The sequence below is a fragment of the Ursus arctos genome, unplaced genomic scaffold, assembly GCF_023065955.2.
Source record: "Ursus arctos isolate Adak ecotype North America unplaced genomic scaffold, UrsArc2.0 scaffold_28, whole genome shotgun sequence".
In the NCBI taxonomy this organism is placed as follows: Eukaryota; Metazoa; Chordata; class Mammalia; order Carnivora; family Ursidae; genus Ursus; species Ursus arctos.
The window spans coordinates 33,999,819-34,287,647 of NW_026622963.1; the positions used below are offsets into that span (position 1 = coordinate 33,999,819).

General features: G+C 45.3%; 3 protein-coding genes and 2 long non-coding RNA genes across 6 annotated transcripts; 1 reads left to right on the forward strand and 4 right to left on the reverse strand.

Annotated features, from left to right (window-relative positions):
* Positions 1 to 229: 229 nt before the first annotated feature.
* Positions 230 to 7,947, reverse strand: LOC113263722 (uncharacterized). The gene is made up of 4 exons (XR_003319331.4): positions 6,116 to 7,947; positions 5,069 to 5,346; positions 669 to 1,353; positions 230 to 388 (listed from the first exon to the last, which is right to left on the reverse strand). It is a non-coding gene; the product is annotated as an uncharacterized LOC113263722 (long non-coding RNA).
* Positions 7,948 to 12,116: 4,169 nt separating this feature from the next.
* CRTC3 (CREB regulated transcription coactivator 3) lies at positions 12,117 to 106,809 on the reverse strand. 2 transcript variants are annotated; one of them, XM_048220647.2, is made up of 15 exons: positions 106,579 to 106,809; positions 97,264 to 97,362; positions 51,385 to 51,504; positions 43,181 to 43,242; positions 41,720 to 41,782; positions 39,589 to 39,689; positions 33,537 to 33,572; positions 31,762 to 31,847; positions 30,043 to 30,092; positions 24,693 to 24,910; positions 22,018 to 22,316; positions 17,410 to 17,610; positions 17,241 to 17,321; positions 15,873 to 15,975; positions 12,117 to 15,569 (listed from the first exon to the last, which is right to left on the reverse strand). In XM_048220647.2, the coding sequence occupies exons 1-15, from the start codon at positions 106,708 to 106,710 to the stop codon at positions 15,364 to 15,366; spliced, it is 1,857 nt and encodes a 618-aa protein (XP_048076604.1). In that variant the 5' UTR covers positions 106,711 to 106,809; the 3' UTR covers positions 12,117 to 15,363. The 2 variants fall into 2 exon arrangements, with proteins under 2 accessions (XP_048076604.1, XP_048076603.1); XM_048220646.2 differs by having other exon boundaries at positions 12,117 to 15,572; positions 106,579 to 106,806.
* A 19,602-nt stretch (positions 106,810 to 126,411) lies between these two features.
* Positions 126,412 to 227,315, reverse strand: IQGAP1 (IQ motif containing GTPase activating protein 1). Its single transcript, XM_026510510.4, has 38 exons — positions 227,137 to 227,315; positions 225,294 to 225,393; positions 192,657 to 192,813; positions 190,978 to 191,055; positions 186,406 to 186,482; positions 180,936 to 181,003; positions 179,888 to 180,001; positions 179,128 to 179,306; positions 178,332 to 178,416; positions 173,250 to 173,413; positions 172,338 to 172,422; positions 171,464 to 171,627; positions 171,104 to 171,264; positions 169,499 to 169,623; positions 167,536 to 167,699; positions 156,457 to 156,547; positions 156,096 to 156,263; positions 155,248 to 155,390; positions 150,813 to 150,983; positions 150,038 to 150,121; positions 149,870 to 149,941; positions 149,705 to 149,774; positions 149,122 to 149,330; positions 147,962 to 148,117; positions 147,561 to 147,724; positions 146,618 to 146,842; positions 143,142 to 143,282; positions 142,952 to 143,036; positions 141,684 to 141,916; positions 140,970 to 141,102; positions 139,644 to 139,746; positions 139,005 to 139,140; positions 138,529 to 138,616; positions 135,824 to 136,036; positions 134,697 to 134,863; positions 132,366 to 132,488; positions 129,790 to 129,898; positions 126,412 to 127,992 (listed from the first exon to the last, which is right to left on the reverse strand). The coding sequence occupies exons 1-38, from the start codon at positions 227,189 to 227,191 to the stop codon at positions 127,879 to 127,881; spliced, it is 4,974 nt and encodes a 1,657-aa protein (XP_026366295.1). The 5' UTR covers positions 227,192 to 227,315; the 3' UTR covers positions 126,412 to 127,878.
* Positions 227,316 to 227,496: 181 nt separating this feature from the next.
* LOC113263725 (uncharacterized) lies at positions 227,497 to 241,611 on the forward strand. Its single transcript, XR_006410771.3, has 3 exons — positions 227,497 to 227,636; positions 235,650 to 235,729; positions 241,333 to 241,611. It is a non-coding gene; the product is annotated as an uncharacterized LOC113263725 (long non-coding RNA).
* Positions 241,612 to 248,465: 6,854 nt separating this feature from the next.
* ZNF774 (zinc finger protein 774) lies at positions 248,466 to 261,080 on the reverse strand. Its single transcript, XM_026510511.4, has 4 exons — positions 260,910 to 261,080; positions 259,092 to 259,214; positions 256,892 to 256,998; positions 248,466 to 255,907 (listed from the first exon to the last, which is right to left on the reverse strand). Exons 2-4 carry the CDS (start codon positions 259,196 to 259,198, stop codon positions 254,667 to 254,669), a joined length of 1,455 nt encoding a protein of 484 aa, XP_026366296.1. The 5' UTR covers positions 259,199 to 259,214; positions 260,910 to 261,080; the 3' UTR covers positions 248,466 to 254,666.
* Between the last annotated feature and the right edge of the window lie 26,749 nt (positions 261,081 to 287,829).

Here is a 287,829-nt window from a genome sequence, read left to right on the forward strand (position 1 = left end):
AGTGCTTGGCATGGAAGGGAGCTGGGGCTGCTGTTTTGTGTCTGTTCTGGTAATCTATTTTTATCCTTTTTTGGGGTGGAGTGGGGGGTGGGGGGAACACTCGGTGCTTTCTTTCCCCCAGAGGGCTGGGAATTAAGCATGTCAGTCAGTATAATAAAACTCCCCAAATATGTCTCTTTGTTCAGACAATGGTATTTTTTCCCTAGTCATTAAGTCTGTAAGAGTGACACTTAAGTGACTGGGTTTTTATTTTTGTCCCCAAGGTACAAAAAGTACTGCTTACTTTCTTACTGTGTACAGGCGGGTGATGTGTCCAAGGCGAATGTTCCGGAGTCTCGGAGAGCCGGGAATGGTTGATCTGTGTAGAGATCTGCCCTGGTCACCACGTCTGCAGAGTCACAACCCCACAATGACACGTTTTGAGACGTCTGCCCACCAGCTTGTAGCGCATAGTGGGTACTCAACAAACACATTTGAAAGGGTGGGCAAGGGACGTACACATGAGGGCTGTGGATGGAACGAGGCCACAGCAGGCAGGGGAGGAGGAAGGAGAGCAGGGGGCTGAGGCCCTGGGCTTCAGGGGTGCTCTCTCCATTGCTTTTCCTGCTCTGCAGGCATGCTGAGGTTGGGCAGGGGGCAAGCCTCTGCTCACCTCTGGTCTGGCTTACCTGGAAGAGCATAAGGCTGGTCCACGTCCACAGGGGCTGAGCTCTGGAGGGAGGCCACAGGGGTCCTGGAGAGGCACCAGCCTGCCCGTCCCACCTCACAACGAACACAGACATGCTGGCTGGATTCTGATGATGTCATCACCATGAAGCCCTCCACGGCCTCCAGGGTCCCTGCCCCAACTCTGCCAGGGTGAACGGGTGCCCAGCCTGAGCCTGCCCCAGGGCACAGAGTGATCACAGGTTCTGGGAAGACTGTCTTGTGAGTCACCACCCAGGGCCAAGGGGCCTGCAGTGTCACAGGGCTGTAGCTGCCCGGAGTGGGCCGTGACCTCCCCAGTGGGCCTCCAGGGAGGGTCGAGGCTGCCCTGCCAGGCCCACCAACGTCCTAGCGGCGAGGCCAACCCTGCTCTGTGCATTGATTCAGTCTTCCTTCACTTGTCACTCCAGGCCTGGGAGAAAGAACAGGGTGGGCAGGGCTCAGAAGGTGTTCCCAAGGCGAGGTGGTGAGGCGTTGGTGGAGGGAGGAAGTGCTGTCCCTCTGCAGGTGGCCCCAGGAGGCCAATTTTCCTTGTTCGCATTGGAGATTTCCTCCCATTGTCTTCTGAGCTTCAGGAGTCCTGGGACCTCTCATTCCCTCAAGGACTCTGTGATTTTCATTCTATTGTCTCAGGTGGTGACTGTTGCCCTGTGAAGTTCAAAGCTGTCTTGGTTATCAAGATTTTGGAAAATATCAAGACTTTGGAAAATTATTTAACTTTGTGTTTGCTGCTTAAAATTTGGGAGAAGTCTTTATTTTTTTCCATCAAGTTTAGGGATCTCACTAAGTTGTATCTGAAGGTTAGTGGGCTTCTCATTTTAATTAGTGCAAGATGACCTGTCTCAGTTCATTATAAAGTCTTTCATTTATTTAACAAATATTAAAGGCTTACTATGAGCTAGGCACTGTTTAGGGTTTTGTTTGGTTGGTTTTTTATAAGATTTTATTTATTTATTTATTTGAGAATGAGAGAGGGCACAGGTGCAGCATGGGAGGGGCAGAGGCAAAGGGAGAAGCAGACTCCTTGCCGAGCAAGGAGCCCAACTCGGGGCTCGATCCTAGGACCTGAGCCGAAGGCAGATGCTTAACCCACTGAGCCCCTCAGGTACCCCTATTTGTTTGTTTGTTTGTTTGTTTGTTTTAAAGTAAGCTCTGGGCCCTACATGGGTTTGAACTCAGGACCTGGAGATCAAGAGTCACATGCCCATGGGACTGAGCCAGCTGGTGCTTCTGGACGAGGCACTGTTTTAAATTCTGGGGAGACAGCCGTGAAGAAAACAGACAAGACTCTCTGCCTCTGTGTGTGTGTGTGTGTGTGTGTGTGTGTGTGTGACAGACAGCAGGTGGCGGGGAGAGAGGAGGGAAAGGTGCAGGAAGGGAGGAAGAGGAGGAAAGACCGAGAGGGAGAGAGAAAATAAACACATTTTGATGATTGATTCTGTTCCACTTGATTTATTCAGAAATTTCAGGGACTTTTCTGTTCCCCTGTATGTTCACACTTTCTCCTGGAAGTCTGGCACGGTCCCCAGCTTTCCTTCCCTCTCTCCAGTAATGTCCCCCACACGCCACAAAAGTTTCTCTTGTCTCTCTTCTGTTTTATCGTCCAGCCTCCTGTAATCCTATTAACCGTAGCTTCCGTGACAAGCTGAGGTGATGGCCCCCAGCTCCCCTGCACTGTCCTTGTCTCACCCCACCCCCACAATAGGTAAGAGCTGTTTTCTAAAATCTTCTTTCCATTCATCTGAGAGATCTATGTCGGAGAACAGGGTCATCAACAAGATTTCACTGCTTTCTCCTTCGACTTCTGCGCTCGGGGCTTTCTCGCTGGAATCAGGTTCATTTTCTTGCTCTTCTATTCAGACTTCTATTCAGATTTACACAATTCATGTGTAAATCCAGTAAGAGCAAGTGGATGTTTAAAAACAGCACCAAACCTCGTAATATGTATGTGTTCAAAAGGGAAGAGAAAGAGGAAAACAGAAAGCGGGGTGGGGGGAGGACAATGAAGGGAGGGCCGAGGCCCTGCGTCCCATGGTGCTCAGGGCCCCTCAGGGAGCAGCAGGAACAAGGTGTGATGGGACCCCTGTGCCTCTGAGGCTGTGAGCATTGCACGTGTGCTCTCCCTACCACACGCCCCACAAGGCAATCCAGCCGGGCCTGCTGCTCCGCCAGGGAAACATCCATCTGGCCCCACTTAGAAGGGAAACCGGCTGCCCTGGATTTTTCCTGGGTGATGCGGTACCGGAGAGAAATTTATGGTAACATAAGGGAGTTTCGTGAGTAACTGACTAGACGGCACAACGTCTTACACGGAGACTCTAGAACCCCATCCTCAGCTGAGATGTGACCTCACTGTACTAGACACGTCACCACCCCACACACACCTGGGATCTTGCAGCCCCTTCTGACGGACTGACGCCGGCAGACACCTCTCCCCAGAGCCTCCAGTTTACAGGCCCTCCTGACAAGGGATGGCTTGGTACAAATAGATAAGATGACCGATTGGATTCCTCCTCTTGGAATCCGAAATTGGGAATAGCCAAAGACTAAGGCAATTAGCCAAAGGAGCTGAGGCTTGAAAGTCACGCACTGCCATTTCTGCAGGTCACGTGGGAGGGGACGTTGTGCACACAGTTCACTAACCTGACTCAGCCTGGCTCCCGGGATGTGCCAGGCACCGTTCTAGGTACTGAGGATGTAGAGAGAAACAAGGCCCTTGTTCTCACGGCACTCACCCAGAGGCAAGCAATCAGTACGTGAGCAAGCTGGTCAGAGAGTGGCAGCAAGCCCTCAAGCTTTGGAGCAAAGCAAACTCTTTCACAAGTAACCACTTTCCTTTGGAGAAACAGCTCTCGGCTGGCTCCTGGGTTTTGCAGTTGTTTGTAAGTGTAAGCAGGAAAGGAGGGCTGATGATGAGGTGAAGAACTGTGGAGGATTATGTCCCCAATTCACTTTGGCCTCCCCGAGCCATGGAATACTCCTTCTTGGTTTCGAGAATTCCCCACCTTATGAACTCACAGCTCCCCGGGGTGGAAGCCAGGTCAGTCCCCCGTCTTGCTCCAGATGGGCCAGAGCAGGTGACACAAGATGCCATCAATCAGAGGGACCTGCGTGAGGCTAAGGGACACTGAGAAGCAGGTGCCAAGGAACCTTCTCTGGAGGATACAGCAGATCCATCCGGCTCCCAGGGGCGGCAGACCGGGTGTCCCCATGGTGGTCTCCAGCTTCAGGTGCCCACCTGGGCAACGGCGGTGTGTGTGTGTCTGTGTGTGTGTGTGTGTGTATGCGTGCGTGCAGCGGGGCTCATACAAGGACTGATCCATGCAAATACCAACCTACATGTTGGTAGGTTCTCCGAATGGGCCATCAAAAGACTCTACCAGCACCTAATGACCACGGCATACAGGAACACCCCTTTCCCTCCGCCAACACTAGATATTATCAATTTTAAATCTGCATTTCTCTGATCCCTAGTGAGCATACATGTCCCTTCTCAACTAGCAGCCATTTGAATTCTCCTGTGAGTTGCCTGTTCTTGTCCTTCGACCATTTGTATATTGGAATATAAAGCTTTATATGTGCTATAAGGGCCTCTCTGTATTTTAGGGTCTTTACATATGTTGCACCTGTTGTCTGTACGTTATCTTTTATCTTGAAATGGTTTCTAGCGCTACATAAGTTTTAAATTTCTGAGGCCGAATTTGTCCATTTTTCCCTTTGGGGTTTCTGGATTTTGTGTCTTGCTTTAGGAAGGTTTTCCCCACCCCAAAAATGTAAAAAATATATTTTATCATATTTTCTTCCAGTCCCTTAAATGCCATTTGCTAGCTCCTGTCAAATTGCCCTCCAGAAGGGTTGTGCTGATTTACACACGCCTGTTTGCCCACAGCCTCACCAGCCCTGAGCTCTGCAGTCTTTCCAAATCTTCGCTAATTCTGAACCACCGGTATCTCCCTGTTTTAATTAGCATCTCTTAATTAAGAGTGAGGTCCAGAACCTTTTTCATATGGGTATTAGTTCTCTGTACGTCATTCTCTGGGAACTGCTGGATCCTATCTCCGTCCCAGTTTTTCAGCTGGGCATTGGCCTTTATCTTATTGATAAAGGGTTCATTGTTTACAAAGGAAATGAGCCCCATGTCCCACCCCATCCCTCCAGTTTGTCCTTCTCTCTCTGCTGTCCGCTAGAGGGTCTGTCGCCAGCTGCTGGGCGAGGTGGATGGGGGAGGAGCAAGCCCTCACCACACCACACCTGTCACCCGGTCAGCTCCCAGGACCTCACTCCCCCCACACCCAGTGCACCCCTAAAGCCAGCCCCCTCCCTTCCCGGCACCCTCTCTGAACATTTAAGTTTAGATTTTTACCTTCAACTCAGTCCCATCTGTTCGCCTTTCATTTTCCACCATCCTTCATTTCTCATCATCTCTGATACTGAAGGATATCGGTTTGCAGTTTCTAGTCCTATGACAGAGCCTTTAAATACATATCTTCTGGGTCACGTTTGGAGGGTGGGGTTGGAGCGCAGAGGTCAGAACAGGTTCTCCAGCAGCCAGCTCACCGCCGTTAACACTGACGCACTCTTACAACGTGGTTCTCTTCCTGTTTCTTGTGGGTGGCAATTTGATTTTCTCTTGTGCATCAACTGGACAAAAAAAAAAAATATATATATATATATATATATATATATTTTAAATGTTCTCCAAGTTTTCAGGTCTGGAATCATGTCACCTGGAAATAATGATCATCTTACCACAAAACATTTTAATAAGCCACAACACACATTCACACAAACTACGTGACCAGGCAGACCATTTTGAATTGGAGAAGAGAAAAAAAAATCAACTTCTGGACCAGAGGCTGCTGATCGGCATGGGGGCCGTAAAGGTGCATACGGGCAGTGGGAGGACACCAGGGCCGCTCTTTGCAAGCAGCAGTCCCATCTCTGCTTCGCATTCAATCTTCAGGTACGGCTTTTTAGGGCAGTCACTTATATTAATGTTGGTAATCAACAGATGTAACAATAATATTCACGATCGGTCAGAGGCATCGCTCAGGCCTCCTTGAGCGTGGGCCCACAGGCATGTCGGAAACGCTGGGCGCCTTCTCGTCCTCTTCTTGTGCTTTTCTCTCTTGGTTTGTTTTGTTTTGTTTTTCAGAGAGTGAGAGATGGGGGCGGGGGGGGGCAGAGGGCAAGGGAGAGAATCTCAAGCAGGCTCCCCGCCCAGCACAGAGTCCCACACAGGGCTCCATCCAGGACCCCGAGATCACGACCTGAGCCAAAACCAAGAGCTGGATCCTTAACGGACTGAGCCACCTCTTTTTTGGTTTTTAATTCATCGTTTCTCCTCTCTGCATTTGGTTCTTTCAAAGTCTCTAAGTCTCCCCTGCACCTTGCCCTCACCCTTCCCTACCTGCTTCCATGCCTTCCGCGGTGTGTTCCACAGAACGTCAGTCTCACGAGGTGGTCCCACCAAAAGGACTCCGGCTCAAACACATTCCAGAAACGTGGCCTTCCGCGTCCTTCCACGTCAGCCTCCGGGAAGCCCTTCCGTGAGACAGGTCATCCCTGCGCGTGCGCGGCCAGCAGCCCGGGCCTGCGGGGAAACTCGTCCGTGCATCCCTCATGAGCATTCCCCTGAGCCGGTGATTGCCAGGCCTTGCCGGGGAGGTGGCGAGAGGTGTGTGACAGTGTGACACTGGGAATTCCCCAGAGCTGGGCCAGGGACAGCTAGAACCTGGAGCAGGAAGTGAGGTGTCTCGCCAGCTCCCACCGCCACCGCCTGATTCAACAGAGTAAGGCAAGGCAGGGACAGCTAGGGGAGGACAGGTGGCAGGACAGCCATCCAGGCCGGGGACCAGACGGAGCTGCAGCGATTCCCACTCAAGAAGCACAGTCTCGGTGAGTCTTCACCCCAGGGCCCCTAGGAGGCAGTGGGTGGGGCAGCACACACTGGGAAGAACTGCTGAAAAACCAGGCAGGATACTGGCCGCTCAGGGGCCTCGGAACCTTCCCTCCAGGGCACTGCCATGAATGGGGCTCAATTTCAGTGACACTCAGACTCTGTCTCTTCCGTTCAAACCTCAAACTCCCCGGAGAGAACATCTGATAAGGCAAGCATCACCAGGGGCCTGGGGCTGCACTGGCCTGGCTTCTGGAAGGGGGGTTCCAGCAGACTCCAGCCTGCCAGGCTGCCCTGCGGTAAGGCCAGCCCGGGCAAGGTGCAGGGCTCATGGAGTGCAAAGAAGGCCCCGCGGAAGCCGGCTGAGGGAGAGTCAGGACTTACCAGGCCAGGCTTCGAGCAGATGAAGACTAAGCATCCTCTGAGTCCGTGCGGGGCTCCGGAACCAGGAAAGAGCTGAGGGTGGCCCCTGCGCCCTGGCCAGACGGGCGAGTCACCCCAGTGCCTTCGGGAGAGGGGGTGGAGGCCCAGCCAGGACCCCTCCGTGTGCTGAGAAAACTCTGTGCCGTGCTCCTTGTAGAGCGTGAGCTTGGTCTTCTCAACAAATCCTTCTGTTGTGTTTCTGGAGTCTAGGAGAAAGGACCGGTTTAATAAAAAGAATCACAGCCAACATGACAGGTGACAGCTCGGAAGCGCTCACTAGGGCAGCTGCATCCCTGTTTTCCAGCTGCGGAGACTGAGACCACCTCCTTGGCCAGCTCCACAGCCAGGATGGGTAGGGACGCGTGCGAACCCAGGTCTCTGACTGCAGAGCCCATGAACTCGGCCCCGGAGCAATACCGCCTGTAGACCTTGTTCCTTGTGCACAAGCTGACCACACGTTTCCGCTTGCCAGTCCCTGCTTATGCCCAAGGAGCGGGCATGCTCTGGCACCAAGCCCACATCAGGCTCTGTCCCAGCACAGTTACTAACAGCGCCTCCTGTCACTCTCACCAAGCGTCCTGATTTGGATGATAACTTTGAAGGAAACTAGGTTAGCTGGAACCTAGATTATCCCAGCAAGACGCTGGTGGGCAGAGCTTGGAAAACCAGGTCTGCAGCTGCCCCTCACTAGCCCAGAACTCTGGCTCCCATGCCCAGTCTCCTGGGGCAGACGTCACTATGTTAGTGAAGGCGCCATCACTGCCCCCTGGATATTTGAGCACCTTTGCAAACTGGCCTTCTGAGATTTCTATGACTCCAAGGCTCTTCGTTTGTCCCCACCCCTTTAATATGAACTTACCAGATCTTCTCCCTGTTTCCATTCTCGAGCCTGGCTAGGAAAGAAGCCGTGTGGTCACAATGCTCCCGGGGAGGGCAGCTGTGCTCTGAGTGTCCCCACCCCCACCTCCCTCTGCACCCTGCAGTAGATAGCAAAGCTTGGGGCTTCTGAACCTTTCTGTCCAATTTTCAGATCTTGGAAGCAGAGGACTTGGGCTCTCCACTCAGACTGAGCTGTCCTGGGGAGGGTCCGGATGGGAGTGATGACTTTGGGTGCCGTTTAGCTGGGCACTGGGTTGTCAGACCTGGTTAAGACACGGTGTTCACCTCAGTGTCTCATAGACCAGAGGGAAGGCAGGCGCTGCAAGATCAGCCCTACGGTTCATAAAGGGAAGCTGTGGGACAAAGTACAACTCAAGCCCAAAAGAGGAAATGGACAGAGAAAGTGTGTCAGTCAACTATCACCACAACAATGCTGCGTAACAAACGACCTCATTCAGTGGCTTATGTTATACGCATTTACTTCTGACTCCCATGTCTGCAGATTGACTGGGACAGTCCAGCCAACTTCAGCTGGGCAGCTAGATTGGCTCCCGGGCAGGGGTTTGGTTGAGGTCTGCCTTGTTTCATTATTTTGGACCCAGTGAAGATAGGAGCAGGCACTGCTGTCAAAGGGATGAAAACTGTGGGTGTGGGGATAGAGATGGGAAGTGTGGTCATGGAGGTCCCCTGGGCTAGAAGCCTGGCATGTGCTTTCCTTGAATACAGTACTCTCCCACCCCCACCCACCAGTCATTTCCCTTATTTCCAGAGTCTGAAACTTCAGCTACGTATCCAGTTCAAGACTCAGTGTTCGGCAAGGAGTCACAATGGAAAGGGTAGTGCCTGTCCCCGCACTGGGGAACTGTGCCAGTTTCACCCGGCATAAATCAGTCGATGTCATAGTCCACCTACGCCCATTACAGAGTTCAGGTTTCCGACCCTGCAGCCCTGCAGCGGCGACCCTGAGGCTGGGACCAACACAGCCCCCGGGGATGGACTCCTTGAAGGCCAAGTCAAGGCAGCGGGAGGAGCACCAAAATAAAGCGAACTCGGAGCAGGACCGGGAAGGCCGTTTGGAAAGGGCTGGCAGGGAGCAGAGGACCCACGTGCGCACGGAACTGGGCCAGACAATGGTGGGAAGGATGGTTTCAGGACAGGATGCAAACAGCACAAACCTTGACAATGTAAAAATACGAAGTCACAGCTTCTGGGAGGGGAAGGAGATAGGAAGTGGGTGAGCTCATTTCCTCATCCTAAATCATAGGCTGTCGAGAGATGCCATCTACAGTGGAAACAAGCTTCAAGAAAGGAATCCAGCCTCTTGGTATTTTTCTTTCCTTTTAGGGAAATAATTTACAAACACAAGAGGCACAATTATTTGCAGGCCGGCAATTTCTTTGGTTACATCTAGGCTTCCTTTCCTTCTGTGAAATTTAAACATTTTCCCCAGAAGAGCACGTATTGTATGAGCCCTTTTCTTGGAAAGCTTTCTCGATCCATCTACCTGTCCTGCTCTCTGAAGATGGACGTTTTCCGCTCTGAGTCTTCAGTGTTACCTGAGTTTCTTATAACGATACAAGCAAAGCCTTAAAAAACTGCACATCAGGCAATCCCGCAACGGGGTCTGCCCGCCGAGCCCGCCCCCGCCCCCGCCCCCGCCTCGGAGAGGGCGCGCATTGGCCTCCCCGGGGCGCGGCCAGGCGGGGGCGGGGCCGGCCCCCCACTGCGAGGTCCCGGCGGGAGGGCGGGGTCCCCGGCGGGAGGGCGAGGTCCGCGAGGCTTCCGGAGCTCCTGTAGCACCGGCCACTGGGAGGCACCGCGCCCGGCGCTCAGGGCCGGTGGCGGAGCCTCTCCGGGGCTGCGTCTTCCTCTGTAAACGCAGGAAGTCACCCTTGCCCTGCCTTACTCTCAGGTGGCCGCGAGGGACGTGTGATGTGCAAGTGTCTGTCGTCCGCGGGGAGGGGTCACTAGACAGACTTCTTAGTGCGCTCTTCCGACAGGGGATCCAGTTCCAACCAGCACCGCCTCCAGCCCGGTCTAAAGGCTGCATCCATCGAAGAGGGTCAGGTGGCTCTCTCCAGCTGTTTCTGGGTCTGAACAGCCACTCTTATGGTCTCAGCTCCATCTAGTGTCCACACTGGGACACGGTCACATGGGACCGGCTTATTGTAAAATCCTCATTTCCATACCTGCAAAGGGTATAGCATTCATCCGGCAAATAGGATGTTCATAAGATCGATTTAAAACATTCCTCCTTGTACTAAGATTTGGTATTTCGAAGCGAGCATTATACAAGTACAGTACTACTAAAGATTTGTGCCCCCCCACCCCGTCTTTGAAAGAACGGCATATTCACGCAACAAATAACGCTTACAATAATTGACATTTATTGAATGTTAACCATGGGCTGGACACAATTCCAGGTCCTTTAATTGTGTGAGTTCATATTTTATCCTCCGCAGCACTATGATATGGTGGTGGTGGCGGGTGCTTATTGTCCCATCTTATAGATAGGAATGCTGAGGCGCACAGATAAAAGCGAAATCCGTCACTCTTGATTTCTGAGGGCAGGGAGAGGCGGTGTCACGGGGCTGGAGATGAGGAGGCAGCCAGACGGGAAGCTCTTGCCAGGCTGAGCAGAGAGATAATGGGGCTGAGACAGCCCTGGGACTCAGGTTGGCTCTGAGAGGTGAAGGGGGCTCACGTCCCGCTCTCGTGTCAGGGTGGAGGCTGTGGTCTGAGAGGGAGCATACAGGAGTGGGCAGTTGGAGAGTATTTACTGAGCGCCTACGTGCCAGGCTTGGAGATAAAGACTTCAAGTGCACAGACATGGCCCCTGTCCTCGCGGGCTAGAGCCCCGTGGGGCAGGTGGGTGTCGAAGGCTGATTCTGAGTGCTTGCTGGTGCCCACGGATCTACGGAGGACAAGGGCAGCAGGCCGCACAGGATGGCGTGCAGGTGAACCTGAGTGAACAGGTGGACGCGGTATGAGGCTGAAGGTGGGGGCCGTCAACTTGGAGGACCAGACAGTTGATCTGAAGAAGATGGGGGAGGATATGCAGAGGGGATGGACGTGTGACCTGAGGGAACAAGAGGGGGGTTTCCTGGAGCTGAAAAGAGGGTTTGGGGGGAAAGTGAGTGGCCACAGGGCTCGAGGGTCAGGGAAGAGCCAGGAGGAGAGGGACTGGAGGGGCCGGGGCGGGTGTTGGACGGAAGGGTTTGCAGCCGGGCCTGTGGATGGGAAGAGAAGGGAATGCGTGAGACATGAGCGACTCTTCCAGGAGGGAAAACAGACAAGGTTGTGTCCAAGGAGAAGCTGGGTTGAGGAAGGGTTGTTTCCTTCTGTTTGTTCTTAGCAAGGAGGCAATAAGGCATATGCGTGAGCTGATGGGGAAGAACACGGAGAGGGATGAGGTCTGGGGTAGGCAGGGCATCCTCATGGGAAGAGCGGGCCAGGCACACACATGGCGAGCGAGAACTAGACAAGGTGGGGGGAAGGTGCCGGGAGGGACGGAGATTTGGGACAGTTTGGGAAAGGGGAAGGATGGGCAGCAGGTGAGACGCCAACGGAGCTGTCCCCAAGGGCTTGAAATTTCTGGGCCTGAAGAGACATAAGGGCTTCTGGAGAAGAGAGGTCTGGAGCACCCCGCGTGGCAGGAGAGGGTCGGGTCAGCACAGCATGGGGTTTCCGGTTTTCTCCTGTGGAGCTCCCAGCAGGGAAAGGTCAAGGGTCAGAGCGGGAGGAGGGCTGTGAGGTGTTCGCAGAGCCCAGTGGACTAGGTCAGGGAAGGGAGGGGAGCCAGGAGAGGACAAGGAGGCTGAGAGCAGGGACCAGGGGTAGAACTCTCTGTGGGGTCAAAGAACAGGGTGTGTGTGGACCAGAGTAGACATGGTGGCTCAGGAAGCTGGGGTCAAAGATAGGACTTCTGAGTAAGACTTTGGGGAACAGTCACCTTTGGGACAAGCCTGGGTGTGGCTGATGGGTTGAAGGAAGCGTGGCTGTGGGGGGGAGGGGACAGGCCTGGGAACCCTGCTGGAGTGTGGACACGACAGCGCGTGTATTAACAACACTTAACACATGGACCAGGGCAGGACCTGCCAAGCCAAGGACCAGGAAGGCCACCTGCAGGCAGAGCGGTGCTGGGGGGCGGCAGGGGGACAGCTTTCTACCAGTTCATCTCACCCGAGGCTGAATGAAGAAAGACACTAAGTGCAGATACAACCTTATTGTGCTGCTTTTAATTACGAAAGATGTAAAACGACGTATTATAAAACTTGGAAGCTACTTTATACAAATTCCAATCTTTAAATATTTTTTAACAAGGGACCAGGGAGTTAGGACACTGGCAGGAAGTCTGATTAGTGGCTGTGATGGCCCCACCACGAAGGGATGGAACCACCCGTGCATAACAGAGCCAACGAGAGTGAGAGTCGAAACGTCTTCAGCTACGCAGATGGGCTGGAATACACAAGCCTTCAGCTCGGCTAATACACAGTAGACTCAGGAGAAATGAAGCAGGACAGAGGAGAATTTATGGTGGTCTTGACGTGATCAGAAAAATTTTCTCCTAACACTGTGTGTCCTAAAAACCACAACCGTACAGAAAGAAAAAATAGAACACAGATAGGTTTTTAGTTCTATACTGTTTAACTGCTAGTAAATGAGAGTAGTACAGCCGTCGCTTTCTTGTAACAAGACTAAATATTGGAAGATCGTTTATTCTGATGCATCTAGCCGCTTCAGATGCCGAGGACCACGCCTGGTTACCCTTGCAGCAGCAAGGGTAGACTTCCCCGCTGAAGGTCAGAGGGACACCTGCCCGTGGGTGTCCTTGTCGCCATGTAAGCAAAGTGGGTTGGATAATGCCCAAAACCTTTTCACAGGAAAAGACTGGACTGGTGGACCGAAGGACAAATTTAATTCAGTGCTAAACCTTATTGTCATCATTATATTTCCCCGGGACAAGTCACTGTTCCTGGGAGCCTCCATTTCCACGAGTCACCGGGAGAATGCTCCGGGGGCAGGGTACTTCATTGCATAGGTGCCAGGCCTCCTGCTGTAAGCAGGACTGCTGTGCAGACAGAGCTGGCGCCCCCCACACTGCTGAATCCACCCCCCCGCCCCCCGCCAAGGGTAAGGCACTGGCGCAAAGAGTGGCTTATGCTGGGACTTCCACTTAAAAAAACAAACACCAAACTCCTACCATCAGCACCATCCCGTCTGAAAGGCCAGGTCAGATTTGGGCCTCCGACACAGGAAAGGCAGCACAGAGCTAGCTGGCTTCTTTCGGCACACCGGGGAGCTGGGTACCACAAGGAAAGGGCTTGTCACACCCCCCTCCTGAGATCCTCAGGATAAAGGGATCTGAAAATTTCACTGGGACTGCGGCTTAGAGCTCAGGCGAGGACCCTGGCTGGATTTCCCAATTCAACAGCAGAGATTCGGGGCTCCTGGGAGGCTGAGGCCTTGGGCCCTACAGAGGAAGCTGCAGTGGTGAGCCATCGGGGTTCTTTGAGAGACTGGAGGTAAGGTGATCCCTCTGGAGACAGGAATGGGATGAGGCCAGGATCCCGTTCCAGACTCTTCTTGCCATGGGGCGCTGACGTGTCCCATTCAGACTTGTGCGGTACAGCCTTGCTGCTTTGGGTGGGGGCAGTCTAGCAACCTTCTGCCACACTCCTGGCATCTCCTGGAAGGGCAGTGCTGTCCGGGCAAAAGTTCCAGCATCCTTCATCTCTCCTTCTGCGCTCCTGTCCTCCCCGTCCCGTCTTCCCGTGCCCACATCCTGCCCCACGGCCCAGACCCCTCCCCAGAGGTGCTCTTCGACCCCCCCACCCAATCGGGTGTCTGGTCAGGGGCTAAGTCCGAGGAGGCAAGAATGCTGGAAACGCAGTCATAGTTTTTTTTACACTAAGGTACTAATGACTAATGATGGCTTCATGAATTAGGCCTTCATTTTACTGGAGACTTTTTCTTCAACCTCAAAGAAGGAATCTCTTTTAAAAGCAATTTAGAGCAAAACATGGATCTGAAAGGGACCTTTTGAGGTGGGGGCTTGGCTGGGATCCCCGAGGCCTCAGTGTGCCCAGCCATTCTGGATGCACTCAAAAGACAGTTCCCAGCCGCCTGCTCTGGGGCATACCCTCGAGGAGAACGGGGTGGGGGGGGTTCCGGGCTCACCGTGGATTTGGTCACCTAGTGTTAGAAGCATATTAAAGTGCATGCTTAGCTTAACCACAGGCACAGGTGTTAGAAAAGCTAAAGCTCTGAGATTTGGCAAGGAATGGGGCTACAGATTAGACTGCCTTGTAGCCAGGCAGATTCGTTCATTTCTCCGTTTGTTCATTCACGCGTTCAGGGTGCAGTTAGCAGCACCTACCCAGTGCCAGCACTTGCTAGGTACTCAGGGTTTGGTAACGAGTAAGGCACAGTCCCTGCGTTCAAGGAGCTTATGGTCTAGCGGGGTTCCACAACACTCCCATTCCACCGAGAAACGGCTTCCCCCAGCTGCGGCTCGGCTGCTGGAGGGTCTGACTCGGCCCTCCAGCATCCCTGCAGCCGGGCTGTGGAGGGGGAGGCCTACACTTGTCTGGAGCTTGTCTGGAAGACATCGTGGGTCTGTGAGATCCCTATGGCCTTCCTCTCTTTCCGCCCCTGCCATCGAGAGGAAGCCCTTTTCTCTTCAGTCTCATCCATCACTGGGGGATTTTTTTTTTTTCAGTGACTGAATAAAACAGTCCTCCTTTTCCCCTTGTCCACAGGAAAAGGCGTCCTGCAGCAGCAGAAAGGAGATTACATATTTGGAGAAAACAAATGAGCATTCAGTTTGCTTAACTGAATCTGTTCTTGAAATCGTGGTAAAAATTCTTCATATTGGAATTAAGGCATCTGGGTGATCTGGGTGATCCTGGCTGTCCGCCGTGCCCTGGCACGTGGGGTCACTGGCGGATGGCTGCCAAGCTGGGACGGTGACAGTGGGGAAGGCATCGTGGTGCTGTGGTACCGTTGCTCGCAGCTGAGCCAACTCCCGAAGGCCTGCGGCCCTCACTGTCTCGCAGGCCAGGCCCTCTCTTCAGTGTTGACTAAGGTCAGTGGTTCTGAACGCTGCACAACGCGACTGCGGCCCGCTCCACGGTTCTTTTACACATCGACGGACTAGACGGCCCACAGAAGGATGCACTGGTCACGGTGACGACCGAGTCATCGGCAGCTACGGAGCAGCCCGCCTGCGGCAGCATCCCCCCGGCCGCAGGCCTGAGAGGCAGCGCGCGGCTCTGTGGTCTAGAGCGAGCCACGGGGTGTGAGACGGGGCCTCGTCAGAAAGCTGGGAGTCAGGGAATGGCTCCTTCCGTGTCAGAAGCCCGAGATCCCTCAAGCCCAGGGTGTAGCGGGCTCCACGCTCTGCCGTTCTCGTTCCGTTCCTCAGCAGTACATTCTCCTGGCCCGTTCCGTTCTGTTCACAGTCGGTCAGCTCGAAACGTCTCTTCCACAGAGGGGTCAAGCAGCCCCATGCTGGAGTCACTTAACATGTTGAGTCCGTCCAGGCTCAGGGGTTCAATCTGGAGCTCTTCTTCCAGTGGAAACGGAGTGTCCATGTTCAGGCTGATCTCGGGCATGCCCGCCAGCGCACTGCTGAGGTCTTTGAACAGGCTGGTACTCGAGTCTTCTGGAAGGAGCAGCAAGACGGAAAAACAGTGCAGGTTAGGGGGCACGTACAACAGATGCCACCCCCGCAAACGCCGTCCCTATCATCTTCCAGCCGGGACAGCGATGGCCTGCATCTCCCCCCAGCTCCCAGCATCCAGCCAGGATAGCAATTGCCTGCCTTCTGAAGAGCTAAAGTTGAGCTGGGGGACTTTCATTTTTTTGTTTTATATGATGTTGTTTAAACTATCTTATGACGGTATCTGTAAAAACACAGGAAATACAAACAGTATAGCAGAGCTGAGGGGTGGCCCACACTCACCTGTCAGGATGGTGTTGGGGAAACTCCCGCAGTTAGAATACAGGTTTGGTCTCAGATGAAACGAGTCCTGTGGTTCTCGGGGACCTTGCTGCACCAGGGGGACCTGGAAGCATCAGAGGTCACACTGTAAGAAATGATCTCTGCTTCTGAGGCGTGAAGAATGCAACATGCTCCCAGAGCAAAACCAGACATGCTGTCTTGGGATCCCACACAGAACACTCCTCTCAGGCAGGCAGGTGCTGAGGTGGAGGAGGGCTCCCCGAGGCCCACAGTGTGGGTGACTCGTCCCTGCTCACACACGGCCCAGCCCACGAAACCATCTGAGGAGACACCAAAAGTCACGGTCTCTGTGACCCCTCTGGTCTCACACACCCCTCCTTCCCAGCCACACCGAGGCCTCTGGAAATACCATCTGTGGGAACCCTTCCAAGGCTCCATCTGTAACCAAGGAAGTGAGATGGCCAAGGGGCTCTTTTCCCCTTTGGTTTCTAGAAAAATGAGGCAGGGAGACCCTTTCCTTCTTATGCTCAGAGGGAGGAAGCTCGGGCAGGCCCCTCTCCATGAGAAAGCCTCTGGGAGGATTGGTGAGAACTGGGGCCTATCTTAGGTGCCTTTCCAGAAGGTAATATTCCAAACTATTGTTTTAAATCTTTCAAAAATAGGCATTTCTATCATTTTTCAGGGAGATACTGACTCATCTACACTCAACAGGCTTCTCCAGAAAACGAGGAGGCAGGGACTGCTGGTTCATGCCAGGAGCCCTCACCATGGCCTACTCAGGAAACACCTGTCTCATTTTACTGTTGTAATTATTATTAAGATTTGTAAAATGCTCAAAACCCTTCCTTCTCTCCTTAATCCATCCTAGAGCCCAATCCATACTTACTGGACACTGTAAAATCTAGACATATTTTAAATGGTCCACTTTAGGGAGAATCTAAAAAGCAAAAGGGGCTGAATGGAAGTATCTTAGGGAGGAGCGTCTGGCCCCGCCTGGACCGAGCTCCCCTGGGAGGCAGCACTGCGCAGGCTGCGGCAGCAGGCCCGCGGGCCGAGCCCCTTGCGCCTCCGTCTCCTCTGCAGGATAGGCCAGTGGACCGCGCTGGTCCCTTCCCTCTGAGCATTCTATAATTCCAGAACTACCACTTGTTCAAGTAGTTCTTCTGCGGAGGCCTGACACCAAACAAGGCAGTCAGCACCAGCACTTCAGGGCTAGGGGAGACTGGGGGCTCCCTCAGCCGCTGAGCACATCTGGAATCTGGACAGTGGGGTACCCAGTCTGTTCGGTGTGGTGGGGTCTATGTCCTGAGCAGCCTGGACAGTGCAGGTCCTGCCCCGAGGAAGAGGCATGCCTGGAAGCTCGCTCACCTGTTGAGGAAAGGCTGGGCCTGGCCTCATGGACTGCTGGTCAAAGCTCACATCTGGGAAGAAGTTGGTCAAAGATGAACCCTTCAGGGAATAAGGAAGGGAACGTTTAGCTTGGAACTCGGGGCAAAATAAGTTCTCCCTTCTGACCGGTGTCCCTGCTAGGACGCACCTGGGCCGTGAGGAGCGGGAAGCCGGATGGAGGCAGGGATGAGGCGGCCTGGGGCTGCTGAGCAGGGGGCTCCTGGGCGTGGGGCTGCTGTAGGAGGGGCTGGGAGAGGTCCTGGGGGGCAGGGTAAGGGGGGGGTGGGGACACGTGAGCTTGAGCTTCTGTGGGCAGGAAGGAGAGCGGGCTTCGATCTGAGGACACCATCTGTAAAACAAAGTCACTAATTAGCTTCGACTGGAGTTTCTAAGTGGCAAATCCTTTAAGACTAGGAGATGTCACAGTGAAAGGAAAAGCCTGAGCCCTTCTTCCCCAGGGTACTCTGTGCTATGCTCCCCGAAGCCTACTTCTTACTTCTGCTCCTTCAAAGTGGTCTTAAATCTCACTTCCCCACCAAACATTTCCCATTCAACGACAGTTTGTCTTAAAAACAAAACAAAACAAAACACCCATCAATTTAACCAGTGTCCTCAGTGAAAATCATATTTGTTTTTTTTTAAAGCCATAACTTCTGGTTTAAGATGGAAGACTGAAGAAAAAAAAAAAGAACTTAGTTCTGCTGTCTCCTAAACCTTGACTAAAAACAACTAAAACATTAAACAACAGGAGACATTAATGAGCAACACTTTGAAAATAAATAAGACTAAAATGATAATAAACAGCACAAAGACAGAGTTCATGGGAGGGAAGAAAGTGGCAGAAGAATTTGGAAAACGAAAAGCGACAGACAAGCAGTGACTGGGTCAGCGGAGCCGAGAAAGACAAGAGGAGGCTGGCAGTGGGGACAAACCGAGAGGAACCGTACTTCCGTCACAGGATCCCTATGGGGCCTGTAGGACAGCAGGGAGCAGGGGTGAAGAGCCAGGAGGAGGCACGGTTAGGCTTCAGAGCCTTTGCTCGCGGGGAGACTGGGGGGCGGCACTCTGGAGAGAGCAGAGCTGAGGGTCCGTGGGCAGGGTGCAGGGGAGCCGCGTGGGTGAGGCGCTCTACTGGAAACAGAGTTCAACAGAGCTCACCACTGAATCTTGACGCCTCCACCTTTCTTTCCCAGCCTGACTCTCAGGAGGCTGGAATCTGGGTATGTGCCAGCGTCCTCTGGGGATCTGACCAGCCTGAGAGAAAGTCCTGCAACTCAGGGCACCAGAGGCTCCCCAGGGAAAGGGCAGAGCTGGATCGGTCTCCAGTGAAGACCATGCTCGACAAGCCCGCCTGTCTACAGCGTTTCTGTGTCCCGTTCTTAAAGATGCACGGAGCGCCAAAGATCACCAGACTGTGAGGAAAGCATCTGCGTGGAAATCGGAGGCCAAGGCAGACTTACAAAGAAAAGAAACTTGGAGAAGTCTGTGCAGGAAAAAGTAATGAAAAACAAAATGATCAGGTGCCTAGGTGGCTCAGCTGGTGAAGCATCTGCTTTCAGCTCAGGTCATGATCTCAGGGTCCTGGGATTGAGTCCTGCATCTGGCTCCTTGCTGAGGGGGAGCCTGCTTCTCCCTCTGCCTCTGCTTGTGGTCTCTCCTCTCTCACTCACAAAAATAAATAAATAAATAATCTTTCTTAAAAAACCAAAATTACCATTATACTACTTAGGCTATAACAATCCTTATCTGTTAAAAATACATAATAAAATATTTGTGATGGTATCTATATATACGTATTTTTTCGAAGTAGGGATGTGAATGAAATAAGATTACAAAAATGTTGATAATTGTTGAGGCTGGATGACAGGTATAGAAGGATTCATTCCATTATATTCTCTACTTTTATGCAACTTGGAAAACTTCTGTTACAAAAAAAAAAAAGGAGAAACTAGAATGAAAATTACCCCTAAAAACCTCAGAGAGATGAAAAAATGATACCGCATCCATAGGATGAGTACAATGCTGTAAAAAGGAACACTCACGTGGAGGACAAAAGAGAATTCTTGGCAATTTGAGTGCAGAGATGAGAACTTGACATAACAGCAGAAAGATAAAGGTGAGAAGCTCTCCCAGACAGCCGGGTGAAAAGATGAGGAAAGAGTAGAGGAGAACGAAAAAATAGGGTGTGAGCGGGAAAGTACGTGTGGTCCAACATTCACACAATAGGAGTTCCAGAAGGAGCACAGAGAATCAAAGGGAAGAAACCGTCCAGGAAATAATTAAGGAAGACTTCCCAGAAATGAAGGATGACAGGAGTTTCCAGATTGAGGAAACCCACCAAATATCCAGACTCCTGTGATCCTGAAGTTTCAGAACTCTGGGGAACAAGAAGATGACCCCACAAGCCTCCAGAGGGAAAAGGACATTTTGTTCCAAGTATTAAGAATCGGAATGGCACTGGATTTCTCACTAGCAACTCCAGGAACTAAAAGGCAAAGAATTCAAAATTTTAAGAGAAAATGATTTCAGATTTGAATTCTGTCTCTGGCTGATTATGAGTTAAATGATGGGTAGAAGGAAGTCATGCTGAGTCATGCCAGGCCACAAACACTCTTTCTTGGAAATCTACTGGAGGGCTTTTTTTTTTCCTTTGTTGTTTTGTTTTAAAGATTCTATTTATTTATTTGAGAGAGAGAGAGAGAGAGCACATGGGCAGACGGAGAGGGAGAAGCAGACTCCCTGCTGAGCAGGGAGCCCAATGCCACATGGGGCTCAATTCCACAACCCTGAGATCATGACCTGAGCTGAAGTCAGACGCTTCACCGACTGAGCCGCCCAGGTGCCCATGGAGGGCTTGCTTCCAAATGTATTGAGAGGAGACCTACCCCACTCCAAGAGGTAGGGATGGGATAAGCAATACATACGGAGAAAACCAGACTAACGAAAAAGTAAGACATTTATTGACTCCCAGGAGAAAAATATTTTTCATTTTGTTATTTCATAGCATATTAAATGGTTCAACTCTGACTGAGCTATTATAACTGGGAAAACACTAAACACTGAATATTGCTCTCATCAAAATTATAACAAAGCACAGTGTGAATGAGGAGGAAACGTGTGTGGGGTGCGCAGGGTTTGGGGAGAAGTGAAAGAGAACCATATCCTAATCCTCCGTGGTAGGATGTCATCAGATAATACCTAATACTAAAAACCCAGAACAAAACAAGCATGAAATAACATGGTTATGCCAAAGAGATTAGCTAAAGTGGTTGGAAGAAGCCATCTCTAGGGAGCGAGAAATACGGTGAGTCAGGGAGGGGAAGACAATGTTATTTCATAACAAGCCCTTTAGTACCAACTTATTTTTTTTTTTTGAAGATTTTATTTATTTATTCGACAGAGATAGAGACAGCCAGCGAGAGAGGGAACACAAGCAGGGGGAGTGGGAGAGGAAGAAGCAGGCTCACAGCGGAGGAGCCTGATGTGGGACTCGATCCCATAACGCTAGGATCACGCCCTGAGCCGAAGGCAGATGCTTAACCGCTGTGCCACCCAGGCGCCCCTTAGTACCAACTTATTAAACTGTGCATGGATAACACTGATTTTTTAAAAATCTTAATATTAAGCAAAAAAAAAAGGAAACATCTTGAAAAGGATGCTCTCTATGACTACAGCTCTCCTTAAAATGTAGCTAGAAAGCAAGAGTAATGTTTTTTACATTATATAAAATAATCTTGCAAAAGAAAATTAAAGGCAATCCAATAACATAAAAAGAACCATTAAAAAAACAATGATGAAATACCCTCTCACCCTCTCCCGAAAGGGGTTACTCATGTTGAGTGGCTACTAACTGGATCTGCGAACTCCTTTCGCTGTGTTCTGTCAGCTCTTGCTAAGTCATGACTCATTTGTGGTGAGGTGGGGAATAATGAAGTCACAATGTATCTAGGGAGGGACCGATAGGTTGAAAATATATTCATTGATGATTATGGTAAGAACCACCCTAAGAGCTCAGAATAAAAACAAAGTCAACAAGACAAAATATGATGTTTTGACATCTGAATTTCTGCAACAGGCTTGTGACTTCAAAATGTGCCTCTGAGTTCTTTCTTTTTAATTCTTGTTTTATTTTACTTTTTAATCTCTATGCCCAACACGGAGCTTGAACTCATGACCCCAAGATCAAGAGTCGCATGTTCTACCGACTGAGCCAGCCAGGTGCCCCAAAATGTGCCTTTTTCTGAACAGACTTCTTCAGGTCCTTTTATGGAGGACCCTGACCCTTATTACATATCTATCATTTCATGAGCAATAAAAGTACTGCTTCTCAAATCTGGAGTCATAATTAGGGAAGAGGTCTAATCCAATATCAAAGCTTCCGGAAGGTATTAAATGTCTTCTCTGGCTTTCCCCTGTGGCTTAAAATACTTATAGACTGACTCAGTTATTGATAACTTTCCACACCATTTTAAAACCCCAGCCTGGTCTCCGCTAGCCACCTTAGACATGTCTGGACCATGTTCTCTATGCCAACCCCCGACCCCGAGGTTTGTGAGTTAGTGACTACGGACTGTGTGTTCTTTGTGAAACAGCAATCAACACAACAAACGTGCCCTTAGGAAATGAGGAGGGCTTCCTGAGTTATTCACACTCGCTCCCTCCGATTGCACAGGAGGCCTCGGGGACTACACCTGCTGAGGGGGCCCAGTCCAGGCCCCATGTGCCTCAGCCTGTTGGACTGTGGGTTTGTTTTCACCTGCGCTGCAGGATACGGGTTCAGAGGGCTGGTGGCCGACAGCTGTCTGCTGAAACCCTGATGCGCTTCGGGGCCGGGAGAGAGCGTGAGCGGGCTGACGGGAGGCTGCCTCCGCCGGGAGGGGCCGCTCAGGGCTGTGGTGGAGAGAGACGGGTTGCTGAGGGAGAAGAGCCGGAGGGAAGGGTGAAGGGCAGAGGCGCTGGGGGCGGACGTCTGCGGGTGGCTGTTCAAGGAGGAGGACAGGGCGGTCTTATTGAGCGTGGCCTGGATGGAGGGGTTGCTCCGAGAGCTCTGGAGACCTACAAGACAACAATGCACATGTTACTTGCCGTAACTCCAGGCCAAATCTTTTGTTTTCCAAAGATTAAAGAAGACTTAACTTGCTCCTATCTGTATCTGATGATGACTCTGCGTGGGGGCAGCTCCTGGGCGGCTCCCCTCCTGCGCCTGTTACCGGAGGCACCAAGGGCAGGGAGGGGAAGCACTCGCACCCAGGGCTGCTGGCGGCAGGGTGGCAGTGAGTCTGACGCACGAGGATGCGTGTGCACGTGTGTGCACAGCTGCTGGGCCGCAGGACCAGGCGAGCAGAGGGCACGGCTCAGCCTCCACCTGGCGAAAAGACCCCAGGGCTGTGCACACATTCTGCTCAGAGCCCCCGAATGCCTCTGTCCCGGCACTGCGCCCGAATCCTCTGCTGCCTTCAGAGAACAACTGAGAGTCCCGGCTCGGGGGACCCTGTAAATACCCTGAATGCCCCAGAGAGTCATAGGAAGGGACACCCCCCCCCATGCCTCCTGGTTTCTGTTTTTCTGGCTCTCGAGAAATTGTTCATTACAGTCTATTCCAATTGAAGGAAAGTGACGGTTTTGCGGGTGCTCTGTTTTATTTGGGGGGAGGGGTCGTGAATGTTAGCACGAGCCGGAGTTTTGGAAAGGCATTTCCATGACACAGGGCGCTAGGGCACAAGCTCCGTGAGGCCAGGGACTGTGTCCTGTGTCCTGTCGCGCCTTGGCACGGGGCCTGGCACAGAGTGGCTTCGCTCCGTGACTTAATGATGCTTCTGTTATCTCAGGAGGCAGTGCCTGGGTTTCAAGCTCAGCCCGTCACGCTGGTACCAGCAGCCGGGGTGCGTACAACTGTGTGTTCCTTTATGTTCATAAAAAACTAAGTATTCGATAAAAGTTACTGTAACGGAGCAAGGACAAAATCCAGCATTTTTTGCTGGCAAATGATTTTTTTAAACACAGGAAAGATGTCTCTGATAAAACCCTATGCAGCTCTCCATGGTGCGACTCTCTATGGATCTCATTTGTTCAAGTCAGACTCAGAGCTAAAGATGTGAGCTTCGGTTAAGAAACAAAGCCACTCATTCAGAAGGAAAGCTCAAATATGTTTGTATGACTTTGTATACCATGCGTTTTAAGGAGTGCCTAGAAACTATAAAACCTTGATACAAATTCTGGACAAAATGATGCCTTTTTGAGGAAAAGAACACACAGCGATAAACACAGGATTTTCAGCTGAAGCAAAGTGTCAAAAGCCATCCTGGAGAATGGCGGCTTCCCCAAGACCCAAGGGAGCTAAGTGCCAATGCTGGGTTACTTGTGTGACCTTGGATGTCCTTGTTCACACAGAAATCACCAGGACACTCAGTACAGCAGCAGGATAATAAAATGACCTAAGTAAGTAGGTAGAAGTTATCTCTAAAATCAATTCTTCAAACTTAAAATTATGTGGGACAATGGCAGTACCACTGCAAGCTTTAGAGAACCTTCCAGATGACAGCTCTAAAGGGGACCTCTCTCATGTGAGTGGTGGATTCTGATTTGCGTGGACAACTCCTGTTGAATCCAGAGTGGAAACCAGCAGGCACTTCCCCCACCAACAGGCCATCACTGGGGACCCCTTCCCAAGGAAACAGTCTATACCACAGCTCTTCGGACCGGCACAGGCGGGGGCTGGACCGCAGCACTGGAAGTAAGAGATCAACACCTGCCTCAGACATCGACAAAAAAGTCTGTCGAGGTTCAAGTAAACGTAGTCATGTTTCCACATGGGGTCTGAGCTGCGGGTGCTCAAACTCGGTGCAGTAACACCCAGGTCACATTGTGGGCAGCATTTTCATACAGCCACATGCTGACCTTTAAGCGCTTCTGAAAATTTGAACCAATAATTTTAAACTGTGGTAGATTTCTTTTTAATATACGTATCTATGGAGTATAAAATATTTTCATCATATCCAGTATAAATGTTCTAAAATTCAAAATATTCTCTTCTGAAATCCAGTGGGAAATCAGAGGGTTCTGGAGAGACAGCTGTAATGATAAACCATCATCATATGTTGATAAGAGCCACTAACATTGTTCAGTGAACACAGAATGGAATGGACACTTTTTTCTTGACTCTTGCATCTTACTCTCCAAGTCCCAGGACACCTGGGCTGGTGAAGACAATAAAGAAGGAGGTCTAGCAGAGCGTTCTAGAGCTCATCGAAGCCAGCAGAAACAGACCACCAAAGTGAAATGTCAGCAAGGTCAAGAGCTCTAAGAACAGGTATGTAGCTGTCTCTAACTCAGATGCAATCATTCTCATTCAACGATTCACTGGGGACCACCTATGACTGAGCCACGAGCGTACATATGTGGGCACATCATCACTGAGTGGGGGACACTTACCAGAAGAGCTTCTTATGCCCAGGTGAGTCATAGCAGCCGGCAGGTTGCCCACACTATTCCCCACACTCATACTACCAAAGACGTGGTCACTGGTGTCCAATGAGGCTGGCACGGGCGCGGAGTAGTGGAGGTTGGTTAGATCTGGCAATGACCCCCCAGTGTTCAGGGTCCCCAGAAAGGGTGAGAGGCCTATGTTTTGACCATTGTGTGGAAAAGCACTGAAAAAAAGAAAGAGAAAGTGTTACTTTCTAAAGTGCATTTGGTTGCTGGGGTATTGAGCAGACTCGTCAAAGGCAGTGGGTATCAAACATCCAAGTCCTTATGTAGGCTTGGAGTCTCCCTCGTTCTGAGAGCTCGCATCCTTGGCTCACCCTCTCTGAAGGGCAACCGCCTTAATGTTAATTCAGACTAAGGATGTCATCTACGCCTACTGTGCAGAAATATTTTCCAAGACCAGTCAGACGATGGGTGTAAAAGTTTTTTGAAAAGTACATAATTTTACCCTATATTTGGGAGGCACGGCTTTATATTCGTATGCTTTTTGCTACGTTTGAAAAGTATCTTTCCCACAAAAAAAAAAGTCTCTCTGCATTGAGCAGATACCTTCCAAGATATATTTAGTTACAGCTTTCATCAATTTTAAAGTGAGAAAAAGATGTTAGCATTCACTTATCCGCTGTGTGCCGGGCACTGGGCTGAGTGCTGGCGGTACAAAGACCAAGGAGCTGAGTGTGTGGGTTCGCAGTCAGGCCCAGCCCTGACATCTGTAGGCCTGGAGCAAGAGTACGCGTGGAGGCCCACATACCATCTGTTCAAACGTCTAAGTTACGAACCAAATTAACAAACCCTTTAATGAACCATGTTCTATGTTTCTGTCCTGACAACTCATACCTCCATAAGAGCCTGCAAGGCCAGATTCAAATTTGGACTCCTCCGGCTCCTGGAAGTTCCGCACTGGGACACATGGAAGGTGGCCACGGTCCTCAGTCTGCCACCATCTCTTCCCACCCCAGCCTGCTCCTCACCACAGGGCCCCCGTGCAGCTACCCCAGCCTACAGGCCAAGCCCTGGCCACACTCCACATTCCCCTGCAACCCCTCAGGCAGATGGTGTGTTCCCCGACGGCCCCCTGGACTCCAGACTCCATGGGAGCGGGGTCTCTATAAAGTGTGGGGCTCTGGGAGGGGCCGCCTAGCCCGGGTCTGAGGGCACGGCTCTTGCAGTTCACGGGCAGGCAGGAGAGACAGAGTGGTGGTAAAGCAAGCACTTGCAATGTGGAAGGAGGCATGCGGGGCCAGGGCTGATGGGGGTGGGATGACCATTAGGGACAAGAGACGCTGGGAACACAGAAGCACGAGTTGTCAATGTCAGGATGGGCTGGGAAGGAATGCTTTACCAAGCACGTTCCCTCACGCCTCAGGGAAGCAGCCTGGAGTGGTCAGGGTGTCAGGGCCGAGCCAGGAAGGGGCGGGTAGCAGCAGATGAGGTAGGAGGGGAGCAAAGTGAACAAGGGTAAGATGACGTGCTGTTCTGAAGAGTGCGGATCAGGGACTGTGGGAGGTAGGTAGCCCTGTGTAAGCTGTAGAATGACACTTCAAAAATGCCACTGTGGTCATGGTGTGGAAGACGGCGTAAGGGAGCAGAGAGTGAGGCAGCGATGGCCCAGGTCTGACCCAGGGAGAGAGCAGGGAGGCTGAAGAGGAGGAGAACAGCTGGAGGAAGCTGGCTGGAGGAGCAGGGGGAGGGTAACGGATTCCGCTGAGGACGCTGCTGTCCACACAGCACCTCCCAGGGACCAGCCACGGGCATCGGGGGCCTCAAGAAACTCAAACAAGGCAGGGAGGCAGGCACATGACACAAGTCTGTAGTCCTGGGACAGAGCCTGGTGGCCTGAGGTGTGGAGGGGCTAACCAGCTGGCTGAAGGGCACCCCTGGGGGTCCCCTGTGCTGAGTTCGAAGACTCAGAGGGTCTAGGTGGGAAGAGCACTTCAGGCAGAGTTCACGGCATGGGCAAAGCAGGGAAGTGTGAAACCACACAGCAGGGCCGAGGAATTGAGATACAGCAGGAAATATGGCAGGAAGGTGGGACTGGACAGGTAGGCAGAGAGCGCACGAGGATAAGACTGACAAGAAGCGGGTGGAAGGCTGGAAGGGGGGAAAGACATAATCCTTCCGAGGACACCGTGACTAATAGATGGGGGAGGGAAGACTGGCATAAGGAGCAGAGCCTGCAGAGCCTGGGGGCAGAGACGTGAGTGGTGGCTGGTGCTGCTTGGTAGTGAAAGGAGACATGGTGAGAGGGTGGGGGTGGGGTCGAGACCCTGAAGGCGGTGCTGGAGAAGGACTCCTGACTTCCCGGCTTGGGCACCCTGGCCTAGGGACACCGAAGTGCATGAGCCGACGCGGATGCGGGTGGGCGCTATGCGGATGATAACGAGTCCTGTCTCAGACACTGAGTTTCCACAGTACAAGATGATGCGGAATAGAGACGTCTCTTAAGGACAGTTCCCTTGGAACAGTGTGGGTGGAGGCCAAGCCCCAGTGGGCTGCGGAGTGGACAAACAGTAAGGGAAGACTTAAGAGTAAATACTCTTTCAAGTGTGGCTAAGAATTCTGGAAACGAGCAGGAAGGAAGTAACTAAGAGTAACTAAAAGGGAATGCAGGGCTAAGGAAGGACTTTTTCTATGCAGACTTCTTAATAAGTACATTTAAATATTTTATTTATTTATTTGCCAGAGAGAGAGAGAGAGTGTGTGTGTGTGCACAAGTAGGGGGAGTGGTAGGCAGAGGGAGAAGCAGGCTCCCTGCTCAGCAAGGAGCCCGATGCGGGGTTCGATCCCAGGACCCCGGGATCACAACCTGAGCCAAAGGCAGACTCTTAACTGACTTGAGCCACCCAGGCGTCCCTCCTTAACAAGTACATTTAAACGCAGTGAGAAAACCTAGTAGAGCAGGCAAGGCTGAATACCCATGGGAGGGAAGGACAGGCAGGAGGGAGAGGCCTCAGAATGGCCAATGCAGACAAGGGCCAGGGGGTGGGTAAGGCGGTCATCCTGGGCCAGAACACCTGTGTCTCTGGGACGAGGAAGACTGAATGGCGAGGGGAATCAGGGGCAGGAGCGAAGCAGAGTCTTCCTTCCTGGTGGCCTCTCTTTTCCCGGTAGAGGTAGGGGGACTGGCAGAACTGTGCAGGCGTGGGGGGGACATGGGGAAGAAGGAAAGGTGTTCAATTTGATGGATGAGGAAGAAAGATTTTGGTGGTAGAAAAACTGAATGTGGTACCTTGTCTTTCCGACTGGCTGGATGTAGGGGATCGGTTATAGGGTTAAAGGTCAAGGACCAGGAAACTGAACTTGAGAACCCAGAGCTGCTCACACTGACAGTGGACCCACTCTCTGACTAATGGGCGGCAGGTGGGAATGAAGGCAGAGGGAGGAATCAGGTCATTGGTGACATTCAAAGAAGTTTCTTTACGGCTGAGAGAAATACAAGTTACAACTTTCCAAATATACCTACAACCTGCCGGAGTCCTCTCTTGAAACTGATAGGAGGCAGGTAACGCTATCCAGGATTCAAAACCCTCTGACGATTCCAACCTTACTTCACGTCTGGTGCAAGCGACAGCAGCCTCTTTACTCTCCAGGCATGCTCCTGCCTCGGAGTCTCCATCCTTGCTGTTCCCTCTGCCTGGAGCCCTTTTCCCCTTCACTTCCTTCCACGTTCTGGTCACATAGCATCTTATCAAGAAAGCGCTTGCCTATCTTCCTGTGCTTTCTTTCTCTTCATTGTGCTTACCAACACACAACATCGTTGCTTAACTGTCCCTGCCTGTCTCTCTCCGCTAGAGAATTAGCTCTAAAAGCAGGGATCTGACCTGCTTTGTTCATGGCTCTACCCAGCACCCGGAATTAGGGGGTCAATAAATACCTGAATGGAACTCTACCTCTAACATAAGAGCAAGAAAACAACACTCGTTATATGAGAAACACCTGCTTTAAAGCTCTGGTGGGGGAAGAGGGGGAAGAATATTCCAAAATATCGCGGCCCCATTTTGGAACGCAGGCCTTCAGAGCACTGATCACTCGACTATCAAGGTTCTTGGGGAACATCTTCGCCCTCTCTGTGGGGACACCCCGCACGCCTAGGTGTGCGCTCTCCCATCCGGGTATGCGTCCTGGAGGGCTTTTTGACTTTTGAAGAGAAGTCCCCATCTCAGCTCAGCGGACTCTTAATCACAGGAGTTTATGTTTAGCCAAAAAAGGGAAAGTAGGGAACGCCCTGAACGCACTGCTGTCAAAGACTCGCAGAATGCTTTGTTGGGGAAATAATATTTTTCAGGACGGCGTGAAGTAGATTTACTGCATCCACAGACTCTCCGAAGTGTGTGCTGGTCCTCAGGCAGATCGTGCCAGGGTCCCAATTTTCAAGCCACATTATTCTGGCCCCGGAAGGAGCTGCTGCTTCAGAGCTGGTTTTGGTTCAAGCGGCAGCAGAGCCCTGAGCACGCCGTGGAACCCGGCCTTGGGCACGCAGCTCCCTCAGGTCCCCAGGGGTCTGTCCTCTCCGAACACCCGTGGGAGAAAGTTCTTCCAGGCAGCCACGGCGCAGGAGCAGTAGCTCCTCCCCGGCGAGCACCGCCGTGCAACCCCGAAACCGATCCCCCTGAGCAGCGGGAGCGACGCCCTTGGACGTGGGGCTCCTCATCCGGCCTTCGGGCCAGTCTCCTCGCGCGTGTCTGCATTCCCGTGGCCACCATGCCCGCTTCTGCAGGCCGCCTGCGGTCTTCCAGGGAGCACAGCCGTGCACGACTAAGCGCGCTAAGTTCTGGCTTCATGGCACTCTTTTTATATTTGCAAATCTTCTTTTACTCACCTTCTGTGGATTTTTAAAAACTGCGGTAAAAGACACCTCACGAGATGTTTATCCCGTGTGAGTATACGGTTCGGTGGCAGGAGGTACGTTTGGAGACATGCTGTCAATTGGCGTCTGGCCGGGAAGCTTCCCTGACTAACGTGGCCACACGCGCGGGGCCGGGGGCTCTTCTGGGCCCCGCGGGCTCCTGCCTCTGCTTCCAGGGCTGAGCTGTGTGATCCCCGACGCTGGGCTGTGCTATTCTCATGCGTATCTAGGGCAGTTTTACTTGCTGGGGCCGTTATGTAATTTAATTACTTTAAACAAATGAAATACGAGTACCAAAGGGAGCTGTTTTTATGAACATTCCGTTGACTTCCAAGTTACACATAACGAGTGAAGTTTTCAGAGTTTCGGGACAAAGTCATAAGACTTTCCTTTGGGAAAACCTTTGGAACAGTCCGTCTCTGAGCCTCGAACAGGAAGAACATTACTTACTTGCCGCCTCCAACGTCACAGGATCGAGGGCGCCCTGACAGGGACTGAATCTGGGGAGAGACACAGAAACCTGGGCTTACTCACTGTAAATCAAATTCAAGTTTTTTAAAAGTGTCTTTGTAGAAGTGTCTTGGGGCTCCGGTCAGCGCACGTGAGAGCCAGCGCGGGTAAGGAGCACCTACAGACACAGCAGCCGTTTCCGTTCAGACTAGACCTCTCCTGGCACAGGGCAGGCATAACGTTACTGAGTTTTCTGCCTTGTAATTCATCTTCTAGATGAATATTATTTCCTTCAAAAAGGCCAATATTTTATAGAGAGAGTTTTTAAATAAACATTACTTTTCCCATTGGCCTAAGAGGAAAAAAAAACAGAAAAACAAAACAGGGTGAAGAAGGAGGAAATTAATGTCAGAAGGAAATACGTATTTCAACTAGAACATAAGTTTTAGCGGGGCAGGGTGTTTTATTCTGTTCATTGTACCATCCCTGCAGCTAGAGCGCCTGGCGACAGGGCTTGATAAACAGATATTGGGAAAAACGAATGTACCATTGACTCGACTCCTCTCCCAGAAATGATTTATGGAGTACTGCAATTCCAAAGAAGTAGGGTGGGCACCTCTTTCCAGAGAGAGCAGTCCTTGGCACCTGGGGAAGAGTGGGTGCCATCGCACCCCTGCCGAAGATAGGGCTGTCCTTGGATAAAAGCCTCCAAAACCACCTTTGCCTCCCATGGCCACAGGGACAGTGTGGCTGTTTCTCCTCTGTTTAGAACGTTAATTTTTTTAAGTTTATTTGTTGAAGTCATCTCTACACCCAACGTGGGGCTCGAGCTGACAACCCCAAGATAATAGTCCCTTGTGCTCTTCCGACTGAGCCAGCCAGGTGCCCTGAAGTACATGCATTTAAAATTATATCTCCCCCTCCCCTCCCCAAAAGATGAAACACCATATACATGTTGCTTTTACAAAAGCAAGTCCACCCTTAATGCTCATGATGCCTTCGACAGCTCTGGCAGAAGAAACTGGACTCCGACCGAGGAACGCTGAACAGGTGGGGAGAGTTAAGGCGCACAAGCAGTTGCGACGGAGCATCACTGAAGGCCGGGACAGATGACCGGTCTTCTTTCAAAGGAATCACAGCTTCCCTCCGGGAAGAAAGGCCAAGCCAGGACCATGGGCTTTGCTCCTTCCACACTGGGTGAGGTTCAGAGAGAGCCGTGGTGGCAGTCGGCTAGCCCAGCCGTACATGCGGATACTCAGAGGCTCACAGAAATCATAAAACGGATGACTGACTTACTGACTCCCTGAGGACTTGGGTCAAATACCCTCCATTAAAAAAACAGGTATCTGGTGAACCAGCAACGCACAGAGGCTGGTGACGGGGAGAAGGTTTGGCCCTAAAACAGAAAAATCGGCCTGACTGGTCACCAGGCTCCTGAGCTTTTAGGAACATGAATGAGGACTGAAGGTCGGATAGGTTCTTCTGAATGAGTAAATCCACACGAAAATTTTAAGTCAAGAGATCACTGTACTAATTCATCAGCACAACTGTGGTCAGTTTCATTTAAACCATAATTTCCTAATACATTCTTCCATCTCTGTCCCCTGACAGCCTCGCTTCCTTTTTTTTCAGCTCTTCGTATTTCCCCCACTGCAGGATTCTACAACGGCCTCACAAGAGTAAACGTTCAGGGGTAATGAACACAGATCGCTCCCCTACCTCCTTGGTCTCCCACAGCTGTTTTGGCAGTGGCTTGGGAACGTTTAACAGATTCTCTTCTTTCAATGGGCCCGGGAAAGACACCACTAGGGGGAAAAAAAGCATATTCACTGTGTTTAGAAGGCAGCCATCCCACCCTCAGCCACATTATCTTTGCAAAAAAAATGACTTCTAGGACACATATGTATTGACCATGTACTAGAGGAGGGGCTCGAGCATGTCTGTGGGGACCCCACAGAGGAGGAAGATATGGATTCGGCACAGGACTGCAACGAGTAGCGAGGGGTGGCCCGTGAGAAGCAAGGGTGCCAGGCTGCTGCAGTGTAGACAGGGAAGAGTCCGTGTGGGCCTCTGCAGCCGGGCGCCGAGCGAAGGCCTTTGGAGGCACAGGAAAAGGGCATTCCTGAGATGGAGAGATAAGAAGAAAAGGCCTAGAAGCGAGGAGACGGTGGGCAACTACGGAGTCGAGCTGCTCTTCAGCGGAGCGTGGCCTAAGTAAAGGAGTGGCAGGTGTAAAGTTTAGAAGGTCGAGGCCAGATCGGCGGCCCGGAGAGCTTGGCAAGGACAGCATGGAAACCAATGGGATAGGGAGGGACCACAGTGGCCCAGGAGGGATCAAATGAGGAGAGTCAAGAGAAGAGGAACGCCAGAGGGAGGACAGGGCGGCCGTGAGGCTGCTTCATGATGGGCTGGGAGCGGGGGGTGGACAGGAACAGAGAACCTAGAGGGCCTGAGGCAGAGCCGCTGGACGGCCAGCTCTGCACCGAGGGACCATTCCGGGGTTTTCTGCGTTATCGTTCTAAGTCTGGCTAGGTGAAACGGGGATCACGCCATCTGATGTCAGGAAGGGGATGCGTCACAAGAGATACTGGTGGCTGCTCGGAACTACAGATGCTGGTAGGTCTCGGTGATGGCCATGGCTGCCCCGTCTTAGCCCCACACAGGACAGTCCGCATACTCAAGGATAACAGACCCTGGAAAGAAGTCATTTGAAACAGAGACCAAAGTTGCGGAGCAGATTCTGAGATGCAATGCTCTTTACTGGGCGTCATGAAGACGGCCGCAGTGTCTGCTCGCATAGTCTGGGTTGCCCCAGCCCTCCCAGGTGTCTCTCTTAATCCTGGTCTTCAAGCCACTCTCTTTTGAAGAGCTTATTTGGTCAAGTTAAATTTCAGGTTATAAAGATTCAGAGAAAGAAAACAGTGCCTGGTGCCGAGTGAATAAAAGAACCGTGTCACTCTCTCAGTTGTCAGGGGCTTTGAGTGTCATCTCGGCAGATCTCCAACATCAACGGCTTTATGAAACTCAGTATCTCCTGCAAGATCTGCAATTTCATTTTGCGATCAATTTGCCTTTTCCTCGCATTGTTTACTTACGTGTGTCAATTACTGACTTGCAAAACTTTCTAAGTTTTGTCTCTAAGAAGAGACAGACAGCTGAGAAGGAAAGGGTCTTGGGATAACTAATGGTTTGAGTGACCGATCATTCATATTTTCATGTGGTTACAACTTTTGCTTCCCTGCACAACCTTGTGACCACGGGACTGTGGGGACTTGGATGACAAGGAGCCTTTGTGATCTAAGTACATGGTTCCTCTCCTGTGCCCTTGATTATGGCTAGCCTGGATTTTATACAGCCTCTCAGAAAAGCAAACCGATCAGCTGCCATCGGCACTTGGGGAAGTCCTGAAAACAGGAGTAGGAAGGAGGGTGAGGGGAGGCTGGAGACACGGGTCAGCGTCTCGCTCAGCGCCAGTAGGTGTAAGCAGTTCATACCTTCCCCGTGTACCTCGTTCTCACCATCACAGAAACCTGGTGGGAAAGAAAAAAAAACCTTTTATGTGGTGCTTTCAATTTTATTTATCTAAGAATTAGTGACTCTTTCTGATTTGAAATAGAATTGTGAAAATTCCAAGGTGATTTTGGTTCACCGATGTTCATCCAAGGTGCATTAGCGTTTCTACTAAACTTAAAATAGGTATGGCCTATTTAAATCTAAAGTTGGCCTTTCTACTTTCCCTTTAAAATGATCTCAGTCTTAATTTTTTTTAACTGCCTCTGTCCTGAAAGAACAATGTACAAAGTCTGAGAACCCCTATTCAAATCACAAAATAAAGAAATACAGATCAAAACTCTTGCAAGTTGGTGGGAGGGCAGGTAACTCCAAAAGTCCACAGAACTGTTTCACATGTACCATGCATGTCTAGAGGGACATACAGCAAGTCCCATGCTGTATGTTGTTATATATATTGCTTGCAAATAGTCAAGTTATTTTCAAAAGAAATTTATCTGCAGTCTCCGTCAATTCAAATAGTGTGTATGATAGCTATTCGCAAAGTTTTAAACATTTGACTTGGAATAAATTCTGGCTGAATCAAATATTTTTAATCCATAAAACATATTGCAGATGACAAAGTATAGTATTTTCTGTTGCTCTAAGCTAAAACCCATGAATTATGCCAAGAATTTGATATGTGACCATCCTCCTTGGAGCCATCAAATATACTAATGAGTTTTCAGTATAAAATCAAGACAAGGTTTTAAGCTCTGAGCCTTTAAATATACTTAAATGCTTACTTAAAGTTTAGATAAGTTTTTGGAGACGCGCAGTCTACCAGTTAACCTGACGAGCCTCCACAGCTTCAACACAATGTCTAACGATCACTTGTTCAACATGCATTCATCCAGCTCCTGCACTGAGGGAGTGCTAGACATGGCCAGCTGGTAGAGCACAGGTGAGAAGTGGGAACGCGGAAGCAAATTCTCTAAAACAGGTAGAAGACAGACGATTCCGGTGAAGCCCCAGGGCAGGGGCAACACTGAGAATCCCCAGGTGCACCAACAGGTTGACAAATAAAGCACCCTCATAAAGACAGAACTTCTCTCAGCCGTGGGAACAGAACTCAAGTTAGTAATTTAAGACTTCATTTTAGTGCACGAAAAGACTTGGGTAAGCCTGTTAGAATGCAGCTTTGTGGGACTAAGCCTCAAAGACTGATTCAGCAGGTGTGAGAATGGGCCCAGGAATCTGTTTTTTTAATTTTATTTTATTTATTTCAGAGAGAGAGAGAAAGCACACGAGAGGGGGGAAGGTCAGAGGGAGAAGCAAACTCCCTGCTGACTCGATCCCAGAACCCTGGGATCATGACCTGAGCTGAAGGCAGACGCTTAACTGACTGAGCCACCCAGGCGCTCCCGAAATTTAACAATCACCTCTGAGGACTGTCCACAGGCCGTCCTTGGCCCACTTTCTGAGGGACCTGGGCAAGGCTAGAGCTTAATCCTGATTTGACATATCCAAAGAAAGCAAGGTGAGGGCTGCCTGGCCGGCTCAGTGGGAAGACCATACCACTTTTGATCTTCTTATTGTGAGTTCAAGCACCATATTGGATGAAGAAATTACTTTAAAATCTTAAGGGGCGCCTGGGTGGCTCAGTCGGTTAAGTGTTTCACTCTTGATCTCGGTTCAGGTCATGAGTTCAAGCCCCATGTTGGGCTCCATACCCAGTGTGGAGCCCACTTAATAAAAATAAATAAAATAAACTCTTCAAACAAACAAACAAACAAACAAACAAAGCAAGATGAGCAGAACATCAGAAAATGAGGTGCAGAGACGAACGGTGAATCTCTACAATTGGCACTGTCAGAAGGAGGGGAGAGAAACTTCTGATTCATCTTTTGGCTTCCTTGGGGCCCTCATCTTGGGAAGGGGCTGGGAACTTGGCCACTCTAATGACTAAACAGCGATTATCCCATTACAAATAATCAACTAAGCTTCATTCAGCAATCTGCTGTGGTTTGTTGCAACATCTGTTCATCACCAAGACCCCAAACACCCTGCGCTCCCTTAGTAAGGCCGACCTGGCCCTGGAACACGAGGACCCGGCTGAGGGCTATCCGAGAAAACTGGGTAGCAAGCAGACACCCCTCCCCCCACTTTCCTGTTAGTGCCACCTCCTCTCCCTCAGACTGACACAGAAGGAGGGCTTCATGGAGAAGGTGGCACCTGAGCTAGGCCCTGAAGGATAATGACGAGGATGATAATAAGAGCCAGCATTATGGTTCATGTACTACGGGCAAGGTTCACAGCACTGTGAGACTGCCTGTGTTGTCCTCACAGCAGCCCTGAGGCAGGTACTGTCAGCACCCCCAAGATCGCACCGCAAGCAAGTTCTGGGACTAGAACTCTGGCCTGTGTGCCTCCAGAAAGTCCAGCTGCTGTAGCTGGAGGGATGTGGATGCTGGGGAGCGAGAATTAAGGGGATGCCCCAGTGCAAAGACGGGAGGAGAGCGAAGGGGAGGCGAGACCGAGTGTGTCCGGCAGGGGCAAGAATGGTTGTCTGGCTGGAGCACAAGGTGGGAGGCATGGCAGGTGAGGCTGGACTGAAACAGTCTGCAGGGAACTCGGCAGGACGCAGGGAACAGGAGCGACAGGATTAGAGCTGAGCTCTAAGAGAGTGTTCTAGCAGCGGGGTGCGAGATGGATGGAGAGGAGAAGGCCCACAGGCAGGGAAACAACGTGGGAAACCTGACGGCTAGTCCAGGCAAGAAGGAGGTGGGGCTGGGGCGTGAGGACAGGAAAGAGGCCACTCTGAGGCTCGCTGCGGGACAGGAGGGCCAGGACTTGGCTGCCGAACGGTGTAAGGGCTGTGGGAATGTGGGTGATTACAGACAAAGGGCTCCCAGGTTTAGCGATCACGTAAGCGGAAGAACAGTGGCAGTGATAACTGTTATGTTGGTGTTGAGCTAATGCAGAACCAACATATCCAAGCCTGGCTTTTTATTACAGGATAACAAAATACCGTAGGATACAACTAGAAATAAAGTGTTAAAACTAGAAAGGGAACGCTTTGTGACTGGACATCTGGAAATAGAGGAAACTCACTCACATCAGTCCCACAGGGCTAAGGGACGGCCGCGGCCAAGGCTGCATCTGTGTTCCGGGCACCCTGGAGGCCTGAGAGCCGCTGAGCGCTGACCTCCTGAGTGCAACACAGACCCCGTGCCCTCTGCCCGCTCCCATGCCTGACGGATCTAACCTCCTAGCACCGGCTGGGTTTGCAGAGCAGGGGTGCTGCAGGTGGGTCCCTTCACAACAAGCCTCTGGGGCTTCAGCCTCCCCATGCGGGCACTCTTGCCACCTGGGTGATGCTTTTTGCCCCTCTTTAGATCTGGGATGCTTGTGCCCTCCCCCTCTCCATCCTCTACGTACAATTCTTAATCAAACAGGTCACAGCATCACAGAGGTCCAAGACATGCCTCTTTCCTGGGGGAGGAGCTCGGGGCTACGGTTCCCAAAGCGGGTACAACGCAGCTTCTATCTATAGCTATGGGTGCAGAGAAGCTATGGGTCCCACACTCTTCAGTCCTGAGCTCTTTGGAAAGGACAGGGACCACTCCAGCCCCCACCTCCACGACCACGTGGGAGCGGAGCGCAGTTAGGGGAGAGTAGCCCCGAGCCGGGTCACAGGGAGCCCTTACGCTCGGCCGGCAGTGCGCACGTGAAATGGCAAACTACATCTGCTGCCAGGGGGACCTGGTCATTGCTTCTCTTCAGATTCTGGATAATGAAATGAGGAGAGGGAAACTAAAAATCTTGTCTGGTTGTATAAGCTTATTCCTGTCATTTACATGACCACTTACCACTGACGCCTAATTGTCATGCAACTCAGTAACCATTGTGAAAATTACTAAGCACGAACAGACTAATGGCTTTATTCTCTGGGGACACAAACTCCTACTCTTGGATGTACCAGTTTATTGCTCATGTGGTTAAGTTAAGAGCAGATGCTCCCTTATCATCGCCCGCAAACAGACAGACAGTGGGAACACAGAGGCTGCATCCTTGAGCTCAGGAAGGGTTCCCAGGGATCGAGCAGTTACTATTACTTCTGCTACAGAGCCTGAATCCTGGGCTTCAATTGTATTTTCCCATCACTTTTTAAATCTTTACTTTATTTGGTTGGTTCTATAATAAATACCTTTTTGCAAAGCTAGCTGATTATTTTTAAAATCCAAAAGGAAAGAAAATGAAAAACTTTTAATGAATTACAGGGGGAAAATACACAAAACTATTTAAAATAGCTCCCACCAACAAATATAATTCTCCAGAAATAATCCCCATCCTTGGAGACTTGAATAATATTTTAAACACACTGGCTTTCCCATGTAAACACGTCCATATTTGGCCGTGTTTCTGAGTTGTGCTGTACGTGCACAGTAAGCGTGCGCCAGCAGGCCCGCAGCTCGGACGCTGAAGCTGGAGGCCCGCCCGCCCTCCACGCCTCTCAGGCGCTGCGGCCCCACGATCTCCCGCCGCTGGCTTGACAAGGAGTGACCACCTCGATTCTCAAGTCAACCCAGGAATTCTGCTCCCGGATTTCTTTCTTTCTCTGTCTGCCAGCAGCAATGCTGACAGAGTTCTGCCTGATTCCTCCTCACTCACCCCTTCGGACATTTCTCCCCTCAGGGGCTACGTGGCCCCTGGCGTAAATACCTCACCCAGTTAATCCCTTTCTGCACTTTTTCTCTCTGCATGCAGGCCTGGAAGGCTCTTTATTTAAATCACCTACCATTGCCTTCTGTTCTCTAGGCCTCAGGCCCTTTGTGCAGAAGCATAAACTTTGCAGGGAGGATGAGAGAAATGAAGGAACGGCAGAGGCAGAAAGGCAGCTCTTATCCGGGGCTCCAGGGCCAAAACCCATCCACCTGGTTCCCTCCCAGTCCAGGGAGACCAGGTGTCGCTGTACTTACCGCTACCCCCCGGATCACAGTCTTGGCCTTTCTGGCCTTTGCTTACATGCTCCCATCTCTGCCTCTCCTGGAGCTAAACGAGCGCATCTCCCCACAGACCCCGCTTCTCTAAGCAGTGAGCGGCGGGCTCCTGTCCAGTTCCCACATTCCTGCCAGCCTGATGCTCCCATTCTCATGGGTGACAACATGGCTAGATGGCCCAGCCCGACTCTAAGATCTCACACTTGAAATGTAAGGGAATGTTTAGGCAAAGTCAGTCATCTATGAATCACACCAAGGGAACAAATACAGCAACAGTTATTACTAAATCCCACCCCTACTATGTGCAAGGAAATAAGACCTTGAACATTCTCCGAACAGAGGCTATTTAACGTTCAAATGGTCTGACAAAGAAAACCAGAAAGGCTGGGATTATCCTGACCAAGACTTATTTATTCCCCTGTTTTAAGACCAAACACCTGCTCTAAGTGTTTGTGGACAAGAGTCAATCTGCATATGAAACAGGTAATTCAAGACCACTGTTCCTACTAGGTTATCACCCCCAGAAGGAAGGCAGGCTTGGAGTACGTCTTTGTGAACCAGGTTCGGTTCCTGGCAGGTGAGATGTCAGCCCCCAGAGTGTATTCTAGCAAGAGCTCTGTGCCCGCAAGCCAGTGTGTGATTTCCCCATCACCGAGGTGCTGGGCACCGTGCTGGAGGTAAGACCATTAAGATGTTGACTTCAAGAAATCTACACTGAGCAGAGGGAGAGAAGGCAGAAGGCAGTCAAGTGGCACAGGTGCCAAGATAGGTGTGAGCCCAGAGGAACCCTGGGATGTTACAAGGACACGGGGGTAGTTCTGGGCTGGCAAAGGGAGAAAGGTCAAGGATGGCTCCATGGAAATGACAACAAAGCCAAGGGTGTTGGTCAGGTAGGCTGGGGAAGATCAGAGAGGAAGAGACGGGGACAGGAAGACACATCAAGAGTGGTTCACGTGGCCGACAGAGGTGATGAGGGCCAAATCCTGGAGCTCGAGTCATTCCAAGCAGAATGGGAAAGCACAGACGCTGTTAGCGGTGGGCCTGTGTGTCTTACCCAAGTACGGGGCAGGCCAGGCCGACTGGCCCCCTCCTCCATAGGGGTCCTGGGGCTTGGCGCTCAGAGCACTCGTGTGAAGAGCAGAATCAGAATTGGTCCTAAGGGGAGGAGGAGAGAGTCTGACTGAGAATCCATTTTTCCTTAGAAGAATGCAATATTCTTTGCTGAAAATTACCAACAGGAGAGAAGTCAAACACCCATAAGATGGAGTCTGAACCTACCTGAAGTCCCGCACCTCAATAACACCGCTGAGGATCGCCCACACCCAAAAAGATTTTAATCTGCACCTGTATAGTCTTACACTTTGAAGCTAATGGCACAATGATCTATTTCAACAACGCAGAGCTTGGATTCACCGTGTCCCCTAAGGACCTTCCTGTTCTCCCTTGCAACTCAGATGACAGCTGGGACCAGCGCATTCTCTGCCCCAGATTCTCTCCATCTGAGAATAAGTCCTCCTGCATGAAGGGTCACCTACAGTAGTGGCTCAGGGAGCACGCAAGGTCGAGACGACTTTGAAAATAATACTAAATGTTCTTTGCCCTTCGCGCTCATTCTCTTATGAGCACAGCAGAGTTTCCAGCAGTGACGCTGTGAAGTCACCGCAGATGGAATGCATAAACAGGGAATGCAGCTATCTTCAAGAGATTCGTACAAGGCACAACAATGCCACTCTTCTCAGTAAATTCTTGTTTTAGAAAATATAACTACTTCCTAAAGGAAGGTATCTTTTATGTTGACATGTGATGAGTTTATTATTGCTGTTCTTTTGTTTTTAAATTAGTAAGTATCTTTCATAAATCTCTCAATTTCATTTCCAGGATCAATAGATAAACATCAACGGACACAACCATATATGCAAACACTCGTTGAGGGCCTCAGTGGTTTTCCAGACCGTAGAGGAGTCCTAAGGCAAAAAGTTTGGGAACCCTTGATCTACAGCAAATTGCGGGAATTCTCCCAGATGGCCTCAGCTCTAAAGGATGACTGTTTACTTTTTCTCATCCAAGGGTCAAACTATCTGCCATAAAAAGAACTCGTGAGGGACTTCAAATTATCTCAAAATGCTTCTCTGTGGTCTGCTTCAGGTGATAGCCTCAGGCGGTCATTGAGCCGTGTGGCCTGACGGGGTGCCGTGGCAGTGCCGTGTTCAGACAAGGGGATGGGGGTTCGGAAGCTGCGTGAGGCCGCAGGAAGAGCACGGACCCTGGGATCAGAAACCCTGGGTTTGGACTCCAGCTCCTTTACAGATGCAAGAGAATATCAGTCAAATGCAGAGAGACAGCTGGGAAAATCTGAACACAGCCTGGGTGTCGGCTAGTATTAAGGAATCACTGTTAATTTTGTTCAGTGTAACAATGGCATTGCAGTTGTGTTTTCTTCAAGAGAGGTTCTTAACCTGTCCTGTTAGAGACATTTACAGGTGCAATAGTCTACCTAGCGGGGGTGGGATGGGAGTAGGGGATGGGGGTAGACGGCAGGGCGCGGATGAGGACCAAAGCTGAAGGGTGTGCACGGGGACATCTGGTAATGCTTTTCTCTTTTGTGTATGTTTTACGTTTTGCACTATAAACGGTTTTTAAAAAAAAAAAACCCAGTCCCATCACATGTTAGCTACGCTGCTTTGGACAAGTCATTTAATCTTTTAAAACAGAAAATAATATTCATTCTTGAAGGATGCTGTCAGGATTGAGAACACTGACCTGCACAGAACGCTCACCGCTGGAGTCCGGCCCAGAGTGATCACGACACGAGCTAACGTCGGCGGAGTGCTAATGCTTCCCCTGTTTCTTACAGATCTTATTTGATCCTCACAATCACCCCTTGAGAGAGGTATGGTTATCTACCTTCTCCAGAGGAGTAAACTGGGGCACAGAGAAGTTATATAATGTACTCAAAGTCACACAGTAAGAGTCAACCCTGTAGTCCCCCTGGGGACTATGTATTCGGTACTGTCTATGCAGACTTTCAATAAATGGTGGGAGATTTAGGCTTTTTAAAAATACTTCACATAAACACACGTGACATGAATATGCTCTGGCAACTGGATAATATATAAAGAACATCAGGACAATCAAATCGATTGGTCTTCTTCACATTTCTTTCTACTAGCAATCAACCCAGGTACCTGTTAAGAGCAGATGTCAGCCTGAACCCAGGGTGCTTTTCTTCTTTCCAAGGGTGCTGCTGCCTTTAAAAACCAGAATGACAGAAAAAGTAAAGACATTTGATTCACAGGAGCAAAGGGGAGCCTCGGGCCTGAGTTTGAAAACTGGCTCTTCTACTCACCTGGGGAAAGTCACCTCAAACGCTCCGTGCCTCGTTCATTTTGCTCAACATCGTTAAAATGAGGTCAGACTGAGCGAGCTCTCCGATTCCTATGATTCCTGATTTCCGTGATTAAAAACCACCACAACCCATGAGGGCAGCATTAGCTAGCTGGGCATATACGGAGGTTTGGTTTGGTTTGATCTTAAAAAGGGCAGACAAGCACCTTTGAAATAGTTCAACATCTATAACCGACTCCTTTCTAGGGGATAGGAGGTCTCAGTCCAGATGTGCAAGAAGTCACCGCTCAGCACACACCCCGAGAGTGTGTGCAGGGGGCGCCCTGACAATCCTGGCGGTGAAACCTGTCTTCCCACGGGGACAGCCATGAACAGGAACACGGCCGGCACAGGCGTCCAGTTCACGGAAATGTTACTCTAATGCTCCCAGGGCTCTGGGAAGCTGCAGACATTTTTGTCCTCAGACACAAAATTTCAAAATATCAGTTTGGAGATGTCTTTTTATGACGGAAAATACAATATTGTATTTATCTCACGACCTGGGGTACCGGGATTCTTGAGGGCAGTTGAAAAGCACCAGGAGGCAGAAGCCCGCTGTTCCTCATCTTCATACGGGCTTCCCAGGTCCCGACTATATCATTCCCGGGAAGTGCTCAGTCAGGATTTGCCCAGAGAATGGAGGGACAGTCAACCTCAACGTAGAGAGCCCTCTGAGTGTCTCTTTTTTGATATGTACGCTTCCGATGTCTCCTAAGTCTGACTTGGTGATCTAAGAATGATGCCACACGACCAATGGGTACATCAGTCTTGCCAGGTAGTTTTAGGTTCTGTCACCCTCTAGACTCAAAAATAGTCTTTTTTTTTTTTTTGTATATGTCCTCTGTATACAAAAATACTCAGAGACCCTAAATAAAATCCACTGTGCAAATTACAGTTTGAGACGCTTATTAAATCTTTCACTCCTTCTTATGGCTTACTAAGACACCCTGAGCAAAGTGGTTATTTTTCCATGTCTCAAATATATATAAGAATACCGAATCAGGGTATCCCACTGGTAGATGTAGTCCAAGTGTGTTTCATTTGATTTTAAATATGAAGTTCTAGATTTTTTAAAATGATTTTTCACCTTGGACTTTCATATCAGCCTATGATTCTACCTGAAAGACCTAAGTTTTCTAAGAGAAAACAAGATCCTATGATTTATATCAGAAATTTCTAAAACCATATTCAAAGTAGATAAAGTGAAATCATCAACAAATAACACATGCCCACCGTTATCTTTTAAAACACAGCTTGCTTACCTTGGCCAACTCTCATCCAGGGGCTGTGAGGAGTAATTGGCTCCGAAAGTACTACCATCAAAGTGAAATTTTTTAATAAAGGAAAAATAAAATTAATGGAAAGTCAAAGCAGAACGAAGAAGCCAGAATTGTGGAAAGTTAAACACCCAAGTTTCTGGTTCTTATCTCTCTCTACACCGATAGCTCTTTCTCCACGGTTTCTCTGATAAACTTCCTTTGGGAAGTCTATTCCTCCCACCAGTGCCCTCTTTGTGTGATTCATGTGGGGTCTTTTTTTTTTTTTTTTCTTCTGCCTGCATAGCATCTTTTGTTTTCAAGAACTGCCCCTGCCCTTCATCCCAAACCTGGTAAGGTTTCTGCGTGGGCCCCTCTGTCCCGTGGGATGTACCAGGCTGAGTACTTCCAGTCAAGGTACCTTATGCTCGTGGAAACAGGGATTGGCTCAGGGATGGGCTCATGACCCAAACAAGCCCAAAGAGTGCCTCGGAGGAGAAAAGGAAGTGCCGTCAGTCGGGGTGGTGAGCCTGAGAGTCGTGTAACGCCCTGAAAGAGAAAGTCTGTCCGTGCAGGAAGTCAGCACAGACGTGGCACCGATACAGTCTCAATACTAGCGTACGAACCCCTGGATCTAGCCCTTGGGCTTCCAGTGACATAAGCCAGTGAGCTTCCTTTTCTCAAGCTGAGGATTCCCATTACTTATAACCGAAAGAGAGCTGCATTAGATTTGTGGAGAAATGTGAAGCTCCTTGGGTTGTCAGGGGCTCCGTTTTATAAATTCTGTAGTCTTCACAGGGTCCAGCATGCCTTGGAACATATCCCAGAGGCACAGAGAAACAGATGTGAGGCTATGCTATCCATGCTGAGGGCAGTAGGGCCGTTTGGTTAATTTAGTTCATTACACCCACAGAATAGTCTTCTTAAAACATTTTATATCATGGGGCGCCTGGGGGCCGCAGTCAGTTAAGTGACTGAGTCTTGGGTTTTGGCTCAGGTCATGATCTCAGGGTCTTGAGACGGAGCCCTGTGTCGGGCTCGAGCTCAGTGTGGAGTCTGAGTGGGTTTCTCTCTCCCTCACCCTCTGCCCCAACCCCCGTTCCTTCTCTCTCTCTCTCTCTAAAAATAAACAAATCTTAAAGTTCTTTTAATCACAGTACTGTCCTGCTAAAAAATCTTTAATGACGAGGTGCCTGGGTTAGCCAGTTGAGCCAGTTGGTTAAGCATCTGCCTTTGGCTCAGGTCACGATCTCAGTGTCCTGGGATCGAGTCCCCCATTGGGCTCCTTGCTCAGCAGGGAGCCTGCTTCTCCCTCTACCTCTCCCCCCTGCTCGTGCTCTCTCTCAAATAAATGAATAAAATCTTAAAAAAAATAAAAAAAGTAAAAAGTAAAAAATCTTTAATGATTCTATATAGAAGCCGTCGCCTGCTTGGGCTCAGGAGGGAGGGGAGGGGCCTATCATGCAGGCCTGGGCTGGGCATCCCAGAATCTGGCACTCGTACAAGGTGGGACTCACGGGTTCCCAATGATCTGTGTGAACGGCCTCCTTTGCGAGGAGAAGCGTTATGATCCTGTTTCACTTTCTGTGTATTTGTTTTGTCCTATCCAGTTAGCTTCGTCCTTCATCTGAATTGGAGTCAATACAGTAGATGAGATGATTTTCAAAAGAGAACCATTTCTTCGACATTGACTGTTAGGCTTCACGTAGATGAAGTGCAGACTAGAATATGCCACAGGAGGAGACAAAAGAGGCGAAGACGGTCATGAAATAAGGAGCCACCCTCCCCCCCGAGACGGAGCACTCCAGCATCTTCGCCAACAGAGCCATTAGCGAGGAGGCACTGACTCTCACCACCTGTGATCATCTATCTTTCCCTTTCCTGCAGAGTCTGATGAATCTCCGTCCAGAGGAGAGTAATCTCACGAAGCGGAAAGTTACTGCTTCTCTCGGTACATGGCCATCCTAAGTCCCCATCAGTAGTCCCGCTAACACAACTCGGCGCGCAGGGATAGAACAGTAACAGTAACATCATGATCAAACACCGATTACTTCAATGCTGAGGTTCCAATTAGCGTTTTAGGCTTTCTGATGTATATTAACAACATGAACATGTAGTGATTTCCTGAAATTTCTTTTTTACAGGGGTCTGGCCATGTTGCCCAGGCTGGAGTACAGCAGCTATTGGCAGGAGCGATTCCCCTGCCCACCTGCTCTGCTCCTCCCCAGGCAGGTTCACCCCTCCTTGGGTAACCGGGGGGTCCCTCACAGCTGCAGGTCACCGTGCTGGTGCAGAACTTAGCCTGGACACCCGACCGCGTGGCGCACTAAACCCCAGAACTCCTGAGCTCAAGCTGTACCCCCAGGCGTGCTACCACACCTGGCTGGGATTTTTAATACGACCAGGCTGAGGCATCAAACGTGAAAAGATGTGACCTCTGAGCATTCTTAATTCTCACTGTCACGTCTCACTTACTGAATACTAAAAAACCCAAGAACTGTTGGCATTAAGAGAACCACTACTGTTATTGGTTTACAGTTAAAAATCAACCAAAGGCTGGGGCCTCTAAATGGCTCAATAGGTTAAGCCTCTGCCTTTGGCTCAGGTCATGATCCCAGGGTCCAGGGATCGAGTCCCCCAATTAGGCTCCCTGCTCAGCAAGAAGTCTGCTTCTCCCTCTCTCTCTGCCTGCTGCTCCCCCTACTTGTGCTCTATCAAGTAAATAAATAAAATTTTTTTTTAAAAAAGTCAACCAAAGCGAAACCTAGAAAAGGTTTATTTCTTCCTCTGAAGACTTCAGGAAAGTTCATTTAGGTGGCTTTGACTACTCCACAACACTGGTAGGTCCTATAGAGCCTAAAGATGGGAAACAGCCTTATTTGTAAACCTGAATTTACCATTGAGTCAACAAACATTTTTGGAATGCTTACCAGCTGCCAGCAACCAAACGGAAAAGCAGCTGGCAGCAGGGTTTTTAAAGAGCCAGACCAGCTCCAGGGCCATCCCCTCCTCGGTCAGCATAGGTTAAAGACGTTTCCACCTGCACCGCTCCCCGCCCCCACCCAGTGCACTCCTTTCCAGCTCCTTTGCTCCTCCTCTGCCTCCAATCCTGACGCTCCCTGAGCTCTGCGGCCTCGCAGCCTCCCAGCCCACGTTGCTGGCAAAGGGACCTGTGGGAGAGAAGGGCCACAGATTCGCCGGGTGCCACACAGCGGGGCAGCCCAGGAGGCTGGAGACACTTGGGGAGGCGCGCCCAAGGACACAGAGCCAGGCCCCCCAAGCTCACCTGGGTCAGCCCCGCCCCGGCCTCTGGCTTCAGGCGGCCCTGGGGGCGCAATAACTCACAAACCCAGACCCCCGGCGGCCAACAGTGCGTGGCCTCCAAGTCCGACTTTCCTGCTGCCCCTTCAGCTGCACACCAAAAGTAACTTCAGACCCCACCTGAAAACCACCTCCTCCTCCTCCTCTCTGGTGCCTCTGCCCCTCTTCTTCGCCGTACTTCACCGACCGAGATGCTCCCCAAGTGCCTACAGCTTGTAAAGGAAACGCCTCCTCGTGTTCCTGCCTCGGACCGCGGACAAAGGGGCGCCCTTACTCCTCCATGCGGGCAGCAGCAGAGGGAAGCTTCTTACTCACTCTTCCCCAAAGGAAGGGGAGTAGCTCTTCTGCTGATAAGACAGGACATCTGTTGGCCCACGTACCGTGGGTGGGGTCACTGAGCCACAGACGCGCCACAGAGTTCCACCCTGCCTCTTCTCTGTGCCGCCTGGCTCGTGGCTGGAGAGCGTAGCCAGGCTTCTGCTTTTGGCTTCCTGTTCCCATGTGGTAAGTGCACCTGGGGCAGGGCTCAGGCCCGGCCTGCTCCAGGCAGCCTGGCCGCTGGCCATGTTCTCTCCTAGCCTCGGGGACTCTGGGGACTCTGGGTTCTCCGGGGCCAGCGTTTGTGGGGCAGGCCTGTGACCGCCCATGCAGCTGGCGGGGCGAGGGAACTCCGAGTCGGCTTAATAGAACCCGCAGTTCCAGGGTCAGATTTAAGACACAAAGCTGCTCACAGTTTGGTTCCTTCCTAATTTCTCAACCATGTCTTCGCCATCACGCTACTTCCTCTTGTCCTTTCTGCCTCTATGTCCTGATAGAATACATCTTAGAGTCAAATGTTAGGGAAAGTGTATGGCTCCTCTGGAGTGCTCGCATGTGTGAGAACGTCCTCCTGCTTCCCTCAGCACACTAGTGGCAGCTAGGTGGCATGGGGAATTTGGACATCTGACAATGTTCCCCCCAAAACTCTACACCCCAGCCGTTTCCTTGTCCTTCACCATGGAAATCACTGATGGGTATTAGGGGAAAATTGGGTGCTGTGATCAAATAAATTTTGTTAGTCCTGAGTAAAGAGAACGTTTCTAAACCGCAGGGCTTCTGGGAGCCCTAACTTCATCTGTGAAGCTCGGGGTGGGGGTAGGGGGACAGAGAGTAGTGTTTCCTCAAACCTAACAGGCCATGCATGTCAAAGAAACAGTGTTCTATAAAGCAGTGCCCTAAAATTTTCATCTCATCGTATGAAAAGAATCAAAGCAAAGCCTGTTCCAAAGAGGAAAGCCATTCCTAACTTGGGCCGGTCTTAATGCCTGTCTTCACGACCCTTCCCGCTGGCTTCCCAGATGCAATATACTCTCGAAGCTTGCTGGGAAAATAAATCAGAAATTTTCCAGACATTTATTATTTTTCTCTCTTTCTAAAAACACATTTAGAGGAAGGCATTTTCTATGATGCTTCAGTGTGTCCCCTTCTTTCTCAATGTATTATCCACAGGGATAACACTTACGTTAATTGTTCAGAAATCCCACAAGATGGGGTTTGGGACCCGTGTCTGCTGCCCTTGAGGAGTGAGGAGGGCCACTGAAGGCATGAGCGCGTGGGAAAGGGTAGAAGAGCCCGCATTCTGAGTTCTTAAGCCCAGGCCCCAGCCAGGGACCAGGCAGTGACTCTCCTGTGCCCTGAGGGTGGCTCCAGGCCAGAGCCCAGCTGTCGTGGTCTTTGCCTGTGGTGGCCACGCAGGCCGGCAGCAAAGCCCACGGCACTCGCGTCCTCTGAGGCCGTGGCCGCCCACTGCAGGAGGAATCTCCCCTTGCCGGCACTCTGCTTGCCATGGCTGCCCACTCTGCGAGGAAGCCGGAATATTTATTAAACAATGTTCATTTTATGTGAGACTGTATAATAGGGCTGAACCCTTGTCTAGGCTGGTCTGCCCCTTCTAAAATAACTTCCAAGCCAAGAAACAGCTGTAAGAAGAGAATTTAGAATACATTTTTTCTTTTTGTTCTAACAAGCGTTCAAACCAGTGTTAACACTTGCAAAAGACAGAAGTGGGTAACAGGCGTTAGGAGGTAATAGACATATGTGTGAAAGCAATTTAAGCCAATTATTTCTAAATCAAACGGCCATGAAAGGAAAGATGGAATCTTTCTCCAAGTTCTCCTGAATCTATTAGCATCTTCAACATAAAATCATCCCTCTCCTATATTTCACCGGGAGCTCATGGTCCCTTGATTCTGCAGAAGAGACACGCTGTCCATTAATGGACAGGCTTAAGCTCAAGAGGCTTTTTTGAACCAGTCCCTGGGCCCCAGCAACCTGCTTTTCGCTGTTGCTCTCACAAGGTGACCCGTACATGGGTCAAGTTACACCCTATGATAAATCACCTGGAAGGAGACAGAGTCCCCTGAACACATGGTGTAGTCACTCCTTCTGAGACTCTGCACAAGACATTCCCTCTGCCTGGAACATTCCCTCTCCAGCTACCTTCCTCTCTCTGTACCACTTACCACTATGTACGGTCATTTGCCTTAATCATTTTTTTACCTGTCTGCCGTCTGTCGCCTCCCCCAGACTGTAAATTCATGAAGGCAGGGACATGTCTTATTCACCACTGAGTCTCTGTGCTTAGAACAGTACTGGTACAGGGGCACCTGGGTGGCTCGGGCAGTTGACCGAGCGTCTGCCTTAGGCTCAAGTCATGATCTCGGGGTCCTGGGATGGAGCCCCGTGTCGGGCTCCCCGCTCAGCGGGGGAGTCTGCTTCTCCCTCTGCCGCTCCCCGCTTGTGCTCTCTCTCTCTCAAATAAATAAAATCTTTAAAAAAAAACCCAAAAAACAGTTCTTGTACAGAGAAGAGACACTGTAGATACCTGCTGAATACATGAATGCATTATCCCCTTACTTGTTGCTTCTCCTTCAAGCCTCAGATATACCTCCAGGATGCCTTCTCCGGCCCCCAACGCCGGTCCAGGCTGCCCCTCCTGCGAGCTCACGCAACCCGAGCGGTCTGAGATTCAGCTCGCCACACTGTGTTGTGACCTCTGTGAGCACCTTGAGGGCAGGGAGCACATCACACTCGCCGTTACACCTACAGCGTCTAAGCGGGGCCTGACACTAGTGAATACTCAGATTGTTTTTAAGTGAATGAACATTGTCCTCTGTCACTTTCCTTTGATCCCCTCCTCTTCTAAGTTATTTCTTTAGTTAAAAAGCGGTGAGCATATGTATATACTTAGACCACCCTTGCTGCAAAAAGATCTGAGATAGCTACAAATAGATATTTATAAATATGGCTATAAATATGCCACATATGTATTATAATATTTAGGGAGAACACCTACAGGAGAAAAAGAGAATTGAGAAATTAGAGAAAGACATACTGTTAGATCAAGCAAAGAAACACTCAGAGTCTTTTGCTTGAAAACTCCCAGCCATCTAGACAACGGTCTGATGTACTCACTCCAGCCACACGTGCGCACTAGCAGAAGAATTGGCTGGATTCTCCTCTCCCTCGCACTTTCTATGGAAGTTAGGACACATTCCAGAAGGAAACCTGCAGACTCAGTTGTCATCTCCACCCTCCCTGACAGTGGTCACAAAATACACAAGACCACAAGTCAGGGTCTCTTGTGGACTAAACGCGGTGTGTCCCTGGGGGCAGAAGAGACGGGAGAAATGAACACTCCCTGGGGTCACTATCCCCGCCTCCAAACAGAAACGGCAAGAAACGGGGTGGGGGGGCAGGAGAGGTCGTGGTTCCCTCTGTGTGTCCTACAACTCCTCCCACAGGGCCTCTCTTGACGGGGGTCCTGGGGCCCACCCACCGAGTGGAGCCGGGAGGGGAGAGGCCCAGGTTGGGGCTCAGCTTGCCCTGGGCTGAATCTGCACCCTTCCAACCTCAGCAGTGGAATCTTGGACAAGTGACTTTGCCACTCAGTTTTCTCCTTGGAAAAGGGGGGTTAAAAACAATGAACTACTCAGTGAGTTTGAGGACTACATGACACATCAATTGCCCTGCACAGTGCCTGGCATGGGTAGGTGCTCAGCAAACATGCGTGCCCTCCCCCCACTTCCTGGTTTCTCGAGAAGCCAGCCCTACCATCACTGCCAGGAATTCAGCTCTGCAGTAACACTCACCCCGCCTTCCTGTGCCTTCCTCCACCCGTGAGGAGCGTGCAGGGAGAGCGCCGGCCCTCCTGGCACACTGCTTCTCCGTGCTCTCCCACAGAACCCAGCTCAGTTCTGTGTCCTGAAGCCCTGAGCACACAGCTGGTGGCCCAGCGGTGACTGCCCCCCATCCCCCGGGCCCCGGCCCCTGATAAATTCGAAATCTCCTTCTCCTTATTCCTACTGAACAGCATAGGATTTGGCCTATGTGCTGCATAAGAAATTTCCTAACTACCGGCTTTCTATCTTAGGTGTCATCTGCTGAGTTTAGAACTGCATAAATAGAAGATCCTATGACATTTCTTCTGGAAGTTCTAACGGCAGGTCACCGGGTCAACAGAAATAAAAATATCTGTTTTAGCTCGATAGGCTAACTCGCTCTAACCTGGTTCAAAGTCAGGTTTAGCTCTGACTTATCTGCTTTCTGAAGAGACTGCTGAGGAGGCCTCGCAACAGGGCTGAGTTACGGGTTGTTTATGTTCTGTTCCTTCACTCAACTCAACTCTATCAATGTTTTCATCAAGTAAATATCCACGATGATCTTTCCAACTTTTGGCTGCAGAGATGTTTCTAGTTTACAACTCATTTATTTTTATTGCCTCCATTCATCAGATAAAATGAAGGCTTTGAGGCCAAAGGGGAACTGTGGGGGAAGATAAGTCCTGAAAACCTTTCAAACATTTCAAAACTCATACTCCCTCCGTCCCCCCCGACAACGAGAAAGGATATTTGTCGTCCCGGCTTGTCCCCAGACCTTCGGTGGAGAGGGTGGAAGCGGGTCCTGGCTGGCCTCTCCACCAGCCCGTGGTGGCGGGTCCCCCGCACGCTATCAGCCTGGTGAAGGGATGGCTGCAGAGAGAAGGGACAGGAGTTGGCTCGTGACCATGAAATTGCCCCTCACCCTCAAGAACAACGACAGCTAACAACAGCAGATGGAAAGACTGATTTCAGGTTTCTACAAGTGTTCACGAAGGGGCCTCAAGTCAAGGCAAATCAAGTCACGTAGCACGTGGGGCTGTTTCCATAGGATTACAGAGCAATTTAAAACAGTCTTCGGTGTGTTAAGATGAACGCTGAAAGAATGATAATATTGAAAGCTGTCATAATTCGGAGGCGGGACTACGGTTCATACATCTCACCCCAGACACTCAGAAGTACACTTGAAACGCACAAGAAGTGTATCTAAGATAGTGATAAGCTGGATACCAGAACTAGAACGGATACCTACAAACCGTGGACTACTTGCTCTGCACAGAGTCTTTTTAAATTTTTGATTCAATGGACAATTTTTAAAAATACAGGTTTGAGGCTTTCAGTGAAAAACCCAAACCCCTTGCCCACGCCAGTCCCACATTCCCACGTAGCAGAAGGGTCAGAAATCGAGAGTGTCTGCTCTCTGTAGGCGGGATCCCCATTCTCATGCTTTTAATGCTTACACCAGATCACTGGATTGACTTACTGTGTTAGACATTTGAGTTTGTAGCCCCTGAATTAAGCAGAGAGAGAAGAATACTACCTCAATACAAGTTGAAAATATGTAACTCATTATTCCCCAAAATGGCACAAGTGAAAATATAAACAGATTCAGGGTAAATCCGTGCTCAATAAATCCAAAGTCCTTTGTTAAGGGAGGCTTGGGTGCATTTGTAACATTTTTGAGACCGGCATCATAAAAGGCAAACTTTTTGGTTGCTGAAGACCGAACGCCAGGCTGGACCATTAGATCACACATACGACGTGCGAGTAATGTGTACACACTATTCGGCAAGGACCGTGTTTGTGAAACACAGGAAAACAGATTTTCTTTTATGTAAGTGGAATCATATGTAAATAGTTTACTCTAAAAGGAATCACATAATGGAATATGTTTTTATAGGGGAGCTGCTTTTAGCTAAGAATTGGTCATTAATTTTTCTTCTTTAAACATATGGATTTTCTCACGCTGGATTTGGGGATGACTCCTGTTTTTCTGAAGTGGGCTGATAAAATGTCTGGGCTAATTGAGTCTAATTTTTTTTAAGATTTTATTTATTTATTACAGAGAGAGACAGCAAGAGAGGGAACACAAGCAAGGGGAATGGGAGAGGGAGAAGCAGGCTTCCCGCTGAGCAGGGAGCCTGATGCGGGGCTTGATTCCACGACCCTGGGATCATGACCTGAGCTGAAGGCAGATGCTTAACACCTGAGCCACCCAGGCGCCCCTAGTCTAACGGTTCTAACCTATTTTTACAACCTAAATCTGTGACCTCCTAAAATAAAGAGATCTTGGTGAGGACCAACTTCTGAGGGCCTGGAAGAGAAAGAGCCATTGTGACGGGTAAGCGGGGTGTTGATCTCAGACAATACAGCACGTTCTCCCAGGGAGGGACAAGCTGAAACGCCTTTGTTAATCAAGAGGATGCATACCCAACAGCACGCTTGTTCAGAACCTGTTTACACAGCAGACAGAAGGGACAGATGACTTTGTTCCAGGACAAAAGGGAGGATTCTCTGGTAACGCAACCAATGTTCACCATGGTGATGTGAAATGCACTTGAAGACACAACATTTTCACTGAGGAGTCTCAGAGTACAAGTACTGCCAGACTGGGCTCTCAGAGGCCAGCCCACAGAGGTGGGGCTGAGGGTCTTCAGAAGGGGTTCTGAAAAAGCAGAAAGTTCTTGGAACGTCTTACAGACTTCCTATGACACGCACACGTGCTATTTACACTTGCCTCTTTGGCATTCATCCCCATGGGCCCAAATCCTGTACTGCTACTTGGACTCAGTTGGGGGGGTGGAGGGATGCTCTCTGCTAACATCTTAATTTTCTTGTCTTCCTCACCACGGCACTACTGCAACTCTCTACGCCTGTGGTAGCTGATCTTCCTCCAAATGATATTGGGCTATTTAGCCTTTTTGACTCACAGGGACCTGCCTTGTTCATGAAATGAGCTCAAGTAGGTGTTCAGTCAGGGAAGCTGGGGCCCGAAGTGGACTTGGAGTGACGAAGCCCATGAAACACTATACACTTGCTGAGAGCTAAGATTCTGTTCTTTATTTTAATTTTTTTTAAAGATTTTATTTATTTATTTGATGGAGACAGAGACAGCCCGCGAGAAAGGAAACACAGGCAGGGGGAGTGGGAGAGGAAGAAGCAGGCTCCCAGCGGAGGAGCCTGATGTGGGGCTCGATGCCAGGACTCTGGGATCATGCCCTGAGCCGAAGGCAGACGCTTAACGATTGAGCCACCCAGGCGCCCCTAAGATTCTGTTCTTTAAAAATGTATTTCTGGGGCGCCTGGGTGGTTCAGTCAGTTAAGCCTCCGACTCTCGGTTTCGGCCCAGGTCATGATCTCAGGGTTGTGGGACTGAGCCCTGTGTTGGGCTCCGCACTTAGTGGGGAGTCTACTTGGGACTCTCCCTCTCCCCCTGCTTGTGCTCGTTCTTTTTCTTTCTCTAAAATAAAATACAATCTTTAAAAAAAATGTATTTCTTAGGTCAACTTTAATACAAAAAGAAATAGAACCCTGGCACCCTGAAGGCCAAGTATGTCACGCTTTCCATTCCTTTTCAAGTTTCTTTCAGCTTTCACAAGGCTTGTACCCACAGAGCACATCTATTTGTGTGGTCTATATTCTGTACTTAACAGTATTTAGTGAACAATTTTCCGTATACTCCGTAACCCTTAGAGTTACTAATTCAGCAGGTGCACAGTACTTCACTTCTAACGTTTGTAAGGCCCACCCTCCATGGTGCAGTTCAAAGAACATGTGATTTGGAGTCAAGCGATTCCAGTCCAGAATCCTTGACTTACTAGCAAGTCACTTCACCTTATCTGTAAAATGAACATGATGCTGCTGATAACTTCCTCACAGGCCTGTGCAGAAAACGAAATTAGATCATGCATGTGAAAGCTGCCTTATCCCAGGGGTACCGGGCGTTACCAGCTGAGGCGCCCCCCACCCCAATTCACAGGTTGAAGCCCTAACCCCAGTGTGACTGTCATGGACCCAGACCCTTCAGGAAGGTAATGAAGGTGAAATGGTAATGAGGCTCTCATCTAATAGCACTGGGGTCGTTATAAGAGGAAGAGACAACAGGAACACGTACATACAGAGAAAAGGCCATGTGAGGACAGGAAGAGAGGCCTCGCCAGAAACCAACTCTGTTGACACCTTGATTTTGGACTTCCAGTCTCCAGAACTGTGAAAAAATGTCTGTCGTTTAGCCCCCCAGTCTGTGGGATTCTGACATGACAGCGTAAGCCGATTACGACCACCGGGCATGAGAAGGAGGATGCATGTCCGGTGGCATGACGCTGGGAAACATCTTGCTGAAGGTGAGGCCACCCTGCAGAGTCCTTTTATGGGCCACAAGAGCAGCACCAGTGTCAGGGGCTCACCCAGTATTCTGAGCCTCCCAAAGTATCCCCAAGGAACCTAGATTTTCGTTAGGCACTCATCTGCTGCCCATGCCAGGTCACCTCTGAAAGCTGCCACCCGGGGACGAATGGCTGAAAAGAATGTTGACAGGGCCCTGTGACTGGCTTTGGCCAATGCCTCATGAGCAGACGTGACATACATGTGTCCAAACAGAAATTCTCATATTCTCTTCCTTCTGTCATGAGAATTCCACGACCCAGACAGGGATGCTCCCTCAGCCTCAGTTCTGTAGAAGGAGAAGAGACATGGAGGACAGCCACAGCAGGTGCAGCCACCAGCAGCAAACAGAGTAAAAAAAAAAATTTTTTTTTGCTCGAAGTCCCAGAGTTTGGGGAATGGTTGTTCCCAGAGCAAAGCTGACTAATATGGTAGTGACAGCAGAGACAGGCTGCAGTGATGCGGAGAGTCCTATTTTTCTTGAAGAGCACCAAGAGGACGGCCAAGTCCAAAGAGCTTGCAAATTGGTTCCTACGTGTTTTGAGGATGTCCTCAGGCTCGGACTCTGCCAGACGCCACCCTATTTTGGAACATGGGCCCCAGACACCAAATTAAGAAGAGGAGGCTTCTGCGCCTCCATGTACAAAAGCTCCTCCCCACTGATGTCGGGGTGCCAGTGCTGGACCACCCACAGGCAGACCAAGCACATGCTTAGGGCTCAGCAAGGCAAGGGCAGAAGAGGAAGGACCTATCTGAGAGGATGCCCAATAACACTCAAAGGAGCATGGTGGGAAAAATCAGAATTGAGCTGGATCTCCTTACCTTTTTGTCTGTCTTGGGACGGCTTAACGGTTTTTACTCTGAAAGACATACACAGATGGGAGGTCCAATAATCTCTGCAGGGCCTGGGCCGGCACAAGTCTTCACACGGCCCCCTGGGCACTAGAAAGCAGACGGGAACGGCACAGCGGGGAGGGCAACGTTCTCAGCGGCAGCCCGAGAAAAGGCAGAGGTGCCCGCGTCAACGGCCTGACAATGAGGTTTAGCACCAGCAGGCTCACCCAGGAACCTTAGCAGCGAAGGGGTGAGCTGTCCAGTTCTGCTTCACGTTGTGACCTAATTGCCAGGGGCTGAGTGTGGGAAGAAAGGACGGCATGGGCGCCTGAGGCAGGGGAGAGGTGGATTCTGCACTTAAGTCACCCAATCTGAGAGAAGGCAGGCTTAGGTTGGAGCGCAGCCCAAACACCAAGGGTCCACAGACCTCAACAGTGAAGGGCAACGTGGGGGGCAGGGGGTCAGAGTGACTCCTGAGTTGGCAAGTAGTCAGCTACAGCCAATTCTTACCTACTCTGTGGTTGGGCTGTGGGGGGAAGGAGGCATATCTCGAGCAGTTCAAGGCGCTGCTGAGAACTGGATGTCCATGTGCAGACAGCCCTGGTCTCAGGCTCCTGACTGTCGCTCAAAGTATCTCCGTGTGGATGGCAAACTGGTTCAGGTGTGCAGCTATTAGGATGGTGCTGGCAGGGGCGGGGGTGACAGGGCCAGTACTGATGGAAAACTCTTTCTGAGATGACACAGGACGTAGGAATCTTCCAAAGAAGCAGAGTTGTGCGTTTCCGGGCATTAGTCCAGAGCCAATGGCAGAGAGTACCATGGGCTCCAAGCATGCCCCCAGGGGACCGAGATCTCATTTAGGCATCTTTGTGCGTGTGGGCACCCATCTGCTGCCCGCCTCACATCACCTCGGAGAGCGGCAGCCTGGCATGAATGACTGAAAAGTTGCAGCTGACTTTCCTTACCCTTCCCAGGGGGAAAGTCCTTCCTCTGATTAGGCACTGCCGTTCTACCGACGTCACCTATATTCGCATTAACTCTTCAAGCACATGTACCACACTGTTGGCATACCATTAAGTTTGTAGTTAATTAGAAACTCCAGATCTTTCCACGTGACTAACAAGCCACAAGCAGATTCCTACTAAACCCTTGTTACAAAATGAGCTCAAGTCTGAGAAGAGGAGGGCTGTTTATTGTCAACTCCGGGAGATTATCATTCTTAAAAGTACCCTACAGTATATTCTACGTACACTTGTTCTGTATATGCTACAGTATATGTTGTTTTTAAGATTTTATTTACTTATTTGAGAGAGAGCACAAGTGGGGTAAGTGGCAGAGGGAGAAGCAGACTCCCTGGTCAGCAGGGAGCCCGACGTGGGGCTTGGTCCTGGGACACCGGGATCAAGACCTGAGCTGAAGGCAGATGCTTCACCGACGGGGCCACCGGCGCTTGGCTACGGTATATTCGTTACCTGTGAAAGACTAAGTAGCACTTTTTTCTTGCTACAAAGATCAATTCTAGCTTATGATGATATTTCTATACAATGTTATTAAAAGAGGGAGAACTGTAATTTGCAAATTTTCTCAAGTGAAATACGAATATCTAAATGCCAATAGGATGACCAAGTCCATTCTTACATTGTAAGAAGTTTTAATGAGTTTTTAAAAATGCATTTAAAAAAATAAATAAAAATGTACTTAAAACATGCACATGGGGCGCTTGGGTGGCTCAGTCTGTTAAGCATCCAACTCTTGATTTTGGCTCAGGTCATGATTTCAGGGTTGTGAGATCGGGCCCCACATCAGGCTCTGCACTGAGTGTGGAATCTGCTTAAGATTCTCTCTCTCTCCTCTCTCTGCCCCTCCCCACCCCAGCTCACATGCATGCAAGCACTCTCTCTCAAAAAATAAAAAAATAAAAAAAATAAAGAAAAATAAAACATGCAGAATACCAGGATGAAGCATGTAAATGGTTCCTTCAAAAAGCCTGGATTTAGAATACCCTAACCGCAGCATCTTTACAAAGGGGTGCATAATGGGTATTCAAACAGAAACAATTCTGTGTTTTAGAATTCTAAGGCAACTTTCAATAGCCCCACTGGCACGCATGATGACTACAGATCAAGAAGAAAAAAGATAAAACTCTGTAAGAACAGCATATGTTCTTCTGGAATACCACTGTCAACACTAGAAATACGTCCTGGCAGGCAGCTCCGACAATACAGAGGATGTGCTGGGTGTGATGTCCCTGTTACCTTATGGTGTGAGGACAGTGGGCTTGCTTAAACTAGGGGTGACTTGGGTGGCAACCTCACCCATCTCAGCAGTAAACCAGGAAGCAAAGGAAGTCTCTAAGCAACAGAATCAGTTAAGAACCCCCAAGGGGAACACTCAGAAGGGGGTCCCTCAGGTCTTGCATCCCGTCTTACCTGAGCCTGACAAACTGGGCCACCCTGTCCTCCAGCCTGCTGCAGGCGAAAACAAGGTGAGGGTGAGCAAGAGGAGGGAATGGGGGCGTCTGGCTCATCAGGATGCTTCACAGATGACAGCAGAGGGACTGCGGACCACACCCCCCCCCCCCAGCTCCATGCTTTCCTTCTCCAGATGAGAAACCAGAATCCAGAATGAGGAGGAACTTTTCTCAGGGTGACACGGCTAGTGGCAACTGGAAACTTGAACTCAGGACCCTGAGCCTCATACAGTGTTGGCCCCACCTCGCTGTTTTGCCTCCTTGGCTAAGGAGCCTACATAAAAATCAGTTGTTTTTGAGATTGTGAGTGGATTTTTGCTGGCATACCACAGAAAAAGTATAAAAAAGTGAGAAATGTTTCAGATAAAATTACATTCTTATAAAGCTACCAAGAACTGAGATCTGATAGAAGGACACCAGCCCTGCTGGGATCTCTGACTGTCCTGGGGCATAAATAGCACACCTACAACTCGCTGTTGGACCCAGCAGTGCCATCTGCGCTAGGTGTGGAACCCAGCATTTTATAAAAGGTTAGCTGAAAGTCCCAAGGCTATTTATTGACCATCCCATGCTTCCTCCTGGAGAATTAAGAAGCTTCCTCAATCATTCTAAATTCCTCTGTATGCTGGAGCTCACATCTGTGTCCCTCCTCCCCAGCGGGGCTGGGTGGGACTCGGACTGGAGAGGGCGAGCTCACACGTGGCCTCAAGGTCACACTTGCACTCACTCCTGTGCCCTGCAGGACGTCTGGCCTGCCCGTGATGGTGTTCCTCTTTAGTTCACTGCTTCAGTTCTTGGGAAGTTATGAAAGACTGGCCGCTAGGACTGAATGAACTTCTCGTGGGGAACAGTGAAGACTTAGGCGTGTGGGAAATAGGGCAGGTTCCCTGAACTTGCGGGGCTTTCTAATGCAGGCTCTAGTTAATGGAAGCTGCTACAGGCCCCCTCCTTGTCAAAGGGCAAGTCTAACAAAGGGACAACTGTGCCTCTCTTGAGAACGCAGCTGGGGATCATCCCAGCCACAGCCTGTATCTCCTTTGGTTCTCCTGATGAGGAGAGGGAGTCGTGAGGACCTGCCCACAACAGAGAAGAGGCTATTAATTCATGCCCTGGGGTTAAACGGACCATTTTAATACTACCTTATAAACTGTGCAGAAGAAAAAGGATTTCACAGCTGGATTAGAGGTTCTATTATACCACCATCAAACACAAAAACCAAAAAACAACCCAACTCCTTTACAGATCTCCGGGGTCAGACCTGCCCTCGGCTGTTCCCCCGCCCTCGCGGCAGCCCCACGCTCTTCCTTTGCCGTCTGCGGTGTGAGTACTGGGCTGGGCTGGCGCTTGCACACGTGCCAGAGGGCGAGGTCTTGGGTCTGCCAGACTGTAAGGCTCCTAACTTCTGGGAACAAGGTGAGGCTCCTCTCTCAGCAGCGTGCCAGTGGGCACTGTCTGCGGGCCAGTCTTACCCCAGCCTGGCAGGGTCATTTGGCCCTCAGAGCCCCTGAATCACCATAGGGATGTTTTGGTGTTTGTTTGTGTTTTTTAACCTGAAGAGTATGCCTTTTTTGGCCGAATGAATTGGGGATGCAATCTCCAAAGGACCGAACGAGCCCTACTGTGAAGGTGCAAAGAAGTTACAAAGAGCAGAGCAGGCCCGGGGGGCGGGGCGGTGAGCTGGAGACCTGCTTCCAGACCTTCCAGCTGGAAACTTGCCCTGTCACCACATCTGGGGCCCTTATGCTACCCCTTCCTCCTCCTTATTTTAAACAAAAAGTAAAAGGGAAATAAAGTTAATGAGATAAACTAAGATAAAAGGTTACTCTAAAAAATGACAGAGATAAGTTTGTTTTTTATGGCAGCAAAGGTCCAAACACACACACACACACACACACACACACACACACACACACACACACACACGACAATCAAAATGACCTCAGAGAGCCAGGAGACATAATCTGTCAAATAAGAAATAACAGCAAAGCGGGGCGCCTGGGTGGCTCAGTTGGTTAAGCATCTGCCTTCTGCTCAGGTCATGATCCCAGGGTCCTGGGATGGAGCCCCATGTCGGGCTCCCTGCTCAGTGGGGAGACTGCTTCTCCCCCTGCGTCTCCCTGCTGCTCATTGTCTCTCTCCCTCTCTGTCAAATACATAAATAAAATCTTAGAAAGAAAGAAAGAAAGAAAGAAAAGAAAAGAAAAGAAAAGAAAAGAAAAGAAAAGAAAAGAAAAGAAAAGAAAAAGAAAAAGAAAAGAAAAAGAAAAGAAAAGAAAAGAAAAAAAAAGAAAAGAAAAGAAAAGAAAAAAAAAAGAGAAGAACAAAGCATAAAACGTGCCGAGTGTGGGGCCCAGGGGTCACCTGGGGGCACCTGTTCAGGAAGAGGCAGACAGGTCCATGTCTTGGGCCGGGCTGCACACGCTTCTTATCTGGACAGGGGGGGTGGCATCCCACTGATGCAGTGGCTAAAGCAGTGAGGACCGTCACCCTGCCCCCCCCCCCCCGTCTTCCCTCTTGGCACAGTGGTTCCCATACACATTCGCTCTGTCACTACGTTTTCACATAACTGGGCTCCACAGCCGACTGTGCGCCTCTCAGGGGTGTACAGGACGTGTACGGGGTGTAGAGAAGACACTAGACGCCCTGTTTCCACTCAGTTTTCTACTTGTTGTGTACATGATATAACAGTAGAGTGTATGCGTCTATAATTTATAAACAGAGATACCCAGATTGGGGATATAAAACTCTTTTTTACTGCTAGGGTGCATCATCAGAAAGTTTAAGTGACAAAACGGTGGTAATTATTGAAACTGGTGACTGCTATATGGGAGTTTGTTATTCTCTTCTTTCTGCTTTCGTGGATGGCTAAAATTTTCTGTACTAAACTGAAGAATTTCCCCTTCAGCCCCTCCGGGATGAGTGTGGGCATGGCAAGGGCTAATGGAGACCCCCAGCCTCTAAAGCCATCTTCCTCTCTTTCCAGGAAATGCCAAGTGGGCCCCCACAAAGGGAAAAGTCTGAAGCTGCCCGTTCCCACCGCATCCTCCTGCCCGGTGTGTTTGGTGGAGAGGGAGGCCTTCTTTTGAGTGCAATCTGACCTTAAACTCTGCTGCTATGATCGTGACCCAAGAGATTAGCTCTCGGTAAACTGGGTCTGCCCAATTATTTCCTCCAGAAGAAGCTGATCTGCCTCTTACGATGACGACAGTGAGGTGAAAGAATTGTGGAAGCAAAGAATTGGTTTTTGTAAGCTACAACTTGAGCAGTGACAGGGCACAGGAGGCTGGCCTGGAGGCAGGTCATACAGGAGAGCAGCTGGCCGGCAGAGTAAGGCCACAGGTGTCCTCGGAGGCCAGAAGGGTCAGGTGGGTACTTCAGATCAGGCAGGAAATGGGGTCTGAGTGCCGGAGCCGGCTGCCTCCCAGCACAGGCCTCTTCCTGCAGTAGGGATGGGAGGTGAGAAACGCCCTTCTTCCCCCTCCCTTCCCTCTCGCGGCCCTCCCAATCACACTGCCTACACCACTGTGACGAAACGTGGTAAGACGTGTCGCTGAGGCCAAAAGAAATCTGTAATTTGGAATTAAAAAAAAAAGCAAGGGGGGGATAAATAACACAAAACTGACAAAATCTTGAACACTGTTGGGAGATGAAAGGTGGGGGAGGTGGGTGACGGTGGTCCAAAGGTACAAAGTTCCAGGTTAGGGTAACTAAGTTCTGGGAGTGTCAAGGACAGCATGGTGGTGGTAGTTAACAATACTGTACATTGTAAAGTTGCTGAAGAGTGGATATAAAAGTTCTTATCACAAGAAAAAAATGTTAACTGTGAAGTGATGGATGTTAACTAAACTTATTGCGGTGACCATTTCCCAACATATACACACAGCAAATCGTTATGTTGTACACCTTGAACTAAAATAATTTATATATCAACTGTATTTCAATAAAACTGGAAAAAATACTGAAACAGGTGAGTATAAGGGGGGGCATTCATTATTCTATTCCTTACTTTTGGGTACATTTTACATTTCCAAATAAAAAGTTTAATTTTTAAAAAAGATTTATTTATTTGAGAGAGAGGGGGAGAGAGAGTGTGGTGCGTGGCTGGGAAGGGGAGGGGCAGAGGGAGAGTCTCTAGCAGGCTCCCCGCTGAGTGCAGAGCCGGACGCGGGGCTCCATCTCACAACCCCCAGATCATGAGTTGAGCCAAAATCGAGTTGGACGCTTAACCGACTGAGCCACCCAAGCACCCCCCCAAAAGTTTACTTTTTAAAAATTAAAACGGTGACACTGTCATAAATTAAGGGTACCTTTTTAAGCTTTACCCCAATAACTTTCAAAGACATGCAAAAGGTGAGGTTTTCTACCACACAGCCGGCAAAAATTATGACGAAAATACTTTTTTTTTTTACATGACTTTAAAAGACAAAATCAGTGCATAATTTCACAAAGGAACTAGAAAAGTATCATGAGAAAATGCTTTTGGGGGGAATAAAATAATCTGGTATATTTAGTTCGCTATAACAGCACATGGCAATTCTAAATAAAGCATATCGAGTTTAAAAAAAGTACATCCTGTTTTCGATTTCAGAGAGCCGGGGGTACTTTTCCTCGTGTGGGTCCTTGCTCCCGGAGAGGCACAGCCGCGTCCTGGCCGGTCGCACACACAGTGGCGAGAGTTCGGAAGGCCCGCGCAGGTGGGCCACCAGCACCGTGGCACCCGCGCCCGGGGCCGTGCAGCACCCCTGCTCCGGCAGCCGAGCCCGAGCCCGACGACTGCTTTACTACTTCCCCAGGTCGGCCAGTCCTCCCTCATGCAGCCGTGCTTCTGGTATGCCTTCCCTTACACGGAGCTGGGCCACGTCCCCGGGGGATCTCTGGAGGGAATCTGCCCAGAGGAGAGGTTTCTAAAAATTCATCATCATAAGAGGGTTCTTCTCCAGAAGGAAGCCAGCTACATCAGTGGAGGAATGTGTCGGTGGGACCAAGCTCTTCATTGAATTCGAGTGAAAACTGCAAGTCCGGTTGCTTGTCTGGACAGTCAGTTCACTTGGCTGGGCATTCCTTTTGTCAACCAAATAGAAAAATTGGCAGAACCCATAAAAGGAAGCCTTTTTTTCTTATCTGCAAGTGGCCACCTCTGCCTATAGACAGGGGAGGGGAAAAACTGATGTGAGCTGCTCTCCCTCCTTTGGATGGGCTACGGAGCTCCATGCCTGGGGCAGCACTGACAGTGTCTCCGTTCCCAAAGGTCCGGCGGGGTCTGTCCCTTCCAAGGAAGGTGGGCCTTTCTCCAGCTCTAGCCTGTGACCGGAGGGATGAGCCAGGTTGGCCCTGCCTATGCAGGCTCAGACCACCTCACATCTGGGAAGAGGGAGGAGGGAAGGGGGGAGGGCAGGTGTCCCACTTTGATCCCAGGGCCCAGCCCCACGGAGTCTGGGGAGCTACTGAGTGGCCAGGAATTCGGCTCACAAAGCTAATGATCTGATCCTGCGTTGGGTCCCCACAGGGCAGCCCCAGAAAGAAAATGGTCAGTAACCAGCTTCCTTGGTCACCGGAAGAGTGAGAGGTCAGCTGACTCAGATCAGGCACTAACACAGCCCTAACATCACCTAGCCCCGTATCTGGTACCCTAAAAAGTGGATAAGGAAAACTAGCACTAGTGAACTTGGTTACGCCTGTGGGATTTCGACATTTTGTGGTAATTTTTTTTTATTTCATCTGATGTTCCACAGTGGGGTGTGCAATCAGCATGGACTATAAAACTAGAGATTAAAAGTAAAATATGTTTAACCAGTGCAATAATTTAGATATTTGCTCTAAAACCACAGTGAAACCTATTGAGCAATGCGAAAGGTTTTTTCTTTCATTTTCTGTGTATTTTACTTGTTTATTCTTGGGAAAATTTTTGAGATGTTTTGAAAACTTTTTGAGTTCCAGGCAATAATTTTTTCCATTTCTACACTTATTTTTTATTGAATAAATTTGATACCTAAATTGTGTAAGTTTAAAGTGTACAGCATGTTACTTTAGTACATTTTATATATTGTAATATGATTGCCAATATAGCGCTATTTATCACACTAATAATTGCAGTGTGATACTGTCTACATTCATCATGCTGTACATTACATCTCTATGGCTTATCTACTACTTGTGACAAGCTCGTGCCCCTAAGCACCATCACTCTTCTCCCCCCACCCCCAAACCCTGGTCACTGCCATTTTACTCTTTCACAAGTGTAATGTTTTAAGACCCCACATATAAGTGATATTGTACAGTGCTTGTCTTTCTCTGACTTATCTCACTTAGCATAATGTGCTCAAGGACCATCTATGGTGTCGCAAATGGCAGGATATCCTCCTCGTGCCTGAATAATATTCCACGTCTTTTTTATCCATCCATCTGTTCACGGGCATTTGGGTTGCTTCCATATCTTGGCTATTGTGGATAAGGCAGCGATTAACATGGGAGTGCAGATATCTTGTTAAAGTCCTGTTTTCATTTTCCTGTGAATAATTTATAACAATCACAGAGAGACGGAAAGTCACAGGACTGTCACTGGGATGAGCCACAGCTGGGACAGGGAGAGCCAGTGTGAGGCTTCTGCCTGTGTCAGGGTAACGACTGATCCCCTTCTTCTTTCTTTTCCCCATAAACCAGCTTTATAACTGATACTGTGATTTATAACAAATATTTGGTCTTCATCCCTGTTTCTGGCACAGACCTCCTAAAAGCCTTGGAATTTCCTAAGTGATGAGAGCAACAAAGATGTCTTTTATTATATTAATTAGGTGACTTTTGGAACACACCTAAGGGTGAGGGCTGGTTGTCAGAAGAATCAACCACATGGTTAGTGGACTGGAACTTTTGGTGCCCCCCACATCTCTCTGGAGGGGAGAGGGACTGGAGGTTGACCCAGTCACCAGTGGCCAATGATTTAATCACTCATACCTAGTAATGAAGCCTCTGTACAAACCCAAAGGGATGGGGTTCAACACATGGAGATTTGGGGAGAGTAGAGAAAGCAGAAGCTCTGTGCCCCTTCCCATGTAGCTTGACCTATGCCTCTCTTCCACCGGGATGTTCATCTGCATCCTTTATCATAACCTTTTATAATAAACTGGTCAACGGAAGTACTGTTTCCCTGAGTTCTATAAGTCACTCTAGCAAATTAACTGAATCCAAAGAGGGAGGAGATCATAAGAACCTCTGACTTGTAGTCCAAGTTGGACAGAAGCTGTAGGTAAGGTGGGGACCGGAAGTGTGTGCATGTGAGGGGGAGGAGGGCAGTCAGGTGGGATGGAGCCCTTAGTCTGTAGGATTGGATCCTGTCTCCAGGTAGACAGTGTCAGAACTGATGGAACCGTAGGAGAACTGCTCCCTGGTGCCCACGGTGGCAATGGGTACACAACCCTTAACCACACACGCAGTCAAGCTGTGGCCGACAGGCCAGGCAGTGCCAGGCCATGGTCCTCTTCCCTCACCCAAGATCCAGGACTGTCCACTTCCCCAAAGGTTCCAGTCTCCCGTGGGGAAGAGAAAAGGCAAAGCTCCACACTTCAAAGCATAAAGCAAGAGTCTGCTTCTTCGTGCTTCTTGTATGCAGAGGAACAGACAAATCACAGACAAGTAGAGCTATCACTAACTAAAAATTCAGGCTCTGCCAGAACTATTGCCTTTAGAGATAACCAAACAGCTTAGGTCAAATGATTTGAATAAGTAGTATGTTTACATTCTCAAATAAAAAGATAGGAAGATGACAGTGAAGAGGCAACTGATGCCCCGCTGTTGTTTTCCTTCTACCCAGTTCCCACCGCCCAATGGGTAACTTGATTACTAGTTTCTTGAAAGTCCTTCCAAATACGGATTATGCATGCACAGCAAATAAGAATATCTTTTACTTCTGCTCCTCCTTTTTTCATATAAATGGTGGTATACTAATACACTTCTCTGTACTTCGTTCTTAAACTTAACCACCAATTAAGTTTCTAAACCTGATTCCAATTTCTTAGTTCTTTGTCTGAATTCAAAAAATGTTAACAAGAGCCAAACAAATATATTACAAAACTCAACAAAATTAAAAGTCAGAACTGTCAGAGACCATATGTCAACATCATAACGGTATCACTCTCTTTTAGACCATTCACGTTGGTCAATTAGAGATCTCTAAGTCCTTACAACCATCTCAGTGATGCCTCGTCCTCGAAGAGGATCCCAGCCCTCCACCCCTCTACTGGCTCATCCGTCCATGTGCCCCTCTCTTCTTTGCACCCAAGTTTCAAGATGAAGGGGTTACCGCCAGGAGTTCTTTACCCCCCACTCATCCCACGGCCCCCTACCCCTCTACTCCGCTGAAAAGTCTCTTCCCAAGATAACTGTGGACTTTCCTTGTTACTAAATCCAATGGTTACTTTTCAGCTCTTAAGTTACTTGACCTCTCAGTAGCATCTGAAATGAGTGACAATTCACTCTTTTTTAAAAACTTTCTTTGGGTTTCCTGTGATTCCTCCTGCGTCTCTGGGTGTTTCTTTCCAGTCTTCTCTGCAGACTCCTAGACTTCCTGACCATCCTCTGAACGCTGAGGCTCTTCAAAGCTGTCCTACAACCCTGGGTCTCCAGCCCAGATCTCTCTGCAACGCTTCAGAACTGTGTAGTCCACAGCCCAGTGGACAACTCTTCTAGGACTGCCCGCAGGCATTTCAAGCTCAACGGGTTTGGAAGTGAATTTGTCATCTTCCTTCATCTTCCTCCAAAACCAGCCCAATTTCATCTGTTTTGAATCTCTGGGAACGGCACCACCCAGCTGCCTAATCCAGGATGCTTGGGATCATCTTTGAGTGCTACCTCCCCAAACCTCGCCATCCCTGGCATCTCCAAGTCTGGCCTCTCTGACCTTCTAAACACCTCTCAAACCCACTACTATCCCTCATTCCCTGTCCATCTACTCTTGTCGGGATTACTGTGACAACCTTGTAATTGATCTTTTTTGTCTCTAATCTTATTTCCTCCAACCCAGTTTCCACACTGCAGTCAGAGTAATCTTCCTAAAATACAAATCTGATCACATTATTCAGCTGCATAAAACCCATTAATGACAGGATTTTTAAAAAAAGATCCTAGCAAGCCGATTTTAAAGTTCACCCGGAAAAATAAACATGCAAGAATAGCCTGGAAAAATCATTGAAAAAAAGCATGGAAGTGAATTAACCCTACCAGAGTTTTAATATGTAACATAAAGCTACAAAAATCAGGTAAAACAGTGAGATTCTGATGTATGAATAGACGCATAAATCAATAACGAGAATAGGAAGTCTCAAAATATAATCAAAACATGTGGGAATTTAGTATATGATAAAAGTGGCATTTTAAATTAGTGGAGAAAGATGATTATTCATAAACAGTGTCAGGACAACTGGCAAGCGAATGGGAAAAAAATTAAGTCAGATTCGCACTGCACGCCTTCCGTTAGCATAAGCTCCTGCTGGATCAGAGATTTTCAATCTAAAAATGAAGGCACAAAGTATTACAAGAAACGAAGAGAACACAGCATGACAAAAAACCTAGAAGCCATTTAAAAACATTAAATTTTGCTGCATAAAGAAATGTAGATGTCTGCATGGAAAAAGAATCCATCATAAAGGAAGCCAGAAGACAAGTAAACGTCTACTTTAACTAATACACAGAGAGCTCCTGAAAACACCAAGAGGAAAAAGATCAACCACCCAAAAAAATTAAGGTCAAAAGATACAGATTGCTCACAGTAGAGATAATACAAATGATTCATAAGCATGGAAAAAACGCACCTCACTCATAATAAGAGAAATGCAATTTAAAACTACACAGAAGCATGAATTTTCATCTATGAGACTGACAAAGATCAAACAGTTTGATAAAGCCCTGAGCTGGGGAGGATGTGGGCAAACAGCACTCTCCTACATGGTAGATAGGGATGTAAATTGGTACAAATTCTATGGAGGGAGAACTGACACTATCTACCAAAACTATAAATGCCCCAGAGATTCCACTTCTAGAAATTTCTTCTTGCAGCTTTATCTGCATGCATATAAAATTGTATGTATATAAGGCTGTTCACTGCAACATAGTGTATAATTTTTTGAAAGTATGTAAATAACTTAAATGTTCATAATTAGGGAACTAGTTGAATAAATGATGGTAGATCCATAAACAGAATACTACTGAGTATTCAAAAGAAAAAAAAAACAAACAAAAACCCAAGAATAAGGGTGTTACTTGTGAGCTGATATGGAAGGGTCTCCAAGACCTATTAAGGTGAAAAAAACAGGTACAGAAATGTGTATGGTTAGCTACCTTCTAGGTAAAAGGGTAAAGTGGATTACACATTCACATTTGCTGAAATCTACATAACAATACTGATTGCCTTTGGGGAGTGAACTGAGTGTCTAGAATAGAGATGGAAGGAATATTTATCACTGCACACTCTTTTGATTGTCTCTAATCTTGAACTGCATGAACATAGATATGTGGAAAAAGAATCCATCATAAAGAAAACCAAAAAACAGATATCATAGATAAATGTCTACTTTTATATATATATATGTAAAATATATTTTTAATATCATTTGTTTTTTGGATGTATACATTCAAATAATAATAGTCAAAAAACAAATGATATTAAAATCAAAACATATCATAAAGCCACAGTAACTATACTGATGTCAAAAGGACAGAAGAATAAATGGCCGTATCAATGGAACGAAGCAAGCAAACAGAAAGAACCATATAAAAATTAAATTATTCAAGAATTAAGACAGTAGACTGGTCATAGAGGAAAGGAAGTGAGATATCTGTTTCAAATCTCACATCGAAATAAATTCCAAAATGCGGAGCCTGGCTGGCTCAGTCGGTAGACTCTTGATCTCAGGATTAGGAGTTTGAGCCCCATGTTGGGTGTAGGGATTACTTAAAAATAAAATCTTTTTTAAAAAATCATAATTTCCAAAGTAATAATAGTAACAGAACAAAATATGAGTTGAAAAAAATTGATGAATGTTTAAGAAATCTTAGAGTGATGGTCATTCTAAACATCTTACAACTCATAACATAGAAGGCACAAAAAAGACCAATACATTTGTCTCATAAAAACTGGAGCAGAAAACTCCCAAATAAAAATGACTAAATGGAGAAAATATCTGGAATATTTAAGGCAGACTGCGAGGGACAGACTCCACGGCGTCACCCAATGATGCCCACCTCTCGTGGTGTTCACGTTCTGGTAATTCCCTGCGCGTGAGTGAGGGCAGGACCTGTAACCTGCTTCTCACCAACAGGATATCACAGAATATTGCTCCATGACTATGTTATGATATATATAAGACCCTGTCTTGTTAGCAGGGGTGCTAGAGAGACTCTTCTTCACTGGTCTGGAAGAAATCAGCTGCCATAAAGTCAGAGGCTAAGCTGGAGAAGCCTACGTGGCAAGGAAGTGTGGGGGGCCCATAGGGGCTAAGGGGGGTCTGTGGCAAGAAAGTGATGCTTTTGTCCTGCAAACCACAGGGACATGAATTCTGCCAACCACCTGAAGGAGCTCGGAAGAATATTCCCAGCTCAGCCTCTGAGGAGACCACAGCCCCATTCAGTATGTGGACTGTGGCTGGGGAGACCCTCAAGTAGATAGCCCAAATAAGCTGTAGCCAGACTTTCGACCTATAGAAACTGTCAGATAATAAAAGGTAATTCTTTTTTATTTGTGGTCATTTGTTCCATAGCAATAGAAAACCAATACACAAAGAGACAATGTCCCTAATATATAATAAAGACTTCTTATAGGGCAATAAGAAGATAAAGTACTCAACAGAAAAAGAGGCAGAAAGGGGCATGTGGGGGGCTCAGTCAGTGAAGTGTCTGCCTTCAGCTCAGGTCAGGATCTCGGGGTCCTGGGATCGAGTCCTGCATCAGGCTCCCTGCTCAGTGGAGCCTGCTTCTCCCTCTCCCTCTGTGTGTATCCGCTCTCGCTCTCTCTCTCTCTCACGTGAGTGCGCTCTCTCTCTCTCTCTCATGTGTGCGCTCTCTCAAATAAATAAAAATCTTAAAAAAATAAAAAGCACTATGATTTTAAAAAAAGAGGCAAAAGGCATAAGAGCACAGTCTCCAAAACAGGAAGGACACGCAGCCGAAGAGGGTCCAGAGATGCCCCACCTGGGTTTTGTGCTTGTGGGTAGACCAGACACACAGGGGCCGCGCGATATTATTTGTGGAATAAATGAACACATTCCACTCATAATTAAAGAAATGCCAAATAAAATGACATACCATTTTTTACCCATTAGGTGGGCAAAGATGAAAAAGACGGATACAACTTGAAGAGACAACAGACATTGCTCTGAAAACGATACACGACGGCCGGCAAGCCCACGGCGACATGCGCAGTATCACTGGGCACTGAGGGGCCGCAAGCCAGCCGCTACGAGGTGTCGCCTTACACACTAGGATGGCTACCCCCCCCCCCAATAATGAGCATCGGTGCGGCTACGGAGAAATTAAAACCCTTCTGCACGGCTGGTAGGAACATGAAGTGGCGCGGCTACTATGGAAAACAGTACGGTCACTCCTCAGAAAACGGAAAATAGAACTATCATATGATCCAGCAATCCTGCTTCTGGGTACACACCCCAACGAGCTGAAAGCAGGATTTCAAAGAAATATCTGCATGCCCGTGATGACAGTAGCATTATTCATAAAAACCAAGACATGAAAGCAGCTCAAACGGTCATTGATGGAAGGACAGATACACAAAATGTGACATAATACATACAATGGAATACTCTTCAGCTTTAAAAAGGACGGACATCCTGTCACACGCTGCAACATGGAAGAGTCCTGAGGACATCACGCTTCATGAGATGAGCCAGCCACAAGAAGACAAGTACCGTATGATTCCACTCACATATAAGTTACGTAGAGGAGTCAAATTCAAAGACAAAAAATAGACTGGTGGTTGCGGGGTGGGGGGTAAGTGGGAGCTGTTGTTTAATGGGTATGGAGTTTCTGTTTCACGAGACAAAAATGTGTGGAGATTGGCTGCACGACACTGTGAATATACGTAACATTCCTGAGCTGTACTGTGAAAAATGGTAAAGATGATAAATTTGATAAGTTTCTTGCAAGTCTCAAAATGGGTATATTCTAGGGTGAAGAACAGACACTTCCATGATACTGGTGGGAGCCAAAAATGTTATCTCTATAATGAATAACTTTACAATATCTACCTTAATTTTAAATATGCAAACAATCCCACCCAGTTGTTTTACTTCTAGGAACATACCCTACAGATACCCTCACAGAAATACTCTAAGACACATATAACAGGAACGCTCACTGCAGTGTTGCCTCCTAACAGCGCGGAGGCAGACACAGTCTAAATGTCCCTGGGTAAGAAACTGGTCAGGTAAATAGCGGGAGAGCGATATGAAGGTATACGATACGGCCATTGAAAAGAATACGTATCTTTATGTGCTGATCGCAAAAAATGTCCAAGATGTTCAAGTTTCATCTTCAAGGTGGAAGTTACTTAGTTTAGTGTGCTTGCACTTGTGTGAAGAACAAGTATGCGTATACGATATACGCTTGCATTTACACAGGAAGCTTCTGGAAAGGTGCGAAGGAAACAGTAGGTACCTCTGGGGATTAGGATTGGGGGAGGATGAGAAGGAGAGAAAGGGAAACTTGTACTTTTCATTTTATATGTTTCTGTGTTATTTGAGTTTTTGCAACAAATGTGTATTACTTCCATACAAAAATTAATTTGGTGGGGCGCCTGGCTGGCTCAGTCAGAAGAGTGTGCGAATGTTGATCTTGGGGTTGTGGGTTCAAGCCCCACATTGGCTGTAGAGATTACTTAAAAAATCTTTTAAAAAATTAATTTACAAGAATAAGCGAGCAATGGGCAAGCAAATAAATACGTTTCCGCCAATAGCTTTACATTGTCCCTAAGACAAAATCTAAATTCCTTAAAGAGAAAGTAAGGTCCTTTGTGATATGGTTCCTACATCAACCTCCCAGCCCCACCCCTCACTACCCACACCTCACACTCCTCTATGTTCCAGGCTCAACAACTTCCAGCTTCTCAAACAGGACAAACTTCCTCTTGCCTCTCAACTTTGCCAAATGCTACTGCTTTTGCTCAGGTCCCAGCTCAGACATCTCTTCCTCCAGGAAGCCCTTCCTGGTGTGCCCCCCCCCCCCCCCGCCACTCCCAGGCTCAGTTAGGCAGCACTCAGATGCATTCGACCCAATCCCTACCCTGCATTTTTCACGTGGTCTCACAACGACTTGTGAAAATATCTGCCTCTCCCACGGAAGTTCAGCCACGCAGTGACCATGCCTGAATGGGTCACTGTCCTCTCTCCAGCAGCAAGCACGGTGTCTGACACACAGACGTGATTCAGTAATTACTCGTCAGATTGGACTTTCACAACAAAGGAAATAAAATCACATCGTAGACAGTTGAGGAGCACAGAAGGGGGAAGGTGGAATTAGGACCCTACCATCCAAACATAACTACAGTGCTCCTCCAAGAGTTACGTTCCCTGGGCATGTTTTCTCATAGCTGTATTCCCAAGCTAGACATTCTGACAAGACCCTCGGGACACAGTCATTTTGGTTGGAGAACATTTTGCTGCACCCTGTCAAAACATGAGGCTTTTATAAGCCAAAGTAAAGATTACTGTTTTTATAATCAAGTAATGTGCACAACAGACAACAGGCATCCCAGACCCTTTCTCACCACTCACCTACCTCTCATCCTGGGGGACTTCCGCTTTGTACTTACTAATTAGTTTACAGCCTAGTGGGTTGTTTTTAAAACTTATTGTTATACCCCCCAAGTTCTCATTATAAAGAAGTATTAGAACATTAATGTAACGTATGTATTACTGAAGAAACTGGTAAGAATTTCATTGAGGACATCCCTACCAATGGTGAGGTAAGAGAGTAAGAGATCCCACAGATGCCTGCATCTCCCTACCCGAGGGTCTACCCACAGAAGGTCGCATTGGAAGCGAAAGCCACCTAAGATAGAAGTGAATCCTCGGAGCTCTGCCTCATCCCTCACCACCCCCAGCCCTTGCCCCCAGCCCAAGATTAGAGGTTGGCACAGGGGATGAGACCCAGGCGTGGGATTAGGTTCTATGTTTTGCGCATTGTTAGTTTTTTTCTTTTTTTTTTTTAAGCTCCATGAAAAGAAAAAGTCATCTCAGAGTGGCACCTGTCAGAAAGGCCCCGGAGACAAACGAGCTACGTCCTAGCAGCTGTGTAGAAACTTCACGTGCTCCTGTCATCACCGGGGCATACAATTTGTACCTCCTTTTAAGTTTTTTGCTCAACACTTCCTCAGGTAGCTGCAGAGGCTTTACATTCAAAATTTTACACAGTACTGAGATATATGATATTTTACTCAAATCAATGATTCACAATGAAAAATAATCCCGCAACATTATCAGGCCTAAAGTTTTCTTTTTATACTCAGGAATAGTTTCTCAGGATAAAGTACCATAAACAGAATTCATCGAAGAGTAAGAACACCTTAGGGGGCCTGGGTGGTGCAGCTGGTTGAATGCCCAACTCTCGATCTCAGGTCAGGTCATGATCTCAGGGTCACAAGATCGAGCCCCACGTCGGGCTCTGTGCTAGGCGTGGAGCCTGCTGGGGATTCTCTCTCTCCCTCTGCTCCTCCCCCCACTCATGCACGCTGTCTCTAAAATAAATAAATAAATAAATAAATAAATAAATAAATAAATAAATCTTTGGGGAAAAAAACCTATCTCCTCAATACTCTTCACACTAAACATCTTCACTCTTCATTCCTAAACTGCTTTCAGAAAAATGTGCACCAACTGACGATAAGTGTGAGAACGCGTACAAGAGCAAATTTTGTCCCCCTTTCACCAAAACTGAGTATTAACTCAAAATTTTTTCCCTAATTTAATGAGCAAAAGGCTAAATTGTCACTTGAGTAATAATTAACCTTTACTGGCATCTACAATGTTCCAGGTACAGTACTAGGAACCACAATGGCCCTGTGAAATGGTACTATTATTATACTCATCCCGTGTTCCTGAACGCAAAGCTCATAAAGGGCAGAGGAGGCTTTGAACCCAAGCTGTCTAAACCCTGTGACCGTACGCTAACTACTCCTGCCTCTGGGGTCTTAATCCATGTGTCACGGCTTACAGCGACAACAAACATACTCCCAAAGATTTCTTTGCTGGGTGAATTTCCTAGTTTCTGACTCTTCTACTCCTGGCAAATACTAACAAGTCCAAAGGCTCAGAGATAGCTTGAGGGCTGCCGTCATTTCAGAGCCACAGTTTTGACAATGGGCAAGGCAGGGTTTATAGTAAAAGCAGATCAGAACCAAGAAAAGAACATCCACAGTAATGGCAGAGACAAGTCTTGGGCCTTTGCAGCCTGTCTGTACTCAGTGGCTGCGATGGTGAGCAGCACAGGCTTAAAGGCCAGACGCAGAGCAGACAGAACCAAAGAGGATGGTCGAGCGCCTGATCCTCCGAACAGCTTCAGAAGCTTCTACAGAACCATTCCCACTTTGTTCTTGTATGTGAAGCAGAGAGAGCAGCTAGGACCAGCCCTAATGACGTCATGGGGCTAACAAATGAAGAAATCAGGAAATGATTTCTTTTTTCTTCAAGAAATATGCTGGTTGAATTTCCTCAACAGGTTTCAACTTCTGCATTCAGAGAAAACAGTTCTGTTTTAGTAATTCAACAAAGGAACAACAACCAAAACAACCAAAAACCTCCCAGAAGGAGAGCTAGTGGTTACAAGCGTGGACTCTAGAATTAGAGAGCCCGGACTTGAAATCTGGCTCTAGTCCGGCTGTGTGATCTAAGGAAGTTGCTTAATCCTTCTTAGCCTCCATTGTATCCCCCATAAATGGAGACAGTAACTACCTACCTCTGGGAGTACCAGGAAAATTACATAATGTGTACAAAGCACTGAGCCATAGTGTCTGATGCCTGGTGCCGATTAGTACATTTTCACCAACAGTGGGAGTGGAAGAAGTAGCAGCGGCACTTATACTAACAGCAGTAACCTTGTTGGGAGGGAGGGAGGGAGGGAGGGAGGGAGGGAGGAAGGAAGGAAGGAAGGAAGGAAGGAAGGAAGGAAGGAAGGAAGGAAGGAAGGAAGGAGGAAAGGAGCAAATTCCCTTTTCCATTGCATTCAGAAACAAAGGGCAAATGTGCTGGTCAAATGGTAGGAAGTGGCTGAAAATCTCTATACTAAGTAAACAGATTTCGATGCTAGCACCAGCCACTTACTATACCAGCTGAGTAACATTAAACTAATTACCCAATTTTCCTTGCTTTCAATTTTCTGACCTATAAAGTAAGAGTATTACATCAAAAGAGCTACAGGGTCTATTCTGGTTCTAAGAATTCTGATTCATCTGCCAGGGCAAGTAGTCCTGGAAAGATCTCTGTTCCAAATTAGAGCCGTCCATTATTGGCAGAAGCCCAGGCGAGGCTGTTTTGCTTCCCATAAATGTTTCCCCTTTAATATTCTCTCTGCTTTGTTTTGAGTTACATTTGAACTTACAAGCTGCTTCAAACCTTTTAAATGATAGCCCTAACTTAATTCTAAATTAACGCCCAAAACTTCTTAGAGATGGAACAGGCACCGACTAGTTGAAAGCATCTCTTGGGCAATTTCATGAATGACAAGATGGCTGATGAGAGATAGAGAAGACATAACATAATCTCTAATTCAACATCAGGTCCCCGAGCTCTTGAGGCCACAGGCATCCGGGCAGACTCAGTGGAGGACGAGTCACAACCTGTGTGGCCGTGTCTGCTCTTGTGGATGCCCCCCCACTGACTAATCTTTTGGACCCCCACTGGCCTGCTCCTTCCTCTGCTAACTGATCCCCCTCACTCCACCCTGGCTTTAACGTCCCAGGCCTGGCCTTTCCCAACCAAGTTCCAGGGTGAAAATCCTAGTTCGGAGGAAGACTAACCTAAGGAGAGATTTCCTCGGTAGTCAGGTGAGGACTGAAAGTAGGATTAAAGTAGCACAAAGACATGTCAGGTGGCTGAGGTCACAATGAACTGTGCATCTGAGGGCCCCTGGAGACCAGGAAAAGGCATCTATCCAGGCTGAGAAAAAGGAAGACGACGACGCTTTTCCTGAGAACGAATTGATTTTGCGCGTCTCTGTTTATTTAATGTGCAAAATAAGAGCAAAAGCCTGGGAACGAGAGATCTGGGTTTGAATTCTGACTCTGTCACTGAACTTTTGCGTGACCTTGGGCACATGACCGTTAAAGCAGCAGTGAAACGGGTACACTACTACTTGTGTCAGAGGGCTGATGGGAGGATGAGGGGAGGCCGGGACTCGGTGACTTTGTGTACTCTTCTCCCTTCTGCTGTGGCACTAATTACAGTCTGTGGGGAGGGGTTTTCCCCTGCACCCCAGCAAACCAGCGCAAAAGCAAGTGGTTACTGTGGCGACGGCCCCCTGGAGAGGCTGCAGGAGAAACAGGCTGCCTGGGGAGCAGGGCGCTTTCTGCAGTTACATCCCCGAGAGGTTGGGGGGGTACAGGTGGAAAAGGGCTTAGGCGTTCGTTAGCTAGTGTTGTCCAGGCAGCCAATTTTCATACCCAGGGAGTTCCTTGAGGCACAGACTGTTGCCTTTGAACAGGGAAACCACTTTGGTATCTGGCATCAAGTCCTGTGTAGAATCTTCCACAGATGTTATCGTGACTCCTGGAAAATGTCCAAAGTAATCATAAACAAGTAAAAGCTTCATTTTAAAGTTTAAAGTATGAAAACTGGCTGTTTCATAACAGAGGGACTGATTCTGACTCCCAACTATTGTGAAACTGCAGGGAACGGGGACAAAACTTTGGCGGGTTCCACGGCCAAAAAAATGCGAGAACTTGAAAGTTCAGTTAGAGACGCCACAGCTCTACATGCAGTGCTTCTCCGTGTCTTTATGACTTGGCAGTCCGAGGATGGCTCGGGAGGAGAGGGAGGACGGCTGCTTCACATTAATATGACTCGAACCTCACGGGGAGTCAGAGGGCGAGGGAACCCAGGGACCTGGGCTGGGTCCTGGTGCTGGCTCTGCTGACCCTCAGGCCTGTCCTCCCTCTGGGCATTCCCTCTGCCTCTCCCAGAAGCTGTATGGGATCAGGGCACCGGTCAGGCCATCAACACGCAGCCCCGCTGACCCAGGGCAAGTCCAGGAAGGCTCTCAGTAAAAGTGTTTTCATCTAGTCAGCGAAGTATGAGTAGGATGTAACCAGCCTGTCTGGAATATGAGAAGCTTTATATAAATAGCTAAAGCTTCCGTCTGTAGCCCTAGAGAGGGTACCTGCAATGAAAGAGAGGATGGGGAGCCTGGGTGGTGAAGTCGGTTGGGCAGCCGACTCTCGTATTCCACTTGGGTTGTGATCTCGGGGTTCTGGGGTCGAGCCCCCGCATCAGGCTCCACGCTCAGCAAGGAATCTGCTTGGGATTCTCTCTCCCTCTCCATCTGTCCCTCCCCCTGCATGCTCTCTCTCTCAAATAAATAAATAAATCCTTGAGAAAGAGAAAGAAAGAAAGAAAGAAAGAAAGAAAGAAAGAAAGAAAGAAAGAAAGAAAGAAAGAAAGAAAGAAAGAAAGAAAGAAAAAGAAAGAAAGGAAGGAAGGAAGGAAGGAAGGAAGGAAGGAAGAGGGAGGGAGGGAGGGAGGGAGGGAGGGAGGAGAGGGCAGTGGTGTCAACCATCTGTTGAAGTGAAATCAGAAGGCTGGTAGGCCCAGCTGCCAGTACTTTGCTCACTGGAAGGAGAGTCTGTAGCAGGAGCTCTATGGCATTTATTGAGCAAGAACTATGTGTTGGGTGTGGTTCTAAGGAGACACAAGCATTAACCAATTTAATCCTCACACCAACTTTCTAGTAGGTCCTATGGAGCAGCCACATCTCAAGTGAGTGGGCTGAGGCATGAGGTTAAGGGCTGTGTTGAAGGTCCCAACGCTGGTTAGTGGTGAGACCAGTAACCAGGTCCCTGGTGCGACTCGTGACCACCACGCTGAGACACTGGAGCACAGCATGAAAACTGGGTTTATTCTGACACACTGAGGGGCAGGTTGTAGAGACTTATGGCAGAGATTTCCCGAAGTTTCTTTTTGAGAGCACGACTGGTACGGTGTCAAAGTTTTGTGAGGGACCCATTTGGGTGAGCTCCCTGGTGGCTGACAGGACGGTTGCTGGCGCAGACCTCCCACAAACGAAGGCTGAAACTGGAGCACAGGTGACTGTCAAGGTGCTTCCATGATTCAGACTCAAACCGGACCTGCGTGGCGGGCAGGCAGCCCATGGGTGCTGCGCCCGTTCCCCACGGTTGCCACCCCCAGCCCCGTGGGGATCCGCAGGGCCGTGCCCGATATCACATCACACGGCTGTGGAAGAGCCTCTTGGGTGGTGACCATAGGAGTCGCGCACCTGGTTTCTGGGGCTGCCTGTGCAGTTCACCCCACAGGGGACGTCGGAGGTATTCAGCAGCTGCCCTGTTCACGCCGTGTAGCTGCTGGGAGGGTGGGGTGAGCTGAAAGCCAACTGCCCACAGAGAAGACAACGTATGCCTGACCATTTGGAGCCAAGCCCATAAATTCCAGAACTCTTTTGAAATTTCTGATTATGTGGCCAAAGTCTGGGAAATGTTTGGGTCTACTTGACTCTAAGAAAACACATTCTCTCTCAAGAATCTGCTAAAACCGAAGCAGAGAGCCACCGTCGGTGACGCAGACCGAAAGCCAGGATTTAGAGCTGTCCCAACTGAAAGAATATCCCACAAAGTTCTAGCACTCAGTAAATATTTGTTGAATGAATAATCTGTAGTCTCACTGACTTGACCAATCACTAACACTGGACTTCTAACTGTATGAAAAAAGGAAGATTCCAAAAACATTATCAAAAGACAAATGCTAGGGTGGGAGAAACTCTTTGTAACACACAGGACAACATCTTTCTCCAACATTCAAAGAACTCCTGCAACTTGAAAAGAAAGAGAGAGAGAGAAGTGGGCAAAGGGTATGGACAGGAAATTGCCAGAAGAAAGTGAACGGCCAATAAACACACGAACAAAACACCAACCTCAGAACCACAATCGAGAAAATACATATGAGAATCACATAGCCACGATCTTACAGCCCTTCTACCCAAGAGACAGAATTACTGTCCATATGTCATAACTGAACTTAAGCCTGAAGAGATTTTAACTCAAACATAGCTGGCAGAGTCTAATAACTCTAATAACAAAGTCTATGTTTATTCCAACATGCTGCCCTATCCGAATATTTGTGTCACAGCTCAGATCCTATCCGTCAAGTCACTTAACCTAAGACTTGGTTTCCTCACTGGCAAAATGGGAATCACAAAAGGACCATCACCCAAAGGTACTGCGGGGGTTGGATGAGATAACGCACGTACAATGCGTGGGACAGGGCTGCCGTGTGGCAGATCTGCGACCACCTGATGCACACACCCCACACATACTCAGTGAACTCGGATCCTGGCCGGGCGCCGTTCCAGGCTTGAGAAACAAGGCAGCGAACTGAAGTGCCCTTGCCCGCAGGAAGCTCGCGTTCTAATGCAGTGTAACAAGGACACAGAATATAAACAAGATAAAGGAACAGAAACATATAGAACGGCCGGAGAAGGCTGTGCCTGGCAGAGAGATCCTACCCTCCTGAAGAGCTCAAGGAGCAGAGAAAACAGGGAGTGCGGCTGGAGAGCAGCGAGCGAGGCAGGAGCCAGACAGATGTGGAGTGGGAAAGAGCAGAGAGGGAATCGAGCCCCTCCAGGGCATCACTGCACTTGGACCTCTGGCTCTACACCGAGTGAGAGGAGAAGCCTTCAGAGGATTCTGAAAAGACAAGTGATACGGTCTGGCTCCTATTTTAAACGGGTCACTCAGATGGCAGTGTTGAGGATAACTGGAAGGGGACAAGGACAGAAGCCAGGAGGGTGGTCAGGAGGCTCTCTGCAAGAATCCAGAGTAGAGACAACCGGGGCTCGGATGGGGGTAGTCAGGGTCTGGATAGATATTTAATGTAGAACTAAGAATTTGCTGAAGCCTCGGATGTGGCCTGAGTAACTGAAGAATGGCGTTGCCATCTGCTGAGATAAGCGGCCAGAACAGAGGCTTCCTGCCTGCAGGCACCGAGGTACAACGAGAGATCTGGGGCGCTCCAGAATCCCGTCAGAGGGGCAAAATCAGGAAAGTGCATCGGTCACCGTGTTTCAGGGCAGGACTTCAGTCCCTGGGAGGGAAGCTGATAAAAAACTAGGCACTGGGATATGAACAGGTTACCATGGGATTCTGGCACCCAGGAACCAGACAAGAGTCCAGTTATCAGAGCTGAGGCACAAGGCCAACATGGTGACTCGAAGCCAAATTACAGAGTGTGAGGCGGCCTCAGTCCCTCGGCCTCAGATGGGGCTGGGTCCTAGAGACAGGCGGCAGGCTGGCTAGTCAGGGGTCAAGTGGCCCCAGAGGCTGGGAAAGAAGGCTACCACAGAAGCTGGAAACCAGACAGACCTGACTCCATCTGCGCCCACCGCCACATCACCGGGTGACGTCAGCATATTACAGACTGATTCTCGGCCTTTAACATGGACAGGCCACGAGGCCAGTCACTCTGCGAGAGGTCCAGGCGTGCAAAAGCCCACATGTTGCATGTGTCCGAGACCCTCATGGGGAGCAGGGGGAAAGGCAGGTCCCGGGGGGGAGGCGGGGGAAGAGTCCGAGGTGCTAGTTTTCCAGCCGACTGCAAAATGAAAGCAAGAAGTGTTCTGGGGGCCAGACGGGAGAGATCTTAGCTACCACCACCTCCCTGTCACCGAAAGGAGGGAAAGCAACCCCAAGGAGCGACAGCTCAGACAAACGGGTGAGGGGGGAACGGCTCTTAGACTGTGGCCGGCGGGATGGCTGGTCCGCTCAGAAGTGCAAGGTTAAGTAGAGATTAACGTGTGATTGGCCCAAGCGAGGTCTCTTCTGCTATGCCTGTTCCCAGACTCCTAGACATTGATGAAATTGTTTTCCCCACACTCCCTTTCCTAGCTGGAGGACAAGACATTCCCACCAAAACACAGAGAACTTGCTTTAAAATCAAAGCAAGTAAGGGGACAGTATCTATAGCAGCTCGTTGTCTGATGATATCACCTGTGTATTTACTTTCCTATTTTCTTATAAAGATACATATTAACCATCCCGTGATTTATTATAAAAAGAATAATTTCTTCAGTCGGCACTAAAAATGAAATTGCACTTATTTTCCAGAAATGACAGGTTCCCACAGACTACCAAGGAATTAGAAACTAGCAGACCTTTGCCAATCTTCACTCTTGTTAATATGTAAATCTCTGTACAAACTCCTGGTTTGTACTTGGGTCACATTTCTCTGACTTAGATATTCTCTACATGTTTGTACACCGTAAGTGAACAGCCATTTGGTCTTCACAGAAGTTCTCCATATTAAACAAATAAGTAAGTTTCTAAAGCGATGTCTGAGAGCTATTGCAGAGAACCACGAAGCCCCAGGAGACAGGTGCCAGGCAGCCTTAGTCACTCACAGCCAAGGGACTGAACCATACACACACCAGCCACAAGGCCCGTGTGAATAATTCTGTGCTTCAGTAAATATGCAAATGACTTTATGTCATGAACTTTGGAGTCATTCTTGAATAGTCAACGCTTGGAATGCTACATGTGCAAAGGTTCTGGATCTCTCATAGTTAAGGTAATAAATATGCAGAGCAAACAAAACAATTCTGTTAGGTTAAATATCTGTGCCAAAAAGCAACAAAGCCACATGTATTAATAACCTTACAAATATTTCTACTCTTAAACAAAACACACACAAATATTTCTACTCTTTGGCTGGATAACTACCTACGGAAATGCATGATCAGAAATAAAGATGACTCATACACCAAGGTGTTTATTATTTTATTGCTCTTAATCAAGAAAAGCTGCGATCAACCAAAACATCCAACATATAGGGGGAGTGGTTATAAATCATATATGAAAATTTTGTTATTAAAATTATACTTATAGGGGCACCTGGGTGGCTCCGTTTGTTAAGCATCTGTCTCTTGATCTCGGCTCAGGTCATGATCTCAGGGTCGTGAGATCAAGCCCCACGTGAGATCAAGCCTCCGTGCTCACTGTGCAGTCTGTTTGAGATTCTCTCTCTCCCTCTCCCCCTTCCCCCTTTTCTCTCTCTCGGAAAAAAATAAATAAATAAACTTACTTTAAAAAAATAAAACAAAATTCTACTTATATTTTAATAACATAGGGAAATAATGATTATATAATGGCTGAAATGAAAAAGAAAGCCCAATAAGACATAAATATGGAGAACGATATTGCCTGTATACAAGTTGCATGAAAGTTTAAAAAACACATTAAAGTGGAAATTTTTGTGGATGAAATAGAATTTTTTCTGTTCCTTTTAAATTTTTACATATTTTCCAAATTGCATACAATGAGCATGTATGACTTCTATAATGAACAACAAAGAATTTTGGAATAAGCAAAAACTTTTCCTGAATGTAAAAGTCTAAAAACGGAAGCTAAAGAAGGGTTTTCAGCTGCAGTTCTTGTGTCTATGCCCTGTCGTCCACCGAGCTTAGTTATAAGCTCCTTAAATGGACAGTTTCTCAATAATCCTCATAAACCCAATAATATCTCATTCATAATAGGCACTCAATCAATATGAATTACTAAAAAGAAGTCCCCCAAGTGACAGTAGCTGTTTACTATAGTGAAAAGTGACCTCAGCAGTCAAACACACATCTTCCTTCTGTGGACGTCTATCTGGACGGGAAAGAATGGCTCGGCTTTGGGGGCCGCCATCCGGCAAGCAGTGGGGGAGCAGAGGTTTGCCACGTGGTGGAGCGGGGACATGGGAGTGAGTTGTGCCCTGTGTGGCAGAAAGCACAGCACCCCACCACCAGCGGTTCTGCCCCCACACGGGACACCCAACGTTCTGATGTTGGACTGTGCTTCAGCTGGTGTCCCCGCGGTGTGCCCAACCCTGGGGGCGCAGGCCTGCTTTCTACAGGTGCTTTCCACTTCCCAAAGTAGGACTGAACAGCAATAATGTTATAGTGCCTATAACCTTGTCCTAGCTCTGACTTTTTAAAGACTTATTTACTGATTTGAGACAGAGCGTGCACCTATGTGTACACGGGAGGAGAGGAGGGAGAGAGAGAACCCCAAGCAGACTCCTCGCTGAGCACGAACCCACCTGGCAGCTGGATCCCACGTCCCTGAGATCACCACTGGGCCCAAACCAAGAGTGCCACGCTTAGCTGACTCTGCCACCCTGGAGCCCCTCTCATGACTTTTTAAAAATACATTTTACCTGTTAAAATTAAACTTGTAAGTTTTAGCTATTAGTAAGAACAAATTAACCTATGACACAACCTGCGGTGGAGGGCCCCGCCCCCGCCGAGAGCCACCGCAATCACAGCAGGGACGCGGCAGCTGCCGCTTCAGGCGGGACTCGGCGCCTCCCACGTGTTACCTGTTTTACCTTATTCACACCCCTACACAGACACTTGCACACTTGAGTAGGACACCCAGCTGGTGAGCGGCAGGGCCAGATCGCAAGCCCACGGTGCAGGAGCGGCTGCAGAGGGGACGACAGTGGGGGTGGGGAGGTGGCGACAATGCTGAGAGAGAGAGGAGACTCCCCCAGCCTGCTCCCCCTGGGCCGGCCTCTGCTCTCAGAGTGTTAGATACATAACTCATTTGCTCCTCGCAACAAAACTCTGATATTAGCATGACTACGATGCCCCCCGCACAGCTGAAAACTGAGGCAATGGGAGACGTTAGGTGATTGGCCAGAGGTCAGAGACAGGATGTGGCAGACGCCCCATCTGAATTCAGAGTCTGACCTTCAGGCCAGTGAACCTCGCAGCCTCTGTACTGCCCTAAAGCTGAAGTTTGAAAACAAAACTTATGTTGGTGCTTTAGTCCTTGGGTGCTCTTTTCATTGGTTTCACCCGAAAGATGGACTTTGCAGAAGTTCCCATCTCTTGCAACTTTCCTGGCGTTGCAACTTTAAATTAATCAAATACAAGTCAGCTCCAAAAGCACTATTTGGAGTAGCCCTGCTATCCCTGACCCTCCAGTGCATGAACACTTGGGAGCATGTGAAAGGCGGAATGAACGTGGCAATATTCCAGTCCCCATGCTCGAGTTCCCCTGGGTGCAGATGTTCCTAATTTGGTGTACGGGGCCGATGTTTTCCTACCCCCTGTACGATTTCAAAGACCTTTATTCCCGACTGCTAGAGATTCATGAATTGTCTACTTTTCTTTCATTTCATTTCCTAAGTCTTCTATTCAACATGTTAGATAAAAAGGGAGGGGGAAAGTACTACCCAAATCTGTATTAAAAATACAACTACTGGGGCGCCTGGGTGGCTCAGTCAGTTGAGCACTGGACTCTTGATCTTAGGTCAGGTCTCGATCTCAGGGTTGTAAGTTCAGGCCCTGCGTTGGGCTCCACACTGGGCTTGGAGCCTACTTAAAAAAAAATGCAACTACCATATTCTTGGTCACAGTTCCTATTTTGGACAGATGGGCATTCCAAAGCTATTAAATAAGCCCCTTTCTGAGCATCTCACTATTTCCTCAAGCAGAAGAAGCGAACATGCTGCTGGAAGTCAAAAGTCAAAGATAAACTAGTGAGCAAGTCAAACACAGAGATAGAAACAAAATAAAAAAAGAAAGAAAAAAAATCACAGTTGCAAAGTGCATGTGGATTAGGAGGTATGGACTCCTAAACAGAATTTAGGGACGAGGTCACAAAAATGTCATTCTCTGAAAAAGAAACTAAGACATAACATAAAATAGCTATTAGTAATCAGTGAAAATCTTTCCATAAAACATGCTAACATAACGTGTGAATGTCTTCTAAATTGCACGCAGAAGGTCACTGCCCTATCTCATCATATCTACTAGTATTTGGATAAAAGGGTATTGTCTCATGGCTGGCAGAGAGCATGCTGTACCCAAGAGCAGGGCTGGCTAAGGTTTATGACCTTGGGAACAAAATTCCCTCTCACTTTTAACTTTCGAGCAGATGACTACGCCACAGAAGCCACGAGCTGTGACGAATGAGCACACATAAACAGAGGTTCGTTAGTGGCTGGGAAAGGAATCAGTTATCTTTACATCCTCGCTCCCTTAACTTGCTCGGGCTTCCGAATGTCTTGGTCAGTGCCTCCATGCCTCCCATGACCTCCGCTTCTCCTAGCGGTAATTATTACTGTCCTTATTTTACATATGAACAAACAGGCTGAGGGAGGTTGAAGGGGTGCCCAGGCTCCCAGAGCGAAACAGTAGTGCAGCCAGGGCTCATGCTGGGGGCCACTGGACACCCACCAGACCCCACCTTACACCAGAGCCTCCTCTCAGGAAGCACCCAGCGGAAGCAGAGGTTTGCGGCCAGTGCAGCCAAAAGTCCAGGGGACAAAAGAACTGATAAGAGACAGTCAGGAATATGAAGAGGTGGGGGCTGAAGGTAGAGACAGAACGTCTGGAGAACATCGGACGGCACAAAGGCAGCTTTGAGACCTCTGTGGACACTCTCTCATCTGTGACTCAAGACACAACCATTTGGGGACAGTCTCCGAGAATCCTTGATCATTCACGGCCTGAGGCAGGGCAGCCCTCCTTCGGTGAGGGGCAGTGGCTGGATGCAGGCCACCGAACCTCAGGACACGAAGCTGGCGGTGTTTCACGAGGACGAACTGGGCCGCCGTCTTCCGTGGAGTGGCTGGCGGAATCACTTCTGCTTCCCACACCTCGTGCAGAAGTGTTCGATTTCTGCCCCCACAGCAGGTGCTTAAGCAATCCGCGCTGAATTTATTTATGATTTATCTACCGGTCAGTTAATGCGAAGTAAAAAAGAAGAGTAATGAACTCCTCTCTTAGAGGAGGGAGCAGGAGAACACAAAGCCCTCTCCGGGTCAGTCTGTTCATTTCTATGCACACCTGCTCGTGCATGTGTGTGTGTGTGTGTGTGTGGGTGGGTGTGCGTGCGCGCGCACGCACGCAGTACAGTTTAAGGATGAGCTCTTCCATGCAGGCTTTCAGGTTAACTGCCACCTTTCACTGTGAGGAATTCTGCCCACTAAGATTTGATTTTGCAAGCATCCTTTTTTGAAACACATGTACCACAGAGCGGGCAAAAATTTTTTTTAAAGATTTTATGTATTTATTTGAGAGACAGAGAAAGAGAAAGAGAGCACGAGCACGGGGGAGGGGCAGAGGCAGAGGGAGAAGCAGACTCCCCTCTGAGCAGGGAGCCAGACATGGGGCTCCATCCCAGGACCCTGAGATCATGACCTGAGCCGAAGGCAGATGCTTCACCGACTGAGCCACCCAGGGCCCTGCAAAAAATTTTTTTATGAAATGTAATCAAAATGCTCGTCCAAATAAGCACTTTAGCCAGGACATAGGAATCTGACTGGCTGATGAAGGAAAGGAGAGAGGGGAAGATGGTCTTCAAGCACCAGCCAGGACAGGAAGGGGAAGCCTGGGCCAACAGGGGCTCACACAGGACCAGAGTCAGCACAAGAATGCTTCCAGGCTGGAGAGGCGCTGCCCAGGATGGTAGCCGCCAGCCATAGGTGGCTACTGAGCACTTGAATTGGGGCTTGTGTGGCAGAGAAACTGAATTCTGAATTGTATTTCATCTGAATTTAAATGTGAACAGTCACATATGGCTAGTGACTACCCCACGTGGAGACTGTAGGTCTTGGAGGCGCAGGGAGAGGAAATAAAAAAGAGCACAGATGGGACACCTGGGCGGCTCACTGGGTTGGGCATCTGCCTTCGGCTCAGGTCATGATCCCAGGGTCCTAGGATGGAGCCCCATGTCCGGCTCCCTGCTCAGAGGGGAGTCTGCTTCTCCCTCTGCCTGCTGCTGCTCCCCCTGCTTGTGAGCTTACTCTCTCTCTGTCTCTGACAAATAAAATCTTTAAAAAAAAAAAAAGTGCAGACAAAAATGAGTAGAAAGTGGTAAACACAAACTTCCTACTTCCAAAGTGTTTCTAAGCATTATTTGTGTTAATAACTGATGGGTGCTTCGGCCATCACAGTTTCCAAAGCCCTTCTGCTTTTATTCTGTATTCATTAAATCCTTAAAACAACCCTATCGAGTCACTCTCGTTATCCTCCTACGGTTCAGAGAATTCTGTGATCTGCGTAAGGGACGCGGTGGGAGGGTGGTCTGCCGCTGCCCCAGGGCCGCCCAGCTAGCATCGCGGAGCCTCCTCAGCTCTCGCTTTCGGGGAAAATGGACTACTGGACGCGCATGCGTGCTGCTCATCTTGTCGCTCCGCCCCACGCAATCTGCGGGGATATTCAGTAAGAGTCATCCTCTCGTTTCACTGCACAGCTTCTCACCTGCTTGGAATTCAGCTCCCGAGGTTGGGAGCGCTCGCTGTGCCATGGGGTGGGCGGCAGATCTGCGCACTCCACTGCTCCCCTGCCCCGCCCCCGCTCACGCCCTCACAGCCTACAGCGCGGGACGAGCCGGCAGAGCTCTGCGAGGGGAGTTTTGGCGGCAGGGAGTGAAAGTGTTTCAGATTACGCATGCTGATACCTATACGCTACTTAAAGAGTATTACTCTGAAATTCAAAGAAGCAGCTCTCGAGAGCTGGCATTCAAATACACGTATAGGACTAGGGGAGCGCCTGGGTGGCTCAGTCGGTTAAGCATCCAACTTGTTTTCAGCTCAGGTCAGGATCTCCTGACCCCGCACACTCTTTCTTTCTCAAATAAATTTAAAAAATATATATGTGTGTACAGGACTGGATTTTCTGCTTGAGGACAGAGGAGGTCTCAAAAGCTGCTAAAAGGCTCCTTGAGGATTAAGAGCAAAGTCAAAGATTTCAAGCAACTCCCTTTCTGCCTGTCCAACCTTGTACCAAGTTAATGAAACACTGTTCACAATTTTCTTTGGATGCATTCTACAGACTCACAAAACCAGGCATAGAAAGAAAAGGAAAGTGATTTTTTTTATATTTAATACAAACTTATAAATAAATGTAAATCATCTTAGGCAAACAATTCTTCACGTGGGATCAAAATACATGCAAATATGAGTGTAATATGTTTGAAATTTTCCCTAATAAAAACTTTAAGAAAATGAATGAGGGGTGCCTGGGTGGCTCAGTCGGTTAAGCAGCCGACTCTTGATTTCAGCTCAGGTAACGATCTCAGGTTCATGGGATCGAGCCCTGAGAAGAGCTCCGTGCTCAGTGGGGACTATGCTTGAGATTCTCTTTCCCTCTCCCTCTGCCCTTCTCCCCACTTGTACTCTCTGTCTCTAAACATAAATAAATAAATCTTTAAAGATAAATAAATAAAAACAAAATAAATAAAATCTTTAAAAAAAGAAAGTGAATGAGAGCATGTGTACATGTGTATATATTTTTCTCAGGCGGGATTCACAGCTTTCGTCAGATTTTCAAAGTGAAGGCAAACTTTTAGCTCTTTATATTCTCTCTGGTTTTATAGATTTTTTTTTCATACAGTTCTTGTAAGTTTCTTAAGTAAAATAAATGTTTTATACACATATACATATTGTTAAGCTATTACAAATGTGATCTTTTTTTCCTTTATGTATTCTAGCTTGCCATTGACAACGTATCTAATAATTTTTTAAAAGATTTAAATGTTTGATCAAGTGGTTGGATTTTTAAAAATTCTTGATTACAATTTTGTCAATTATGTTTGAATTCAATTTCTCTTTTTTTAATTTACTGAGAATTTCTTTGGCCTAGTGCACAATCAATTTATACACACACACAAACACACACACACATATCCTATGAATAAACAGTGAAAACAACCCAAATGTCCAACGATAAGGGGGCAGTTAAACTGTGGGACATCCGTGTGATAGAAAATTGTTAAGCCACTAGAAAGTATGCTTTTGAAGATGATTTAAACATATGAGAAAATGTTTATGATGTGAAAAAATAAGATATGAAATTATACATGCAGTAAATATGATGCTGATTTTGTTAAAAATATTTATGGTCCCGGGGCGCCTGGGTGGCACAGCGGTTAAGTGTCTGCCTTCAGCTCAGGGCGTGACCCCGGCATTGCGGGATCGAGCCCCACATCAGGCTCCTCCACTATGAGCCTGCTTCTTCTTCTCCCACTCCCCCTGCTTGTGTTCCCTCTCTCGCTGGCTGTCTCTATCTCTGTCAAATAAATAAATAAAATCTTAAAAAAAAAATATTTATGGTCCCGGGGCGCCTGGGTGGCTCAGTCGTTAAGCATCTGCCTTCAGCTCGGGTTCCCTGCTCTGCAGGGAGTTTCCTTCTCCCTCTCCCTCTGCCTGTCACTCCCCGGCTTGTGCTCTCGCTCTCTCTCTCTCTCTCTCAAATAAATGGATAAAATCAGAGGGGGGGGGAGAGAAAGAAAAGAACCAAAATGTGAACAGGGATGTTACCTGTTTTCTGTGGATTTGCCAACTGTCTGGCATGATTCGCCAGACACAGAAACAAATTGTGAAACGCAAAATGTCCTAGAAAAATAAGGAGACTGGCCCCTGACAGTAAGAGCCCCAAAGGGTTTTTGTGAAAATTAAATCATCTACACAGAGAGTGTAATGAAGTGTCTGGCAAACAGCACCTGCTCAATTAATGCTAGCTATTACCCATAGTACTTTCAGATTAATATTACTACTACTGTTTTCCATTTACTGGACTTTGACTCCTATATCTTTTGCCAATCTTTTTTTTTTTTTTTTTTAAGAATCTTATAAAAATTTGAAGGGAAAGCCATAAAAATTGAACGAGGAGCCAGATTTGGTTTTTAAGTTCTGGGTTCCTCACATACTTAATGTGCAAACTCTGGGCCTCATTATACACTCTCACATTGGCAGCAGGCCTCGGGAAAATCACTGGCCTGGACCTGGCCCTCCCCACCTCTTCTGCTGGGCAACACAGCTTTCTCCCTTTGGCTACCAGACTGTTCCCTAAATCAGTTAGAACTTATAAACCCTCAGTTATAAACAAGATGACGCAATTTTGTTAAAATGTAGTAATCAGAAATACCAAAAGTGCGATTAGATTTAGGGACAGAATTCAAAAGGACAAGGTAGGTTGCATGGAGGCTCTGAAGGGTTATAACTACACCCAAATAGCCCTACACCGAGAGAAGCCATTTGTCCCTCTCTCTGTAGCTGCCATACAGCAAACAGGTGCCTCGGCTCTCAGGCAGGCTGGGACACGCTGCGGAACAGTCGGCTCTCCCCTGTGTCCCCCGAAGACACAGCCCTAGCTTTCCGAGAAGATAATGCCACTTCCTCCTCTCTGCCTTCAGTGCACACATGCTGGGCCCTGCCTAGAGATAGGAGGGCTGTAACCCTAGCCACCCCTGACTGATGACCCACCCCTCGCTGAGGATTATCAGAAGGCAGCCTGAAAAGCTTGCTTCGGCTTACTCATCTGATAAGTCTCTGTTCTCTGTACAAGTGCCCAATGGGTGAGAGGAGAAGAATGTGCTTTGAGATCCTCCATTAGGATAGAAAATTGATCTTTAACCAATATTAAAATAGTACTGTGGTTACCAAACTAATGTTGTAGCAAAGATCAAGGAAAATAATAGATGTGAAAGCTTTTGGTAAACTCCGAAGTGATCTATAAACATAAGAGGAAGACGACTGTGTTTAAATAAATAATATGAGCAACTTCACTTGAATCACAGTCTGTGCTTCGGTACCACGTTTATGGATTAGGAGACTCAGTATTATTGAGATGTCAATTCTCCCCAACCGGATCTACGGATTCCATACAACCCCGTCTAAAATCCCAGCAGGCTTTCTTCATAGACATCAACAAGCTGATTCTACAACTGTATGGATAATAAGCCACACAACTTGTAAAAAGAACAAAGCTGGAGGATTCTCACTACCTGATTCCAAGCCTCCGCATAAAGGTGCAGCAATCAAGACAGTTTGGTATTAGCAGGATCTCACTTACATGCGGAATCTTGAGGGGGGATAGATGAAATGGGTAAAGGGGGTTAAGGGGCACACATTTCTAGTTATAAAATAAATAAGTCATGAGGATATAATGTACAGCATGCTGACTATACTTAATAAACTGTATTGCCTATTGGAAAGTTGCTAAGAATAAATCCTAAAAATTTCTCATTATAAGTAAAAAAATTCTTATAACTGTTTAGTGATAAAAGTTAACTAGTCTTACCATGGTGATCATTTTGCAATACACACAAATATCGAATCATTATATTCTACGCCTGAAACTAATATAATGAATATAATGTTATATGTCAATTATACATCAACTTCTTAAAAACGTGTGGTATTAGGGACACCTGGCTGGCTCAGTCAGGACAGCACGCAACTCTTGATCTCGGGATTGTGGGTTCAAGCCCCACGCTGAGTGCAGAGATTGTTCAAAAATAAAATCTTTACGGGGATGTACTGTATGGTGACTAACATAATATAATAAAAAATCATTAAAAAAATAAAATAAAATCTTTAAAGAATAAATAAATAGACGGATAGACAGATAAAAAGTGTGGTATTAGCAAAATGAGAGACGTGGAGATCTGTGGAACAGAAGATGGAGTCCAGAAACAGACCCACACATACAGTCAATTGACTTTGAACAAAGGTGAGAAGGCAATTCAATAGGAAAGAAAGGTCTCCTCACATGTGGTACTGGCACAATTCAACCCCATACGCAAAGGAAGTGGTGCTCAACCCATACTTTGCACTACATTAAAAAAAAAAATTAACTTGAAATTATCTAAGTGTACAACCTAAAACTATAACACTTCCCAACGAACACACAGGAAAAACATCTTTGTGAACCTGAGTTAAGCAAATAATTCTTAAATAAGACATGAAAGACACAAACCATAAAACAACAATATTGATCAACTGGGGTTCACTGAAATGAAAAACTTCTGCTCTTCAAGACTTTGTTGAGAAAATGAGAAGATAAGCCACAGACAGGGAGAAAATATCTTGCAAAATACATATCTGATAAAGAAATGGCATCTGGGGCACCTGGGTGGCTGAGTCCATTGGGCGCCCGACTCTTGATTTCAGCTCAGATTTCGTGATCTCAGGGTCACGAGACCGAGCCCTGCCTCGGGCTCCGAGCTGGAGCCTGCAGAAGATTCTCTCTCCCTCTCCCTCTGCCCCTCCCCCACAACCACGGCGCCGCTCACGCACATGCGTATGCACTCTCTAAGAAAAAAGAAAAAAAAAAAAAAGAAAAGAAATGGCATCCCAAAAATATGAAGAACTCTCACAATATGACAGGAAAATGAACAACTCATTTGAAAACTGGGCAAAAGCTCTGCACAGACATCTCACCAATGAAGATATCGGGGGTGGCAAGTAATCACACAAGAAGATGTTTGACATCATTAGTCATTAGGAAAATGCCAATTAAAAACATAATAAAATAGCACGACACATGCACTAGAATAACAAAAATCTTTCAAACTGAGATATCACCCCGACACTCGTTTGGACGACTGCTCTCAAACCAACAGACGCACACAGAGAATGACAGGTGTTGGCGAGGATGTCGGCAAGCCGGAGGCCTCGTGCACCGCTGGTACGAACGGAAATCAGCGCAGACGCAACGGAAAACAGTATGGCCGTTACTCAGAATATTTAAAATAGAATTACCGTATGATCCAGCAATGCCACTTCTGAGTATACACCCAGAAGAACTGAAAGCTGGATCTCTAGGAGGTATTTTCACACCCCGTTCATAGCAGCATTATTCACAAGAGTCAGGAGGTGGAAGCAACCAGGTGTCCATGAGGGGTGAAAGGACAAACAAAATGTGGTCTATACATAGAGTGGAACGCTATTTGCCTTAAATAAAAAGGAAATCTTGCTACATTCCGTAATATGGGTGAGCTTTGAGGACATCATGCTATGTAAAATAAGCCAGTCAGAAGAAGACAAACAGTATACGATTCCACTTACATGAAGGGCCTACAGCGTCAAATTCACAGAGGGAGAAAGTACAACTGTGGTCACAGGGACACGGGGGAAGAGGGAATCAGGAGTTGTTGTCTAAACGGTACAGAGTTTCAGTTTTGTAAGATGATAAAGTTGCACAACAGTGTGAATATTCTTACCACCACTGAACTGTATGCTTAAAATGGTTAAGATGGTAAATACTATGTTGCGTCTTTTGCCACAATTAAAAAAAAAACCCACAACCCTGAAATCTGGAGTATGAAGAGCTGGAGAGCAGCACAGACTCACTGGAAGTCTATACTGCTGGTGGGATGTGAAACAGTACAGACACATCCTAAAACACCTTGGCAGTTTCTCATAAGGTTAAAGATATACTTGCCATGTGATCCAGCCATTTCCCTACTATGTATTTACATAAAAACTACATGCAAGTAGCTTGATTCACAACTGCCGAAGTGTGGAAATGGTCCAAATGCCCATCACCTGATGGATGGATAAAGAAATTACAGCACCCCATTCAACGGAATACTACTCAGCAATAAAAAATAAACTACAGCTAACCGCAATAGAGTTGAATCATGTTTCCCTGAAAAGATATGCTCGAGTCCTAACCCCCAGTACCTGTGAATGTGATCTTATTTGGAAACAGAATCATGACAGAGGTAATCAACTTGAGACGAGGTCGCACTGGATTACAGTGGGCCCTTGATCCAATGAGTGGTGGCTTTAAAAGACAAGGTAAGGGGGAGGTTTGGACACAGAGACACAGGGAAGAAGGTCCTGCGGGCTGGAGGCAGAGGCTGGAGGGAGGGAGCTACGAGACCGGGGCACCAAGGACTGGCAACAAGCAACAGAAGCTAGGAAGAGACAAGGAAGGATTCTTCCCTAGAGCCTTCAGACAGCACGGTCCCACTGACACCTTGATCTCAGAACTGCGAGAGGATGAATGTCTGCTGCTTTCGGCCACCCAGCTGATGGTACTTTGTTAGGGCAGCTCTAGAAAACTAACACGTGCGACAACACATGTGCATCTCAGATGCAATATACTAGGTGAAAGAAGAACTCCAAAGATTACACCCTTTATAGGACACACTGGAACAGACAAAACTGCAGATCAGTGGTTTCCAGAGGCTGGAGTTGGGGGGTGGAGGCAGATTACAAAGGGACATAACGGAACTTCTAGCTGGGGGATGACAGAACTGTTCTATATCTTGACTATGGCAGAAATTATACAACATAGAACTAAGATGCCTAAGAAAGGTCAGTTGAGGGGCACCGGGTGGCTCAGTCAGTTAAGCATCTGACTCTTGATTTCGGCTCAGGTCATGATCTTGGGGTCCTGGGATTGAGCCCTGCGCTGGCTCCACGCTCAGCAGGGAGTCTCTGCTGGAGATTCTCTCTTGTCTCCCTCTGCCCCGCCAGCTGTTCACACATGCGCATTCTCTCCCCCCTTCTCTCTCAACAAATAAGTAAATCTTTAAAAAGAAAGGTCAACTGTATTGTAGGTAAATTACACCTCAAAAAAGTTTACTTAAAGAAAAAAATCTGTGTTCCTGGGATTCCCTTTTTTTCTCAGTTTGTCAAGAATCCCAAAAAGAGGGCTCCCACTGGCCTAATCAGAGATAATGTGAGCATCAAAATCACAATAGTTCTAGATTACAATGCACTGAATAAAATAAGAAGCCACGAAACCAGATATACAGAAATAAATAAAAGGATGTATGAAAGTTTGATGCGGATCAGGAAGAAGTATCCCCTCACAAAATATTTGTTAACTACAAAGGGGAAGAGCAACTTTAACATGAAGAGGCCTGACAAACACCACCTTAATTGATAAAAGTGAACACCATCAGTGATGGGACAAAAGAAAATCATCCACTTAAGGGGACACAATAACAGCATCATTTCTGTGCTATTCCTGCCAAAGACGAAAATCTGAACTGAATCACGAAGAAGCATCAGACAAACCCCAACTGAGGGATATTCTACAAAATACCTGACTGTGCTCTTCAAAAGTGGCTAAGGTCATAAAAGTCAAAAATAATTTCTTTCATGTCAAAAATAAAAGACTGAAAAACTGTTCTAGACTGAAGGAGATGAAGGACAATAAATACATGTGATTCTGAACCGGATCCCTCTGCTGCAGGGACAGTAACGGGACACACGAAACCACACGTGAAAGGGTCAATGTGGCTCTGTTTGGATTATGAGGGACAACATCCTTGCTTGTAGGAAAATACACCTGAAATATCTGGGGTTGAAAGAACATCAGGTTAGCAACTTATTTTCTCAAGGGGAAAGAAAAAGTTATTTGTACTGAACTTTCAATTTTTCTGTAAGTTTGTAATTGTTTCAAAGCAAAAAAAAAAAAAAAAAAAAAGTACTCAGGGGCGCCTGAGTGGCTCAGTCAGTTAAGTGTAAGCCTTCGGCTCATGTCATGATCTCAGGGTCCTGGGATGGAGTCCTGTATCCAGCTCCCTGCTCAGTGGGGAGTCTGCTTCTCCCTCTCCCTCTCCCTCTCCCTCTGCCTCTCCTCCCGTTGTGCTCCCTCTCTCTCTCAAATAAATAAATAAAATCTTAAAAAAAAAAAAAGAATATAAAAAAAAGTATTCAAAGAAAGAATCCTGGGAAGGCCAAGGGCTGTTAGTTCATCCCATCCCCCACTGCAACAGGACAGGAGCAGGATAGTAAGTTCTATCTATATTCCTCTAAAGTTCACTATCAAGTACCATAAAATCAGAATCTCAAACACAGCACACCTTGGCAGTGTTCTGTTTTCAGAAGCATGAAATCAGGCATAAAGCAGAGACCTACTTTATCTGGATACTGAATGACCCAATAGGCCAATGCAGAAGATTATCTGGTCTACCAAGGTAGGCCTCCAACATAGGCAGCGGCATAATGAGATTCCAACGTCAACATAGGAAAGACAGTATCAAGTGTAACAGGGTACAAGTATGTTCACATTGTGCTTTTTCTAATAATTTTCTTATATTTAAGAGCCCCTGTTAGCAGTCTCAAATGGAAGTCTCTATTTTAAATAATACTTTCGTCTATGGGACCATCATCAAACAAGTGAACCCAGCTTTTACAGCAAAGAAAGAAGATAGTGCTTTTAAAATGGACAGGCATCCAAATAAATCAACTTACACCCTGTCTTAAAGTTCCCCACTTCAACACCAAATCTTAAATTGTTTAATCAGAACTATGACATGCTCCTAATTTTTCAGAGACTAGGATGTCTACTTCGGATCTTAACAACAGTGTCCTATACCATTGTCTGAAATATCGATTCCATGTTATTCTGAACAAAGTTCTTCAATGACATGAATGACTGAGGCACCCTAGACACTGCACTAATCTAAATGCAAGAGACCACTTGTCTGGGCCTTAGATCTGCACTGTCCAATATGGCAGGCACCAACCACGTGAAGGCAGTGAGATATGGCTGTGAGTGCACAATACGCACCAGATTCCAGGCTTAGCATAAATTTAAAAACAGAATGTGAAATATCTCATTTGTGGTTGTTAGACTGATTATACGCTGAAATGATAATATTTTGGATCTACTGGGTTAAATAATAATTTAGGTTAAATAATATTAAAATTAGTTGCACCTGTTTCTTTGTCTTTAACGTGGCTACTAGAGAAGTCTGGATTACATATGTGGCTCACAGTATATTTCTCCTGGACAGTGCTGCCTTAGCCGGCCTGTGAGATAATACTATGTCAGGCTGTAGAAACTAGGAGAAAGAATGATGGGCTTCCCGGAAGAACACTGAACTGTAGCTAGGCCCATTTTATCCTTCAAGATCCAATCTTTCTAAGGCCACTGGCCACCTATGTTTTTACACTCGACTCAGACAGGAGGACGGAAGTGTCTGGAGGTACCTGGAATTCGGCTGCGCTGCTCCGCAGCTGGCTCACGTTCGGTAAGGACCCGCCATGGTACTGCGTGAGGCGCAGCTGCTGAAGCTTCTGAAACTGGACCTGGAAACAAAGAGAATTCAAGACGGTTGAGAGATGACAGCAAAGATCTGAGGGAAGCATCGAAGTATGGGTATTTTGTAGCAGAACGGTTCAAGAGTGAAAGTCTTGGTTTCAGTTTCTTTTCTACCTAAAACCTTCAGGTTTCCGGTGCCTTCTGATTTTTGACTAGTCTATTTTTGGAAAGAATTTACCCATGTTCCAAATGTCCCATGCACCGTGATAGTAAGGTCTTTGCAAGGTCTTTGAGTGTGTGTGTGTAGGCGGGCGGGCACAACCTCTAACAGCAACAAGAGTCTCTTAAAGGAAAATCAAGCCACTCTCTATGACTCTAACACGTTCATTGTTCTCCCTTCCACGTGCTCCTGTCCAGTCTCTGCTCACACATGTGTGTAACAGCTGCATGGCAGTAATCATAACTTAGGTACGATCTCGCGTGCTTACATCTTAACTCTTTCCTATGATATTAATCCTCTTTAATGGCTATATAACATTTCTTCTTCTGAATTATTTCCTAAGAACACATTCCAAAGAGTGGTCACTGAGTCTCTGGACCCAGGGCTTTAGATAGCTCTCAAAACATAATGCCAAAATGCTTTCCCAGCAGGTACAAGAAGTACATATGAGAAAACAGTTTCACAAGAAAACTCACTAACGCTGAATATCATCCTTAATTGGGGCAGAGGAGAAGGCCAAACCAACAGGTATCAAATGGCATCCCACTGCTTTCATATGCCTTTCTTCTCAACTTCTTCCTTGCTTCATTTTTCAAAAGGCAGTAAACTGGTTACAGTTCTTGTAAACCCCAAAGTGGTCCAATTTGGTCTTTAAGAGTTCTGTTTCTAAAATAATAAATTACCTCTGTGGTTATATAACACTTGGCACTTATAAGTCACGTGGGGGAAGAAAGAGCAATGGGAACGCTGAAGCCTTTCATTATTAGACCCTTTGTCTAAAACAATAAAAGCTAGCAGATAGAAGCCGCTAAGACGTTCCAGACGCTGTCTTCAGATGCTTCGCCCATTTCATCCCTAACTCTCCCCACAACCACGAGAGAGACCATATCATCCTGCTTTCACAGACCTAGAGACCCAGACTTAAGGAAGCTCAACATTTGCCCACGTCACACAGCTCGAGGAGGCCAAGCTATGGCTACCTCAAAACCCACACTCTTGGGCGCCTGGGTGCCTCAGCTGGTTAAGTGGCCGACTCCTGATTTTGGCTCAGGTCATAATCTCAGGGTTGTGAGATCGTCTCCACGCTGGGCACAGAGCCTGCTTAAGATTTTCTCAATCCCTCTCCCTCTCCCCGCCCCCCTCTCTTACACACACACACACACACACACACACATATTTTTATATCTGCGTGGTCCTTTTCTTTGCTCTGTTTCCCTCTCTCTCTCTTTCTTAAGATTTATTTATTTATTTGAGACAGGGAGAGAGAGAGAGAGAACACAAGCAGGGAGGAAGGGTAGAGGGAGAGGGAGAAGCAGAACCCCCCACTGAGCAGGAAGCCTGACATGGGGCTCAATCCCAGGACTCTGGGATCATGACCTGAGCAGAAGGCAGACGCTTCACTGACTGAGCCACCCAGGCGCCCCCCCCATTTCTCTCTCAATGATCATACTATTTACAAGCTCAGAGAAAAATGAAATTTGGTTGATCAAAAGCATTGCTGGGCCTATGAAGTTCTCTGATTTTGTTCAGTTTTTATATTGATTATGAAAAATTTCAAATATATACAAAATAGAGATGAATACAATGAAACCCCATTTAACATCTTCCAGCTTCCACAATGATCTTATGTCCAGTTCTGACTCATATTTACCCCCTGACCACCCACGCACTCCCCTAAAAGAAATCCAGACATTGTATCATTCCATGTTTCAATATGAATCTCCAAAAGATAAGAGCCTATATCTGGCTGGAAGTTTTAAAGGCATTCAAAACCCCTTGGCGGCCTTAACTTCCTTGTACCCACAATATTTGATTTCCCAAACACACTACACTGGGAGGCAGCTATAATCTATTCATCAGAACCCAGATCCAAGAGTCAAATATGAGAAGGAGGATATAATGAGACTTTCCCATCTACCAGATGAATTATAACAGTCTCAGCTTTTGATCTTAACATTCTCAAAGCACTAACCAGAAGCATTTGAATCTCTGTCCTTGAAATTCTCTAGACAAAATTCCTGGCCCCCTTGATCTCAAGCCTTTGATTCCTTCTTCCATCAATCCATCCATTTATTCACTTATACAAAACTTCTAACTGTGTCTGTTAGGTACCGTGCCAGGCACTGTCTTGCTGAGATGAATACATGCCAAGGTTCCTGCCTTTAGCAAGTTCTCACAAAGGCTTCAACATTTACCCAAAAACCTTGATACTTCAACCAAGCTAAGTTCTAAATCTAGCTAGACACCTGCCTTTACCTGAGTCTAAGGCCCTCCCACCATCTCCCATACCTGCTCTCCCTCCCAAAGTGCCTATTCTAGAGTCTTCAGACACTGCTGCGCTATGGGAAAGAGTACTGGATTCGGAACCGGAACACCCGACTGTGCGCCCCGAACCTGCCACGAGGCCGGGGAAATTATTCTGCCGCCTACTTCACAGACAACGTAAGGATTAAAAGAGAACAGACGTGACAGTAGGGTGTAAAATGGAAAGCTTTGCACAACTTCTCGAAGTATCATCATCATTGTTGGTATTCTCAGCTACCTCCTAAACCCTTCAGTAACTTTGATATTTTCCTCTTTTGAAATCTAGAATCGATGAACTGGAAAGAACCTTAGAGACTGTCTTCAACACCATCGTGCTTCCTCATGATGAAAATGGGCACCGAAGAATGAGTAGCCTAAGGGGAGGTCACAAATTGGCAGGGCAGGGGCCATGTTTAGAGAGTTCTGTTTGACCTACATGATACTGACCCACTCAATGCTTTAAACTTCCATTTTGAATTGGAAGACTGTATAAAAATCTGGATTTCCAACTTCTCTTGACTGAAAGCTCAAGCAACACTGAATGTACGTTCTTGCAGGGCAACAACGCGTGGAGCTGAGAAGCAGCTGCCCCCTTGCACAGGGCTTGAGTTATCACTTGCCCAAGACCTCCCTGTGCCCTATTACTCCTCCACCATGGCCTAAGATCACTTCCTCATTCCTGGCTCCTCCACTCCTTTTCCCTACATGCCTCACCTTGGAACTTAAGTTAGCAACCTCTAGCCTGTAGCCACACACTTTAGCGGAACGTCCTTCAGTGTCCATATGAAATGAGAGCCAAGCCTCACTAATTCCCTTTTTAAAAAGTGTCACAGCAGCCAATCCCAAACAAAAATCCCAGCAGGCCTTTCTATAGAAACTGACGAGATAAACCTGAATATTTACGGATCTGCGAACGGCCAACCTATAGTAGTCAAAGCAATTTTTAAAAAGAGCAAAGTTGGAAGGCTGTTACCTTGTTTCCAGACTTACTATAAAGCTACAGGCAGCATGCTACTGTCAGAGAGATGCAGGGATCAATAGAATAGAAGAGAGAGTCCAAAAATAGACCACATAAAATCTGGCCAATTGATTTTTGACAAAAGTATCATACAATTCAACGGGGAAAGTGTTTTCAACAGATGCCGCTGCTGTAAGTAGACGTCCTTGGGGGGGGGGGGCGGGGTGGATAAAAGCAGTTGGGTACACAGACATGCAGTGGCACAGCCATATTCAAACCCCAGCTCTGCCACTAATCAGCCACGCAACTGTACCTCTCCAGCCTCAGTCTGCTCATCTGCAAAATGAAGAGTAATCTAGATACACATTCCCTAGGGTCATTGTGAAAAGCGCAGGAGATAATGAACGCAAAGGAGTCAGCACAGCATCTGGCAAAAAGATAGCACTCAATAGTCAGCCCAAATCCAGTACGTCTAGTCTTTTCTCCTCTCTCTTTTTAAAAGATTTTATTGATCTGTGTGTCAGAAAGAGAGACAGCACAAGCAGGGGGGAGGGGCAGGCAGAGGGAGAAGCAGGCTCCCTACTGAACAAGCAGCCTGATGTGGGACTCGATCCCAGGACCCCAGAATCATGACCTGAGCCAAAGGCAGACGCTCAACCAACCGAGCCACCCAGATGTCCCTTTTTTCTCCTCTCTTAGAGGCCTCACTGCTACAGAACACATCTAATATTTGTTTGTTTTAATATAAAAATGATTCTCCCCAAATATTCAAGCTAAATTAACACTCTAGCTGATATGCCGTGTTTAACCTGTGGTTTCTCAAAACTACAAGTTGTCCTTCAAAGTCGGACTTCCGGAGCAAGTTCCCAATCCTGTCTCTCTTTCCTTCCATTTGGTCCTGGATGCCTCACAACCTCCATTCCAAGCAGCTCACCATGAACACAGTGGTTCTCACCCAGATTACCACTGGCCTCCACTGGACTAGACCAAAGGACACGTCCTTATCATGTCAGACCGAGTCAGCAGCATTGGGCTCTCCTTTCCCTCTCTGGCTGCTTTTCAGTGCTTTTTGCTGGTTCCCTTCCTCTACCTCCCCTTTACATGGTAGAGTTCCCTGGGCTTCTCTTGGCCCTCTCCACATCTCACTCTACAGCAGGGCTCATAAACTCAAATGTCTGCAGGTGCCAAGTGTGGAAGAGAAGTAAGTGAAGCAGCTGGAATCACTGTGAGGAACACCACAGGGAGCGGTGGGGACTGTGGCAAACTGAACACATGCATGCGCTTTCCAATGGGGGAAGCCACTACGGGAGCTCCAGGCAACTGCTATCATACAGAAACGTAGAGAGTGTTGTTAGATGATTTCATTTTTCAAAAGAAGCCAGAATCCAAACTTTAATATAAAATCCCAATATTCACTGTTGGTCCTAATTAAACACACACACACACACACACACACACACACACACCCCAAGGACCAAATTAGAATTTAGGTCACCAATCTGCAAGATGTGTTCTAGAAATTCTTCTTAGGCAGCTGAATCTACTACCACAACTACGCACCAAAGGCCCCCACATCTATAGCACTAGCCTAGACTTCCCTCCTTATTTGGAGATCCTTATATGGCTTCAGGGCCATATAAACAACTGCCTGTTGGACCATCTCTACTTGCTTCACTAGCACCTCAAACTCGCCATCCTCTCACACTGAGGCATCTGTTCCCGCCAATGCTCCCCCTCTTTAGGAAGGATACCTTGAAATGGCTCCAGTCTGAAAGCTGGGGATCATGTATTCACCAAGTTTGGTCATTTCTAGCTCCTAAGTATTGATCTGTTCACCTCTCTGCCTCCCCCTGCCTACCACCCCAGTGTCAAGGCCAGCATCACATCTCCTGGACTACTATCTCACACACACACACACACACACACACACACACACACACACCCGTTTCTGTGCCACCTTCCCCTCAGTTCTAGCCACCACTCTGGAGCTAGAGGCATCCTTTTAAAATGAAAATCTCCCCTCCTTCAACCCCTTCATGACTCCCCATTGTCCTCAGGACCAAGTCCCAAATCCTGTCTCTACAATCTGATCCCTGGGAACGCCTCAACTCAAATCACCCTCTTTGTCCCCTTGCTGAACCTCATACCCTCAAATGGCTTCCCCACCCCCACTAATCCTTTAGGCCACTAGAAAAGGTGAGGACTCCCTACCATCCATTTCCAGAGCTACATCTTTTCTAGCTTCCCCTTTTGTAATACTCATGAAAATGTGTCCTTACTTGTCAAAGGAATATCTTCTCCACTAAACCCTAAAATCTATGAGGAGACTGTGTTTTGCTTGCTCACTATTATAATCCCCAATGTGCATCCTAACTTCTGGCACACACTAGAGACTCGGTAAGTCTTTGATGAACAAATTAGTAAGATCTTTAAAGTAAGACACCATGTCTTCACCTCCCCCCAACACAGACCCCATTAACCACAGTGGGTACTCCAGTACTGACAAATGAATGAATGAACAAAGGAACAGCCTCTTTCCAGGCATGCCTGCCTCCATTTTTTAACCGTTCTTACCACCCCAGGTACCACCATTAAAATAATCCCCCTAGCATTCTCTTCTCAAAATATTCCCACTGCTTCCTAATAAAGCTGAACCCCTAAAGCTAGAGTGAAAAATTCCCCATAACCTAGTCTATCCCACCTACTAGGCAAATAGGATTTAACTCGAACTCTGAAGGATTGGCTCTGATTATGTAGAGAACGTCTTGGAGCTCAGCACAGGCTCAGAGAGGAAGGAGTATCTACATTATCCATGTCTGTCATGGGCTGATAACGGAAAGTCAGTATACCTGCCACCCAGTGACCAATAATGAACTAGTTGGGGGCGCCTGGGTGGCTCAGTGGTTAAGCTCCAACTCTTGATTTCGGCTCAGGTCATGATTTCAAGGTTGTGAGACTGACTCCACACTGGGCATGGAGCCTGCTTAGGATTCTTTCTTTCCCTCTCCCCCTGCTCTCATAAATAAATTAATAATAAATAAATAAATAAATAAATAAATAAATAAATAAATAAATTTAAAAAATGAGCTGGACGGATTCTTCTGCATCGGGGATCTTTGGACCCTTGAAGGTTTACAAACATATGCCTGGGAATCTAAGAGTTCCCTTGGAGAAGAGTTGTTTTGTAAATTTCATTATGAAAATAATCCTTAAAAATTTTAAATAAGCAAATACAACTCAGCAAATGCAGTGTTCTCATTTGCCTTTGTGTTTATAGATACACTGGACTTGGGGTGCCTGGCTGGCTCAGTCAGAGGAGCATGTGATTCTTGGTCTCGGGGTCGTGAGTTCGAGACCCAGGTGTGGACATAGAGATTACTTTTTAAAAAATTAACAATACACTAAAAAATATAAACACATTGGACCAAAGTAGTATTATTTACCTGCAATTGGTAGCAAAGAAAGAATACAGGACGAATTAACATGTAAATGAGGTCCTGTACCAGGTGAAGGGCAAAGTGACATCATAATTTTGTGGTAATTAGAACAGAGGAAAGTGGTGGCTGAACTGAGTTACCCCATGGGGCATACCTGATCAGCCCTGCTGAACTCAAGAAAACCTGAACTACAGGGGTTAGCATCACATCCACACTGAGAGCTTCAACTGAGTTCAGCAAAATAGCATATGTCATATCAAATTAATGATGTGAATTTAAATTTATGGCATTTTTTAATGAGTGAATTTATTTTGTGCATGTCTTTTAGTTATGGTTGTACCACAGCTATAATCAAAGGACTTTATGTATAAGTGGATGTTTGAGCATATTTAAGTAACATAACCAAACTCATTTAAATAAACACGAAGGATCTGTGAAAATATTTTGCCTTAAAAGAGTCTATACATTACTCATGGCTTTATCTATCAGGGATGCCTTAAAGAGGGTTTATGAATTGGGTGAGAGACTGGATCAAGTCTAGGTATATAGACAGAGTGTCTATATTTGTACACACACTTTATCTAAACAACACGTAACAACACATGTCCCAGCATTAACCTCAGCTTTCACACAACCATTCTCAATGTGCTCTGAGCTCATCACGCTCATCCCTGAATCTAACCAAGGTCACACACGTGTATGTCCGTGGACACCAGGCAGTTAAATAAATGAGTGAAGCTATTCAGGGCATGAGGAAAAAAATTTATTGAAATCCTCAGCCTTGGGGCGCCTGGGTGGCTCAGTCAGTTAAACATGTGCCTTCGCCTCAGGTCATGATCTCCGGGTCCTGGGATGGAGCCCCACATCAGGCTCTCTACTGAGCGGGGAGTCTGCTTCTCCCTCTGTGCTCTCCCTCTTTCTCTCTCAAGTAAATAAATAAAATCTTTAAAAAAGAGAGAGAAAGAAATCCTCAGCCTTCTTTATCTATGCTTTTTTTCTTAGCATAAAAATAAAGTATATATGAAATATTTCATGTCCCGTTTACTTCATTAAAAGAAAACATCAAAAATATGATAAATGGCAAATGACACCTAGCTTCGGTGTGGGAGCTCATGACAGGGTGTGGTGTGAATCCACACTCCAGCTGAGGGGGCAACCACCACCCAGCTCCAGCCAAAAGCTGTCGTATGGGAATTCAGGATGACTGCTACCGGGTCTCCCAATTTTAAATATATATATACACACACAGATAGGAAACGAAGAAAAGGAGGGGAGAGACGGGGGAGGGAAGAAGGGCGGTTGGAAAGGAAGGAAGGAAAGAAAGAGAGAGAAAGAAGAAAGGTTTTATATGAAAATCTCCCAATTAAAAACTTCTGGCAACAGATTCGAAAAGTTTCCCAAACATTGTACTTGGCCAAAAAAAAAAAAAAAAAAAAAAAAAAATACCGTGTCTGCAGCTGAGTGAGCGGGGACCCTCAGAGTACAACACTGCTCTCCGCTCTTCAAGCCTGCCCCCTGCCCAGCATCTGCATATCCTCCCCCCCGGGTTCGCGATGGTCCTTCAAGGTCAGCAGTCGGGAGCCTCAAGGCCTGGCCCGCTCGCGCTGACCCTCCTCCCTGCAGCCCTGCGCGGACACTCCTCTTGGCTCTCCATCCTCCACTGCCTCACTCAACAGTTTCCCAACCTCCGGGTGTTTGTCCCGGCCCGCGCCTTACTCATTGCTCCTGGACCCTCCTCCGTCACCAGCGACGCCGTGCACCTTGCCAGTTCTCGTTAAATCTCCGGGCTGAGCACAGTAAAGCGGGCCGAGAAGGCACCTCCGCGGAGAGAGGAAAGCCCCACTCGGCAAGCAATGACTTCCCGGTGCCCCCGAGCCCCCCTCGGCCCGCGCCGGCCCCGGACTCACGGTGCACAGGGCTCCCCCCAGGCCCCGCGGCCCTCCTCGCCCCGCGGTCCAGAAGGGCCGGCTGGCGGAGGATGTGCGGAGCCACGAGAAGCCGCACCGCCCGCCTCCGAGCTGTTTGTGATTTCCTCCCGGGGCTCCGTTCGCCCTCCCCCTCAGGCCGCCCTCGCGCCGCCGCCCGCCGCGCCGGCCCGGCCCCTTCCCTCTCCCCGCGCTCCCGGCCCCGCGACCCTCCCGCCTCCGCGGGCTGCGCCGCGGGCTGACCGGCGGGGAAGCGCCGAGGCCACGGCCGCGCCGGCCCGGTCCCGGCGCCCGCTCCCCCGCGCGGCCCCCGCCCGGCCCGGCCCAGCCGCTGCCGCCGCCACCGCCTCGGCCCCGCCGGCTCTCGCCCGCCGCTGGGGCCACCCCCGCCCGCGCGCGCCCCGGCCCCGGCCGCTCACCCGCGACAGGGTGAGGTCGGTCATGAGCTGCTCGAAGGCCCGCGTCTCCTCGGCCTGCCGCTGCGTGTGCAGCGCGATCTTCTCACTGAACTTCCGCGGGTTGGCGCTGCCCGAGCCCGGCGAGGCGGCCATGGCGCAGCCCGGCCCGGCGGGAGGGGGACACGGCGGGCGCGGGGCCTGCGCGTCGGCCCGCGCGTCCGTCCGCAGGCCGCTCGAGCCGCCGCCCGAAGGCCCGTCCTCCGGCGCGACCCGGCAGAGGAGCCGCCGCGGCCCCACAGCCAGCGAGCGGCCGGGAGCGCGCCGAGGTCCGCCCCCGCGCGGCCGGCCCCGCCCTCGGCGCGGCCCGCCCGCCGCTCGCCGCCCGGCCCCGGCCCCGCCGCCCGGCCCCGCGCTGGAGGCCCGAGAGCTGCCGCCGGCGCTGCGGGCCGGGCCCGGGCGCGCGGGGCGCGGACACTCGCTGCGAGCCGCGTCAGCCGAGCACGCCGGTTCCGATGGGCGGGAGCAGCTGTGTGACTGACGGGCTTCAGCGCCGGGGGGCATCCTGGCCGCGCGGCTCGCGTCACGACTTTCGAACCGGCTTCTGGCCGCCGCCTCGTGCCTCTCCTTTCCCGGGCCGCCGCTTTGCCCCCGGGGGAGACGACTAGGCGCCCGAAACCTGCGCCTTCCCTCCCGCCGCCGGGCCCGCTGCCGGCCCGCGCCGCCCTCGGTGGGCTCCGCTCGCGGTCCGCCCGGCCGCGCGCAGCCGGAGCTATCAAATCTACAGCTGGGTTTTTAAAACCACCTCGTGATGTGCACACCCTGGAGCCGCCATCCCCGCCCTGCTGCGGGCTCTTCGCTCCTCAGCCCCGGCCCCTCTTCCAGGTTTTTTCCGAGTCCCCCCGGGAGGGCCCGGCTAAGGCGGGGGGCCAGTCTCCCCGCTGTGCCCCCACTTCTGCAGCCCAGAAGCTGCTCTCCCACGACGGCGCCTGGACCTCGCCGAGAGTGGGGCTGTGTTTTGTCCACTAGGCAACGCCGGAGCCAGGCGGACGAATCCAGAAAATTACAGTGACGCCCCCCACGCCCCCCACTCAAGACTAAACATAAAACATTTTGCTTCATTTACTTGGTATTTATTAACGAAATATAACATTAGATCTAACTAAAGCCTCACCCTAATTCTTTCTCCTTCCTCCCTCGTCACTGGGCTCAAGTTGATGTATATCATTCGTACTCATGTTTTTATGGTGTTATTATATATGATGTATGGATCTGCCAACGTATAGGATACCAATTTTTGTTTTTCAATTTTACAAAAATGACATCATGCTGAATAATCTTTTGCAACTTTTCTCATTTCCTATTATGTTTTGGAGATTCATTTGTGTTTATGATTAACTACTGTGTAGTATTTCATTGTTTTTCCCGTGTCTCATAGCATATAGCTGGATTTTTTAGAAATTTTAATATGAGAATATATCTCTACTAGCTGGAGTTTAGCTTGTTTTATTAATTATAATTGGATTGATTCTCATTATAATTGCATTTTTCTGTTTTATTTTGTGGTATTTACCATACTTTATATTTTATTTTCTGCATTCCTGTTCTATCATCTGGGTTCAGTTTCAGAGAACAGAATTCATTCTAGATAGTTTAAGTACAAAAGGATTTATTATAGGGTATAAAATGGCTAAAGAGCTTCTCTGGAGGGTGGAAGAAGCCGATTCTAGGTTGGACCTTCAGGAGTGACTGTGAGAGGCATGCTGCAGAACCAGGCCACCAAAAAAAGCCACTGTCCCTTCTGAAATCTGGAAGCCACTTACTGAATTGGAAAGCTGTCACTACACTTGCCAGCTCCTGAACCATATGGCTAGTGTCATGATAAGAAGCCACCACAGAGAAATCAGACACCTCCACAGCAGTCCTCACCCACAGAAATAGCACACACCCAGCCTCTGCTTCATTTCCACCTTACAAATCAAGTAAGAGAAAATATGATTGGAAGAGCCAAAATTGCGTCCAGACTCCTACCTCCTGAAATACAGGAAGGCCCAGGAGGACCCAGGAATGGGGAATGAGCTAACTCCACCATATTCATCCAGCAACTCACCAATGCGTTTATCTACCATGCCTGCCTTTGATTGCGTTGAATGACTGGTTTTTATTTCCACATTTCCCAGATCTGATTTGGAAGATATTCATTCCATTTCTACTCTTGTTTTGGTTAGCCTGATCATTTTCTTTTTTTTTTTCTTTTTTTTTTTTTTTTAAAGATTTTACTTATTCATTTGACAGACAGAGACAGCCAGTGAGAGAGGGAACACAAGCAGGGGGAGTGGGAGAGGAAGAAGCGGGCTCCCAGCAGAGGAGCCTGACGTGGGGCTCGATCCCAGAACGCCGGGATCACGCCCTGAGCCAAAGGCAGACGCTTAACGACTGAGCCACCCAGGCACCCCTAGCATGATCATTTTCAATTTTTTAATCAAATAAATACACGTGAGGTATTTAACAATAGTTTTACAAGGCCTATAATTTTATTTTTTTAAAGATTTTATTTATTTATTTATTTATTTATTTATTTATTTGACAGAGAGACAGAGAGGGAACACAAGCAGTGGGAGTGGGAGAGGGAGAAGCAGGCTCCCCACCGAGCAGAGAGCCTGATACTGGGCTCCATCCCAGGACTGTGGATCATAACCTGAGCTGAAGGCAGATGCTCAAAGACTGAGCCACCCAGGCGCCCCAAAGCCTATCATTTTATTTTATTTTATTTTATTTAAAGATTTTATTCATTTATTTGACAGAGAGAGAGACAGCCAGCGAGAGAGGGAACACAAGCAGGGGAGTAGGAGAGGAAGAAGGCTCCCAGCAGAGGAGCCTGATGTGGGGCTCGATCCCAGGGCCCCGGGATCACACCCTGAGCCGAAGGCAGACGCCCAACGGCTGAGCCACCCAGGCGCCCCCAAAGCCTATCATTTTAAAAGAAGTAATTCCCATTTCCCTCTATAAGTAAGCTTGTCCTGCTGTTTTCTGATTTTTTTTTCAGTTTTAGATATGGACTATTCATTTTCTATGAGGGAAAAGGACGCGCTGGCTATTCTGTATTCTCAACAAAAGTACGATCTTGGGGCGCCTGGGTGGCACAGCGGTTAAGCGTCTGCCTTCGGCTCAGGGCGTGATCCCGGCGTTATGGGATCGAGCCCCACATCAGGCTCCTCTGCTGTGAACCTGCTTCTTCCTCTCCCACTCCCCCTACTTGTGTTCCCTCTCTCACTGGCTGTCTCTATCTCTGTCGAATAAATAAATAAAATCTTTAAAAAAAAAAAAGTACGATCTTCCCTGCTCCCATTCTTTCAGTGTCATTATATGATAGCTTTTGGTAAGCCAGTAGTAAGTGCTTACATAGCCTACTAGAGTTCCATTTTTGTACAGTTGCAGGTGTGGCGGGAGGGAGTTAATTACTGCTTCTGATTTTTATTTGCTTAGATTTCTCTCAACCCATTACAAATCCTTTCCCCAACTCTCCAATAGAAGACATGACTGCATCTGTGAAGGGTCAGTCTGGGGGGACCTTCTCTCCTAGAGCCCTTTGACTTCTTGTTCCACCTGGACAGGTCGCTCTGTGGGCCGACTGCTGTCCCCACCATTGTCCTAAGGGGTCCCTTCATCCCCTGTCCTCTAACCTGCTTCCTGCATCCCCGGCTGTGCTTGCGGTTCACACACTCCTTCACTGTAGTAGAGAACATTCTCCACTCATTTCCTGAGGAAAAAAAAGAGTACATAAAACATAAAATCCTTGCAACTGTGTGTGTGTGTGTGTGTGTGTGTGTGTGTGCGCGCGCGCATGCGCGTGTGTGTTTATTTTACCCTCATATTTGATTGATAGTTTGGCTAAGAATAGTCTTCATTGGAAATCCTGTTCACTTAGATCTGTGAGCACATTGCTTCACTGTTTTCTCACTTCTATTTCTCACGTTGCTATTGAGAAGGCCATTCACATTCTGTTTCCTTTGTGGATGACCCGGTTTTTGAGGGCCCTTATTGTTTATTTTTGTTTTGTCACCCCCATTCTCTAAAGGCGTAATGTTCTGATGTTTTACGATGATATGCCTTGGTGTGGGGCTTCTGTTGTCGTCCATTGTGCTGGGCACTGATATGTGTGTAGAAACTGGACACTTGTATCCTTCAGTTCTGGAAAATCCTCTTATTTTTAAAAAAGTTTTATTTATTTATTTGAGAGAGAGAAAGCAAACGAGGGGGGTGCAGAGGGGGAAGGAGAAGCAGACACCGTGCTGAGTGCTGAGCAAGGAGCCTGACCTTGGGCTCCATCCCAGGGCCCTGAGATCATGACCTGAGCCAAAGGCAGACTTAACCGACTGAAACACCCAGGTGCCCCTGAATATTTCTTTTTTTTTTCAACATTTTAAAAATTATGTTCAGTTAGTCACCATGAATATTTCTTTTCTAATAGCATCTTGTACTCATTGCATGGATGAGCTATTAATTACAGTTATTTCTGTTTTTATATTTTCTTCTACTCCTTACATTGTCTGCCTCTGTTTTGTCTGAGTTGGGTTTTTTTTTGTTTGTTTGTTTGTTTTGTTTTTTGCTTTATTTTGACCTCCATCTAGAAGCTTTCCCCAGATCTCTAATGATCCTGGACTCTAAAATCATAATTAAGGCAGAGATGATATATATGTATAGATTCCTTTTTTCTTGAAATAAAAGTTTGTTTTTTTTTAAAGATTTTATATATTTATTCGACAGAGATAGAGACAGCCAGCGAGAGAGGGAACACAAGCAGGGGGAGTGGGAGAGGAAGAAGCAGGCTCATAGCGGAGGAGCCTGATGTGGGGCTCGATCCCGGAACGCCGGGATCACGCCCTGAGCCAAAGGCAGACGCTTAACCGCTGTGCCACCCAGGCGCCCCTTGAAATAAAAGTTTTTAAACATATATATTAAAGTATTCTGTAGTAGAGATTGCTAGTTGTCTCCCCATACTCATTCTCTCCTCCTTCCTTTATTAAAAGAAACCTGGAGCTTTAGTTGGGCACAACACTGCCCAACTAAAGCCAGCTAAAGACTACATTTCCCACTCTCCCTTGCAAAAAGGTACAGTCATGTGATTATGTTCCACCCAATAGGGTGTCCTTTGCAAATAGGTATGGTCATGTGATTAAGTTCCATTCAATAGTGTGTGAGCGGAAGTAGTATAGGCAACTTTCTCAGGCAGTTGCATGAAAAAGGGGAGTGGCCTGTTTCCTCTTCTCTCCCTCTGGCTGGCTGGAACATGGACGTATAACTAGATCTGGAGCAGCTATCTTAGACCATTAGATAAAAACTACATGTTGAGAATGACAGGACAATGGTAGCAAAGGGACCTAGGATCTCAGCACTGTGGAACCACAGTATTAGCTCTGGACCGCTTCTAGATCATTGCATGACTGAGAGATAAGCATCGATTTTGTTTAAAGCCCTGTTATTTTGGCCTTTGTTACAGGAATCAAACCAGGACCTCTTATACTTAAATAGAAAAATTTGTGTAACCCTCTCCAGATATGTTAACAATAGTTGCCTTTGGGGATGTAGGGACTGCTGGGAAACTTTTGTCTTCTGCTTTACACATTTCTTAATGATATGTGTTTAAAAAAACAAGTACGTATTACTATTAACATCAGGAAAAAATAAGAAAGAACAAATACTATTTAAAACAACTGACAGCAAGCTTTGTGTTTATGTGTGTGGCTTTTTCATTTTTTTAAGTAGGCTTCACACCCAGCATGGAGCCCAACACAGGGCTTGAACTCAGGACCCTGAGATCAAAGCCTGAGCTGCGATCAAGAGTTGGACACTTAACCGACTGAGCCACCTTGGGGTCCCATGGAATCCTGATTTTTAGTTGGGCATGTGACTTTCTTATATTCAGGTGTGGCCATGTAAGTTCTGTTCAATGGGATGGATATAAAAAGAAGTTAATGCAGCAGCCTCGGAGAACCTTCCTTAAGAGACACAGTGCATATGCCCTTTTCCCTAGTCTCACCCTCCTCTATGTTGCTGCTTAGAATGTAGATGCCACTATCTTGCACCATGAAGTTGAGGTTGTGAATGGTAGAGCAACAAGATCAATACCTTGACTTTTTTATTTTAAGTGAGCTCTACGCCCAATGTGGGGCTTGAACTCGCTACCTTGAGGTCAGGAGTCACATGCTCTGCAGACTGAACCAGCCAGGTGCCCCAATAATACCTTAACTTTTACATGAGAGAGAAATAAACTTTCATCCTCTTTAAGATCACTTTTCGGGAAGTTTTCTGTGATAGCTAAATCTAACCCTAACCAACACGCATCTTCAGATAGAAATGTGTTGAGCTCTAAACAAGATAAATAAAACAAAATCCACAACTCAACATAGTATAACAAAACTGTAAAGTAACCAAGGAGAAGGGAAAGATTATCTATGAAGGAACAGTAATTAAGCAAACAGCACCAGCAACCAAAGAAGCCAGAAGATTTTCTTTTTAAAGTCTTCAGAATTCTGCATTCTCAAATAACTAATTCCCACAAACACTGAGAAATTCTCTTACAATCTTTATCAAACATGAAAAGTTCTGAGAATAACTTAGACCAAGGGTCAGCTGTCTACAGTCAATGGGCCAAATCTGTCCCACTGTTTTTGTAAATGAAGTTTTTTTGGAAAGCTGCCATATCCATTGACTTATGTGTTATTTATGGCTGTTTTCCTGCTACAATGGCAAAGGTGAGGAGCTACAAGGAGATAGGACCCTGTGGCCTGCAAAACTCAAAATATTTACTCTCTGGCCCTTTACAAAAAGAAGTTTACCAACGCCCGACTCCGACAAAGGAGACAGCTTAGTGAGTGTGAATTCCTAGTGTTTTCCTTCTGTTCTTCATACAGAGATGCTCGGGGTGGCGGCGGCCAAGGTCAACAGGCCTGAGAAGCTTCCAAATAAGGCTCCCAGGTCTGTCATTCTGCCTTGGCTGCAGCAGCCCATATCAGCACCTGGAAACAGCCTGGGTCATCTGGGTCCCGATTCTGGGTTCAGATTCAGGGTCTGGAAAGTCTTGGTGTGTCCAGCTTTTGCAACCTCTCCTTGCCTGTGCCTTCACTTTTCACTTCTGTCCAGGTTGGGGCTTTCTGCTGGAAGGCCTAGCTACGGCCCACCACACATGGACCCAAGGTAAGTGCCAAAGGAGAACAAAGAAAGCCGAGAAGAAAATGCCTGAGAACCTGGGGAAATGGACAAGCTAATAAGAAGCAATATAATTTACATCAAAGAACTTCAGAAAGTGGACCAGAGGCAGCAGAGGAAGGGATGGGTGGGGCTGAAAATACAAATATTGGTGGAAAAGTGTGTACAAGGAGCAGTTAGACCTCCGACTCTTCATTTGGGCTCAGGTCATGATCTCAGGGTCATGAGATCAAGCCCTGGGTTGGGCTACATGCTGCTGAGTGTTCAGCCTGCTTAAGATTCTTGCTCTCCCACTCCCCTTCCCCCACCCACTCACACTCTCTTGTGCTCTCCCTCTCTCTCTCTTAAATAAATATATAAGTAAATAAATTTTAAAAATCAGGATTCTATTATGACGGAACAGTGGTTTTCAAACGTTAGCATTGATCAGAATCACTGGAAAGCATATTAAGACCCAGATTCCTGAGCCCTACTTCAGAGTATATGATTCGTGAGGTCTTGAATGGGGCTAATGATTTGTGTGTCTGACAAGTTGCCAGGTGATGCCAATGCTGCCTGCTCTGGGACCTCACTCTGAGGACCATTGCATTAGATGAGGGGAGACAACTGGAAGACTCTGCTACACACCTTTCAAATGTTCTAGAAATTTTTCTAAAATCTCTTCAAATATTGCTTCTTTTCCATATTCTCTATTCTTTCCCTCTCAAAGTTCATTAAGATGCATATCAAACGTCCTCATTCTATTTTTCATTTCTTTTTATCTCCCTTTCAGAGTTTTCCACTCTATTTTTGTGCTACATTCTGAATGATTTCCTCAGATCCATCTTCCACTTTATTAGCTTCTCTCTTCAGCTCTGTCTAATTGGCCGTTTAACCCGCCCATTGAGTTTTATCTTCTTTAAGAACTATGTTTCCCCAGGGGCACCTGGGTGGCTCAGTCAGCTGAGTGGCTGCCTTTGGCTCAGGTCATGATCCCAGGGTCCTGGGATGGAGCCCCATGTCAGGCTCCCTGCTGAGCAGGGAACCTGCTTCTCCCTCTCCCTCTGCTTCTGCTTTCTCTCTTGCTCATTCTCTCTCAAATAAATAAATACAATCTTTAGAAAAGACTATGTTTTTCTAAATAATATTTTCAAATATAGCCTGATATTTATTCAGAGTCCCGTTCTTTTCTTACTTTTTCCCCCTTCTTTTATGCCTTAGGTTATACAATTTTATATTCTCTTTCAGCATGTAGTTCTATTAGCCCAAGTGTGGTGAGCTCTGATGCTATTTGTTGCATCTGCTGGCTCTCGCTCATGGTGGATTGTTTCCTAAAGTTTTTAACTATGCTTTCATCTTTAAGGGGGCTTGACTTTTTTTTTTTTTTTTTTTTTTTTGGTCCTGTGGGAATCCTGGGTAGTGGGAATATGACTTAAATGTAGTTATGCTTTGTTCCATGAGCTACAGGAAAATCAATTACTAGACATGGGGACTTCTATTACATGGATATTGTAAATGCAGACCCTAAACCCATGTAGGGCCACATTTTTGGTTTCTCAAGGGTTTTTATTCCCCCCAGAGCCCAGCCAGAGTTAGCCAAGCTTCTTTGTTAACTTTGCCAGTGGGTAGATTTCACTATTTGAGGCTGAAATTTTACCTTACAAGCTAATGCATTAATCTGTTACTGTTTCATGGATCCTGGCAGGAGGCAAGAGATTCCTGGGTCAGAGACACCAGCCCGCAAGCAGCAGGAGCATCGTTTTTGTGTCAATTCCCTTTACCTGCCGAGTCCCACTGGGGTGATGCAGAAGGGCCCTCAGGGAGGCCTACACATGCAGTGGGTTCTGTTACAGGAGAAGAATGAGCCTGTTTTTTGTTCCAGAAGAAGACATTACCTCATCTCTCAAGGCTGCTTGCTGCAAACGAACCCTGAGAAATGGCCCAGTAAGATTTGCACTTGCAGCATAACCAACCAGGATGTCCAAGAATGCTCAGATCCCATAGAGAATTGCTTCTCCCAACATACCTGAGGTCCTGGCTTGGGGTCCAGGTCTAACTCTCTGTCCTTAAAAACTGAAACTCCAACCATCACAGCCAAAAGGAGACTAAAGTGACATGATGGCTACATGTCATGTGGAATCCTGAGCAGAAAAAAGATAATAGGTAAAAACCGAGGAAATCTGAATAAAGTATGGAGTTTAGTTAATTAAAAAGAACCCAAAACTTGAAACTCCTAGATTATCGGAAAGATAACCACACGCTTACTATTTGATTTTCAGTCACTTGAGGATTTTCTTTTCTTGTGAGTTCAAGTATGCATTACAGTTTTTGTCGTGTCTTATCCAGTATTTCTAGGTGTTTTACTGTTTTCCATTACCTTTGTCGACAACTTTGTTGGAATCCAGGTGTTTGTTTAAAATTTATATTCCTGGATCCCATCCCCAGAGATTATGATTTTTGCAGACTATATTGTAGCCCAGGATTCTGCCTTTATAACAAATGATTCTGGGGGCGCCTGGGTGGCTCTGTCAGTTAAGTGTTTGCCTTTGGCTCAGGTTATGATCCCAGGTCCGGGATCAAGCCCCACATTGGGCTCCCTGCTCAGCAGGGAGTCTGCTTCTCCCTCTCCCTCTCCCCCTGCTCGTATGCTCTCTCTCTTGCCCAATCTCTCTCAAATAAATAAAATCTTTAAAAAAATAATGGAAACACATGGTGCGTCAAAGAATTAATACAGTCTGTAGTTTTCTTTTCTTTTCTTTTCTTTTAGATTTTATTTATTTATTTGTCAGAGACGGAGAGTGAGAGAGCACAAGCAGGGGGAGCTGCAGGCAGAGGGAGAGGGAGATGCAGGCTCCCCTCTGAGCAGGGAGCCCAATGCAGGGCTGGATGCAGGGCTCAATCCCGGGACACTTGGGTCATGACCTGAGTCGAAGGCAAACACCTAACAGACTGAGTCACCCAGGCTTCCCCAGTTCATAGTTTTCAAATTAAAAGTATTCAGTCTCTTAGCTTGGCAAATACTCCCTCCAATCTTCTGTTGCAGAGACCAGAGAGGCAGATGGCACTTCCTGGCCTCCCTCTTCCATGAGGTTGGCAACATGGCCAGCTTGGTTATTGAGACATAAGGGCAAGCTTTATGGAAAGCTTACAGGAAAACTTAAGGTCTTCAGAGACAAGGGACACCTTTCACTGCGGCTGGCCCCTTCCTTCTGGACACTGTGAACACAGAGGTGATGCCTGGACCTCAGAAGCCATCTTGCCACCATGGAAAGAGAAAGCATAAAAACAAATTCAGTATTCAGAAAGATAGACGACAACAACATTTCCACGGTTGAATGGCTAAACCAATAGTTTTCCTCTAGATTTATGTGACATAAATTTGTTTAAATCACTGAAGTCAGTTTCCATTTCTTGCAGCCAAAATCATTCCTGATGCACGTAAGGATCCTCGTTTCTTTAAAACATTTCAGACTTCTAGGGGCGCCTGGGTGGCGCAGCGGTTGGGCGTCTGCCTTCGGCTCAGGGCGTGATCCCGGCGTTCTGGGATCGAGCCCTACATCAGGCTCCTCCGCTATGAGCCTGCTTCTTCCTCTCCCACTCCCCCTGCTTGTGTTCCCTCTCTCGCTGGCTGTCTCTCTGTCGAATGAATAAATAAAATCTTAAAAAAAAATAAAATAAAATAAAACATTTCAGACTTCTAGAAAAGCTGCAATAATTTAAAGAGTTTAAAGAATTCTTGGGGTGCCTTGCTGTCTAGGTGAGTGGAGCGTGTGACTCTTGAACCCAGGGTGGTGAGTTCGAGCCCCATGTTGGGTGTAGAGATTAATTAAAAATAAAATCTTTAAAAAAGGGGGGGGGGCTCCTGGGTGGCTCAGTCGATTAAGCAACCGACTCTTGATTTCAGTTCAGGTCATGATCTCAGGGTGGTGATATCAAGCCCTGCGTTGGTCTCCACACTGGGCATGGAGCCTGCTTAAGATTCTCTCTCTCCCTCTGCCCCTCCCCTCCCCTCTCTCTACACCTCCCCCCGAATTTTTTTTAATTAAAAAAAAGAATTCTCATATACTCTTTACCCAGATTCCTCAAATATTTTACTTTGCTTGCTTTACCATTTCTTTATCTCTCTCTATTTTTTGTTAAGATTTATTTATTTTAGAGAGAGAGTGGAGGGGGAGCAGAGGGAGAGAGAGAAACTCAAGCAGACTCCCCACTGAGCATGGAGCCCAATGAGGAACCTGGTCTCACAACCCTGAGATCATGACCTGAGATGATGACCTAAGACGAAATCAAGAATCAGATGCTTAAACTGACTGAGCCACCCAGCCGCCTATATATATATATTCTTCTAAACCATTTGAAAGTAAGTTGATATAATGCCCCTCTACCCCTAGATACTTCACTGTTTATTTCATAAAAACAAGGATATTCTCTTATATGATCACAGTGTAATAACAAAATCGGGAAATTGACACTGATAGAGTACTGTTACCTAATTTACAGATGTTATTAAAAATCTTTACCAACTGTCCCAGCAATATTCTTTATGGCAAAAGAAAACCTGAGATCACTCACTATATTTAGGTGCCACGTTTCTTAGCATCCTTCAATCTGGAAAAACTTGTTCAATTTTTTTTTTTAAGTAGGCTTCAAGCCCAACATGGGGCTTGAACTCATGGCCCTGAGATCAAGACCTGAGCAGAGATCAAGAGCCGGTCACTTAAGCGACTGAGCCACCCAGGCGCCACTCAAGTTGTGTATGTCTTTCATGACTTTGTACATTTTTGAAGTGACAAGCCAGTTATTTTGTCGAATGTCCGTGAGCTAGGGTTCGCCTTGTATGTTCCCATGGTTTGTTTCAGGTGATACATTTTGGGCAGGGATAACACAGGAACAATGTATTCTTCTCAATTTATCACTCAGGAGGCAGACGATGTCTCGTTGTCCCATGACAGACGTTAAGTTCGGATCATTTGGTTAAGGGGAAGTCTGTCCGCTTTGTCCACTGTGAGGTTTCGTTTTTCCCTCTGTAATCAGTGAGACCCTTGAAGGGAGAGACTCCGAGACTATAGAAATATCTTGTTACTCAACAAGCGTGCATCCGCTGGCTTTAGCTCCAGGGATGATTCTTGCTCTTCCCCTATTGGCTCTATCAGAATGGGCTCACCAAGTCTTATTTTATCCAATAGGATTGGATCCATTACTGCTATTATTTTTGTACTTAAATGATCTGAGACTTGACTTTCAAGCTGGCTTCCATGTTCTTTTAACGTGTCCCCATCTGATTTTTCTTTCTTTCTTTTGATTTTCTTTTCTTCTGATTTTTTTTCTTTCTGTCTGTTTTATTTCTTCTGGACACAACAAGGTGATCGAGGCTCATCTCATATTTCTCGGCTCAGCCCCAGAATCAGCCATTTCTCCAAATAACCTGGTTTCTTTTCATGGAAAGGGGTGTTGGAGGACCGGTTTTCTTTATTTTTGCAAGCTACTTTTTCTCAGTTGGCTTTTTGGAAGAGGAGTTATCCTTTAATTCCTATCACACCCTCCTTTCTATTATGTGTCTGTTCAACCCCCATCTGCCGATTTTTCCTTTGCACTCCAGACCTCGATGTCTCTGTACCAACAGGAATTGGGAATGTGTTTCTCCAGAGACAAAGGCCACGGGCTATGACCAAGTACAATCTTTATCAAGTACACATGCCTACATTCTCATATCAAAATTATTTCCTAGACAATTTGGGGCAAAATAGAGAATACACATCTGCAGCTTAAGGCCAAACGTGTTTAACGAATAATTTCACCCAACCTGAAATGTAGAATAGAATCCAAAATTCTTTAGCAAATGTGAGGTACAAACGCACATCTTTGCTTTTTTGTTTCCTAAGTAATTAAATTCCTAAGTTATTAAAAGCTTAAGATGGGGTTTATTGTAGCTTCCTCTTTCTCCAGCATTTCAGAGTGTTTCATGGAACAGAGTCTCACAGGTGGCTGCAAAGTAAGGGGGTGGGATCGCACTGTCCAATACATTTGGGGGGAAAGCGCGGTAATCCGAAGTCAGGCAGGATTCCTGTGGGACTTCTCAAAGCTTTTTGATTTGCTGATGTCTCTTATGACTCGCGTGTGGAAAGATGGAACATGGCGCTTCCCGGACTTTCTTGACGGTAGAATACCTCCTGCAGAGCACTTCCCAGCCGTGTTCCACACGGTTCCACTGTTCCCAACAGCCGGTACATCGACTCCCTAAATATCCCCAGAATGCACCCATTTCTGTCCATCCTAATGATCTGTACCCACTTCAGGCTGGCAAGTCTCTCTCGCTCAGTGAGATCTTAATTGGGCCACTTGTGTATCAGGGTTCCAGCAGGACACAGATGGCACACTCAATCTGGTAATTTGAAGAAAAGGTAATAAAGAGGGCAGGGTTTAGGGACGATGCTCCCCTGGCACTAGTTACAGTAGGAGCCATTAGCACTGTGTGCCCCAGGGCCGTGGGGAGGGACTGCTTCCTGGTGCAGGGAGAGGGTCGGTGTTGGGCGATAGCCACCTGCCCGAGCTCCGGCCTTTGGTATGGAGAGGCAGGGGGTGCAGCAACCTGGAAGAAGAAATCTTAACCCTGCCTTCTCCCAGACCTCCAGTCTCCCTGTGATGCCTGCCATCGGCCAAACGCAACCAGAAGCTGGAGGGAGATAGTCCATGTGGCCAGTTGCCCTGGGCACGGAGGAAAGTGAGGGTGGAGAGTGGGTCTGGACGACTACACAGAAGAACCTTAGCACATGCTGTCCGAGTCTTCCCTCCTCATCCCCATTCTTCCTCTACGTGTCTACAGCCCGAATCTGAATATTTCTTGATCTTTTTCTTAAAATCCATCAATTACTCCCAATTATTCCTGGAATAAGATCAGAGGTTTAGTACTAGCTCATTAGAACTGATGGTCAGCATCTCTCTCAAAGTCTAAAGTCTAGCTTCAGGGACAAGTGGCATCAAGCTTGAAATCAGCAAAAGGGAAGTATTGACCCAACAGAATTGGCAAATGCTACTAATCAGGGCATTATTTTTTTCCCCTTTTGGAAAACTGTATATATTAAGATAAAAGTATTTTATTAAAAAAAAAAACTTTTGTTATGAACTCAAGATATGTTCTCTTAAAAGTAACTACTTCATTGGAGCACCTGGTTGGCGCAGTCGGTAGACCGTGCAGCTCTTGCTCTCAGAGTCGTGAGTTCAAGCCCCACATTGGGCAGAGAGATCACTCAAAAAAACAAGAAACAAACACAAACCAAAAAAATAGTAATCACTTCATTGAAAAAGCTTAGAAAGCATGACAACCTAAGAGTGATAAGCACTCCTCGCACCCAGACCGCAGTCCCTAATATTGGCTCCCACTAAAAGTAGCAAGGAAGGGTGCCTGGGTGGCTCAGTCGGTTACGTGCCTGCCTTTGGCTCAGGTCATGATCCTGGGGTCCTGAGATCGAGTCCCGTGTCGGGCTCCCTGCTCAGCGGGGAGTCTGCTTCTCCCTCTCCCTCTGTGCTCTCTCCCCTGCTCGTGCTCTGTCAAATACATAAATAAATAAATCTTTTTAAAAGAGAGAGAGAATTTATAGATGAAGATTTAAAAGAGCTGTCAACCAAATGTGATATGTGTACCTTGTTTGGCACCTGATTCAAACCTATGAACGATGGGAGCAATTACAAGAGACTGGAGAAACGCAAACATCGACTGCATATCTGGTATTTTTAAATTGTTGTTTAGGTATGATAATGGTTTGGGGATTTTTTTCATAAGTCCTTGTATGTGAAGAGTGGGATTTCCCACCCCGGTACCATTGACATTTCGGACTGTGCATTTTAAGATGTTAATCAGGATCCCTGGCATCTACCCACTAAATACCAGCAGCCCTCCCTTAGTTGGGAGAACAGAAAATATCTCCAAATATTGCCAAATGTCTCCTGGGAACACAATTGCTCCCTAATTAGAATCACTATGCTAGAGACAATTACTGAAGTATTCATGGTTGAAATGATACTACATCTGGGATTTGTCAAAATAACCTAGGGGGGCTTGGGGTGGGATTAGGGAGGAGAACAGTTAGACTATGTGTGGATAATCATTGAGGCCACATGGGAGTTCATTACACTATTCCTTCTATTTTTATGTTCATTTTCCCTAATAAAAAAGTTTAAAAATTATAGTGCTGAGGAGTATTAAAATATTTCCATTTTTCCCAACCATCTTTAGCATATTGGGTTAAATAAGTTGTCTCTAAGTCAAAAGATTTTGAGTTTAATTCAGTTATTTGCTAAGTCTTAGTGCAGCCCCTTGTCCACTTCCCAAGTCTGGAGAAAGTGGATGATGTCATGACTGAATAATAATTTCATGGTTTGTTTGTTTGGTTTTTTTTTTTTTTTTTGGCTTTTAACAAAATTGGAAGACCTAATCATGTTCTAATTATTATAAATCATTGAGATTCTTTGGATAAACTAAGGAGTCCCCCAAAATGGATGACATCATTATAACCAAACACCTTCCCTCACCATATGCTTATCTGACAGCAAAGGTTTGCAGAGCTTATGTTTATAGAAATGAACATTAGAAGAGAACTGGCCATGAGCCCTATCTCATTCTAACAAGTAGTAACATTTACCCGTAAGTTTCTTAAACCTTCATTTAAAAAATCTTCATTCATCTCATTAAGAAACGCATTTCAAAGATCTTAGTTATACAACTGTCCACATAATACAAGACTTTGATCAAATATGTACTACCAAGAACTCTACTGACACAAAGTATTTTTCTGGATTGCATCAACAGCCTTATGGTCAAAGGAAATAAAACACATTCTTATTTTTGTTAGATAATCATGACAGAATAAAAAGTAAAACTGATACTTTCAATACTACATTAGGATAAAATTCTGAGGGAAGTGGAATGGAAACGGGTGTAAAGAGGAAAAAGATGTAAGGGTTTGAACTGATAAAGAGCTGTTTGTGTCCCTTAAAAAAATGGATAGGGGACAAAAATAGACACAGATTAATGGAACAGAATAGAAAACCCAGAAATAAACCCACACTTATATGGTCAATTAACCTACAATAAAGGAGAAAAGAATATACAATGGAGAAAAGACAGCCTCTTCAATAAATGGTCTTGGGAAAACTGGACAGCCACACGCAAAAGAGTGAAACTGGACCACTTTCTTACACCATATACAAAAATAAACTCAAAACGGATTAAAGACCTGAATGTGAGACACAAAACCATAAAACTCATAAAAGAAAACATAGGCAGTCTTCTCTTTGACACTGGCCTTAGCAACATTTTTCTGGATCTATCTTCTTGGGAAAACAAAAACCAACCATTGAGACTGTACCAAAATAAAAGCTTTTGTAGAGGGAAGTAAACCATCAAGAAAATGACAAGGCAACCTCCTGAATGAGAGAAGATATTTGCAAATGATATACCTGATAAGGAGTTAATATCCAAAACACACTGAGAGCTTACACAACTCAACAGCAAAAAATTATCTGATTAAAAAATGAGCTGAGAGAAGCACCTGCGTGGCTCGGTCGGTTAAGCATCAGGTCATGATCTCAGAGTCCTAGGATTAAGCCCCATGTTGGGCTCCCTGCTCTGCCTCTGTCCCTCCGCTCTCTCTCTCAAATAAATAAAATCTTAAAAAATAAAAAATGAGCTGAGGACCTGCATAGTTTTCCAAAGAAGACATACAAATGGCTAAAAGACACTTGAAAAGATGCTCATCATCACTATCATCAGGGAAATGCAAATCAAAACAGTGAGATACCACCTTACATCCGTCAGAATGGCTAGAATCAAAAAGACAGGAAATAGCAAGTATTGGCGAAGATGTGGAGAAAGAGGAACCCTCGCACACTGGTGGTGGGAATGTGAGTTGGTGCAGCCATTGTGGAAAACAGTATGGAGCTTCCTTAAAAAATTAAAAATAGAGCTCCCCTACGATCCAGCAATTCCAGTACCGGGTATTGACCCAAACAAAACGAAAACGCTAATTTGAAAAGGCAGACACACCTGTGTTTAGAGCAGCATTATTTACAACAGCCAAGATACAGAAGCAGCCCGAATGTCCACCGATGGATGGATACAGATGTGGTATAAATACACACTGGAGTATTACTCAGCCACGAAAAAGAGATCTTGCCATTTGAGACAACACGGATGGACCTACAGAGGATTATGCTAAGAGAAGTCAGAGAAAGACATATACCATATGATTTCACTCACGTGGGACCTAAAAACAAAAACAAAAACAAAAAACCCAAAATAAATGAAGAAAAACAATCAAACTCCTACAGGGAACAAATTGACGGTTGTGGGTGGGTGAGTGAAATAAAGGGGATTAAGACGTACAAACTTCCAGTAAGTCATGGAGGTGGAAAGTACCACATACAGGGGCGCCTGGCCAGCTCCGTCAGAGGAGCCGCAACTCTTGATCTCGGGGTTGTCAGTTCGAGCCCCACGTTGGGCGTGAAGAGCACTTAAAAATAAAATCTTAAAAAAAAAAAAAAAAAAAGGAAAACACAGCACAGGCACTAGTAAGACCGTCATAACGCTTGGTGAGAGAGACTGCGCCTATATGGTGAGCACTGAGCGTACAGAAAAATGGACAGGGGGTTCTGCCGCATACCTTTGAAAGTGAAGGGATTTTTGTCTTGAACTTCGCAGTATGTGGGCAGTTGCACAATTCATTATTTTTTTTTTTTTTTTTTTAGATTTTATTTATTTATTTGACAGAGATAGAGACAGCCAGCGAGAGAGGGAACACAAGCAGGGGGAGTGAGAGAGGAAGAAGCAGGCTCATAGCGGAGGAGCCTGATGTGGGGCTCGATCCCATAGCACCAGGATCACGCCCTGAGCCGAAGGCAGACGCTTAACCGCTGTGCCACCCAGGCGCCCCGCACAATTCATTATTTAAAGCTTAAAATTTAGATGTCAAATTTAAAATCCGTGGAGGGGTACAGTTGCCCCAAATTCCCCATACATTTGCACAGGCATAAAGGCAGAAGGGGCGCAGCTGTGGGGCGTCAGGGGCACCCACTGTCTGCCCACATCACTGGGGACTCCTGCGTCCTTTCCTCCCATTTCCCCTGATCCTGATAAGCACCTCTCTACCTCCCTCGGTTTCTTTGCAGGACAACATAGAGCCCAAGTTGTCTCAGTGACAGAGCCGTGGAGAGCAGCTCCCGCACTTCAGGAGGAGAAAAGCAGGGCTTGGGGGACACGGTGCTGGGCCTGCTGCCCAGGGGCTCTGCTCCCACCACAGCACCCACCGCTCTTCCACTCACACAGACCGCCATCTCCCATTTTCCACTGCTGTTTACTTTAGAGGTATTCTGTTTTTCCTCTTATTTCCTAGTCCCTAATTTTCCAATAGAGTCTGGCCACAGTTTATAAACACAACAGGATGCTTATATACATGTTTGTATTTCTGAGTGAGGCTGTCCCCTGGGGCCTTACTTAAAAGGAAGCCACTTTCCCCCCCCCCTTTGCTGTTTACTTTTTCCATATGCAAACTCCCCTAGTCCCTTCTGGTGACTTGTGTGGCGCAGAGAAGCCCCACCCGAGGGACCTCCCAAGACCGCGGGCTCCGCACCTTGTGTGCTGCTGCTTCTAGAACAGAATCCCTTGCTGCAGCGGTTTTGAACTTCCCGCCATCAGCCAACCAGAGGCGGTGGTAGTACGTGTGCTCTCCCCACCCCCTATTTCTTTTTCCGGTGAGGCTACTTGAAGCAGATGACACTTAAAAAAGGCTAAACTCACTCCCGTGTTCAAACATCCCTTTGCGATAATTCGGTGAATTGCTGGCTGACTTGGGTTTGCCTCTTCGGAAAGACTCGAAAGGGGGTTGTTTTCTGTTGTGGTTTTCAATCATTCAATCTCGCTCTAGTCAACGCTGTTGAACAGGAACTGCTAACAATGAAACTGAGAAAAATAAACACAAACATGAACAAATGACCTTTTATTTCATACAGAGATACAAAGGCAATTGTGTGCAGCAATCTGATGGGCAGTCCAAACGGTTGGAAGTAACTTCAGGATAAATGTCACGATAGCCGGTGGAAGAGAAGGTCAGAGGCAGAGGCATGAGGCCGGGAACGCTACGGCTAATAAATCGGAGGAGGAAGAGCTATGTGGTTTCAACGCCGTGACGTGCGCCCGTCTGGGCATTCTCCATGCTATTTTAACCATAATTCTGCAGTTACCACCAAACTCTTGAAGTGCATTTCGTGCTATTTTGCATTAGGACTTGTATCAAGGAGACTACAACCCTCACAAACAACGGAAACACCGTATTTTATTAAAGGAGTTGTAAACTTTGCTCATGGTCTGTCGTGGATGTGGTCTTGGGGGTCTGACAGCAGCGGGGATCGGTCCCCTGTTAAGGTAGAGGGGTTGACACTTTGGTTGGTCCCAGTTCTTGGGGTGCTGCTACTTGGAATAGCATCTGTTTTTGATCTGAGGAAAATATTCACTAAAACACCAGGTCAGGCTGGCGGTGCGCCACACCTCACCTCTTCCCCTTTGCAGCGTGTGAGCTCAGACAACTCACGTTTGCATGGCGGTGGCGCTGAGTAAATGGTCTCTCGTGAAGAACACCTCTCCAGTGCTCACATTTGTAACAGGGACACATCACAGGATTTGTTATTAACGAAACAGTTTATTGGCTTTCAATATACATCAGTAAATCTTTAAATGTAAGTTTATTTTGTTAAACTTTATGTTCTATGATAAAAGAATACTGAACCCAAACATCAGAGAAAATGGAGGCTCAGTAGCATGATTTCCAACATATTTTCCTGGATAAAGAGTTTTTTTTTTTTTTTTAAGTATATGACTTTTTATGTAGTAACAAAAGCTTCCTAAATTCAGTGTTTAGAACTGAATTGTTTCTGACTAAACCCAGAAAATGGGAGCTCATAAAATAAAGGCACAGCGTGGGCAGCAAGAGAAGAGAGAGAAGTGGGGAAAAGAGCTCTTAATACCAAGTTAACGTTGGTTGGTTGGTTTTGTTTGTTTTGTTTCAGTCTATTTAAGGCAGGATTATCTCCCTGTAACCCCGTAGATAAACCCTAGTGTTTCAGCTATGTAAGAAAGTTCTAAGAGTTCAGATATACAGATAAGCCAATTTTTAAAAACCCTTTTCTTACAGTATTCTAAAGGCTTTTAAAGCATTATATAAATCTTCAAAATTCCTATCACCCACATTTCAAGAAGTAAATCTACACTTTAATAAGGCACTCTTGAGATATAAAACAGTTTTGAAGACAATTACACTCTACGCTAGGGCTGGCCCGTCCCTCTGCCACAGGACAGAGTGGACTGGACTCCTCCCGGAACGGAGCCCCCCTCTGTACATGAGCACGAACAAGCAGGCACCGCAGGCGAACACACCTAGACAGCCGGGGGTTATCAGTGGGGCTCTCCTGCCCGCTGAGCAGAGACCTACACCAACAGCACTGTTCACATTTAATGGTGACATTTAAAAGCCGTGTCTCCCCTATGCTAGAAATGTTTCCTCTGAACACAGAACAGTGACTTCTGTTAGTTCCTGTGCATAAGGAAAACAGAGTGGAAGAGAACCAAAGAGCCCATGGATCCTTCCCTTTGACCGATGGGATGGAAATATAAAGGAACTTCACCTTTAAATGACAACCTAGTAACTGGAGATGACCCGACATGTGAGTTGTGTGCTCCCATGTGTGTCTGTCAGTAGTGCTGATAGCGCCCGCGTCCAAATAACAAGAGTTCAAGTCCCACCATCCCTGCTGCTAATTCACACAAACACCAAAGTTTACAATAGCGTAATGCAGCCTCTAAGACCGTAACAGTGGAGCGATTTTCGTGGAGCTGCCACTCCTTCCTACGTGGAAGAAAATGAAGGAACAAGAGGGTCAGACTGCACCCGAAATACAATTTCAGTAGGAAGAAAGGGTAACAGAAGTCCCATCAGACGGGCGGGGTTAAAAGTGTGGCATCGGGAGTGTATCAAGTTGAGGCTTTGTTGTGGGCGGGGTCTTGCTTCCCATGAGGAAAGAAGGACCCGAGAAAGGGAACCGTGAGGAGCTTCCTTCCTTCATCCTTCTGGGCTGGCGGCAACGGATCAATTACTTCCCGTAGAACTTTTTGTTGAGGAGGAAGATCAGAAGGTTGACATTTACTTTAGCTCTATTAAATAATTTCATGACCGCAACGCCTTCGTACTGTAGCTGCAGCAGGTCCTGTTCAAGAAAACATTTGGACAGTCACACAAGTCTGTGCGATAAGACAAGACACGAGGTGGGGAGGGACCCAGAAGGGATGAGGAATGACAGCCGTGAAGTGGAGTGAGAAAGGAGCGTCGTCCCCTGCACAACCATTTGGAGTTAAGAAGTCATGTGGTTCATACCGAAATACACAAAACATGGAAAGAAAAGCTGCATGTTCATTCATCACACATACTTCCTGTCTCAGAAGTGACAGTAACGTGTCTCCAGTTCATCTAAGTGATGGGGGCCACCTGGAGAAGGTGAAGCATTTCAATCTATGATAAATACACTAATCACTAAAAACAGGACACGGCCACTAATGTCGTCGCAATGGTATCCACTAGAGTCTTACTTTCTATTTCACGGGAGACAGCTTTTATATTCTGAAGGCCAGAGGAAAAGAAAAAGGACAAAATGTTTATTAGGTGCCTACTATGTGCTCAATATTGGGTAAGCACATCAGATAGCATCTTTTTAGGTCCTGATAAAAGTCCTAGAGGTGTGATTATCCCAAGTTTAAAGACGAAGCTCGGAGATGTTCAGTGACTTGCCCAATAGCACTGAGTGGGACGGAGTGGATCTGGATCCGAGTGTAAAGGCCCTGCTTCTCCCACTGCCCCCCACTGGCCAGAGCACACTTAGGAAGTGAGTGGTCTCACCCGTGAACTTCAGAAGAGAGGTGATAAGAAAGCAAGAGTTAAAGCGCTTAAAGAACCCCAAAGTTCACCCAGTTCATCTTCTGGAAAGATCCTAGTGGCTCCATGAGAACGAAGACCCTGGTGTGTCACCTGTGCCTGACGTAACACCTCGCTCCTGATCCTCACTCCATACTTAATGCACCTGAGCACGGACGAACACATGACCCGAGGCCAGCCGCTCGGCCTGTACAACTCTGAAGAGCCTGAAGGCCTAACAGGATCTTCTTCTGCGGGACACCTGGGCATGGGCATCACCGAATCATTTCACTTCTGTTCAGCTAACAAGTGGCGGCTCTACTCACCACAGAGAAGGAAATGAAGACACACCACGGTCCTTAAGGAGCTCACAGTCTGGGGGGCACTAGTCAGAGTGGTAACACGTGTAGACGAATAAAGGAGGGGGCGGGTGTGTGTCGGCATGTGCAGAGATGGCCCGCACCCAGGCTGACAGAGCACAGCAGTGAGCAGCAATGTGAGGAACGGGACGGAACTGATGAGGACAGACACGAAGCCGCGGGAGCCTGGACAAAGCCCAGGTACCTTGCGGTACCCTGGTGCCTTTCTAATGTGTAAAAACTAGAGAGATTTCAGAATAAAAATGAGCTAAAATTATGTTATAAAACGATTCATTGCAGAGTTCTTCCCAAATTTAAAACAGGATTCAGTTTACAAAGAAGCAATTTACACACGCCTTGTCAAAAATACACCTTTAAGCCCCTACATCAAATCAAAATGAGAGAAATGATTTCAAGCTACTGAATAGGCTTACAAATTTCTACTATCAATACTTCATCATTTTGTTCAAGGTCAAGGTGCCAGTTCAATTTAGTGGCAACACGAAGTAGCAGCTTCAGATAAAAGAGAAGAACTACTGAGCCGCCAGACGTCTCTAGGGAGAGCAGACCAAGTCAGATGCACGGGAGCCCTTGCGCCTTTCCCGCCTGTGTGGGGCCCGGCTCACTGCTGGGTGTGGACAGCCGTCTGCAGACGGGTCTCCTTACCGACTCTCCTGCCTCGACGAGAACCACCACCTCACATACAGAACTTTCGGTTCTGCGTGGTGCGTACCCACCTGATAATGCAACATAAACGTCTCCATCTGAACGCCCATGAACTTGGCTTTCACTTCAAAGTCTCCGACTTCTTCTGTTGGACTGATTTCAAAGATAACATTCTTAAACCTGTTGAAACATAACATCGTTAAGGGTGTGATTTTTATGTTCTCATATAAAAATATTTTATGAAATGTAGAAAGGAGATTAACAACCTTTCAAGGGGCGCCTGGGCAGCTCAGTTGGTTAAATGTCTGCCTTCAGCTCAGGTCATGATCCCAGGGTCGTGGGATCAAGTCCCGCATCAGGCTCCCTGCTCAGTGGGGAGTCTGCTTCTCCCTCTGCCCCTCCCCCTGTTCATGCTATCTGATAAAAAAAAATTTTTTTTTAATCTACAAGAGTGAAAAGGGATACAAAACAAAGGTCCCAAGTACTTCCACAGGTGGAGCAACGTGGGGCTGCCACTCTAAGTACCACATGCTTGTACTGTGGAGACTTGGGGAGACGCCGGCGAGCTCTCCCTGCAGCCCTTGCGGAAGCGGGAAAGCAGGACCAGGGAGGAAGGCCATGATGGCCTCTGAAGGGATGCCATCACAGGAATTCTCTTGGGCTTCCCCGGGGCCACTGCTGAAATCTAACGATGAAAGCATAACCAAGAGGAAATTAAACTGGAAGGAGAGGGAGGAAAGGCGTGTGTGTGAATGCACGCGCGGTGGAGGACTGCAACAAGTGCGTAAGGAAACAAAAAGGGGTAAGAACAAGAAGAGCCATGAGAGGAGCTGCCATAGATATAAAGGCACTGAGTACCAAGTACCACCAAAGATACACCGCTATTTACCACACACACTGAAGGTATCGCTCATTCTCAACATGTTACAAGCCTGGAAACTGGTGGCAACAGAAGGTGCTATTCCCCGGGTGATCAAAGTACATCAGCCCAGATTACTAGAACTCAACTGTGGAGCAAACTTATTAGGACCAGAGCTGAGAACCACGAATGATGCAAAAGAGGCCACAGAGAAGCTAAGAGAGAGGTCACAAAATCCACGCGCTACAACATGCGCGTCTTACTCAACAGGGGGTCCTCACAGGCCATTCCTTAAAGGTACTTCCTGTAATAATTTTATTTTCACCAGTTTGCTTTGTTATCTGGTTTCTTTCTTTCTTTCAAGATTTTATTTATTTACTTGTTGGGGGGCGGAGGAGAGCACAAGCAGGGGGAGCATCAGGCAGAGGGAGAAGCAGGCTCCCCTTGCTTTAATTTTTCTGATCTTAAAATAAAATCTATTCATTATTGAACTCTGGAAACTGGTAAAGCATGAAGAAAAATAAAAGGCACCTATAATTTCACAAGCCAAAGATAACCACTGAAATGGCGCATATTCTTCTGTGCCTCTGTTTACACAAAGATTATCTAACCACTCACTTATCTGTTCTTTTTAGCATAAATTATAAATATAGTCCTTTATCCCAACTTCTTTCTAGTAACATTTTGAGAATTGTTCACATTCTTTGAAAGCATCCCTTTTAACGGGCACGCAATATTCCATGCTGTAGCTAAAATTTAACCATTCACCTACTGTACAACACTTCAGTTGATTTTACCTTTTATATGATTACACTTGTGGTACATGTTTATATGTAAATCTTTGGTTTTACTTCTGATTATTTTTTATGATAGATGCCTAAAAATGGAGTTTCTGGTCAGAGCATTAAAATTTTTTTCATCCTAAAAAACACAAGACATAAAATTTACCATCCTAACTACTCTTAAGTGTGTAGTTTAGTAGTGTTAAGTATATTCATGTTTTGTTGTGCGACAGATAATCTGGAGCCTTCTCATCGTAAGCGACAGCTCCCCAACCAGTTAACAGGGAGCCTGGGGGGCTCAGTCAGTTAAGTGTCTGCCTTCGGCTTAGGTAGTGACCCCGGGGTCCTGGGATCGAGCCCCCCGTCAGGCTCTCTGCTCAGCGGGGAGCCTGCTTCTCCCTCTCCTCCCTTTGCCCTTCCCCCCTGCTTGTGCTCTCTGACAAATAAATAAATAAAATCTTTAAAAAAATAAAAATTAAAGTTTCTTTTCAAACAAACTTGTTTTAACAGACACAAAACTGGCAAGCTCAGCTGCATAAGGTCACAGGGCCGACGGAGTAGGTACTTAATGCCCCGCTAAAGATAGCCAGGCCCGATCCAGGAACCACACAGAGAGCAAGCTGGCACTTCCCAGGAAAGAGAATGAGGGTAAGGCCCTGATACCCAGCCTCAAGGGGAATAAACTAAACTCCTCTTCTTGTTATACTTATTTATTCTAAGAGATGGCATCCTCCTTTAAAGAGGAAAGATCAAGACGGGGCCCATACAACAGGTGCAAACACGGCCTGGGGCAAACATTCCACAACTAAGAAATATTTTCCCTTCCATGACAAACAAATTAATTCTGACCATTAGGCCTGCTGCACCTAAATAAATAGATATATAAGTAGATAGAAAACATGAAAACGACCATCCACATAGCAGAAATAAAGGCAGTGAGATAAAGAGATGATAAATACAAAGATCAAGTCAATACATAAGACAAAATAAAAAAGCAAATACTCACTGGTTCACTTGTAGGTCCTCAATTTCCAGAAGGACTCCTTTTTCATGTAGTCTTGCTGCCGTGTATTTCAGAGAAATCTTTTTGCTTTTCTTTCCTTTCATTTCCCTAGGCTTCTTGGAGACCCTTTAAAAAAATCACACAGTATCACTTTCTATCTGTAACTGAGTACTATGAGTCTGTTGGTAGTTCAAGGATATGAGGTCAGAAAACGGACTTCCCAGACACAAGCCTCGGTAACATACCATTTCTAAAATGGCAAATAAGTGTTAGGATTAGCCTGAGCAATCTCTCTGCATAATAGGGGAAGCATTACTAAATTGCTTTTGTCTTTAATTATATTTGCAAATTGTATCTGACAGTCTGTGTCATCTGCCTAGGTCCCTCTCAACACCCAGCACCTACAAGTTAGGTGTGAAGGCTTCTAACACCAGCCTGAAGGAACTGTGCTGAACCCCAAGGGAATCCCTGTAAGCCCCTTGGCTTGGCAGGGCAAAAATAAATGTATCTCAGATTAAGTAATGTTTAGAAGACTTTAAACCAGTGTAGCAAATACAGGGGCGCCTGGGTGGCACAGCGGTTAAGCCTTTGCCTTCGGCTCAGGGCGTGATCCCGGCATTATGGGATCGAGCCCCATATCAGGCTCCTCCACTGTGAGCCTGCTTCTTCCTTTCCCACTCCCCCTGCCTGTGTTCCCTCTCTCGCTGGCTGTCTCTATCTCTGTCAAATAAATAATAAAATCTTTAAAACAACAACAACAAAAAAAACCAGTGTAGCAAATACAGAGGAACGGGAACAAGGAAAAAGAAACAGACCTTAGCAGACTATTGGGATAATCAAGTTAAGAAGTGATTTTCAAAAGTAAACAAGGGAAAACTAGAGTCTCTGAGAACCAGGGATTTGAGCTCCCACAGAAGGGTCTCCCACAGAAGGGTCTCAAGGGGCAGGAATGCTGGTGAAGGAGTCAAAGGGAGTAACCACTACGGAAGGCAACCGCAGGGTCTATAGAAACTACAACTGTAGAAAATCTTTGATCCTGTGATTCCACATCTAGGAATTTATCTTCAAAAATATGCCCACATTTGCAAAATAACCTACGTATAAGAGGTTATTAGGTGAGAATTTTTAAAGTAAATAACTGGAAACAAGACAAATGTCCATCATTAGAGACCTGATTATATCAACTGTTGTATCTGTGTATGCAGTGGGATACCACACAGCCATTAAATAAGAAAGGAGGACCTAGCTCTGTCTGCTTAGAACGTCTAGAAGCAATGACGCCCTGTGGCAATGAGCACATCTAGTGCCTGGATCCTGGTCTCTAAACACCCTTTTTCATTAGAAGGTGCCAGGAGAATGCTTGGAGAAATAGCTAATTCCGAGCCCGGGGAGGGGAAAGTACAAGTTGAACCAGGAACACCTGTGAAGTCCGGAAGTGCTCCAAGAACGAGGCAGAAAGGTCAAAAGGTCACAGGAGCCAGCTCTGCAAGCTGGGTTGGGTGGGCCTGACTTTTATCCCAGCACATCAGCCCTGCCTCACCTCAGTCTTCCAGAGAGGAGGAGGAGGAGGAGGAGGAGGAGGAGGAGGAGGGAGAGGGAGAGAGAGAGAGAGAGAGAGAGAGAGAGAGAGAGAAGAGAGAGAGCGCTCCACTGCGGGTAGAAGAGTAAGGAAGCCAGAGAAGGGGAGCTCATGTGGCAAAATGTCAAAAACAGGTGAATCTAGGTGAAAGGTGTACAGGTGTTTATTGTTCTATTCTCTCAACCTTTCTCAAGCTGGAACATTCTTAAATTAAAAACTGAAAGTACAAAATAAACTAACCCTAGGTAGTAGTGCAAGTAGAACTTGCACCTACCACCCCATCCCTCTGGATCCTCAGTTTCCCTCCCTATAAAATGGGCGTGTTGCTGGTTGTCGTTGGCACCAGCTGGGAAAAAGCTGGGGTCTGGGATCCTGTCCCCAGGAAGTGTAGAGAGGGGCCAGGGGATCGAAGCGTCTATCATATTCCTTACGTGATTTTGAGGTACATCCAGGTTTGGGGAGCACTAACTAACCTCCTTCTGTGATTCTTTCATTTCTAGGACTAAGAAGTTACTTTAGAACAAGGGGTGCTTAGAAATAAGCATCCTTGAAACCCCCCCTACATTATTTATTCACATCATACAACAACAAATGGACCTAGGAAATCAAAACAATTAGAAGCAAAATAAAGAATTAAAGCAATCAATAGACCCAGCATGTTTTAAGTAAAAAACTTCCAAGGTCACTTCAGTTGTCTCTACTTCTTTTTCCCCTGACATTGATTCTTAAACAAACAAACAAACAAACAAACTCACTTGCCCTTGCTGGCCAAGTTATCCAAGCAGGTTTTGATATAGCTTTTGTAGTAATCCACTTGCTCTCCGTAGAAAGTGGCCTTCGAGTTCAGAGCAGCGTATGTTTGCTGCAATTTCACCAGCTCGGCCTTCCTCCTCTGTCGGTATCTCCGCTGATTCCGAATGTCCTAAGACACAATTACTAAAATTAGGAAAATGATGGTAGGTATCACGTGCTTCTTGAATCATCCATACTAGAGCCCAGCAGTGCTTAACTGCTTGCATGACCGTACTTTCTTAGCAGGCAGCAATTTTTTTTTTTTAAGATTTCATTTATTTATGAGAGAGAGAGAGAGAGAGAAAGAGGGAGAGAGAGAGAGTACAAGAGCAGGGAGGGGCAGAGGCAGAGGGAGAAGCAAACTCCCTGCTAAGCCGGGAGCCCGATGCAGGCTCAATCCCAGGACCCCCGAGATCACGAGCTGAGCTGAAGGAATGTGCTTAACCAACTGAGCCACCCAGGTGCCTCAGAACACACGGCAATTTATGTTCAAAAATTAGCAAAGAAATTCAGATCTCTTCCATTTTTCCCCATCTGTATTTTCTAGAGGTGGGGAAATGTGTTACTTTTACAGACTTCCACGTTCTTAAAATTTACTTGCAAAGCTGGTTTAACCTCTTAAATATGTTGTCAGGAGAGGGAAGGAAAGGTCATTTTGCCACATCAATTACCAAGCTCCCTGATGTGCATGGTATCACCTTACTGGGCCAGCAGTGAACACCTAACACTCTGGGCCCACACCAGAGTCCCTTACTTGTGAAGATTCACACAAATCAAGGATTTCATGACCAACTGGATGTGAATTTCTGCGTCATAGTAGTCAATAAAAACATCTAGAGGAATTCTTTAAGGCCGAAGAGATACCGAGACACAGGAAGCTCTAATTCGGGTCTTCTCCCTCTTGATTCAGGCCATTAAAGGGCAGGCAAGGCCCACGTGTTGCAGAAGTCAAAACCAAGTCCTCAGAGGAGAGGACCCTAACCTCTCTGCGCACTGAAGGCGTGCTGTCATCTGAACAGCACCGTCACTTCACGAGCCTCTGAGACAGGTTTACCCATGTCCAGGCCATCCCTGTCCCCCCATGCAGTACCTTGGCAATGTCGTTGATCAGCTCCTGGTATCTGTTCTTTGGGTCCACCGTCCCAAGCTCCGTGAGCTTCTTCAAGCCCGACTGGATCTTATCCTTCTTCTCCTGCAGAGTGAGGTTGCTGTCTTCCTTTACGAATTTTGACTTTTTCATCTTGTCAGGAGTTTTGGCATCACGAATAGCACGTCTCTGCATGGCCCTCTGATGTTCTGCTTCCTACAGATACAGAGAAGAGAAAGAAGGTGCTGGCAAGTTCACCACACTAATCTAAAACCTGCGTCTACAGAGCATATCCACACCTGAATTTATACAGCTCTGAAACTCCGTTCTGGAAACAGAGAGAACAAACCCGCCCTCTGACAACTGACAGAGAAACTGCATGGAGCACACGCAGGTCTCTTTCCATCTTGAAGAGATCACACCGATGAAGTCACAAGGCCTCGCAGGACCTCTTTCCTGGATTCTCACACTGGGCTCCAGTGGCTGTAAAATCCCTTGTTTTTTTCCTATCACATCTGGAGACATGAGAGCCATTTAATTTTCCTTGAAACACAGCTTCGTCTGAATATTATAACCACACCACGGCAACATCAGTGCTCAGCTGATTCTTGCTAATGCTTTTTGCCACCTTGGTCGGGCTGGATCATGCTGAAGGCCTCCCTCTGCTTTCAAACATGCTGCAAATGCCATTATCTAGAGAATGAAAAGTTCTTCCCTTGCTCCTTCTTTCCCGGTCAACATCCAACGTTTGCCCGTTATGTCCCTGCCTGACGTGACCCACACCGCTGGTCTGTCTTTTGGGGCTTTCTTCCTTCTTTAGCTCCTTGCAACCTGGCTTCTGCTTCTCCGCTCTCATGGCCAATTACCACTCCCCGCCCCGAACCCAGTGCTTTTTCTTAGTTGTCACCTCGCTCGTACCCTCTGCATTTTCTCTTTGCCCTAGGCATGGCTTTGGTACCTCCAAGGGACCTGTGACAGTTTCTCTCTCACTGTTCACTCTCAACACTTCAGTGGTCACCTCTACGCTGACAGATCCCACATCTCTGTGGCTAAGGCTCTGGTACCGCATTCTGAACCGTTTGTACGGAGATCCTCACATTTGCAATGGTTTGTAATTCCTCCCAGACCAGAGCGATTCCCTCTCGCCGATTGCCCTTCCCTCCTAATGCCAATGGCACTCTGCATCACACAAGGTGAAGAGCATAAGTCAGACAGAACTTGATCCAAGACTGGTTCTGCCTCCACACGCGGACGATCTTGGGCCAGTTATGTGACCTCTAAGGGTCTCAGACTCCTCAACTGCAACGTGAGGATGGAAAGACTCATCTCACAGGGATAGTGGGAGGAGGAAATGAAAGAACACAGGGGGAAGCACCAAACTAACAGCAGGCTCTCATTAAAGACTGGTTCCGCCTTCCCTGCTTCAAACTCCCTCCCGGGCTGAACAAGCTGCAGCTGTCTGTGATGATTCTATTCTTGTCCCTCCCACACATCTAGTCAGTAATCAATCATAGCATCTAAAAGCTGAGAATTCATTAAAAACAGTGGTTTTCAAAGAGTCCTCCATGCAACTATAAGGGATTCCCACAGGTACCCGGAGTCCCAGAGGGCAGGGCTGTGAGGACTCCATTCTTGGCGCTACCAGAGTAGTTTCCATTTTTCGTGCTTTATATTTGCGCTTCCAAGTAAACTCTCATCTAACAAAAAGGATTCCTATGCTCTACATTTAAAAAAATGACTCGACCTACTTTTTGCATTTTGCAAAAAGTGGTCTTAAACAGGAAGTGCCTCATCCATCCCTTCCCACTGCCAAGCCATGCCCCAACCACCTGGGCCCGGGACTTCACCACACACCTAGATTGCTCGACTACTGTCTGCTCTGACAGCCCTGCCTAACTGATCAGTATTAAATGGTCCCAAGGTTACAAAAGCTCTTTACTCTGTATCTGTCCAGTGCTACTTATTTGTTGTCTTACTCCTCACTACTCACCGTCACCCACGTCTTCATTCTAGAAATGTCAGTCTGATCACATCATGCCCTTCCCTCCTTCATGCCTCTGTTTGCGTGGACTCTCCTGCCCAAGACGCCTCTTGTCTTAGCGCACACCCAGATCCCATCCACGCCTCCTAAGCATGGATCAAGTCCTGCTTCTTCCTGATGCTTTGCTCCTTGCTGGCCTCTTTCCTGAACTTCTGGCATTTTTATAGCTAACATCAAAGTCAATTTTTAATGGTTTTCTAATGATTTCAGGTCTATATACCACATTTCTCCAACTAGATCATGAGTTGAGTTTAGAAGCCACATTCTGTACTCCTCTGTACCAAGACACTTAAGAAAATTCTAATGATATAATAATATTCAATTACTAGACAGACTGGCTGATTCTGCCTCAGTTAATTAAATTAACACACACACACACACACACACACACACACACACACACAGAGAACACATGATGTGCCGTGAGCCTTCCGCCCTAAGAGCGTCTGCCTCTCAATGTAGGAGCCAACAACTTTCTCAGCAGGCCCTAGCCACCACCTTGCCCAGGTCATCCAATGGTTCATGGGTCCGATAACTGTGTTCTGGTCCACCCACAGGGAAGCATCTCCTAGCATCTGTGTCCCACCCTCCCCCCCAGCCCTGGCACACACCCATCATGGGAGCATCTGTGCCCCTTGTTATGGAAGGTTAAACCCCTAAGTTTTACCTGTTCACTGGTGGCTGGGGTTTCTAGGATTTCAGTCAAGGTCTCGCCTGGCTGGAACCGGATGACATCCACAATTAAACGTTTCGTGCTGAAAGGAGGTGGGGGAAGAGTGTCAAGGTCACCAGGTGCTCCGCCTTCCCCTGAATGGAGCTAAGCAGCAGCAGTACGCACTTCACCTCACAGAGGTCCCGCCCCGCAGCTGCGAGCACAAGGCACTCGAGGCCCCAGACTTATTTATGCGACAACAAGAGCATGGGCACCAGGCTGAGGATCTCTTGTGTCAATTTCACTTCAGCCTCGTATTAGCAAATGCAGCAGGTAAGTCCTGTGCCGAGTATAACAGATAAGGTGACCAGAATCATGACAGGCTTAAAAGGCCAAGGTGATGGTTTCAGGATGAACAAGTGGGCGTGGCTGCCAAGGCCAAGGCCTCGCCACGCTGTGTTTACCTCGTTCTTCCCACGGCGGGTACTCACTTCAGCAGGATCGTCCGGGCGTCCATTTCTGCATTCTCATCCCCAGGCACATCAAACTTGTTGGTCAGCGTGAGAGACACTTCTGTCTTAGCCAGCGCCTCCTTATTGGGGTCATTTAAATTGCCAGCGCTCTCCCCTACGGTTTGGGGAGAGTAGAGAGGATCAGTGTAACAAAGAGAGGAGATACTGGAGAGGAGACGTTAACACGAGGGTAAGAAAATGCGGGCCTAAGAAGATACTTGAATAAGCCAACATGTACGCTGTGGCAAGGACACCCTCTTGCTGAGAAATAAAGAAACTAGATGCCAAATGATAAAAGCAAAGGATCCATACTAAAATAATTTCATAAATGTTAACAAGTCACTTTAATAATTGTAAATGACAAATCTCTCCTAAGATATTCTGTTCATTTCCTTTATAGGACTTCTAATTTAATTATAGGATTATGTGTATAACATCCACACTTAAAAGTCTCTCTTCCACTGGACCTCAGTTCCTCACAGACAGGGGGGGACCACATCTGTTTTCTTCCCTCACGCACACTCAGAGCTGGAGCGGCAGAGACGGACGAGGTGGCAGTTACAGCCTTCCCCCAGCACCTTCCCTGTCATCTTCTGGGTAGTTAAGTCAGAACTTTACCTATCAGGGACTCGATGGTAGGCACCTCGCCCAAGTCGTCCAGCAGCTCGTGGATGGGATCGTTGTGTTCCGGAGCAATGGCGTCCTGATGATCCAACAGGAGCTGCATTGGACACCCAGGAGTCAAGTCCATGAACGTGACACAGCCCATCAGCCCTCAGCCCCACCAACCAGGCTGAACAGCACAGAAGGTGTCAGATAACAAAGCTCCTGCATCCAAAGAACTGACAGGCCAATCCCCAGCGAACTAGCCCCAGTAAACAATATAACACATAGAGCATCACGCTGGCCTCTGCTGAATAACTTATGGGATAATGCACGGAGGAAATACCGGTATTCTCTCAACCTGGCAGACAGAAGGGATTTAAGTGGACCCTACACGGAAAAGAACAACAATCCCCACAGAATTCAACATCCAAAGTCACAATGTGCCCTACAACAAGTTCAAGTAACTCACATGCATACCTGCACTTAATGCGTGCTGTTTACAGTATCTCTTAGTTCAGAGACAAGTGCACCGGACCCATGTTGTCCTCATCTTAGGGGCACTGAAGCAGAGCCTTTAAGACACTATTACCCCAAGGGACACCCTCAGAGAGGGTAATACCTGAAATTTACTTTACCTTTCTTTAAAAAATTTATTTATTTATTTGTCAGAGAGAGAGAGAGCATGAGTGCACAGGCAGGGGGAGCGGCAGGCAGAGGGAGAGGGAGAAGCAGGTTCCCTGCTGAGCAGGGAGCCTGACGTGGGGCTCGATCCCAGAACCCTGGGATCACGACCTGAGCCAAAGGCAGACGTTTAACTGACTGAGCCACCCAGGTACCCCTCCTTTAAATTTTATGTATTTCCTCATTACCTGTTCTATATAGCCCCGAAGGAGAAAGGAATGAATTATAAAAATGCTGGGGAAAAAAGAGGCACCCAAGGGAAAAATCACTCTAAGGGACACAGAGGAAAAAGTGGGTATTTTAGATATTAGAAAAATAACACCAGGCCAAGATAAACAGAAGGAACAACAAAAACAGTATTTTAACAAGTCCCTAGATCGGCGCTCACAGCGCAGATTCTGGAGCCCACCCGTGGCGACTCTGTTTCAGTAGGCCTGTGGTGCCCAGGTGACTGTGATGCAGAGGGCCTGGGATGACTTTGAGACACTTAGCAGATCTCGTTAATACGCAAAGAAAGGGAAACAACAAGGCAGATGTGATGTCAGCAAGATTAAAGGAAGGCGAGGTATCTGGCTTTCCAGAGATGTTAAGCAGCACCCAGGGAAGGCAATTAAGGCTAGAGCAACGAAATTAAGTAATTAAAGAAAAAATACTTACAGTGTGGGTGTTGATGATTTCACCAATGGAAATGTAGATCACTGGTTTGGTAAGGGTCACTAAATCAGAATATTCATCCACATTAAATTTATCCTGAAGCTCTGGGACATCACAAGCAGTTTGGAAAAACCGTCTGCAAATAAACAAGAGAGCCAGATCCCCGGGTGACACATATGTGCGGAGTTGGCGAGAGGACATCCCACAAACCACTGAAGCAATGATTCAAAGAGAAGACTGTCAAGCCCGGTGATTCTAGAGAAGCTGCACATGTTTGCCGCTTCATGGCCTTGGGGTGGTAGTTCTAATAACTTCTCCCTCCACCCAGTTTTAATTCCACCCACAAGAACTGCTCAACCGGAGCATTTGCGAACACCGGAGTCATTAGGCAAACCACCTTTATCTCTAAGACAATGTCCTGAACTCACAACTGGATGTTTAATTTACAAATGTTGAAAGCACTCTCCAATTCTTCTCTGATTACAAATTAACACGTGCCTAATGCAGGTCCACTGCTTTTATGTAAAGTGCGGTCTATTTCATTGGAATACATTTTAACAGCTCAAAATCCTCCGTCACCCCCCAGGGGCTATGAGTACATCAAACAGGTATCCTACAGCATGGCAGGGTCCAGAGAAAGCTAAGTATGGTATTTATCTTGTCCTGGGACTCAGAGATAGAAACACGCCCACAAGTACCTTGCTCCTTTCCCCCTACCTGAATTTCTGGTAGGACTGGGAGAGATACTCATTAATGATGCCCAGGTGAGCATTATCTCCCAGAAACATCTTATTGGAAGCTGCATGCTGCAGCATCTTCGCAATGGAGCCAAGATTTCGGCGTTGGTCCGTGGTGAGCTGGCCTCCTGCCGACAGGTCAATGATGTCAAAGGCATCAGGAGCAACAATGGCTGGATTCATGTATCGATAGTAAAGCAAGTTACCGATAATCTGGGAACAGATGGAAAAGAAAGACGGGTGTTAAAAACCACTCCACCAAGTAAGCCACAAACAACTTTGCTAGCAAAGAAAACCCGAAAATGCAGTCCTGTGAGGAAAAATAAACACTATGCACGCACACACGCATGCATGCATGCACGCATGCACACACTCTCTCTCAAGGTCTGAAACTAAAACAACCGAACATCCCTCGGTTGGATACAGAGAAAAAGGAAATGAGAACAGAACTGAGTATCACTACAGTGAAAGAGCTGGTTCAGAAGGTAACAACGATAGACTTAAAGTCTGTCACTGAGCATTTCAGGGCAGCCTCTGTTCACATATCATGGCAGCTAAGGCTGCGGTCGCCCATGTGACCTAATCAGCACAGTGTAATTTGTCCAACCCCCACCATCCTCATGCTGCAGACTTCAACGGTGGACAAGTTCATGCCTCTGAAATTAAAGTCACTCAACACACATCTCCTCCACAGAAGATTTCAAGGACAGTCACAGCATTTCCCCTGGAGTTTCATTCAAAAAAAAAAAAAAAAAATTAATTCACCTGAATAGAAAGTCTAGAATCGAGGCCTCATTGTAGAAAAGCACAGAACTAGGAGAGAGAAGAAAAAAGCGTTCAGATTAAGGGGGGAAAAAAAAAAAGGGAAAGAGCACAGCCAAGTAAGAAAAAGAGTTATCAGCAACAGCCTTAGCAGAAACAATGGTGCTTGCTGCATTCACCCGGCCACCGGCAGAGGGAGCAATTCTTCAGCGAAAAGACAGGACTCGAGAAATTTATCTTAAGACAGGAAAATCCACCTCTACTTGTTGGGCGTCTGTGTGCCAAACAATAAAGGAACTATGTAGGGACTAAGAGTGGTATCATTTACTGTTGACAGTCACTTTCAAGAGCTCACAACCAACGGGGAGCTACTGCCGGAATCTATGCTTGCGCACTTGCTGCAGGTCTCAGGTCGGGCCTTGTCTTCTAACGTTTTCCTCAAAGGGCTACTGGAGGACAAGGATGTGCCAGTGTCCAGATTCTTACCTTCAGCAGCTCATCCTCACCGGCATCAGGGAACTTCTCGTGTAACGAGTCCTTCAGCACTTTAGCAATGAAGCGCATCCCGTAACTGTTGGGATGGACAAAACTCAATGAGAGCGGGCGGGGGGGGGGGCGGCGGCCAGAAGGGCAGTCATACTGGGCTCTATCCGGGGTCACGACTCATGGCACTCACGGGATTTTGTCCACAGAGCTGATGATGGCTGAGAGGAACTTGTCTGTCACGGCCCGCATGTTCCTGATGGAGTTGTCTAGCCGTGTCTTGACCTCTTCATGAGCTAGAGCCTGCTCAGGGGTCACATCATAGGGCAGTTTGCTAGGAAAGCAAAAATCATCCCCAACTGTGTTAGGTAACAGCCAGGAACAGCTCAACGCAGGACTGTGTCTTTCAGGAACAGAAAGACCCAGAGAGATCACGTAAGTTGCTCATGCTCATAGAGCCAGTCAACGGTGGGGCCAGAATCTAAGCTTGGGGTTTCAGCTGTAAGCTGGGTGCCTAGAACTATGTGCCAGGCACTGTGACAGGCCCTTGGGATAAAAGGTATGTAAGACACGACAGCTTCCTGAGTGTCTCACAGTCAGGTGGGAGAGACACACAGATACTGGTGAACATACTGTGCTATAAAAATAAGCAGCTGACCGAGTGTCACAGAGCCAAAGAGAAGGGGCTGCCACCCAGACAGGAGGAATGGAGAAAAACTCCCATAAGGGACACCTGAACTCAGGAAAAAGGGAGCAACACTGTCGTCCAGGACAGAAGATTAAACGCAGAGCAATGGAAGAGAAAGAGAAATGAGGTGGTCAGTAAAGAACCTGGCCCTGCACGTAACACTGAGAGGTCTGGACTTTCCTGGAAGCCAGGGAGAGCCACTAAAAGACAGGAGACCAGAACTTGAGGAAGATTTTTCTGGCCCCCCATGAAGAATGCATTACAGATGGACAGTCACAGATGAAAAGAGATGGGTTAGTGCCACAGCCTGATCAAGGACTGATGAGGGCACGAACAAGGATGCAGCAGTGGGGACCAAGGGGACAGATCTGAGATGCTAAGGGGACACAATCAGTGGAATGTGGTGACTCTGGGTACTGGTGAAGGAAGCAACGTTATACACAGGAACTGAAGCCTGAGGAACTGATAAGATCACTCAGGGAGAGTCTGAAGAAACTGGGAGGAAAACAGTAGACGTGCTAGGCTTAATTGGGAAGGAGAGGAGGGGCTGAAAGACAAAAATGAAATGCAGGGGTCAAGGTTCCAGTACTGCCAATGAGGTCAAAAAGTAATAATGATTATCCGGATTCTCTGGGTGGTCTAAATCTAATCCTAAGTGTTCTAAAGAGACAGAGGCAGGGGGGGACTAAGCACACACAGAAAAGGAGGCGATGTGACCACACAGACAGACTACAGTGACGCGGCCACAAGTCAAGGATGCCAACAGCCACCGGAAACTGAAGAGGCAAGGAATGGATTTCCCACTAGAGCCTCCACGGGGAGCACGGCCCTGCCGACACCCTGCTTTCAGCCCACTGATACTGATTTTGGATTTCTGGGTCCACAACTAGGAAACAGTAAATTTCTGTTGGTTTAAGCCACCAAGTTTGTGGTAATTTGTCACAGGAGCAATAAAAAACAGATACAAGCAGACAGGGCTACATATCCATTTGTCGCGGTGTGTCTGAATTACAACTAAGCAGACTACCAACACAAGAATTCAGCAAAAATCAGTAAAAGCGTTCTGTGTGAAACTGGCTACATGGAATTTAGAAGAGTATCATATATTTTATTATTTGTAAGTTATGTGTTCTATACCTCTTTCCTATCAGTAAAATGTGTAACTTTATGGGCAAACGACATGTGATAAAAAGTAGCAATGAGCAAAGGGAGTGAAAGTGCTCGACACAGTGAGTGAAGTCGGAGAACAGAATGTTACATTTCTCAGATTTTAGAGGCGAACGTTCCCAAGAGGGGACCAGGTCCCAGTCTGTGTGTCTGGTGGCTGAAGCTCAATTATCCGTGAGGCCCGCAGGCACGATCGGCTCCCACTGCACCGTTACACCTCCCAGCTATCACTGGCAAAAATGTGTTGAAATCAATTTCCATTTTATGAAAAACAAAGAAAGACACTAGTTTGTGATAGGCACTCACAGGCAAAAAAAAAAACAAACCCAGAATGCCTCCCGGAACTTCGATCTAAAAAGGACTGACTCATGGACCATGAGAAGGGATATCTCAGTACCCTTGAGCCAGTGCCCATCATGTAGGGATGCCCTCGGTTGCAGGCAAAACTCCCCAGTCCAGAACAGCATTTGTCAACCACATTCCAAGATTTGAGCCTCAGGTGTACAGGGCAAAACAAAAATGGACTTTTCACCACGCCCAGCAACGACCTGCCTCCTGGTGACAGACTTACACATTATTGAGAAACAGATCAGGTGCCCAATGATCCCCACAGGGGATAAGGCCTTTCTCAGAGTCAGCAGAGCGGCTGTTCTCTATCCAGAGTGCACCCTCCCCTCTGCCTGGGGGCCAGGCACCTGGAGAACACGACTGGGCAGCACTGTTCAACGTGTGAGCTGGTACCAGTCTACACATCAGTCCAGGACGGGAAGAGGCCTGAGCCAGGATATAGTCAACATACTGCTCCCTTCCCTGAAACTGCGGCTATGAAAAACACCGGCTGAACTCCACAGTGTGTTGAGACAGGGGGTTTTCAGTTACCGGTCTACGGAGCATACTCTGAGTAGCGATGGTACGGAGAGCCACTCTTCCTCAGCTCCAGAGAACTGACGCACGACCTCACGCTGCTCCACAACCACCAGGAAAAACCACCCTGAACCAAGCTGCTCACCCTCTCCGTCCTCACTCAGGCTGGAGAACAGCAGACACATGCTGGCTCTCTGAACCGTAACTTCCCAGCATTACGCACATTCTACTGACACACCTTTCTTTAGATGTGTTCATGCTGGTGCTTAAACTGCTGCCCTGGCCCAGAAATCCTGAGTTACATTAGTCCAACCCGCCCCCAGGATGCCAGGGCCGCCCCACACCATCTCCTCCTCTTCAACGAAACCCAGTGATCTCACGCACCAAGTCTTCCCGGCCAGGTGCATCTCCAGTGATGCCAATGTCCCCTCAGGTCCCGGACTCTCAAACTCCTTCCACCTCAGAGCGTTCAGACACGAATACGCTGCACCCGGCTCTCAGCAAGACTGGCCCCACCTTACCCTTTAGGCCTCAGCTACATGAAATTTCACCTTCTCACAGAGGCTTTCCCTAACCACTCTACCTAAGTTAGCTCCCTCTTGAACTCCCCATTATAGTTCCCTAGGGAAGACTTCATAAAACTCTCAATTTGTCATTTCATTTTTAGGTACCTGCCTCTTCCATGCAAGAAACTACGAACAGAGGGCAGAGAGCTTGTCTGGTTCGTTCATTACTGTATTACTGTATGTATACCTAACAGCGCCCGGCACATAGTAAGTGCTCAATAAATATGTGCTAAGTGTGTGGATAAATTACCAGGTCAACAATGTAAAGAAGAGGTTTCTAAGGAAAAACTATCTGAACAGTTATTACTTTATAAATCAAAGGTTAACAGCTTAAAAAAGAAAATAATGAAAATACCAAAGGAAAAGGTGTTGTGGCTGCCATACCTTGCCTCTCCTGTCTGAGACTCCATCTGATTCACCCAAGATTTGTATATATCCACAGGGTCAGTTTTGATGTTGAGAGACTTGTCGTCCATAATCTCCTTCACGACAGGGGCCAGGATCTGTCTCAGGGCGTTCTGGCCCCGGGCACCTCGGTTGAAACTCACAACCATCTTAATGACTGTGGGATTTCCTGTCACGATCTCTTGAATCTGATCTACTTTTGACCTATAAAACATCATATACAAATTCAACTGAAACGAATCACAGAATCTATCAACATAAAGAGAGAACATCTACTTAAAGAAAGACCCTATCCCCTGGGAAGAGAACAGTTGGAAGGAAAGAGGTATGTGCTCTTTCTCTAGAAACATTCCCTGAAACTGACCTGAACCCAGGACCCTCCTGCTGTTTGCAAAACCGATCACAGGAACGTGAACGGATCCTTTATTCGATAAAAATGTGCAATCTTGGGGTGCCTGGGTGGCGCAGTTGTTAAGCGTCTGCCTTCAGCTCAGGGCATGATCCCGGCGTTATGGGATCGAGCCCCACATCAGGCTCCTCCGCTATGAGCCTGCTTCTTCCTCTCCCACCCCCCCTGCTTGTGTTCCCTCTCTCGCTGGCTGTCTCTATCTCTGTCGAATAAATAAATAAAATCTTTAAAAAAAAAATGTGCAATCTTCATGTTTGGATCAGCTTTTTAAAAATCTTATCTTAATATAGAATCTTCCTAAAATCACTTTAGCAAATCTCTTCTACTACCTCCTCGAAGCAGCAACATTTTATGTCTGTGATTTAAAAACTAGAAGCTTCTCTCGAGTAAGTGTTTCACATGGATCACAGTGGTAACTGAAGTCAAGCAGAAGTACAGGCAGGCCTGCAGTTCGAACTGTAAGTGTGTATGACAGGGGGATGGGGTCCCGCGCCTACAGCACTCTGCTCATACTTGATCTCCTCCTGGAGTGCGGTCTTAAAGAGCCGCAGAAGCAGGTACTCCTCGCGCTGGTTGGATGCGTAGTTGTACAGGGTGAAGATTACAGAGTCCATGAACTTGGTGGACTTGTTCTGGGGCATCTGAAAAATCAGCTTCGCCAGATAAGTGGGGTTTGTCTGAAATAAGACCAAGGGATATATAATTTCTAGATAATGCAAAGGCTGGCATAAATATTCACATTCTTTTAAACTTGAAGGATTAGAACGTGCAGAAGTAATCAAGAAAAATAAGAGCCCTTTGCTCACCCCTCAGTGGGTGCCAGAAATACTGTCAACAGAGATGTGTGGCTACAGTTTTCTTGTGGGAAAGTAAAGAAGCTAAGCCTTACAAGACCAGCCCCAGGAGCCGCTCACCTGCAGTAAGTAGAACAGGTGTTGGTAAGCCTCCAGCTTCTCCCTCTTCTCCTTGCTCAAAGCCTTGAGGCCTCCCTTCTGCTTATTTAGCATCATCATATCAGACAACTGCTCCTTATTTTTTTTGGTAAGTTTTTTACTGTGGGAAACCACATCCTGGAAATGAAAACATACACATAAATCAAACAGCTTTGAAAGATGAAACTGGGCACTGCAGGAAAGGTCTTGGAACACCAAAAAAACTTGCATGAAAGTCTGCTGCACTGGCCGATCCCATTAACTATTTTAGAATTGCTACACCGTACCCTATTTTCAGCACACCAGTCCAATCTCCTACTTCCACCTCCCTATTAAGAACCTGCACTGGGGCGCCTGGGTGGCTCAGATGGTTAAGTGTCTGCCTTCGGCTCAGGTCATGATGTCCAGGTCCTGGGACTGAGCCCCGAACTGGGCTCCCAGCTCAGCAAGGAATCTGCTTCTCCCTCTGCCTTTCCCCTGCTTGTGCTCTGTCTCTCTCTCTCTCTTAAATGAATAAATAAAATCTTAAAAAAAAAAAAAAAAAGAACCTGCACTATAAAAACGTCCACAGACTCAGGAAACCAACTTCTGGGAATCTATATTAAAAACTAAGTCTTAAATACCATAAGAGCTACGTATTCACTAAGACATTAACTGCAATGTTATTTGTAATAAAAACTTGAAAAACAACCTCAATGTCAGATAGGTACTACCATTAAAAATAGTATTTATGACAAGTGATCATGTGTGAAGTATCTTATCCTCCAATATTAAGTGAAAATGGAGGACACAAAATGACCGTGGGGGGTAGAATTACAAGATGATTTTTTATCTTTTTCTCTACTTAAAATTTGGTACTGAATTATTTCGTTTCTTATGTAAAAAAAAAAAATTTTTTTTTAAAGGATCAAACCATTTAATTGAGGGGCTTCAGGGAAAGGTCGAAGGGGAGGAGGACGGGGAGATCTGACATCCTCGGCCCAGCCAGAACCTTTCTAGCACCTTATGTAATTTTTAAAGAATGCATGGCACTAGCTGAGAAGAAAGCCAGCCTCCACCCTACCCGCAAGTCAGAACGGGTGAGGCAGGGGGTACCAGGAAGGACAAAGGGCCCCAAGGTTTCTGCTGGTGCTGGACCATACCTGCAATGTGATTTTATTTTTCACGAGCAGTCCAATTTTGATATCCATGAGATTGAGGTCATTCTCTAGCTGTTGGTTAGAACGGATGAGGGTAATGACCTCTTCCCGCATCTTCATAAGATCAAGCTCCTCCTGAAAATCTTGGTCACTTTGGTCAAGCAGGTGGACAAATTTTCTGACCACAATCATCGGAGGATCCTCAGCGTTGACTGACAGAAAGAAAGCATGTGTCAGGCATGTAATGGAATTACCAGAAGAAGTTCTAAGTCTTGGGGAAATGTTGGCATTGTCTTGAAAAAATAACTCTATACACACATAAAGTATTTGTTTATTTTCGAGATGTGCAAAGACAACCAGCAAGTGCAGCCTTCTCAGTCATGTTACTGCTATGTTATGACACAGGTTAAGATGGCAAGCAACAAGACATTGAGCCACGGGTTAGAAAAGGGACTTACATCACACGCAGCACCCTAGCCCCCAAGCCTTGCCTTCAGGACCAGAAAAGAGATCCGTGGAGAGTACCCAGAACCTGGTGGCTCTCAACCACTGCCTCAACTCTTGTCTGCCGAGCACAGTTACTCACTGAGAGTCTTGTAGTCATCACGAGCTTTGTTTGCCCGAATAAAAGCCTGGATTTTGATAATGTCATTTATCTAAGGAACAAAGAAGAAGAAATTCCTTTGTTCATTTGTTCACCAAAAATAAAGCAAAACTAATTCTACTGGTCCTTATAGCCAAGGGTACTTACGTGGTCTCGGAAATACTGCAGGCGATCTCTATAGCGCTTTCTAGCCTGGTGCATCCTTGCCAGAGACTGAATCTGTGGAGAAGGGATCCTGGAAATTAGAACAGTCCTTCTTCTCAACACAGAGCACACTCACGTCCCGTGCTGAGAAACGCTGTCGGACTACCATACCTTTACAACTTCATCTTTGTGGGCGCGCAGGTAAGCTAAGCGATCTTGATACACCTTCTTCTGCTTGTATCCCCTCCATTGGGACTGAAACCATCAAACGTTACAGTTGACATATTATTTCCCAAGGATCAGAGGAAGTTAAAAAAAAAAAATCTCATCTTCACCCATTACTGAAGAGCAATTCACGATGAAGCTTTCCAAAGGACCACGCCCAGCGGTGAGAGGGGAATGAGGATGAGGGCTGTCCCTCCACCAGGAAAGCACAGGGCTACCTCCCACTTCCCCAATGTCAGCACAGCACTTCATGCCTTATTGGTTCTCTTATTGGCTCCTTACAACAAATCAGGTATGGAAGGTAAGTATTAGTATCCCCATTTACAAATGAGGAAGCAAACTTAGAGGGGCTCACCACCACCTGGTAGAGGTAGGGCCTCGATTCCTAAATCGGAATCCTTCCTGTGACACCATGCTATCTGTCACCGTAGTCAAACCACAGTTGTTTCCCTCAAGATTCAAATCTGACACAAAAGAACAGTGTTAGAAGACAACGCGGTACCCAAGAAGAACTGCCTCTGTCTGACAACTCACCACGAAAACTATCCAGCACACTCTGGTTATTCTGATTACAACAGTAATAAGAAGGAAGCACTTGTCAAAAAAGGGAGAGACCAAGAAGCCAGAGGGCAAACACCACTCTCATTTGATCGTACGAGCTGTCTGCTTATTGCCCCTGCTCCGGAGGCCCCCCTGCTGTCTGCAGAACGGTCTGAGATACCTGAATGCAGGTGATGGCAGGGATTTGTTTCTTCAGGAAGTTCATCCTGGATCGGAACTCCTGTCGAACCAAGTATCCGCGGCAGCAAGCCTGCAGCTTGGTGATCAAGCCTTCGTTGGCTAGCCAAAGCTGTTCTCGGTTGTACGCAGCCGTCACCCCAGAGATGGAGCTCTGCAAAAGCATTCGGCCACATTGGAGGACATACACGGGGGGAAGGGACACTTGAACCTCTCTCATCCACAGCGCACACACCAACCCTCATGGCTTCCTAAGTCTGCCCCACATCTCTAACGAAGCAGAGGGAATGAAGACTTCAGGTCTATTTCTTAGGACCAAGTTGTTCTCACATCAAAAAAAAAAAAAAGAAAAAAAAAGTTACAAATACACACACGATGTCCTTTACACACTCACCTACCCAACACTGAGTGCCAGGAATGGTGCTTGCTGACAAGAGGACAGAATGGCAGGTACAACACAGGGCTGGGTACCGAGTCCCAGAAGCCCCTAGAATGCCACAGTGGAGGAAGGACACTGCAGGGGAATGGCCGGGCTGCAAAGGGCCTTGAAAAGTAGCCCAGAGTACGTGGACTGGGGCTATAGGCCCCGGAGAAAGCAGCACACTTTCCAACAGAGGAACAGAGCCAGGAGACTTATTTTTGGAGAAGCAAGACTGTTATCAGAGTAGCTGGCAGGTTGGCGTGAGTGGGTGAATAGGAATGTTGTCACTGTAATCCAAGTGAGGGGTGACCTGGGCCTGAGTGGGCACAGCAGCAGCGAGAACAGTGCAAACATCTGGTTACTCCCCTAACATCCACGTTTCCCTTTTCCTTGGTATCAGAGCCTTGATATTGTTTTCTGGCCAACAACATGTGCAGTTAAAAGACTACACGGGCTGGGGATGGAAGCAGCTTGTGCGGTGTCCGCAGAAGTCATTTGGGAAGACCTTTGGGAAAGCTTCTTAAGTGAGACGGATAGCTGGCACACTTTCTCTGCTCTCCCTTCCTTCCTCCTACTTCCTGCCTGAACTGGTAACTGGATGGCTGCTGCTCCAAGCGGGCATTCTGGACGACAAGGTGACCTTGAGAGTGGAAACCATGTGCTAAGAATGGCAGAGCAGAAAGACAGACGGATCCTGGGAACAGATGGCATTGTGGAGCCACCACACCTTTGGTGGACTGCCTGACTCCAGAATTATTTTATGTGAGAAAAAAATACACCTTTATTTACTGTCACAGGCTGTTTTTCTATGAGACCGTGTTTGAGGTGTCTGCTGGACTGCTAGACTGCACATGGAAAGGCAGAGCTGGTGGTTAGGAGAAGGCCTGAAGTCTGGAGGGAGAAGATCTGGGGTTCATAAGCACAAAGGAGAGAGCTAGGGCCACAGACCTGAAGGAGGCCGCAGAGGAAGAAGCAGCAGAAGAGAAGGAGGCCAGCAGCATCCTGATGGGATTCAGGCAGAGGGAGAGAAGGCCCGCAGCGAGGGAGATGGAAGTGGGAAAACCAGAATAGAATCGCACTAAAGATGCCAAGAGTCGCAAGTTTAAGGAAGAGAACACAGTGAAAGGTCAAATATGAGGAGACTCCTAAGTGACCCTGGCAATTAAAAGGCTATTGGTAAGTTCTAAAGCAAGAGTTTTACTGAAGTGAAAGCTGGACAGGAAACCATACTGCTGTGAGCTAAGAGGTGAGTGGTAATAGGGAATGAATTAGTGAGGGGCCAGACTAACTTTTAAGGCATTCAGCAAGAAGAAACAGATGACAAATTTGTAGGCAAGGCCAAATCAGGAACACTCCACAGGCTTTAAAAATATTTGTCTTTTTTTTCCTACAATGAAGGCAACATGACTATGTATGCAGCCCACTACTGAGAAGTATACCCATGGGCCAACGGCACAGCATCACAGGGGAGCCTGTCAGAAATGCAGATTCTCAGGCCTCTCACACCCACGGAATCTGTCTCCACTTTACCAAGATCCCCGGGGGACTTCCACACATTTATGCATACACGCACACACACGCATGCACGTGCCCACACACAATTCAAAAAAGCACAGATCCAGGTTACATATGAGAATAACTGGAACTATGAGAGGAGAAGGAGTACAAGGTGGGTGAGGAACAGGGAGAATGAAATCAGAGACAAGACGAATGATAAGGTTTGGAGAAGAAAATGATTAAGGATTCAGTGAAGATCCAACTTCACTGAAGTACAGGAAGTGGAAAGTGGGAGAATCCAATTTGATGGCCATTCTTTTTTTTTTAAGGGAGGTTAGTTCCTGCACCAAAGTGAAGAAACATCCCTCCCGTTTAAAATTCTAGTTCGGTCCATATGCAAAATACTACGTAGGGGGCACCTGGGTGGCACAGCGGTTAAAGCGTCTGCCTTCGGCTCAGGGCGTGATCCTGGCGTTATGGGATCGAGCCCCACGTCAGGCTCCTCCGCTATGAGCCTGCTTCTTCCTCTCCCACTCCCCCTGCTTGTGTTCCCTCTCTCGCTGGCTGTCTCTATCTCTGTCGAATAAATATATAAAATCTTAAAAAAAAAAATACTACGTAGGAGTGTCTCTGTGGAAGTTAATGAGCTAATCAAAGGGGTGTCTGACTCAAAGTTAAAAATCACTCTGCTAGAAGAGGTGGCCTGGCTTCCTTAATGAGGCATGTTAGGCCCTGGAAACTCACCTGAGCCTCTCCTCATTGCCAGTTAACAGGCCCAGGACCACTCGTCTCCCCGTAACTGGCCCATGTTCCCCCAGTCCTCTGGGCCTTTCCCCACACAGTCCCTTCCTCTTTTCCGTGCCTGCTGAAATACTGTATGTGCCGTCTTTCTCCAGAACAAAATTAGCTGCTTCCTCAACATTCCTTCCACGTCACTGTTTTTCGGGCATCTGTTTCTGTCTGCCTCACACTGCAGGACTCATCCCCGTGCTGCTTTCGCCACCACAGTGGGAACAACGGGAAGGCAGAGACTCTCACACATCTTTACACCCCACTCAACACTCACAGAGTTCAAGGGCTTTCGTTAAATTTCCTCATGGTGAAATCATTAGCGGAGAAGATGAAACACCAGGAAAGTAAGAGGAGAACTTTAAGCCCAAGACAGAAACTCATCCCTCTGCCAGGTGTTCTGAATAAAGAGACCATCTCACTTTTCACACACACGGGCACTGCGGTTCTTCCCAGGAGCTGGGAAATGCTGTACTGTCCCCTCTCTCTAGGAACCTCTGTGCCTCTTAGTCCGCAGAGCACCTGGCTCTTGATCTTGAGGTCGTGAGTTTGAGCCCCACAGTGGAGGTAGAGATTACTTAAAAAAATAAATGAAAATAAAAATAACATTTCTAACTACGACCTATAGGAGCTCACTGAACATCTCCCCTTGATACCTTTTCCTCTCTTTTAATGTTCATTAGACAACTCCAGTTTAATGAGCGTGAGCTCAGCACCAAGTAATGTTAAAAGGGCTCAAGAGCCCATCCAGGACAAGATACGCGGCTACTACGCACAAGCCCTGCGAACTCAGCAGCTGACTTTAAAAACCAGAAGTGGGCATGAGACAAGTATAGATGTAACTGAAATTCAAATCCAAGTTGGTTAAATTCTGAATTACTATGAAGTTCTTGTGGGGGGGACTTCAAATGAAGTTGGAGGGGGAAAGGAAAGGGTATTTTAAAAAGATTCATTGAGGTAGGGAGCCTGGCTGGTTCAGTGGGAAGAGCCTCTCGATCTCGAGGTCGTGAGTTCCAGCCCCACATGGGGTGTAGAGATTACTTAAATAAACTTAAAAAAAAAATCATCGAGGCGGTGATACCTGAGATGGGTAGAAGTTTGACAGATGTAGATGGCAGGGAAGGGACACCTTGTGACAGCGGGGACTTGTGTTGTCCACGACCGCACCCCCATTGCTTAGACGAGAGCCTGCTACACTCAAGGAGGTGTGAGTAGCTACTGAATGAATGCATGAACTCCAGTAAGAACGAACAGCATAAGCAAACACACAGAGGATGGGGGAAAAGCACTTTAAAAGCAGCTATAAAAAAATGCTAAGCATATTTGAAAATGCAGGTTATATTCCAAAACAGCATGGTCTGTAGTTTGTGGAACAGTAAGAAAAGACTGGAAAGGCAAATCAGAGAGATTAACAGTCACTGCATTTAACAAGGAGTTACAGCAACTTTTCATTTTTCTTTTTTCCTGATCATCCAAGTTTTCTTTAATGAGCACACAACTGACCTGACTTCATTCTACAGTTCAGATGCTTTATTAATTTAGGCCCTCAGTCATTCCCCCAACCACTACGGAAAAAACTAGTCCACATAGTTTGTTCTATAGCCTTAACTTTAGTCTCGGGCTTCTAACCACGGGTCCTGTCCTCCTCACTAATATTCGCTCTAGAACACGTTCTCTCGGCTTCTTGTCTTTGTGAGGAAATGTGACCCACCTGGATCTCCTCCCGAGAAAGCTGCATTGAATTCTGCACAAAGTCCGAGGGTTCCTCCCATCCTCCTTCCTGGGTCTCCAGGTTGTGGTAGTAATAGTATCCACCTTTCACCCAGTGCTTCACCCACTTGCTGTTATTATCTCCTGACAGAAAATGAAGGAAAGATAAAAGAAACCCAGAGCCACACTTCCCATACTCATCTATCTAACACTGCAGGACTATTCTGGCCAGGGTCTAAATAGAACCATTACAAAAACCTGTTCCTTGCATCCGTAAGAGAAGGGGGCATCCTAAGTCCCTCTAAAATCATGGCTTTGTCGTGTCTCATTTAGCTCACTCATTTTACGTTATAAAAGTAAATACGAAGTCCAATTGTGGAACTGACCTTGATTAACTTTGTTCCTTCCAAAGCCAGCATCTAAGATCTTGTGTGTCAGGAAACTATTCTGATAAAAGATTTGCAACCATTCAGCCTCTCCAGTTAATAAAAAAAAAAAGGCCATGCAATGGGATGAAAATTCTTATCTTTATTCCCCTCTTTCTGCAGATAAACTACTTTTAACTATCTGTAAACTCAGGCAATCAGAACTTATGACGCCCTAAGAAAGATAATTTGTCAAATATTTGGATCCTTCCTGCCTTTTCAGAAAATTGACCTTTTTAACACAGCTGCCAGGAGGGGGGGTGTGAGAATATATATATATATTAGTAGGGGAATTATCTCCTTAGGGGCTTTAAAATAAGCCTACATACTGTGCTTCTACACTAAAGTATGCTTCCCTATAGCTGACCCCTCATAGATTCACGCTTTTCCTTTCAGGGCACATATTTATGTCCCTGTAACTCACCTGCTGCCAGTTTCTTCTTCTTGGCCTCAGCAAGGTCACTCTGGTAAGTCTCACCACATTCGGGGATGACTCCATACAAGCCAACATCGGGGGAACGAAGGGCACTCAGTGTCTTGCCAACATCACCACTCTCCACTGCCTCATTAATGGCATAGATTCCTAGGGCAACTATCCCGGAAGAGAATTGTCACCAGAACAGTTCAGAAAGTGTCTAAAGCCACACACTACCTCACCAACTGTTCGCCTGCTGGCAACTGCCCCCTGCCCACACCCCATCTCTCCACCAAGCTGAATACTGAAGTAGGGAGCCCGGTGCCGCCCCCGCCTGCCATAGAAACAGAAGTGAGCCTCCGATACATACACCGCTGTGCTTCCTGGGTGTCTTTGTTGGACTGCCAGACTCCACCTTGAATCTCATCCAACCATAACACAGCTGACTCGTCCTGGGTTTCCTATGCACCACGAAAAAGCAAAACAATGTCAGAGTTATGGAATTAGGGTACAAGAGATCAAGGGGGCTTCTGAGACTCAATCAGATGCAGATGAGGAAGTTTCAAACACACAAGACACATCAAATAGTCAAGTGGAAGCAGCCGGGCATCAAAAGCCTGGTAAAAGAGTACAAGAGACATGCCTCAGATGCAGGTGACGGGTACACGAAGATGCAGGCGAGTGGTTCAAGAGGTCAAGAGCAGCTAGAAGTGGCAGAAGGACCAAACTGGGAAGGGGCCTAGGGAATTTGTTACGCCATGAATATGAACATGCTATACTTTTTAGAAAGCCCCTTTGCCAACAAAACTGAGATTCTCTATGACTACTGTTTTTAAGAGCATCAGACTTTATCACAGGTAAAGCCAGGAGCCATTACAGGCGATCTAAACATATCCCCAGTTTATAGTCTAAAACCTGAATGTTGCATCAGTTGTTGGAAACTTAAAAACACACTTTCACACAGAAACATAAAAAACGGTCATTAGTTTCCTCAGCATGGCCAACAAAAGCCTCACAGGTCCATAGTGCAGTCTGAGCTGAATATTAGGGACACAAATGAAATAGTAGTGTTAGCTTATTTCCTTCTTTCTAAGCACATCTTGGACTTTTTTTTTTTTTTTTTTTTTAGAGAGAGAGCACACGAGCCGGGGGGGAGGGGCAGGGGAAGAAGGGGGAAGAGACAGAATCTTAAGCAGCCTCCCCACTTAGTGCTGGGCTCAACATGGGGGTTGGTACCACGACCCTAAGATCACAACCTGAGCTGAAATCAGATGCTTAACTGACTGAACCACTAAGGTGCCCCCCATTTTTTTTTCAAGTCGCTTATTGGCAATCGTTTGCTCTGAAAGGCATTTTAAATAGAACTGGCTTGACAGAAATATCCTTCTGTAGTATGTTCCAATTTCCAAGAATCTGGCTACCACTCTCTGATTTGGGCAAGTGGCTTCGCGAGTAGCTCCGGGGACTCATTGCTGTGAGGGTGCAGGCAGCACACTCGATACTCTGCCACCTACCTAGTCTCAGCAGGAGGGTCACAAATGGAAACCTCTGATACCAACTTAGATTTCAGGGGTCACGTACTGAGGTTATAGAAGTTTCAACTGTCTCCAACAGGGTCCTCTGTTTGCTCATCTTTCTGAAAGTCTGTATAGGAAGCACCAGCTCAGGAGACTAGGATGGCAGTCTTCTCCACAAGAGGTGAGGCACCTCGGGTTCTGAAGTGGCCAGGCTGAGAGAGTCATGTCTGAGACGATCCTGGCACATCCAACAAAATTAACTGTTTCTCAGGCCTGAGCTAACAGTACCTGGGGTAAAGGGCAGATCAAAAATCCATCATCTGCCAGGGCACCAATCGGACAACTGGGGGCAGGAATTGCAACTATGATGCCAGATGAAGCAGGGTCTGGGCTTCGAGGCAAAGTGGCCCTGTTCACTGCCCTCCTCCTGCCCTCAGGAGGCCCAACAGCCAAAGTCGCCAAAGCTCAAAGAAGGCTTCACTTTCCTCCCACATTATTGTGGAGGGAGACACAGTGTTTCACTCGGCAGAGCCAAGAGGTCCCCCATTCCTGCAATTTATAAAGCACATTGGTGACAGGATAAGGGCAAAGGCAGGCCAGTGACACTGAAAACAGTGATTTACTTCTTTCAAATGCAGAGTTTTACAAAGAAAGATCATTTAAGCAAATTATGGTAAGTGCTAGGCTTAGAATCCTAAGAGGCACTCTCCCAATTTTAAGAAACTGGCAGTGAGGAAAGGAAAGGAGTACACAGACAGACAGAATGCAAGAACAAATTACAGAAGTTTGTACATTCCGTCCACTAGTCACTTTCCATTACTGAAAACAGAAAATGGCTCCACACAATCCCCCTAAAATCACACCAATACATACTAGAAACGCTAAGCAAGAGTTTCAGTGTGACACAAGAGGATGAGTTCGCTTCAGGTTTGTGACAATGTAAACGGAGAAGTCCTATGCTTGAGGGCTGGAGGTGCAGTCTCCAACAGGGGTAGCCTGAAAATCCTCTCACGTAAAAACAGAAGTATTTCCACAGAACCAGGCTCTTATGGTTGCTTTTAAGTTAATCACACATCAGACGCCCCTGAGCAGAATGTGCTGCACGCAGAGCTGGGAGGTTTGGCCCAACATTCCCTCCATTCAGAGGAAGGCACAGCTTATCAAGAATTCTGACCATTCGGAGTTGTGCCTTCTCTGCCCCAGGCAGACTAAAGCAGAAAATTAATGCATATCCATGCATGCTCACCTAAGAAACGGGTAACAGAGCTACACTATGGAAGGCAAGACAAAGAGAACAGATGGGTGTCTCAGGTGTGTCAGGGAAAAATGACAGCAATGTGAGGAAGGAGAGACAACATACATCACCTCATCCCAGTCTAAGGAAAGAACAGGTTCTCTCAGCTCCAATCAGATCATATAAGATGATAAAAGCCCCAGACTCTCCTGCACGCTCTAAAGAGATCACCCAAGATTAATACAGATCACTGAGCACAGAGTTAAAACTCTGGGCTAGATGTTGTGCAGATTACAGAGATAAAAAAGATTTAATGTGAAAATGCTACATAAAATATGCTGAAATACTGCCCCCTAACAACGCTAACGTTTAGCACACTGGCTCCATTTCAGAAGAGGTAAAGAGATAGAAATAAGAATCAAAAACGTGGGCAACGACTGTAGGTAAAAGAGGACAAAAGCCACAAAATACAGAAATAGGAAAGGGACAAGGGGAAGAGAATGGCTATCGTATACGCGCACACGCGTGCGCACGTGTGTGTGTGAGTGTGTGTAAAGCACACACTCACACATCCCAACGACAGGGACAGCTGCACTGGTGCATACCAGCTGAGCTTTAGCTACATGCATGTATGTACGTCTGTGCACACACATACTATAGGGTGGGGGGAGCAGAACAGAGATTTACAAGTCATTCATATCTGTAATTATAAAATGGGTTCCTTGAGAATCCCTGATACCCATGTCTTGGCATTCGGATATTACTACCCAATGACTAGTAATCCACACTTTTAGCAAATATTCCAAAAACACTAAATTTAAATGAAGAGAGAAGTGACCACCAGTGAAAATAGTAGAGTAAGGACATCTGAAAATCCTCTCCTACGTAAAAGAAACAAAACCCTGGCAAAAAACATCAACTTCTTCAAAACTACAAAAATTGACCAAGGCTTGCAGCAATCAGAGAGAGTTTATTCAAGAAAAAACGCTGAACTGGTACAATTCAACAACTGTGAGCTTTGTGGCACTTTAAAATGTCTTCACTCCCGTCTGTTCCCCCCCCCCCACACACACCCTCCTTCAGAGCCCCATCTGAATTCCCAGAGAACTGTCATGAGTCAACCTGTTAGGTCCCTAGAAAGGAACAACAAGGCTATCTTCATTTGAACTGACCTAGAGCTTGCCCAGCACAAACAGCCTTTTCTCCAGGGGCATTTATTAAAAACAGTAGGAGGCACTTATTTAGTATCACAGATGTCTAGAGCAGTGGATAAAAATTTAGGCAAACAGTAGGCAACCAAAAAGCTTAAAAAGAAAAGTTTGAGAATGAGACATCCAGAGAACGTTGAAAGTCTCTGACATGTTCCTGAGATGGGAATCCAGAAGGCCATAATGCATGTGCGTAGGTAAGGCTGTAAGAGCTCACCTCTGGCTGACCCTGAGGTTCTGTGCAAGCATGAAGCAAGGGCTAAGGCAGAACTGCAAACTGCCTGGCTGAGTGTTGAAGGTGTGCCCCAACATGCACACTGGCCCTCAGCAAAGGCTGGGCGCTTTATTGGTTCCAGGCATTTAAAAATACTCTGCCTAGGGGTACCTGGGTGGCTCAGTCAAAGGTCTGACTCCTGGTTTCTGCTCAGGTCATGATCTTGGGAGGTCACGGGATGGAGCCCCGTGTTGGGCTCCACACTCAGCATAGAGTCTACTTGTCCCTCTCTCTGCCCCCGGCTCACTCTCTCTCTCCCAAATAAATAAATAAATAAAATCTTAATACTCTGCTTGATCATTATGAGCTGACCTCTAGCTAATCAACCAGAGACTTCAGTGGCCACACATGACTTAAGAGAATTGAAAGTCACTAAACAAACAACAGTAACAAAGATAACAGTAAACCCTGAGGAAGGGGCAGACTCTGATTTCCAAGTTGCCCCATTATTAAAATGTCCAGTTTTCAACAAAAAATTACAAGACATTCAAAGAAACAAGAAAGCATGATTTGACCAAGTACAACATCCACTCACGATAAAAACCCTCAACAAAGCAGATTTAGAGGGAACATACCTCAACATAATAAAGGCCCTACATAAAGAACCCACAGCTAGTCATGCTCAATGGTGAAAAACTGAGAAATTTCCCCTAAGGTCAGGAACAAGATAAAGGATGTCCATTCTCACCATGGTTATTCAACATGGTACTGGAAGCCCTAACCACAGCAATCAGACAATAAAAAGTATCCAAATTGGTAAGGAAGAAGTGAAACTTTCACCATTTGTAGATGACATGATATTATATACAGAAAACCTTAAAGACTCCACCAAAACACTATTAGAACTGATAAATGAATTCAGTTACATTGTAGGATACAAGATCAACATACAGAAATTCATTGCATTTCTATATGTTAATAATGAAGCAGCAGAAAGAGAAACTAAGAAAATAATCACATTTACAATTGCACCAAAAATAATAAAATACTTGGGAATAAACTTAACCAAGGAGGTGAAAGACCTGCACTCTGAAAACTAAAAAAACAGTAATGAAAGAAACTGAAGATGACACAAACAAATCGAAAGACAGTCCATGCTCATGGATTAGGAGAAATACTGTTAAAATATCCATACGACCCAAAGTAACCTACAGATTTAATGAAATCCCCAACAAAATACTGAAAGAATTTTCACAGAACTAATACAATCCTAAAATCTTTGTGGAACCACAAAAGACCCCAAGTGGCTAAAGCAATCTTGAAAAAGAAAAACAAAATTGAAGGTATCACAATCCCAGATTTCAAGTTCTATTACAAAGCTGTTGTAATCAAAACAGCATGGCAGTGGCACAAAAACAGACACATAGATCAATGGAACAGAATATACAGCCCAGAAATAAGCCCACAATTACATGGTCAATTAATCTTCAACAAAGAAGGCAAGAATATGCAATGGGAAAAAGTCTCTTCAACAAATGATTTTGGGAAAATTGGTCAGCTACACACAGAAGGATGAAACTAGACCACTTAACTTACACCATGCACAAAAATAAACTCAAAATGCATTAAGGACCTAAATGTGAGACCTGAAACCATAAACTGTCCATAGCAACATTTTTCTAGATGTCTCCTGAGGCAAGGGAAACAAACGTAAAAATAAACTATTGGGACTACATCAAAATAAAAGCTTCTGCACAGCAAAGGGAACAATCAACACTAAAAGACATCCTACTGAATGGGAGAAAATACTTGCCTATGACATTTCCAATAAGGGGTTAGTATCCAAAATACATAAAGAACTTGTACAGCTCAACACCCAAAAAACAAATAATCTAATTAAAGATGGGCAGAAGATATGAAGAGACATTTCTTCAAAGACATACACATGGCTAACAGACACATGAATGTCAGTGTCACTAATCATCAGCAAAATGCAAATCAAAACCACAATGAGATATCAACTCACACCTGTCAGAATGGTTAAAATCAAAAACACAAGAAACAGCAGCATTGGCAAGGATGTGGAGAAAAAGGAACCCTCATGCACTGCTGGAAACGCCACTGTGGAGAACAGTATGGAGGTTCCTCAAAAAAACTAAAAACAGCTCTCTCCTTTTCTCCACCATCATGGTATGTGCAGCTGACTGTTCCTCACCATGTCTTCTCATAAGACTTTCAGGATCAAGCAACTCCCGGCCAAGAAACAAAAGCAGAACCATTCTATTTCCCAATGGATAAGGATGAAAACTGGTAATAAAATCAGGTACAACTCCAAGGAGGCACTGAAGAACCAAACTGGGTTTATAAGGGTCACACAAGAGATGGCACACATATTTATTTTGAAGGTCACATGCTTGTATCCTATCACCCTGTGAATATCACTACTACCTGAACAATAGACATGTTTTGTTGGGGAAAAGATTCTTCTGTTACTATGCTTCAGCAATAATCGGTTGGTTCAGTAATAAATATGTGAGACCTTTCATTTGAGAAAAAAGAATTAAAAATAGAGGGGTGCCTGGGTGGCACAGCGGTTGGGCGTCTGCCTTCGGCTCAGGGCGTGATCCCGGCGTTATGGGATCGAGCCCCACATCAGGCTCCTCTGCTATGAGCCTGCTTCTTCCTCTCCCACTCCCCCTGCTTGTGTTCCCTCTCTCGCTGGCTGTCTCTATCTCTGTCGAATAAATAAATAAAATCTTTAAAAAAAAAAAAAAAAGAATTAAAAATAGAACTACCACAGGCACCTGGGTGGCTCAGTCGGTTGAGCATCTGCCTTAGGACTCAGGTCAGCATCCCAGGGTCCTGGGATCGAGCCCCAGGTCGGGCTCCCTGCTCAGCAGGGAGGCTGCTTCTCCCTCTGCCTCTTCCCCTGCTTGTGCTCTCTGTCTCTCAGAAAATGAATGAATGAATGAATGAATGAATGAATGAATACCAACCGGAACTAACATATGATCCAGTAATTCCACTACTGGGTATTTACCCGAAGAGTATAAAAACACTAATTTGAAAAGACACATGCAACCTTATGTTTATTGCAGCATTATTTACAATAGCCAAATTATGGAAGCAGCCCAAGTGCCCATCAACAGATGAATGGATAACGAAGATATGGTGTATGTGTGTCACACACACACAGACACACACACACACACACACACAGACACACACACACACACACAACTGGAATACTACTCAGCCATAAAAAAGAATGAAATCTTGCCATTTGCGACAACATGGATGGAGCTAGAAAGTATAATGCTAAGTAAAATAAGCCAGTCAGAGACAAATATCATATGATTTCCCTCACATATGGAACTTAAGAAACAAAGCAAAGGAGCAAAAGGAAAAAGAGAAATAAACCAAAAAACTGGACTCTTAATTATAGAGAACAAACTGATGGTTACCAGAAGGGAGGTGAGTGGGAGAAATAGGTGATGGGGATTAAATATCATTTATCATGATAAGAACTGAGTAATGTACATAATTACTGAATCACCATCTTGTACACCTGAAACTAATGTAACACTGTATGTTAATTATACTGGAATTAAAATTTTAAAAAGAAAAAAAGAAAATTCTATGAAACAACTACCAAAGTAGAAAAACAAAACAAAACAGGAAAGCATGATTCAAATAGGAAAAAAAGGAAACAAAGACTTAAGTCAGCTGTTTTAAATATGTTCAAAGAATTAAAGAAAACCATGTCTAAAGAACTTAAAGGAAAGTATAAGAACAATGTCTCACCAGAGAATATCAATAAAGAGACAAATTATTTTTTAAAAAAGAACCAAATGAAATTCTGGAGTTGAAAAGTACAATAACTGAAATGAAAAATTCACTAGAGGGACTCAGCAGATTTCAGCCTGCAAAAGAAAGAATCAGCAAACTTGAAGATAGGTCGATTTAAATTAGACAGTCTGAGGAACAGTAAGAAAAAAGAATGAGGAAAAACAAACCGAGCCTTAATGTGGAGACCATTAATAATACCAATATATGCATACTGGAAATCCCAGAAGGCAATGAGAAAGGGAAGGAAGGATAAAGAACACTTGAAGAAAATCTGAATAGACCTATAACAAATACAGACATGGACTTAGTAATCAAAACACATTCTACGAAAACAAAACAAAACCCAAAAACACAAGACCGTATGACTTCGCTGGTGAATTCTACCAAATGTTTAAAGAAGAATCAACACCAGTCCTTTAGAAACTCTTCTAAAACCTAGAAGAGGAAGTAATGCTTCCCAGTTCATTCTATGAGGCCAGTATTACCCTGATACCAAAACCAGACACAAAGATATCATAAGAAAACTACAGACTAAATTTAAATTAAGATCTTTTGCTTGCTAAATTTAGAACTCAGATGATTATTTTTAAAACCACTCCCAAAATGGCTCAGAGGAACTGCTAAGCTGAAGCCTAAAAAAAGCCAATTCTACCAAATATGCAGTCTACACAGAGCCGGGCCTGGCAGTATTAAGCAAATTTTCCTCTAACCTGCCCTCCCCCTTTCTCCTACTTTGATGAACTCTGAAAGTTATTCCCCCGCAAAAGGAAATGCTTCAAACTCTAGTCACATCCTCTAAAACTTTAACTGCCATGACCCAAACAAAAGGAGCAGTCAGGCTTACAGCATGCGTGAGAGCAGGTGCAAGTTATATCCTCCAACGACTTTCCTTTTTTAGGGAACTAGACCTAGCTTATTCTCCCAAAGCCCACTCCTCTGTTAGTCAGATACAAGGTTCCTTCTGGACTTACATGGTAGCAAAAATAAACGCCACCACCACTGGCCTTCCCAAAACCACTGCAGCCAGGCCCCAAGTTAGAGATTCTGAATCAGCAAGAACAGAGTTAAAGCTTAGGAATCTGTATTTTTAAAACGACTTTTCAAGTGTTTTAACAATCAGCCAAGTTTGGGAGGCTCTGATCCAAATGACCCAAAATTAACATCAAAGACAGAGCCTCATTTACAGCTTCCCTCCAGCCGACTGCTTCTCACCAAGTAAACGAAATCAGCTGATCCCTTTTCCTCAGTTTCCTGACTACACAACAGGACTTGTGTTTCAGATCACTGACATCCGGCACAATCATGGGCCTCTTAAATGAAACCTAGTAGTTGCTGTATTTGTATGATTAGGACATGGTAATGCCAACTACTCTCTTGACAATGGAATCAAAGGGGACCTATCAACATTTAGTATTACCCATAACTCCTCTATCCCAACCCGAACTTACAGAGCCTGCATAGGTGTGAGTACAAAAGCTCCAATAACACAAAGCCCTGGTCTGTTTTCTAACTTTGGCTTCCCAGACAGAAGGTGACTCCCTAAATTAAGAATTTCTTTTAGAGGGGCACCTGGCTGGCCCTGTCAGTAGAGCAACTCTTGATCTCAGGGCTGTGAGTTCAAGCCCCACATTGGGTGTAGAGATTACTTAAAAATAAAATAAAATTAAAAAAAAAAAAAAGAATTTCTTTTATTTCTTCTGCTTGCTACCAGAACCTCATTGGAGGGATCCTCTTAAGTCAGAAAAGAAAGGTGTCGTCCTTCCAACCACAAATTGTTATTAGTCAGGAAGAACCTAAAAGGAGATCGATCACAATTAGAAGAACAGAAGTAATTATGCCTTAATCATGCAACTACTATCTGAGGGCCTACGACATACAAGGCAACTTCCTACTCAGCAACGTGAGAAAAAGAGGTATAAATGTTGTCCGTTTCCTCAACAAACTAGCTGAGTGGTAAGACAAACTTCTTAAAAGATATGTTTGTGTTACAATCACCTACAAAAATCTCCATGTTCATAGCAGCATTGCTCCTAACAGCCATGGACAGAAACAACCCAGGTCCATCAACTGATGAATGGATAAAATGTGCTACAGCCACACAATGGAACGGAATCTGGCAGTAAAAAGAAATGATGTACTACGAACACATGCTACAACTTGGATAAACTGAGATCCATGAAAGAAGCCAGTCACAAGGAGGCCCCGTGTTGCATGATTCCATGTACGTGAAATGTCCAGAATAGGCAAATCCACAGACAGAAGCAGACTGCTGGTTGCCCTGAGCTGGAGAGATTGAGGGAAAATGAGAAGTGACTAACTACTGAGAGCCAGTTTCCTTTTGGGGTGATAAAAATGTTCTAAAATTGACTGCAGTGATTGTCACACAATTCTGTCAAGACTAAACACCACTGAATTGTACACTTGGAAACGGTGAGATCTATGCCATGTGAATTACAGCTCAATAAAGTTCTTATAAAAACATGGCATTATCTACTAAAGCTTAACACATGTGCACTCCCTATGGCCCGTAAATTCTACTTCTAAATGTACACCTAATAAAAATCAAGAGACGTGTACTAAAATATTCAAAGCAGCACTATTTGCAATAGCTAGAAAGTGGGAAACAATCCAAAATTTCCAATGACAGAATCTATAACCAGAGTGGAATAGTACACGACAGTAAAAATGGATGAACTACTGCTTCTTGCAAAGACACAAATGAATTTCACTAACATTATATTGGCTAGAAGAAGCCAGATACAAGAGTACATAACATATGTACTTATATACCGTTCAAATACAATTCAAAAACAGACCAAAATTCAACCGTGGTGTTAAAAATCAGGACGGTGGTTACCAGCAGGTGGGGTAGCGGGGGATGGAGGAGGGCAGAATGGGATTCAGCAGACAGTTCTGTTAAGCTTTTCATAATCTGAGTACCAATTACACAGGTACGCTCATTCTTGAAAACTCATACAACTGTATACTTACATAACTTACACATTTTTTTGGATCTTATACTTCAACACAGAATTTACTTAAAGAGACACAAAAGGGGGGCGCCTGGGTGGCTCAGCTGGTTGAACATCTGACTCTTGATTTCGGATCAGGTCATGATCTCAGGGTCGTGAGATCGAGCCCCGTGTTGGGCTCCTTGCTGGGCATGGAGCCTGCGTAAGATTCTCTCTCCCTCTGTCCCTCTCCACCCCTTCCCTCTCTTAAAAAAAAAAAAAAAGAGAGAGTGAGAGAGAGAGGAGATGTGTCTACAACATCAACAGAGAATCACACACACAAAATCCAAATGTATACTGTCACATCCCATGTGACACATCTAGTGCTGTGAATCTAACGGTGTCCAGGAAACATCCCTACCTCCAGAAGGGATGAAGTTCTCTGAACAGAAAGGAACAATTTCACTGCCACTCACCTGGGCTTTCTCTCTCTTTGCTCTGATCAGTGTGTCTTGGTAATGCTGGGCCACCTCTGCAAGGACTCCCTCAAGCTTGGCTGCAGGAATCTGCAGGGCCTGCAGAGTCTTTTGGGCATCACCTTCATCCAGGGCTTCATTAATTAAACCAATGGCTAAAATCCCTAAATATGACAGGACAAAGGTTATTTTTTTAATTAAGAAATTATATAAACAAATCAACTTTTAAACATGCTAAGTAATCATAAATCCACCCAAGCGTTATCAAGATTCAAATTACAATTTGCCACCTATAATATTAAGTAGCATTTAAATTTTTAAAAATTTTAGGTTTGTTTCATTTAAAATAAACTCCCTGGTATCCATATTTCCATTGAAACAAGTCTTTATTTTTTTTTTAAAGATTTTATTTATTCGACAGAGATAGAGACAGCCACCGAGAGGGAACACAAGCAAGGGGAGTGGGAGAGGAAGAAGCAGGCTCATAGCGGAAGAGCCTGATGTGGGGCTTGATCCCATAACGCCGGGATCACGTCCTGAGCCAAAGGCAGACGCTTAACCGCTGTGCCACCCAGGCGCCCCTGAAACAAGTCTTTATTTTTAATTGCTCTAACGTGAAAGAGAATTTTGATGAAACTGGCTTTAACAGTATAGCTTTCAAGTACATTCCAATGTGTGATTAAAACCATTTCCGACTCACAAAATGTTAGAGTTCAAGGGATCGTAAAAAGTCACCTGATTCAACATCTTTAAGAAAAGACTAGGCTCAGAGATTTCTTCCTCGAAATCCCACCGTGAACAAGTGGATGGCAGATCGAACCCCAGGGCTCCCCACCCTAAGGCGAGGCTCTTCTCACCAAATCAATGGAATATTTCTCACAGGAAATACAAATTAAAACTAGAAACGTTCACTCCTCAGGTATCTCAGGCAGCTGTGCTTCTTTTGTAACGATTCTGTGGTATAATAAAAACCTGGCTGACCTTTCACCCCAGTTCCTGGGAAGGAGCCACTAACCTCCGTCAGAATTCCCTAAATGATTGGATTATCTGTGTTATTCAGACCAGCTTCTAGGACCACATCTGAGTTTATGCTAACTAGGTGGGCCCCTGGAAAGTCTCAGGATGGGGGCTGGTCATGCTAGAAAGGTCATGCTGGAAAGATCAAGCCTGTGATCAAAATACTAGGGCTTTGAGCCCCGAGATACTGTGATATCAGCCCAGCCTACCTATCTCCAGGAAGGGGAGGTGAACTGGGAACAGAGTTTAATTACATGGCCAATAATCAATCCTTCCCAAACAATCATCCTTGAAAAACTCCAGCTACCCAAAGTTCAGGAGAACTTCCCTGGTTGTGACACACATCCTGGGGACAATTCCCGAGGACACACAAGCTTGGCATTTGGGACCCCACTGTATTTGGGATCACCCTATAGGTCTCCTCTTTTGGCCAGTCCTGACTTGTATCCTTTCTAATAAAACTATAATCATAAATATAGCACTTCCTTGAGTTCTGTAAGTCACTGTAGCAAATTATTGAATCTGAGGGGGGTGTTGAGGGGAGCTCTGAGTTTACAGCCAGTTGTTCAGAAGTGTAGTGACCTGGGAACTCCTTAGAGCTTGTGAATGGTGTCTGAAAGGAGAGGAGTCCTATGGAAGACTGAGCCCTACGCCCATGCAAGATGACCTAACTCCAGGTGGTTAGTGTCAGAACTACTTGTTATAAAACATTTAAAAGTAATAGTTCAAGTCACCTCCTGAAAATTTCAGTTCTTATTACATACATACCCAATTGTAGCAGTTGTCTGATGTTTTGAAAACAATATCCAACCTTAGTTTTTTGTGATACACACACACACACAATTTCCAAAAATCTTTCTGGGAGTAGTGTTTAGAACCAGTTTGTGGAATCACACCACCTTCAATGATTTCATTATTTGAGGGGATGGTTACGTAGATTACTCACTCTCATGTTCCTCCTGCACCACCAGATTCACTTGGTCCACACAAGCTTGGATGTCATTCCACGTAATAAATGCACTATTTTCTGCATGTGCCTGAGTCTTCAGTTTCATCAGCTCATCAAGATACCTGCCCCATTGCCCCAACAAAAAAGACGATGAAGTGCAATATACGAAAAGGGACCTTCAGGATTGTCAGGATGACAGGAATGAGAAGACTGGAGACAAAGTATCCAAGGGGCAAAGACAGCTAAGGTACTCCAACAGCTTCACACACTCTGGAGAACAGCTCTGAGATGAAGAGCTACCCTCAACAAAATGTGAAAATGTAAAGATATCACTTACTCTTTTTAAGGTTTTTTTTTTTTTAAGTAATCTTTTAAGGTTTTGTTTTTTTTTTAAAGTAATCTCTACACAATGTGGGGCTCAAACTCACAACCCCAAACTCAAGAGTCACACACTCCACTGACTGAGCCAGCCAGGTACCCCAGAATATCACTTATTTGTAACAGCCTGTTACATGTTCTAAATTCCAGGTATCATCAGCTAAGAATCTGAGGCAGTATCTTAAGCAATTCCTCTAAAGGCAAGAAAACAAGGCAATACACCAGCTAACAAAGGCAGAAGGAATGATAAATCAAGATAGCATCCTTAGGGGCGCCGGGCTGGCTCAGTTAGCAGAGCATGTGACTCTTGATCTCGGGGTTGTTAGTTCAAGCTGCATGTTGGCACTTAAAAAAAAAAAAAAAAAAAAAGATATCATCATTAAGTAACTCTTTCTGATAAAGTATTGATTTAGACAAGGATTATCAACTGGGGTTAAAAATATTAGGTGATGGTTAATGGGGAACTGGACATTTTGATGATGCAAAAAGAGATTATACGAAGGGAAATACATAAACATACGTAAGAGGGATAAGCTGTCTCCCCGAGTCAAGGATCAGTCTTAGTATCTCTAATGATGACACAAGTAGATTTTATATGCCTCTGGTTATGAGAAAATATGAAATACACAAACCAAAAACGCCGACTTGATCTTGACAAGCCTTTAGACCTAATTTCCAATTTACAGGAATAAGCCAAATATCAGGAAGCAACCAGACCAGAAGGTGGAACGTTTTATGGGACAACTGGTCCCATCTCTTTAACAAGTCAGTGTCATGAATAAAGGAACAATGCTAGATTGAAAGATACTAAGGGATACAACAGTCAGAGGGAAAACACAGTCCTGCCCTGGATCCTGGTTTGAAGAGACCAGGTGAAAAGGACAGTTTTGGAACAAGTGAAGAAGTATGAAAATGGACTAGGTTTAGCAGATATTAAAGAAAAATTATTGATTTCCTCAGGGTATAAGACAGTACTATTTTGGCTATATGATAAACATCCTCATTGTTTCAGATAAGCATACTTACATCTTTAGGAGTGGAATGTCATGATATATGTAATTGACGATAAATTATCCAGCATAACAAAGAATAAAATGAATCAAAATAGAAAAAAGAAGAAAAGGATCACACTGAAGTCACAATGCCTGACAACAGGAGAGCTGACACCCCACAGACAAAGTAACAGCTGTCTGATGGATCCCATTTACCACTCTGGGCACCCACCTCTGACAGTTTTCTTCTTCGATATTGGTAAGGCCTGTCACAGAACTGCTCAGCTGTTTCCACACTGTGTTCATGTCCCCTGACTCCAGCGCCCTGTTGATTAGGGCCACCGATGACAACATCTCCACTGCGACAGAGAGCTCAGGATGGGTGAGGTTATGCTGCACGGAGAGGGGGAGGGGGAAAGGTGAGGACAAACATTCTTGGATACCAAGAGAGGTCAAAAGTTCAATTAATCCATAAGAAGTCTGAGTTTCTGGACTAAAAAAACAAAAGCTCTGCCAACCACACTGAGAAGTGGGTATGAAGTTCACTTCCACTCCACCTTGCTCCCCAGCAGGACAGGCTGGGCTGACTTACTTCAGGACTCTGCTGCTGCAGGGTGGCCAGCTCTTTCTGATAAAGATCAGCAGCAAAGGGATACACCTGGGGCAGCTGGGCCTCAGGATTCATGAGCTCCAGAACGGTCTTCTCAGCAACACCCTTCTGGATGGCAGCGTTGATTGCTGCCACGGCTGCCAATCCTGTGCAGAAAACAGGCCAGAAAAGCAGCTGGCTTGGGAAGCCCCGAGGGAGAGAATCAGTTTTCACAAAAGAAAGTTATATCCTGCAGATAAACTATTGGCCATGACGTCGGAAGTGGAACTTTCATCTTTAAAAAACAGCCTCCCCCTTTGTATGAAGGTGAACTGTAGGCTATGCCAACTATATCCCAATAAAGCTGTTTTCTACTCCAATTCATCCTGTGACTCTTGCTAAAACATCTCTTCCGTCCCGTGCAGCCCGGCAAATCAGGTACCAGCTTCTTAAGCTGCCATTCAAAGGTTTCCACAACCTTTCTAAGCCTTTATCTTACACAGCTCGGCCCCAAATATCTACAGAAATTTTATGCTAACCACTGTGGCTTCAATACATCTTCACCATCTGTATTTCTGCCCACACTTCCTTCTCCTCTCTGCCCACATTAGGAACATCCTTCTCTCTCTTCCACCATCCAGATCTTACCAATCTAGCCCCTAAGTCTTGCCTCCTCCAACGATCAAGTGCCTCCTAGCCAAAGTAAGCCCACACGTACTCCAGTTCTACTCTGAAACTGGAGGAGCCCTACTGCCAAAGGCACCTGGTACTCGATTATGGCTAGCAGGCTTGGGATGGGGGTGAGAGTGACGGGATCTGACCTCAGACACCCCAGTGACCTAAGAGCTACTCAGGATCTCAGGGAGAGGACTCTTACTTCTTTGATACTGCTGGGCAGCACCGTTTGCAGCATCCACGCCAGACTGGAGCTCCTCCTTCTGCAGGGGATCAGCCTGACCACCCTGAGAAAAGCACAGAACATTTCTGTAAAGATTCTCATGCCTATGCCTCCAGGCCTTACAGTGGTATCGCAACAGCAGTCACAGGGATGAAGAACTATGGGCCTAAGTGACAGTGTCGGGCTACGTGCAGAGAAAGCAGCAGTCCTAGTGAGAGCCAAAGCCCTTGCCAAATCTGGGGTAGAGTGACTTTCCAGAACCCAGCACATTTAAAAAAAATAGTTTGTGAGAAGCATCAAAATATTGACATAAGACGTTTACAGACTCATTAGCACATTAACGCTGCTTACTTTGGCCAACATATGCTGGGAATCTGCAAAATGTATACTTGTTTGTCCTCATTCAGACAAAAAAAGAAAGCCACTCATACTTGTCCTACAAACCCCACTAAGTACAATTCCACAGTCTACTCTTACTGCATGTTAAATACTTTCCCAGTGCTGGCCAGAGGAGACTAGTGACGTGTGTTTTCTTTTAAGCAGAAATTCCTGAAGTAAGAATGTAAAAAAGATTCAAGTTTTCCCCCATGGCTTTTGTTGGGGGATTAAGAAGGATGCTTCAAGTGAAGGGGTGGTTAGGTTCAGAGGGCAGAGACTACTTGTTTAAGAGGGTTTACAACTGGAAAAGCAAAAGAGAGCTAAAGACAATGTGTATTTTATCTGAGGATACTTCAAAAACCTACATTTATATGCAGGAAAAAAAGTCATACTAAAAACTATAGGTTATACTCTAACTACAGGGAAAAAAGGGCCCCGTAAAAATCTCTGAAGGACAGCACAAGATTCAGATGGACGTACATGAGTGCCCGCGTGTTCGCCCCGTACTTTTACCTGTCTCTTCTGCTGTCTGTCGCTCAGGAGCTGCTTGAGGTACCAGTCCCCGTTCTGCGGCTGCAGCCCTCGAAGGCCCAGAGCTGGAGCCTGCAGGGCCTTGAACAAGGCGGGTGCCACGCCCTGCTCCAAAGCCAGGTCCACGTTTGCTAACGCAGAAGACGCTGAGGAGGGAAAAGGCCACAGCTTATGAAAACACTTTGTGAGCACCACAGACCAGAATCCTTTTCCTTCCCCAAAACCAACCTCAATTTCAGATGAGGGAAATACAGTTCAGATGGCCTCTGCTTTGGAACATCACAGAAGTACAAGATCTTGGGATTGAAAGAGAACCTTAAAGTCATCAAGTCCAGGGGTCCCCAGCCGGGCTGTTCGTCAGTTAACAGAGTCCTGGACCACACCTCAATCCTACTAAAAAGCTTCAGATGTAGACACCTTGGCACCCATATGGGGTAGCAATGTAAGAGGCACCAATCCAAACCAATGCATGTCTAAATGCCCTCTAAAAGCCAAGTTGTCGTCTAGATGAAACTACTAAACAGGAGAAGGTTTCTCCCAGAGCAGTTTACTACATCTTTGGGCAATTTTGCTTTAAAATCAACAACAACAACTGTGAAAGCTTTCACCCTAGTGTTGACGCTTGAATACATCCAGTCCCTCTTTCCCTCTGACAGTCTACCCCAGACTAAAGAGCCCTTTCCTTCTCAACAGCATCAGTCTGGATCCCCTCATTACCGCGCCTCCTCCTGAACACACTCCACCAGGACAGGGAGAGCCCAGATAGCAAGGGCGTCTGACCGCAGGGAACGGCAGGGGCTGTCTGCAGCCCTCTCAACAGTCTCTACTTCTAGTCACAGAACCTGAGCTCACACAAGGTCTTTAACGTCTGGCAGTGAAAACCTGGATGTTCCTTCATCTCCCACAGTGGTGTTGTTAAGATTAAACGAAATCACATACGTGAAAGCACTCTGTATATGTAAAACAAATAAGGTATTAAGTCGGCAGTTAGAATAAGGTATTTTCTGACTTCAAAAATAAGAGCCACTGGGAAGTGATCATTACTGTATTATTTTCAGTGTCCCTATTTTTAGATGAGAAAACAGACTTCTCCCTCTATGCTCCACCCAGGGATCTGATTTAATCACCAAAGTCAACAATAACATACTAAAAATCAAAATATTTGGGGCATAGCAGCACTTAAAAATTTAAATGTTTTAATGTTAGTTAAAAAAAACAAAAAACAAAAAGGAAATATAAGGTGTTAAAAGGAAATTTTTTTTTAATTTTAAAATTTTTAAATCTCAGTAGACTCCTAAGAGACTATTCACGTCTTCCCAATGATTACACCTGCAGTTCTGTTAAGTCATCACCACACCGAGGTGATCGCTCCTGAGTCACGGCAGCAGGCCCACGTGACCATTAGCCAACTAACCATCCATTCCCTCAATGGCATTTACTGAGCACCTGCTTTGTGCTGCAAATACAGCTGTGAACAAAACAAATGATCTCTGTCTTGGTGGAGCTTTTACAGGAGTGCCGACAGAAAATAAACAAAATCAATACTAGTAAACAACAAGGCTTTCTCTAGGTATGCGATGTAGAATCCCAGATTATCTATCTACAAAAGCATCTCGTCAATTATGCTTTTACTAGAAGCATGCTTACTACAGAAATAGGTAAATATTTAAGTAAACATTTATTAACATTCACAGTATAAGAATGATAAAGTTTAGAACATTATTTAAGCACTTTCTTCTGCTAAGCTTTAATTAATTTTCCTTGTTCTACAAAAAAAGTAAATAAACACTTATTCTCATTTTTAACTACTTAGCCTGCAGCTTTCTCCTGGGGCAGTGGCTTCAATGCTGGTTCTCATACCCTCAGGGAAAGAATCTTATCTATAATTATGTTAAAATAATTCCTGGGACCTAAAGTTCCCGCATCTTCCTAGCACACAATTTTCTCTTGCTTCAGACTTGCTCTACGATTAGGAAAAGATTGTCCTTCTCTGGGAATCCTGCCTTATCCTCGAGGGCCTGACCTATCCAGTGAAGGTTCTTACACAAACCTCCAAGGAGAAGTCATTCCTTTCTTTTTCTATGACCGCACCTCATACACCTGTGATACCTTGTTCTAAGCAAGTTGCCCTGAAATTACTCATTTGCATGTCTATCTTTCCTGTTACGTTGAAAGCTACTTAAGGGAATTTTTTAGAAAGATGTATTTATTTATTTGAGAGAGAGAGATAGAGAGGAGGGGGGAGGGCAGAGAGAGAGAGAGAAAAGAATCTCAAGCACAACACAGGGCTCTATCTCACAGCCCTGAGATCATGACCTGAGCTGAAACCAAGTCAGACATTTAACCCACTGAGCCACCCAGGCGCCCCTGAATCGAACACTTTAAAAACATAAGGCTACGGCTCTTCCCCCACAGCTTTATAACTGACTCTCCCAGACTTAGCCAGGTAAAACTACAACAGTTATAAACTCCTAAACAACATAGTAGGAAAAAAACACCATTCTTAAAACAAAGAATGTTTTATGCAGTGTGCACAGCAGGAAACATGCTGGACTTTCTTCTCACACAGACAACTAAGTATAAAAGGACACTCTTTGTATTTTCTGGCTTAAGTATTCATACGGATAGAGCACACCACACCACCCATTTGTGAATGGAACTATTACTCTGTTCAGAAAACCATTATCTTGGGGCGCCTGGGTGGCGCAGTCTTTAAGCGTCTGCCTTCGGCTCAGGGCGTGATCCCAGCATTCTGGGATCGAGCCCCACATCAGGCTCTTCCTCTAGGAGCCTGCTTCTTCCTCTCCCACTCCCCCTGCTTGTGTTCCCTCTCTCGCTGGCTGTCTCTCTCTGTTAAATAAATAAATAAAATCTTAAAAAAAAAAAAAAAAAAGAAAAGAAAACCATTATCTTAAAGGCACCGGAATGGAACCGAATACAAAGACTCTTGGTCAGGATTTAGAGCTCCTGATCATACAAAGTTGGTAAAATCTTATAAAGTCTCTCTAGTTATTCAGAGTATTGGTTCAAGGAAGAAATTAGGGCCTCCCAATGAACAGAGAGGACAAGGATTACTATCACTATTGTTATTATCTTGAGCAAAACAAGGTCGAGGCTGGTTGAAATCAAATAAGCTTTTTAGTTCTTTTGGTGAGTCTAACCATTATACTAGGAATTACAGAGATTTCAAAAGAAGTACAAATCCTAAGTAATCTGTACTTCAAGGAGTTTATAGAGATGTCAGAAACAAAGGCAAGCAATATAAGACAATATATAATTGCGTAGGAAATTATGTAGTTGGTCTATAAAAGCCACGGGAGAGCTGGAATGGGTGCAGGTAAGAATTGAGCTGGACCGTGAATGACAGGTATAATTTGGGTTAGGTAAGAGATAAGGCATGAGGGCATTATAGTGAGAATACGCGATCAGCAAAAGCTATGATAATGCTAATGTTTACTGAGTACTCACTAGATACCAGAAAATTTACATGCATTATCTCACCATCTGCAGAACAAGTCTGTGCCACAGGGGTCCCATGACACAGCTATTAGTGTGAGGCCAAGAGACCAAGTCCCAGGTCAGAGCCACCCCAGAGCAGGACTCTTTCACGAGTCATGAAAGAAACAGAGTGAATATGGGAGACAATTAGGCAAATAAGTTTGTATAGAGAGTTGCCTGCATAAAATACCGCATAAAAAACTCCACTAGGCTAGGGGTCTGCGTTTTGTCTGGAGAATAATGAGAGGAACCAATGCAGGTTCTTTAGCAGAAGAGTGACAAAATGAAAGTGATGCTTTTGAGACATTAATTCCTCAAAATCATATAACACATATACACAAAAATCAGTATGAATGGTATAATCTCATTTTTGTTTAAATACGTTTTTAAAAATATGCATAAAAATATCAATAGTAGTGAGGCACCCAGGTGGCTCAGTCGGTTAAGCATCTGCTTTCGGCTCAGGTCCTGATCTTAGGGTCCCTGCTCAGTGGGGAGCCTGCTTCTCCCTCTCCCTCTGCCCCTCCCCACTTCTGTGCACTCTCTCTCTCTCAAATAAATTAAAAAAAAAAAATCAATACTTGTTATTTCTAGGGAATGGGGGTCTAATTTTTTTGTTTACATCTGGATAACCTGTATTACTCCTTGAAAGAAAAATGAAATTGTAATATTACTCTAAAAATAGGAAAAATAGGGGTGCCTGGCTGGCACAGTTCATTAGGCCTCTGACTCTTGGTTTTGGCTCAGGTCCTACTGTGAGATTGAACCCCACACTGGGCTCCACACTCAGCATGGAGCCTGCTTGAGATCTCTCTCTCCCTCTCTGTCCCCCCCCACCCCGCTGCTCTCTCTAAATAAATAAATAAATAAAATCCTTTTTAAAAATAAAAATAAAAATAAAAATAGGAAAAATAAGGGCACCTGGGTGGCTTAGTTGGTTAAATGTCCGACTCTTGATCTCAGCTTAGGTCTTGATCTCAGGGTCATGAGTTCAAGCCCCGTGTTGGGCTCCACGCTTGGCATGGAGCCTACAAAAAAATAAATAAGGAAAAATAAAATCCCTATTTAGATTTTTTTTTAAGTGTATTAACATGGGGTAAGAGAGTGAAATTAGCCAACAAGATGAGTCCGGAAGCTAAAGCAGATGAGCAGATAGCGGGAGGGCCTGCCTGAGGACAATGGCAGCTGAAACAGAAGACATACGAACACAAAAAACAGTAGTAAGCAACAGTTCCTAAACAAATCCACTAACGTCTAAACTAAATAAACTTAGGGACGCCTGGTGGCTCAGTCGGTTAAGCGTCTGCCTTCAGCTCAGGTCATGATCCCGGGGTCCTGGGATCGAGTCCTGCACTGGGCTCCTTGCTCAGCGAGGAGTGTGCTTCTGCCCCTGCTTGCTGCCTCCCCGCTTGTGCTCTCTCACTCTCTCAAATCTGACAAATAAATGAGTAAAGTCTTAAAAAAATTAAAATAAGATAAAAGAACCATGTCATCAGTCCAAGAACACATCAACACTCACATTATTCTGTAACATCCCACAGGTACCCAACTCAGGGACATACTTACTATTGACTTTGTTTATATTGCCTTGAATTTCAGCTTGAGTGAGCAGCTCCTCATAAACGTCTCTTTCTCTCTCAGAGTTTTCTGTCTGAAGATGAGTAGAAAGTGTAATAAATCAGTTCAGGTCTCTAAGAAGACCTCAGAAACATTTACACTCCTCCCCCAACCACGAGAGAACAAAGAGTAAGGATACACTTAAAATCCTTAGTGGAGCACACAGTGGAATGCTACACAACTCGGAACTAAAAAAATAAAAAGCGATCCACATGTTACCGACAAGCTCGAGGGTGCTTCCAGAGCTGGCATGAGCAGGAAGCACTGGTGAACCCTGCCCTCCTCGCTCAGGAGCCGGCATCCTTGCCTCAGCCCCGAGCAGAATGGGCAGACCCACAGACCAGATCTCAGAATTTCTCATTGGTTTGCACAAAATTCAAGGATAGAATAAAAGTCAAAATGGAATCTAATACCAAAAGACTGCATACTGTGTAAATCCATTTCATTTATATGTTAATTCTTAAAAAGGTAAATATAATGATCTGTTCAGACTGGAGGTTGCCTGGGGTCAGGGGCGGGAGTTGGGGGGCAGTAGAGGCTGACTGTGAAGACAGACCTGGGGACCTTGGGGATGATGGTTTTGTAACCACCACGTTTGTCAAAACTCATCAAACCATACATGCAAAATGAGTAAATTTTACTGTGTGTATATTATACTTCAAGAAAATTGATTTTTAAAATGGAGTCATATCAAACAATGAAAGGATATATATCAATTAGAAAAAAACAGATGTTCCATCTTTACCCTGTTTTTAGCGTTGGTCATTTTCTCCTGCTTGGCCTGATAAAGCACATCCTGGTAAGTGGAAGCCAAGGGCTCTTCGAGATTTACAAGCATGGCGTTTGGGTTTCTCAGAGCCGCAAATGTGTCCGCTGGAATTCTACGGTCAACAGCCTCGTTAATGGCAATAACGGCAGCATGCACTAAAAAAAAAGAAATTCAAAACATAGAACACTGGGTTATACAGAGTAAGGGATGTACGTGACACATCCAAAGCAACGTCGTAACCCTCTATTGCAGGAAGAGGCTCATGTTGACAGAGAAATGATGACTTGGGGTTGGAGGAATGGCTCCCTGAATCCTGTAAGCCTAGTCTCTTCCTGGATGCAAAAAGCCACAGCTTTCCCTGTGATCCCATGTCTGGGATGCTGAGTTTAGAATCTCACAGGGGTCTCAAAAAATTCATAGAAGAGCCTTGCAAGGAGCAGATATTACAGAAATGTTCACCCTTGATCATCATGTAAATACTATTAAAAAAAAGAAAAAAACCAAAAACCCAAAGAGGCACTGAAATGCAGAACTCACTTTCTAAATGCTTTCATTTTCATGAAAATCAATCACTTACTTCCTAATAACAATAACACAGAAGACCGTAGCAGTGTTAAACTACCTCGACTGACCTAAGCTTGCTAGCAAAATTCCTAATGTCCAAGACCATCATAGTACGCATGATTGAAGGTGGTAGCAACAACCCCATCTGAACCCACAAAATTTCTCTGCTTACGTGCGGCTTCATCCACTGAGAGTTCGTTGGCGAGGATGCCCCCGATCTTGCTGAAGGCAGGCATCTGGATCCCGTACTTCTCCAGTTCAATCTTCATGTTGTTGATTTCCTCTTCTACAGGAAAAGGTGAAGACCCAGGCGAGCAAGTTAAGCGCCTTTCCAGAATTCAGAGAAGGAAACATATTCCCCAACTACAAATGGGATAAAGTGGTGGCTACCTCCTAGGATTGTTATGAGGATTTAATGAGATGATATAAGGAAAGCACTGAACATAGTACCTGGCACAAAGCACACGCTCAGTAGACATTAACCATCATTACTATAATCAAGAGCATCAAAAGTAAGTATAACATGAGAAACAGCCCTACAGAAAAGAGTTTCTCAAAACTACTGCTTGTGGCATTTCCTACAGTGAACTTATGAATGGAGTAGCTTTGAAGGGAGCTCAGCAACAAGTAACCCATAAGCCAGCCAGATGTCTTTATACGCCAAGTCACTAGCCACTACTAAACCATTCTACTTCCAAGGCAGGAAGCCAAATGATAAAAGAAAACAACATGTAAGGTTTGGCCCTTTGCCCCAGGTCTGGGGAACAACTTCCCCAGAAGGAAAAATGTCATAGATAAAAGTTTTATTAAATTTAAAATTCCCAAGTCTACAAAATAATGACCAGTTCAAAAGATTTGAATCTATATTACCCCTAACCAGTATTACCGCTGTTCTTTTTCTCCCCAAGCCTCCATCTCTTCAAGCATCTGACAACAGCAAATACACATAGAATAAGGTAAACAAGCTAAATTTTTTAATTACGAAATTGCCACCTCTTGCTTTGCACACTGTAGATACTTGCTAAAATGAGAGAACAGAGTTTGAAATTCCAAGTGTAGCGGGCTTCTCAACACACCAGGAGAAGCAAGTTACTTACACTTCTTTGATCTCTGTTGCCAGAGTGTTTTTAAAGCCCTACGTCTTTAAGATTGGTATTGTTGACTCTCCAGGCTATTTCCACATAAATCAAGCATTTCCTGCCAAGTTTGTAACTCCTTACCTGTGAAGTCAACCTTTCCATATAGGTCTTGAATCTGAGGAGCCAGGCCCAGTTTGAACAGGTACAAACTAGAAGATACGATATGCGAAAGAGTTAGGCCTCCCAGCTGCACCCAGCTGGGGTTCTCAGATTAAAGGGGAGAGTCAGCATGAAGAACAAACACCCTGAACATACCCCTGCATGCTACCATATTCCCCTTTGCGGTTACCGTACATTATCTCACAACCTTTTCTTAGTTTTACAGTAAGTCACATAATGCAATGCAAAAAGCACTGGCTATTTATAAAAGCGTCATGAAAATGACCAAAATAAAAAGTCTTATTTAAACTGAATTCATATTACTGATGGAAAAGTTTCAGGTAATTTATGAGTTTTAAATAAACATTATATTATCTTTACTGTTTTAATAAAAACGGAAATCTATTCAACTTTGAATCCCATGAAGGCAGGAATAACAAAAGTCTTGTTCACCAATGTCTACCCAGAACCTGGCATATATTAATAAATATTAACATTTCACAGATGGATAGATGGATAAGTAAATGTCTATAAGCCTGAATTAGCTTAACTGGATTCTAAGGACCTAGCAGATCCGAATCAACAAATTAGAAGTGTACTTGACAGGGATGGACATGAGCAAGACAATGACAGCCTAGCAATAGGGAAAAAATAAAACATGCCTCAGAAACAGATCACAGAAACTCAACAGAGTGACCTACAGTTTTTGCAAATAATCTATAAACCTCAGTTTTATCTAAACACAAATATGGATCATGTATATTACATTCACAGAATGATCAGAATTTAAACTGTATATAATAAACACAAATGTATAATCTAAAAAAAGTCAAGTATTCTGAAAATACTTTCGAATTTATACATTCAGAGTAGCTAATTATTTTCTTAGATAAGCATAAGTATGAATCATATGTATATGATTGTTTTTTTAGAGTAAAATGCTCAAAATGGAACTATATAAAGTTCCTCTCACAAAAGATTTTAAATCTATTCAACAAATTTTCCAAAGCAAAATAGCCAGTAACATTCTGTATCTGTAATTTGTCCCCATTGCATACATTACTTCTCCCACATAATATGTCCCACCTGCATTCCAAAGTAGTACAAATACTTTTCTTCAGGAATTTCTTCCTCTCTTATTTCTACTTAGAAAAAGTGGCTGCCACACTTTAGGAAATTTCAAGAATGTCACCTTTACAAGCCCAAGAAGAGTGAGTTCGCTTTTAAGGTCTTTCAATGGTAAATTTAAGTTGTGACGGTACCACTAGCTGCTATGAATAAAGGAGAGGAGAATCTAAGACTTGGCACCGTCTTTCTTTTATCTCATTTAATTATCGAGAATATTTTAAGGACATGCTGGAGTTACGAATATAACCATAATGGCCACCCAGAACCGAGAGTACTCCACCTCAAAGCTTAAGCTTTCAATCCTACCAGTAAACACCCCTTTCCAATCTTTGCTCCTGTTCTCCCTCAACGACTTTTACAAGTAACTGTTAGGTGCCTACAACAGTCAGCCTCCGATTGAGCTTAGCTACATTTTTCTTTTCTTTTTTCCTACTGAAGCTGTACTTTATAGCAATGGGGAAAAGGAGGCTGTGGATTCCTATTATCTTTGCTGCCTGCAGGGTAACCTCGAAGAAATCACTCCGCTGATCTCAAAGACTGTTTAATAAAGGCTCTAAACACAAATGCAGCAGCTGCTTAGGAAACAGAATCTAGAATCTAGTACAGCCCACAATCCCTGATCTAAATTCTTTGGGCCAGATATGAATTTAGGATTTCTCAGATATTAGAAAGGTTTTACAGTATATACAGTATTATATAATGTCTGTTTACTTAAGTATATACAGTATTATAAAACATGCCAGCAAGACTTGAGACAGCACCTCTAAACGAATACATTATTTTTCTGCAGAGAAACATACACATAATCACAGTAAGTAGACAAATATCCTAAATAACTTCAATTAATTCTGATCAGACTTTGCCAACAAATGAGTTGGAACCAAACTTAAATATAATTTTCAGCTTTTACATTTCTTCTGAATTTAGGATATAGGATTATGGGCCAATTTAACCCCCAAATCAGTTCTTATAAAGATAAAACATCAGAGGAAATGGAAATAAAGTATACAAATATATATGAAATAATAAAGAATTGGGGTCTTTGGGCACCCAGGTGGCTCAGTCAGTTAAGCGTCTGCCTTCAGCTCAGGTCATGATCCCAGGGTTCTGGGATCGAGGCCCACGTCGGGCTCCCTACTCAGTGGGAGTCCGCTTCTCCCTCTCCCTCTGCAGCACCCCTGGTATGCTCTCCCTCTCTCTAATAAAATAATTAGTTAAAAAAAAAAAAAAAGATTTGGGGTCTTATCTGAGGGTGGAGTGTAATCCAGAAAGTAATTTAGCAGGACTAAACATGGTGACTATCTCTGGAGTGATGCCAGTCAAGACTTTAAGAAAAAGAAAAAGAAGGAAAAAGAAAAAAAAGAAAGAAAAGAAGCCAGGAACGGAGAAAACAGGAAGATAATGCTTTTCTGCTACTGCAAATCCAAAAGGGAGAAGGTACGTCACCCCACACCGTGAAGTGAGGAGCCTGCCTCGAACACTGTTGTACTACACGGTAAAGAAGAGGCCCCAAGCAAGTATAAACGGCCTACGTATCAAGGGCAGCCAACCCTTCAGGAAAAACACTCCAGGGAGGAAAGAAATCATAAATCACCAACCAGAACACACGGCTCTGTATATAATTTCTAAGCACGGGTTGCATATTGAAGAGAAATGAGTAACAATAGCAGACTTCCTCCCTTTCCGATTCTGAGAAAGGCACAGTTAATTCTTCATCTCTGAGTGAGAACTGGGGGCCTGGGACCCAGGTTACATTGCAGAGAGCCATGGCTGCAGAACGCACAGAGAGGAGTTCTGCCAGCTCGGCCTCTTGCCTGCCAAGTTCAGATATCCATTGTAGATACAACCTTCACAAGGTTATCAACACAGACAGGCCTCACTGTAACAGTGAGCCAATCATAATACTCAGAATTAATCTGATTTTGGCTCAGACACATATATTTGAAATTGCTACAATCTGAACATTCCCAGAGATACCACCCACTCCTAAATATTTTTTAAAAATTCTGATGTTGCTCTTGTTTGTCCAGTGTTATGCCATGTACTTTGGAGGGAAAAAAAAGAAATGTAAGGCATGACCTCTGTCCCTAAGATGCTAATAATGTAATAGAGAGAAAGACAGTAAACTTATAAAAGAAACAATAGAACTAAGAAACAAAGAGTTTAGACAAAGGAATGAGCTGGAGTCAATGGAAATCACAGAACTCCACCAAGAAGGTGGGAACTGAATTAAAACCTGACTGGATACACTGAGACAAACATGAAAAGTCATTTGATAAAAGAAGGTACCATTTCCTTTTTTCATTTACAGGGCAGAAAATATCCCCTTGAGCTAGAGAATGGGAAGAAAGATTGGTTACAAAGTATGATTCTGACACAAACATTTATTGACCACCTACTATGTGCTTAGGCATCTAAGTACTAGAGACACAAAGATAAACAGAAATCGGTCTTGCCCCCAAGGCGTCCACAGAAAGCAAGCAGCAAGAACTAATCACCAGAGTAGGATGTAAAAACCCTACACTTGAAGTAAGAGGTATGTGCCAATACTCGAACAGCACAAAGATAGGAAGGAGCTAATTCTGTCTGAGGGAGAAAAAGTAAAAGAAGGCATCCATGAACCTGGCATTCCACAGTAGCAGCTGGAGAACACGCATTGAACTAGGGGGTAAAAGGGCATTCAGGCAGCAAAAACAGAATAACCAAAGGCACGGGAGTGTGGCTGTGCACTAGTCCTCGGCTACATGCTTTCTTTTGTGGGTTTCACACGGGTTCCAGGGATCCGAAGGGTCTGGCACATGTTCAATCAAACTGCAGACAACAGGGTTCTCACGGGTCAGTATGATACATATATTCGTATACATGATGAACATTTATTAAGCACACATACAGGATGCCTTATAAAATGGGCAGCCCGAGCAAAGAAACCCCACCCGGATATCCCGTTCACTTCTGCCACCTTCTCGTTTAGCCCTATGGATTTGCACCATTCTGGTATGGCGCTATCACATCTCCCAAACCCCACCCTCCCTCCACACACATCGCCTCTTCCTCCCAATACAGTACTTTGCTGATTCTAAGAGCCAAGGGCCTGAAATTTAGCCATCTTCAAAATTTACTATGAAATTATGAAAAAATTATACTTTGTTTCAGTTCCTATTTGTCATATTTGTTTGGCATAACCATTACTTAACAAATAAATGGCTTGGTGAGGACCTAGAAAAGTAAATAAATTAAAAATCAACTATTTGATAGTTGCTGACATTATTTGAAAATGTTGATAAAGTTTAATTATACTACTAAAGTATTACGACATGGTAAATGTATTTGTAATTCAGCTACTGGCTTGTGACAAAACAGTAAACAGCGAAAATTTTGAAATGTAAGTACTTTTTGTAATTTTTAATGAGATTTTAATTAAAAAGAAAGGAACTGCATCCTGGCTGAAATGCACAGTTCACAGAAACACTAGATCAACAATGAAAGACTATACTATGTTTTCAGAGCCAAATTATCTGCTATTATGGGGATAAATAAATCCCTTCTCCCTACTCCCTAGAAAAACACAGCTGGTTCTCACCATTTTGTTAAGACAACAGTATCCTATTCTATTTGGAAATCCTGAAGCTAATACAAAAACTTTTTCATTAAACCATGGACAAAAAGCTATACATTCAATTCAGGTATTATTCCTAAACTGCTTTTTTAAATTGAGATAGAACTGACATATAACATTACACTAGTTTCAGGGGGACAACATAATTCAATATATGTATATATTGCAAAATGGTCACCTAAGTCTCACTAACATCCACCACCACAGAGTTACAGATTCTTTCCCTATGCTGAGAAATTTTTTTAAAGATATATTTATTTAATTTAGAGAGAGAGAGAGAGAGAGAGTGTGTGTGCTTGAGCGGGGTGGGGGGAGGGACAGAGGGAGAGAGAGAAGAGAAGCAGATACCCCCCACCCCCCGAGTGGGGAACCTGATGCAGGGCTCGATCCCAGGACCCTCAAGATCACGACCTGAGCTGAAACCAAGAACTAGATGCTGAACTGACTGAGCCACCCAGGCGCCACATGCTGAGAACTTTTAAGATCTACTCTCTTAGCAACTTTCAAGCATACACTACACCATTATTAACTAAAATCCCCATGCAGTATGTTATATCCCCAGGACTTAGTTATTTTATAGCTAGAAGTCTATAATTTTTGACCCCCTTTACCCATTTTGCTGGCCCCCAAATCCTCACCTCTGGCAACTTAGCAATCTGTTCTCTGTGTCTATGTACACTGTTTATTTTACCAAGAAAATATGATTACCTGAGTGCATGGATACAGTAGATACATCTTGGCATGTTTTTTCGATCATAGATATCTGTAGTTTCTGGGTAAAAAATCTGAGGAAGAATAAAAGAAGCAGATTAAGGTAACAATCTACTGGATCATTCACCAATCACCAATTATACAAATAAAACAATTAGAAAACATTATTGGCATTCAGCAAGTAACTTCATTAGGGGGAAGAGACAATTCATCCTAAGTAACGCAAGGAACAAAATGCTATAAAACAGAATAAAAAGCACTAGTTGGAAAAGCCTTATTAGGTTAACCCACCAAATTTCACCAGGTATGTGAAAGTGATGTGCTCACTGCAGACTCAGACATGGGCGGATGACCCCCAGCTCTCGTGCAGTTTAAACCACTGGCAAATGCAGGAAGCGCTGAAGGACGGCAATCTGCTTGGTTACTGTCTATCACGCCTCGACTCAAAAATAACTCAACAACGAACACTGACTCAGGTGCTTTCAGTTGTGTGAACTACTACATTTAGACACCGAAAAAAAAAAAACCCTACAAAATATTAAAATGTGTTATATGCAGGGATGCCTGGCTGTATCAGCTGGCAGAGTGTGCGACTCGATCTCCAGGTTGTGGACCAAGCCCCACACTAGTACAGAGATTACTTAAAAATAAAATCCTTTTTTAAAAAATGTGTTACATGCTTGGGAAAAGAGAAAAGATACACAGATCAAGCAGATGAAATAGAGGGTATGTATGGGAATGTGGAAGACCAGTGGTTCTCCTGGGTAGCACTTGCCACAAATAATCAATTACTTGTGTTATTATCTGCTTGACTACACGCTACATGAAGGCAGGGACCAGGTCTACGCACTTTGCTGCCATATCTTCAATGCCAAGCCTAGAGCCAAGGTCAAGGAAGGGGTTCTACATGCAATGAATTAATGAATGAGGTTGAATAGGAACACAGCAGGTTTAGATTGAGTATAACCTTGAATTCCAAGATCTATCTTCATGGTGATGTGGCATCACGCAATTCATTCTAAAGGAGGTGATAGTGGTCTGGAGAAGTGAAAGACTGAATTTTGAGTCCATCAGAAGAATCTGGATGAGCAGTAAAAGGCAGTAGGAAGAGTCCTGCAGCACCGTGTGCCTGTTAGAGCCCTAGACACATCTTGCTTGTTTGTTTTCACGCTTTTTCTGCAATGCCTACGGCTCTCGACTAGAAAGAACTGCCTCAAGAACATCCCCCCGAGAGATGGGATGTACAGAATCATCTTTTTTTTTTTTTTTTTTTTTTTTTTTTTAAGATTTTATTTATTTATTCGACAGAGAGAGACAGCCAGCGAGAGAGGGAACACAAGCAGGGGGAGTGGGAGAGGAAGAAGCAGGCTCATAGCGAAAGAGCCTGATGTGGGACTCGATCCCGGAACGCCGGGATCACGCCCTGAGCTGAAGGCAGACGATTAACCGCTGTGCCACCCAGGCGCCCCCAGAATCATCTTTTTGATAATTTTTCAAACTCTGCATGCTCATTTGCAAGATGGAGACGTCATCGTCTCCTGAAACGTGAAGATCACGGTCACATTGAGCCACCCTTCCCGAAAACAGTGCAGAATACAGTTTAGAAAGTAACAGAGGGGCGCCTGGGTGGCACAGCGGTTAAGCATCTGCCTTCGGCTCAGGGCGTGATCCCGACATTGTGGGATCGAGCCCCACATCAGGCTCCTCGGCTGTGAGCCTGCTTCTTCCTCTCCCACTCCCCCTGCTTGTGTTCCCTCTCTCGCTGGCTGTCTCTAACTCTGTCAAATAAATAAATAAAATCTTTAAAAAAAAAAAAAAAAAGAGAGTAACAGAAAAATACGGCTGGGTAGGGTAGGATGCAATCAGATTATGAGGACCTTGAAAGTCAGACAAGTTTGAACTTGATATGCAGACCCCAGAGAAGTCCTAGCTCTGGAGCCAAGGATAAAAACAGGGCCTCAGGAAGATCTGACTGGAGACAGGACACAGGCTACATTGAACTGCAGAGAAATTGAAGCTAAGGAGGCAGGCTGATAACCCCTCTCAACAGATAAAAGAAACATTTCAAATACATGAGGAAGGCTTGGGGCATAACTGCATTTAGGAGTTCAAGGTAACCTCAAGATTCTGAGACGGGATGACTGGGGAAATGAGGACAGGCTACCATTTAGTATAGAGGAGGGGAGGTTCACTTGGGGGAAAAGGAAGGTTTACTTTCAGATAGATGGAAGTCTAGCTAATAGAAAACAAGAACTGTCTGGCAGCCATGTGAAGACAATGTGTTTCTCTTATAGAAAAGTCTTCAAAATAACTGAAACCATGAGAACAAGAATGTAGCTAAAGTAAGGACTGCATCTTAAGGAACCCCACCACTAGGATATGGGAGGTAGAACACATAAGACGGAGAAGAAGCTGAGCAGGTTCAAAACAACTTAAAAATCAAAGTCAAGGGGTGCGTGGCTGGCTCAATCGGGAGAGCATGTGACTCTTGATCTTGGAGTTGTGAATTCGAGCCCCACGCTGGGTGTAGAGATTACTTAAAAATAAAATTAAAAAAAAATCAAAGTGTCAAAATCACAAAATAGTTCCTAGAAGAGGTGGCCAACAGGACCAATTATAAATAAAAAGACAAAAGGGATAAGAACCAAAAACTTACCAAATTAAGTTTCTATAATTAGCCTATATGTACCATAGTAAGAGATTAGGGAAGACATCCCTGTAAACACGATATATGTATTATCAATTATATATCATACATTATATCATGGGCAACAATTTTTAGGAAAAGTATCATTAGTCCACATTACTCAAGTCTTCTGGACCTAAATCATGTAGGATGGACATTCCAAGGCTGACAGCCATGACAGCCCTGTTGTCCCTGAAAGCCTTTGGGGAATTCTATGCTTGTTGCAGCTGTGGTCCAGGACAATATGCTACCATTAGTAAACAAGAAAAGTAGTAAAATTAAATCATTAAAAAAGCATTTTGTAGTAACAATACTACTAGTAATAGCACATATTAACAAAGCTCTTAGTACCATTTAAAAGAGGTTAAATCATCACTGCCCATCAGGCATACTGCTTAAGAAACAGGTACAAGATACAGGCCAAGCAGGTGTTAAGAACTTCACACACTGCGTTTCCTGATATTTGCGGCCCTAATTCTCAAACCTACCAGCGAGAGGAAGAGAGCTTCAGCACTTTGCTCTGAAAAAAAGAGGACAAAGGCTAGTCTTCTGCAAAGACTTGGCTCTGGATTTAACTCAATTCATAACACAGATATGCAAAACTGAGCTCCACGCTATGCTAAATCCCAAATTTCATCTCCCAGTGGTCTTAGCCACTTTCTGATCCTCCCCATCTCACTTTTTTCAATCTTTCTTTGGTTACAAAAATTTAGACTCTACAGGAAGTTATAAAGAAAATAAGAACTGCCCCTTAATGCCATCACACAGCAATGAAAACTGTCACCTCCTTACAGACTGTTCCCAAGAATACTCACTTTTACCCAAAAATAGTGACCTCACCTTAGCCAGAGCACAAACTCTCATAACCCTAGCCCATTTAGGGTTTTTCCCCCCACATAACACCTCACAGACAACTTCCTTTGTCTGTACAGATTAATATCATCCTTTCTAATGGCTGTGCTAGTGTTCGACGGGCTGCAGCACAGTTAATGTTCCCACTGAAGGAACATGTGGTTGCTATCAATTTCTTCTGTTCTAAGCAATGCTTGAAAACCCTTATGTGCCCATCTTTTCGGGCTTGTCTGATGTGAGGGGAGGGATAAATTCCTATAAGCAGAATTCTTAGGTCAAAGGATATGGAAAACAAACAAGATGTCCACGCCTCTTAGAGTTGACAATAAAGCATGGCCTTCTGGGTTCAAGACAGGATGGCAGGAGGGCAGTGCGGAGGCCAGAGATGGCAATTTTGCCAAGAGTGGTACTAAATAAAATAAACTCCTGAGCAGAACATTGGAGGACGCACACGCACTCCAAGCCCATTCAACTGTACGCCTGCAGGTTTTGCACACCCACTGCACCCTCAAGAAGGACTACAGCCATCACCAAAACAAGATATGAAAAGTAATTGCCATCATATTGCCTCTACAATTTGAAACATAAAATAATAGCCCATTACGCTCTCTTACAGATAGAGGAATACTCTGCAGCTGGAAAATGACACTTCTAAAATATTTCCTTATATTTCCTAAAGTCAAATTTTAACGTAACAACTTTGTGAATAAATAAAAACACTGAATTGTGTACTTTAAAAAGGTGGATTTCATGGCATGTGGATTTTAATGTAAGTCTACAGTTTGATGTAGTAAAAGTCAATATCATAGGGAATTTCTCTAGGGTGAGATGAAGCAGGGATGAGGAATATAAAAGAGAAAGAACAAAACTATTCTCTAAAACAAACAGAAGAAAGAAAGAGATCTTTAGTACTTAAAAAGAAAGAAAGAAAATCATCAAAGATTCAATTGAGAATAATTTTACAGGCAGAATGAGAACTATGTGCCAAAACAGCCTATCTAAGCCAGAACTCTGAATATCACGTAAGTTACCTTAGGCAATCCAATCTCATCCATGGCATTCAACCACTGAATCACATTATCAGTATGTCTAAAGTGCAGGCCAGTTGCCTAGAACAAATAAGAGACAATTAGGCACTGTTGGCAGTATTGAAGCAAATACTAAATAGAGACTCCCTTTGCGAAAGTTTCTTTATGAAACTTTGCAAGTTCCCCTTAAATTGAAGGTCTATAGCATTATGTTCACATTCCAATCCTAAAAAGCCAAATCCACATCTCAGCTCCCTTCCATTGAGAACCGCCTGGAGAATCTTCCTGTATGATGTGCTCTACAGAACACGGTCTTTGGAATTCAATTATCCTGGATTCAATCCCTGGCTTGGCTGTCTACTGGTGACACTGAGCAAGTGGCTTCCCCTCTTTGAGCTTTGTCATCTGTAACACCTACTTTACATGTTTGTTGCAATGAAATGGGAAAATGCACATAAAGCACTCAGGGTGGTATCTGTCAGGTAGAAAATACTCACAAACTGACAGATATCATTAACTATATTAATCAGGGTTTTCATACTACACACACAAATATCCCCCTCTAAACCTCTAGGTCTGTTATTTTACAGAAAAGATTTACTCTCTGGGCAGGACTACTGTTTCTACTGCCACGTAGTCTCCACTCCTGTCTCAAATGTCTTGTTGCTCAGGGCGCCTGGGTGGCTCAGTCAGCTGACCGTCTGACTCTAGATTTTGGCTCAGGTCATGACCCAGGGTCATGGGATGCAGCCCCACATTGGGGTCCATTGGGAGTCTGCTTGAGATTCTCTCCCTCTGTCCCTCCCCCTGCTCATGCTAGCTCTCTCTCTTAAAAATAAATAAATCTTATTAAATGAATGAACGAATGTCTTGCTGCTCTGTCCCACACTGCATAGTGCTCCACGGAGCAGCTCCAAAACTGTCTTCAGAAAAGGAAAGTTTCTCTTTGGGATGTTAATTTTGGTTCAGGACCTACATCCTCCTTGTTGTCCTTTGAATATAAACATAAAACACAAAACATAAAAACTTCTTTTGATTCTGTCTTCATCCTTAGCTCATTCTGAGCTCTGGCCCAACTCCTACAGTCGCCCTGCTTACATCTGCTCTTGGTTTTGCAAGCTTCCACTACCTTTTACGCTTGTCCTTTTCCAAACAGCTGCTCATAGGAAAGCTCCCCCAGAACAAATTTTGGTCCTTGTCAACATCCCAACTTGATTTTTCTTTTTCAGGGCCCTGGGCCACAAGAATCAAAGTCTCTCACTTACCTTGATTTCCTGAAATTGGACTGCTCTCCCAATTTACCTCGAATTTTATTTAACATCACAGGGGGGCCTTTTATTCCCCTAAAGTTGCATTGCTATTGCTTTCAGTTTGCCAACACATTCAATACTTAAAGTTGTAACTCCCCCTAGTTACCTCCTCTCCCTCTAAGAAATAAAAAATTCATTAAGGACCATGAAGATTTCTAGACATACACCATCACAGGAACTGTATCAAAAATACAGATAGCCCCCTTTTACTACTATACCTGACTTTGCACTATCTTCTCCACTCTGCCAGGTGTTTTATTTTGATAGAACAAACACACTCACACATATTTCTCAATAAACTCTTACACAGGATAAAGTCCACTAATCTTCTAAGTTTATGGAAATTTAAGCCCCAAGCAAGGAAGGACTCACCTTGTATCTGGTCTGCTCTCGATCGTAAATTTTCTTCAAGGACACCACTTTGGGAGAGAAGAAGTTTCCTAGTTTGGCAAGGTAGACCCCATTCCTCAGCCCCTCCTCCAGTTCTGTGGTGGGAGGCAGGTCTTCTCCGAGGCACGCTTCCATCCACCTGCACGAAAGGGGAGAGGATATGAGAAGAGAAGGAAGGTCTGATCCCCTCCTAAGGAGCCTCATTTCCATTCTCCTTGGAAGAGTTTAAGTTCCACATAAGCGATGCTCTTTTAACATCCGTTTTCACACACATCCTTGTCCTGATCCAGTCAGATCTCAGAGGCAAGGAACTTAGGAAAACTCCCAAGCATCAAGGCCACCTTCTTCTCTACCCTGGCTTCTTTTGCGGCAGCAGGGCCAGTTTGCTCCCAGGCTCCAACTGCCCAGAAACCTGGGGCCCTAACCCTAAGTTACTCCTGCAGAACCCCTAAGAAAAGCCATTTGTAACTGAAGCCAGCACTTCAACTGTTCGAAAATTTAAATGTATTGATGTTCTCTTCCAGTTTCAGAATCCACAGAGAATTTCTAGGTTCAGATTTTAAGGCTATTTGGGGGTTACATGAATAGTCAATTGTCTCAGCTAAAATACGGAAGGAAATTGCCAATGGAAGCAGTAAGAATAAATGCGTGTTTTTCAGGTGGGGAAGGAAACTGTATTTCCCCCCTAGAACATCTCTCAAGAGATTTCAGGGAGGCTCAAGATAAAACAACGCATATCTGCATATATTTTCTACCAACAGAAATGTAGGTAACTAAAAATCATTTAAGGCAATGGTTTGTTTTTTTTATTTTTTTTTATTTATTTTTTTTTTATTTTTTTTTTTTAGATTTTTTTTTTATTTATTTATGTGACAGAGAGACAGCCAGCGAGAGAGGGAACACAGCAGGGGAGAGGGAGAGGAAGAAGCAGGCTCTCAGCGGAGGAGCCCGATGCGGGACTCGACCCCGGAACGCCGGGATCATGCCCTGAGCCGAAGGCAGACGCTTAACGACTGCGCTACCCAGGCGCCCTGGTTTGTTTTTTTTAAAGATTATATTTATTTATCTGAGAAAGAGAGAGAACAAGAGTGGGGCGGGGGGTGCAGAGAGGCAGAGGGAGAGGGAGAAGCAGATTCCCCACTGAGCAGGGAGGCTGATGCGGGGGGCTCATCTCAGGACCCTGAGATCATGAGCTGAGCCAAAGGCAGACGCTTCACCGAATGAGCCACCCAGGTATCCCCATATGCATTTTTATGTAATCCTTTTATTAATAAAATTGCTTGAAGGATATACAACAGACCTTAAATTTATGATACTTCTATAAATTGTTACTTTTATAATTCAGAATTGACTTTCCTGTATTAATTCTAACTTTCCAAACTGAGGTTACTACTCAGAATTTTTACAAAATCGTAAGGAAAAGGAACAATTCCCCTGTTTCTCAAGTTCTATAAATAGTCGTAGTATGTACTAAGTAAATACTGGCTGGGTGCACGCATGGGCCAGAGAATTTTCTCATCATTCCCTATACCCAATGATAAAAAGTTTTCACCTCTGGCTTTTCCTTCAGGTCGCAGAACTTAAATGTTAAGGCAGCGGGGGGGGGGGGGGGGGGGGGGTGCGGGGGATGACAAATAAGTTTTCCAGAAGAGTTGCCATAGTAGTTAAATTAGATACCAATTGGTAAGAGCTACAAAATCCAAGAGCCCAAAGACGAGAGGGCAATTTGGAAAAGAATTTGGGCCGCTGGTATGGAAAAAACAGTTGTAGTCCAAGGATACATGTCCTATAATCAGCCCTCCAATATTTTATTGCTAAAAAGGATATGGCAAACAGCTCCTGGCAACCCCAGCTCTCAGGGGACAGTCTAACTTGTGTTCTCATTAACAGAAACAAACATAGAACAACTGCAGTCTAAGCCAAAAACAGCCCTTTGCCATGTAATGAGGAAAAACGTACTTCTCTTCTCCTCGAAACAAGGTAAACACATAGGGAAGACTATGGATAAACAGCACAGTGCATGCTCTTGCCTTGAATCCCAGCTAGCTACCAAGGGCGTTTCATTCTCCTCTGAGTCACTACGTCAAAATCAAAGTAAAAGGAGGGACCACGGCGACATCTCCCACAAGCCTTTATCCTCGCCTTCCCTAGGCAAACTGCTATAAAACAGTCCGATTAATAGCTAGACTTAGAAGTTTTGTATAATGGAACAGAATACTTTGCACATCACCGAAATGTCAGGCCAGAAGAAGAGCCAATTGTGATCTGATGAAAAGGGGTAAGGGAGAGCTAGAATAAACAGGCAAAATACAGAAGTGTCTCTCAGCTGCCCCAAACCCAAAGCTGACCTCCAAATTACCACACATGGCGTGGTGACCTCTGTCTCACAACAGAGTATCACCTGGCTCGTTTATAAGAATAAGTTAAAAAAATAAAATAAAATACATTAAATCAGGACCAAATTACTTTGAAAAATTAAGAGCACTAAGTAGGGTTCTATGTTACTCTAATTTTTAATATTTGCAGAAGTCTAGATTCTACTATAATCCCAAGAAGATACAACAAACCCTCCTTTCTGTCCTCTACAGTGCATCTGAGATTTCCCCCTCTGCCCCTAAACCATGAATCACAAGATAATAGGCAGGAACTTAAAAAACTTCTAGAGCAAATGCCTTTTTTAAAATATAATAATTCATATTCATTAGAGAAAATTATTAGACATTTCTCAATATTTTATGAATATTTTCTATGTTACTATATAATTTCTGAAGACTAAGTTACACAAAAATTCTACCAAGTGCTTAATCGGCCACCTATGTTGACCCTTATGTCACTTCCAAATAGTTTCGACTATTAAATAATACTGCAAGGAACACCTTTGTGCACAATGTTCTGCTGTATTTAGAATTAATTCCTAAGGAAAGGACCTTAGATGGGTAACTCCAAAATAAAAAAATTATAAACATTAAAGAAACTTTTTTTATTGTTCAAAAGCTACCCAAAGGCTATACCTACTCGTACAACTCCCTCATTTCACAAGTATAAGGTCTATCTGTCCAAGGTCAACCCCTAGCGAGTGGCAAAGGCTGAAGAACAGGACCCTGATTCCTAGTTAAGAATCCTCCTCACGGGGCGCCTGGGTGGCTCACTCGTTAAGCGTCTGCCTTCAGCTCAGGATGTGATCCCAGAGTCCTGGGATCAAGCCCCATATCAGGCTCCTCTGCTGGGAGCCTGCTTCTTCCCCTCCCACTCCCTCTGCCTGTGTTCCCTCTCTTGCTGGCTGTCTCTCTCTCTGTCAAATAAATAAATAAAATCTTAAAAAAAAAAAAAAAAGAATCCTCCTCACTAGACCACAGTTGCTCTTACCACGTCACTCCAAAAACCTAACAGGGCTGAGCCCCACAGGCGGAATAAACAGGGCAAAGTGTCAGATACCCCATACAGGAAGAAGTCTTAATATCTCTCCACATTCTGTCCACTAAATAGGGTTTTAAATATTTAACTTTAAGTCCACACTGATTTTCAACTCAGACACAAAGCTTTCGTATAAAACGTAAGCATTTAATTTAGCTTTATAAATACATTTTATTTTTTTAAGATTTTATTTCTAAGTAATCTCTTTTTTAAGATTTTATTTCTAAGTAATCCCAACGTGGGGCTCAACCTGAGATCAACCCTGAGATCAAGTCACATACTCTATCAAATGAGCCAGCCAAGTGCCCCTTGCTTTTTAAATACATTTTTAAATAAATCTATGAATAGATCCCTACCTTACACCATACACAAAAATCAACTTAAAATGGATTACAGACTTGAACGTAAGACCTGAAACTATACACTCCTAGAAGAAAATATTGGAGGTAAGCTCCTTAACATCAGTCTTGGCAATGGTATTTTTGGATTTGACACCAGAAACAAAGGCATCAAAAGCAAAAATAAACAGAAGTGGAACTACGCCAAACTTAAAAGCTTCTGCACAGGGAAAGGAAACCATCAACAAAAGGAAAAGGTAACCTAAGAAATGGAAGAAAGTATCTGCAAATCATGTATCCGATAAAAGGTTAATATCCAAAATACATAAAGAATTCATATAACTCAACAGCAAAAAAACAAACAATCCAATTTACAAATGGGCAGAGGAACTGAATAGACATTTTTCCAAAGAAGACATACAAAAGGTGCTAATCGTGAGGGAAATGCAAATCAAAACCTCAATGAGACATCACCTCACACTTACTAGAACAGCCATCATCAAAAGGAGAAGAGACCCTGTGTGCACTACTGGTGGACTGCAAACTGGTGCAGCCACTAAGGAGAAATGTGGAGGCTCCTTAAAAAATTAAAAATAGGACTGCATATGATCCAGCAATCCCCAATTCTGGGTACACAAAGGAAATGAAAGCAGGCTGTCAAAGAGACGTCTGCACTCCCATGTTCACTGCAGCATTATTCACAATAGTCAAGACAAGGAAACAAGGTAAGTGCCCATCAATAGATGAATGGATACAGAAGATGCGACACACGTGCGTGCGCACACACACTGGCCTATTATTCAGCCATGAGAAAGAAGGAAATCCTGCCATTTGTGACAACACAGATGAACCTGTGGCCATTATACTTCATGGTATTGCTTATATATGAAATCTAAAAAAAACAAAACAAAACTCAGAAACACAGTCGAAAAGTAGCTGCCATGGGCTAAGGGGTAAAGGAAATAGGGAGAGGTTGGCAAAAGGGTACAAACTTTCAGCTGTAAGAGAGTAAGGTCTGAGGCTGTAATGTAACACACAGTGACTACTGTTGATCACAATGTTTGCGGAAGTTTAATTCGCCAAGAGAGTAGAACTTGAATGTTCTCACAAAAACAAAACAAAACCTAAACCTTTCATAATGTATATGTATAACAAATCACCACAGTGTATACTTTATTTTTTTGGTACACTAAAAAATAGCTTACACTTTTATACGTTAATTATACCACAATAAAGCTAAAATTAAAAAGTAAATAAACCTGGGGCGCCTGGGTGGTCCAGTCGGTTGAGCACCTGCCTTAGACTTAGGTCATGATCCTGGGGTCCTGGGATGGAGGAGTCCACGGTTTTGGGCTCCCTGCTCAGCGGGGAGTCTGCGTCTCCCTCCCCTCCTCTGCCCCTCCCCCAGCTTGAGGACGCACGCTTGCTCTCTCTCTCTCTCTCTCTCTCTCTCGATCGCTCACTCTGTCTCTCAAATAAAGAAATAAAACCTTTTAAAAAAAAGTAAATAAACCTACGTATGAAAGAAAAATCAACGGCCAACACAACTTTTTGCCAAGTCTTATGTTTATCACTCTCACGATAATCACAGAAACCCTCGGGCAGAAAACTCTATTAAAGATCTGCTCCTCTACCCCGACTCCTCCACTCCCTCCACCTCCCACCCACTTCCCCACTTTCATGCCTGAATGCTTTCAAAGCCTCTCAGCCAAATCATGCCACTGGCTGAGCGTGACTGCTGCTGAGGACATGGAACCAAACATTCAAGTTAACTCATTTCATTTCTTGATTCTAGCAGCCAGAAATTTTATTAAGCCAGCACCAGTTTACCTCTGGCACCCTAAGCTGCCTTGTGAAACACGACAGCATACGGAATTACAAATATAACGTGGCCATGATGAGCACTGGTGTTATAGGCAACTGATGAGTAACTGAACTCCACATCTGAAACTAATGATGTACTATACTGAATTAAAAAAATATATCTCTATATCTATCTATCTATCTATCTATCTATCTATCTATCTATAGTGGCCTGTGCTGGCCAAGGACTTTAAGAAACCTGGATTTAGGGGCCCCTGGGTGGCTTAGTCAGTTGGGCATCCAACCCTTGGTTCTGACTCAGTCATGATCTCAGGGTCCTGGGATTAAGCCTCGCATCAGGCTCCCGCTCAGTGGGGAGTCTACTTGTCTCCCTCTCTCTGCCCCTTCCCCTGCTTGCGCTCTCTAAAATAAATAAATAAAACTTAAAAAGAGAGAGAGAGAGACACCTGGATTTATAACCTGTCCCTTATCAAGATAGTCACTTAACTAGTTTCTTCATTTGTTAAAAGAGAATAACAGTACTTTCCAGGTAGGTCCGTCACTGAAGATTAAATAAGACTGGGCGGCTAAGTTGGTTAAGCGTCTGACCCTTGATTTCAGCTCAGGTCATGACCTCAGGGTCATGGGATGGAGCCCCATATCAGTTCCACGCTTGCCGCAGAGTCTGCTTGTCCCTCTCCCTCTGCTCTGCCTTCTCTCTCTCTCTCGAATAAATAAATAAAACGAAAGAAAAGGAGAGGGGTGGTGACTGGCTGGCCCCGTTGGCAGAGCATGTGACGCTTCATCTTGGGGTTGTGAGTTTGAGCCCCACACTGGGTGTGAAGATTACTTAAAAATAAAATCTTAAAAAAAAAAAAAGACTGCATATAAAGCATGGTGCTGCCATGTGTGTGGTGGCTCAGTACGGAACAAATCTGTGCTTTTCCTCTGCTGCCCTCAGATGATGAGGCACATGCCAGCTCCTCTGTCCGTGAAATGGTGACAGTTCTTCAAGCACTCTTCACAAGAAGGGAATAATAATAGCACCGACCTGGAAGGACGGGTGTGAGGATTACAAGACATGATACAAATAAAGCGTTAAGAACAGTGCCTGCAACGGAGCGAGCGCTCAGACGGCAGGCAGGGCCCCTGGGCCCCCCACATCACCCTCACTCACAGATGAACACCGTGTTCCAGGTATCTAGCCTGGAATGGAACGGGACGATCGCCCTCTTCATTCTGAAGCACGCCATAACCACAAACAAAGCCTCAGAGTAAATCATTTTTATTACATTTTTCCAATCAACAGTTTTTTGCAAATCCGCTGCTGCTGACTCCTATCTCTACAATTCCGTATTAGAACCACTACCTGCGCTCATCTCCATATTTCCTCATGTTCCGTTCAGCCCATTGTCCCTAATGTCAGCATCTTCGGGAATCCTAACTCTGCTACCCAAAATCTTAACTCTCCCAGCTCCACACATCCACAAATATTAATGGGCTTGAAAAGAATGAAGAGGGGTTTACCAACTGGCCAGGGCAGGGAAGGCCTCCATGCGGAAGAAATAACCATCCTAGTCGTGGGGCACACTGAAGGATTTTAAGAGGGGAATAACCTGATGAGATCTGTTTCCGAAAATCACTTTGGCAACACTGGGGGGGGGGGTTAAATTTTTCTTCAAGTACAAGTATTTCTACAAGTACAAATGTTTTACCAGATAAGTCATTTTTTTAAAAAAGTTCTGAGAATATCATACCACGTGGTAACATCAGCACACATTACCTGTGATCAGGACTCTTCAGCTGTGGCCACAAACAGAACTCAGTGACAAAACCCTTACATTTCTTCTCTCTCACACAGAGTTTGAAGAAAATGGAGAGTAGCATTCCTAGTCCCTCCTCTCACAACAAGGGATATAAACTTTCAACATTTTCTCCTCCTCAAGTTAACACTAGAACTGCTTTAGAAGTCTAAGTCACATGAAAATTATCTAAAAAATTTAAAAAGTGGCTTCAGATCTTAAACATAACTACTAAACATGAATACAGCAGTATCTAAATGGTTCGTTTTCAGGGCTCCTGGGTGGCTCAGTTAAGCATCGAACCCTTGATTTTGACTCAGGTCATGATCTTAGGGTTGTGAGATCAAGCCCCGCATTAGGCTCCACGCCCAGCTTAAGATTCTCTCTCTCTTTCCCTCTCCCTCTGGCCCTCCCCCCGCCCCCGCTTAAAAAAATAAAAATAAAAGGCTCATTTTCAGAATAAGTAACATAAAAAAAGACTCTCTAACGTCACATGGCTGATATAAAGCTAAATACTTTGCATGCATTATCTCACCTGATCCTTGCAAAAACCTCATTAAGTGGTATTACTGTTTTTATTTTAGGGACAAGGAAACTATGGGCTCCTAAAAGTGACCCATCCAAGATTACCCAGCAGGTGACTGGCACACACCAAGTTGGTGTGATTCTAAGACCCAAACTCTATTGTTACAATATATTGCCTCCTTCAAGAACTATAATAGCTACCACCTCCAAACACTCACTAACAAGACCTCAAGTTCCGAAGCCGGGCTTCCTGAAACCGCCCGCACCACAGTCCACAACCTCATCAACAAACTTCCCTTTATCAAGCACCAAGAGAGAAGCACGTTGAACACTAAACACTGGTGACATGGACACAGGGTGAAAAATGAGTGCTTAGATAAAAGTTTGTTTTTAATATAAATACATCACAATTCTTATAAGTAATTCTTATCTACCTCTCACATTTAGCCTATTTTTATGGACCTTTGTTTTACACATATTTTAAATCAACTTTAAAAAAAAAAAGATTTTATTTATTTGAGAGACAGAGACAGAGATAGTAAGAGAGCATAAGCGGGGAGGAGAGGGAGAAGCAGGCTCCCTGTTGAGCTGGGATGCCCAGCTCAGGGCTCCATCCCAGGACCCCGGGATCATGACCTGAGCAGAAGGCAGAGGCTTAACCAACTGAGCCACCCAGGCGCCCCTTAAATCAACTTGCAAAAAAATACCTATCCACTCCGACAGCTACACATCCATTCAGGACACCCTTTTTTTTTTTAAAGATTTTATTTATTTATTTTAAGATTTTATTGATTTGAGAGGGAGTGCAAGCATAAGCACAGGGAGTGGCAGGCAGAGGGAGAGGGAGAAGCAGGCTCTCCACTGAGCAGAGAGCCCAACATGGGGCTCGATCCTAGGACTCTGGGATCATGACCTGAGCCCAGATCAAAAGTCGGCTGCTCAACGGACTGACCCACCCAGACGCCCCAGGATACGTTTCTAATGGACTACACCATGCAACAGCTATCAGCAGCATGAAATGTGCTAAATGCCCGTTCCCACCTTCAAGGAGATCATCCCCTGGAACAGAGATGCTTATACAACTAGCTACGACAGGGGATGATAATTTAAGACAAAGCATAAATGAAGGGCAAAAAGGCACAAAAACAGGAGTGCCTGGCTGGCTTAGTTGGTAGAGCGTATGACTCTTGATCTGGGGGTTGAAAGTTCAAGCCCCCTGTTGGGTGCCGAAATCACTTAAAAGGGGGGTGGGGAACCTGACAACAAATGGTGTATTTGGGGAATGATGAATCACTGAAGCAGAGAGTAGGCAGACATGTATCTGGAGCATTAGCATTTTAATTCACAGGCAGTGGGAACCACGGAAGTTTTTGAATAGAAGAGTGGGTTGGTCAGAGGAATCCAAGTAAGGTCTTTGAAGAGGGCAATGGTGGGAAGAGAAAGAAAAATGATGAGTAATTACAAGGGAAAAACTGACTCCACTTGACAGTTGGTTAGGCAGCTGGGAGTAAGAGCTAGAAGGGGGAGACATGGGCTTTACAGATAACTGGAAAAGAAAAAGGAAAAAAAAAAAGCAAAGTTAGCTTCTGACTTTACATCTTGCTACTGACATTGAACATCAAATGGATTAGAGGGGTGCCTGGCCGGCTCAGTGAGTGGAGCGTGCAACTCTTGATCTCAGAGTCATGTGTTCGAGCCCCATGCTGGGGGCAGAGTTTACTTTAAAAATTTTAAATTTAAATTTAAAAAATGGATTAGAGGGGCGCCTAGGTGGCACAGCGGCTGGGCGTCTGCCTTCGGCTCAGGGCGTGATCCCGGCATTATGGGATCGAGCCCCACATCAGGCTCCTCCGCTATGAGCCTGCTTCTTCCTCTCCCACTCCCCCTGCTTGTGTTCCCTCTCTCGCTGGCTGTCTCTATCTCTGTCGAATAAATAAATAAAAAATCTTAAAAAAAAATGGATTAGAGATTTTAAAGAATAAGATAAAAGGAGGGGAAAAAAAACCCAGATGAATGGTTCTACAATCCTGAAATGGGAAAAGCCTTTTCAAACAAAATTATGGCAGCAGATATAAAGAAAGAGGGAAGGGCACCTGAGTGGCTCAGTCAGTTAAGGGACCGTCTCTGGATCTCAGCTCAGGTCTTAAGCTCACGGTCCTGGGTTTAAGCCCTGTGTTGGGTTTCACAGAAAAAAAAAAGGAAAGGAAAGGAAAGGAAAGGAAAGGAAAGGAAAGGAAAGGAAAGGAAAGGAAAGGAAAGGAATTGGCTACATAAAAAGCAGTTAAACTTCTATAAGGCAATTAAAATAGTTTTGAAAGAAAAAAACTGGAGGGAAAATTTGCAACACATAACAAGAAATTAATCTCCTATAATCTTTATATATATATACACATTTTAAATGCTTGAAATAAATAAAATGACAAGTACTTCCCTAGAAAAATGGACTAGAAACAAACAGGCAACTCACAAAGTAAATGGCCATAATTATATGAAAAATTCTTAATCTCACTATTAAGCAAAGACATGCAAATTAAAGTAACAATAACACCATTATTTGGCTATCGGACTGGAAAAGATAAAAAGGAACAATAGCAACTTATTATTGTCCAATATGTGGGGAAACCCCACATTCTCACACTGTTCCAGAAGAAAATCTGGCAACATGTACCATGTTTAGTAAACTTTCAGAAACTTCTATAAAAGGCAAAAGGTTGTTTTATTTTAAAAGATGATGTGGTGACTTGTGGCACGGATGACTAAATGAAAGAGGATGCCAGGCAACGAGGCGGGGGCCACCAGCAGAAGCAGGCCAGAATGATAAATTCATGCCGGAAACCGTGTTCAGCTTGAAACATGAACGGGACATCAGGTGGTGACATCCTGCAAACAGTGGAAACACAAGTCTGGAAAACTCAGGAGAGAGGCCCGGCTGGAGACCCAGCCGTGAAGAGTGGCACCATGGGGATGGATGAGCTCACCCGAGAAACAGACTGTAGAGCAAAATAAAATATGACCGTGGACACCTGGCTGGCTCAGTCGGAGGAGCGTGTGACTCTTGATCTCAGGGTTGTGAGTTCGAGCCCCACACTGGGCGCAGAGGTGACTTAAATAATTTTTTTAAAAAATGGTCAAGACTGTGCCTCAGAGAACACCAACACTTAAGTGGTGAGTATTACAAAGAATAGTGACCGCTGTGGTAAAATGAGAACCATGAGACAATCACATGATGGCAAGCAAGGAAGGAAAACTTTTCAGGAACCTGGGAGAGGTCACCAACTTCGATGCTACAGAGAGGTGGATGGCAAAGGGGAAAGGACGCAGCAAACACGGAAGGCGGCTTTCTGTGATCCGAATAAGGGGGATCTTAGTAGGAGTGGTGAGCAGGGAGAGGGAGATTACAACTAGAAAAGCAAGTAGAAGCAGGGAACTAGAAACAGCCAAGGTAGACTTCCTTTTCAGGAAGTTTAAGAAGGGAAGAGAAATTGGAGGAATGGAGAAAGTGTTGGTCTGAGATGGTGGCATGTCCTGGGAAGGCACCTCTCCCTTTTTATGACTCAGGAAGAGGCACTTAATTTCAGGCTGCAAGAAAGGAACCAGTGCTGAGGGGACTGAAGATACAAGAAATAAAGAGCCAAGGAAGCAACGTTCTGAAGAACACAGGGGGCAGCAAGCTATGGAAAGGAGCAGACCCACTTCTTCCCTGAGTAATGAATGAGGGAAGGAAGTAAGAATGGCAACTTATCTAACTAACTTAAGCTTCAGTTTCCTGTCCGTAAAAACACCCTAGGACTGTTGTGAAGATTAACTGAGATACTGTATGCAAACACACAGCAACAGGCTCTAAGTAATGGGACCTGTGTACCGGTGTTACAGACACAGGAGTACGTGCGTGAAAGAGCTAGATCCCAGAAATAAACCTCCTAGAGTGTGACACCCAGTAACCTGCCTAATACCTGCCTACCTTGTCCTTCCGATAACATTTGTCGAAGGGACTATATTTGGCCCTACCCATTCCACCACTCAGCAAGACAAAGAAATCAGTATTCAGAAAACTCTTGGTGCGGTAAGCCTTGAAACAAGCCCAGACCTCGAGCACGCACTGGCAGAAAAGAATCAGGGTGGGAATGTGAATTAGGGGTCTGTGAGGAGGAAACAAGTTGAACGAGTTCTGCTGAGCATGTGACTTCAGTGGTTTCCCAGCTCAGTGCAATACAGAGGGGAAGGAACCAATGCCGGAACTGACTACTCCAAACCATCAAGATTCAGTTCCTCCAGGAGCCACTCCTCCGGTTACCACACCCAGCTTGCACAGCAAAGGCCCCCACATGCCAGGGTTACTCGTTGAAAACCTCCCAAGCTGGGCAGGCTTTCCTGGCAATTAGAGTTCTACTAAGACAATAACATATCTAAGCACCATCCAGGCACTGAAAACAGCCTAGTAATTTCAATCCACTGTGGCAGAAACGAGTCTTAAGAAAAATAAATGCAGAGTATTCAATAAAGAACTAACCACCACCTGAAGAAGGAAGGGAATTAGGGCTAGTTTCTCAGCGAAAACGGCATTTAGGTCTTAAAGGACTGTGTGTGCGGTAGGGTGGTGGTGGTGGTGGTGGTGTTCGGGGGGACGAACATGTCAGACCAAGGGAAGACCATGTGCAGACCCTCTGAAGGATTTGAAACGGGAATGAAGTGATCAGGGGCTCCTGAGTGGCTGTTAGTTGAGCATCCAACTCTTGAGCTCAGCTCAGGTCTTGAACTCAGGGAGGAATGAAGTGATGGGATATAACTTGAGAGATCACTCCAAGCAGCATGGATGAGGAGGAGGGATCGCTGAAGGGTGAGGAAGACCTAGGGAAGTACCAGCAGTCATCCAGGTAAGAAATGATAAAAGCTTGTTTTCCAACCCATGCAAGCACATGAGAGACCTTGATAGTGTCTGCTTTAAAAGAAACTTGAGTATAAATTAAGCCAATCTGAGTGAGAAACAGAAGGGAAACTTTTTTCTTAAGTAATTTATTTTTACCTCTGTGTTTCTTGATACCTAACACAGACCCATTTCTGAGCAAGTAATTTTTACTCTTTGCTGAACTGGGTAAGTTGTGTCAAGTCTACATGCCGAAATTAAATGTCTAAGGGTTATTGTATTTCAAGAGTCCCTGTTCTTACTGGGGTGATGGACACTACACTACAGTGACAATTGCATTATTTGGTAAATTTACTAAAAATCATTAAGTTGTACATTAAAAAATAGGAGACTTTATGGCATGTAAATTATTACTTCAACGACTTTTTTTTTTTAAAGTCCCTGGGATTAACTGCTCACTCCCAGAGTCTTCAGATGCAGAGCCCAGGGAAACATCACCACGTTTAATCTATCAAGCCCTCCGTCTCTACTTTACCATTTATTACAAAGCGTGAAAGACCTTTTAACCTTAAATGAAAAAAACAAAATCTTCAAACTGAGTTAAACTCAGATGATATTAAATCTCAGCAGCTGCAGCCCAGGTACTGCTGTGAGCAGCGTGTAAGAAAGAAACAGGTGCGAGTCCTCTACAAGGCAGAAGACAGGTACGTATTTCTTTGCAAAAGCAAGTCTCAGCCACCACGGCCTACTGCTGCAGCTGCTAGGGCCCCAGGGGAACAAGGAGAGCCTGCAGAGCAAGTCATAGGTCAAAAATTTAATTTTCAGATCTAGTACTTGGTGAGAACAGATCAGGAGGACGGGTTAACTGTCATACTCATTAAGGACATACCCCTTGCCCTCTGAAGCTCACAGTATATCAGGGAAAAGTATCAGGCATTTACAATATACTGTGAAAAGCTATAAAAAAAGATACGGTGGTGAGGAGGGGTGGAAACACAAGAGAGGAGCATCTAACTCAGACCTGGAGTAAGGGCAGGAGCTCCCTGGAGGAGGTGCTACCTGAATTTACTTTCTTAAATAGGCAATATATATACGAAGGTCAAAATTCAGAAAGTATAAGCTACCCAGTTAAAAGGAAGAAAATTTCATCAAGTGAACATACTAGAGTGTCATATGCCACTGAGATTAAGAAAGATACATCCTGGGGCGCCTGGGTGGCTCAGTCAGTTAAGCATCTGACTCCTGATTTCAGCTCAGGTCCATGATCTCAGGGTGGGGAGATCGAGCCCCACACTGGCCTCTCACTGGGCATGCAGCCTGCTTAAGATTCTTTAAGGCCCTCTCCCTTTGCCCCTCCCCACTCCATGTGTGTGTGTGCACGCTCTCTCTCTTTCTCTATCTCTCGTATTAAAAAAAAGTACTGAAAGATTTCCAACGGACATAACAATTAGGTCATCAGTGATTCGAGCAAGAGAAATTTCAGAGGGGGGAAGGAGGGTGCAAAAGCACACCCACAGGAGTTAAGTTAAAGAAGTGGACTGGGGGAGTAAAGATGAGTTTTTCCTGAAGGAAAAAAGAAGGGACAATATCAGAGTATGGCCTAGTATTAAGGGAGTAGATCTTGAATGGATGAGGACGTTTATGTGCTACAGAGAAAAAAATCAGCAGAAAAAAATGTAAGCTATAGTTAAGGAAACAATACTGGAATGAGGACCCTAGAAGACAAGAAGGGATACGATCCAAACCACACACAGAAGATAGAGTGAGTCTTGGGGTGCCTGGGTGACTCAGTCAGTTAAGTATCTGCCTTCAACTCTGGTCATGATCCCAGGATCAAGTCCCACGTACAGCTCCCTGCCAGGCGGGGAATCTGCTTCTCCTTCTGCCCCTCCCCCTGCTTGTACTCTCTCGATCTCACGCCCTCTCTCTCTTAAGTAAAATCTTAAAAAAAAAAAAAAAAAAAGATTGAGTCTTAGGAAGAAAGATACTTCTCCCATTACTACACGGAAGGTCAAGCTGGCATGCTAAATGAGATGGGATAAATTTGTTAGGGTCAGAGAAATTGAGAGTTTGTGGAGAGAGTAAAGGTCATCAAGCCAGATTATGAGAAGCTAGGGTTGGAGATGACTACTAAGGATAAAGATCTGGTAAAATTTTCAATTGGCCTCACCCATCTGACAATTCAAATGTTACTTTTAAAAGTCACCTCCTCCATGCACTCTTCCATGATCTACCCTTGGAAATAAGCTCTCCTTCCTCCAAACTTCCTCTAAACTTTACCTCTTAATATATCTCTTTATCTCTTTACCTCTTAATATAATTATTTAAGTATATACGGGTGGGATCCTGTTCTATGTCTGAAGGATGGTGCTCAGTAAATAGCTGCTGAACAACACTAACTGTTCCTTTCCTCTTGCTTCAGGATTATAGCACGGAGGTCTCAATCACAGCCAAATAATAACTTTAAAAATAATCCTAAGCTCTTATCCCCACAATACTGAAACTCTCTTAACCACCCCAAACCCCACACTCTACACAGCTTTGCACCCATTTACATGCACATTCCTGAGCACCTACTTTGTGGAAGAGCACTGTGGAAGGGGTGCTCCTGGATACCAAGAAGCCAAAAAAGACAGTCTCAACTCTAAAGAAACACAAAAATATGTATATTCATGCTTTGCCTTCTCTCCCTTCTAATTTCAGCTTATCTTGCAAAACTCAACCATAAAATAATCTTTCCCTCATCTAAACTCTCACACATTTAACTGCATCATTTCATTGGCAGCCGTAGATTGTCTTGTGACATTAGTAAGTCCTTTCAGCCTTTGATGCTGAGTAACTTCTGAAATGGTGATGCCCTATCTGTCCAATTAATCTGTAAACCCCTAAGGACAGGCCTGGGTTAAACTCTCGCCATCTTCTGCAGTTTTATTAGAGGGTCCTGAACAAGGGGGAGCCCAGAAATGCTTTCTACCTGTTGTATTTTAGATGAACTGCTTTTCCCCACTCTTTTAGCCATGTCAGGAAAAAAAAAAGAGCAATAGAATGTTATTAAGTCATTTGGGGCCACCTGGGTGGCTCAGTCGGTTAAGCATCTGCCTTCAGCTCAGGGCATGATCCCTGCCTTCAGCTCAGGTCTTTGGATCAAGTCCCACATCTGGCTCCCTGCTCAGCAGGGAGTCTGCTTCTCCTTCTACCCCTCCCCCCTCTTGTGTGGGCTCTCTCTCTCAAATAAATCAATAAAATCTTTAAAAAAAAATGTTATCAAGGCATTTAAAATAAAAATACCTCTTAACACAGGAAATGAAAATAAAAACTGTTTTAAGTAACTCAAGAAAGTACTTAGATTAGAACAAAATCTTCCATCAACTGTTATACGGTCTATGCTTGAAAATCTCCTGCAACATGGATTTTTCCAAAGCAGATTTTTTGGGATTTTTTTTTTCCGGAAATTTCTTATTGTTATAAAGTTCCTCATATTTGGAGTATTTGGGGCCTGGGTGGCTCAGTCAGTTAAGTGTCTGCCTTCGGCTCAGGTTGATTCCAGGGTCCTGGGACCAAGTCCTGCATCAGGCTCCCTGCTCAGCCGGGAGTCTGGTTCTCCTTCTCCCTCTGCCTGCCGCTCCCCCTGCTTGTTCTCTCTCTCTCTCAAATAAATAAAATCTTAAAAAAAAAGAAAAGAAAAAGTTCCTCATATTAAGCGGATTTCCACTGCCTGGTTCTGTTCTTCTGGTACCACACATGATAAACTGAACCTCTCTTCCATTTTTCAGGGATTTTTTTCTAACAACGTATGTAAAATGTTGTGATGCCTGGGTGGCACAGTCAGTTAAGTGTCCGACTTGGTTTCGGCTCAGGTTGTGATCTCAGGGTCATGAGATCCAGCTCTGCTTCAGGCTCTGCACTCAGTGCAATCTGCTTAAGACACTTTCTCCCTCTCCCTCTCCCTCTCCTTCTCCGCCTCCCCTCTGGGCACGTGCTTGCACTCTCGCAATAACTCTCTCAAATAAATAAATCTTAAAAAAAAATAATGTAGGCAAAATGCTAACAGTTGAATGAATTCCTATACTGGATGACAGATTGCACTTCTGAGACTCTACGTTTCTATAGTCCCCCTAAATCTTGTCTCCATATTAAATAATCGCAGTCCTTTCGATGATTCTTCATACATCGTAATTTATAGACCTTTTATCATCCTTGTCAGGTTCATTCAACATGCACTAGGCCTTGAGCAATAACCAAGTCTCAACCAGCGGATCAACACCCACTGATTGGGGGTGGTTCCTCAGGCTCTATGTTGAAAAGGACTCTGATCTATCAGCAGTGCCTGCTGTGGGTGTGAAAGAATCCCACCACTATCTATCATTCCTGCTCTAGACTATCATCAAGGTCCCTCTTAAATTATGGCCTCCAGACCTGAAGACCAACTTCAGGTAGCCTATGACCAATGCAGAGGACAACAGAACCACCTCTTTCTTTTGCATATACCACATTTCTATTAATGAGTTGATAAACAACACAGATTCGTTCCATTTTGTTCAATTTTCCCACTAATGCTACTCACATAAATGCAACTACTCTCTCTATCCTGTACCTAGACACTCCATTTTGGAACCCCAGTGTAGGATGTCACATGTTATCACTATTAAATCTCATCATTAGATCCAAGGTATTCTGAAATCAGAACTTTCATGCAGTATATTAGCCACCCCTCCAGCAAAAAAATCAAACTCAAATTCAATCAATACACATCACTGGTAAGTTCCAATAAAAATGTTTTACTTGTTACATGCCCCAGAGAGCTTTCTTTGAATTTAAAACCTAACAGCTCCTTCTTCACTGAGATAAAATTCATACAACATAAATTCACCATGTTTAATCAATTTAAAGTGTGCAATTCAATGTTTTTTTTAGTATATTCACAATGTCGTGCAACCACCATGACTACTTAATTCCAGAAAATTTTCACCACCAGAAAACCCACACCCATTAAGCAGTCAGTCCTAATCTAGCAGCTCTTTTTTTAATATGGTTTATTCAACTGGCTATAAATCTTAACTACCTTACAACCTAATCCACATTTATCCAACTTGTCACTAAAGTTTCATGAGACATACTTGCAAATGCCTTGCTAAAACCTAGACATTACTGTGTTTCTCTGATTCACCACTCTGGTGACCCTGTCCAAGAGGAAATGATGTTAATGTGAAAGGGCTTGTCTCAGGGAGTCCTGGTTGACTCCTAAGCATCACTTCTTTCCTCACTAAGTGCTCAGAAGCCATCTATTTGATGCTATGCTAGGAATTCAGCCCGAGACTAATTCGCTAGACTAGAATTTGTGATACCTTCTTTTCCTTTTAAATAATCAGTATATTTGCCCTCCTTCACTTTTAAAAACCACATTCCTAAAAACAAAAAAAACAAAACAAAAAAAAAGCAAACAAACCACCCTTCTGTTCTGCCTAATGCCTTAAAGATCACTGATGACAGCTGAGCAATTATACCTACAATAATGGCTTTAATTTAAGCTAAGTCAAGAACATGAGAACTCGAGAATAGAAAGAAACTACAGATAAAACATATAAATGTTGAGAACTGACTATGAACACGCCCCAAATTCTTACTTGAAATAGTCCCTCAAATCCATTATTCTGGCAAAAAACAGCATTTCCCAAACCAATATATTCTGGAACAGGGGTGCCTGTTCTGGAACCAGGTGGCTAAGTCAGTTAAGAACTGGACTCTTGGTTTCGGCTCAGGTCTTCATTCTGGGTCCTGAGATCCAGCCCTGCAACTGGCTCTGTGCTCAGTAGGGAGTCTGCTTGAGGTTCTCAGTCTCCCTCTGCCCCTTGCCCCACTTACGCTCTCACTCCCTCCCTCTTTCTAAAATAAATAAATGAAATCTTAAAAAAAAAAACAACTCTAGAACACCAGTCCTAAGAAATATGGTCTGTGAGAAGAGTATAATAAACTAGGTTTGAGAAATATTGCCTACACTATCTTCTCCCTTGAAGAGTCAGAATTTACAGCCCATGATAAAGAGTCTATATAATCCACAAGTTAAATAATCTGTTTAATTTGGCTTAATCCATAATTTCTGAAATTTGACCACTAAACCCTTTCTTTCTTAGTGTCACAGCACTCATTAATAGAATACACCTCAAGAGTGATCTAGAAAGTCAGCCACAGAGTTTTCAACTCCTGAATTGTACTCTCCTTTAACACAAAGAATAAATTGTTAGTTTGGCAAGTTGATTCATCTCTTCACAGTATATATGCCAAAGCTGTTAATCTAAAACCTGTTTTCTCAATGCCAGCTTCATTACACACTGCTTATCTTTTTTTATGGCACAATACAACTTGCTTGAAAGTACTCTGGAAAATTCCAGCCAATTTGTCTTAAATGATCTTTTTATGTTTCAGAAATCTCAACAGCTGAACCTGTCTTGCTCTGAAAAAAAAAAAAAAAATTAAGATCTCAATTCACAGACTAGAGAGCATGGCAAACTCGAGAGCACATTTCATGAGAGAGCCATACTGACGCTCAATATTTATTATCCAAACATCATCTAGAGAAAATAAATAAATAAAGCAGGATCTCTACCTCACTCCTCACATCAAAAATAATTCAAAATGGATCAAAGGGTTACATGTTAAAAAATCTTTACATCGTAAAAATACTAGAAGCAAGCACAGGGGAATGTTACTATATATTATCAGTATAAATAAGGACTCTCTAAAATGATATAAAGCCTAAAAGCCAAAAATTTTTAAAAATTATAAAATCAAACATGTTTTAAAATTCTAAATTATTTTTAAAAATAATAAAATAAAATTCTAAATTATTTTTAAGACCTTAAAGTCAAAAGTTAAAGGGAAAGCTGGATTATTTACTCCACATATAGCATCCAAAGAGTCAATTCCCACAATATATAAAGAGCTCCTACAAATCAGTAAGAAAAGCCAGTAACATGGGGCACCTGGGTGGTTCATCGGTTAAGTGTCTGCCTTCAGCTAAGGTCATGATCCCAGGATAACCCCACATCGGCCTCCCGGCTCAGCGGGGAGTCTGCTTCTCCTCCTGCCCCTCAACTCACTTGTGCTTGCTCTTTTGCACTCTCCCCCTCAAATAAATAAAATCTGAAAAGAAAAGCCAATGACTCAACAGAGAAATGAGCAAAGGATTCTACTGTAACAGTTGACAGAAAAGGAAATACAAATGGCTTTTAAACACATGTAAAGATGCTTAGGGATGCCTGGCAGGCTCTGTCCATAGAGCATGTGACTCATTATCTCATGGTTTTAAGTCCAAGCCCTACATTGTGTGTGGAGCCTACCTTTAAATAAATAAACAAATAAATAAATAAAAATTTAATAAGAATTTTTAAAAAAAGATGCTCAGCTTCACTCAAAATTAGATAATCTGAAAATGAAACTACAACGAAATACCATTTTCACCCACAAAATTCGCAAATATTCAAAAAACTATCAATACTCCAGGTTGGTAAAATTATGGGTAAAGCAGCCCTCTCATATACTGAGGATGGTACAACCGAAACACAGAGAAAGTTGACAATACTTATAAAACTAAATGCACACATTCCCTTTGATTCCAAAATTCCACTCTTAGAAATGTATCTTACAAGAATGCTCACAAGTGCAAGACGGCAAACATACGAAGTTGCTAACGACAACACTGTAACAGCAAAGCTGGGGGGAAATGTGCACTGGCAGATTAAATCTATACCCTGAACAACTACTGGGCAACTGTGAAGACAAACACGGGCACTCTCACGTCCCCACAAGGAGTTAAGTCCCAAGATGCAAAGCAGAGTGCATAGCGCACTATAGTTTCTGAACAAGGAAATAAGTGACTTCTATCTGTGTGCACTGAATATTGAAGCACACATATGCCTAACAGTGGTTCCATCTGGGGAAAAACTGGGGGGCTGAGACACAGACTTTTTTCCTCCCTGTATACCCACCCTAGCAGAGCCTCTAAGTAACGGGTTCATGTATTATATATTTTTTAATGATTAAGTTTTATTTTTTATTTTTTTTTAATATTTTATTTATTTATTTGACAGAGAGAGACAGCCAGCGAGAGAGGGAACACAAGCAGGGGAGTGGGAGAGGAAAAAGCAGGCTTTCAGCGAAGGAGCCTGATGTGCAGCTCGATCCCAGAACGCTGGGATCACGCCCTGAGCCAAAGGCAGACGCTTAACGACTGAGCCACCCAGGCGCCCCAAGTAAAAAGTTTTAATCAAAAAACTAAAATCTGCCTAAAAAATATTTTTGTGTGGGAATTCTCAAGTTTTTAAAAGAAAACCCTCAAAGTCAAACCACTGCTTAGCACTACCAATTCAATGATTAAGAAACACTGTCCAAACTAATGACAGAACAGTATGCTTTAGGGGCAGAAAAACATTTTGTTACAAGAATCCTGTAAGTAGTAAGTAAATTTTGTTTCCTTTTAGCTGTTCTAAAGGTCATCTGATCTGCATATGTTATTGGGGGGGGGGGTTGTTTGTTTGTTTGTTTTTATGTAACAGAGAGAGCACAAGCAGGGGGAGCAGGCAGCGGAGGCAGAGGGAGAAGCAGGCTCCTTGCTGAGCCAGGATCCAATGCAGGACTCCATCCCAGGACCCCGGGATCACAACCTGAGCTGAAGGCAGACGCTTAAACGACTGAGCCACCCAGGCACCCCGCTTATGTTATTTGTAATGAAATGACTGGCTACACTGTAAAGCTTTTTCTATTTAAATTATTTTTATATCATTCTTCTATAATAATCATAGGTTTTTCCTCCTTCTTTTCAATTTTTCCTTTTCTAATTTTGCCCCATTCCCTCCTTTTATACTTCAGTTCCTTCTGCTTCCGTTTTTAGGAATACTAATTAATCCAGTTCAAGAAAATATTTTTATTTTCATGTGGCCAATTAATGATCCCTAGAAACAGGTGGATACTTTCTACCTTCTGGATAAATACCCATCACAATAATAGTATTTTCCTTCCGCTACAAAAGTCTCACAATTTAGCCTAAAGCCAGCATCCTCAGTCCCCAAACATCTACCCCAACAGAAGCCAAGCCCTGGCTGGCAGCTGCCTCTCCAATGCTCCTTCTGCTTTTCGTTATGATTTCCAATGAGTCAACAGGAAGGTATTCTGAGTAAAGAAGAAATAGAGGCCTTTAGACAGGACTTTCCTCCACCCACAACACCAAAAAATACAGCTCTTGCCAAACGATCCTAGGCAATTTCCAATCCAATTTGCCACTCCTGTCTGCATGAGGTCATTATCTAAAAAACAAGCAACTGGGAAGAAGAAATGCCTTTCTAAGCTGAATCAAAAGCAGATACCAGGTTATGAACAAGAAAACCAACTGGGAACTCTCTGGCCTCCCCAGAGTCCCCATATTTTACTGTATCATCTCTACTGGATCCATTTCCACTTCAGGGAAATAGTCTTAGTGAGCAAGAGTTAGGTCAAAAAAGTTAAACATATACATTTATCAAAGACCAGTATTGTATTTCTAGACACCTATAAAAATCACTTCACTTAGATTTTATGTTTATCATATATTTTTTTTAGATTTTACTTTTTAAGTCATCTCTACACCCAACATGGGGCTCAAACCCACGACCCTAAGATCAAGAGTTGCACGCTCCACTGACTGAGCCAGCTGGGCGGCCCTAGGTTTACTACATCTCTCAAAGCATGAATTAATCTTTTACCAATCAACATTTAACAGCTACTTACATACGTGCATCACTATCTTTAGCTCTGCACTGAATAAAGAGAGTATAAGACAGAGTCCAACACTCTAGTTAGACACAAAGATACGAGACAAAGCAAAACAAAACGAGACATGAGACAAATGGGAGAACTGTCCTTGTACAGTCAGAGCAACAGGCCAGAGACTGCAGTTAGTGGCAGGCAGGTGCTGACACTACCTCGCCTGTCACACAGCCTGGTAATTAATATCTCTGGGAACCAGCTGACTTAAATGGTGGACTTAAATGTTGTCCCTTCTGAGCCAATAGAGGCTGCCAGAACCAGTACTGGTGTCGCACAGAGCTGGGCTCGGAACCGCACAGTTACAAGACCGTCAGACAAAGAATACTAATTCATTTTCTTCCCTCTTTAAAATAAAAATAATGCCTAGCTCACAGTCGTGCTGTGTATCAAGTACACCATCATTCTGCTTCATTACCGGCAGTGACTGTCGCTGTCAGTATTTTTAGAAGCAGCAGGACTGCAGTGGCAGACTGACCTGGTAAGGTACTTGGCAAACCTGAAATCCGGATCTACCACTTACTAGATGGGCAAGTCAGCCTCTAGAGCTTTGCTTTCCTTTCTGTTAAACGTAGATAAGAATACGCACCTCATGGGGCTGCAAGAAGACTGGTCAGACAACACATATAAAGTGCTTAGCACGGTGCTTCGAGTATAATAAGTGCTCAATAAACGGTCCAGAGGATGACAATGAAGCAGCAGAGGAGGACAATGATCTTGGGGCAGAGAGAAAATATCTTCTAGCATGACGTCCTTGCAAATTGCAGGGTTGGGTTTTGGGGTTTTGGGGTTTTAGTTTCCTTTTAGCTGTTGTAAAAGTATCTTAAGTATTGAGGTTTCTGTAATAAAATGCCTTATTAAAAAATAACAAAGTAATCCTTCCCGACACAGAATTAGAAGAAAAAAAAATTTAAAACAACATTCAAGCTTAAGCAAGTAAACTTTTTCTTCAAAGTAAAACATTAACCAGATCTTCCACTTGTTGTATGTTTAAGATGTTTGATTCACACACTGTCAAGGCACAGTGTGTGAGGGCATCAATGAAGGCACAGGGATCAATCAGAGTTCCAGGAGCTCCTCTAGAAGAAAAATCAAGTGGCAGAGTCCTGAATCCATCAGGTAGGCAACAGAACCTCTGCATTCAAGTGGCACTTCACTCAGTTTGCTCAAAGATACGGTCTCTAGGCAACCAAGTCCCAAATTTTAAACAAACAGCCCCAGTCAGATGAATCACTTCCGGATGGTCTCACTTTGCCTACCAGCACTTTCTTACACAAATACTTCCTGTGAAGGGGTTTATTTAGCAGCTCCACTGGAAACAGCTAGGAGTCCGTCAAATACCACATGGCTTAAAAATGTTCAAAACAGGTCCTGCCACCAACAGCTATCGCCAAATCGCTTAACTTTGAAGCAGTAGAAATTGTGCAGAAATCAGAGACAGGTCACCATGCAAAGCCAGAAAATTAAATTCCTAGAATATGCCAACCTAGGCCCTCAAATATATTTTTACTATTTTTTCATTGGGAACATTATTATTTTTTTTAAAGATTTTATTTATTTATTTGAGAGAGAGACAGCCAGCGAGAGAGGGAACACAAGCAGGGGGAGTGGGAGAGGAAGAAGCAGGCTCCTAGTGGAGGAGCCTGATGTGGGGCTCGATCCCAGAGCACCGGGATCACGCCCTGAGCCAAGGCAGACGCTTAACGACTGCGCCACCCAGGCGCCCCGGGAACATTAAAATATATAAACACAATTGTTACTCTGACCTCAAAGACCAGAAGAAATATATGCCAAATTCGATCAAACGAATGGCCCACTTAGCCCAGTTAGACTTTCCCAACCTTGACTGGTAGACAATCCATACACTTAGCTGGTCAGTTAACACTGGTTTCCTGTGGTCACACCCACTCCAAGACCTACTGAAAATAAGAGGAACTGGTAAAGTATTTAACCCAACTTTTGGCTGCAACCTCCTTTTTTTCTGCCTGAAAAGAATGCTATATGTGTCACACTATTCTTCATGAACTAATTAGAGACCATTACATCTATTAACGAGAACAGAAAGGGAAAAGGAGTTAACAGTCCAAAATGAAAACTGCTTGCACAGGACAAAGCAACTACCATTAACAGAACCAGGAAAAAAATCAAGACCTTAGAAAATCAAGTTAGTAAAATCAGAAGGTAGACGTGAGATGCCTATCCAGAATGTTGATTTAACATAAATAGACAAAATGAAGAACAGCCATAAAACAAACTATATAGATTTAACCTACCAACAGGTACCCCAAGACAGAACTAATAAATCAGAACCAATTATTAAAGGTTTAACAACTTCCTAGAGCTAAAACAAAAAAGATAACATAAATCAAGAGTCTCCACATTACAGTCAAAATTACTAAGGCAACATCAACTCTAATGCGTAACTCAAGGAAACTTAGAGAAACAAGAATTTCTCAAGTTTCAAATCATGAAAAATTGTAAAAAAAAAAGAAAAAAAAAGTTACTTGTCATGGAGCTATAATCAAGTTAGCTTCATTTAGAAGTTCCTCAGTAAGTACAAGAAAATGAAGCCCTACACATTTTCTCAAGAAAAATGAAATATAGGGGCACCTCAAAGCCACCTACGGGTGGCTCAGTAGGTTGAGTGTCAGACTTTTGGTTTCCACTCTGATAGTGGGACTGCGCCCCGGGGCAGGCTCCACGCTCAGCGGGAAGTCTGCTTGGGAGTCTCTCTCTCTCTCTCCCTCTGCTCCTCCACCCACAAAATAAATAAATAAAATCTTTAAAAAAAAAAAAAAAGAAGGAAAATGAAATATACTTCGCCATGAAAGAATAGAGTCTAAAAACAGAACTATACAAAATTTAATATTTGACAAAGTAGATATCAATTGTTAATAGCTAGAAAAAAAGATTGTGGGTTATTTTTTCTGTTGTTTTTTGTTTTTATTTGACACAGAGAGAGCTTGAGGTGGGAGTGGAGGCAGAGGGAAAGGGAGAAGCAGACTCCTTGCTGAGGGGGCCGGGGGGGGGGGGGGGGGGGGCTCAATCCCAGGAGATCATGACCGGAGCCAGAGGCAGAAGCTTAAGCCACCCAGACGCCCCAAGATTGCTTTTAAATGACAGAATAATTTAGAAACACCATGAGATTTAAAGACCTAGATTTCTTAAAAAACAAAAAACCATTAAATCAAAGAAAAGCCAACAATATAAACTTTACATTTTAGCAGGTTTTAGAGAAATTAAACTATCTAGGCTTTGAATTGATAGAAGAAATTACAAAGAGAAAGATTTAACACCTAAACTGCATAAAATTTAAAACTTCTGTACAGGGGCACCTGGCTGGCTGTCAGTGGAGCATGGAACTCTAGATTTTGGGATTGTAGGTTGGAGCCCCACAATGGGTGTGGAGATCACTTAAAAATAAAATCTTCCAGGGGCGCCTGGGTGGCTCAGTCTTTAAGCATCTGCCTTCGGCTCAGGGCATGATCCCCGTGTTCTGGGATCAAGCCCCACATCGGGCTCCTCCACTGGGAGCCTGCTTCTTCCTCTCCCACTCCCCCTGCTTGTGTTCCCTCTCTTGCTGGCCGTCTCTCTCTCTCTGCCAAATAAGTAAATAAAATCTTCAAAAATAAAAATAAAAATAAAAAATAAAATAAAATCTTCCCCCAAAAATTAAAATAAAATAAAATTTCTGTACAGTGAAAAAAACAAATAACACGGAAAATTAAGAGAAAATGTTGGTAGTAAATACAACATAGGGTTGATGTCCATATAAGACAGCTCATGAAAGTTAACAACATCCTGACCCCAGTAGACAAACGTCATCAACAATTTGCATAATAAAATAAAACTGATAAACAGGTACGTGGGGAAAATGTTTAAACTATCCATCAATCAAAGCAATATGATCTTAAACTGGAATAGCCTAAATAAATTATGGATGTTATGTAACCACTGAAAATAGTAATTAAGACAATACAGCAATTTAAAAACCTAAATTTGTAAATGCAACTATCTAAAAATGATGTAGAGTTTTTCCTTCTACTTAAGCCCTTCCTTTTTTATTATAAAATTCATGATCGTTGTAAAAAGCGTTTTAAATATACCAAAAGGTGGGGCGCCTGGGTGGCACAGCGGTTAAGCGGCTGCCTTCGGCTCAGGGCGTGATCCCGGCGTTATGGGATCGAGCCCCACATCAGGCTCCTCCACTGTGAGTCTGCTTCTTCCTCTCCCACTCCCCCTGCTTGTGTTCCCTCTCTCGCTGGCTGTCTCTATCTCTGTCAAATAAATAAATAAAATCTTTTAAAAATAAATAAATAAATAAATAAATAAATATACCAAAAGGTACTAAAATAAAAAGGAACAGTCTTCTCACACCCTCCACCCCCACTCCACTCCCTAGAGGTATCCTCTATTTCTGGCGTTTCCTTCCAAACAAAAGCTTAAGTCTGAAGTGAAAAACTAGGGCTACCAACCTTTAGGACTATGAAAGTGCCCAGATCATTCTCCAGAAATGTTTATTAATACCTCATCATCTTTGTATTAAATCTGCTTTTGCCCCAGGGACCAGGATAAACAATACATCTACTGAGTGCCTACCGTATCTCAGACACTGTGCCGGGCACGTAACCCTCACAGCACCTCCGTAAGCTACAAGGGCATCTCCGTTCTGCGAAGTTCAAGCTTAGGTTCACTCCCTCAGGTTAAACAACTTACAAAACCAGAATCAGAACTCACACCTGCCAAAACTGAAAGTCCTCATTCTTTGCACTTCACGTATCTCAACAGTCAAGATTTTAAAAACGTTTTGTTCAGACTTTTAAAATGTCTATTTCATTTAAGTTTAAGTATTATGAGACTATAGTCATATGACTTTTCTTAGTACTTAGTGCTTAGTACCAACGATAGCTGACTACCTAATATATACCAGATTACTCTCCACATTTTTTTTTAAAAAAGATTTTATTTATTTGTCAGAGTGAGAGAGAGAAAGAGCACACTCACAAGCAGGGCGAACAGCAGGCAGAGGGAGAAGTAGGCTCCCCACTAAGCAAGGAGCCGGAGCAAGGACCCTGGGATCATGACGTGAGCCGAAGGCAGAGGCTTAACTGACTGAGCCACCCAGGCATTCCTACTTTCTACTTTTTTTAATTGTAACTTTTGCTAAGTGTCTCAGCTACACCACGGTAAAAAGCAGTAAAAGATTTTTCCAGCCACACTAGGAGCTAATCCTCCCATTTGTAACATTATTACCATGTGCAAAAGCACTCTTAGTTTGAATAACTTTTAACAAATACACTTTATTTATTTATTTTATTTATTTATTTATTTATTTATTTATTTAACAGAGAGAGAGAGAGAGAGAGAGACAGCCAGCGATAGAGGGAACACAAGCAGGGGGAGTGGGAGAGGAAGAAGCAGGCTCCCAGTGGAGGAGCCCGATGTGGGGTTCGATCCCAGAACGCTGGGATCACGCCCTGAGCTGAAGGCAGACGCTTAACGACTGAGCCACCCAGGCACCCTCAACAAATATACTTTTAAATGCAACCAACTTCTTACCACTGAGTCTATCCAAGGCAGGTGCACCAAGGTAAGTTTCAGAAAAGAGAATAGATGTTTTCTTGTCTGTGTCATCATTTTAAGAGTTAAGACTAGGGATGCATGGGTGGCTCAGTCAATTAAGTATATGGGGGGAGCCTGTTTCTCCCTCTCCCTCAGCCTGCCACTTCCCTGCTCATGCTCTCTGTCAAATAAATAAATAAAATCTTAAAAAAAAAAGAGTTAAGACTAAAGCCCACCCCATACTTCACTTTAATAATTATGAATATACGAACGTACCCAGCTTGAAGTCAAAAGTTCCATTAAGTAGCTACATTTATGTGGCCCCCTTACTCACACAGGGCCTCAGGAGGCAATTAAATTAGCTTTCTCATCTATAATAGGAGAACATGGGTCAACCTCTTAAAAATGAAGTGATATTCCTCCATTTGAGAATTCTAGAACCTGGGGGGGCAAGCTGTTCCTCCGAGCCACCTCACCTACCCATTTTTTATTTTCTTGCCTAATCTTAAATGTCTTTAACATGTTTTCAAGATCACCATGTGCCAGCCTGGATATATCCAGATGTTACTGGAATTCTGATCCCATAAAGAGAAGAGATCTGAAGAGCCCATCCTGTTCAATGCCAACAACAAAGACATGCACAAAAGAGAATTTGTTCTTAAGAACGGATTTCTTTTCAGGATACTTTTTCAATTCCACTAAATTACAGAAAGAAGAGGGTCTCTATCTAGTGCTAAGCTCTTGTTAATCCCGTGTCGTCTCTTACAGTCTCCAACCAGCCAGAGCCCCTACCTCCCCTTCTACAAGGGAGCAGGGATGTCCTGCCCCTTCAGCTGGGGTATGGTCACAGCAAGAGGAAGGTGGCCCATGAGAGCAAGCCTCCAAAAGAAGGAATGCTTCATCGTCAAACTGGAAGACTGCTGGGATTACTCTTTTTACTGTGACCTTTAACCTAACTGAATAGATATTCTCCTCACCTGCAGACTGCCTGTTCTGCCGGGCCCGATGTGTTCTCTTCCTGGGGCTGCTCACGTGGACATTCCGACCTTTCCCCCTATTACTTCCTCCTGACCAAGAGTCAAGCACCAATCATACCTCATGTACTTAAATTTTACCTCCCTCGACCAAGTGAAAGTGTTACCTCTACCATACAACTGCTCCTTAGCCAAAGCAACTGTAAAGCACAATCAGAACCAGCAAAAAGATAAAATTAAACCCACATTAAAAGTCCTTGGTCTGCCCTGCAGTCGTTAGCAAAAAGCCCTAAATCCTCAGATGATATTTTATTACCTTCCCTATTAAAGCTACTCTCCAAAAAATAGGAAAAAGCAGAATCTCTATATTCTCTTTTTTCCAACCACTCCCAATGCACACTTTTACGGAACCACTCCTAAATTTTCCCACTTAACCTTTGAGGGAAACACAAACCCACACCCACAACACACTGTCATCTCTCTACAAACACTCTTACACTCACTGTCTCCACGCACTCAAATTCACGCTCTCTACACAATCTCCTCTCTTCTCACGAAAGAGCTCTATTACAGGTACGGGAGAAAATGGAGTGCCCTAGGATACACAATGGAGCCACTGTACTAGAAGGGAGAGCTTTTAGTGGGAGGAGTACCGGTATTATAAATAGAACTAAAGAGGGGAACCTTTTCTCCCTTGGATCTCTCTGATCTTTCTTCCTGGACTTGGAAGGGGTGTAAATTCCAGACCCTGGGGCTCCTCCAACTTGGGAGGCGCGGAGGTTGTGAAGGAAACAGGATGGGGGCCAATCTGAAAAGGCAAACTGGACTCTCGCTAGAGGGGAAAGTGGGGCCCTAGCAGCACATGAAGTAGAGCCCAGCTCACCAGGGCAGGAAACACAACGGGAGCTGAAGCCCCAGCTAATACGGAAGGGCATGTGATTTGTCTGTGGTTTACCTCAAACACTTTTTAGGGGTGGCAGCAGCCACTTCAGATGGCCAGTAGGGATGTCAGTCTTCTTTTCTCTGCAGGACATCCCCAGGCTTCTTCCTAGCCCTCTCTGGTAGTGAAATCTAAATACACGCTTCCAAAGTTGATTTTCTAATCGAAGCTTTAAACAACAACAGCCACCACCACCGCATCCTGTGATTGCCTCCATAAAATAAACCAGGCACATTTCCACGATGCCAGGCCAAGAGGGCAATATGCCACTATTATACCGTTCCTTATAACCCAAAGCATAAAAAATAAAGAGTATCACAAATGTCTCACTGCCTTGGTCGTTTCCCAAGTTTGCAAAAGCGTCCAAATAAAAAACCCTCCAGGTTATGATGGATGTTAAAGGAAATAGGCTACTTTTCTATTCTGGGAAAAACCCGTGACAGAAAAGAAAGCACCCCAGAGTAGGTGGAAATGTGCCTTGCTACTACAGCACTCGGAGAAGGAAATGTGACTGACAGAAAGCACCATTCTGGTCAGGCTGTCATAACCCAGGCCAAGGCTGAGTTCTAAAAGCCTTTTAAATCTTGCTTCTCAAGTAACAGGGCCCATCGGAACCACTGGAAGCACTTAAAACATACAGGTTAGTCTAGACCCTCCAGCCCAGATTACTGAACCCGAATCTCTGTGGTAAGGCCCAAATACCTGCATTTTTAAGTTCAGGTGATCTAACATACACACTGGGTAAGAGCCACTGTATGAATTGAAATTTTTTTTTTTTTTTTTTTTTGGAGAGAGAGAGATAGCACGAGCAGTGGGGAGGGGCAGAGGGAGAGGGAGAAGCAGGCTCCCACTGAGCAAGGAGCCCTATGGGGAGCTAGATCCCAGGGTCCATGACCTAAGCCTAAAGCAGATGCTTAACTGACTGAGCCACCAGGGGTCCCTGAATTGATTTAAAACAAAAAACTATTGCTCAGTCAAGAAAACTACAAGTAGACCATGCAAACTCAGGCTTTGCTGTCCTCGCTGAAATGAAAGTGTTAAAGCAGAGGAGTAGCTGAACTACATTAGTGGTAGCAAGGGAGTGGCAGCCAAGACACCCTCTGTTAAAAGGGAATTTTACTGTGGAAACCCAAGATTAAAACAAAAGCAGAACTGCTTCAGATGGAGGAAGGAAGGGAACTGGGGTTCTTCCCTCTCATTCCTAGGTCATCTCAACAGAGATACCAAAGGCTTCACAGAGCACAAGATGGTCTCTCAGATACCAGCTGCAGCTTTCAGATTCTTTGACCTTCCAAAACTAGATCTAGTCCACGGTTTAAGTAACAGAGGACCTAATATCCCCCCCCTCCCCACGGGGCCCTTACAAACTTTGTATGAGAAACATCCCATTTTCTAATTACACATTCACTTCCTGCTGTCTAACCTTCTATTCAGAAAAACAAGTGTTATTATCATTCTCCCCACCTATATCACCACTAATCCCCTCCTCCCAGTCTAAAGGAAAAGCTTTAAAGCTCAGAAAAGCAGCCTGGATTCCAGACACCTAAAGCATGTTAGAGGCAACACCAGGAACAGAAAAAAGGAAAATGGGACCAGGGAGGGACACAAAAGGGACTCCAACTGTGTCTTTTGAGAGAAAAAGGAAAAGGGCTAACACTTGTAACTTCAGGAATACGAGGATGTTTGTTGTATTGTTCTCTGGACTTGCCTATAGTGTTTTAAAATTTTCAGAATTAACCAAACCAAACAAAAATACTCTTGTTTATTAGCACCATTTGAAACATCCCTGATTTTCATTAGACTCATCACAAATACCTCTTGCTATCCCATGCTGGCCTTTTCCACCGAAGCTCACATATAGGAAACATGATCTGTAATTACATCTATCTGCCCTGGGGCCTTGCAAAGGAACACAAGCAACAAAACGAAAGAAATGAACCACTGATAGCAAACTGACACTCTAAGAATAAGACCACAAGGTCTTGGAGCATCTGAAAAAAGGAAAACTGCCCTTATACGTTCATTTCACAAAGAATGCAGAGGATGCCGACTCTGGTAAACTTTGAATATTGCCACATGGATGGGCTTATTCCCAGAGCACTACCAAGAGGAAAATGAATCCAATTCATATATAAATCAAAACTAGTGAAGAACCAGTGAAACATTAAGGCCAAGAACTTCAAACTTCAAAAATGCTATTTCTGGGGCGCCTAACTGGCTCAGTCATAAAGCATGTGACTCTTGATCTCAGGGTGCTGAGTTCAAGCCCCATGTTGGGTGTGGAGCCTACTTTAAAAAAAAAAAAAAGTTTCAAAAAAAACCAAAACTGCTATTTCTCCCCTATAGCTGGCAGTGCCCAAAACATGCATCATAAGCACAAAACCAAACAACACAAATCTGGAAATTTTTCAGAATAGGTAAGTGCCCATCAGAGAGTTTCACAAGAAACTGCCATCAAGGCTACTTGCTCCCATGAATTCTACCTATACTTACTCCTTCAAACCACCAGCCTCCTACAGTCACACCTACAACACATTCAAAGAGATTTTTATCTGCGTTCACACCATAACAGCTCCCTCCTCTCCAGCCGGCCAGTCTTTACCTCTTTGCTTCTTCCAAATGACAAAGGTACTCATAAGCCACATTCTGACGTCTCCTCTCATCCATCTCCTCGGCAGTGAGTCTCTCATTATCCAGCACAGCTAAAACATGAAAGAAAGAATGTAAACACAAGAATCTGTAACCTTTCTGAGTGATAAAGATAAAAGAATGCCACTGCATCAAATTCCTGTTAGCCACCTAGAGAGGCAGGGTAACCTGTGGACGTGTGGACAGCCAGGTATACTGCAGTGACTTTCCTGAAACAGGAACTATGGGGTTTCAACTACCTTCGTCTTACCCTTTTTAAAAGTGTGATAACATAAACATTATTTACAATATAAACAATAAATTTTATTGTTTCTTGAAAAATACTGAGTTGAGATTTTGGCCCAAATTTGTTCTGGTCTATCTGCCAGACTCTAAATACAGAGCTGATCATGTTGTTTTCCCTTTTTTATTAATAACCAAAGCCAACAGTCACTGAGAACTAAGTGGCAGTGATTGTGCTAAGCATTTTACATGCATCCTCTCACTGAAGCCCCACAATAATCCTGTGATTATCGCTCCCGTTTTCCAGATGAAGGAACAGGCTGGGTGATCTTAGCTCCACCGCTAAGAAGTACTTGGACTGGATTCAATCCCAGGCAGTCTGTCTCAATCTGACTTCTTCATGGGCACCCAGGGTATGCCTCCAAACTCCAAATTCCTTGGGATGGCACTCAGGCCTTTCCCAATTTGGCCCTTACTTTTGGAAACTCTTCTCCCTCTCCCTGCCCCTCCTCCTCCCACCACTGTGCCCTTCTACCCTTCAAGACCTTAATTCACATTTTTTCCTGAAGTTTCCTCTCTGACCCCACCCTGCCCTGTCGAACTCTACATCCTTCAACGCTCCGTTGAAATGTGGCTACCTGTGTTCACACCGCCTTCCCCCAAGCCCCTCCTCCTCACCCACCCTACTGCTTTTGCCTGGCTGGCTCAGCGCCTTTTATCTTTATTACACCTTACCATCGTTAGGTTATACACCTGTCCCTCTCTGATTAAAAGGTTCTTGGAAGGCAGGGCCTGGTCTTACTCATCTTTAATTTCACAAAGTGACACAGTACCGTACACATAACTGTTGAGTGAAATTATCCTAAAAACGGACCATTATTCCGAGAATATAAACTAAAAACAAAATCTCAGGATTCCAAAGGATTCTCCTTCGGCCAGTGGTATAGCTCTCGTTCCTACGGTTCAATGACGTCCCATGGACAGCTACAGAAAATGAGGTTCAGAAAATGAGGAAGTCATAGGGTTGGGGTTTTTTTTTTTCTTTCTTGTTTTAATTTTTGAAATTCTGACGAGGGAACTAAACCCGAGAAAGCTGAAGTGGCCCGCCCGGAGCCGCCTCTCTCTGCTGGCCTGGGGTCGGGCAGGTCCGCACCCGGGGTCCAGCTCACAGGCGGCAGTCGGGGCAGCGCCTCCCCGCCAAGCGCGAGCGGAGCCCCGGTCTCCGGGACACGCCCTGCCCCGGCCTCCTGCCACCTCACCCGAGGCCGTCCCCCCTTCAAATCTCGGCCGCGCCGGGAAGCGGGAGGCGCTGGGTGGGGCCCTCGGGTCGTGGCGCCCCCGCCCAGGCGAGGAGGCCGCCTGCGTCCTCGCCACCGTCTCGGACACCGCGCTGGGCGCCTCGCCGCCCGCCACCCCTCCCTCCCGCCGCCCGGCTAGGCCGGCTCTTCCGGGTCCGCGCGGCCCGCAGCCGCCCTGCCGCACCCTCCCGCCCGCCCGAGCCCCCGGGAAACCGGCGCCCCGGAGGCAGCGAGCCCGGCCCCGAAGCCCCAGTGCCGCAGAGCCCCCGCACTCACAGCCATAATGCGGCCGGGCCACGCCCAGTCCATCAACCTCGTCCGCGGCGGACATGGCGGCCGAGCCCGGGTCTCTACTGAGGAAGCGGTGAGACCTTGAAGGCGCGGACGGCGGCAGCTGCAGCTCCTGCAGAGTGCGCGGGCTGCCCTGCTCCCTGAGGCCCCGCCCCTCCGGCCCCGCCCCCAGGGCCCCACCCCGCGGGCCCCGCCCTGCCGCGCCGTCGGGAGCGGGCGTGGAGGAGGCGGGACCAGAGCCGGCCCGGCCCGCCCCTAGCCCCGCCCCGCGCAGCAACGCCCCCGGGAGGTGGAAGGAAGGAGGCGGAGCCCTCCAGCTCCTGGTGCTCCGGCTCCTCTCTGCTCAACCGGGAAGGCAGCCTCCGCCCTGGAGCCCCGCCCCGCGGGCCGCCGCCCCGTGGGCACGTCGGGGACAGAAAAGGCCGCCTTACTGAAGAAAAGCGGAATGTTCCTAAACCAGAGAGGAGGTTGCACGGAAGAAAAAGGTATTCCACAAGAAACAAAAGTTTATGGGCCGGGATTAAATTCAGCATTAAATAAATGCACATAAATGTTTTTAAAAAGTCTTGAAATAGAAAGCCCCGGCCCCCTCTTTTTCTCCTGCCTACCGAACTAAACTCCTTTGCACCAAAGGGTTTGAGGAAGGCGTCCGTTGCGGTGGCCCAAAGTGTTCTTGTGGGACATAAGCAGGATCCATACCGCCACGGGGGATGCACGTCTGGCAGTCTCGCCTCATCCCCTCCCAGGTTCGGCCGCAGACGCCGGATTCCAGCTGCTCAGCCCCCCTCCTGTTTGAGAAGTGGACGCTAAAGCAGAACCGTCCCAGCTTCCTTCCCTTGGTTTCCCTGCCTCTGTTCTTTGCAAGTTCTTTTTTTAGGGTATAATTTGCCCTTTTTAGGGATGCCCCTTCTCCTTATGGCTTGTGGCCTGCCCTTAAAATACTGGTATTCAACGGAATTCTGCCCTTAACCTCTTCCTTTTTTTCCTTTGCCAGCTCTTTCTCGGTATTTTTATTCCCGCTCACCTTAAACTGCTCAAGAGCTGTAAATGTACATCTCCAGACCAGACTTTAGAAGACTTGACTAAGTATTTTCAGCTGTGTAGTGGACATTTTCACCTGTAAATCCTCAGACACTTCAAATATAACATGTTGAACACTGACTGTTCCTGCTATCTTCTCTGTTAATAGAAGTGCTCCTTGGCCGTCAGGACACTCCAGGCTCCCTGCCTCACACCCTACATCCAGTCGGTATTCTGAAGTCCCTTGCTTTTGTCTCTATCCCCTCCGTCACTATATTGCTTAGACTGTCACCATCTCTATTCTCTCTCCTGCCAGCCGGCTGTCACCAGCATGTTCTTCCTAAAGTGCAAATGCCCTGCGTTCCTCCTTTTTACATCGTTTCCCTATTATTCCCTTCAGAATATGGCCCAAGTTCCTTAGCATGCCAAATAAGCCCCTTCACAGCCCGACTCCAGGCTTCTTCTTTCTTTTTTTTTAAGTAGACTGTGCCCCCAACGTGGGGTTTGAATTTAGGACCCTGAGATCAAGAATCCCATGCTCTCCAGACTGAGCCAGCCAAGCACCCTCTGACTGGAGACTTTTTGCTCTAGCCGTTTGCAATCTATTCTTCAAAATATTAAAGTTAGAAACTTGAAAACCTAGAACAAAACACCTTTCATTAAAAAACAGTCAAAGTTTTGGGGTGTGTGGGTGGTTCAGTGGGTTAAGCTCTGACTCGTGATTTTGGCTCAGGTTATGATCTTAAGGTCGTCAGACCCAGCCTCCTACCCCCACCCCACACTGGGGTGGGCCTGCTTGGTATTCTCTCTCTCCCCCTCCACCCTCAACCCCCTGCTGGTGCTCACTCTCATTCTCTCTCTCTCTCTCTCAAAAACTAATAAAACAGGCAAAGGGTTAATTTTTTACAAATTCCAAAGTTCTTAAACTGTCAAGTTCAGCTTAGAAATTTTATTATTCTACACCTAGCATATTTTACCAATCACTTTTCAGAAACTTTGAGCAATTTTTGGTCCCATTCACAAACATAGTTAATTCAACATTTAAAATTATGTCTATAAACTTTATTAGGTTTCCTATTCAATTTCTTCAACTGTCTAACCTAGAAACTTTTCAAGGCTTAGCAATCCTTATAAATCAAACTTACAAATAAATGAATCTAAATTTCTCTTAGATGGCCCAGTTCTGTGTGCAAAATTAGTAAGATTTCAACCCTAAATCTTAAGTCCAAAGCTAACTCAATTATACATATGAAGCTGTCACTCTAATGAGCCAAATTTTCTTAAATATTCCAAGTGCAGGGGCACATGGCTGGCTCAGTTGGTAGAGCATATGATTCTTTTTTTTTTTTTTTTAAGATTTTATTTATTTATTTGACAGAGAGAGCACAAGCAGGGGGAGCAGCAGAGGAGAGGAAGAAGCAGCTCCCCCACTGAGCAGGGAGCCTGACTTGGGGCTCGATCCCAGGATCCTGGGATCATGACATGAGCCGAAAGCAGACACTTAACTGACTGAGCCACCCAGGCGCCCCACAGCATGTGATTCTTGATCTCGGGATCGTGAGTTGAAGCCCCATGTTGGGGGTGGAGATTACATTTAAAAATTAAAAATCTTAAAAAAAAATTGCAAGAGCATAAAATGTGAAGTGTGCACATAGTTCTTCTTAAACCCAACCTATTAAACCCATAGCTTTAACCCCATTAAGCTCTCTGAGTTAAAAGGTACAGAGCTGCTGAGAAAGTTTCCAACCTAATTAAGATTACTTTTGATCAGAGGTTTCCACCAGACATAACTCCTGGACCTGCAAACTTTCAGAGCCATTCTTCTCACTGTGCCAACTGTCATGTTGAGCTTCTTTTCATATTATGTCATAGATTGCAAAACTTGTTATCTATTCTTCTGACCACTCTTAGAAATCTTCAAGTCCTACCCAGTTTATCTTTTGATTTTATATTATATATCTTGGCTTTTAAAATACATACATGTGTTTTTATTGTAGTTCTAAAGACCTTAGTAATGGATGGAATCCAAATACATAAATGTTTTTTCTAATGATAAAGGTTATGAATGTAGTGGGCTCGTGCACTTTTTTTTTTTTAAGTAAACTCTAGGTCCAAGGGCAGCTTAAACTCGTGACCCCAAGGTCAAGAGTTGGGTGCTCTACCCAGTGAGCCAGACAGGCACCCCTCGTGCATTCTTTCTTATTCCTGGGACCATGCAATTCTAACTGGTATTTAAATCAATATCCCATTGAATTTCAGGTATCTCACATAGTTTTATCTGATGGTCACAAATTAAGTCATTCTTCATAATTATAATAACTGAAAGGTACTGAGGCTTTACAGGACTAAGTATTTTGTATTTATTTTCTCATCTGAGTCTCATAATAACCCTACAAAGTAAGAATTTCCAGGAGTGCCTGGCTGGCTCAGTCAGTAGAGTAGAACTTACTTTAAAAAAAAAAAAAAAAAAAAAAGGATTGGGGCACCTGGGTGGTTCGGTTGGTTTAGTCTGACTCTTGATTTCTGCTCAAGTAATGATCTCAGGGTGCTAAGATCGAGCCTGGCCTTGGGCTCTGCACTGAGCATGGAGCCTGCTTAAGATCCTCCCTCTCCCTCTGCTCCTGCCCCCGTTAAAAAAAAAAGAAAGAAAGAAAAGAAAAGAAAAGAAAAGAAAAGAAAAGAAAAGAAAAGAAAAGAAAAGAAAAAGAGAACTACCATTATCTCCAATTTACAGATGAGAAATGGAGAACTAGTAATTCAACCAAAGCCACCTAGCAAGAGGCAGAGCTGGAACTCAAACGCCAGGTCTAATGACAAATCCCACATCCCTGGTCAATAAACACAAGATTCAGGGGAAAGCACATTAAGATCTTAACTGGCCCTTTAGTAGTTCTTGCCTATCAGAGTAGCAATGTTTTGCTGGTTTTAATTGATACTGTTGGCAAAGGGGTGAAAAAGCGACCACCGTCCTGCACAGCTGGTTGGGCTAAACTGATACAATCGTTCTGAAGTCCAGTCTGGCATTATGCAGGTATCCTTCAACCAAGGAATCCCTCCCTTGGAATGTATCATAACGGAATTTTTTTTTAAAGATTTTATTTATTTATTTGAGAGAGAGAGGGAGAGTGATCACAAGAGGGAGAGAGAGCACTGGCGGGAGGACAGGCACAGGAAAAGGGGGAAGCAGTCTCCCCATTGAGCAAGGAGCCCGACATGGGGCTTGATTCCATCACCCTGGGATCATGACCTGAGCCAAAGGCAGACGCTTAACCGACTGAGCCAGTAAGGTGCCCCTCTTTTTTTTCTTTTTCCCCAAGGTAAATTCTACCCCAAACAGAGGGCTCGAACTCAAACCCTGAGGTGAGATCAAGAGTTTCACACTCCTGACTGAGCCAGCCAGGTGCCCCATAATGAAATTATTTTTTTGAAGATATTATTTATTTATTTGAGAGAGAGAGAGAGCACGAGCAGGATGATGGGCAGAGGAGAAGCAGACTCCCTGACAAGCAGGGAGCCCTATGTGGGACTCGATCCCAGGACTCCGGCAGATGCCCAACTGACTGAGCCACCCAGCGCCCTGAATTATTTTTAATATGCAAAAATCAGCAATAAATATGCATATTGGAAATGTCCTAAATGCCCATCACTAGGCTTTTAAATCAGCAACGGCACTTCCACACACTAAAATGCTATACAGCCATAACTGTGATGATTTGTGGTTCTGGTCAGGCTTGCCTGGCTACAAGGAATAGAGATCACTTGTTTTAGCTCTAGAGAAAAAAAGACTAGAAGAGAGGCATTTATAATAAAGATATATATGGACTGCAACTGGAGCAAGAAAAACAGGACTGGGGTGCCTGGGTGGCTCAGTCAGTTAAGCAACTGACTCTTGGTCTCAGCTCAGGTCATGATCTCAGGGTCCTGGGATCAAGCCCCGTGTCAGGCTCCACTCTCAGTGGGGAGGCTGCCTGAGGATTTTCTCTCCTTCTCCTTCCCCCCCTCCCCCTGCTCACTCTCTCTCTCCCTCCCTCTCAAATAAATACGTAAATCTTTTTTTAAAAAAAAGGACTAATGGAAGGTTGAAGGCATCTCTGCTTCTCTGTAGCTCTGCTCTTACCCTCCTCTTTTTGACCACCAGCTTCCTCCATTCTAATTTTTTCTGCTCCTTCACAACTCTGACTTCCATTTATTTGGTTCGCCAGGGCCTTAATTCAAGGTCATGGCATCCTTACACCATCAGCTCCTTTGAGGATGGTCTCAGTTGCCCAATTCTATGACCCAGGAGCATGATTGGCCCAGCTCATCTTTCACCGCATGAGTATGTCTCTGACCGCCCACAGGTGGGCTGCCCTTCAATCGGATGCTAATCCTTGAGTTCAATTAGCTGTGGTCAGGAGACAGAACCAATTAAGGATAGAAAACTATGAGCTAGGCAAACAGCAAATTATGAACTGATAAATATATTATGATACCATTTTTGCTTTAAAAGTACAGAAATAGAAAGCCTTGAAACATATACAACAATATAGTAACATTGGTTTCTCCAGGTGGTGGAATTCCAATGGATTTGTGTGGAATTTGTTTATTTGCTTTTTTGTATTTACCACGTTTTCTATGATGAGGTACTCAAAGTACTCTTTCATCAGTAAGTATAAATGTGAATCAAGTTAGTAACTATGAAATAAACTAATTAAAATTAAATCACAAAATAATTAGCCCAATGGTCATTTTGGGAGATAGAATTGGTCCATGACCTCAAGGAATTTACAGACTCCTGGGAGTGGAGTAATATTAACAGGATAGCTTCAGATAAGCACCATAATAGAAGTTTCTCTTGGCCTGGAATACCTTTAATCCCCTTATCTGCCTGGGAAACTCCTATTCAACTTCCCAGACCTCACTCAAATGTCACTCCTCCCACAGGCAAAATTAATCACTTCCTCATTCATTTTTCAGAAGCACTTTAGAAACCATGTCTTCAAAAATAAGTCCCAAGTTTTTCACATTTTAATACTTCCGAAATCAGGCTAGGTGTTACGATCAGTATTCCAAAAAACTAGTCAACTACCAGATAGAGAAGTAGGTGGTAAAGTAACGTGACTGTCATGCTTGCAGATGTGTGATCTTAACTAATTTCTCAGGAAAGGTCAAAGAACTTTCAGAGCTAGAACTGATGACAGATTCACTCTTTAGGAATAGTTAAGTGGATCCAAAAAAGTTAGACTCTTCTCTTAAAGTTTGGTTTAGAGAAGAAACTAGTAGTTCCAGTGATAAACATATGCTATTGTAGATTGAGTTTTTTTAAAAACATTGAGGGGCACGTGGGTGGTTCAGTGGGTTGAGCGACCGACTCTTGATTTTGGCTCAGATCATGATCTCAGGGTCGTGGGATCGAGCCCCACGTTGGGCTCCCCCACTCAGGGGAGTCTGCCTGGGATTCTCTCTCTCCCTCGCCCTCTGCCCCTCCCCCCCACTGGCCCTCTAATAAATAAATAAGCAAAATCTTTAGAACATATACATTTGATAGGATAGCCTTTTTTTAAATTATTATTATTATTAAGTAAACTCTACCCCCAATGCAGGGCTCAAACTCACGACCCCAAAATCAAAAGTCACATGGTCCACCCACTGAGCCAATAGGTGCCCCTAGGATATTCTTAATGTCCCAAAAGGCTGTTGGAACTTGATGATGCAACCCATAATCAAAGCTGTCTTTGAGGGGCATCTGTGTGGCTCAGTCAGTTAAGCGTCTGCCTTCAGCTCAGGTCATGATCCCAGGGTCCTGGAACTGAGCCCTGCATTGGGCTCCCTACTCAGTGGGGAGTCTGCTTCTCCCTCTGCCCCTTCCCCCCACCCACCACCCCCACTTTTGCTCTCACTCTCTCCGTCACTCTCTCTCTCAAATAAATAAATAAAATCTTTAAAAAAAAAAGTTGTCTTTGATTCCAGGAAGTCTATAGCCTTATATGAATCTATTATAGCACTTGGCTCATTGAATTATAATTAGTCATTTATCCACCTTCCCAAACAGATCATTAACTCCTCAAAGACAGACATTTGGGTAGATAAACTCAGGGTGAATAGTTAATAAATGTGGCATCCTTACTATTGGAATTTTAAGATTTGCTTTTTATATGGTTTATACAGAAATTTTCTAGAATGATGGATTCCCTAGGACAGACAGTAACACTTTTGACTGATTTGGTCCCTTGTATGAGAACTTATAGGGTTTTAGATACCAGCATCTTGTGAATGAGCCTGGGAAATCTGACACTATAGCTTTTCAACACTCCTAACGGTCACATGTCAAAGAACTCAAGGGACTGAGGGGGATTTTCAGGGGATTTTAACTGTGCTGTGGCAGGCAAAATCTAGGATGGCTGCCCAAGATCTCCAGTCCTTAGTCATTCAGTCAAACACTAATCTACGTACTGTTTTGAAGAGACCTTGCGATGTAATTAAGGTTACTAATCAGTTGGGTTTTTTTAAAGATTCATGTGTTTATTTGAGAGAGAGAGAGCATGAGCAGGAGGGGCAGAGGGAGAGAGAGTCTCAAGCACACGCTGCACTGAGGTTGGTGCCCTACTGGGGCTCGATCTCACAACCCTGAGATCACAACCTTGGCTGAATCCGAGAGTCGGACACTTAACTGGTTGTACTCCAAGACACCCCTAATCAGTTGATCTTAAAATAGGGGGATTATCCAGGTAATCACTTGAGCCTTTTCATAGCGGAATGTTTCTCCAGCTGGTAGCAGAAGTCAAACAGACTCAAAGCACAGGTGGGCCATTGCTAGCTTTAAGGACGGAGGGGGCCACATGGAAAGGACCTGAGAGCAACCTCGAGGAGCTGAGAGTGACCCCTGGCTAACAGCCAGCTAGAGAACAGGCACCTCAGATCTACGTTTACAAGGAACTTGTCTCTGCAATGACCTACGTGAGTCCAGAAGTGATTCTTCCCCAAATCTTCAAGAGTCCGGCCCAGTGAACATTTTTACTTTTGCCGCATAAAACCCTGAACAAAGAATTCAGTCAAACTTGCCCAGATTTCATTAGAAAACTAATACATATTCCCAAGGACATTTGGGTGAATGTGGAGGGGAATGAGGTGGTTCAAAGGTAGTCTTAACAAATATGCTAATGATAAAATCTTGCTTAAAATGGGGACACCTGGGTGACTCAGTCGGTTAAGCGCCTGCCTTCAGCTCAGATCATGATCCCAGGGTCCTTGCTCAGTGGGGAGCCTGCTTCTCCCTCTGCCTGCCACTCCCCTGCTTGTGCACTCTCTCTCTCTGACAAATAAATACATTAATATTTTTAAAATTTTTTTGCACAAAATGGACTGTGAGCTAGCTGGGCACCCTACCCCTCTCTGACAGGACTGACTCCATATATTCAATGAGTCTTCTGAGCAGATATATTCAGTAATAAATGGGTATTCCATTTGATCTCTGACCTGATTTCTCTGTCTTCCTCTAGCCTGAACACCCTGGGTAAACTGAGGCTAGAGATACAATGAAGGGAACTACATATAGCAAATTACAGAATACCATCAAGTGGTGAGTCTCTGTTAAAAAGCCAGTTTTCAACTTTATTAAACTCTCAGTGTTGGGGCGCCTGGGTGGCACAGCGGGTAAGCGTCTGCCTTCGGCTCAGGGCATGATCCCGGCGTTGTGGGATCGAGCCCCACATCAGGCTCCTCCGCTATGAGCCTGCTTCTTCCTTTCCCACTCCCCCTGCTTGTGTTCCCTCTCTCGCTGGCTGTCTCTATCTCTGTCGAATAAATAAATAAAAATCTAAAAAAAAAAAAAAAAAAAGAAAAAAACTTTCAGTGTTATCTATCATTGTTAAACTCTCCTTTACCTCTTCATTTGAAAAAAACCTATTTTGCCTTGTACTTCAGGGATTCGGATATTCTGGATCTTATGTCTGAGTACAGCCCCTGACAAGTAGTCTGACTTTAAACACTTCAACCTCACAGTTTTTCAGAAAGGAGCAAAATGTTTTAACTACTATAACTGCAGCCATTTACCAACTGCTTACCATGTTCTAGAATGTGCTAGGTGTTTTATATATACATATATATATATGTAATATATGTATATATACAGTCTTATGTAATCTTCACAATAACCCTATGAGAAAGATATAGTTATCCTCATATTATAAATGAGAAAACAGGTACACATAGGTTAGGTATTTTGCTCAAGGTGATAAGATTCAGAGTTAGGAAACAAGCTTAGGTCTTCCTGATTCTAAAATCTCTGGCCAGTTGCTATTCACTACCACCTCCCAGTTTACAGACAGCGTATCAGTGCGAACTTATTATTCACTTTTTGCACACGCCTCATTCCCCCTGGAAGCCCTTCAAGAAACATTATGAACATCTGTATCCTGGCCTAGGGACAACTGACAACAGAGACCCGGAAGCTGTGGGAGGAAGCCAGGAAGTCAGCCCAGAATGGAGTTGGGGCACTGGTTTCCGGGCTGGGGTTAGAATAGGCCGCAAGGCACTTCTGCAGTCTTAGGGCTAAAGACAAAGGACAAATGTAAGGACCCATCAAGAGACATAGTGAGGAACCATGAGCTCAGATGGTAGCCAGGTCAAAGTATGGAGAAAAGAGGCAGCTGAAGCAAGGAACGACCTCCTTCGCAGGCCTGGATCCTGAGACAAGCCTGCACCGGCGGGGTTCTCTCATGGCATGACTTTCAAACATCTACAGGATGACAGTGGGTTACCAGTTACAACAGCTAACTTGTAATGAGTGCCTTCAGGTCCAGCTCTAAATGCTTGCTATGAGTCATCTTATTTGACTGTCATAACAGGCCTATGAAGCAGGAACTACTATAATTCTCCCAATTTAAGGATAAGGAAACAGACTCAGAAAGGTTAACTAATTTTCCAAAGATTACACAGGTAATTAGTGACATACCCTGGATTCAAACTGCACTTGACCGAAAGCCCACGTGTGTGAACACTTGTCCGCTGATATGGCACCCCCTGTCTGCGGTAGCGGCTACCTGGAGAACTGAGTCGGAAGACTGGTGAGGCCACATCCACCAATGACCATTATGAGCACAGACATGACAAAAATACCCTCGTGGAGCTTTTGGACGTCAAGAAATCGTTTGAGGAGAGCTGAGCAGAGAACAGTTGCTTTTTTTTTTTTTTAAAGTAAACTCGACGTCCAATGTGGGGCTTGAACTCAGGACCCTGAGATCAAAAGTCACATGCTCTACCAACAGAGCCAGCCAGGTGCCCAAGAACAGTTGGTTTTTACTAGATGATGGAAGGTTTCCTAGAAGCCAGTTCTCCAAGGAATGACCAGTGGAAAGTGTGAGAAAGCACAAGTTGGGGAAACAGTGTAAACAAAGCCCGGGAATTGTAAAAACATATCGTGTGTGGGCACGTGCATGTGTGTATGTGTCCAGCTTACCTCCTAGCTCCCTCACTCGTCTCCAAGAGCAGAGGCCACGTGACGCTTGAAGAAGTCCAAAAGGAACCTCTTTAGAAAGATGCCCAATCCTTGCGGGGGGTGTGACCTCCTCTTTCCTCAGTTATCATGGGTCGTTGGTTGGGTAATGGGTGGATACTTTGGGTGAGAGGGGTCATAAATAACCTCTCCCTGCGTCACTCCTCATTCCCTTTAAGGTTGTATGCAGGTGGTGGAATGCTCAAATGCTTGGTGGGATGCCACTCCACTATGGGCTCCTCCATAAACGGATAGAGAAAATCTCACTCAGCCCCTCACGAGATCACAGGCAGATGGGGAACATTTCTACCCCCACTTACATTGTTAGGATAGGGTAACGTCAAGTACTGTGAGATTTCAAGCATACCTAATGACTATCACAGAAAAAAATGACCCACGCACATATGCCAGCCATATTCCTCCCTAAGGCACTAGTTAACTGACCCACATCCAGTCCAGTGAGATAATGGCCAAGGTCTAGCCTGTTCCTCTCAGTACAGAGCCAGGCTCTCTGAGTCATAAGGACCAATCACGTTGCTCAGGTCAGTGGAATCGTTGGCAACACCCTCATGTATCAGAGCATCTGATGTAGCAGAATTCACGTGTGAAGCTTGAACAAAGCTTAATTTCAAGATTGTGCCTTATATTCATCTACTCATTTATATACGAGCTGCCCTAAGGAACGCCCTCCTTCGGAGAGCCTTCCCTGATGCTCGGGATAGCCCTTCTCTGGTTCTCATATTCTTTTCTTTTCTTCTTAAGATTTATTTATTTGAGAAAGCGAGCAAGCGAGGAGTAGGGGGGAGGGGCAGAGAGGGGAAGGAGAGAGAATCTCCAGCAGACTCCCCATTGAGCGCTGAGCCTCATGTGGGGCTGGATCTCAGGGCCCTAAGAGCAAGACCTGAGCCAAGATCAAGTGCGACGCCTAATAGCCTGAGCCACCTGGGCGCCCCTCTCGTATTCTTTTTTTTTTTTTTTTTTTTCGTATTCTTTTTTGTATTGAAACTCTGTGTGTGTAGGTCTGTTTCCCCAAACTATTCTATGTGCTTTTTTTCTTTAACTTTTTAAAAAAGATTTTTAATTAATTTATTTATTAATTAAACTATTTATTTAAAGTAAACTTTACACCCAATGTGGGGTTCAAACCCATGACCCCGGGATCAAGAGTGGCATGCTCTACTGACAGAGTCAGCCAGGCGCCCTTCCATGTGCTTCTTGCAAGAATTGTCATGTTTATAGCTGTATCCACAGCACCTTGGGCTGGGTCTGGATGTAATAGGTGTGTGATGAGTGTTTACTGAATTAAATTGAGTAAGGTGGGGAGATACAATGTGGGGTTGGGCATGTGTTCATATATCCTGTTTGTGATACATCTGTGACTCTGAAGAGCTAGGACAAACCGTGCTGGGGCCTAGACTCAAGGCTAAGATCTGAAAGTGCTTTGGGTCCAAGGCCCCCAGAGAAAGAAATGTTATGTACCCTGCCCACAAATGATAGATTCAGAGCAAAAGCCCTGCTCTTGCTCCAAAAGCAAGCTTCCAGCTTCAGGACCCCCAGATTGTGTTTTAGAGAATCTGATGGGCAGCTAAGACAGGTGGGACGGATATGCCATCCTGGCTGCAGGGAGAGAAGCCTGGGGCCTCACTGTAGATGAAGACTCTTGTATCTGGGGTGAAAGGCACAGTCATACCAGAAGAGACCAGAATGGAGGGTCACAGCCAGAGCTCATGTAAGCGTCTTATGTTCTACAGTAAGGAGATCCAACTCTCTCCTGTAGATAATAGGAAACTATTTAAGATTTTACAAGCAGGGAAAGAGTATGATTCAGTTCAACAAAAGTTTATGAGATGTTTACTTTGCGCTGGGTACAAACAAGGGTATAAAGTGGAGTTAAACATAGTCTCTGCCCTTTAGACAAGTACACAAGATGAAATAAAAAGTAAGTGAAACCCAAGATGTAGAAGATCCAGAGGAGACCCTGTCTGCCTGATGGAGGATATCTGGAAATACATCATGGAAAAGGAGTACTTCAAAGGGGCCCTAAAAAATGGGTATTTTATGAACATAGAATTCACTGAAGCATCTGCCTTCGGCTCAGGTCATGAGCAATCAATAAACTTGTTTTATGGTTGTTGTTTTTTTTTTTAAGACTTTATTTATTTGAGAAAGAGAGAGCACAACCAGGGGGAGCTGCAGAGGGAGGAGAAGCAGACTCCCCGCTGAGCAGGGAGCCCAACCGGGGGGGGGGGGGGGGGGGGGGGGGGGGGGGCTTGGTCCCAGGATCCCGGGATCATAACCTGAGCCAAAGGCAGGTGCTTAACCAACTGAATCACCCAGGCGCCCCTTCTTTTCAATTTTTAAGTAAACTGTATGCCCAATGTGGGGCTTGAACTCAACCCCAAGATCAAGAGTCACATGCTTTATTGACTGAGCCAGCCAAGCCCCCCAATAATCAATAAACTTGTAAAAGGTGCTCAACTTCCCTACTAATCAGGGAGATGCATATTAAAACCATAATGAGATGTCATTTCACACCCAACAGATTAGAAACATTTTAAAGTCTGACAAGAACAGTGAAGGAGGGGCGCCTGGGTGGCTCAGTCGTTGAGCGGCTGCCTTTGGCTCAGGGTGTGATCCCAGCGTTCTGGGATCGAGCCCCACATCAGGCTCCTCCACTGGGAGCCTGCTTCTTCCTCTCCCACTCCCCCTGCTTGTGTTCCCTCTCTCGCTGGCTGTCTCTGTTAAATAAATAAATAAAATCTTTGGGGAAAAAAAAAAAGAACAGTGAAGGAAATTTTTATAACGTTATTGGTGAGAATGGAAATTAGTACAACCACTTTGGAGAATACAGTAATTTGGCAATATCTGGTTAAAGATGCACTTACCCTATGATCTCAGAATTCCTCTTCTGGTATATATGTATTTCTCTGGAATTCCTACACATAAACACAAGGAGACATACCAAAATGCACATTGGAGAAATGAACATTTCTGTGACAGCAAAACCCAGAAATGACCTAAATGGCTATCATTGGGGAAACAAATAAATCACAGTGTGATTATATATATTTTTAAAGATTTTATTTATTTATTTGCCAGAGAGAGAGAGCGCAGTCGGGGCGGGGGGGGGGGGGCAAGCAGCAGGTAGAGGGAGAAGCAGGCTCCCTGCAGAGCAAGGAGCCTGATGGAGGACTTGATCCCACAACCCTGAAATCATGACCTGAGCCGAAGGCAGACACTAAACCAACTGAGCCACCCAGACGTCCTGCAGTGTGATTATACACTGAATATGAAAGCTGGGAAATGAATGAAGTACAATGACATGAGCCAACACGGATGAATCTCACAAGCATGATATTGAAGAGGGGAAAGTACAGAATACTTACTTAGATACCCATTCATATACAATTCAAACAAGTTCATGCAAACCAATATTATACATTGCTTAGGGACCTATCTCAGTACCTCTATGGAGAGGCGCCTGGCTGGCTCGGTTGGGAGAGCATGGGACTCTTGATCTCAGGATCGTGAGTTTGAGTCCCACTTTGGGAGTAGAGCTTACATAATAAAAATATATATATTAAAAAATCTCGAGGAGAAAGCATAAATAAATGTAAACGCATAGGAGTACATTTTGAGACCCAAATTCCAAAATGGGATTCCCACAGCAACAGTCCTCTGATCTCCAGCAGGGTATCTGCGATTTCAACCAACTCCATCTGACGTTGTCAACATCTACATTATCCACATGACCTGCAGCTGATAGCATCAGAGTCCACAGATCTACAAGGCGGCCCCCACCTCATCCCCACTTCAGACCCGTGGTAAGCCTAGGCTGTTTACCTGTTCTCCTCTGACCAACTAGCTATAAACCAAGTAGCTCAGACATTTCTAGGACCTCCTTCCTCCTCAGCTTCAGTTAATTTGCTGGAGTGGCTCACAGAATTCAGAGAAACATTTTACTTAGTAGATTAACGGTTAATTATAAAAAGATGTAACTTAGGAACAGCCAGATGGAAGAGGTGCACAAGGAAAGGTGTGGGGAAGGGTGGCGGAGCTTCCGAGACCTCTCCAGCAGCACTGCTCTCCCCAATTTCCCTGCACTCACCCACTGGAAGGTCTCCAAATCCTGCCCTCCTGGGTTTTTACGTAGGCATTGATGTGGTTTTGGAGGTTTGGTGGGGTGAGGTCCGGAGCCGACGACCAAGAAAGAATCCTTGGGACGTCTTTGGTGCAAAATGGTGGTTTATTAAAACACGGGGACAGGAAGCATGGGCAGAAAGAGGGGCTGCACCGGGGTCTGGAGGTGTGGCTGATTATATACTCGGGAGCTGGGCTGGGGGAAGCAAGGAAAAGGGAGGTTTCAAAAGAACTTTCACGTCCCGAAGAGGACCAGCCTACAAGATACCAGTGGTCTTGCCATTGTCAAGTTAAGGTTGTTTTTCCTTCTAGCAAGGTATTAACATTAAGACGGTGGGGAGATTCCGGGAAGAATGTCAGACAGGCCCCACCCAAGGTGGGGGGGGAGGTTGCTGGGTATCAGCGTATGCTCTGTCTTCAGCGGGCCTTCTGCTCCCTCATCAGGCCTGATTGATTAAATCACTGGTCCTGCAGGATTGCTTCAACTCCAGCACCCTCCCGCCCCAGGCGTAAGGGGGTAGGACTGAAAATTCCAACTCTCTAACCAGGTGGTTGGCTCCACTGGCTATCAGCCCCCAGCCTTACTTGCTTTCCAAAAGTCATTTCATTAACATAAGAAAAGATACACTTATCACTCTCTACCCTTAGGAAATTCCAAGGGTTGGGGAGCTCTATGCCTGAAATGGTGGTAAGACTAAAATATATATATATTTTTAAGACTTTATTTTAGAGAGAGAGAGAGCACGTGCAAGCAGGGGGAGGGGCGGAGGGGCAGAGGCAGAGAATCTCGAGTAGCCTTCTTGCTGATTACGGCGCCTGTCTCGGGGCTCCATCTCACAACCCCGAGATCGTGACCTGAGCCTAAACCAAGAGAAACTTAACCGACTGAGCCACCCAGGCGCCCCGAAATAACTATTTCTTATTATAAATCACAATATCACAGAATGAGAAATTTCAAATTCAGGAGAGTGGAATATGGATTGGGAAAGGGACTGTAATTGAGGAAGTATTCACAGGAACCTTTATGTATATTGGTAACATTCTATTTCCTTTTTTTTTTTTTCAAGTTTATTTATTTATAATCTCTACACCCAACATGGGGCTTGAACTCACGACCCTGGGATGAAAAGTTGCATGCTCCACCGACTGAGCCAGCCAGGTGCCCCTGAAATTTTATTTCTTAAGCTGTCTGGCAGGTACATGGTTCTTCTTTGCACTACCCTTTATATCTTCTCTATATCTTACATATTGAATTTTTTGAAAAATAGAGTGGGTACTTGTTCCGTAGGAAGACTTGCAGCAGGAAGTCATTCTCTCTAGAGAGAGGAGGCCGCACTGGAGAGAGCAGGCTGGGTCAGGGAACGAAATGTCCTTCTGCTTAGCAGAATAGAGTATTTGATGTCATAATCGCAGCAACTTCCATTTATATAACATCCTGAACTTTATAAATCACTTTCACATACGCCAGCTCATTTAATCATCAACTTGAAAGACAAGTAGTCCTATTTTATGGATGAGGAAACAGGCTCAGAAAGATTAGGTGATACATTTGTGACTATTTTTGTTAGAGAAAAGCTTAAAAGGTTATGCAATAAATGGTCGTCGTCTCTAAGAGGAACAACAGGTAATTTTACCCATTTTTGTCTGTTTGCTTAACTGTATTTTCTGATATTTCTTTTTTAAAATTTTATTTAAATTCAATTAATTAACATATCGTGTATTATTAGTTTCAGAGGTAGAGGTCAGTGATTCATCAGTTGGGTATAACACCCAGTGCTCATCACATCACATGCCTTCCTCAATGCCCATCCCCCAGGCATCCCATCCTCCCACCCACCACACCTCCAGCAACCCTCAGTTTGTTTCCTAGCGTTAGGAATCTCTTATGGTTTATCTCCCTCTCTGATTTTAACTTATTTTATTTTTCCCTCCCTTCCCCATGATACTCTGTTTTGTTTCTTAAATTCCACATATGAGTGAAATCATATGATAATTGTCTCTCTCTGATTGACTTATTTTGCTTGGGATAGTACCCTCTAATTCCATCCATATCATTGCAAATGGTAAGATTTCAGTTTTTCGATGGCTGAGTAATATTCCGTTGTGTATATGAACCACATCTTTATCTATTTATCTGTCGATGGACATCTGGGCTCTTTCCATAGTTTGGCTATTGTGGACATTGCTGCTATAAACATTGGGGTACAGGTATCCCTTCAGATCGCTACATTTGTATCTTTGGGGTAAATCCCTAGTAGTGCAATTGCTGGGTCGTGGGGTAGCTCTACATTTAACTTTTGGAGGAACCTCTACACTGTTTTCCAGAGTGGCTGTACCAGCTTGCATTCCCAGCAGCAGTGTAAGAGGGTTCCCCTTTCTCCTCATCCTCGCCGACATTTATTGTTTCCTGACTTGTTAATTTTAGCCACTCTGACTGGTGTGAGGTGGTATCCCATTGGGGTTTTGACTTGTATTTCCCTGATGCTGAGTGATGTTGAGCATTTGCTCATGTGTCTGTCGGCATTTGTATGTTTTCTTTGGAGAAATGTCTGTACGTGTCTTCTGCCCATTTCTTGACTGGATTGTTTGTTTTTTGGGTGTTGAGTTTGGTAAGTTCTTTATAGATCTTGGATGCTAACCCTTTATCTGATAAGACATTTGCAAATATCTTCTCCCATTCTGTCGGTTGTCTTTTGGTTTTTGTCTACTGTTTCCCTTGCTGTGCAAAAGCTTTTATCTTGATGAAGTCCCAGTGGTTCATTTTTGCCTTTTTCCCCTTGCCTTTAGAGATGTGTCTAGTACGAAGTTGCTGCGGCTGAGGTCAAAGAGGTGCCTGCCTGTATTCTCCTCTAGGATTTTGATGGATTCCTGTTCACATTTAGGTTTTTCATCCATTTTGAGTCTATTTTTGTGTAGGGTGTAAGAAAACAGTTCAGTTTCATTCTTCTGAGTGTGGCTGTCCAATTTTTCCAACCACTTGTTGAAGAGACTGTCTTTTTTCCATTGGATGTTCTTTCCTGCTTTGTCGATGAGTTGACCGTAGAGTTGAGGGTCCATTTCTGGGTCTCTATTCTGTTCCATTGATCTATGTGTCTGTTTTTGTGCCAGTACCATGCTATCTTGATGATCACAGCTTTGTAATATAGCCTGAAGTCCAGAACTGTGATGCCACCAGCTTTGGTTTTCTTTTTTATTTTCTGATATTTCTAAGATGAACATGTGTAACTTATGAAGTGAAAAAAAATAATATAGTAGGGAGAGGAAGGGAAGGGAACAGGAAAAATGTAAGTGATTTTCTCCAAGTCAAATAGTCAAGTTTTTTTTTTTTTCTTTTCTTTTTAAGTAAACCCTACCTTCAACCTGGGGCTCAAACTCACAACCCCAAGATCAAGACTGTCGCACTCTACTGACTGAGCCAGCCAACCAGGCACCCCTCAAATAGTTAAGTTTTTGATCCTGATCCCAAGTCCTAAGTACACAAATGACAAACAACTGAAAAAATACAAGAAAGAAGCTAACATGTGAAAAAGAGGCCTAACTTCACTAGCAAAGAAATGCAAATTAAAACAAGATGTGAGAATCATGTCTATTATATTAGCAAAACTGTTTCTCAGGGATAAGGGTGTGGTAAAACTGGTAGTCATTAATTACTGATCGCATTGTAAATTGGTATAATTTGCTCCAAAAATTATTTGGCAGCAAGTAACCAGAGCTGTAAAAATATTCACACCCTATGGAAATAATGTAAAATATGGAAACACTTTTTTTCCCGGGGAAGAAAAAGTGTTCATAAGAGCATTATCAGTGTAGCAGGGCAACCTCATTTAGACAGAGGGTCCACATTTGGCTGTTTATAGAAAGGTGGGCCTATAAGCTTCTGGACATTTTTTTGCACTGGTTTATACACATAAGGATTTGTTTTTTACCTGAAAGAAAAAATGCAAAAGTATGAGGTCGTGATTGAGAAAGAATGGTGCGGATTGGCCTGGTGTCTGGTTAGGCCTTGGTTGTTGGGTTGTCTTTTTTTCCTTTTTTGTTCTTTTTCCATAGTATACCCTTACTTTATGAGATTTAAGTGGAAAAGCTCAGTCTCTGGAGGAGTGTTCCGGTTTCCTATTTGTTTTTTCTTCTTCTTCTTCTTCTTCTTCCTTGTGAAATATCTTGCAAATAAAAAGTATGTAAGGAACGCATTTAACTTGAAGAAGTATGATACAGAGCAAACCTGTGTGCTTAAGAAATAGAAACTTAGCATTCTTTTTCCCCATCCCAGTTAACCTCTACCTTGAATTTTGTATTTATAAATCCTTTGCTTTTCATTACAATGTATGTTTATCCCTGCTGCTGAAGCAACATACTGTTTAGTTTGGCCTGTTTTTATCTTTATTGTATTTTGACCCTTCTGTGTGTATTTTTGTCTAATTTTTTCATCCAGTGTTGAGTTTCTGAGGCTCATGGTGTTGATGCATGTAACTGTAGTTTGTTCATTTTCCTGGATGTGTAATATTCCACAGCGTGAATTTACCAAGCTGGTCAGAGGTGGGAGCCACTAAGTCTACGTTTTGAACAAGCGTCCCTGGTAAGACTAATGCAGGTGGGCCTTGGCTCATGCTTTGAAACATATTCTTAGAGGATAAGTCCAAGCTCCTACTCTTCAGTCCCCTAACACTCTACCTCTATCTTTTAATTTCTTCTTCTTCTTCTTTTTGTTTTTAAGTAATCTTTACATCCAATGTGGGGCTTGAAATCATGACCCCAAGAGTCACACACTCTACCGACTGAGCCAGCCAGGCACCCCTCTACCTTTTAATTTCAGTTAAATTGCTCTTCCCCTCTTTTCCAAAAATATTTTCCCATCTTTCTTCACCTAGATAATCTTCTTTTTAAAAAAAAAAAATTTTTTTTTTTTTTTGTTTAATCTCTACACTTAGGGCACCTGGGTGACAGAGTCGGTTGGGTGTCGGACTTTTGATTTCAGCTCAGGTCATGATCTCAGGGTCCTGGGATAGAACCCTGAGTCAAGCTCAGTGCTCAGCGGGGAGTCTGCTGGAGGTTTTCTCTCCCTTTCCCTCTGCCCCTCCCCCCATGTTCACTCTCTCTCTGTGAAATAAATGAATAAATCTTTAAAAAACCAAAGCAGGGGCGCCTGGGTGGCTCAGTTGTTAAGCGTCTGCCTTTGGCCCAGGGCAGAATCCCGGTGTTCTGGGATCGAGCCCTGCATCAGGCTCCTCTGCTGAAAGCCTGCTTCTTCCTCTCCCACTCCCCCTGCTTGTGTTCCCTCTCTTGCTGGCTGTCTCTCTCTCTGTCAAATTAATAAAATCTTTTAGAAAAAATAAAATTAAATTAAAAAAATAAAAAAAAAAAGCAATCTCTACACTCAACGTGGGGCTGGAATCTACAGCCCCAAGGTCAAGAATCACATGCTCCACCTACTGAGCCAGCCAGGCGCCCCTAGATAATTCTTATTCTTCAAGTCTCCCCATTAAACTATAAACTCCTCCAAGGTGAAGATTATCATCATTATCATTGTTGTCATTGACATTTATGGAGCAGATAAAAGCAGGTACTACACAGAGAGTTTTCTGTGTGTCATCTCATCGATCCCCACTCAACCCCACGAAGAAGGTACTGGGATTATTCTCATTTTGCAGGTAAGGAAATAAGGGTCAGAAAGAGTTGGTAACTTGCTCAGAGTTCAAGGGCTCTTACGTGTGGACCTCTTCACTGTCTTGTCTTTGTACCTCCAGGGTCTAGTGTAGGACTTGGTGTGTAGTAAGCGCTCAGTAAATGTTTGTTGCACTGAACTGAAGGGAAGAGTCAAGGTGGCCAGATGGAAAACCATCCCTTTAGTTCAGATGATGGCAGCAGGGGCGGAGAAGGGGAGCCAGAAACAAGACTTGGCTTGCAGGGCTATTACAGAGTTAAAATCTGGGTCGTGAAATTGGAGCTGGGAATGAGGAAGAGACAAGGCATTTCTATATATTTTTTTAAACACTCAGGAGCCAGGGGTTCCTGGGTGGCTCAGTCAGTTAAGCGTCTGCCTTTGGCTCAGGCCATGATCCCAGGTCCTGGGATCGAATCCCGCAAGGGGCTCCCTGCTCGGTGGGGAGTCTGCTTCTCTTTCTCCCTCTGCCCCTCCTCTCTGCTTGTGATCACTCTCCCTCTCTCTCAAATAAATAAATAAATAAATAAAATCTTAAAAAAAAAAACACTCAGGGGCCAGTACTTTTCTTTTATTTAATTTTTATAGGTTTATGTGGTTTTTTTTAGTAATCTCTATACCCAACATGGGGCTCAAACCCATAACCTCAAGATCAAGAGTTGCACACTCTCCTGACTGAGACAGCCAGGGACCCCTCCATTTTTTATTTATTTATTTTTTTACTTTGGGCAGTTCTGTATTTATGGAAATTTTTAAAGAAAGCACGTGGTGCTTTTACAGTTTTAAAAGAGGGAAAGCAGGGCAGAGGCAGCAGCTTTGTGACTTGCAAACAAGGGAGAAAGAGAAATCTAAGCCAAAGGCATGCTGGGGGTGGGAAGCCCTATCAAAAGAGACTAGACATGACAGCCCTGAGAATAGCTACATATGGGTGGAAGTTTGACACACACACACACACACACACACACACACACACACACACACAAAGGAAGGGAAGGAATATAATAATAGGTCTAGGAAGAATTCTTTTAAGGTAGAAATAAGATTTAATGATCTTGCCTTCTTGTTCTGGTGTTTCCCAGTGTCTGCCATGGTCCTCAATGATGCCAGTCGCTTGTTGGAGACTTATTGTGGGCCAGACATGATGCTATAAACACTATATCGTAGATCGTCTCATTGTCTTCAGTTTCTCTCTCTGTAATATAACTTACATACAGCTGCCAAATCAAATTTCCTCAGCCGCCGATCATGACTGGCCTCTACTGGACCATCTGTGACACCCCCTGTCCCAGAGAATAATATCTGAAATCCTCAGTTTGGCAACTAAGAGCTTTCTTGGTGTGACCCTCACTCACCTGTCCAGCTTTGTTACTTTTTACACTGTTACTTTTTCAACACAACAAGTTCCTTGCCTGTGAGTATGTATCCATTAATCCATCTAGTGAGCATTTATTGACCCCCTACTACATGTCAGACACTATTTTAGGTGTTGGGAAGAGAATGGTAAACAAGAGAAGTGGCTCCCTCCTATCATGGAGCTTACCCAAACAAGCAATAAACGAGAAGCTATCAGTCAGGTGTATGGATGACAATGACAATACGGCTAATGGGATAGTGAGTGCGGGGACAAGAGGACTAACTTAGATGGGACAGTCAGGGAAAGTCTCTGCAAGGAAGTGAGTTTCAGGCTGAGAGCTGGCTGACAAATAGGAACCGAAGCAAAGATGTAGGCAAGGAACATTCTGGGCAGAGGTATCTGTTAGGACCAAGGCTCTAAGGTGTGCACAACCTTGGTGTGATCAAGGAATGGAGGGAACGTGAGAAGGAAGGTGATATCAGAGGTGGCTCAGGGTGGGGGGATGTTAGACCAAGGGGGGTCTTGGTCTGGTTAAAGATTTGGGTTTTTATCCTAAAAGCAATGGGAAGCTGCAGGCTTTTAAGCAGATAGGTGATGTGATTAGATTTAGGATTTTAAATGATTATTTTGGTTTTTATGAGAAGGAATTAGAGCAAAAACAATATCAGGGAGATCAATTAGGAGACGAGGGCAGGAGTTCAGAAAAGAGGATGGTGGTGGTTTGGAGCTGGGGAGTGGCAGTGGATGGGGGTCTGACATACGTTTGAGAGGAATCGGAGAGGTAAAATTGGTAGGGCTTTGAGGACGTGAATTTTGAAGTGATGGAGAGAGGAAGTGTGGACCATGTGCAAGAAGCCAATGGCCCAATCATAGGGTAGAAACAACGGGAAAATATGGAAAGTCAGGTACCTCAACTCTCACCAATAGCATTTAAACATTCCTGCTTGCGGCTCTGTGTGTGTGTGTGTGTGTGTGTGTGTGTGTGTGAGTGACAGAGCCACAAAGCAAGTCACACACTGCCCCTGAAGAGCTCACATCTTACAGGACAGACATATTTGTAGACACACAACATCAAAAACAAGGTAATAGAAAAAGACTCAGTATATGACAAACCAGTGATGTGTGTCTGTTACATTGTTAGGAAGTAGGGATAGGAGAGGCTGGAGCCTGGAGAGGTCTTTAGTTTGCAGGTAATGTGCTAATTACTGGCAGCAATGAGGTGTGTATCGGGGGAGGGGATTGTTTGTTTTTTGTTTTTCTCTGTATGCTCTTCGCCCAACGTGGGGCTGGAACTCACGACCCTGAGATCAAGAGTCACATGATCTACTGACCAAACCAGCCAGGCATCCCTGGCAATGAGGTTTTGACTCTCTTCCAAGACCTAGAGAGGGCTGAGTGGGAGATGGAGAGGGACCCAGGCCATGGGCTGCTTGCTTTTGTCCTCCCCAGAGCATCAAGGTGCACATGCAGAAGAGCCCGCGACCACATCAGACGGCACTGGGGACTGCGAGAGCCCCAAATGTGTAAAGTGTTACAGCCGGGAGGATCTTTTTCTGATTTAACTGATAGCCTGAAGCCTAGGGTGATCAACTGACTTGTCCAAGGAGAGTTGGCTAGTAAATAACTGCATCGAAACCAGAAACTGGGTCCCCTGACCCCTGATTCTGTGCTGCTTCCACATCCTGTCCCCTAAACGCAGGGTTCCTTACAGACAATGAGCACACACCACACTCCCTGCTGCGTTCAGGGTTATGCTGCTTGTCTTTAATAACGCAGCTTTGTGTCCCTCCAAGTCCCTAATTGGCTCCTTTTTTTTTTTTTTTTTTAGATGTATCCATTTATTTTAGAGAGAACAAGAGTGAGTAGGGGGAGAGGCAGAGGGAGAGGGAGAGAATTCAAGCAGACTCCTCACTGAGTGTGGAGGCCCACGTGGGGCTCAATCCCACAACCCTGAGATCAAGACCTGAGCTGAAATAAGAGTCAGAGGCTTAACAGACTGAGCCACCCAGGTGCCCCTAATTGGCTCCTTCTTATGGGATATCCTTTCAAGACATCTTCCATTTAACCCAGTGTAAAATTCTCAGAATGTCTCTTCTGCGGGATATCATACTCAACTCTGTACTTTCTCATTCTACATCCTACCCCTGGACAAAAACACTTTACCCCTGGGGAGATGGTAGCCCTGGATTTCACATAAATTACCCCTTACCTCTGCCAGCCAGGCTTTTCCCTTACCTTCTCATCTGATTTTTACAAATTATTGCTGCTGTTTAACATACAGATCATATTTGATTTAGAACAATACTTAGGTAGATAAAAGAAGTGAAGACGGTATACTCTCATATTATCATAAAAGGGAGGCGGAGTCATTCCCTGCTAATAGGGACGTGGCCTCTTCTGCTTCAGGCCAGGATAGTATTGGCGAGTATGAACTGGCAAGTTGGAGTCCATCTCTGACTAAGGAATCATTCAAGTATTTACTGAACTTTTTAGCACATTGTTTCATGGGGGAACTGGACAAACTGGAGGGGAGTAAGGCAGGAGAAAAACAAAGGACTACATTATGAAAGTTGTGAGATTTATGCAGTTACAAATGTCCAGAAACAGTCCCTCATGGGAAGGAGCTCAGAAATCTAGGGCATGAAGGCTGAAATTCAGGCAGTGATATTTAAAAGCTGAAGGAATTCTAATAAACCAGCTAGTGTGGGGGTACCTGTGTGGCTCCATTGGTTAAGTGTCCAACTTTCTTTTTTTAAGATTTTATTTATTTGAGAGAGAGAGAGAGAGAGAGCATGAGCAGGGGGAGGGGCAGAGGAAGAGGGAGAAACAGGCTCCCCACTAAGCAGGGACCCCCCTCAAACACAGGGCTTAATCCTAGGACCCCAAGATCGTGACCTGAGCCAAAGGCAGACACTTCACTGACTGAGCCACCCAGGTGCCCCTAAGTGTCTGACTCTTGATATTGGCTCAGGCCATGATCTTGGGGTCCTGGGATTGAGCCCCATGTCGGGCTCCCCACTCAGTGGGGAGTCTCCTTGTATCCCTCTCCCTCTGCTCACTCTCTGTCTCTCTCTCTCAAATAAATAAATAAATCTTAAAAAAAACAAAAACAAAAATTAGCTAGTGTTCCTATACAAATCGTACCTTGGGGAAACCAAAGAGTTGGGAAGAGGGAGTTCTCTTTGTAGAAATATTCCAGCTAATAAATGAAGAAGGAATAAATTATGGAAATAAAACATCACCATCTGGCAAATCCAAATGAAATAAGGGCTTATCAATGGCTGCTAACATCATGAGACAAAATAACACTATGTATCTCCTGGCAGAAGGACACAAGATCACTATGGAGTATTCTTATCCCTCAAAATCTGAATCTGTCATATTTACAGATCCAAACACCAATATTAGGAAAGCAGAGTAGGGGCGCCTGGCTGGCTCAGTCAGTGGAGCATGTGGCTCTTGATCTTGGGATTGTGAGTTCAAGCCCCATTTTGGGCATAAAGATTATTTTAAAGAAATAAAACCTTTAAAAAAAAAAAAAGGAAGCAGAGGAGAGAGGAGAATGTTAAAGGACCCCAGAAGATGGAATTGGCCAAACACAGAGCTGGGGGAACATTACAGGACAACCAGGTTTCTTCAACAAATAAGTTACAAGGAAAGAACAGAGAGAGGAAGAAGGGGGAGAACTTCAGATCAAGACTTGTAAGGAACATACCAACCAGTTGATACAGAGACCTTATTTGGATTTTGAGTCAAACAAACTAAAAAACAACAACAAAAGCAAAAAACATAACTGGGGACATGTGAACATTGACTGAACTATTTGATGACACTGTGAATCCCTGCTCATTTCTTTCAGGAGTAATAATAGTATTGTGGCTACGTTTAATAGAAGAGACACCTTTTAAAGCAGTGGTTCTCAAACTCAGAGCATGCATCACCGTCGCCTGGAGGGCTTATTAAAACCGATATTGCTGAGCCCCACGCCTTGTTTCTGATTCAGCAGCTCTGGGGTGGGAACTTAGAATGTGCACTTCAAGCAAGTTCCCAGGTGACACTAATGCTACTGGTCTGGGCTCACATTTTGAGAACCTCTGCACTGGATTAACCAGATTTTTAGAATCTAATTACTCTTTCAAAGACAGAGTTTAGGTTATCAGCTGAGTTCTATCCCCCTGGGTTGCACTCGAACAGCATTCCATATAATGAAAGAGAATGAACTCTTGTTCCAAGGCTCAGGTAATCATTTAGTCTGAATTGCCATAGGAAGGCTTGAAAGAAGAATACCTTCAGATCACTTTTCTCTTCCAGTGTGACACACCCAGCTCCCTCTTTAATCACTTTTGTCTGCCCTTTCCCCTTCCACTCCCCAGCACAGGATCCTGTAAGCTCCCTGGAACTTAGGCTACATCCCTGCATCATTTCCAAATTCAAAATGGGTTGATGTCTATAACATGGGGCATCCAGTCCTACATGTAGTGTCTCAGAGACACTCTAGCAAATCTCAGAGCTGATCCGTTCTGTGCTGTTGTAGAGAAGACTGACAGCCAAATTTTGGCTCTTCTGTCCCCCGTGTGACCCAAACTGCGTTGTTCAGCGATTTCGGGCCTTAGGTTTTCAACAGGTAAAGAAAGAAATCTGTTATTATGAGAGAAAAGGTGATACCTGGAGAAATATTAGCCAGAGTTCCTTGGAGGAAAGACATTTCCAACAATACTAGAACACTGAACTTTAGAGACATTATTACTTTATAATTTAACAACAAAGTGCTTGTGTGTGTGTGTGTGTGTGTGTGTGTCTGCGCATGTGCATTAGATCCTCACAACAACCTTGTGAGGTAGGTAAGGTAGAGGCTGAGAGAAGGTAAAGTCTGGCCAAATTAAATGTCAGGGCCAGTGGTCAAACACCTCACCTTCTCAATGAAGTCAGTGTTCTTTCCAACACACTGCCTTCCCTCAATTTATTTCCGTTACATATAGGAATGTACTAGTGCATAAAATGAATGACTCTAAAAAAATCAGAGTTGCATTAACTTAAAACTAAAGGGCCCGTGACCCAGGCAATTAGAAAACAGGAGTTGTTTCCTTCAGCTAAATGCCAAGAAGGATCCCTGTAACATTTAACGTCTCAGCAATTTTGCTTCCATAGTTTTACAGTCCTCTTCCAGCTCCCTCTGGCTTGCTCATCGGGGGTATTTTCTATGCCTCGGATGGCAGCAAACCTCCAGTGGGAGTACCTCATTTGCTGCTGTACAAAGAGCTTCTGAAATTCTTTCAGCCTTGAAGTCACAAGACCACAAACATCCTCTAGGAGAATTCTGCCTTGTCATGGCAATGAGACATCTGGTGACTAATGTCTGCATAGCACTGGCTAGGGAGAGTGTTTTCTGTGTTATGAAATCTGTGTGTTCACACCCCAACTCCTCTAGTTGCAATCTAATTTCTTGCAAGTTCTGGGCTTGTGGGGCTGCACTAATGAATTCCTTATTGAGTCTTAAGGCTAATAAGTGTATTGAGGGTCTTTTAAGGGCCAGGTGTTATACGTACTGAGGGCTTATAAGATCTCAAATATTAATCATTAATAGTGATAATGTAGGCACATGTATCTCACCCTCTTTTAGCAACCAAGCATCAACCATCAAACTCACATTTCCCTAAGGTCAGTTAAAAACACTGAAGGAATGCCTTTTGTGTTCAAAACATTATTTGTGGCCTATAGGTTTATCCTCACCATTAAAGCATAGGAAAAGACAGAGGACAGACCAGGGCCCAACTTGAGCCACTGATGCCCATGTTCTCTATAATGGAGCACCTGGAGACAACAGAAATGAAAATCTGGAAAGGGGCAGAAGAACCACTACAAACCACTTCCTAGATCAAATGAGTATTTTGATGGCATAAGAGATGTGCTTTCTGACGGAAGCTCTTATCACATCTACTGCAGTGGAAAGGTTTTTCTCCTGTATGTGTTCTCTGGTGTGTGAGAAAATGAGAACGCTGATTGAAAGTTTTGCCACACTCAGGACAGTGATAGGGTCTGTCTCCTAAGTGGATTCGTTGATGGGTAATGAAATGGGAGCTCTGGTTGAAGCTCTTCCCACACTCGCCACATTTGTAGGGTCTTTCCCCCGTGTGGATCCGTTGGTGTTTTATGAGGGCAGAGCTGTCGGCAAATCCCTTCCCACAGTTGTCACACTTAAATGGCCTCTCACCTGTGTGTGTCCTCTGGTGCGTGACCAGGTGTGAGCTCTGACTGAAACTTTTGTGGCAGTAAGGACAGCTGAAAGGCCTTTCTCCTGAGTGAGTACTCATGTGTGCTACAAAGTGAGAACTATCTCTAAAGCCCTTCCCACACTCTGGACACTTAAAGGGCCGTTCTCCTGTGTGGGTTCGTTGGTGTTTAACCAAGTCTGAGCTCTGGCTAAAACTTTCCCCACAGTCACTACACCTATAAGGCTTCACTCCTGTGTGGGTCCTCTGATGGGTGATGAAGTTTGAGCTTCGACTAAAGCTTTTATGGCACTCGAGACACGTGTAGGGCTTCTCTCCTGTGTGGGTTCTTTGGTGCATTATGAGGTGTGGCTTCCGCCCAAAGGTTTTCCCACACTCTGGGCACTCATAGGGTCTCTCACCTGTGTGGGTTCTCTGATGTTTGATGAGCGTAGAGCTGTCGCTGAATTTTTTCTCACACCCGCTGCACTGGTAGGGTTTCTCTCCTGTGTGTGTTCTGCGATGGGTGACAAGGTCTGAACTCTGTTTGAAGCCTTTCCCACACTCGATGCATTTATAAGGCCTCTCGCCAGTATGGGTTCTTAGGTGTCTTATGAGATAGGAGCTCTGGTTAAAGCTTTTTCCGCATTCTGCACACACAGGCTTCTTTCCTACATATCCATCCAGCAGCTTGTTTAAATCTTTCTCCTGTGGAAGGGGCTCCAGCTGGCCCTCTCCTGGTAGGGTTCCACGTTGCCCTTCTAATTCAAGGTCCCTCTCCCAGTTTTCTCCCCATCTAGGAGTATGAGAAATATCTTTATTGGCCCTTTCTGAGGATGTTCCACATTGTTCTGCTGCTTCTGAAATGTCCTGATTGAGTTTTGTCACCTGATTCTCAAAGTCTGAAAAATTAACAAAAGTAACAGGGAACAAAGTTAACCACTTATCAGGAAAAAACATCAGAAGGCAGTAAGAAAGATTGAGATTAGCACTTTGGCAACAGACTACACTTAATTTGACTTTGTGTAAAGTTTTCACTTCGTGAAAAGTTTTTTTTTTTTAATTTTTAAAAAAGATTTTAAGTAATCTCTACACCCAGTGTGGGGCTCAAACTCACAACCCAGAGATCAAGAGTCACATGCTCCACCAATTGAGTCAGCCAGGTGCCTCACTCTGTGAAAAGTGTATTGAAGTTCCTTAAGCTTATAGAAAACATACATTCCTAACCCCCCCCTTTTTTAAAGATGGGATCAAGCCACATTTGGGGCTCCACACTTAGCGAGGAGTCTACATGAGGATTCTCTCTCTCCCTCCCCCCTGCCCCTCCCTCCACTCCCACACACTTTCTCTCTCTCTAAAATAAATCTTTAAAAACAAACAAACAAACAAACAAAAATAAATGAATGAAGACTTTAAGGGCACCTGGCTGGCTCAGTCAGTAGAGCATGTGACTCTTGATCTTGGGGTTATCAGTTCGAGCCCCATGTTGGGCATATAAAGTTTACTTAAATAAAAGAAAATGAAGACTTTATTTGGTCTATTACTGGTTGCCCAAGAAGTCAAATTTAAACTTCTAATAGAACAAAAGTCTATGGCAGCATTCCAAATTCTTCATCTAAACAAGGACTGATGGCGCCTGGGTGGCTCAGTCGGTTAAGCATATGCCTTCGGCTCAGGTCATGATCCCAGGGTCCTGGGATCGAGCTCTACAAGGGGGGGGTCCCTGCTCATTGGGGAGTCTGCTTCCCCCTCTCCCGCTGCCCCTCCCCATCTCTCATGCTCTCTCTCTCTTTCAAATAAATAAAAACAAAATCTTAAAAAAAAAAAAAAGAAAACCAAGGCTGAAATGCTAGATTTCCTCCCACTGGATAATATCCACATCTCACCCGTGTGACTTTCCCTTAGGATCTTCCTTGCCTCAAAATTTTGGAGTGGTAGCACCCATGGCTCTTCTTTCTGCTCCAGCTGGGAGATTATACTTGGTCTGGAAATCCTATACAGGAAGGTGAATATAGGATATTAATCTGAACCAACCATACAATGCCTGACCAAAAAGGCAAGCCCTCCTCCTTCCGTAAGTAGAGGAGAAAGCCCAGGAAGATGCTAAGCTAACGTGTGTTTGGTCTCATTGAAAGGGCCGCCGTGATGGAGTGATAAAGCAGGGCGATCTCCCCCAAGAGGCTGAGAAAATATCCCCTTTCCTCCCATTAAAACAACAACAACAACAAAACAACCAGACTTGGGTGATAGAAACTCTAGAGTGAGCACAATAATTCATCTCTGAAGGCACAAGGCTAAACCCGTGTAGAGATAATTTTATCAGAAACAATGCCGCCATGACCTCACCCTTAGAAAGAATCGGGGAAGTTGACTATAATGGTGAGCTTTAAACTCTTCCCAGAAGGGCAACAGTAGATACAGCCATGAGAAAAAGGCAAACACTTGTAAGAAAAAAAACAAAACAAAAACAGGCAAAGGATATAAATAGGCAATTCACACACACACACACACACACGCACACACACGCAGCCTATAAATATGCGGAAAACCTTTAAGCTTACCATTAACCAAAGAAATCAAATAAAAACACTGACACAGTTAGGCAATATAGTATGGAGGCAAAGAGCACAAACCACCTAAGTTTCAATCTTAACCCTTCCTCTTACTAGCTGTGACCTCAGGAAAGTGACTTAAACTCTGTGTCTCAGGGTCTTCATCTGTAGACCAGGGATAATGATGAGACCTACCAAATAGTGTTGTTGTAAGGATTAAGTGGTAAGTCCTCAATAAATGTTAGCTGTCACTATTATTTAACCCAGACTCTTAAATTATAATACCTACCATGATAGGTAAAATGTAAAGAGAAGGACACTTTCATATAGTGCTTGCAGGAGTAAATAATTCAATCTTTTTGGAAGGCATTTGGCAAAAATATCAAATACCTTAGAAATGTATCTATTCTTTGATCCAGAAATTCTAATTCCGGGAATTCTAAGGAAATGAAAAAAAGTTAAAAAAAAAAAAAAAGGTTGTGGGATGCCTGGTTGGCTCAGTCAAAAGAGCATGTGACTCTTGATCTGAGGGTTGTGAGTTTGAGCTCCATGTTGGGGGTGGAGATGACAAAAATAAATAAATAAAACTTAAAAAAAAGTTGTGCAAAAGATAGCAAATTACTAACTAATTATACTTTAATAAACAAGACCTAAAAAAGAAAGACAGTTAGCTAAGAGATGGTCATCACAATACTGGTGAAGATCTGGAAATGACCTAAATGTCCCATGACAAAGGAATAATCATATTTGATTAAGCCATATGAAATTGCCATTGTATAAGTTAAAAAGTGATTTAAAAATGGTCACATATATGGTTCAATCAAATGTAAATTGTTATATTCCATTCAATAAATTTCTAAGTGGTTATTTTAAGCAATGTATAGAAAACTATTTATTGTCAAAATATAGTCACAATACAATGTGTAAAAAAGTAAGATGCACAATCAAACATACAAGTAGGATCCCAATTTTTTTCTTTTGTTTTTGTTAATTACATATATGCTCAAAACAATGGCTAGAAGGACAGTAACTCTTCAGTCTTCGGTTTTCATTTTGTCTCTCTTTTGCTTCAAGGGGCGTATATTACCTATGAAGTAAAGCAAGGAGAAGGGGAAGCCATTGCATTTCAGAAAGAGCACTAGAGGTTTGTTTTGTCTGTTTTTGAAGTGACAGGAAAAAACGCAGCTCCCCCTTTGCCACAAAGACCTGGGTTGGACTCTCACCTCTGCCATTTAACTTTGAGTCTCAGGGTCCTAACCTGAAAGAGGGGGGTGATAATACCCACATCAAAGGGTTATGGTGAGATATTAACAAGACAATAAATATCAAAGATATCTGTGAGCCATAAAGTGCCATAAAAATGAAAGTCATTTAAAAAAAAAAAAGTGGAAGTTATTCTTTTTCTGCCAGGGAGGCAACAAATACTCTCACAAAGAGCTGGAGGTCTAAGAGACCAACGTCCCTTGAGACTGCTCAGACCTGGACCCTCTCACAATATCTAAGTCTGAAATCTAAAGGAGAGTAGCAGCCTTACCCTTTGAGAGCCCATTCTTCTAACTGTGTTGGGTGGTATCCCTGAAGAGGATTCTCTAGGCGGTGTCCAGGTAACCCACTCTTCCCTGAAGTCCCCAGCCACATCATTAAGAGTCATCAGTTCCTAAAGCAAGAGACCCCAGTATGCGTCAAAAGCTCTCTGGACATTCTAACCATTGTCTCAAAACCAAAAGACAGCCCCAGCGGCCACCAGTATACCCAAAGAACCCCCCCCCCCGCCCCCCGCCTAGAATAGCAGTGAGGTAAATTCTGTCAACCACCGAAGGGTTGCTTTTCTTGTTGTTTTTACGTCATTCTTCCCTTGGCCAACACTCACATCACGAAGTGAGGCCTGGAGCTCCCAAACACACCTACAGAACCCTCAGTCTTTGGAAACATTAACTTTTTGAGGACTAAATTGTCCATGATGGACAAGATAAACAAAGAAGAGAATGTGCCGGGATGACTTGATTTGTGAAAAGCTCTCCAGCTACATTTTCCTCAGCAAGCTAGGAAATTGTAGACTTCATTATACTCGTATTAGTTATGAGAACAGCTGACTTTTCCTGGCTCGTAGATTCGGTGTCAACCTCAGACTACGCAAATCCCTGGGTACCATTCTATTTCAAGGTTTAATGGAATCAGAAATGAGATTTAAAAAGACACGGATAAGCTGTAAAATGAAGTAAAATTTAATGAAGATAAGCACAAAACAAAACCCATGGGGCCTGAAAACAATCATTAATACATTGATAAAACTGACAGCAGCAGTATCAAGAAAAAATTATTTGGAAGGTGATGGTGAGATTACTGGATGGATCAGTAATTTATTCAGTCATATGTTGTAAGGCATTAGGAGTCACAAAGAAATATAATGGGTTTTTTTGTTTTGTTTTGGGGTCTTTTATGGTTTTGGGGGGATGGGAGTGGCTTAAAGCGTTTCCAATAGAAACAAACACAAGTCAGCCAGCTGAACCTGCTACAAAAAATTCTGCATTTCAGTGGACAATGGACCAGACTGGAGTGAGGAAGCTTAACTCTTTGCCCGTTTCTTGTCTCGCCAATCAAAGCACCTGGGTACTACTAGAAGACACACTTTTCATGGAAATATTTGTGCATTTCCACACATTGCCATTGATCATTCATAAAGTACTGAATTTTGAAGGACCTAAACACCGCAGAGATATATTTATATATTTCATTTCTCTGGATTAAAATAATGTCATTAGGAGGTAAGTTTTGAGCATAAATTTTATTTCTACATCCATTAGGAAACACAACTGCAGGGCCCACTTGCAGGAGACAGGGGACTGAGGGGGTTCAGAGCCACAGTCACAGAAACCTTGTTCCTCACCCCGGCTCCTGCCCCCCACCCCCACCCCCACCCCGACAGGTGACCCCGCAGGCCCCAGAGCGCAGAGGTGCTGTGACTAAGTGCCATTGTGAGCAGCACCAGTTTGTTCGCTGGGGTTATTAATAGGGACATGACGGCACGGGTGGGCCGACACCCGTCCCCCCGCCTTCCCCTGGCAGTGCTGGAGGCCCTAATCAGGGCGCCGCGGTCACAGGGTCACAGCACTAAGCTGAAGCCCGGCGACCACCACCGAGGAGCAAGAACATTGGTCGAGAGGATGGGCTGTCCGGACGACGGCACAGAAAGCCGCAGCCACCTCTCCCCACTCTTCAGCAAACCCCGCGGGCTCCGAAAGGGGAGCACGGGAACCTGGCAGGGACCACATCGCAGCGGCGGGCGAGTCCCCTCCACGCCCCTCAGCAGCTCCCAGGCTATCGCTGCGGTTTCCTTCCCCGCATCACTCACCGCCCCGGGGCCAACCGGGGATGGAGCAGGAAGTGAGAGTCGTTCACCGCCGAGCCGCACCCGGCCCACAACGCTGAGGCGGTCCCTCCCTGAACCCGAACGGGATTCGTGACAGGGCTGTGGGGACACAGGTGGGACTCTAGGCTCGACAGCCCGCAGCCGGAAAACACCGCCCCTATCCCCTTACCATTGGGTCCTCATTTTCTGCGACAGAAGCCTCGTTCTTCCATAGGCTGGTAGAACTTTCAATCACCGCGCGGCCCTCTGGGAAATGTAGTCTCGAACAAGACCTCAAAGGACTCGGAGTCCTGGGATACCCAGGTCCGAGCGGTGGCAAGAACTAAACCCAATTCTTCCTCCCGCGGGAACTGCTTCCCTCGAGCTGAGAGAGGGATCTGCAGACGCGAACCTCCTAGCCTCACCCGACTGCCGCGGAGCAGCCATGTACCAACGGCGGCGTCTCCCGCGGTCTGGCACCTCGCCCCCTGCCAAGCGCTGGGCACCTCACCGCCGCGGGCTTGTGGATCCTCCTCTGCCAGGTCCCCCATCCCGGAGGGCCAGAGCCTGCATGGTGCCTGCCGCCAGCCGGTTCCAGGGCAACTCAGACTATGCATTAAGAAACCCCAGGCAGAAGCCGTTAGCGGAAAACAGACGTTCTGCTCCCTTCCGTTAGCATCACAATTCCACTGGTTAGCACGCCTGTTAATAGCCAGAAGAGGCTGGCGAGGATGTCAAATAGTCTAGGAAATGTGTACTGGGTTCCAAACTGTGGAGGCTACTGGGTCTAACGTGAGAACCAGTGTTCACTTTGGGCCGGGCCCTACCTAAAAAATTATAGAAGCCTTTCTTTACAATGAAGAAAACGCACCTGTCTACCCTATTTGTTGATTCAGTGGGAGGAGGGGGAAGAGGGGGGAGGGGGAGGAGGGGGGAGGGGGGAGGAGGAGGGGGAGGAGGAGGGGGAGGGGGAGGGGGAGGAGAAGAGGAGGAGGAGGAGGAGGAGGAGGAGGAGGAGGAGGAGGAGGAGGAGGAAGAAGAAGAAGAAGAAGAAGAAGAAGAAGAAGAAGAAGAAGAAGAGGAGGAAGAGGAAGAAGAAGAAGAAGAAGAAGAAGAAGAAGAAGAAGAAGAAGAAGAAGAAGAAGAGGAAGAAGAAGAAGAAAGATGATTTTGTTCTTTTAGAACTACCAGCTCATGGCTAATGTGAAGCCTCCGTCAATGCTAATTGAACCATTCCTTCAACAAACGTGTATGGTGCATCTTCCAACAAATAGTCACAGGGAACGTTCTACATTCCAGATTGTTCTGGGCACTGTGCTACCCACAGTAATCACATATGACCATTGTTTTCATGAAGCTCAATGGCCAACAGGGGAAACAAACCATAGAAGATACGAAAATACCAAATAATATTTTGTCTTTTCTTTTTTTCCCCATATAGCCAGTGCATCTCAATTATTTTTGCTACATAACTGTAGTCATCTGCAAGATAACCACAATAGTATTTGGGAGAATTCTGTCCACTATAAACAAATGTCTGATTTTGCTTAGCAGATGTATTTTAGTTAGGCAGAAATAGGGAAAACAGATCTCATGGGAACCCAGAAACAGCAAGGAACACCCTGCAAACCCAGGGAGTGACAGGCCTCATATAACTGGAACATAGTTCAGGACCTGGAGAATCAAGGGCATCTCCAGGCCCCTCAGGGGTCTTTCTGGAATTCTGCCATCAGGAAAATTCCATGGCTCTTCAATCAATCAGCAAGGAGTGTGGAGGGGAGAGAAATGAAGAGTCACTGAACCTGGCGTGACTATCCCTTGCCTCTCTCTCTGGACTCCATTCCTTCTGCCCCAGCCTTGTTCTCTCAAGTGTTGTATTCATCATTAGCAGATGTGTGGGAAGAAGAAGGGGAGAGAAGCTTGGTCTCATAATAAAAACAGCCAGTAGAGGACATGAGGCCATGTACCCCAGGTGGCCACTTAGGGAAGGCCCATGACCTGTTAGGAGTTGGGTGCTCACAGGTATGCCAGAGAGAAGACAATGCAGGAGGAGAGGATGAAAAGAAAGATTTTTAGTAGGTCCTGTGACTGGATTTTTTAAAATTTTTTTAAATTTTATTTTTATTTATTTATTTATTTGAGAGCAAGAGTGAGCAGGGGCCAGGGGGAGAGGGAGAGAGAGAATCTTTTTTTTTTTTTTTTTAAGATTTGAGAGAGAACGAGTAGGAGGGGCCGAGGGGGAGGGAGAGAGAATCTCAAGCAGACTCCATGCTGAGCATGGAGCCCCATGTGGGGCTCCATTCCGTGACCCTGAGATCACAACCTGAGCTGAAACCAAGAGTTGGACAGTTAACCAACTGTGCCACCCAGGTGCCCTAGAGAGAAAGAATCTTAAGCAGGGTCCATGCTCAGTGCAGACATGGGGCTCGATCTCATGACCCTGAGATCATGACCTGAGCTGAAATCAAGAGTCAGCTCTTGATTTCAGTCAGTCTTAACTGACTGAGCCACCCAGACACCCCACGTAACCGGCATTTCTAAGGGAGTCTATTATCTATTGCTGCATAACAAATTACCCCTCAAACTTTGTTGTATGAAATGACAAACATTTATTATGGTTTCTATGGGTCAGAAATCTGAACATTAGCTGGGTGTCTCTAACCGAGGGTCTCCCATGAGGTTGCGTTCCAGGTGTTGACTGGGGCTGCAGTTATCCGAAGGCCTGACTGGGGCCAGAGGATCTGCTCCCAATCTCATTCATGTGACTATCTCCTCACACATAGGCCTCTCCTCACAACATGGCAGCTGGTTTCCCTAGAGTGAGCTGAGAGAAAGAAGCAGAAGCTTCCCTAATCTTGGAAGTGATATACCATCTCTTCTGCCATGTGCTCTTGGTCATGCAGACCAACCCTGGTACAGTGTGGGACAAGGACATGAATACTAAGAGGCATGGATCATTGGGCCACCTTGGAGATTGGCTGCCACAGGACTAAAGGGGATTTTCCTTGTGACATACTCCGTCAAACTCCTGTGACACCTCCCTCAGGAAACTTCTAGTAGAGACACATATGGGGAAGGGGGGGTGGGCAGTCACAATGTACACAGTATGACCCAGATGTAAAAAAAAAAAAAAAAAGGTTTTTTAAAAATATAATTAAACTAAGATTCCTGAGGAGATTCTCACTACTGGGCAGTTCTTTAGCTTACCAGTTAAAAATAACATTTTGGGTTTAAAATAGTGAAATTTGGGTAAACATTAGTCAATGTAAAGTTTAAACTCCCTATGAGAGCTGTCTCTCTCCCCCAAGGGTCTCTCCTCCACTCACCCTTCCCCAAGATATTATCGGGGTGCAAGGGGAAACACTGGGGAAAGGGACCCCAGTTCTCAGCTGACTGTCTCCACTGGCTCCTGCCCCTCCACTTGTGTTCACCTCACCAGATCTCCATGTCACCCTCTGGACTCATTTCATACCTCCAATGTCCTGTTCACACCTGGTGGCCTGTTCTCTCTGATACCTGCTTAGGCTGCTGCCCTGAAACCTTGGCCACAGGTCCTCAACCATATGGTGACCCTTTGGGAGGCTTCTTGGCTCTTAACTTCAGCTACTTCTATTACCTTCACTGGAAACACTTGGAGACTTCTGGAACCCTCCATGCTCCACAGCATAAGTCTTGGGTACTACCTCTGACCCTCTTTCTGCCCAATTCATCTATGGCTGCCATTTCTACCCTACTGCAACTACCACATGTTGACTTGGGGATGCTCTCTGGGTCAGCTTCCTTTAATAGTTCAAAAAAGCAATTTCTTTTATGTCAGTTTCCCTTTCAACCTCTCTGGGGTTCTTATCACTTTCCCTCTTCTCCCATTGGCGATAAATTTCCTGGCCTACTTTTAATGGCGGAAGGCTGCCTGGAAGCATCTCTATAAGGAACTACACGTGGCTATATGTAAGAGAAGCCTGACCCCTGTGGTGTCACCAAATTAGGAGCTGTTTTTCTCATGTATCATGAAGTGCAGAAGTAGGGCTGGGACAGCAGCTCTGGGGTGCCATCAAGGACTCGGGCATCCTCTGTCTCCCTGCTCTGCCAACCTTAGTGGGTGGCTCTTGTCTTGGTCACTTCTAGTCATCGTGTCTGGGTTCCGGGATAGAATATCGCTCTGCCATTAAATGCTATCACTACTGAAATAATGTAGAACATGGAAAAATGAAAAATGTAAAAAAAAAACCCATGTGGCAAGACAGGTGAAATATGATTCCATTGGTATGTGGTGGATATCTGTCATTGTCCACCTGCACATTATCCTTCTACAAGAAATGGCACCTGATCTTTCTAGAGAAAACAGCACCCATGGTTCAGATGCGAGCTGGCGTCTTCTTATATACCCTCCCTCTGTCACAGGGTGTGGTCTGGAAGTGGGTACTGGACCCAGACTGCGCTGGTCACAGCACCGTGCCACCTTGCCATGACGGTCTGTCAGAGAGTGTGCAGGTAACTCAAGCTGAGCCTGTCAGGGACCTGCCCTGGCACTTCTGAATCTGGAACCAAAGAAAAAAGCCCTTTTCCTGCCTACAGGTGAAGATGGGAAGATGTGAGGCTGTGGGGATGGGCAGCCATGTTTCCTGCCACGTGAACTGCAGCCTGAGAGAATGAGCGGGGTCACACACACAGAGCCAGAAGCAGGGAAGCAGTCCTGAGAGACTTTAAGTCTTTGGTCACTGAGGCCAGAAATAACTCTGACTTTTCCTTAAGTTTGTTTTATGAGTCAATAAATATTCCTCTCTTGCCTAAGCTAGTTTGAGTGGTAAAGTTCAGGCACTTGAAACTGAAAAATTCCCCACTTGTGCACCATTTCTGTTGGGAAAAAAAAAAATCCATGCATGTGTGTGCACACACACGTATACACCATAAACATGGGAATAACTTGGCTCGTCTGTATTTTACATCTTTCTCAATGAACCCGTTAATTTTTTAATGCCGTGTTTTAGAATTACCCATTCAAATGTACTCTTTGTGAAGGGTTCAGATAATTCACCTAAAAGAGAATAAAATTAGAAACAAAATGAGCAGATTTCATCCTTGCTCATAATAACAAACAGCAAAATTATTAGAAACCCTTTGAAGCTGAACCACTTCCAGGATAATTAACCAATTCAATTCCTTCTTGGTAGAGATTCGTAACAAAGCACCTAATGCCTAATGTGATAAAAAGGATCGGGCAGGGATTATCACCAACTGATACGATAATGAGGTAGTTCTCTTAAGAACTCCCCCTTTACAGAAGATACAGTTTATCTTCTGTAAAGATATGTTCTCATTTGGAGGAGGGCCCCAGATTTCCAGAAGGCTTCCCTACAACCTCCTTCTAAGATCTGGGAACCAACTTTGTTTCCTGTCTCTGGTAAGCCAACATCGCTCATAAAAGACTTTTCTGTGTACTGTGAATCGTATGAGGAAGGCTTTGTGACCCTCACAGGCTAATTTTTGCAAGACAGACATTCTCTATTTAAAAATGCATGTTGAAATCACATATTCCATCACCATGGGGAGTTTCTTATTTCCTCTAACAAAAACCTTTTATTTTTATGATTATATAAGTAATAAGCCTTTATTTTTAAAAAAATTAGAAATATAGAGAAATAGAGAAATCCTACCACCCACTAAAAAAACACAATATTTTGCTACGTATCTTCCCTCTGTGTGTATGTGTGTGTGTGTGTGTGTACTAAAAAATTCTGGCTGAGCAGAAACTACAGTTCAGATATTTCCGGGGAGAAGGGAGAATTCTTTCTTTCCCTACTCCATTGGATGTTCTTATGTGTACTGACATCTGGTGTCTTACTCTTTTTTGTTTAAAGAAGGAGAGGAGATTTTGGGGGTGCCTAGGGAGAAGAAGAGATGAAGGCAATCTGGGGAACAGTTTGGTGGCTGGAGTGTTTTTTCAGCTACTTAGGAAAGCAGACGAAGAAATGCAGAGAACCGTGCCCAACAGAAGCTCCTTTGGGCACCCGCTATGCTCTGTGGGGCTCAGGGACGCCTTGCAACCCAGAACTCCTAACCCGTGGGGTGGCATTGCCTGGAGGACGTGGCAGGGCCAAGCTTAACAAGGGAGGGAGTGACACATCTGGGGATGCCTGTAAGAAAAGGGAAGAATTTTCCAAGTGAGGGTGAGGAAGGACATGGAGGTCTTGTAGTCAAGGAGATGAACTTTAGAATAGTGCTTCTTAAACCTTAATAGCTTCATGAATCACCCTGGGTGGGGGCGGGGGGGGGGTATAAGGGGGTTGCTTTTTTTTTTTTTTAACTTTTAAATGTCTTTTAAAATTTTGATCATTTTTAACTTTCAATGACATTAACACAGCACTGTATTTACTGGGAATCTTATACTTTACATTACACTAAAATAAAGCCATAAGATTTTCACTTTGTACTACTTGGGGAACAACGAAGATCAGAAGGCATTTCTTTCTACTACAATGATGTAAGCGGCATTTTCTTTTCCTATACCGTAGAAACAAAAAGAATATTTGATTAAAGTTGCAGGCAATGTGCTATGTTGGCTTCATTTTAAAAAATGTTTTTGAGATAAAATTCATATAGCATAAAATTTAAAAAATTTAAGCGTACAAGTCAGTGGTGTTTAGTATATTCACAGAGTTGGACAACCATCACCACTATCTAATTACAGAACATTTCCATCACCCCCCAAGAGAAACCCATCACCCATTTTCCGGATGCCTCCTTTCTCCCATTTCCTAGGCAAACACTCATCTAATTTTTGTCTCTACAGGTCTGCCTATCTTGGACATTTCAAATGAATGGGGGGCGCCTGGGTGGCTCAGTCGGTTAAGCATCTGCCTTCAGCTCTGGTCATGATTCCAGGGTCCTGGGATCGAGCCCCATATCAGGCTCCCTACTCGGGCGGCGAGTCTGCTTCTCCCTCTTCCTCTGTGATCTCTCTCGCTCTCACTCCCTCTCAAATAAATAAATAAAAATCTTAAAAAAAAGAAAAAGAGTGGAATCCTGCCGTTGCATTTTCGTCAAAGGGAAGGAGTCATTAATCTTCAGCAAGGAATTCTACCTTCATTAAGCCATTACTCACTATGAACACACAAAAGAACTTCTGTTTCACAGCCTGGACTTGACCTTGACAAACATTTTCAAGCACTGATATCTGCAAGCAACAAATGGCCATATTAATTGTAGTGACTGTTTATTATCAACAACAGAAATATGAGGTCCCTGATTTATGAATTTGTTAATTGCTCTTCCTTTTATGGGTCTTTCCCATAGGAGATGGGCGTGCCTCTTTTGTGAGAATATTTCTGGGCCCGGGATATCAAGAGACAAGCTGACACACATCAGCCTAAATACATTACCGTATTTCATCTAAAATGCCACCACGTACCACTAAGGAAGGGAGCAAAACTGCCAGTTAGGCTCTAATATGTTGTCAGTTGTAAGATGCATCCTGACCTCATTGATGCCACTAAATGGGGATAAAATCTGCATCTCGGGATCAGTGCCCTCTGGCAATGTCCCCATCTGTACCAAACTCACTTTACGCGCCATTCAAATCCTGTCTTTGCCTTGCTTTCTGGCCAGCACACTAGCAGTGACTTGCTCTGGGGCTGCTCCAGGTCCCTCGGGTCACGTGAGGGCACAAAACAAGACCTGGCCTCATACCGGCATCCAGGCATCCATGCTTCTGCCCCCTGCCGTGCAGGGTCTCTGTGGCCTGTGGCGCCCCTCCAAGTCCATGGATGCACGCAACGGGCCCCCTGCAGATTCACGGCAGCCACAGAGGCTGTCCCGGGTCCTAGTGTTCGTGGTAAGGGCTGGAGGAATCGGGCTGCTCAACTCATAAGAGAGGGAGTTGATATCCTGAGGGGCAAACGTTGACTAAAGAGAGACTTCAGCGGCCTGTAGACACTGTCCCCCCTCCCTCCCTTCCTCCACGCCAGACCCCCCCCACAGAAGCTCAGAGATGCAGAAGCTTCATCGGGCTTCTCAGATGTCCCGTGAGACACAGGAAGTGACTATGCTTGCAAAAGCTGTGGCCAGCACCATAATGCCTGCTCTCACATCTATTCTTCCTCTTTCCTTGGTTCACTCCCCTCTTCCCAGCATTCCTGCTCCCCTGGGAATATCTGCTTCCATCTAGTGCTAGTATATAAACTGTGCCTCGGGTTCTGTTTCCTAAGGAACCCGGGCTAAGACACCATCTCAACTGACCCATTTCTTGGGAATGAAGTCACGTGCTGATGTGGACAGGGAAAGAAGAAGGGGTGTGGAAGGAGAGGAGAAGTAGTAGAGGTGTTCTAGAATCTTCCACGTTGTGGGCACTGGGACTTAAATGACTTCTTACTCACAAAAGGCACTAGATGTGGGTCTCTATGATCAGAGGCATAGCTGCTCTCTGCCTGCAGAAGGGAAGAGTGGACCCAACATCGGACTTCTTAGACACTGATAATATAAATAACGATAACTAATGGTAACAAGAGCACCTTTGACCCAGCACTTCCACTTCAGTTTGTCCCACAGACACACTTCTGTGTGTGCACCTAACGCACAAAGTGCACAAAGACGTATAGACAAGATAATATCACATCGTTCGTCATAATGCCTAGAGTAACAAATGACTGGAGGCGTCCCAAATGTCAGTCAACAGGCATCCCAAATGTCAGTCAACAGGCTATGTGAATGAGGATATTCCCGTGAAATATTATGCAGCCATTAAAAATAATGAGGAAAATCTAAAAGTTCTGATGTGGAATGCCTTCCAAGATATAGTATTATATGAGGAAGAAAGCCAACAGCAGAGCAGGGAGTGTAGCCTACCAACATCTGAATTTAAAAGATCTGTATAGGGCGCCTGGGTGGCTCAGTAGGTTAAGCGTCTGCCTTCGGCTCAGGTCATGATCTCAGGGTCCTGGGATCGAGTCCCACATAGGGCTCCTTGCTCAGCAGGAAGTCTGCTCCTCCACCTGCCTGCTGCTCCCCCTACTTGTGCTCTCTTTCTCTGACAAATAAATAAAATCTTAAAAAAAATCTGTATATACATATTTCTATAATTCATAGACTTTCTCTGTAAAGATACATGAGAAACCGCTAAGACTGGTTACTTCTTTAAAAAAAAAGATTTTACTTATTTGTTTGAAAAAGAGAGAGAGAGAAGAAAGAGAAAGCACAAACAGGAAGAGGGGCAGAGGGAGAGAGAGAAGCAGGCTCCCCACTGAGCAGGGAGCCTGATGCGGGACTTGATCCCATGACCCTGGGATCATGACCTAAGCTGAAGGCAGACACTTCACCAACTGAGCCACCCAGGCCCCCAAGACTGCTTACTTCTAAGGAGGGCAAGTGAGGACCTGTGGGCTGACAGAAAGAGGTGGAAGTGAGACCTGTTCATTTTACTCCTATTTTTAGCTGTGTGTATTATTCAATTGCCTAAAATTTTTTTGAGCACTTGCCAGGGGTTTATCTCATTCTGTAAGGTGAGGACTATTACTGTCCTCATTTCACAAGGAGGAAACTAAGGTATAGGAGGTCAAGTGACTTGCCCAGGGTGACACACAGCTGTGGCAGCTGAGCCAGGATTCAAAACCAGATCTAACTCCAAAATCCAGGGGGACCAACTCATCCTGATTTACCTGGGACTTTTCTTGGTTTTAGCAGTAAATGTCCCTTATCCTGGGAAATGCTTAAAAACGGTCCTGATTTTCACTGAAATCCTGCATCCTGGAAACTCCTTCAGACCTGGACAAATCAGGATTCTTGGTCATCCTAACAAAATCCCAAATCTTGGCCACTTTGTTCTGCTACCTTCCTGACGAACTAACATGTTTTATCAGATCCAGTGTTTACAAGTGCCTATAAACAAGGAACCTGTGGTTACACCTGTGGACACCTTTTGAGGTCCCTCCCCAGGCCACATCCTTCATCTGTGAGAAATGCCCTTCCTACTGGGGTGGGTCCCCGGAGCCAGTATGCATTGCAGGAACTCCACTTTTCCCTGGACAGATGGTTGGACTGGGAGAGGACTTTTGATCTAGGTCTCAAACTCAGTGGTTACAGTCAGATTGTCTCTCCCAGAAATACGGACATGACACTCTGGAGACCCCCTACTTGAGACTGCACGACCAGAGAGGCCTGAGCTGAGGAAGCAGATTTACCAACCAGAAGAATGAATCCAGTGTCAGCAGCAGATACAGGAGGACAAGGGGGCTGGATCTTGGGCCAGGCCACATGGCTTCTCGATTTTGGTTGTAGTGCCCTGTGGGCTTGGTTTTATTGCTGCCCCTGCCCCATGCTACCAGGTGGCCCTATCCCTTCCCACCAAATCTCTCTTTCGGTCTGCAGCTATTCTAAGTGGGTTTCCATTCCCTGAAAACAAACATTCCCGGAACAACTAAAACCATGCTAATTAAAAATACAATCTTTACGGGGGGCACCTGGGTGGTGCAGTAGGTTAAGCTCTTAGTTTTGGCTCAGGTCCTGACCTCAGGGTCCTGAGATCAAGACCCGTGTCAGGCTCCACGCTCAGCAGGGAGTCTGCTTGAGATTCTCTCTCCCTCTGTGCCTCTGCTCCTGCTCTCTCTCTCTCTCAGATCAATCAATCAATCTTTTTTTTAAAAAATGCAATCTTTACTGGGGCACCTGGTTGGCTTAATCAGTAGAGCATGCAACTCTTGGTCTTGGGGTTGTAGGTTTAAGACTCACGATGGGTATAGAGAATACTTAAAAATAAAATCTTTAAAAAAATTTTTTAAAGATATTATTTTATTTATTGAGAGAGAGATAGCAAGACCCTGGAATCACGAACTGAGCCAAAGGCAGATGCCCAACCAACTGAGCCACCGAGGTACCCCTAAAAATAAAATCTTTTAAAAAACCCTATATATATATATATAGTCTTTGCTTCCTGAGGGCTGGTGATCCAAGGCAGAGAGCACTGATATTGCCCAATGTAGGGAGCCATAGGACAAATATTCTTTGGTCTTTCGATTCATAGGGCTCTTTTCTCTCCCCCTCCCCCACTTTTTAAAAGAAATTTATTTATTTGTCAGAGAGAGAGAGTGCACAAGCAGGGGGAGTGTCAGGCAGAGGGAGAAGTAGACTCCCTGATGAGCAAGGAGCCAACGTGGGACTCAATCCCAGGACCCTGAGATCATGCATGACCTGAGCTGAAGGCAGATGCTTAACTGACTGAGCCACCCAGGCGTCCCTCTTTTTTTTTTTTTTTTTAAAGATTTTATTCATTTATTTTAGAGAGAGAGAGAACATGAGCAGGGGGAGGGGCGGACAGCGAGGGAGACCTAAGCCAAAACTGAGAGCAGAATGCCCAACCCACTGAGCCACCCAGGTGCCCCCTTTTCTTCTTCCTTTTAAAGCAGGTAAATAATACATAATTATATATTCATGGTCAAGGTCTCAAATAACACAGAAAAGATGAAGACCTACCTCTGTCTTCAACAGCCATATTCTTTTCCTCTATCCCAAGGAAATCACCATTAAAGGTCTGGTGGTGTAACCTCCCAGACCTTTTCCTGTACATTTCCATTCACACATCTGCTTTTCTCACAAACACCACTACACCCTGGGGCCACAATCTGGCAGCCTGTGGGCTTATAATGGATTTCGCTTGACCTATATAGCATTTTTTTAAACTTTGAATTAGTTGCCAACATTTCAAATTGGAATATTTCATGAAAATATTGAAAACTTGCAAGATAAAGCAACACTGGCCCCGCACTTCTGCCTAGAACAAGGGAGTAGCACCAAGCAATGGGCTGCCCCCTGCAGGTGGGAAGAGCCCTCCTCTTCTCCAGCCCCCGCTATTCCCAGAAATCGTCCACTGACCCACCTCACCATTTTCTGTTGCCTCTCTGGCCCTCATAAGAATTTGCTTTTTCGATCTTTGTACATAGTGCTCTGTGGCTCTCTTTTCCCACTTAAACACACACCGTGGGCCTCCTTCTGCAAGTACCTACCGATTTACCTTATTTAACAGATACAGTCCATACTCATTATCTGCAGATTCCCTATTTGCAAATTTGCCTACTCTCTAAAATGTATTTGTAATCCCCACGTGAATACTCCCAGCGCTTCTGGGGTCACCGAGAGACACGTGCAGATCAGTAAACACTTTCAGTGGCTTGATGGGCACGTCCCCGGCCAAGGCTGAACAATCGAGGCTCTGCTCTCTTGTTTCAGCTTTCACACCACAAACAAGTGCCCTTTGGGCAGTCTATTTAATGCCATGTGTTTTGCATTTTTGTGCGTGTTGTTGTTGATTTCACTTTTTAAATGAAAAGGGCAGTGTCGCAGTGCTATCTAGTGTTCCCTGGTTCCAGGAGGCTGCATGTGAGCTGAACCTGTTGCAGTAACCATTTCACAATATGTAAATCAATCCACTCGACTGTGTACCTTATATGGTGATATATGTCAACTGTTTCTCAATAAGACTGGGAAAAAACAAAGAAGACTTTGATGCACCTTATGGAAAAAAATACATGTGTTAGATGAGCTTTATTCAGACATGAGTCAGCGTGGGTTGGCTGTGAATTCTATGTTAAGGAATCAACAACACACACACCTAGCAAAAGGAGGAGGAGAGGAGCCAATCTGCACGTGCAGCTGCTCCAGAAAGTGCTAAAGTAACTATTTGCAGTGCAGGGTAAACTTCTGGCAAAGGTAGAAAAGTGGCTACATTCCTGGATTCATGAGATGACGGCCAATGTAACAGTATAGTTGGCCACATTGTTGTGAGGCTTGGAGGAAAATGTGAAATCTCTTCCACTAGAACTGACTGGCTCAAACATTTCAAAAGGTGACACAGCATAAAAAATGTTAAATTTGGAGGCAAGGCATGTTTTGCACATGGGTAAGCGGCAGAAGAATTTTTAAAATACCTGCTAAGTGTCAGACACGAAAAGGGTTATATGAAAAGCAGGTTTATGGCACTGGTTAGACTGGCTTGATTTACTAGGTTGCTGGCAAAGGAACCTATTTAAGGCAAATAACCTCCAAAGCCCCTGACTTTAAATCATTGAAAGACCATGCAATTAATTATTTGTAAGAAATAACATATTAAATGTTTTTACTTTTTTAAATTTTGTTTTATTTAAATTCAATTAATTAACATATAGTGTATTATTAGCTTCAGAGGTAGAGTTCAGTGATTTATCAATTGCACAAAACACCCAGTACTCATTACATCACATATCCTCCTTAACGCCCATCACCCGGTTACGCCATCCCCTAACCTCCCCAGTGAAGTGTCTTTAAACAGAAACACATATGGGGCACCCGGCTGGCTCAGTCGGCAGAGCCTGTGACTCTTGATCTCAAGGTTGTGAGCTGGAGCCCCACGTGGGGTGTAGAGATTATTTAAAAATAAAATCTTTAAAAAAAACATCTAAAAGGAAAAAAAACTTAAAAAAGAAAGAAAATGTAGGCAGAGGCTCCCAGGAACCTAACCTGCATTTCTTCTAAGAGCAATGGTTCTATATTTGCTAATTCAGTGTTCGCAATACTTTATAGAACGTGACTACTGTAAGTAATGAGAATCAACTGTACCTAGATCATGGCAAAGCCATAACCACTCCACTATTTATCAATATTTAGGTTGATTCCATTTTTCAATATTTTATCTAGTGGGTGCATGTCTCTATATGCATATGCATGAATTTTCTCTAGGATTGATATCCGGAAGTGCAAAGCTGATTCAAAGGGTATGCCCACTGGGGCACCTAGGTGGCTCAGTCAGTTAATCGTCTTGACTCTTGATTTCAGCTCAGTTCATGATCTCAGGGTCCTGGGATCGAGCCCTGAGTCAAGTCCTATGTTGGGTTCTGTGCTTAGTGGGGAGTCCACTTGAGGATTCTCTCTCCTCCTCTCACCTCGCTAGTGCGGTCTCTCTCTCTCTCTCTCTCCAATAAATAAATAAACAAATCTTAAAAAAAAAAAAAAGGGTATGCCCATTTAAAATATTGATAAATTCTTCCACACCTGGCTGGCTCAGTTGGTAGAGAAAGCAGCTCTTGGTCTCAGGGTCATGAGCTCAAGCCCCACGTTGGGCATGAAGCATACTTAAAATAAAAAATTTAAAGGGGCACCTGGGGGGCGCCTGGGGGGGCTCAGTCGGTTAAGCGACTGCCTTCGGCTCAGGTCATGATCTCAGGGTCCTGGGATTGAGCCCTGCATTGGGCTCCCTGCTCAGCGGGGAGTCTGCTTCTCCCTCTTCCTCTGCCCCTCCCCCCCACTCATGTTCACGCACTCTAATAAATAAATAAAATTTTAAAAAAAGAAAGAAAAAGGGGCATCTGGGTCACTCAGTCAGTTAAGCGTTCGACTCTTGGTTTCAGCTCAGGTCATGATCTCATGGGTTGTGAGATCAAGTCCCGTGGTGGGCTCCACTCTCAGCACGGAGTCTGCCCAAGATTCTCTCCCTCTGCCCCTCCCCCCACCAGGCACATGCTCTCTCTCTCTCTCAAATAAATAAATCTTTAAAAAAATAAAATAAAAAAATATTGGTAAATTTCTCTAAATCACATTCCAGAAGGCTCCTTCAATTTACGCTTCTACCGACAGTTTATAATAGTGCTTGCTTTTCTGCTTCTTCATCAAACTGGGTATTAATGTTTATTTTTGTCAATATGATCATCATGTAATGTTATATTGTTTTAATATGTATTTTTGTATTATTAGTGAAATTATATATCTTTTCATGTGTTTAGTGACCAGTTCATAAGGTTTTCATTAAAAAATATAATAGCCAGATTCTCACATAATTTCCTGCTATTGTAGATATTTTTATAAACCTGCATGATGACATAGAAGACCTGAACACACCGATTACTGGCAAGGAGGCTGAATCAGTAATCAAAAACCCTCCAACAAATAAAAGTCCAGGACCAGACAACTTCACAGGTGAATTCCACCAAACATTCAAAGAACGATTAATACCAATCCTTCTCAAACTCTCCCAAGAAATAGAAGAGGGAGAAATGCTTCCAAACATATTTTACAAGGCCAGCATTACCCTGACAGCAAAATCAGACAAGGATGATACAGAAAAGGAAATGACAGGCTGATATCCTTGATGAACATAGATGCAAAAATCCTCAGCAAAATATTAGCAAATTAAATTTAACCATCCATTAAAAGGATCATACACCATGATAACTGGAATTTATTCCAGGAATCCAAAGATGTTTCAACACCCACAAATCAGTCAATAGGATATACCACATTAACAAAATGAAGGGTAAAAATCATATGATCATCTCAATAGATGCAGAAACGCATTTGACAAAATTCAACATCCATTTATGATAAATCCTCAACAAAGTGGATATAGAGGAAATGTACCTGAGTGTAATAAAGGCCACATATGACAAACCCACAGCCAACATCATAGTCAATGGTGAAAAACTGAGAGGCTTTCCTTTAAGATCTGGAATAAGACAAGGATTTCCACTCTCATCACTCTTACTCAACATAGTACTGGAAGTCCTAGCCACAGCAATTAGACAAGAAAAAGAAAAGGCATCCAAATTGGAAAGGAAGAAGTAAAACTGTCACTGTGTGAAGATGACACGATATTATATATAGAAAGCCCTAAAGACTCTATCAAAAAACTGTTAGAACTAATAAATTGAGTAAAGTTGCAGGATACAAAATTGATATACAAATATCTGTTGTGTTTCTTTTTTTAAAGGTTTTATTTATTTATTTGAAAGAGAGAGAGAGAGAATGAGCAGTGGGGAGGGGCAGAGGGAAAGGGAGAAGCAGGCTCCCCGCTGAGCAGGGAGCCCAATGTGGGGCCCGATCCCAGGACCCTGGGATCATGACCTCAGCCGAAGGCAGATGCTTAACTGACTGAGCCATTCAGGTGCGGCTGCTGTGTTTCTTTACTCTAACAATGAACTAGCAGAGAAATTAAGAAAATAATTCTATTTACAATTGCATCAAAAAGAATAAACTACTTAGGAATAAATTTGACCAAGAGGGTGAAAGACCTGTACTCTGAAAATTATAAGACATTGATAAAAGAAACTGAAAGAAACACAAACAAATGGAAAGATATTCCCTGCTCATGTGCTGACAAATTAAAATTGTTAAAATGTCTGTATTACACAAAGCAATCTAAAGATTCAATGCCACCCCTACCAAAATTCCAATGGTATTTTTCACAGAAATAGAACAAACAATCCTAAAATTTGAATGGAACCATGAAAGCCCCTGAATTGTCCAAAACAATTTTGAGAAGAACAAATCTGGAGGTATCACATTGCCTGATTTCAAACTCTATTATGAAGCAACAGTAATGAAAACAGTATAGTATTGGCACAAAAACAGACACATAGATCAATGAAACAAAATAGAGAACCCAGAAATAAACACACACATACAGAGTCAATTAACTTACGACAAAGGAGGCAAGAGTATGCAATGGAGAAAGGACAGCTTCATCAACATGTGGCATTGGGAAATTGGACAGCCTCATGCAAGAGAACGAAACTGGACCCTTTCTTACACCATACACATAAATTAACTGATCCCTCCCCTCTCCCCCGTCATTACCCGCCAGTCTTTGCTCCATGGATGGCACTCCCATCTAGATTTGGGGTGACTGCTGCCGCCTGACTGGGGCACATTTGAGCTAAGGCACAGTTCCAGGTGCTGGCTATACCGCCCCAACATCCCTCACAAAGGACCACAGCCACCCCTTTGGTGTCACACCTTGGCTGCGAACCTCTCCTCCAGGCCAGTCTGCAATCATGATACGGCTTTGGGACCAGGGTCCTGCCCTCATCCTCAGTGACTTCTGCATACATGGGGTTTACATTTCCTCCGCCTGTGCTCACGGTCCCTTCACCTCTTCTACTCCAGGGACGTAGACCTCCACCTACTCGGCCTCCAAGGCATGGCCGTATCAGGAACCCGCTTCTGCATCAGGACCTCAGCTCTGTTCTCCTCATTCCCTCTTCTCTTCCTACAATAACGGGCCCGCCCTTCATCTTCACCGCTGCCTCTTTGGCTTCCTTGTTCATTGTTCCTCTTACTGTCCACTCCGTCTGGACAACAGTCGGCTCTTCCTCCGTGCTCTTGCCATTGCCCTAGAGTTCCTGTTCTTCAACTTCCCAGTCTACCTACTGCGTCATTCCCGGAGCAGGGGTTTCCCCTGCTGTCTACTTCTGCAGCCTCCGGGCTGGTGGAAATGGCCCCAACCCCGCCTGGCCAGAGGGGCCGGTCGGGGCAGCATGACCCCCAGTCCCCACCCCAGTCCCACCTGCCACTCTCTCTCCTGGAGCTGTCTGGGGTTCTGCCTTCTGACTAGCCTGGGGAGTGGGAAGGAGCTGGGTTAGACAAAAGAGGGACCAAAAGATGGGGCCTCGGTGCCCTGGGCCGCCCAGCCTGGGAGAGATTCTCTCTTCTGTCCCTCCTGGAGACTAGCCCAATTTCCCGTGTATGCATAAAAACTTTCATATCACCAGGGAAACGACTTAATTTCACAAACGCTTTGAGTCAACTGGGAACTTTAGTACTAGAAATCAATGAAAATAGTGCTAGCCCTCCAGAAACTCCCTAGCAGCTCATGGGCTCCCCGAGTTTTAAGCCTTTGAGAAGAAGCTGAGGTAGCTAATGAAGAAAAAACAAAACCGAAAACAAAGGCCCAGAAAGACAACAGTGTATGGACTCCACCTTCTTTTACAGGAAATTTGGAAACATATGAATCTATTTATATTTTCTAAGCGCAAGAAGTAATTCTAGCTTTTCTTGATGATTCATAATTAAACTGTTGGCTTAACCTACAGTTAAACCCTTTTATTTATTTATTTTAAAGATTTTATTTATTTATTTGAAGAGAGAGAGTGCAAAAGCAGGGGGAGCAGCAGGGAGCCTAACATGGGGCTCGATCCCACCACCCTGAGATCATGACCTGAGCCGAAGGCCGACGCTTACTCGACTGAGCCACCCAGGCGCCCCCAGTTAAACCCTTTTAAATAAACTCAGTTTGATCTTGAAAATAAACTGTTTCCAGAACGAATCCAGGCCATGAACTATTAACCCCTGCCTTAAATATTAGCGATGTTTAAAGGTAACGTTTTAAAAGAAGACATGATCACGATTCTTGTGCAGGTATAAAATGAACACATGTCAAAGAGCTTATTGAACTCATGAACTAATCAAGGACCCAGTAAGATGTTCACAAAAGAATTCAAAGAAACACGCACGCGCGTATGCGCGCGCGCACACGTAGGCAGATAAATGCTAAAAGGAATTTATAAATCGACGCAAATGTATCTATCCCCAGGGCAATAATCAATTCCATTCCACCAGACATGACTAATTTGCATTTCTATGGACAGGAATAATTTGCATTAATATTGGTTTTCTACAACTTACAGAGGTGTAAAATAGACCAAAGACAAGAAAAGATAACATGGACAGGTTCTCCAGATAAGACACCCAATACCTTTTTTTGGATCCATTTTGGTCTTTTGCTTTTTCCTAATAGTGACCACTGGTGGAGAAGACCAAGAAACATGAATATATAAAAATTAAAAACATGTACATCCCAGAGTACATATAGTTGTTAAAACTCTTTAGCATGTACACCTAAGATCTGTGCATTTCAATGCATATAAATTTTACGTCAATTAAAATAATTGTTTCAGGGGTGCCTGCCTGGCTCAGTTGGAAGAGAATGTGACGCTTGATCTCTAAGTCATGAGTTCGAGCCCCATGCTGGGTGTAGAGATTACTTAAATAAATAAATAAATAAATAAATAAATAAAATAAAAATAGTTTCTTAAAAAATAACAGAAAAACCTTGTGGATGTTAAAAGTTATTAATACATTTTTCAATTAAGCATTACAATGAGAAAACATTTGTAACACATATAACAGACAACAGATTGCTATCTTCAATAAATAACGGGGTCACGTGAATCAATTAAATTAAAACCCCAAGCAGAGACACACATTTAAAACCATTCATACTAGTAATTAATTGCAAATTTAAATAAATTCTTTTTCACTTATCCCATGGTTAGTAAAAATTATTTTACTTTTGATAAGGGGGCAGTAAGCTAAGCGTTCTACATCCTGCTTGCTGCTGGTACGACACACTGACGCATATTTTCTGGGGAGTCTTTTTACAGCACGAATAAAAAGACTTACAAATGTTTTTGACTCAGTAATTCCAACACTAGGTCTCTTACAAGGAAATAATTAGAAATACATACCGAGGTGCATGTACAAAAATAGTCAAAATAGCGAGAAATTGGAAATAACCAGTGTCTAGTAATAGGTTAATCACTGCAAAAATTACAATAGAACCATATGATAAAAAGATCATTCAACCATTAAAAATGCTCATGGGGTGGCTGGCTGGCTCAGTCAGTAGAGCATAGGACTCTTGATCTTGGGGTTGTGTGTTCAAGCCCCACTTGGGTGTGGAGATTATTCAAAAATAAAATCTTTAAAAAAAATAATAATGTTGGGGCCCCTGGGTGGCACAGTTGGTTAAGCATCTGACTCTCAATTATCGCTCAGGTCATGGTCTTTGGGTCATGAGATCGAGCCCCGCATTGCCCTCCATGCTCTACACGTGGTCTGCTTGGGTGTCTCTCTCCCTCTCCTTCTGCCCCTCCCCTCCCCCACCCCACTCTCTCTCAAAGAAATAATCTTTAAAAAATAATAATGTTTATGAAGAATGTGTAAGACATGGGGTGATGTTCAAGATATATTACATGAAAAATCGGGATACGGACCTATATATGTCATGTTTATAACCATATAAAAATATATGCACATATACCCACATGTAGTGGATGCTACACTGGAGATGTAACTCGTGGATTGTTTATTCGCTGCTTTATGAAAAGAATGCCAGAATGTGTTCTCCTGGGAAGGAGACGCTCCACCATGAGGTCCCCTTCCTTCAATGGAAGAGACTAGAATTTGGCTGTTTTGAAGGGCTGGTCCCCCAGAGGCAATCAGACCCCATTGTCAGGGAAGGTGGGGACCGGGAACCAACCTTTTGTGCGAAAAGGCACACACAGGAGCAAACCTACTGAAAGTCAGTCTTGGGGGTAGGGTGGAATTTGCAGCTCTATGGTCTAGGAGGGAAGTGGAACAAGACGATCTGTTTTAAGGACTGAACACAAACGCCAAAAAGAGGAAGGGGATGGTAGAATCCCACAGGTATTCATCAGAGCGGGTCCTGGGACAGTGCTGGGGCTGGATGCCGGGAAGGGCTGGACACCAAGAATGAGGCCTTGGGAACTGGTAAAGGACTCTGGATGAGCGGACGCTAAGAGAGTGGCATTCCTCCCCGCCAGGACCTAACAGATCTGTCAGCCTGGCCTGCAGTCCCCTTGGTGGCAACAAGCAGGGGCATCGGAGAGTGACACCTTGTGGTGGCAAAGGGCAATTGCAGAAACAGCCACGGTCCAGAGCTTAGGACACGTGGGCTATTCTCCAATAGGTGTGACCGGCCGTAGGACTTTGTGTATTACATAAACTCTAGGGTCCTGGGCAGTCCAGAAGGGGGAGCTCTGAGAAGGAGGTAACTGGCTAATTTAACAGCCGGAGTCTAGAGCTAGGTTTTAGTTTCACTGATTTTGGAAAACTTTTTACGGGCATCCTGACTGCTATGGTACAGTTCATATTGGCCCTGTTCATATGCACGGAAAAAAGAACGAAAGGAAACTCACCAAAAATGGTGACAGAGATGTTCATTCTTTAAAAGGCCAAATAGATTCCAATGTACAGATATTCCAAACATTATTTATCTAGGCCTCCGTTTATAAACATTTTAATTATATATTTTTTTGGTTACAACTATTGCTATAATAAATATTCTTGTACATATCTTGGCATATTTGTATAATTCTATCTATAGTATTCTTAGCAATAGAATTGCTAGTTTACCTTCCAAAATGACTGCCCCAATTCCTATTACCACCCACAGGAGAGTGAATTATTTTGCTCACTGTCAACACTACTGTGTATTATCATGCTTTAATATTTTTGCCAATACCACAGGAGAAAAACAGTATATTTGTTAGTTTTTTTAAAGAGAAAGGGGGAAAGAGAGTGTGAGAGAGAGAGAGCACGAGCAGCGGGGAGGGGTAGAGGGAGAAGCAGACTCCCCACTGAGCAGGGAGCCCACGTGGGACTTGATCCCAGGACCCCGGGATCATGACCTGAGCCGAAGGCAGACACTTAACCGACTGAGCCACCCAGGGATCCCCAAAAAACGGTATATTTTGTTTTGATTTGCGTTTAAAAAATTATTAGTGAGGCCGAGTTTTTTGCTCTGTGACCTGCTTATTCTTACCCTTTGCCCATTCTTCTATTGAGTTGTGGGTCTTTCTCACTCAGCTGTATAAACCCATAGTAAATTAGAAATTAGACCTTTGTCTCATGTGTTACAAATATTTCCCCAACTTTGTCCTGTGACTTCAGTTTTAGCCTTTTATGCTCTACAGACATTTTTAATTTTGTGTGTTCAAATTTCTTTCTTTTTCTTCCTGGGTCTGAGTGTATTTGTTTTATAATTTAAAAAACATTCAATTTGTGTGTGTGTGTGTCTCAAACACACACACACACACACACACACACACACACACACACACACACACACACACAGAGGGACAGAGAAGCAACTCAAACACACAATGGTAAATGGCCATTAGGAGAAAGCCTATGACCGAACCTTTCCCTGAGGATGTTTCTGGCTCCCAGGCCACGTGACCCAGTCGGTCTCAGGCGGTGGCTTCAGTATTTGTGAGGGAGTAGCTTCCAAGCGAGTGGCCGTCTGGTTTGACAAGCCAGTCAGGGAATTTGTCCCGAAGCCTTTGTGCATGCCACATGCCTTGCAAGCTTCTGCAGGTCAAAAGACTTTTTTCCTTCTCTTCCCAACTAGCTATTCTAGTGATAATTTTTCTCCCTATGAACTAAGCAGTCTAAGGATTATATATACAGATGACCCTTGAACAATATGGGTTTGAACCGTGCAGGTCCACTTGTATGTGGAATTTTTTTTTAAGTAAGCTCTATGCTCCATGTGGGGCTTGAACTCATGACCCAGAGATCAAGTCGCATGCTCTACAACTGAGCCAGCCAGGTGCCCCTATATGGGGATTCTTTTTTTTTTTTTTAATAAATACCATACGGTACTGTAGATGTATTTTCTCTTCTGATATTTTTCTCTTCCAGTTTTTTAAATAATGTTTTCTTTTATCTACCTTACTTTATTGTAAGAATACAGTATATAACCCGTATTATATATCAAATGTTAATTGTTTCTGTTATTAGTAAGACTTTCGGTCAACAGTAGGCTCTAAGTTTTTGGGGAGTCAGAAGTTCTGAGTAGATTTTCAACTGCTGGGGTGGAGGTGGGGGGCAATGTTGGTGCTTTTAGCCCCCCAGTTGTTTAAATGTCAACTGTATACATACAGTCTGTGTGTATACAGTGTGCGTGTACATGTGTGTGTGCATGTATTTACATTTTTTTCCTTCCTATCTTTCTACTTAGTCTTCACGTGTAATAACTTGCGGGGTCACTGATGATTCTAGAGCTAAATCCCCTTTAAAACACGCTCTGCCTCAAGCCATTCCCGGTACAGCTAGTGCCTCTGTGTTTGGCAAGCACCAGTCCACACTGGGCTGCCTCCTGACTCATTCTGTCCAGCCCAGAGCGCCCTTGTGTCTTCTGAGAAATATCTCTGACTAGAGCAGTTCAGAGTAGGGCATGGGAACCAGCCGAGATTGTAAAGCCATTCTCTTCCTTCTTGGCACAAAGGGGCTAGAGAAGCCCAGGCCAGCAGAGGACAAATGAGAAAGAGAAAAACCAGCATTCCCAGGATGAGAAAGACAAGGACCAAAGACACCCCCCCCCTACACTAACTACAAAGCATTCATTAAGAAAAACAAAAAACAAAAAAACAGGGAAAAATACAGGCCTTGTTGGGAGGGGTGAAAAATTCCATTCTAAACAAAACAAAACAAACAAACAAATCCTGCTCTAGCTCTTCTTTCTACACAGACATGGGTCATGTGATACTTCACAATTGTTCAGTGGCACTTCTTGGACTGAATTTCACTGCTCCCTCTTTAAAATAAATGCTTCCCTGATCTCATTCTCTAGCTTCCCTTTCTCTCTTGGCATTCCTACTAGGAGCCCACCCCCCTTGAGATTTTTTCTTCCTTTTAGGCCAGTCTTCCAGCATCCTACGACACTGTTCATGTAATAATTTTTTTTAAAGATTTTATTTATTTGATAGAGAGAGCGAGAGCACAACCTAGAGGAGCAGAAGAGGGAGAAGAAGGCTCCCTGCTGAGGGGAGCCTGATTCGGTGCTTGGTCCCAGGACCCTGGGATCACGACCTGAGCCGAAGGCAGTCACTTAACCAACTGAGCCACCCAGGTGCCCCTGTTCATGTAATAATCTTTTCCCAATCCTGTTTAATGGTCCTGCTTCTGTGGCATAACTAGCAAAAATGAGACACACATGCTTCCTACAAAGAGATTCCCTTCCCAGCGAGGACACAGGGTAGATTGAGCATAGGGTGGGGGGGGGGTCTTCGGCAGGGGAGACACTTCTGCATCCTCAGGCCGAAGGCAAGGCTCCTCTGCCTCAATGCCTGAGCCTGCTCAGAGCTCACGGGCCCTGATCCTGACCAAGGTTTATGAAAGCAGGTCCTGCCCATCCCTACTCTTACCAGCTCCTCAATTCTAGCTGACCTGGGAGCTCCCTGAAAGCCTCAGGCTGGGCACTCCTGGGGCAAGGTCTCTTCTTGCTCAGCATCTAAAAATAAGTCGTGACTCGTGTACTTTCTGCCTGTTCAGTTTCTCCTAGTAAGCCTTCTATCTCTGGAGTGGAGAACCTGCCTTTGTCTGGGGCACTGGTAAGGAAAACGAGGAGCCAGATCCAATCCCCTCTCACCCTGGTGTGTTCAGGGGGTGGGCATGGGACAGACTCAGCCAACCAAATGCGCTTTCCCTGGTCTTGGAGCCCTGAGAGGAAGGCAGGCTAACAGAGACAGCTGGAGGATCGCGGGGGCTCATGGGGAGGGCAAACTAGCCTGTTTCTGCTAAGAGACTGTTGTTGTGGTTCTTGGGCCCTTACTTATCCTCTGTTTCTTGGCTCCCAACTGTTCTTAATTAAGCCTGAGTCTTCCCCATTTACTCTGTGAATTCCCTAATATTCTTTCAATAAGTCCCTTTTAGCCAGAGTAGTTCTCTGAAGATTCTAACTGGAAATCCCCATTGGTAGCATGGAGCCTCTGTCACCCCTGTAGTTTGGCTGATGGAGAAAAGATTCACTTGGGGGAACAATCCTACTCACTGAACTGGACTGTGTTTCTAGGCTTGCTCACTGTCCCAGGCTGGCTTGGGCACCAGGCCCATTATGCCAGAAACTGGTCTTAAATGTGAGTTGCTTTCTTTTCTTTTCTTCTTTTGTTTTTTGTTTTAAAGATTTATTTACTGTGGGGCGCCTGGGTAGCGCAGTTGTTAAAGCGTCTGCCTTCGGCTCAGGGCGTGATCCTGGGATCTGGGATCGAGTCCCACATCGGGCTCCTCTGCTGGGAGCCTGCTTCTTCCTCTCCCACTCCCCCTGCTGTGTTCCCTCTCTCGCTGGCTGTCTCTGTCAAATAAATAAATAAAATCTTTAAAAAATAAATAAATAAAGATTTATTTACTGGGCACCTAGGTGGCTCAGTCAGTTAAGTGTCTGCCTTCAGCTCAGGTCAGGATCTTGGGGTCCTGGGATGGAGTCCTTCATCGGGCTCCCTGCTCAGCGAGGAGTCTGCTTCTCCCTCTGCCTCTGCCCCTCCCCGCTGCATGACCTCAAATATATAAATAAATCTTTTTAAAAAATAAATTTATTTACTTATTTGAGAGTGTGAGAGAGTGCGCAAGCACTTGCGGCGGGGGGTGGGGGGGCGGCGGGGAGAATGTTAAATAGACTCCATGGGGTTCAGTCTCCCGACCCTGAGATTACCACCTGAGCCAAAGCCAAGAGATGCTTAACCCACTCGCCCAGGTGCCCTGAATGTGAGTTGCTTTCTATCTAAACCTGGGACACTTGACATTGGCCAGGACCAACTTCCCGGAAAATCAGGCACAGGGAAGAGATGGCTGGCTCCAGGATTCTCCTGTGACAAGACAGTGCCAGTTTCTTGTTGTCAAGGGTTGGCTTGGGATAGGAGCAGAGGTAAACGCACTCTTAGGCTGCTAGGAATTTTCAGCAGTGAACCCCCCAGGCCCCCACACCCAAACACATCTTTTCCCATTTGTGTACATTCCCATTCCTAATGAGGATGGAAATGTGGAAAAGCAAATCTTTGTAATATGAGAGCATCCCCAAGAATTATCATCCTCATCTATTTTGCATATCTTGTTCTCTAGGAATGCTGACCAGGGGGTGGCCACTGGGAGCTCGGCATCCAGGCACAGAGTGAAAACTTCTCAAGCTGGCCTGGAGGTGGTGCTATTTGCACGTGGTCAATTTAGGCTAATACATTAAGATGCTGCCAGGGAGGCTGAACCTCACCTTGCATCTTTACATTTGGAATGATTAAAGGAGTTCATTAGTGAAAAACAGGTGAAACTGAAATAATCTTTGGAGTGGTGCAGAGATCTAAGAATGACACCAAACTCAGAAGCTACAAAAAGACGAACAGCATAAACATTTCTATGCTAAAAAAAACAGCGAAAAAAGGACAGCAAACTGAGAAATAGTGACTTCTGTGACAAAGAAATCATTTTCTTAATATACTCAAAATTCTTGCAAATAAATTTGACTAAAACATGGGAAGAAGTAGAAGAATAAAATCTTGCCATTTGCCACGACATGGATGGAGCTAGCGAGTATAATGCTAACTGAAATACATCAGCCAGAGAAAGACAAATACTGTATGATCTCACTCAGAGGTGGAATTTAAGAAACAAAACAAACGGACAAAGAAAAAAAGAGAGACAAATCAAAAAACAGACTCTTAACTAGAGAGAACCAGCTGCTGGCGACCAGAGGGGAGGTGGGTAGGGGGTGGGTGAAACAGGAGATGGGGATGAGCACCGGGTGATGGATGGAATCGCTTCATTATTGTACACCTGAAACAACACTGTATGTAAACTATACTGGATCAAAGGAAAACAAACAAACAAACATGGGAAGATAAGAACCACCAGTTCACAGAAAAGGAGATTAGAATCACCCAAATAAACATAAAACATTTCTCAAATACTCACAGAATTTTCATGAATATGAAATGTGATAGAAATAAAAAATTAAAATCAGAAATGTAATCATTTGCTTGTGAGCCTCGGATGACTCTCTGCATAAGCATTCACAGTCGTTCTATCACAGACCACTGAGCGCGTGTCTCCCTCCAGCCTCCTATCCCCCCCCCCCCCCCTTGGGTTTCCAGACGGTTTCTCACCTGTTGTCATGCAGTGTTGGGGCAGCTACTTCTTCGAGGGCACCGACTTGGGAAGGATAGAGGCCGATCTCCCACTCTCACCTCCCAGTGCTGAGACCCACGGTGAGCAACGCTGGGACCAGGGACTGACGTGGACACGTGGAACAGGTGTGCTGGGAGCGGCGTCCGCGTGGGGCAGGTTCCAAGAAGACCAGGTGGACGAAAGCATGGGAGTTCTTCCGCGGCAGAAGAGGCGGGACCGGGCTTGCCTCCAGCAGCAGGACTGCCTCCTGCCGCAGGAACACCACGTGCGAAAACAAAGGGGTGTGCTAAGGTCAGGTGCGAGCGTGGACCCGCAGGTTGGGGGAGGTGGCGCCGGGCTTGGGCAGCGGGGGGACTTTTCCTGGGCGGACTCCTGCCAGGTCGGGGACAGCCGTCGAGGGTCCTAACAACATGCCTTGCCACACAGTCCCCCGCTG

Bases quoted from the DNA above. Each gene is read 5' to 3' on its own strand.
- CRTC3 (XM_048220646.2), bottom strand. From the start codon at position 106,710: ATGGCCGCCTCGCCGGGCTCGGGCAGCGCCAACCCGCGGAAGTTCAGT. The intron at 24,911-30,042 runs GTAAGTAATGTT...TCTTTTTTTCAG, and splicing joins TGTGACGTTGGAGGCGGCAA to TGCTTTTCCACACAATGGTC. The intron at 17,611-22,017 runs GTGAAAACAAAC...TTTGTTTTACAG, and splicing joins ACCCGTATCCTGCAGCGCAG to ATGGTGTCCTCAGATCGAAG.
- IQGAP1 (XM_026510510.4), bottom strand. From the start codon at position 227,191: ATGTCCGCCGCGGACGAGGTTGATGGACTGGGCGTGGCCCGGCCGCAT. The intron at 148,118-149,121 runs GTATGGTCCAGC...TTTCATTTCCAG, and splicing joins AAAATAAAATCACATTGCAG to GATGTGGTTTCCCACAGTAA. The intron at 139,141-139,643 runs GTAAAGTTCTGA...CCCAAACCGTAG, and splicing joins TACCATCGAGTCCCTGATAG to GGGAGAGCGCTGGCAATTTA.
- ZNF774 (XM_026510511.4), bottom strand. From the start codon at position 259,198: ATGATGTGGCTGGGGACTTCAGGGAAGAGTGGGTTACCTGGACACCGC. The intron at 256,999-259,091 runs GTAAGGCTGCTA...CTTCCTGTATAG, and splicing joins GAAGAATGGGCTCTCAAAGG to GATTTCCAGACCAAGTATAA. The intron at 255,908-256,891 runs GTGAGATGTGGA...TTAATTTTTCAG, and splicing joins CCTAAGGGAAAGTCACACGG to ACTTTGAGAATCAGGTGACA.